At 41.2% G+C, this 237,970-nt stretch overlaps 16 protein-coding genes and 1 long non-coding RNA gene across 31 annotated transcripts; 12 read left to right on the top strand and 5 right to left on the bottom strand.

Moving 5' to 3' along the window:
• The first annotated feature begins 6,045 nt into the window (after positions 1-6,045).
• LOC309719813 lies at positions 6,046-31,695 on the top strand. Its single transcript, XR_014280326.1, has 3 exons — positions 6,046-6,059; positions 17,265-17,348; positions 31,670-31,695. It is a non-coding gene; the product is annotated as an uncharacterized lncRNA (long non-coding RNA).
• Positions 31,696-45,727: 14,032 nt separating this feature from the next.
• riok2 (RIO kinase 2 (yeast)) lies at positions 45,728-52,409 on the top strand. Its single transcript, XM_082553844.1, has 10 exons — positions 45,728-46,009; positions 47,344-47,482; positions 47,609-47,725; positions 47,861-48,036; positions 48,142-48,230; positions 48,351-48,542; positions 48,635-48,727; positions 49,913-50,362; positions 51,477-51,576; positions 51,898-52,409. Exons 1-10 carry the CDS (start codon positions 45,944-45,946, stop codon positions 52,057-52,059), a joined length of 1,584 nt encoding a protein of 527 aa, XP_082409970.1. The 5' UTR covers positions 45,728-45,943; the 3' UTR covers positions 52,060-52,409.
• Positions 52,410-53,228: 819 nt separating this feature from the next.
• Positions 53,229-58,295, top strand: LOC309719486 (protein limb expression 1-like). The gene is made up of 6 exons (XM_082555641.1): positions 53,229-53,453; positions 54,050-54,246; positions 54,877-55,017; positions 55,097-55,192; positions 56,147-56,224; positions 56,305-58,295. The coding sequence occupies exons 1-6, from the start codon at positions 53,378-53,380 to the stop codon at positions 56,758-56,760; spliced, it is 1,044 nt and encodes a 347-aa protein (XP_082411767.1). The 5' UTR covers positions 53,229-53,377; the 3' UTR covers positions 56,761-58,295.
• A 1,843-nt stretch (positions 58,296-60,138) lies between these two features.
• Positions 60,139-83,059, top strand: epg5 (ectopic P-granules autophagy protein 5 homolog (C. elegans)). Its single transcript, XM_082555432.1, has 46 exons — positions 60,139-60,298; positions 60,639-60,833; positions 62,742-63,398; positions 63,501-63,761; positions 63,843-64,041; positions 64,127-64,266; positions 64,366-64,473; positions 64,568-64,641; positions 64,809-64,917; positions 67,209-67,323; positions 67,403-67,553; positions 67,674-67,835; positions 67,932-68,089; positions 68,351-68,502; positions 68,622-68,762; positions 68,886-69,050; positions 69,134-69,256; positions 69,349-69,611; positions 69,971-70,111; positions 70,212-70,356; positions 70,932-71,129; positions 71,301-71,408; positions 71,510-71,632; positions 71,864-72,030; positions 72,124-72,357; positions 72,483-72,606; positions 72,703-72,847; positions 73,239-73,410; positions 73,508-73,670; positions 73,841-73,983; positions 74,094-74,250; positions 74,502-74,696; positions 74,793-75,006; positions 75,486-75,673; positions 76,073-76,280; positions 76,394-76,469; positions 76,914-77,017; positions 77,133-77,308; positions 77,958-78,182; positions 78,282-78,491; positions 79,608-79,752; positions 80,421-80,663; positions 80,804-81,017; positions 81,106-81,324; positions 81,446-81,560; positions 81,647-83,059. Exons 2-46 carry the CDS (start codon positions 60,780-60,782, stop codon positions 81,827-81,829), a joined length of 7,767 nt encoding a protein of 2,588 aa, XP_082411558.1. The 5' UTR covers positions 60,139-60,298; positions 60,639-60,779; the 3' UTR covers positions 81,830-83,059.
• A 1,535-nt stretch (positions 83,060-84,594) lies between these two features.
• Positions 84,595-95,556, top strand: dnajb5 (DnaJ heat shock protein family (Hsp40) member B5). Of its 2 annotated transcripts, XM_082554622.1 has the most exons (5): positions 84,595-84,771; positions 85,829-85,946; positions 87,143-87,406; positions 88,133-88,794; positions 93,560-95,556. In XM_082554622.1, exons 3-5 carry the CDS (start codon positions 87,196-87,198, stop codon positions 93,791-93,793), a joined length of 1,107 nt encoding a protein of 368 aa, XP_082410748.1. In that variant the 5' UTR covers positions 84,595-84,771; positions 85,829-85,946; positions 87,143-87,195; the 3' UTR covers positions 93,794-95,556. The 2 variants fall into 2 exon arrangements, with proteins under 2 accessions (XP_082410748.1, XP_082410747.1); XM_082554621.1 differs by lacking the exons at positions 84,595-84,771; positions 85,829-85,946 and adding an exon at positions 86,160-86,494.
• A 2,361-nt stretch (positions 95,557-97,917) lies between these two features.
• akr1a1a (aldo-keto reductase family 1, member A1a (aldehyde reductase)) lies at positions 97,918-101,316 on the top strand (the record flags this gene model as incomplete). Its single annotated transcript, XM_082554429.1, is given in 9 exon segments — positions 97,918-97,998; positions 98,097-98,216; positions 99,135-99,286; positions 99,399-99,594; positions 99,670-99,719; positions 99,811-99,904; positions 99,908-99,960; positions 100,041-100,200; positions 100,466-101,316. Coding segments are annotated over 9 exon segments (960 nt in total). The 3' UTR covers positions 100,520-101,316.
• vcp (valosin containing protein) lies at positions 101,079-110,806 on the bottom strand. The gene is made up of 17 exons (XM_082554428.1): positions 110,671-110,806; positions 108,773-108,884; positions 108,491-108,663; positions 108,266-108,408; positions 108,017-108,147; positions 107,787-107,918; positions 107,106-107,208; positions 106,775-106,908; positions 106,310-106,445; positions 105,215-105,327; positions 104,649-104,813; positions 104,276-104,398; positions 103,961-104,173; positions 103,504-103,812; positions 102,907-103,062; positions 102,640-102,794; positions 101,079-101,682 (listed from the first exon to the last, which is right to left on the bottom strand). Exons 1-17 carry the CDS (start codon positions 110,685-110,687, stop codon positions 101,577-101,579), a joined length of 2,421 nt encoding a protein of 806 aa, XP_082410554.1. The 5' UTR covers positions 110,688-110,806; the 3' UTR covers positions 101,079-101,576.
• A 282-nt stretch (positions 110,807-111,088) lies between these two features.
• Positions 111,089-120,591, bottom strand: fancg (FA complementation group G). Of its 2 annotated transcripts, none has more exons than XM_082554340.1 (14): positions 120,397-120,591; positions 119,750-119,846; positions 118,728-118,853; positions 118,429-118,601; positions 117,882-118,035; positions 116,398-116,528; positions 116,162-116,308; positions 115,804-115,964; positions 115,621-115,687; positions 115,223-115,539; positions 115,099-115,139; positions 114,833-115,006; positions 114,076-114,190; positions 111,089-111,956 (listed from the first exon to the last, which is right to left on the bottom strand). In XM_082554340.1, the coding sequence occupies exons 1-14, from the start codon at positions 120,463-120,465 to the stop codon at positions 111,863-111,865; spliced, it is 1,866 nt and encodes a 621-aa protein (XP_082410466.1). In that variant the 5' UTR covers positions 120,466-120,591; the 3' UTR covers positions 111,089-111,862. The 2 variants fall into 2 exon arrangements, with proteins under 2 accessions (XP_082410466.1, XP_082410465.1); XM_082554339.1 differs by having other exon boundaries at positions 111,091-111,956; positions 119,750-119,849.
• Positions 120,592-120,664: 73 nt separating this feature from the next.
• Positions 120,665-127,497, top strand: LOC309719689 (neurofilament medium polypeptide-like). Of its 2 annotated transcripts, none has more exons than XM_082555983.1 (5): positions 120,665-120,750; positions 123,048-123,847; positions 125,056-125,255; positions 125,373-125,497; positions 125,593-127,497. In XM_082555983.1, the coding sequence occupies exons 2-5, from the start codon at positions 123,097-123,099 to the stop codon at positions 126,869-126,871; spliced, it is 2,355 nt and encodes a 784-aa protein (XP_082412109.1). In that variant the 5' UTR covers positions 120,665-120,750; positions 123,048-123,096; the 3' UTR covers positions 126,872-127,497. The 2 variants fall into 2 exon arrangements, with proteins under 2 accessions (XP_082412109.1, XP_082412108.1); XM_082555982.1 differs by having other exon boundaries at positions 120,711-120,750; positions 123,073-123,847.
• Positions 127,498-129,737: 2,240 nt separating this feature from the next.
• thoc5 (THO complex 5) lies at positions 129,738-137,921 on the bottom strand. The gene is made up of 20 exons (XM_082553653.1): positions 137,806-137,921; positions 137,498-137,602; positions 135,715-135,858; positions 135,450-135,563; positions 135,162-135,259; positions 134,842-134,988; positions 133,518-133,632; positions 133,254-133,386; positions 133,082-133,159; positions 132,942-132,985; positions 132,392-132,491; positions 131,492-131,600; positions 131,304-131,405; positions 131,129-131,225; positions 130,922-131,033; positions 130,737-130,840; positions 130,554-130,641; positions 130,339-130,454; positions 130,063-130,253; positions 129,738-129,974 (listed from the first exon to the last, which is right to left on the bottom strand). Exons 2-20 carry the CDS (start codon positions 137,594-137,596, stop codon positions 129,911-129,913), a joined length of 2,055 nt encoding a protein of 684 aa, XP_082409779.1. The 5' UTR covers positions 137,597-137,602; positions 137,806-137,921; the 3' UTR covers positions 129,738-129,910.
• Positions 137,922-138,588: 667 nt separating this feature from the next.
• Positions 138,589-144,233, bottom strand: tfip11 (tuftelin interacting protein 11). The gene is made up of 15 exons (XM_082553472.1): positions 144,093-144,233; positions 142,975-143,182; positions 142,723-142,882; positions 142,469-142,625; positions 142,235-142,362; positions 141,971-142,132; positions 141,565-141,756; positions 141,226-141,405; positions 140,854-140,988; positions 140,663-140,766; positions 140,355-140,527; positions 139,955-140,194; positions 139,436-139,578; positions 139,158-139,323; positions 138,589-139,067 (listed from the first exon to the last, which is right to left on the bottom strand). The coding sequence occupies exons 2-15, from the start codon at positions 143,178-143,180 to the stop codon at positions 138,721-138,723; spliced, it is 2,493 nt and encodes an 830-aa protein (XP_082409598.1). The 5' UTR covers positions 143,181-143,182; positions 144,093-144,233; the 3' UTR covers positions 138,589-138,720.
• A 739-nt stretch (positions 144,234-144,972) lies between these two features.
• On the top strand, positions 144,973-147,019 carry srrd (SRR1 domain containing). Of its 2 annotated transcripts, none has more exons than XM_082555836.1 (6): positions 144,973-145,257; positions 145,349-145,389; positions 145,515-145,663; positions 145,758-145,856; positions 146,081-146,232; positions 146,322-147,019. In XM_082555836.1, exons 1-6 carry the CDS (start codon positions 145,115-145,117, stop codon positions 146,560-146,562), a joined length of 825 nt encoding a protein of 274 aa, XP_082411962.1. In that variant the 5' UTR covers positions 144,973-145,114; the 3' UTR covers positions 146,563-147,019. The 2 variants fall into 2 exon arrangements, with proteins under 2 accessions (XP_082411962.1, XP_082411961.1); XM_082555835.1 differs by having other exon boundaries at positions 145,470-145,663.
• A 791-nt stretch (positions 147,020-147,810) lies between these two features.
• LOC309719612 (clustered mitochondria protein homolog) lies at positions 147,811-159,706 on the bottom strand. 2 transcript variants are annotated; one of them, XM_082555833.1, is made up of 28 exons: positions 159,402-159,706; positions 157,239-157,348; positions 156,730-156,901; positions 155,982-156,119; positions 155,739-155,893; positions 155,506-155,660; positions 154,159-154,281; positions 153,876-154,008; positions 153,686-153,778; positions 153,370-153,536; positions 153,022-153,201; positions 152,517-152,936; positions 152,368-152,441; positions 152,166-152,270; positions 151,983-152,083; positions 151,747-151,899; positions 151,601-151,663; positions 151,222-151,451; positions 151,048-151,132; positions 150,733-150,886; positions 150,505-150,644; positions 149,714-149,794; positions 149,502-149,627; positions 149,287-149,396; positions 149,101-149,194; positions 148,885-149,010; positions 148,728-148,801; positions 147,811-148,542 (listed from the first exon to the last, which is right to left on the bottom strand). In XM_082555833.1, the coding sequence occupies exons 1-28, from the start codon at positions 159,448-159,450 to the stop codon at positions 148,041-148,043; spliced, it is 4,113 nt and encodes a 1,370-aa protein (XP_082411959.1). In that variant the 5' UTR covers positions 159,451-159,706; the 3' UTR covers positions 147,811-148,040. The 2 variants fall into 2 exon arrangements, with proteins under 2 accessions (XP_082411959.1, XP_082411960.1); XM_082555834.1 differs by lacking the exon at positions 159,402-159,706 and having other exon boundaries at positions 156,730-156,876; positions 157,239-157,349.
• Positions 159,707-160,843: 1,137 nt separating this feature from the next.
• On the top strand, positions 160,844-173,278 carry ddhd2 (DDHD domain containing 2). Of its 3 annotated transcripts, none has more exons than XM_082554618.1 (19): positions 160,844-160,950; positions 161,472-161,663; positions 163,242-163,434; positions 164,555-164,751; positions 164,879-164,968; positions 166,311-166,431; positions 166,533-166,622; positions 166,696-166,837; positions 166,957-167,165; positions 167,263-167,324; positions 167,429-167,545; positions 167,681-167,776; positions 167,991-168,167; positions 168,748-168,903; positions 169,211-169,313; positions 169,388-169,549; positions 169,757-169,861; positions 171,154-171,322; positions 171,409-173,278. In XM_082554618.1, exons 2-19 carry the CDS (start codon positions 161,544-161,546, stop codon positions 171,488-171,490), a joined length of 2,391 nt encoding a protein of 796 aa, XP_082410744.1. In that variant the 5' UTR covers positions 160,844-160,950; positions 161,472-161,543; the 3' UTR covers positions 171,491-173,278. The 3 variants fall into 3 exon arrangements, with proteins under 3 accessions (XP_082410744.1, XP_082410745.1, XP_082410746.1); XM_082554619.1 differs by having other exon boundaries at positions 161,429-161,663; XM_082554620.1 differs by lacking the exon at positions 169,757-169,861.
• A 1,010-nt stretch (positions 173,279-174,288) lies between these two features.
• Positions 174,289-201,539, top strand: LOC309719452 (transforming acidic coiled-coil-containing protein 1-like). Of its 5 annotated transcripts, XM_082555585.1 has the most exons (16): positions 174,307-174,397; positions 175,449-175,845; positions 185,795-185,886; positions 190,091-190,517; positions 192,295-192,349; positions 192,455-192,536; positions 193,089-193,141; positions 195,057-195,191; positions 195,327-195,403; positions 195,552-195,595; positions 195,848-196,008; positions 196,429-196,535; positions 196,628-196,748; positions 197,695-199,787; positions 200,103-200,216; positions 200,742-201,539. In XM_082555585.1, exons 2-14 carry the CDS (start codon positions 175,781-175,783, stop codon positions 197,761-197,763), a joined length of 1,488 nt encoding a protein of 495 aa, XP_082411711.1. In that variant the 5' UTR covers positions 174,307-174,397; positions 175,449-175,780; the 3' UTR covers positions 197,764-199,787; positions 200,103-200,216; positions 200,742-201,539. The 5 variants fall into 5 exon arrangements, with proteins under 5 accessions (XP_082411712.1, XP_082411711.1, XP_082411708.1 ...); XM_082555586.1 differs by lacking the exon at positions 175,449-175,845 and having other exon boundaries at positions 174,289-174,397; XM_082555582.1 differs by lacking the exons at positions 174,307-174,397; positions 175,449-175,845 and adding an exon at positions 183,835-184,301.
• Positions 201,540-203,182: 1,643 nt separating this feature from the next.
• Positions 203,183-215,271, top strand: plekha2 (pleckstrin homology domain containing A2). Of its 3 annotated transcripts, none has more exons than XM_082555588.1 (12): positions 203,183-203,560; positions 205,970-206,130; positions 206,260-206,316; positions 206,725-206,773; positions 206,903-207,000; positions 208,119-208,250; positions 208,436-208,525; positions 208,611-208,679; positions 208,849-208,919; positions 211,042-211,105; positions 212,606-212,683; positions 212,801-215,271. In XM_082555588.1, the coding sequence occupies exons 2-12, from the start codon at positions 205,990-205,992 to the stop codon at positions 213,242-213,244; spliced, it is 1,293 nt and encodes a 430-aa protein (XP_082411714.1). In that variant the 5' UTR covers positions 203,183-203,560; positions 205,970-205,989; the 3' UTR covers positions 213,245-215,271. The 3 variants fall into 3 exon arrangements, with proteins under 3 accessions (XP_082411714.1, XP_082411715.1, XP_082411716.1); XM_082555589.1 differs by lacking the exon at positions 203,183-203,560 and adding an exon at positions 203,617-203,666; XM_082555590.1 differs by lacking the exon at positions 203,183-203,560 and adding an exon at positions 205,022-205,783.
• Positions 215,272-219,430: 4,159 nt separating this feature from the next.
• Positions 219,431-233,624, top strand: tbx5b (T-box transcription factor 5b). Of its 2 annotated transcripts, none has more exons than XM_082554153.1 (9): positions 219,431-219,500; positions 222,039-222,185; positions 222,460-222,554; positions 222,850-222,969; positions 224,495-224,642; positions 226,021-226,173; positions 228,336-228,427; positions 229,363-229,616; positions 231,250-233,624. In XM_082554153.1, exons 2-9 carry the CDS (start codon positions 222,045-222,047, stop codon positions 231,834-231,836), a joined length of 1,590 nt encoding a protein of 529 aa, XP_082410279.1. In that variant the 5' UTR covers positions 219,431-219,500; positions 222,039-222,044; the 3' UTR covers positions 231,837-233,624. The 2 variants fall into 2 exon arrangements, with proteins under 2 accessions (XP_082410279.1, XP_082410278.1); XM_082554152.1 differs by lacking the exon at positions 219,431-219,500 and adding an exon at positions 220,915-221,338.
• The last annotated feature ends 4,346 nt before the right edge of the window (positions 233,625-237,970 follow it).

The raw sequence follows: 237,970 nt of genomic DNA, 5'->3' as shown, positions 1-237,970 counted from the left end.
GCCCAGTCACCAGGGGGCTAAACAGAATAATGGAGCAGGGCAGGCAATCGGCCTTGCAGGTGTCTCCCTTCTCTCTGTATCTTTATGTTTGTGCAGCATCTCATTATCTTCGCTTTTCAAAATCATAAATGTAGTCCACGTCTTGAAAACAATGGAAAAACCCACGACTGTGGGTTTAAGAAGAGGGAAACTGACACAGAAATGACAGCATGAGAAGCTTATGACCATGTGAATTAGAAAAACTAAAACAAAGAAACATACTGATTATATGTTTTTGTTCTCTCCCTGCAATATTCAGTACAGATTATTCTTTCTAGTGATTGAACAAATTTTGGTAAAAATTCCAGTGTCAGTTCTACTGATCAGTATTTGCATAAAAATGCCCCCAGTCTGCATTTTTTTTTATTCTTTCTTTGTTTTCTTTTTCTTCGTTTTTTTCCTTCACACTCTGTATTTTGAATTTGACCTCCTTCTTCTGGGGTTTTGGGAAAAAAATCCCCCTGATGTACCCTGTCATCTTTTCAGACACACTGAGACACACGGATACACAAATTCTCTGCTCACCCCACCAACCTTCAGGCGGTGCACCTGGGTACAGCTCTCACACTCACACATGCAAACACAAACCGATGTAACACACATTCACATTCCCCCGCGTACGAATCCATGGTGCACACAATAAAAAAAAACTAAAAACTGCTTGGGCAGTATGCAGACCCTAAGCTTTGTTGTCAGGTGGTCTCTCATTAGGTCTTATAACAGCTACAACACCATGACCACCTGCAAAATTACACACACAAATACACGCAGCATGAAAACCACTCAGAGATACACAGCGGGATTGATCTCCTTCGGTGGTATTGATTAGCCTACCCCCAACTCAGACCAGAAGATACCAGCTGTGTCAAGCCATTTACTTCCTGAAGCTCTCTGTCTCCTGCGTGGAACATGAAAATAATGGTGCTGTGAGTTTCTTCTCTCAGAGAAATTGTGCTGGCTGCAAAAGGGCAAGAAGTCCACAGGGAAACGGTTACCTCAGATGAAAGTCGCTCTGAGCCATTTTTAACCCCTGCCCTGGTCCTACTGGATGTCTGTGTGTGCGCACTGATGTGTGCGCACATTACACCGTACACAACTTGAACTGTGGTTGGTTTGCAAGTGCATAGTAGGAATTGTATACACTCATGCATGGAGACACTGGGAGCAGCATGAAGGGATCTCTATATTTATTTTATAGTTTTGCAGTATTTTATTGTGGACGATGGAAAAGTTATGTTACATTATTGATAAAAACATGAATTTGTCTCTTTTGCAAAGCTACAAGCTGAAGTCTTGGTTGTGTTATTACCACGCAAGGCTTTTTAATCTTGAATATGTTTTGTTTTTTTCTGCCTTTGTCTGTTTCAGCAACTTATCTTCTGAAATCATTTGTTCTCTCTATGATCAGATTATGGCACTGCAGCTAAAATCGGGACAATGAAAAAACCGACAAAAGATTAAAAACTGGATTGACAAAGGGAAAGATGAAAATTGGATTTTATCAAATTCAAATTCAAAACAAACAAAAAAAATTATTTGAAAAGAAAACTTTTAGAAATTATTTATGCACCTTGGAGAAAATTCGGATGTATAAAGGAAGCCTGCATTATGAAAGCAGTGAATCATCTATGTGTCAAATTTGAAGCTGAGTAATTGTTCGATTTTAAAGTGATGATTCCAATCGTATGACTCATATTTCAAAATAGGATATTATTTCCTGTAATTTCGAGCAGTGCAGTGTGCTTTCCTCCATATCCCTGCAAATAAATTATTCATTTTACTGAACTACTTTAAATAACCATGTGAAAAAAATACAAAAAGCCAATACCGAAGTCCACAAATTGCCCAATAGATTTCCTGCTGTGCACTAAGAACTCTACTGGAGTAAACGCTGCTCCAACCCAGCTTCAGTTTGGAAGAAAATGCACATAAATGCATGCATTTCATCAGGGAACATGTACTGTAAATCAAATGAGGTCACCTGTGGCCCTGCAAGAATTTGTGTGTATTAGGGGAGCATTCAGAGCTATCAACAAACCCATTTATCACGCCATGCCTTGAAGCCAGTGCTGTGCATTGAACTCATTCATGTTTTCAGAGAAAGGTTAACTGAACAAACAGAGTCTGCAACTGAAGAATATGACGTGAGTCTTGTTCGCTCAAGCAGCGCTGAATGGGTGCCATGAAGTGTGTGCTTTGAATGCAGTGCACTGAAAGCAACATTACAGCTTGTTTGCTCGGCTGCTGCCAGTAGCTGTCCACATCATGCACCCACCAGCAGTACTGCTGAAGGGAGTCCACATGTACAGTCATGAAAAAGAAAGCTAAGTACACCTTAACTGCTTCCACAGGAATTAAGATGGTAAGTAGCAGCCAGGCCCCGCTAATCACATGGAGTCGATTTAATGATCATCAGCAAGTGTGACCACCTTAAAAAAGCAGAGGTTTTGGGAAGCTGCTGCTCTGGAGCATTCAGGTCTGTGTTAGCATAATGTCAGAGGTGAGAATTAATGAAGTACAAAAACTTTGTTTCTGTGCTCAAGTATAACTTTCAGGTATCTATACTTTGAGTATTTTTTTTCCTAACAACTTTTTTTTTTTTTTACTCCCTACATATTCTGGACAAATATCTGTACTTTCTACTCATTACACTTTCAATACAGGCTCGTTAGCAGTATAATTTATAGCGTTTATACTCGGGGATCAGAGTGTGCTGGAATGAGTGCAGGTGTCTGTAAGTTGTGTGATACTTTAGCATTTAGCTAGCCCTGCCCAAGAGGAGTGAACGTTAAGGAAATACGTTTTTTTTTTTCCGATGCAACATTTTTATCAGCTCAACAAACATCAGCAAACACAGAAACTGTTTGTGTGCAGTCTGTTGCAAAGTGTTCTAGTAACTAAAGGGCCAGCTGCCGTATTTAACAGGGAGAGAACAAAGTGCAAGTTAAGTTCAGCGTTTGTGAACAGCAGTTTTTCAGAATTTTGAACAATTATTTTATAGAGCAAAAAGGAAAAGCAAAAGGGACCATTTATTAATTTTTATTTTATTTTATTAGTATTTTCCTTAAATGTGTCAAATATTTATTTTCTCATCTAAATGTCCACTGAGCTGTGAGCCAGGGGACGGTAATGCGTTATGAGTTATAAGATATAATCTAAGTCATAACATTGCTGTATGGAGCTGCAGATTTGGTTGCAGGTTAACATAGCTGGACTGGCCATCGGGCATGCCAGGCATATGCCCGGTGACTTATTTTTTATTTATTTTTTTGTAACGGCATAAACAATGAGAGGTGGTGGATTGGCCAGATGCAGGTCGATGTGTAAAAATAACTCAGTTGTTTGGTGCTGGCTATGGCGGGGCTTCCACAGAGGCCAGCAGGTGGATGAGGGAAGGGGAGGCAGGAGGAGAGCCCCGAGGCAGCCGCCAGTCCGAGTGTCAGGTGAACTGAACTTCAGGTTAGGAAGTTATGACCTGCAGTCTATCTGGGTCAGATATAAACCAAGTTTAGGTGGAGTTTATTTTCGTTGTGCTGACTTTTTACCCTCAGTTGCAATAACTCATACTGCGTTCTAGCCAGCTTGACGGAGTTTTTATACAGCTGGGTATTTTATTCATAAGGTTAGTTAGTAGAGCTGCCAACGACTCCTTAAAAAAATGGAATGGTCCCTCATTCAGAGAAAATATTACGCGTTTCGTATTGAGCTGAGAAGAAACACAGTTTGTCCCCGGACTTTCGCTATAATGAAAAAAAGGCACAAAGCTGGAGTTATTCTGTCGTTACGCTGCACAGCTGCCTCTTCTCCTCTCATTCTCCCCCCCTCCCTCTCCTGTTGCTACTTCAATCATGAAACTGATCAATGATCAGCTGATCGGCTTTTCTCTCGTTTGTTTATCGCCCACTTTGCGCCAGAAAGAGGAAACCAGCGGATGTCGCGCTAAACAACAGCAGCATGTTTAAGCTTGATCAGCTGTTGTTAGAATTTATTTAATATTAATTTCTAGTATCAGCTGATGTTTGCTGGAGCCACAGCTGTAAAGCTGCTGGTCATGATATCGGTTTGGTTATGTGATGAGAGGGAAACATGAAGATGAAACCAGGAGATGTCCTTACTGAATCATCAGAGCTGAACAGGTGATGGAGAAACAGGTTTACCTTTAGGTGACATGAATGAGTTGAAGGGAAGTTATGAACTGTTTCTGAGAGACAAATAACACCAGGATCCTTTTCTATGTAGCTGACAGCTGGTAACGTTGCAGGGGCGGGTCTAGCAAAGTTTTGCCAGGGGGCCAGGTAGGGCATTAACCGAGAGAGGGGGGCACAAAGAAATACTTTTCTTTCTTATTCTCATTTAAAATATCTAGCTTTTATTAAATAATTATCTAAATCTTACAACCAAAGTTTCTATCTGACGTAAAATGTATAGAAATCATACATATACCAACAAGACTGTACATCACTGTCACAACAGCATTTGTTTTCATTCAAAGGCTTTATGGCTTTACTACCTGGTGGGCCGGTCTGTAGTCAAAATGCCCGATTTTTTGTCCCAGTCCAGCCCTGCAGGTTAATACTGGCAGTGTCACCATGCCAGCTGACTGTATTTCATCATCAGTCAGTGTTGTTCTTTATCAATATTACCAAAGTTTACCATAAGGCAGTATAGAAAGTATTTACTTGCTTTCAGGTTTTATTCAAATGTTAGTCTTTTCAGTTGTTTCCCCACTTTTTTCCTGTTTCAAAATCAAACACCAGTTTGTGAGAAGATTATCTTCTTTTTTTAACAGGCAGATAAAGTTTCACATTGGAACTGGCTAATTTGTCAATTGTTTGTTACAAATGTTCGTATTTTAATATTCAAAAATGTTTTTGCCCAAAACATATGTGCACTATATGTCAGTAAAAATACTATGCAAATATTGCTGTCCTTGACTGCTGAGTAAACACTGACAAAGCACTGATTGTATCTCTTGTACTTTATCAACGCAGTATCTAAAAACTTTGCACCGTAGTGGTTAAAATCTCATTCTAATAAGAGTTAAAAGCGCATTCGGTTATTAGGTTTACAGGATTATTGAATTATGGTTAATGGTTGGTAGACTTTTTTTTTTTAAACATTATCTGCCAATTACATCTGCCACCCTTCTCCAAATCTGTGCCCCTACCTGGCCCCCCCAACAAAAATTTTCTAGACACGCCACTGTCTCCACCGTGAACTATGTTAAAAACAAACACCGCTCACGCCTCACAGATGACAGCTTACAGGTTCAGGAGCAGAAGTTCCATTGTAAACATACTACGGCAGACCCGACGCTGTTTGCATGAACATGCTTTTCAGCATCTCTTTATTGACCACTTTTCACACACAGTTGCTGTACACATACAGCCGGTTGTAGCTTTTCAGCTCACAGCCCGACACATACCAACACAACAGCATAGATAGCACAGACGTTAAGGCGGCGAGGCGTGATTGCGGGTGCCGTTCAGGTGCGTCGCCTCCCCTGCAGCGGCGCTGCAGACCACGCCCCGCCACACACATTAACCAGGTAAAATACATATTTAGGCAGAATTTTGCAAATATCTATTTTTCATCTTTTAGCAGCATAGTGCTTTTTTTCCAATTATTTTTTAAAAGTCAGGTCAAGGCTCCAAAAGCCCAAAGGCTATATGAGGGAGGCGGCTCACAACAGTTTTTGTTTGCTGGATCATTTTAGTTCAGCTGGGTGTCTTTCCTTTTGTTATATTTCTTTAAGAGTTCAAAATGTGTTAATTACATAAATAAAATGTAATTTTCTCTGTAGCACTTCAAGGATTTCATAAGCAACACACCTTAGTTGTTCACACAAAGCATAAAGGTAAAAAACAATATATACAGTGTTATCTTAATTTTAGATGTCAAAAAGTATTTGCGGCTCCCAGTGTTTTCGTTTGCGTGGAAACCGGGTCCAAATGGCTCTTTGGATGTGAAAGGTTGCTGACCCCTGGTCTATGCTACGATTCAGCACAGGAAGGGAGGGGGTGAGTGAGTCAGTGATTCGTACTTGTTTGAGCTGTGAGCCAGGAGGGAGGGGGTGAGTGAGTCCTGAGTGATTCGCTTACTCTATGATTCAGCACAGCAAGGGAGGGAGGGAGTAACTCAAATGTGCTGTTAGCATGTTAGCTGAGCAATGCTACTGTGAACCGAGGAGCTATTGTCTTGATGTGAGCTTCTACTCAGGGTTTTTTCTTCCAGTTCAGAGCAGAAATGTTTTTGTTAAGAAACTGGCTGTTGTCTTTTCCCCCCACAATTTTAATTATAAGCTAGATGTATTTCTACTAATGGAATTAGTTTGCTAACAGCAACAGGGATGAGTCAGTGAGTCAATTGCGCTTGTGAATCATGATTCACGAGTCAGTAAAGTGATTCTCGAGCATTGAACGTTTCGTTCACGAATCGAACATCACTAGCTCTGTGAGTTTTTGCAGCAGCTCTACCTGTACTAGATGCACCTGCTCCTTGTCGTTTCTATCTCGGACTTTGTCCTCTAGAAGATTTTGGTTTTTTTGCTAGTTCTTCAAATGTTCAATAAAAACATGTATGCTAATTCATAACAAAGAAAGCTTTGTAACTATCCCCACTAGTGACGACTGTCATTTCCAAAACACTGCCCCCTCCGCGCTCCGCAGCGCTGTTGAAAAGGCTGTGGAAGTCCCTGTATTAGGCACGTAAACCAAAGGTGATGGTGATGAAGGAAAACGCTGGGCTGGCATGTAAAGGGGCATTTATTCCCTTCAAGGACCTGAAGCTCCATAAAGCACCCCTCCAATAGCCAACCCCATCTGTTCTCTGATTGGATAGTTAAATTTGTGATTGACATGACATTGGCCAATCAGATGAAAGGAAGAAAAGTAGGGTCAAAATTCGTACTTGCAACTTGCAGAGTTTCACACGTATTTTTTTGGGCTAAGTCCACATACAAAATCTTTTTTATGCACACACAAATTCTTTTTACACATACAAATCTTTTTTATGCACACACAAATTCTTTTTACACATACAAATCCTGATTTGCAAGTACAAAACTGATTTACAAATACAAAATATTTATGACCACAATTTGAGCCCATAGGTTTATTATCGTGTGATCCTTCGAGCACACTTCAGTTCTTCTTGCTTTGTAAGTGCAGATTGCTGTTCGAGCTGCACCTGTATATAAGCATTTTAAACATCCCTCTGATCTGACAGACTGCTGTTTGGTTTGAGACAGAGGTCCAGCTCTTTTCCCTCCAACTCAATATGTTTGTTAGCTGCTCTGCAGTCTCTGCCTTCCTCTATGCTCTGCCCCCATTTTTCCCCCCCTCGGCCTTTCAGTATTTTTGACAAGCTGGCATACTCAAAGGGCATTGTCAAACCATAAGTTATGAAATATAGATATGGAAAAAGATGTACAGAGACTGAGGAAAAGTGGTAAAGATGATGAATAGAAGGAATGTGAGAGAAGTGTGAAAAAGAAGGAAGATGGAGTGAGAGTGTGAGAAAAGAGATATGAGCTCTCTGTGGTAAAAGACAATAAAGTGTGAAAGGTTCTCCCTTTGTTGGATGTCCTCCCCTCAGGGGCTCTATGACAGAGAATGCTGCAGAGCTCCAGTTAAAAGAGGAAAAATGACAGGAGCCATTTCTCTCCTTTTCTCTCTATGGTCTGTCATGATGGTTGTCTGTGTGTCTGTATATGTGAGTGTGTGTCAGAGAGGGAGAAAGAAGAAGAATATGAGACAGACAGAAAGCAAGCAGGAGGAAGCCCTTGGGGTCTAATAAATCAGGCCTGCATTGGACAGGAGAGTCCTGGAGAATCTTGCGTGGGAAGACAGGTGTCCATAGCATTCTGGGGCAAAGGTTAGGATCAGACACATCACTCATTTTATACAACACGCACACACACACACACACACACATACAGACAAGACTGAACTTACTCAGAGTCAAACTCATTTCCTCCTCATGTACCTCATTACCATGTCAAGGCACTCGCTTCATATTTGGTTCAGTTTAAAATGTGAAATACTCCTGTGATCAAATACTGAACAAAAAGCAATGAAAGACACTAGCGTTTATTGTCTCTCACAGTGTTCCTCATTCGCTTTGCAAAGAGACAGAGTCTGACACCTTAGCACACAGCTGTGGTGATTTTCTCGACATTAGCATAACAACAATTCACAGACTGAAGTTAGGAATAAAATAGATATTTTTAAAATGTTTTTTTATTCTGCAGCAGAATTACAATAAGTTATCTGCATGTAACAAATAGGAATTAAAGTTTTAGCTGGAATTAAAGTATTTGAGTGTCCAAAAGAATTCCACCTTCACAATGCTGCCTCTGCGCTGTTTGTGTCTGCATGCCATGTGTTTGTGAACACATGTTCATATGTGAGAAATATGTGGGTAAATTGTGGAACCCTGGATCGATATTTTTTTTGCTGTTATATATACAGGAGGTCCTGGCAAAATGGAAGTTCATACTTGCTTCTGGGATAAAGCCAGAGAAGCCATTTCTGCGTGCATGCGCGTGTTGCATGAGCACGCCTCGGGGTTACGGATAGGGGAACGTTGCGTGCCTCTCTTCTCTGTCCTCCTTTTCACTCTCACAGATGTGGAGAAATGGAACTGCTACATGCCACAAATACGCACAAACACAAATTGTGCACGCGTGCACACGCACACCCAGGCCCAAATACACACATGTGCACACGTGCAGACAGTCAAAAAGTGAAGGGTCCTGCAGAGTTCATGAGCTAGTGAATAATAAAAGCTCCACACTGACTTGGGCTGTCTGTCTGCTGTAAAAATGGCCTGTCTATGACATGAATATGATTTTTGAGTTTTGTGTGTGTGTGTGTGTGTGTGTGTGTGTGTGTGTGTGTGTGTGTGTGTGTGTGTGTGTGCGTGCATATGTGTAACTAGATGAATTATTCACTGTTTACTGAAGAAGAAGCATTTATGTTCCCAGGAGTGGTGTTCAGAGGCAGGCCTCACCTCTCTCATCTGGCCCTCTTCATTCCTATCATTGCCTCCTCTTTCTTCTTTCCTACACAGCCCCATCACACTTTCATTAACTATTACCTTTATTCGAGGGCTTGTTTCTGGCATGCTGCTTCTGTGGGATAACAGCACTGCTGCAGTTCTTCCTTTAAGTCCTTCTATGCCTTTAGCTCCATATCTATGCCTGTCTGATTCCACTGACCTAGTTGAGAAACAATGTTCTGAAATCTCTGAATGAGGAATCCATTTGCATGCATTAAGTAGAGGGATGGGTTTCATCTCCTCCTCTTTGGGGCTACGTTAGCTGAATTAGCATCACTTCACTGACTAGAATCGGGCGCAAAGATTTAGCCTCAAAAGTAAGCACAAATTGCTGAAAACCAACTTTAATCTCTCTCCTATACACACACACAGAAGAGGGCGCGAGCAAATTCACACACCCACAGCCACATTGGTTAAAACACAGTTAAAACACCCACTAATCAAGCTCCCGAATTACCAGGAAGAGGCTTTCACACCTGGGGACCAAACTCCTTGCATCTAATTGGTCCGCTGAGAAAATTGCTAAGCTTCGCACATCTGCAGGGATACATACGCACAAAAATGCACACGTACATACACACATACACATGAATACACACAGAGGCGGTCACTCTGAGCCAATCAGCAAAAAGCTCCTTGGGCAATGTGCACAGTTCCATCCTTTCCTTTATCCATCCTTTATCCCCTGGTTCATCCCTTGCTTTCAGCTCCATCGGTCCCAATTACCACAGCCAGGCACCCCAATCCCTGGAACAGAACCTCAACACACTAAAACACACACCGACACACACACCATCACATGCACACATAAATACAGTGCACTGACCATAACCCAGATTCCACCATAAGAAACCAGTGGTCCAAATTTTAGCCTATATTCTTATCTTTACTATGTGGGTGTAGTGTTCTGCATGGGTGTGTGTGTGCATATGTGTGTATATGTGTGTGTGTACGGGAGTAGGTGGTTTCCCACCCGGAGCAGCCGTTGTGCTGCTTATTAAACAAAGCCTGTTTAAAGCTGTCCTAATCCTTTCCCATAGCTATCCCTGACTACACATATAGACACACACAGATTTCTGCACAGATGTTGAAGTCCGGTGCTCAGCAACACATTGTGTCCTCTGCAACCCCAGACGACAGAGAAAGAAAGAGGGAGAGACGGAGAGAAAGAAAGGGTTAGCTGTGCACACAAGCTCATATAAACACACACATATACACACATACACTCCACACTGCTACACCAGTGGGTACCGGAGGGTTATCTTCAGTCCCAGATGGGCGACTAGCTGCCAGACCCTTAAGAAAATAGTGTGTGTGTGTGTGTTTAATATTGTTAAATGTGCGTTAGAAGCCCTTGTACAACCCAAACCGGCACACCCAATGCAACACAACTCCAACAAAAGTCTGCATCATCTTTTAAGTAGTACTTATCAAGATAATTTCATTGCATAATTAATTGTGCACACAGTGAAATTATCGTGACAAAAGAAGCATGAGCAATAAAGTATATTGCTTAACAGTAAAGCTAGATTCTAGCCTATGAAGCCAACTTGTTTGGTTTGATTAAACTGTGAAATATATGCTTTGTAACAAGTAGGAAATCCCTGATTCTATTTTTTTGGCAATCGAATGTTAAAAATATTTTACATTTTTACGTTTGGTAAATTTGCAACATTGCAAAACAACATCTATGGATGCCCTGGTCATTTAAAACATATCACTGCATGGCATTGACCCTTAAATTTGCCAAATGCAGTTCTGATTCTGTGATCATAGTCCCCTTCAATCAAAAGTGATGATTTCAGTTTGTTACAGTTCTTACTATTTGCTTAGATCATCTTATAAAACTGCCATCGAACCAGTCAAATCTTCTACAGGTGCTCAAACTGTAAAGCCACCTCCTACATTTCTCCTGTATTAGATGTGGGTGATAGCAGACTGTGTGTGGCTATGTAATCAACATAAATAAAAAATAAATTATTACAGAGCAACGTTACATGCCATCAATCATAATAAACTTATGTGGTGGTACATTCTAAACTAATAGCTCAATAAACTAAATTATTCAAATTAATATTCAATTACAAATCCTTGCATTTAACAAACATTAAATGGTCCTGTTGAATGAGCTTGATTTGAGTTTTACAAACTGCTGTTAGGTGATTGCTAGGCAACGTGGTGATATCATAATATAATCATGCATAATGAAGGTTTTGTGGCTACAAATGAGATGTCGCTGTTGGGAAATTAAAATGACACAATGCTTTTCTCAGGTGTTGTAGGTGCAAAAACATTACAAAGCTTGTGAGTAGGTTACTATGTGGTTGCTAGGCAACATGATAACATCTTAATATCTGATATAAAGAAAAACCTCCAGGAGCCTAAGATGCTTCTGTGAGCTCAGTTTGATTAATTAATTTATTTTCTTATTTAGCAGAAATCACAGCAACAGTCACATCAAGGTTCTTTTTATTGTAAGGTAAAGACCCTGCAATACTAAAGCCCAACAATGAGACAACCTTCTATAACCAAGCACTTGGTGATAGTGGGAAGGAAAAACACCCTTTTAATGGGAAGAAACCTGGGGGGAAAAAAGTTTATCGATTGACTGACCTGTTTTTGAGTTGGATTAGTTTGTTAGTACTGGGTGAAAAGGTGTAAACAGAAGCTATTGGCAAGTCACGTCGCACAAGCTGCATGAAAGCTGGAGTTTACCACACACATCTGTTGGAACTGGCTGAGAAGACAGTAATGGAAGTCAGTGTTTGAATAACAACTAAGGAAGCTCTGAAATGATTTGACTTGCTGATTAAATTTATAAAACAGGCAAGCATTAAAAAACGAATATATTTCAATTCACCTACATGTTAATGTTTTCCTTGCACCATATACGCAGTGCTTTGCTACAATGTACATTGTACACTGTATACAAGCAGCTAACAACAATGACCTTGACTTGGGTTTCAGGTTGGACCTGGAAGGTCTGCTTGACACCCAATAAGAAAATCACCTCTTTATATCTACATCTCAGACATAGTTGTTTAGCGTGTGTGTGAGTATGCAAATGCAAATGTGTTAATGAGGCTTATGTTTGGAGCTGATCACTCACTAAATGTGCGAATATGACATTTGCCCACATCTGTTTGTCCACAGCTATTTGCTGAGGTATTTCCAGCTCTGGTTTGTGAGAGCACACTGTGACATGGGAGATAATTGAAGCACATATGCCGACCCCCACTGAGTGCGAGTGTGTGTGTGTGTGTGTGTGTGTGTGTGTGTGTGTGTGTGTGTGTGTGTGTGCAGGCAACATTGACCAATAGACATAATTACCTCAAAATGTGTCTGCGCTCTTGAGTCATCACTTATGTAGATTACATCCCCAGACATGTTCTGTGCAATAATACACATGCGCACGCGTCTCTTTAACAAGCGCGAACCGAAGTAGAGGTGATTTGAGGAGGTCTGGGGCCTGTTTGAAGAGCTGCTTCAGAAAACATTGCCAATAATTGCAATGCATCTCAATGAAGAGTCCTTAACATGGACGCAGCTGTCAAAGGCATACACACAGACAGACACACACACACTCACAGTTAGAGCTGTCTTTTCAAAAGTGTGTATTAGTATGTGCGTGACCACAAGGAGCGTGGCCACAAGCTGCTCTTTGTTTCGAGACAAAGAGCGGGTCAAAAACATCATTAGTCTGAGACTACAGGACACCCACACTCATACACGTTGAACACACACTGTTTCCCCAGATGCTAATACTGATGCCAGCAGGGGCTCTGTACCGCAGTGAGACCCAGTCAGGCAATCGCTCAACACGCAGTAGGAAAAGCATCACTTCTCTTTGATGCACATAAACTCACAGAAGCATTTTTAAATTACATATTTTTTATGAAACTGATAAAGACAAAGAGGAGGCAAGAACAGACCTGTGCTACGTCTGTTGTTTCAGCTTTGACAAAGCCACAAAACTGAGTTGTAACGAATCAAAGCATAAATCACTCTTCATTGTGTTCGTTCACCTTGGTGAGGCGTGAAACAGTGCAGTCAGCACCTATGTGCACACCATCACCTCATACATACACACAAACATACACATCCAGCACTATTCCCACCCATTCAGATGACTTTCCATTCATTTAGAGGTCCTCACACTATCTCATATTCATCACCTACTGGAAACCATCATTGCTGCTTTCTTAATCAAAACTCTACATTTGAACCTAATCTTAACCCAACTTTAAACAAGCTTTAAACAGTTCAGCTTGCTGTTTGTCCATAAAAGAAAAGCCAATAGCCCCCCCCCCCCCCCCCCCCCACACACACACACACACACACACACACACACACAATGTGGCTGTATAAATAGATTATGTCTTCACAACCTGACCTCAACACTCAAAACTGACATTGGCCTAATGTAAAGCTCTGACATCAGCTTTTAGAGGCCTAAATATTTAATCCAAAGCATTTTTTTTCTTGTCACAGCTAAACATTTTATGCTACAGAGCTGGAATATTTGTTGTTTTATCTCAGCTGTTACTGAAGTGAAGCTGAGGTGAATTCATTCATTAGACACCTTTATTTTTATGCTCCTGTTTAACTTTTCCTCTTTCGCTTTTTGTTTATTCTGCCCTCCCTTTCCCCTGCATGACTGCATAATGTAATCCCAATCAGGGCAGAGGAATGCTGTGATGCTGTGAGCCTGTCCATACAAAAACACACACATGCACGCAAAGTACACCTCTGCCACCATAAACACACCGAGCGGAGCGTCAGGTTCGTGCGGAAAAGAAGGGTGATGACAAAGAGATGTTACACCTCTCTGTCTATCCTCCTCCACCTCCTCCTGCAACTCTCGTCCCTTCCCCCATCCTTTATTTCCAGTCACCAAGGTCGGGCCACGTTACAAATGAAACACTGCTCCACCTTTCTCTTATCCACCCCGCACGCACACACACATAAACACACATGTAGGCTGATAAATGCCCGCTGCTGTAACTCACTCCCAGCTGTGACATCATTAATACGACATACTGTCCACTGTGACATCATTAATAAAAGCCAGGATGCTGACTCTCCCTTAATGGCTCTCTAAATATGACAGGCTTGACATATTGTCCGTGTGGTGGTCCTGTGTTTGTGTGTGCATGTGTGAGTATGTGTGTATAATGAACAGAGAGGCCTGCGCATACACTGTTACCTGATTTACACTGCAGGCAGCTGTTTGCAGGGTGCAAGCAAATGTCAGCCAAAGCAGGCTTCCTGTCTTTTTCAAGCAATTAGGGAAACAGTTTCTGTCCTACCGTGTGACACATCACCGTGCGCACACACACGCACACACACACGTATATGCAGACTCTGCTAGTTTGATGGCCTACACTGAGCTGAAGATGGATTTTGAATAATTAGGGAGATAATTGCCCAGGCTGGGGAGCTAGAGAAGATCAATGACTGATCTTTGAGCAAGGTCGTGTGTGTTCCCCTGTAAGTGGGGCAAAGAGCAAATATAACTGTATACATGGTTAAAAATCAGTTGGGTTTGGCTGTTATAAAATGCTGCACATGCTTTCAAAACTTCAGACAGTGTCCTACTTAGGAAATAAAAATCAGCATGGACGCAAATCGATGGTAGCATGTATCACAGAAAAGTAGGTGGAAAAGTGGGTTTTTGAAGCTGTGTGCACAAAAGGCAGTGCTACTACAAAAGAGTGTTTCATCCTGTGTCTTTGTTCAGCCTGACATCAGGAGAAACTGACTTCCTTGCCTTTGTTTGTCGGGGGGGGGGGGGGGGGGGGGGATAAAATAGGAAAACCAGAGTGATGCAGTGGGGAGAGTGCGGCAGGTCAGCCTGCACCTGCTAAGCAACGGATATATTGTCATGGCAAAGCTGCTTCCCTCTTGTTCTGTCTCTGACGCACACACATAGACACACAAATCTCTGACAAAAAAAGAAAAAGCTTGATCAGAGCCTCCTGCTTCCTCTTAAACTTCGTCCAAATCTTCATCTCTCTCACGCTCCCGCTGCTCTCCGTCTGCGCTCCTCCCTCAGACAAAGGTGAGCACATGTCAGACTGACAATCAGACTTGGAGCTCGAAGCGTGCATATAATTAGCACGCGCGCACACAAAGCGCAGACTGACATACATGATGAGTCGCAAACCTCCCATGGCAGCCAAACAATGAGCCTTGCTGACATTCATCTCCATCATATTTATCTCCTGAAGGACTAGAAAAACGCGGTCTGCTCTTCTATCTGGGACCTCTTTTCTTCTCATTTTCTCTGTACTGCACATTTACATTTCAGGCCTTTATTGTGCTGCCTTATTCACAGTTGCTGGATTTAGAATCATTAATTTAGTATCTAGGCTACCAACAAAGGCAAGCAACTGGGACAGCATCACTGTCATCACTATTAATAGAGGTTCCTCTGTGCTGCGTGTTGTTATTAATATATATGGAGCAGACACAAAGGAAAACAGCCTAACAGAGGAGGAAGAGAGGAAGACAGAGGGGGCGGCTGCAGGTGTAATGCTGTACCATATATGCAGTGGCAGGTCCAAGCCTGAAGTCGTTAGCTACATCTCCATATGAAAAGGGCTCTTTGCCACTCTAAACACTATGTATGCATTTGTAATGCAGCTCAAACACAGGACTGGGAATTCATCCACTTGTGTGTGTGTGTGTGTGTGTGTGCGTGCGTGCGTGCGTGCGTGCGTGCGTGCGTGTTTAAGCAGGTGCTCAGAGGATATATAGTAATCAATCTGATTTCAACCAGCCCTATTTCCACCTGGCACACAAAATAGCCATCAAATCGAACGGCCCTGAGCCCCATCACTCAAATGACAAAGGACACAGAACTTCAACGATATTAAGAACTGACTTTATGATGTCCGCATTACTTTTGCACAGCATGACACCTACCCTGTTTAAATCATACACAGAAAACCTCTGGCAGTGCAGGCCGGTGCGTCTTTGCGCCTCCATGCCTGTCAGCTGATCCATGATCTCAGACTGGAACGGTGCTGCTTTACAGTAAAACTGGCAGCTGACTGACAGCTGAAGTCAAAGAACATGAAATATGTTATGTTTTAGCACTTCCTGACAGTCGCCACGCTGGGGAAGGATAGTTAACCTTAATGGTTTGTTTGGTTTGGAGGTGTGTATGTGTGTGTATGTGCGTGTGTGTTCCTGCATGTGTTTATTTTGAAGCATGAGGGCATTCAAACTGCAGCAGGGCTGTGTGGGCTGATGACTTCACGCAGTTAATTGGCCAACTCGGTTATTTCCGTGCGACGCTTACTTCCACGGGCAGACCTGGATCTACCACACACACACACACACACACAAGCAACACACACATGCTGAAATCTAAACATAAAGTCTCTTCGAGCCAGATGTTACTTCCAAACTTTACTACTGGCATATGAGAGCTGTACTGATGTGACACACTGTCATGCAGTCTTGAGATACTCATATGACACTAATCTCCTTTTTCAAGTATGGAAAACATGTCTGTCTGCGGAAACCAATGGAAGAGTGTTCAGCTACTGCAGCCAAATTGTTCCCTTAGAGATTCAAAAAGTGTTCAATAGATAGAAAAATCTCCTGGGGAGCTTTATTCATTTAGCTCTAAAGGGATGCGGCACATTACTTTTTACATGGCGAAACATTTTCTGCATAGTGACATTTCTGAGTTTTGAACAGGGCCAGAGGTATTATTGGAAACTCTATCAAACCTGATGGGTAAAATAGCTTTTTCAGCAGAGTAATGTAATGTGCATGGGGAACTGTAAGTACGTACTGCAGCAAAAAAGAAAAAAAATGGAAACCACACACAGTGACAGAAATGAGAAATAACACCATTATGCCTTCTCGGGAAAACACAGAGGGCCGTAATGGAATAATCCGCTAAACACATTAACTAAACATTATACTGTCACAAGGTGGTTGATACGCTATTAACATCCACCACTATTACTGAACTGTAGGGGCAGTATGATCATCTGTAGGGGTTCTGTGGCTGCAAAAGTTAAAGTCCTGAGGGATTTATACACACACACACACACACACACACACACACACACACACACACACACACACACACACAAGGGTACAGTTTATTAGCTTCTTATTTTTTTGTGTTTTTCTGTCCATAACAGATCTGTCAGAACAACAGAACACAACAGACTGGCAAATCCAGTTATCCTCCATCCACAGAGGAAATGACCTGGACCAGGCCATCTGTGAGTGAAGTGCGTGTGTGTGTGCTTTAGCGAGGAAGAAAGAGTAGGACAGGGCGGGGATAAGAGTTTGCCGTTGATTCTCATGTGTTATTCATGAGAGCAAGGAGAATTTGCAAAATAAAAGCTCTTTCAAACATTAAGCAAAAGAGAAAAGAGAGGATGGCAATGGAAGGAAGTGTGTGTGTGTGTGTGTGTGTGTGTGTGTGTGTGTGTGTGTGTGTGTGTGTGTGTGTGTGTGTGTGTGTGTAAGACTTCACTTGGCTTTTTGCTGTTTTATCTCTCTCCCTCCATCTTCTGCTCTGCCTTTTGTTTCCATTCTGAGGCTGTCAGACAGAGGACAGCAATGTAGGGAACTGGAGGAGTCCCAGTCAAGCAGAGGATAGGGAAAGAAAGGGAAGTAGACAAGGGGGAACATTTATGGAAAGGCCAAGCAAAGGAAATGAAAATGGGTGGTGAGAGGCTAAGAAAGAGCTACTGGGAGGCAGATGGGTTAAATGAGGACAGCAAATTGTGTGACATCCCAAAACAAATGAGCAACATGCTGTTATACTGTTATTACTGTGGTCAGGTCTAAATTACATTTCAGGAAACTGGGGACAAATTGGCTGTCTTGGTCTTTTAGAAAATCTCACAAATTTAAAGCTAACAATTGTCATGCAAATATTAATATAGAAACGCGACGAAAATAAGACAATATCTAATCAGACATGAAAATTATATCGCCACCACCAGCAGCACGTAGCTGGAAAGTAGTCATCTGTGCAGCAGTTAGAAACCTTCAGGCTAATATTTTATGGAACATTAAGGTAATAGCGCTGCATTTAAAAAAAAAAACCAATCGTGCTAATTTTAAGTTTGACATGCCAATTTTTTGTCTGGCAGTAATTAAAATGTGTAATTAATTAAATTCCAATTAGATTCAACTAACTAATTTCCCCTCCAATAATAGAATTTTTAATTGCTGTGATTGGGCTCAAGTAACCGCCGCAAGGCACATGTTCATGATAAATGTTGCTATTAAAGTTTTTCCACATACAAAAAACACTAAAAGAAGTGCAATCAAATGCACAATCACTGTCAAACACTGATAAAACCAAACAATGTCTTAATACAATATGTTTTAAGGAGGATTTCACTGACTTTACATAGTCTGCTTATAGAGTACTACTTCACATGTAATAAAAAAAAAACAATTTAAAAAAACCCTGATAACTTGAAATTTGAAAATCACTCTACAACCTGAAATGGTTTGAGGAGAGTACACTAATGTGTGTTTTTTCTATACGTTTCTTATTTCTTTCTTTACATTGTGAGATGGCTAACACCCTGAGACTGGTTCTTTCCTTTTAAAAAGAAGTCTTTTAGCTGCAGAACCACAAAGAACCATCTTGTAGCAGTCTTAATCACCTTAAGTCAGATTATGTACATTAGCTCTCTAGCAGTCATTTCACTAGCATGTTTCCTACAATCGTTTGACAGTAGCAACAAGGTTTGGAGAGACTGGGAACAAACATTGCAAAGAACAGCTGTCTAATTTGACCTTTCATGCTTTTTGTTTTCACTGAGGTATTGGATCCAGCAGAAACACAAAGGGACTTAATAATTTGGTGACAGCTTTGCCCTTAACATCAAACCAAAGCATGCCAATAATGTAACGTTCGCAATTCTAAATCTGTGAGAACAAAGTAAGAGTAACAATGAGGAGAGTTACTCATTGCTTTGACATATATTGTCTCCAACTCTTTGGCCTCATACACACAGTGACCATCTGGCAACTGCTGCGAGTGGTTGCTGGAGGTTTCTGGCTGGTTCTGGGTGAGATCAGTCACACTATTTTATTGCAAATGCATTTGCAGCCAAGTCGGTGTCACCTGAATGGAGTCTGCCATGTATACAAGTGACTGCAGCAACCTACAAGCAATCAAAACAATTGGAGAGAGGAAGCTTTGTGCGCCTCTTTGCAGCTAGTTTCACACTAGTAGGTGTCAGGAACCAGTTGCCAACCGGTCACAAAATCCACATTTTTCCGTAACAACCACTGGCTGTCATATGGTCACTGACAAGTTTGTAGGCTTGAGTGAATAAGGCTTTATATCAGTCCATTTCACAGCAACTGCCAGCAACGACTTGCAACCAGTTGGGGAAAAGAAATTTTTCCCTCATGACACAAGTCTCTAGGTTTGTGTTGCTGGGGGCTATGGTTGGTTTTTGATATCAAAGTTTGGGACAACATGAATCTTGTTTTCTTTTTAGCTTCTGATAGTTTGCTTATGTTACAGAAATTAGACTTGTTCTGAATTTAGCCACTAATTATAACAACAAGGTGTTTTTTAGACCATCATGGAGCAGTTTCTTTCTCCATCTGGGGAGTTTATTATTTTAATGTAGACAAAAACCACAACATTAACAGGAATTAATAAAGGCAATATTTCTGGTTTTCCTGCATTCATTTTGATACTTTTCACTCTGCTGTCAATCCCAAGATTGACAGTATAAGAACATTGCTCAGTCTGTGCAGTACTCTTAAAATCCCAAACAATACAGCTACACAGTAATCTCAAAAGCACCTCGCTGCCTTTTAAATGCCTTAAAACAGAACAATCAGTGTCTGGAACCATGAACGAGTAAACTTATTTGCACAATGATGTCAAATAAAACAAACTGCTCTGCTTCAGGCTGCACATGCTGTTTTTCCATCTCACTACCACCAACAAACTGAGTGCATTAAACCTGCGTCTGGAGCACAGCGAGTGTGTCTGTGAGGTCAATCCCATAAAAGTGCACCAGCAGGTGCCTGCTACAGTACATCACACAGAATTACACATTCAGTCATACACAAACACGGATGAGTGGATACATCCAGATGTCTGGCTGTAGGGCTCATGGATTGTAAGAGCTACTTGCTCCCTTAAATCATCCTTTAGGGAGAATTGTTATTATTTTTTGCTTCCTTGAGAGTAGGATTATTCAGATCAAATAAGGTGTAAGGCACAATTTACCAGATATATACCATTTAGAAAACCCAGACATATGACAGATGAATCTAATAGCTGCAGCTTCTCCGTTTGATTTAGATGATACACTGTTATGCTGTTTCTGCCAGGGGGAGGTCTGGTGAGGACTTTACTACAAGCTCTGTGACTGGCTGGCCTCTGGGTGACCTGGAGCTGCTGTGAGTCTAGAGATTCTGAGGAGAGCTACACGTGAAATGGCACAATGTTCAATGTTACAGTAACATGTTTGGATTGGTGGGCATTTTTATGCTTAAGGGAGAAAAAAGTGGGGCAAGAGCCTGCAGGCCATTGTTGTGGGGAAAGTGTGTGATTGTGAAAATTGGCTGCTTGTGTGACAAATGTATTCAGAGCTGTTCCACAATGCCACAATGCTTCAAGGTGAAAATGCTCATTTGTACTAGAGATGGACCGATCCGATATTACGTATCGGTATCAGTCCGATACTGACCTAAATTACTGGATCGGATATCGGAGAAAAATTAAAAATGTAATCCGATCCATTAAATATCACGAAAGCACCTCACAAAACTTGCAACACACCGTAACTCACCTCAGAACGTTAGCACGTTGGCGCAGTATGCATCACGTGATAGAGCGGCTGTGGCATGCGGGACCTGTCGGTGGTCTGGATAGCATGTGGAGCTTCGCTAGCAACCCCGCATTTCATCTCCGACAAAGTTATCCCGAGAGAAGTAAAGCAAGTGTGTAAGTCCATCTCTGAATGTTTGTAAAGCATTCCTACGTTAAGCTTAACAAGCGACTGCCTCTTCTTGCTGCTACTTCAATCATGAAACTGCTTAACGATCAGCTGATCGGCTTTTCTGTGCGAGCCTGTCTCTCTTGTTTGCTTTTGGCCCACTTTGCACCAGAAAGAGGAAACCAGCGGCTGAACAACAGCAGCACGTTTAAGCTTGATCAGCTGTTGTTAGAATGTATTTAATATTACTTTCTACTCAGGATCTTTTTCTACGTAGCTGACGCTGGTAACTGTGCAGGGGCGGATCTAGCAAAGTTTAGCCAGGGGGGCCGATAGGGCATTAACAGGGAAAAGGGGGCACAAAGACATACTTTTCTTTCTTATTCTCATTTAAAATGTCTAGCTTTTAATAAATAATTATCTGACACCCAAAGTTTTAATTTGATGTAAAATGAATAGAAGTCAATTACTGTATATAGTAACTATTAAGTCTAATATATATATATATATACCCTAGTAAGCTATAGTACTTTTTCCTTTGGGAAGGTACCATCTGTGCAGTCTGCAATTTTGTTGAAGAAAGATGTTGAATCTATTTAATATTTCTTGAAAAATAATTGATTTCTGTGCATTTTTTTTTCACACTGCATCAAATTAAGGTTGATTACGTCGATTAAGCATCATGAGGTGGAGCGTGAGGGGTGGTTCCCTATTTTTTATTTATTTATTTTTGTTGTTGCTGGGAGTTGGAACCCTATTAGTTAGGTTGCTTAATATTTATGCTAAGTACTCTTTAAAATACCAGAATAGGGAGGATGGTGTAGGTTTAAGTTTATTAGATTGATCAGTATTGCTGAACTATGAAATTTTTTTTTTTTGCATACAGGTATAACAGAATAGCTTTAGTGTAGTTGTTGTTTTAAACTTGAGTATGAACTTATATAAAATGCAGCAAGATATTTAAAAAACAGTTTTGTTGATTAAAAAACACTATATCGGATTCATATCGGTATCGGCAGATATCCAAATTTATGATAACGGTATCTGTATCGGACATAAAAAAGTGGTATCGTGCCATCTCTAATTTGTACACCTCCTAAAGATCCCTTCGCTGCTTTGAAATTCAGGCGCTCTACTCCTGTTGCTATCTCCTAAGAAGTCGAGACTCAAAAACAGCCATGTCCAAGACAAATGCACAGTTTGGGTGAAAATACATCAGGTGACCACTGTGTGTAGGTTTCACAAAAATACTCTCAGACAGGGATCGACATCAAAATTTCCCATCTATTCGATATTAATTGTGTTTCTTCATAAACTGCTACTAGTAAGAGTAAATGATACAATTAGGACCTAATTGAGGAAAATGAAATTGCCCAAAGCTGGCAGCAGTTCTTATGAATCGTGGACAGATGCTTCGCCATCACAGTGAGTCAAACTGAGCCAAACAGCACCTTGACTTGGCATTATTTCATATACCAGGTCATAGACATAAACGTGACATAATTGGGTGTACATTGGGTGTACCTGTTTACTGGTGGTAAACCTGTAAATAACTCTGTGTTTTATTGTTGCATGCAAAAATTTTACACATATAAAAATATAATGTAGCACTCTAAAGTCAACTCAAGCATAATACAGTTTGCTGGCAGGGTTTTTGAAACAAAGGCACAATGAATGCTCTCGCCAGCAGTGCCATAAATGGATAAACAGACGAAAATCCCAGATGCAAAGAAACTTAGATTTCAGATTTAAAAACAAAAAAACATCAGCACAACACAGTTGAGAGCACATTTTATTGATCTCCAGGAAGAACACTGCAAAAAGCAACTCAGCAAGGATCACTACACAAAACACTGACGGCCACTTTCAGGCTCATGTATGCCTTTGATAGCCGTGCTACTGATAGCACTACTACAGAGGACAGTGCGGCTAAGTACTGAAACTACTTGACTGTAAATAACAGCTATTCTGACAGACCTGAAAAATAACTACCAATGAATACTGTTCATCCATGCATGCATGTGCGTAAACATTCGTAGAATCAGTTCATTCATGCAGGCAGTGAAGGCAGTGAGCTGCTCTCCCCTGGGAGAGGCATAGCTGCTTCCTGCAGCCTTCAGTCATATTTTAATGCCAAGCCTGAAATTTGGGCTCCTCTTGTTCCCCCAACACATAGAGAGAAAGTTTGAAAGCTGTCTGAAATTGAAATAAAACCGTGCAGGATGCAATGGTTTGCAATGTATTTTATTTTGCTGTACATTACTGCAGAAAAATTGCACGCACTGCATATCAGCAGCGGTGACCTCACACATATCTCTGCCTTATTTCTAGTCTCCTCATTTCTCTTCTTCCCCATTTCTTTATTCAGAAAAACATGTTTCTTCCACATAAAAGCTCACATCTCGCCTCCTGTAAAAGCTGGTTATTTTTCCTCTCCGTAGCATCTTTTTTTGTCTCGGCCTTCCTTTTGTCCCTTATCACTCTGCTCAGCCTGTCGCTTTTTCTTCCCCTTTAATATCACCCCTCTACTCTCCACTCTGCACCCCTTTCCTTCGCCTTCACATATTTTCACATTTTCTCATTTTCACTCAGTAATGTCACGCTGTCCTGTAGCAAAAGTCTTTGTGTAAATGTGTGGATGTGTGTGACAGACAGAGGGAGAGGGGGAAAAAGTAAACTGTGATCAGCACAGATGGACGGACACCTGCTCTGTAATGGTGTTTTGCTCCCTCTGTCACTTTCATGCCCACACACACATACAGCTACTTCAGAGAGGCAAAGCTGGGCACAACATGAAGGGACATCCTCCTCCTCCCATGGTGCAAAGAGGCAGAGTGACTGATGGGAAAGGAAGGAATGGGATTCAGATAAAAGAACAATATGGACCCATCGATGCAGGTCCAAAGGGAGAGGGGGAGAAGAGAGAGATGGACAAACGTGGACAGACAGGGAGTATTTGGCAGATTTGGCAAGTGAAACTAGCCGTGATAAATCCACAAGACTGGGCTTATCTGTGTTCACTTGTGTGTTTCCCTGTGGTGCGTGTTGTCCTGTATGGCTAAGGGAGCAGATCTGTCCAGCTACAGGCCAGACAGTGATATATATCACAGCGCTTACATGTCAGCGCCTGAGACTGGACCTGATTCCTGTGATGTTGTTTTTGATTTCGAACATTTATTAGTCCAAGATAAGATTGCAAGTGTCAGACTTCAAATTAAGCTATGAATGAATACTCAAACTATCTAATTTTTAGTATTTCAGGCAGAAAAAAAAATCCAATAGACAGAACTTGCAGTCGGACACACAGCTGACTCCCTCTCTTTCATTCAAACACACATCCAAGTTTGATTACCTGTGCTCTACCAATACAGTAGTCTTCAGTCACAAGTTATTTCTTTATATTTTGCTTAGAATTTTTAAAATAGAGAATGGGGTCACAATCTACCAAAATATGGCAAATATGAGCTGATCCCACACTGCTTCAATAATGTCGAGGTCTGGGCTCTCTGGAGGCCAATCCATGATTTATGGTGTTCAGTTGTATGTTTTTCTATTCAGCTATGCTCTTATTGCATTTGCATTGTGTTTGTTGAGCTGAAAAAAAGAAACCATTGGCAGTCAGATGCTGGGTTGTAAAAAGTTGATTTCTTAGAAAAGTGTAAACAGAAAACACTTATCCAATGAGCTTATGGTCTCCATTGCTAAGTCTTCTTCAAACAGCACAATCATTTTATATTATAAATTATGGTCCCGTATAATGAAAAAAATGCATGATAAAGCGTGTATGCATTAGGGAATGTCTACCTTTTGATTGACAAGTTGCAACCCTACAAGAACACATTGTCCTTTGTTTCTCAGTCAGGTCTACCCCTCAAATGTTATTGTTGTTGTTATTGTTTAAAAAAAACAAGACAGCAGTGATTAGATTTGCTGTATTCAAGGCTTTACAGCAGTTATCACAGTAGCTATCTCCAATTTTTATACTGTGTATTATTCTCATTTAACAAATAAGATATAATGTATTAATTAGTCAGATTTAGGGGTGTTGATAATCAGATTTTATTACTGATGGGTTGAGTCAGACATCCTGTTTTTATGCTAAGCTGAGCTAACCATCTGTTAGTTTTAAATATGATAATCCTATAAAACTCTACAAGAAAACTATTATACGTTTCCCAAAACATTAAACTATTGCTTGAATGCTTTATGAATGACGCATACAGTTCATCTATTCTGCATGTTAATGCAAATGTCTAATCAGCCAATCACATGGCAGCAGCTCAGCGCATTCCGGCATGTACACAAAAAAGATGAGCTGCTGAAGTTCAAACGAGCATAAGAAGAAGGCGGATAGGTGATTTAAACTATTTCTAACGTGGCATGGATAGATGCATTTCTTTCTGTACCACACAACCATCTCTACAGTCTGAAAAGGAGAGAATATCTAATGAGAATCACTTCCCTGATTGAAAACGTCTTAAAGTCAGAGGCGAGTAGCCAGACTGTTATGAGCCAATAGGAAGGTAACAGTAAGTCAAATAACCAACAAAGGTATGCAGAAGAGCATCTCTGAATGTGCAACACATTGAACCTTGAAGTAGATGGGCTATAGCAACAGATGACCACACTGACCAAACTGAGGCGACATTTCATGCGGGGCTCACCATAATTAGACAATTGAAGAATGCAAAAACATGACCTGGTCTGAGTCTCAATTTTAGCTGCAAAATTCAGATGGTAGAGTCGGAATTTGTCTTAAACAACATGAAAATATAGATTTGTCCTGTTTTTTATATACAGTTCAGGCTGCTGCTGGTTATCTACTGGTATGGAAAATATTTTTCTTGGTACACTTTGGGCCACTTAGTACTAGTTGAGCATAGTTTAAACACAAAAGTCTGAGTATTCCATCTGTTCATTCATTTATGACCATGGCAGCTTCAGTAGGATAACACACTATATCCCAAAGCTCAGATCAACTCAAACTGATTTATTAAACATGACAATGACTTTACTGTTCTCATATGCCCTCCACAGTCACCAGATCTCAGTCCCATAGAGCTCCTTTAGGATGTGGTGGAACGGAAGATTATCATCATGGAAGTGCAACTGACAAAGCTGCAGCGACTGTGTGATGCTATCATGTCAGCATGGACCAAACTCTATGAGGAACATTTCCAACACCTCACTGAATTAAAGCAGTTCTGAGAGCAAAACTGTGTCTAAGCCAGTACTACAGGGAGTGCAGAATTATTAGGCAAATGAGTATTTTGTCCACATCATCCTCTTCATGCATGTTGTCTTACTCCAAGCTGTATAGGCTCAAAAGCCTACTACCAATTAAGCATATTAGGTGATGTGCATCTCTGTAATGAGAAGGGGTGTGGTCTAATGACACCAACACCCTATATCAGGTGTGCATAATTATTAGGCAACGTCCTTGCCTTTGGCAAAATGGGTCAAAAGAAGGACTTGACAGGCTCAGAAAAGTCAAAAATAGAGAGATATCTTGCAGAGGGATGCAGCAGTCTCAAAATTGCAAAGCTTCTGAAGCGTGATCATCGAACAATCAAGCGTTTCATTCAAAATAGTCAACAGGGTCGCAAGAAGCGTGTGGAGAAACCAAGACGCAAAATAACTGCCCATGAACTGAGAAAAGTCAAGCGTGCAGCTGCCAAGATGCCACTTGCCACCAGTTTGGCCATATTTCAGAGCTGCAACATCACTGGAGTGCCCAAAAGCACAAGGTGTGCAATACTCAGAGACATGGCCAAGGTAAGAAAGGCTGAAAGACGACCACCACTGAACAAGACACACAAGCTGAAACGTCAAGACTGATTTTTCTAAGGTTTTATGGACTGATGAAATGAGAGTGAGTCTTGATGGGCCAGATGGATGGGCCCGTGGCTGGATTGGTAAAGGCCAGAGAGCTCCAGTCCGACTCAGACGCCAGCAAGGTGGAGGTGGAGTACTGGTTTGGGCTGGTATCATCAAAGATGAGCTTGTGGGGCCTTTTCGGGTTGAGGATGGAGTCAAGCTCAACTCCCAGTCCTACTGCCAGTTTCTGGAAGACACCTTCTTCAAGCAGTGGTACAGGAAGAAGTCTGCATCCTTCAAGAAAAACATGATTTTCATGCAGGACAATGCTCCATCACACGCGTCCAAGTACTCCACAGCGTGGCTGGCAAGACAGGGTATAAAAGAAGAAAAACTAATGACATGGCCTCCTTGTTCACCTGATCTGAACCCCATTGAGAACCTGTGGTCCATCATCAAATGTGAGATTTACAAGGAGGGAAAACAGTACACCTCTCTGAACAGTGTCTGGGAGGCTGTGGTTGCTGCTGCACGCAATGTTGATGGTGAACAGATCAAAACACTGACAGAATCCATGGATGGCAGGCTTTTGAGTGTCCTTGCAAAGAAAGGTGGCTATATTGGTCGCGGATTTGTTTTTGTTTTGTTTTTGAATGTCAGAAATATATATATTTGTGAATGTGGAGATGTTATATTGGTTTCACTGGTAAAAATAAATGATTGAAATGGGTATATATTTGTTTTTTGTTAAGTTGCCTAATAATTATGCACAGTAATAGTCACCTGCACACACAGATATCCCCCTAAAATAGCTAAAACTAAAAACAAACTAAAAACTACTTCCAAAAACATTCAGCTTTGATATTAATGAGTTTTTTGGGTTCATTGAGAACATGGTTGTTGTTCAATAATAAAATTATTCCTCAAAAATACAACTTGCCTAATAATTCTGCACTCCCTGTAGTAAGTTATAGCTAATTATCTGGCCAGTGAATGTATGACAGACTCCATACCTCAGCTGCTGTACTGTCAGATCTATAAGCAGTTTTTACATGAACATATAGCATGCTATAGCTTAGTGCACTTGAAAGTAGATATTTGAAATAAAACATTAAATAATTACAGTTTGCATTTACTTCAAGTGAAGGAAAAAACATGTTTCGGTGCAAAGTTAAAATTGGATTAGGTGTGGTGAATTTTCAAACAATATTTTAGTTCTCAGTTGTGAGGGGCAGTGCAGCCCAGCAGGCAAATACGCAGTAAAACCCATTACCAGTAGTTCAAATGAGGTCCCTGACACCATGCATGTCAATGAAGAGAGGCAGTGTGTGAAAACACAGACATGCACACACACACTGTCCCAGCACACTCAGACAAGGACGCGAACACTCTCACTGACAAAAAATCAGGCAACTCTCAAAAATACCCATAATTACGCATGCACTTCACTATCTCGTTTTATTCACTTTTGAGCAGATTCACTATAACATAGCCCACAGGTGTCATTAACATTTCAAATGTGAAAAATTATGCAAACACCCTGCCACGCTGTGGGGGCAAGCAGCTCTGCTCATTTAACACACTCCTCCAGCCGCTCAGACGGAACCCTTTTCTCATCTGTCAATGTTCCACAAAAACAAACATCTTGTCAACATCGTGCACTCTCGCATTTACATTAACACACAAGCAGACATCAGGGGTGGCAAGACAGACAAAAAAATAGCACAACCACTGCTTCTAGGGAAAGCCAATTTCAGGAAACAACACACACATATCAACATCTCACACATGAAAGATGGTATCAATGAACATTTTCTGCTCCCATCATCTTTTCTGACCCTATTGGATAGACTGTCCAATCTTGTGCCCAGCAAAACCAATCTGCTCTTATTCTTGTGCTTGGATGAACTGACCGTGGTCCTGTGTGTTTTTGTGTGTGTGTCCATCAAACCCAGTGGAGGTCTATGTGTAGGCCTTCAGAATATGAGGTAATCAATCACATCATATGGCCTTAGATTAGAGCCACATCGATCTGGTCTCAGCTCTGACAAACAGCCTGACCTAGAATACGTCCACCTGGACAGGGCACACACACACACACGCACACAGCGTCTCTTTTTTCACAGCATTTCTAGACCTCCACACAGCACCTCCTCCCAGGGGTAGAAGGTACCACATGCACACATACCAAGAATATTTAGTGTGAACCGCAGTCTCGCACAGTACAGTCCCTGTGCAGTAAACATCGAAGGTGGGATGATTTTCCCCGTGGGTGGCTGTTCATTTGTATGCCCCTTTCACTGTCCATCACCTCCACTGCCCCTGTCCAGGAAAGCAAATACTCGCTGTCACATTTTGATGTTCACATCATAATTTTCAGCAGAACTGGAAATGTCAAACATATTTCTACCTGTGTGACTGTGTCTTCTCTCAGGTAAATGTGCTTGTTTTATTTACTAATGCTGTGTATCATCCCAATCAATGGCCAGTGTTTTGATGAAGGTCCTTGCCTGGAGGGATTGACCAACTGGAAAAGGCTTTGAGATGTGCAGTGCTCACAGAATTGCTAAATCTGAGCTCATGTCTGTGTGTTTGTGTGTGAGTGCTGTGTGAATGTTGTGCTTAACAAGTAATCATTAGCACTAGATACCCAGTGAAGGTGTGAGAGCGTTTTTTTAAGCTCTCTAGATGCTTACCCTGTAGTGCAGATTCCAGAAAATCAAAGCGGTGTGTGTGTGTGTGTGTGTGTGTGTGTGTGTGTGTGTGTGTGTGTGTGTGTGTGTGTGTGTGTGTGTGTGTGTGAGAGAGAGAGAGAGAGAGAGAGAGAGAGAGAGAGAGAGAGGTCTTCCAGCATCCCCCTGCAGGGCACAGACAGAAAAAGGGGGCTGAAGGTTGTCCAGCACCTGTTTTACAGTCTAAGGCAGTCAGCAAACAGTACAGTTAATTTTAATATTTGATTCAATCACTGCATTCTAAGTTAGTAACAAACCGCTTTGCGAAGGTTTTAGAGGTTTTCATAACGGGATTTTTCAAATGCATCTGAAATTTAATACAAATTTGATGCAAGAGCTGTTTTAAAATTATAAATGAGTTGTTTTTCTGTTTGTTTTGGGCTTTAACCACCAAGTGAAAGTCAGTTACAATGCATAAAGTAGCCGACTAATATTCACAGTGAACTTGAAACACCAGCACAGAATGTGAGAAGAGTTCATGAAATCAATGGTTTCAGCTTATTTTGTTTCTTTCTCCAGGATAGGTAGAAAATAGACTGAGCGAAAAACACTTTAACAGTTTATATCTTATTTGTTCACAAATCATCTCGGTAATGCCAGTTCAAGTTGTTTTTGCATTTTGGTTTTGTATGGATTAAACAAATAAAACACAGCTGGTCAATTAATCGAATCTTGGCAGTCAAGAGGATCTTCTTTTGGGACATATAATATCACTTCTCAGCTTGCGAAGAAGCCCATTAAGAGATAGATACTATAGTTCTGATCACTTCAATACACAGCTCAAGTTTTAATAAACTGGTACTCTATTCCACTCTGGAATTGCCCTCGGTGAGAGGCAAGGACCAGACATGAGTATATCTGAGGGCACCAGTTTACTGTCTGTATGTTAGCATCTTCCTCAGGTGATGGAAGACTTGTTTCTATACACTTATGAATCAGGGAACAAGTCACGACTTTTGTTTCGAATTGCTGAAGATCAGTTGTAGTAATATCAAGTCCCTGGTTTGGGTGCTGGAAGCTGCCCCAGCTGGAGACTCCACTGGAGAACATGAACCTACTGGGAGGAACAGTCTGCCCCAAATGAACCTAAGCAGTGCAGTGTTATTGGACTTATGTGCTAATCAAATTGTCCATAAAGAACACCATGTTCGAGCAAAAGGGTGTTTACTCTAGGCCAAAGGCTGGTAATTGACTTTGTAATCATATAATTAGATTTGCAGGCATATTTTGTGGACAAAGCTGGATCAGGTGTCAGGGGAGGATACATGACAGGCCTGGTGTTTCAAAAAGGATAGCAGGATTTCAAAAAGTCCATGTTCTGCATCTGTATTGCTGTGACAGCTGCACAGAGCTATGACTGTAACATTGCTGTAACCTCTAAACCAAATAATGGACACCAGAAAGGAAGGGAGGCCATATCGCTGAAGAAGGAGTCCTGTCAAGCTTGGCTAATTGCATTTAAAAAGCAAGTGACCTTATGTGTTCACGCTATATGTCAAGCTAACGATCTACTAATTGGTTAGCTACACGAAAGGCTGGCATCACACTTAAGCACTCCTCTCTGTTAGAAAGTGAATACTAATATTTCAGAAAAAGTTTAATCATTCCTTAACGAGTAATCCAAGTGTTATTGTTCCCATGATGCGCCAAGCATTTCTTCTTCACTCACTTATTTTTGGACACCACTTTACATTCAGTCATTAGTTATTATTTATCTCTGGCTCTCTTATGTCCTGTAGATGTCACGCTGCGTGCGGTAGATGGCTGCCCTCCATGAGCCTGGGTCTGATTGAAGTTTCTTCTTGTTAAAAGGGAGTTTTTCCTTCCCACTGTCACCAAGTGCCTCCTTAAAGGGGGCCGTGTGACTGTCAAGGTTTTCTTTGAATTATTGTACAGTTTACAGTTTACTTACAATATAAAATACCTGAAGGGGACTGTCGTTGTAACTAGGCTCTATATAAATAAAACTGAATTGAATTGTTTCAATTTACCCAAATTGCTCTTTTCACAATTTAATTAGCCAGCTCATATGAAGTTATTTCTATTTTTACTTTCACACAGGAGCCTGGAGGCCGTTATATCACTTATATGCCCTGGTGAGCAACAGCTGATACAAGACCTACAGAGATAAACAAGTGACCAATGCAGTTCTTCTGGAGGCGGAAGGAATGACCAATGAGAGAGCAGGAGTGATTGGAGTTGATTTACGTTCCTGACATCTTTAACCAAATTACCCAGCATCCCTTGCGCTGTGATTACTGTAATGCAGTCTGTGCTTGTGTGTAAAATGTGCATTTCTGTGTGTGTGTGTGTGTGTGTGTGTGTGTGTGTGTGTGTGTGTGTGTGTGTGTGTGTGTGTGTGTGTGTTAATTCACTACTCACAGGGCAGCAGCTCTTGCAGAACAGGGAGATGGATTTGGACAGAACAAGCAACATTTGAGACTAACAGACAAGAAAAAAATAAGTGTTTTGGGGATGAATTTGTCTGATTTCTACTGTCTCTGGCAGATATCAGACATGCAGAGGAGGCCCAGACAACCTCTTTTCCGGTTAGGAGTTCCAGCACTTCTTTGAATTTACGACAATGTAAAAATCTAGTGTTTACACTTCTCAGCAGTGAAAGCTAATATCACACAAGATGCATTCTCTTTAACAATCTGAACTTGAGTATATATTGATTTATGCTAGAAAAATACAATGAAACTATGCTGGCTCGTGTGTGAAAACTGAAGCCGTGGCCTCACAATTTTGAAATAAACTGTCAACAGACTGCATGTTGACAGTCAGAGGTACATCCCATGTTGTCCATAATAACGTAACATGCATGGTTATGTATGGTTTTTTCTGGTTCAGTGTGGGATGACTCTCTTCTCCAGTTTCTTTACAGCTAAAAGGCTCATCTCACAGACGGCCTGCATGATCCATCACTTCAGTTCATCCTTTGCTCTTTGTGCTCCCCTCTTAAAGACAGATAGTGGGAGACCATCTCATTTCACGCTTGATGGAGTTAATGCTATAAAACTTGACACACAGTTACACTCACATGTGCATACATTCAAACAGACAGACACGTGTGCCCAAGAACACACCAATACGATGTAGCTGCAACCTCAGTCGCAGTTGTTCAGATCCTGATGTTCCCTCAGCATGGCAGCTTTCCTGTTCCAGTCACTCACAGCCATTTTTAGCCTCTAGATGATATGTCTGTACATATATTTGTGTGTGTGAGCACAAATTTGCATCTGTGCTGTGACTGATGCAGGACCAATCCCTCACTGATCCCATTACAAGAGTCTGCCACGCAAGGGTTGCAAGTGTGTGAGTGATGGGGAAAATCAGCTCAGAAATGCTGTTAGTTAGCAGCATTCTCGATCACTGTGGCATGTTATTATCTGGCAAAAGCCTATGTGACATCACTCATGCTTACACACAAACACACATGTGTGCCTGTCCGCACATAAAAACATGCACATCTACAGTCAAACAGAAACAGATTTGTCTTGATATTTTTGTATATACTCTCCAATCACCAAATCCTCTCTTTTCATGTGTTGGGAAAACCACCTTTTAGTTTTATGGTCAAGACTTAGATTAATTGACTGCCACCGCTCACTTACCTCTCTATTATATATGAATAGGTAGATCTCCAAGTTTTAATATAGCTGTCAATTTCAGAAGCTCTCAGAGGGAGCAAAATGCAAACATAAAACTCTTTTTTTAATGACACAATCTCCATTTTTCAATATTAGGAAGGTTTAGTCTGCTTTCACAGCTAAAACAGAAGAGCTGAACGTTTAAAGGAAATTGTGTTTTGCACTGCAAGCATAGTGATAGCTGTAAATGAATGAAACAGAGAATATGACTGCATTTTTTGTGCACCAGAGGGACAAATAATAAGTTATTATGGACCTTGAATCAAGGAGATATAGCCACCATCCTGGATATGATCCAGGATGGGAAAAGAAAGCTGTCACGGCTCTGTCCAAAAGCTGTACTCATTTGTTTAATCAACATGATCATATGTGTTTATAAAGGGAGTTACAAACTGGGACCGTTTCTTGGCCAGCCCCAGTGGCTTTTTAGCATCTCCACTGTTAGGCTGGTAGTCTTGGCAAAGACATGTGCCAGCATGTAAGTCCCAGTAAAACTGACTGAAGCTTACTTGTTGAAACTCTATAATCAGTGAAATAAAATTTTAATCTCCAAAATGGTCATTATCATTTTGGGAGACTGAACATGTGTCACAGAGGCTCAAAAATGATCTCCTAGTTGTTGGTAATGTAAACAAAGATTCTTCCAGAACTTAGATTATAGAGACTGATCTAATTAGTCAGCAACCAAACAAGGCATTTGTATAAATTTACACAATTATAACATTTAACAACAATAAAACAGGGGCCTAAATGCTGAGTGTGATTCTAAACAACTATATCTAAACTTAAAACTAAAAAGCAGAGGAAGAATCCTGAGTTTTAATAGTTGTTAGTTTGGTATATATATATATATATATATATATATATATATATTACATCTTGCCTGATGAGGTATTTATGGACATGTTTATTGAGACTCTAGATGTCTAGAAGTATGTAAGCCAACTGTTTTCCTACAGTTTTTATTGTAAAACCTGAACTGATTCTCCTAAATGTTACTTCTGACATATGCCCTCCATGCACTAATAATTCAAACTAAGACTAAAACGAATAAAACTAAACTAAAGACATTTTCAAACAATAAAAACTAAAGTGAAACAAGAAAATTCACACAGGAAACCAAGTGAAGCTGAACTGACTTGAAAACAAAAAGTCAAAATGAAACCAAAGTAAAAACCATTGGAAAACTGGAAAATACAAAATTATAACAACTGGTGTGGCACTGTGTCTGAACTGTACTCCCAGCTTGTTACTCTGCAAACCTGACCTCCCAGTATCTTATTTTTCTTGTGCAGATTCAAGAGAGATTGGAGCCCTGCTTCACCAGACAGCTCCGACAGAGAGACACTTAAATGAGACGTAGAGACATCCACTCACATAAAGTGCAAACACAGAATCAGAATCAGAATCAGAAAGGGGTTTATTGCCAAATGTTGAGCAGGTTTACAACATTAGGAAATTGCTGCGGTGCTTCAGTGCAAACATAGTGTCATAAATAGCACTTAAATAGACATGAAAAAATAAAAGTAGGGATAAGAATTAAAAGTGCTACGTAGAAAGATATGTGCATGAGCTATACATGAGATATATACATGAGAATAAGAATTAAGAGTGCTACGTAGAAAGATATATACATGAGTGCAGGTGGTGATCAGTGCCAAACATGGAATGATGCAGTGACACAGCGTAGGGTCATGTGTTAGTGGTGGGAACAGTCATATGGTTATTGTTCATGAGTCCAACAGCAGAGGGGAAGAAACTGTTCTTATGGCGAGAGGTTCTGGTGCGAATGGACCGGAGCCTCCTGCCTGAGGGGAGCAGGTCAAACAGACTGTGTCCAGGGTGAGAAGGGTCAGCTGAGATCCGAGCTGCACGCCGCAATGTCCTGGAGGTGTACAGGTCCTGCAGAGATGGGAGTCTGCAGCCAATCACCTTCTCAGCAGAGCGCACAACACGCTGCAGTCTCTGTTTGTCCCTGATAGTGGCTCCAGCGTACCACACGGTGATGGAGGAGGTGAGGATGGACTCGATGATTGCAGTGTAGAACTGCATCATCGTCCGTGTTGGCAGGTTGAATTTCTTCAGCTGCCTCAGGAAGTACATCCTCTGCTGGGCTTTCTTGATGACGGAGGTGATGGTGGGCTCCCACTTCAGGTCGTGGGTGATGGTGGTACCCAGGAAGCGGAATGAGTCCACAGAGGTGATGGGGGTGTCAGTCAGGATGATGGGGGGGAGTGGGGCTGTGTGCTTCCTGAAGTCCACAATAATCTCCACTGTCTTCTGGGCATTCAGCACCAGGTTGTTGTGGCTGCACCAGGACACCAGACGTTCAACCTCCCTCCTGTAGGCAGACTCATCCCCGTCAGAGATGAGCCCAATAACGGTGGTGTCATCTGCAAACTTGATTAGCTTGACAGACTGGTGGGTGGAGGTGCAGCAGTTGGTGTACAGGGAGAAGAGCAGAGGAGAAAGAACACAGCCCTGAGGGGAGCCGGTGCTGATGGTCCGGGAGTCCGAGACATTCTTTCCCAGCCTCACATGCTGCTTCCTGTCCGTCAGGAAGTCAGTGATCCACCGGCAGATGGGATCAGGCACATTCATCTGGGAAAGCTTGCCTCGGAGATGGTCTGGAAGGATGGTGTTGAAGGCAGAGCTGAAGTCCACAAACAGGATCCTGGCGTAGGTTCCTGGGGAGTCCAGATGCTGCAGGATGAAGTGTAGGGCCATGTTGATGGCGTCGTCTACAGACCTGTTGGCTCTATATGCAAACTGCAGGGGGTCCAGGAGGGGGGCCGTGAGGGTCCTGAGATGGGAGAGAACTAGGCGCTCAAAAGACTTCATGACCACAGATGTCAGAGCCACGGGTCTGTAGTCATTTAGTCCAGTGATCCTAGGTTTCTTGGGGACAGGGATTATGGTGGAGGACTTGAAGCAGGCAGGCACATGACATGCCTGCAGTGAGGAGTTGAAAATGCCAGAAAACACTGGGGCCAGCTAGTTTGCACAGTGTCTGAGGGTGGCAGGAGACACGCCGTCTGGGCCGGGAGCTTTTCGAGCATTCAGACTCTTAAACTGCTTCCTCACATCTGCTTCATGAATATGAAGAGTTGTGGTGGGAGGAGGTGGTGTGAAATCCTCTTTTGTGTGGGGTGAGGAGGGGGGTGTTGTAGGTGAACAGTTTGAAGGTGGTGATGGCTCTATGGAGGGGGGAGAGGTGGGGGAATTAGTGTCCAAAGTGCCTCTATTGTTGGGGCCGTTGGAGGTGTGAAGGCTGCCTGATGGCTCGTCAAAACGGCAGTAAAAGTCGTTAAGGGTGTTGGCCAAGAGCAAGTCATCAGTGGAGTGGGGGGTTTTAGGCTTGTAGTTTGTGATATTCCTAAAACCTTTCCACACAGAGGCCGAGTCATTCTCTGAGATCTGCTGCTGCATCTTCTCAGAGTGCTGATGTTTAGCAATGTCCACTTCTTTAGTGAACCTGTACTTGGCCTCTCTGTAGCAGTCCCTGTCTCCGCTTCTGAACGCCTTTCTCTTTTCCAGCCACAGCTTTTTGAGTTTAGGAGTAAACCAGGGTTTGTCATTGTTATAACTCACCCTGGTGCGTGATGGCACAATGCTGTCCTCACAGAAGTGATAACAGTGATAACAATGTAATAATTTTATACATATATTACGCAGGAGGTATCTTTATAGTGGATGGCTACATATTATGCTTTATGTGCATTTTAACAGTAGAAGAAACACACATGCAGTTTGCACAAAAGAAATCATAAAGTTTCAGATATAAAAGCTGTGAGGTGTGAAATTAACTTATCACTTGTTTGACTGTGTATGAGGGTGATAAAGGCTCCCTGCACGTCTAAACTGTAAAGTGTTTATAGAGCTGATGTTTTAGGAAGACATAAAACATATGGAGGTTTTCTGTCAGCCTTTCATGGGTCTATGTGTCTGTGTGTATCTCCAGACTAGATTATGTTTCCCCTCCACATATTTTTCCTCAGGCCCTTCATTTGCTGGATGCTTGTACCAGCACCTGAGAGCAGATTATTGTTTAAGAGACTGGCAGCAAAAAGGCAAAGAAAGTGGATCTGCTCTCCTCTAATCTAATCAAATTTGATGTTTCTAAACACACAGCAGCTGGCTAAAGGCACAGTGATGATAACCCAGGGACAAAGCCCACGCTTGTTGTTGGAGACTTACCTAAGCTTCTCCAATTCCTGCCTCAATTTAGCGTTCCCTCCCTGAAGCTTAGAGCTGGAAAACAATTTATCGGCCTCTGTGTGTGTGTGTGTGTGTGTGTGTGTGTGTGTGTGTGTGTGTGTGTGTGTGTGTGTGTGTGTGTGTGTGTGTGTGGTGGTGGTGGTAGGTAGCAGGGATCCTCTGCGGGATGATGGAGATAAGTCTGTCATGATCCCATGTTTACTCTGTAGAAACACAACAAGGAAAGGTAAACTACTACAAACACCACAAAGACATCAACCCTTTAAATATACACCTCTTTAATAGGAACAATGGGGTCTTCATTGCATAACTCCAACAGGGTGCTCTAAACAATGTCCAACAATTCTGGTTCATGTTGACATGATATTTTTCATCAATAAGACGTTTTCTCCCAGATTACCACTTCCTAGATATTTTTCTCTTTTTCAGGTCATTCTCTGTAATCTCTAGAGATGGTCATGTGGGGAAAAGCTCAGAAGATCAGCACTTTCTTACTTAAACATTCAAACCAGCCTGTCTGTTGCCAACAACTTAAATCACCTTTCTTTCGCATTCTGGTGCTCAGTTTGATCTTGAGTATGCATCATGATCACGCCTATATGCCTAAGCACACTGAGTTCCTGCCATGTGATTGGCTAATGTGATGTAATATTTATGTTATCATTTAGCATTCAACAGTTGAACAGATGTACCCAAAAGAGTGGCCAGTGATGCATTTCATTTTGGCCCACGTGGTCAAATATGTACAGAAATGAACTAATAACATTTGCAATAAGGTTTGCAGCTAGTTTAGTTGTCTCTGTAGTCTGTGCTTATCCTTAAATCTATGGTAGGTATGCTCTCACTTTTAAGTTCTCATACATTATTAAAACTCCATCAGTAATTTCTTTCTTTATGTACATGCTAGGGGTGGGGGTTCATAGCTTTGATAGACTACGTGTACTTCATTTCACTTCAGTCAGTACTCCAAAGGTCCTTTCATCATTTTGACCTATCCAACTTTAACTTTCATCTTACGCTAACGAGGGGCTCATTAATTTAATATCAAAGGAAGCTGGTTCACTGCAGATCCACTGACAATAAACCAGCTCTGTATACACGGAAAAAAAGATCAGTTGAACACATTTCAAACAATACATTTGAATTCCACTTTGCACAACAAAACACGTTACCTGGAGGTGATCCAGTATTTAAAACACTTTAATGTATTAAATTCTATACTCCCAACATTGGAAAGAAGGAGAAAAAAGGAGATGGCCAGGGGGGTGGAATGGGGCTAGAATTGAAAAATGAGCTGCTTTGTGTTGAAACATAGTAAAATGTTCCCTCACCACATCTGGAAAGAAGACACTATCTCACTGTTTCCGCGTGTGTGTGTGTGTGTGTGTGTGTGTGTGTGTGTGTGTGTGTGTGTGTGTGTGTGCGTGTGCGTGTGTGTGTGTGCGTGTGTGTGTGTGCTCAGGTGTGCATGCAAGAATGGCTGTTTCACTACATTCCAGTTAATTCCACATTCAGGCGGGGCCACACTCTCCCGCTGTGCTCCCAGTCTGCATGGACGGACACACTACTGACCACATTGTCTGGACTTGTGTATAACTGTCAAGTCTGTCTGCTATTGGCTGCTTAACCAGCTCTTTTTCTTTTCTTTTTTACCAAGAACATATGCAACAAGACTTTAGGTTTGCCACAACTGAGAGCCAAACAAGCAATCTGTAAGTTTTATTAATGATACAACACATTCAGCCTCTCCATCAATCAAATTTCTACCTATTGCAGCACCAGAATATGAAGAGAATTCCCTCGAGAAATTGAGTTATAGGATGGTATGATGATCTAATCTAAAACAGAGATGGTCTATGATTATCCAGTGAACTTAGAGAGTTGTCATGTGCTTTAGTTTGATTCCAGAAAGGGAAAAAAAGAGAGCAAAGTACGAAAAGCAGGTAACAAGAATCCAAACATTTTTGGAAAATGTCAGGATTATAAAGGAGCATTCATCATCATTGTTCAAGACAATTAAAATGATATCAGCATTATCTATGAGCTTAACTAAGAAAATTTCACCAAAATAGCAATGTTAAATTACCCGTCGTTTCTCTCCTTAAATGGAAGGTCTGCCTTTTTTTTCCAGACACAGTGTGTTTATAACTCAAGACAGAGTCGATACACAGACACGTTTGAGACAAAGGACAGCAGCTCAGAATCTTCAGAGCGCCCTGTGTCACAGTGCCATCTAGCTGAAACATGAAAAACTGCAATGTATTAATTGATAGCACAGTCTGTTTTTATACAGTGAGATTTAAATATCATTAAACTGAACCTTTAAAATGGACTGTTTGTATAAATTATGGAAGATGCTAAAAAAGCAACATTTTTTGGAATCATTAAGTCAAAATTTCAGGTTATTCAAAATATCAATTTAACAATTTGAAATATCATTTTTTTTTTCTCATTGGCCCGCAGAGACGAAATAATAACTTCCCTCAAATGCCTTAAAACAAAAGTAACAAGCCCATTTTGGAACTGTAAGGAGTAAAAGCACAAAGTTGACAGAAAAATGACTAAAGTAAAGTACAGCTACCTGAAAATTCTACTTTAGCACAATAATGAAGTATTTGTACATTGCTTCCAACCTCTGCCTAGTGGTGGCTCAGATTTGCAGTATCAGTTTCCTAATGACAATATCTCCACTCAGATTAAAAAAAAAACCCTCAGCCGGAAATGGCAGTGGTAACCCTGCACACCAAGGATGCTCCTGGCAATTAATTTTTTAGTCGGCTACACAAGGGGGGGAAACAAGTAGACTAATCAACTAGTTTAAAACTAAGAAACACACAAAAAAGAGAGATCCTCCAAGAGAAAGAACAGGAGAACATACAGGGAGTGCAGAATTATTAGGCAAATGAGTATTTTGTCCACATCATCCTCTTCATGCATGTTGTCTTACTCCAAGCTGTATAGGCTCAAAAGCCTACTACCAATTAAGCATATTAGGTGATGTGCATCTCTGTAATGAGAAGGGGTGTGGTCTAATGACACCAACACCCTATATCAGGTGTGCATAATTATTAGGCAACGTCCTTGCCTTTGGCAAAATGGGTCAAAAGAAGGACTTGACAGGCTCAGAAAAGTCAAAAATAGTGAGATATCTTGCAGAGGGATGCTGCAGTCTCAAAATTGCAAAGCTTCTGAAGCGTGATCATCGAACAATCAAGCGTTTCATTCAAAATAGTCAACAGGGTCGCAAGAAGCGTGTGGAAAAACCAAGGCGCAAAATAACTGCCCATGAACTGAGAAAAGTCAAGCGTGCAGCTGCCAAGATGCCACTTGCCACCAGTTTGGCCATATTTCAGAGCTGCAACATCACTGGAGTGCCCAAAAGCACAAGGTGTGCAATACTCAGAGACATGGCCAAGGTAAGAAAGGCTGAAAGACGACCACCACTGAACAAGACACACAAGCTGAAACGTCAAGACTGGGCCAAGAAATATCTCAAGACTGGTTTTTCTAAGGTTTTATGGACTGATGAAATGAGAGTGAGTCTTGATGGGCCAGATGGATGGGCCCGTGGCTGGATTGGTAAAGGGCAGAGAGCTCCAGTCCGACTCAGACGCCAGCAAGGTGGAGGTGGAGTACTGGTTTGGGCTGGTATCATCAAAGATGAGCTTGTGGGGCCTTTTCGGGTTGAGGATGGAGTCAAGCTCAACTCCCAGTCCTACTGCCAGTTTCTGGAAGACACCTTCTTCAAGCAGTGGTACAGGAAGAAGTCTGCATCCTTCAAGAAAAACATGATTTTCATGCAGGACAATGCTCCATCACACGCGTCCAAGTACTCCACAGCGTGGCTGGCAAGAAAGGGTATAAAAGAAGAAAAACTAATGACATGGCCACCTTGTTCACCTGATCTGAACCCCATTGAGAACCTGTGGTCCATCATCAAATGTGAGATTTACAAGGAGGGAAAACAGTACACCTCTCTGAACAGTGTCTGGGAGGCTGTGGTTGCTGCTGCACGCAATGTTGATGGTGAACAGATCAAAACACTGACAGAATCCATGGATGGCAGGCTTTTGAGTGTCCTTGCAAAGAAAGGTGGCTATATTGGTCAATGATTTGTTTTTGTTTTGTTTTTGAATGTCAGAAATGTATATTTGTGAATGTGGAGATGTTATATTGGTTTCACTGGTAAAAATAAATAATTGAAATGGGTATATATTTGTTTTTTGTTAAGTTGCCTAATAATTATGCACAGTAATAGTCACCTGCACACACAGATATCCCCCTAAGATAGCTAAAACTAAAAACTACTTCCAAAAACATTCAGCTTTGATATTAATGAGCTTTTTGGATTCATTGAGAACATGGTTGTTGTTCAATAATAACATTATTCCTCAAAAATACAACTTGCCTAATAATTCTGCACTGCCTGTAGAACCAAGAGACATGCAGTGCAAACTCCAAGGCATGCAGGAAAAATACAGAGCGCTGCAGATGAAGCACAATAAAACAACAGTTGCTTCAAGAGAAGAAGCAACTGGACATAAAATAGAAAGAAATGGACTCCAAGCTTGAAGACATGGAGGAAAAATTCAGAGTGCTGCAAATGAGGCTCGATAAAACACTGCACAGAAATAAAGAGTTTCTTCATGAGAAAGAACAGCAGGACATAAAAGAGGAAGAAATGGATTGCAAACTTGAAGACATGGAGGAAAAATACAAAATGCTCCAAACAACTCTTAATGAAACACTGCTCCAAAATCAAGAGTTGCTTCAAGAGAAGAAGCAACAGGACATACAACAGAAAGAAGAAACACTTATTCTCCAGAGGAAAAATTAAAAACTCCAAAAATATTATAATGAAATGAAGTACAAAGCAACTGAACTGGAAGGAGAAAAGAAAAAACTGGAAAAACAATGCTCAGAGATGCAGAGTAGCATCAATGAAATGCTGAGAAAAAACACAGAACTTGAGGAACTTTCTAACAACTTGAAGTACAAATACACTGAAATCCAGGCGCAAAAGCAACAATAACAGAAAACACATGAAGACCTGCAGTGTACACTTCAAGAAATCCAGAAGAGAAACCAGCACTTAGAAGACATGCACAAGAAAGTAGAACAGATAAATACAGATATAAACAAGGCAAAGCTAATAGAGGAGGCAACATTTAAAGAACTGAAAGACAAGCTTGAAGAAAAACAAGCACAATTAGAAGACGTGGAGAAAAGTTGCAAGAAACTTGCAACCTCCCCCCAACTTTCAATTTCCTCCATCATCTCCTAATCCTCTGTTCCCTTTTGAGAACACAGGGTTGGGAGATGGGGGGAACAATAAACACAATGGGCCACATTTTACATGTGTCAGATCAATGTCTTCATTCAACAATAGCTGCATGTGTGTTTGTGTGTGTGCATAATATACATGCTTAACTTGTTGGATCCAAATCCCAGAAGGAATTACATAAAACAAGAAGACAGTTTGGAGACAAACTTACCAGCAAGCTGAACTCCAGCCTTCCGGTCTTGGTTAATGTAAGTAATTCAGTGATAATCCAGACTCAGGCTTCCATTTAACAAAAGACAAAAACTATTATGAACTACATAATATTGTTCACAGTTTGTGAACAAACTATCTTTTTGTTTATATAATGATGATGAGTTTCTATAGTGTTTGGATTTACAGGAAAGCTTTAGAACAAATGGTCAAAACATGATATAATTGTAAATGCATAGGTGCTATTATTAAGGAAGCACATTCATGTACCCTTTGCTAAAGTGGTTCTGTGCGTGTTATCATATGTGTTGCCAGAGAGGTTCCTGCACCTTGAAACATCTTTTTCTAGAGCTTTCTGTCAGTCTTACTGTGTAGTTCTATACTCAACTTTCCCAAAGAGGCTCCAGTGTGTGGGAGAGCAGGATGAGTAATGTGTCTGTGTACCTAACCTGCTGTAGGGCATTCAAAAACCTGCCAGTAAATCTCTGTTCAACACTTTCTCCCACACACACACCTGACCTTCAGATTTCACAGGGTTGACACAGTGTTTCCTGCAGTTCAGCTTTTACAGATATTTCTTACTTTTTTCAATAAAATGCGCTATGCTTTATTGCTCCTGTGCAAAACCTGTCTCTTATTCACAGCAGTGAGCTATCATGACAGCAGGACTCCATACCACTCAACATTCAAACCTACTGCCATATTTTTATTCTATACTCTTTTACAAAACATTTATCTGGCCTTTTCATCAGGTGAGAAAAAGGTTTGGGTGATATTGGACCGATCGTTGATAGAGTGAGTTGTCTACCAATTGGAAGGTCAGTGATTTGAGCCCTGAGTCATCTACTTGTCTACCAAGGCATCCTCAGATAAAATACTGAATCCTGATTTACCCCTGAAGCATCAACCACAGCATGACTGTGTGTGTGTTAGAAAGTGCTTAGGCGTAGATAAAAGGGGCGTGTGTGTGTGTGTGTGTGCGTTTGGGTGAATGTTGAGGAAACCACTTTGCATGCTTAACTGTGTAGAAAGGCTCTATGAAAGTACCAGTCCATTTACCAGAGTTGAATAATAGGGAAAACACAAGTGTTACTAACAGAGATGGGCAGTAGCGCGTTGCTGTAATCCGATTACTTTTTTCAATTAACGAGCAAAGTAAGGGATTACTATAGCAAAAAAGGTAATTAGATTACTGTTACTTTCCCGTGAGCACGCTGCGTTACTGCGTTACTAAAACCGTGATTTTTTTGCTAGAGTGTCTCATGACAATGACGAGCGAGTGCTACGTTCGTGGCATCAGCTGTGTGCAGATCAACAATGGATAATATATCAAGTGTGGGAGAGAGTATGAGCGTGCAGCATTTAAAGTGTGGAAGTACTGACCTTACTTTGAGTTTGATTCTGGAAAAAGTGACAAAAACATTAGCGTCTGCTGTTCGAAGAAAACTTCTGTTTACAGCGAAAAATAAACCCCTAAACTTCCACACAAGCACTGAGTACGCTGCCATGGGAATGTGAAATTCACAGAGAAACTCACGGATTCTTCCACTGACATGACGGCTGCGACACACCTGCACCAGGGCAAACCTCCGCCTGCCCCACTCCTACTAAACAGGTGAAAATAGAGCAACAGGACTGCTGATTCTTTGATTTTGTTTATTTTCTGGTGTGTTTTACTTGCATCTATTTGAAAGAGTGAGTGTAAACACAAAAAACTATTTTATTTTATGTGCTGGAATGTGCAGAAAATAGGTTTAAATGTTAAACAAATTTCTTCCAGTCAGAGAATGTTGCATATAATTTAATTTTTGCTTGATGCATAAAGTTAAAAGATTAAAACTAATAAAACAAGTTTTAAAAAAGAGACTTTTTCATTTGATTACATTTTATATGGTGGACTATGCAGAAAAAGGGTGTAAAATGTTTTTAAAAAGTAACTAAGTAACTAATTACTTTCAAAAATAAGTAATCAGTAAAGTAACAGGATTACTTTTGGGGTGAAGTAATCAGTAATTAGTTACTGATTACTTTTTTAAAGTAACTTGACCAACACTGGTTACTAATAACATTACCAGTGACCTTATTCTGTCTTCCAGTAAGCCACTGTGAAGGTGAATCACAGCTCATTTGTATTCCCTTGCTTTTTTACTTATTTTTGATTATTATTGTTGATTTGCTTCGATTCACCAAGAAAAAAGGCTGCAGAGGATGGTGAAGTGCAGGGACACCCGTCAGGTGAGTGCCTGGAGGTGGCAGGGGAGCGTTCTGATCAGTGGCGGGTAGAGTTGAGAGTTCTGCTCACCCAGGGTAAGTACTGACCCAACTGACAAATGAGATAAGACTAGTATTTTAAAAAATAAATGACAGTCAATGTTCTTCTTTCTATTAGTAGTTTGGGACTGAAGTAAGGGATTGAAGAGGATGTTTGGGACACTGGCTGTTTTAATATTTTAAACAGACTTTTAGTGTTTTTCAGGATTTGTGCAGATTGTGTCTACTAGAATTTTATTTTTATAGTTATATTTTAATTTCTGTTGCCCCCTGGCCATGACTGTTTTTATTCCTTGTTTTATTATAAATAGACAACATTGTAATATGGAAAACTAGGGTGACACTAGGGGGGACAAGAGATTATTTTAGGGTGGCACATCCCATCATATGCCCCTACAGTAGATGCAGTAGATGCGCCCCTGTTTTGGCTAATAAGAGTTAAAACTTTGTCCCTCCAGCAGATCCATTCTGGCACGTTTCCATCTGCCGGCGGGACACAGTGGACTCTGCTGTGATTGGAGGTCAGGGTACTTGCCGCAGCGTCCAATCCGGCGTCAGTTTTTCTAGAGCCAGAAGTGACGTCTTTTCCGTTCCTAGAACTTCCGCCTTGCACGTGTGTTTACAAGAAATGTGGCACCTTTAGGTTAAAAAAAGTTTGAAGAGCTAGCTCAGTGTAACCGTGTATGTGTCGGCTAAAATATGGGAAAGTTAAATGTTGTGATATTGAGATATTTATCCCGAGATGACTTCCGAGTCCTTACTGCGGTAAGTACAAAGCTAACTGCTAATTCGGTCCCAGTTGGTTAGCCTGTGCTAAGCCAGCGCTTGGTCAGCTGGTTATTGCTCATTAACTTTTACACATGCCACTGTTACAGCAGCATGCGAGATGTTAATGTAGTTGTAATGAAGGCGAGCACACATACACAGGCATTCATAGTTCATGTCAGGTAAACGGAACATCGTTTCACTGTACTCCTGTGGTTTAGTGACTGATGGTGGATTCACAAGACGCATATTTAAAACAATTAATTTCAAAATATGAGTGTCAGTGGTAGAAATATTCTGAGTTTGGGATCTGTCATTAGTAACAAACAAACCACTGGCGACATTGGTTGCCAAGCATAAGTACTTGTCCTGTGCACACTAGCTCTGAAGAGTCGCTTGATCTGCATATGTATTAATCCTTGCGTTATCTACCTAATATCTGTAATGTGAAATTGCTGCTGCAGCACTTCAGTTGCCCTATAGGGATTTGTCTGCCATTGAGGCTAATATGTTCCTTGTGATATGTGTTAGACCATTAAAGCAGCTTTCTTCTAAAGTTAGTGTTTGTTTTCAGTCTTTTAGGCACAAAATTAGGGTCCTGGGTTTTGCTGCATGCCCTCCTTCATTGATCTATGGATTATCGTGACCTATGATATCTGCAGATGATATTATGAACTCTGTAGTGAAAGTAGGGAGCAGGTGGAAGAGTCTGGAGAGGTAGCAAAAGAGGTAGCAAAATGGTGGGAACAGCTCTCCAGGTTAAGGGAAAGGGGAGGTTTACAGTAGGACCTGCTATAATGTATGATTTGGAGATAGTGGCACTAAAAACAGACAGGAAGCTGAGCTGGAGGTGGCATACCTGAAGAGACTAATATTGTTGTTGGGAGTGACCAGGAAGGACAGGATTAGAAACATCTAATCATTACATCAAAGGGACAGCTCAGGCTGAGCAGTTTGGAGACTAAGGTGGTGAGGCAAACTTGATACATGTGTAGATATATTGAGCGAAGGATGTTGAATATGGAGTGGCCAGCCAGGAGGTAAAGAAGATGACCACAGAGTATGGATCTAGTGAAGGAGGACAAGCAAAGATTGGTGAGTCAATGGAGGATGCTAGGAATAGGGTGAGATGGAGGCATATGATCTGTTGTGGTGACCCCTGAAGGAAGTAACTGGAAGAAGAATTTAGCATGGGAATTTTAAGGACATAGAAGGAATGAGCAAAGGCTGTTTTTCCTGAAATATACATTACAACGCAGATAAGCTTGTAATTTAATCTGTCAGCTCACTGGTGATGATAATTTTGATGACAATGATGATAATTTTTCACGCAGGTTGAGATGGGGATGAAAAACCATGAGATTGTTCCAGTAAGTCTTCTGTCTTCCATTGCAAGCCTCAAGCACGGTGGCTGCAACAAGATCCTCAGAGAGCTTGTGAAACACAAGCTCGTGGTCTATGAGCGCACCAAGAGTAAGAAAACTTACAAAAACGTATTCTATCTATTCTATTCTATCTATTCTAAAAACACTAGCTTTGTCTCACAAGTTATGATGTAAGTGATTAGCTTTCTAACATGATGGCATGTGTTGATCTCAGCTGTCCAGGGTTACAAGTTGAATTATGGAGGATATGACTACTTGGCCTTAAAGACTTTGTGCGCCAGAGAAATAATCATTTCTGTTGGCAACCAAATGGGTGTTGGCAAAGAGTCGGGTAAGTGTTTTGTTTTGTTTTTTAAATTTATAATCATAATGTGTTTTCTTTCAGGTTTTCAGGCTTTTACCGTCAATCTTTTATGTGCTCATGTTTATATAAATATTTCTTTCTTTCTGTTCACCTTGCATGTAGATATATATATTGTGGCGAGTCCAAGCGGAGAGCAGTATGCTCTGAAGCTGCACAGGTTGGGGCGTACATCTTTCAGGAATCTGAAGAACAAGAGAGATTACCACAAACACAGGAAGAACATGTCCTGGCTCTATCTCTCCCGCCTCTCTGCCATGAAGGAGTTTGCCTACATGAAGGTAATGAACCAAATGAGTGAGAGTCTGTTCTGGACCACTTACAAGTGTGATAGAAAAAACTGTTTTGTTGGAGGATTTTAATGTCTGTCTCCTCTTTAATCCCAGGCATTGTACGATCGAGGCTTTCCAGTTCCCAAACCTGTGGATTATAACAGACATGCTGTAGTGATGGAGCTCATCAATGGATATCCGCTGTATGTTAACAAGCCATTGATTTCCTCTTTTTATTTGTATATTAAAATAGAAATAACGTACTGTTCCTACTGGGGGGGGGGTTTCTTCCATAATTTGTGTGCATTGTCTCACTCTACTAGGTGTCAGGTTCATGAATTACAGGATCCATCAGCCTTGTACAGTGAGTTCATGGACCTCATAGTCAAACTGGCCAATCATGGCCTGATTCATGGAGATTTTAACGAGTTCAACCTCATGTTGGATGACCAGGACCACATAACAATGATTGACTTCCCTCAGATGGTGTCTACATCACACCCCAATGCTGAATGGTGGGTTTATTTGCTCGATTTTTAAAGTTGGCAGTTAAAAGTATCAAAGCATACAACTTATAATTGTCTACTTTTACAACTCCTTTTTGTAGGTACTTTGATCGAGACGTCAAATGTATCCGCGACTTCTTTGCAAAGCGATTCAATTATGAAAGCGAGCTCTTTCCAACTTTCAAAGACATCAGGTAACTGCTTGTACTTTATTTTAGTCAAAACTAGGGATGGGTATCGTTTAGGTTTTATCCGATACTGGTGCCAAACCGGTACTTTTGAAACGGTGCTTAAACGGTGCTCAAACCGGTGCTTAAAGAATGGAGAACACAAAATTGGTCCAAAAACCTCTAATGTTCAGCTGTTTTTTTGTAAAAAGATAACAATGTTAGCCTTTTCTGCAGCTATAGGGGATTTAGGGCATCACTCTTGGCTGGAAGCAGTGCTTAAACAATGGAAAAAACACAAACTTTATCCAAAAACCTCTCATGTTTAACTGTTTTCCACTTTTTCTTTGGTCATTTTAGCCTTTTTGGCCAGGGTGAAGGGAGTATCTGCCATCAAACAAGAAGACAGCCGCATGTACCTATGATGGTGTTTGCTAGTTCACCTTACATGCATTAATGTAATAACGTGGTTAGCCTACTCAACGTAAATTACACACGAACAACATGAAGCTACTCACGCAGAGAAGAGCGGCTGCTGCTGCGATCATCATCCGTCATCATTTCTGCTGCACTGGCAGGGCTAGGGGCCAGGACTCTCCTCTTCGTGTTTTTGGGGGATGTTTCTAACTCCGGGTCCGATAACAGGCACCACACCCGCAGTAGATGTGCTCGGTGTGAGGTCTCGCAGCAAGCTATCAAATATGGCGCATTTTTCGGCTTTTAAAAAAAACCACTCGGCGTCGCCAGGTGTTTCATCGGATTTGAGGTGTTACCTCCTTTGACAGTATCACAGTATCAGCTTAAAGCACTTGTTGCAGGCTGCTGAGTTTGCATATTTTGCTGTGAAGTACAGACAGGCTTTTGACCGCTTCGCCTTGGGCATTTTTAATCTGTAGCTCTGCTCTAAAAGAACGTACGTACCTGGACCCGCCTACTATCCTCGGAAACGTAAAATTATTGGCTAGAATCTAAAGTGTATCACATCTCAGGAAAATTAAAGCACCGAAATGTGTGCTGCTTTTCGGTCTGATTACTACCATTTATGTCAGAACCGGTGCCATCATGGCACCGGATACCGGTACCCATCCCTAGTTAAAACATAACAAACATGTATGAATACAGGGAACTGAATTACATTTTAAATGGTAAATGTGGAGGCCAGACTCTGAACTGAAAAGCAGTTCTAACATGATCTCCTGTTTCTTTCCAAAGGCGGTCATATTCTCTAGATGTTGAAGTCTCAGCCAGTGGCTTTACGAAAGACATGGAGCGAGATGGTGCATTGCTACACCCAGCTGGACCTGAGGACGATGAGGAGGAGGAGGAGGAGAACGACGACGACGACGGTGACAATGATGACGAGGATGCCAAAGAGGCAACAGATGAGGAAAGAGAGGAGGCTGTGGACATGGAGGAATATAAACATGCAATGCTGGAACTGGAGGGATTACGAATCAGCGAAACACCTGCAGAGACACAAGATCAGGACGGTGAAAAGAGTAAGAACAAGGTTCAAGAGGATCAAGAGACTGAGACTGCATCTTCGCCTCCAGGTGATGAAGAAACAGAGAAGCAGTTAGATGAAGAGTTGGAGGAAGCAGAGGATGAGTTCCCAGAGCTGGCAGACCTTTCTGCCTCCAACAAGGAGTTTAAACCTTTCAGGTAAAAGCAGTGAATAGCCAACACAATAAAACCCCCAAAATGAAGATTATTCTTTGATGATTATGTGCCACTATTAGATAAATGGTACTGCAGGAAAACGGCATATGGGAAATATAAGACAACTGCTGATGAACTGCTTAGCTCATCTGTGTGGTATGTCCTTTTATGTGACCATTTGTGTTTTGTAATGTTCAAATAAGTCTGCAGCTGGCTAATAAAGCCCCAATCATAGCAGTCTAAAGACCAGTCACAGACCTTCTGGCAACCACTGGTTAGTAGATTTTGTTGTACCTGACAGGTTGACAAGTAGTTGTGGGGGTTGCTGGTAATCTAAAATCAGTTGCTAAACCTTATTGACTCAGGGCTAGAGACTTGTCTGTGATCCTCTGGCAGCTGCCACTTGCAAGGGAAAAGGGTGTTTTCTGCAATCGGTCGGCAAATGTTTGCTGGCACTCACTAGTGTGAAATCGGTTGTAAAGAGGTATAGTACTGCACTGAAACCTTCTTGTTATTGCTTTGGTCACTGCTACATTTACAAGTACTTTAGACAAAAGATGCCAACTACGGTAGTGAAACTATGTAAGACTAATGGAATATTTTCCTTTTGAAACGTGTTGGTGGTAACAGTAATCTGCATCGTAAACCTTGAAGCTGTGCATTCGTTTTTGGTTTGCCCCATGCTTTTTCAAGTTTCAGTACAGCTCAGAGTAAATGGTGAGTGTTTGAGGACAAGTCTGTGTCTTCCATGCAAACTACAGGCAACTGCAGCAACCTGCTAGCGATCAGAGCTAAAAGAGTTAAAAGGTTTCTTTCTGGTGCAGCAAAGCAGCCTAACGACAGGCAACAACCACTCTGCAACCTGTCAGAGAATATACGTTTTTCCCTAGTAACCAAAGCAGTCTCTTATCCCGTGGATCTGAGGCTTTAATAGGATTGTTTGGCAAAGTATTATTGAGACAAGCCAGAAATATTTTTTTCTGAATTGTTAGTGAATTATAGAGACAATGAACCAAAATCTATGCTAATTTGTGTCAAATTAAGCTGGTTTAATGAAGTATGTACATTACAGTACATTTATGTGCTTTGCTATGATGTAATTTTTATCTCCCTGCAGAGATGCAGATAGTCTTCTACAAATTGTAGAGCACAGGAGGAAAAGGACAGACAGTGAGGCCACGATGGGAAGCACAGGGAGCTGCTCTACCATACCACCAGTAAGTATAACATAGATTTACACTGTTGATATATCTGGTTGACAGGGACACTCTGCTAATCTACCCAGTAACCAGAAACATGGTGACAGATTTGATGTCTTCATTATTTGGAAGTTTCAGCCAGTGCTGCAGCAGACACATTATACAGTTTTGGGGAAAATCTTAAAATGTCCCGTAGGTGTTGCTAAAGAGCTTCAGTTTGTAAGAAGGTGAATTAACACAGAAACAACATGCCAGCACAGTGTTGTGTCTGGCTTTCAGAGACAGGAGGTGAGTATATTCATCTGTTATGACCTGTTGTTGTTATCGTGTGTCCTGCAGGAGGTAATCCGTCAGAAGGTGCGGAGGCAGCTCACCAAACAGCAGAAGGCGGCGCAGAGGAGACGTCTACAGAAGGGTGAGGCCAACTTGGAAACCAAATCCAGGAGGGAAAACCAAAATAACATCAAGTCTAGCATGGAGACCAGCGAATTCTGGGGATAAAGAGAACAGCATTGATGAAATTCATGTTTACACCCTTTTTTCTTTTCTTTTTTTGGCTTTTTGAATTTTTTTTGTCTGAAGTTGTAAACACAATTAATAAATACTGTGTATTTATTCAAAAACTCAGCTTATTTGAATCATCACAGAGAAATCAAAGTGGAGGTCACATAAAGTGAAAACTGTTTTGGATGCTGTTCTCATAAAATCTCTTGGTTTTCTTTTTAAACTTAAGTAAAATTTTGTTGCTTGCATACACAAATATGGACTGCTTAATATAGCAAAACAGTATGATTAAACTATGGAAGTGTTTTTCTTATTAAATAAAGGCACTTGTTTTCACAAAACACTTATTTATCACTGTGTTAGTGCTTCATTTTTGTGTGTGTGCTGATACCTACATGAGCTCTACAACAGATTGAACAATGTTAATTAGCTTCCTGTTACAGAGTCAAAGGTTCATGCTCAGTCTGGATGTGCTGCTTACAAAGTGACTAACGTGGACAGGGATTTAAAATTCAAATGGTGCACATTCACAGAGAGCACACACCAACGCATTAATCATGAAAGAGTGACGGAAATGGATGGGCTACATATTGAGGCAGTCCGAAGGAAGAAAACGAAACATGTTTTTCTTCAAATTCAGTTAATTTATGCGTAGGAGGCTTTCAGAGAGCGTCTGAATTCACACATGAACAATGGCCTTTCATAGTGAACAGAGTGAGTGAAGCTCAGTGGGCCCAAATTTGCGTGTGAAGTCAAAAATATCCCACCCCCCACATATCCAAAAAAGGCCTGGGTAAAAATTTTCGCTGTAATCCTGAGAACGGGCATTTTTTTTTTTTTTTAAGCTGGACCTCTTCACATAATTTCCTCTTATGTTTTTTTCATTATAAAAAATTGTGGTTTCAACTTGGCTGCTAGGTCGAGTTTAAACCGTCCGACTGTGCTCAAGGATTAGGCAGCTGCACAGCCCCAGAGGAGGGGCTCAGCATTCCAGCTCTGCACCTCTGTGTGTGTGCATGTACAAGAGGACCGAGGGGCCCTCTGAGCTAATTGGCAGAGAGGGTGACAAAGGTGGTCTGCTTCAAAAGAGAAGCCCTGGCGAGATGGTCAAACAGACGAGGAGGAGGGGGATTTGGGGAGGTGGAGAAAGGGGAGTGGAGGTTCCTTCTAATTTTGAGCCATGGTGACGGTGGTGGCTACTCAGTTATTACTCTACTTAGCTACTCAGAGTCAGACGTGCTGTTTTGGTGGATCATTTTAATAAGAGAATGGTCTGAACGTGTTTGAGGCAGCAGGAACTAAATGCTGAGAGAAGATGAGTGACGTGAAAGTGGAGGAGAGCATCATGTCGTACTTATCACAAACTGAGACTGGCGCTGGCCCCAAAGACTGTGAGTAGGCAAGAAACTTTGTGACAAACTTACAGGTTAGTTTTTACAGCAAAGAAGATATGAGAGCACAGCTACAAGTCTTACTGCTTAACAGTGGTTTTTACCACTAGCAAGGCAATAATGCATCACATTAAAAGAAAGTCAGGGGAGTGTTTCATTGTTTTACTTTGTAACATTTCCTCCATAGCTCAAATAAATGCGAGTTAAGTTCTCCCTGTTGCCATAAATGGCCCTAAAGTGACTTTCCTGCCACGAAGTAAAGGACTCTGGGAACTTTTAAACCCATTTCTGGGTCAGAGTGAGCACAAAAGTATTCGGAAATACTAATATTGTCAAGTGGTGAGGTGCTTCCCTTCAGTTCCAGAGTCTACTTCAATATAAGCTGTCTGGGTATGCAGATAAACACAGATGTCTGATTTCTATTTTTAAGTCAAAATTTCTGCTCAGCAAGTGTGATGACACAGGAGAGTTAGCAGAATGATATAAGGGAACCCCAGACAGATGAATAACATCTCCTTAATACAAATGCAAGAATTCCTAACAGTGGCCTTTCACAAACATTTTCAATCTTCGTGCTGACATGCATGTATGTGCAGTAAACGTGGTGGCCATTCTTCATAACTTCTGGGAGCAGAAGCAGCTGAATGGTTCCTCCAGTGACTCGGATGGTTTTGGTGGGAAGGGAGCTGGCCAGACAGAGAGCCTGCTGTTGTACGAATCTGCACCTTCTCCTGGACCTCCGTATGTCTGCTATGTCACGCTTCCTGGAGGAAGCTGTTTTGGTAACTATAAGGTGTGTTTGACATCAACAGTGCTCTAACGACACTTTCATCTAATGTGCTTATATGAATAAACAGCTGTTATCCTTAAAGCCCTACAGGAAATATACCACTATATGCTAAAGGTTGAGTACATAAATAACAGAATTAGAGCAAGTAATAGTAATAACAGTATTAACTTATGCTACATTATCACTTGTTTCACCTTTTAATAGTATTACAAAATTGCTTTGCACCAGCACAATTCAACAAAATTACCAGCAAATAAAAGCCATAGCAAGCTTTTAAACAAAATGTTATTCTTTTGGTTTTATAGAAGTGTTATAGAATCAAATTTCACATTTTCACACTGACTTTAAAAGTCGTTTTAAAATGATGTTGTTCAGTTTAAATCTCATGATGCTTCTCAATGGGCTCATTGTGATCCAGACAGCAGCCCCCAGCTCAGAGGCAGCATATGATTGGGTATCTGTGAATTCCTAATCTCAATAGTGATGTGAGTTCAGATCCCATGATTAGCTGCAGTCAAGTGCAAAATTATCAAAAAAATACAAGACTGGGTGCCCATTTATGGACATGTGGACGCAGCCTGAGGCCCACACACTCCTTTTGACGCACTCTGCTGGTTTTCTGCTCATACTCAGGTGTGTGAAACTCAAGCAGAAGCTCGGAGAGACGCGGCTCGTGTGGCTCTGATGAACTCACTTGTGAATGAGTTGCCATGTCGACGCATTGACCCTGAGTTCATCGCTCATAGTTTGCGTCAGGCGGCCAGAGACAGTGCTGTATGTGTAAGCTAGTTCAAACACACATTATTACAACTTGTATGTCTCAGTATTAACAGGCTTTGTGATGCGTTTAAAGGTTTCTGTAGAAGATGCATGTGATTCGGGTACCAGTATAGGAACCTACAGTTTGCTGCTTCACTCCTACATTGGAAGGAGCATGCTGGAGTTCCAGGTAAAGGACAAAGAAACACTCATTTCTTTTGCTTTACATAAATATGGCTTCATGACTAGATAGACTGAAAGATTCCAAGCATTACACTTACAATGTAAAGTGCCACTTTGCACTATAAATAGAGTGTTTATAATAACACCCACAATTTAAGTATCAACAGTTTATTATAAGGCAAACATCAAAAAAAAAAAAGAAAAGGCCACCCACAGGGTGGCAATTCTGCCCTTCCTTGGAATCGTTTACCCCTCTGTTCTGCTCTTACATATCTCTCAGACCCTGGCAGAGACATGTGTTATTAAACACCTAATATTTCTACCTTTTGTATAAATAAGCACATGCCTGCAGACAGAGGGGTTATTAGTAGAAGGAAATGGGGTCATTATCATTCCTGCTAAAACTCAACTCATAGAGATGGATTGTGTCCAAGTAATACACACACTATCCACATGCACATGGGCTGAAATGTAGTCACACTTGTGCACCGGTCTGCACGCAGCATTGAGTATAAGCTTTGCAGCTGTCACTAGAATGTATAATTTATAATTGCAGTTAATGCAGGAGGTGTCAAATGGTTTCATAGTGCAGCAGAATTGTAAACAGAGCAGCAGGTACAACACGGATGTCAACCTGAAACAACTTTCCATCTGCGTCTAATTATGTTGGTTTAAGTTAATGTATGGACTCTCTGTTTAACAGTAATGTCACTAGTTTCCCAACACATGGCAGCTGTTCACCCAGTTGGTGTTTTATAAATCGAGGTGAAACATACCTTGTGCTTGAGGATTTGTGATAGTTTTGTCAAACCAACCACTTACATGTAATAAATATTCATATTTTTGTCTTTGTCAAACTTACAACGCTAATCTGGTTTGTTAGGTTTAACTCAGTACTCGTGGAGGTGCATTAAACTTTCCTTTCTGACTGTGTTTCTTTCTCAACCTCATCTTTCTGTAGGAGATGATGACAATTTTTCAGTTGTTGCACTGGAACGGGACTCTGAAAGCTCTGAGGGAAAGACAGTGCTCTCGACAGGTATGGGTCCTGCTTGATTAAGTGTCAGCATCTCCGTATCTATGAAGTGATGATGGCCTATTTTCTCTCCTCCATCTCAGAGTGTGATTAGATATTACTCTCAGCGAGGACTTGATGAGTACGTGCGCAGCAATATGGCTCTGGATTGGCTCGCACGGGAGCAGAGATCACCGGGTCTCATCGGAGCTGAGTTGCAGGTGGCACAGAGGGAGCTAGTGTTGGCCCGGCGTCGAGGCGTAGAGCTGCGCTTCTACAAGGAAAAAACAGAGATCCTTAGCTTGGCTCTCAGCCAAGCATACATTCACCACACACCTGAGGTCTTCAGCCATTCGCTGAGTCGCAAATACAAGCAAGAGCATCTGCCTTTAGACACATTTTACAGCCAGGAAACAGAAGCCCAGCGAGCCCCACCCTTAAGCCATTTGCCACCGGTCCATAAAAACACACAGCAAACAGTCTGTGAAGCCTCTGGACTCTCTGATAGTCCTTCACCATGCTCAGAGCAAACATTTGAGCCTTTAGATGACTTTGAATAAACTGAATCACAAAGTAGAGGATGGGCAAAACATATTGCCATTTAACTCTATACCTCCTAAAGGCCCACTAGGATTAACCATGAAGCTCTTTTCTGAAGTGTTTTCTGTCATATTTTACATATGAGAAGTTAGTGAGGGTATTCTTTGCCTATGCAGCTAAAAAATCTTCTACATCTACATTTGCTACACAGAAGGCAACTAGAATGTTTTTTGTCAGCATGACTGAGAGTTTAAAAAGAGGTTTTACAAAATTGGGTTGAGGTGTTATTATGATGCCCGACCATTATTAATTAACATACAATTTAGTTTGTGACTATAAAAGTATGGCTCACTGTAATGTATAAGCAGCTTTAACAACAATAAATGTAGCATTCAAGTGATTTAGATTAAATAGTAGAAAACTTAATTACATTTTTAACGTGGACCTCAATTTTTTGTTTGTTTTTGGGGGTTTTTATGAAGAGCACTCTGTCACTGTCCTACATTTTATTTATGCACATTCTTGTAGCAATGTAGCATGCACAGTCACAAAAGAGCATTTTCATAGCACTCTATGCAGTCCTACCTAAAGCACCTCTAGTAGCAGTAACTTGACTTTATCAGTCTTTTTTTTTACAACTTTGCTTTGGTTCATTTAAGTTTGTTAACATTTGTTATCTACAGCTCTCTTGAAGTCCACCTGCAGTATTTCAATCAGGTTTAGGTCTGGACTTTGACTTGGCCACTAAACACATTGATTCTTTCCTTTTTCAGCTATTCTGTTGTAGATTTGCTGTTGTGCTTGGAATCATTGTCCTGGCACGTGACACAATTTGATAAAAGTTTTAGAGTTCATTGTGGACTCAGGGACTGCAAGGTGCCTAGGTCCTGTGACTGCAAAACAAGCTTAAACTATCACCCTTCCCCCATGTGGTGACAGTTGTGTTTGTGCTGATATGCTGCGTTTGGGCTTTGCCAAATGTAGTGCTGCACATTATGAACAAATAGCTCCACCTTGGACTCATCTCTCAAGAAGATTTGTCATTTGTTCTGATGCAACTTGTGCTGTCATGTTCTTTTTAGACAGAATAGGCTTTCCCCTGGCAAACTTTCCAAACAACTTATACTCTTTCTGTCTTTCTTTAATTGTAACACTGAACATACTGAGGCCAGTGGAGTCTTTCTGTTTGTCAGTTAATCAAATGCATTTGATTAACAGCACCTGGCTGCCGCTCACCCTTTTAGTTCCTATGGAAGCAGTCAAGCTGTCCTTAGTTTTCCACGGGAAATCATAGAAGGCTTAGACACTCTTTTTCACATGACTGTATGTAAACTTGTTCTCCCTGCTTCACTCCTCCCTGCATGTCTAGGCTGCCATGTAATGTGTCAGTTTTTTTAAGAACAGTGAAAGATCCTGACCTATTACATGTTATTTGATTGTTTTACATTGATAAAGGACACATAGCAAATGCATAGTTCAGGGGAAACGTTAATTTCGTCATTTTAAAAGTACATTTCAAAATGAATGTTTTTTTCTGCCCTCATAACCTGTGACTTTTTTTGTTTGTTTGGGGTTTTTTTTTTTTTTTTAATATCCTATGTGTCATTTCAGACTGTGATAATTTGATTATGTCATAATTCATTAGTCAAATTTTAGATTTTAAGTATGTTGATGGAGGAAATTATGCAGTGATTCCACTAACTTGCAGATAAAGACATTTATGACTTTGTAGTGAGTGAAAATAATTATCTAAGGCAGGAGTGTCACACGTACAGCCAGCGGACCACATCCGGCCTGCCAGAGAATTTCATATGTCAATTATCAATGGCCCGTCAGTATGTAGGAGCAGGCAGGGGTGAGACTTTACATTGATAGGCACACCATGCAAAGACAGACTGTCATCATACCATTATGCGAAACAAGGAATAGGGACTGATGTTCAGTCTTATAGGCCAGGTACACAAGGCGACCGAAGTTGGATTTAAATGCAAGGGTGTCGGAAAAAGGTGAAAAAACGAGCGAAGACCAGTGGTGTGCGATACTGTAAATTTAGGTATTGAAGATACCAAATAAATAGAGGGCCAGTATTGCCAATACCAATACTGATACCGACACTTTTAACTTATAAAGGCAGTTTATGTAGGGAAGAGTGCTGTGTAATGATTTATGAGATAAATCATGATGAATTTGCAAATTCTGATTTTAACTACAACTAAATCACTGTGAACAATTAGTTAACACAACAAAACACACCCCTCAGCTTTTCATATATTTTGAAACTGGGTTTATTGAGACTTGGAATGTAAATGTTTATGATTTATGATTAGGCTGATGATCAATAATGGGTCAATGACCCTCCTAGGGACACTCCCAATAAGGCTTAAAAATCTGGGACTCTTCACCAACTGCTCTTAGGATTAAAGAATCTTCTTGGACGAGAGATGAAATATCTTCAAGAAACTTAAAGAAGTCCAGTCGCTTTTCTTTCCAAGTTCCTTAGATTGCTTCTAAAGCACTTTGGGTCCTCTTCTGTAGTTTAAATGTGTTATAGGACATAAATAAAATAGACATGACTCACTTTCAGATATTTTTCATAGTGCATGTTTGAGGTATATTTATTTATTTCCTAAAAAATGATCTATTTAACACAATTAAGTGGGCTACATGCCGAACTTAAAGGATTGAAACAAAGTATCGATTCTATTGCAATAATATAGCTCTGATACCAATACCAGCATTGGTATCTTTTATCGATATCTGCCTATCTCTAGCAAAAACGTAAAATAATCAGCAACTGGCTGTATTTCAATGATATCGTAGACTGCAAAGCTGAGTGCAGAATTTAAAAAATTCAGAGCTGGATACAATGATACCCGTTTTTATTTTTAGCCATTTTCCATTGTGGAGAGCTAAAGGTTTTACACTTGTCCATACCTTAAACCTCACGTGTTGTCCCTAGTAGTAAATGCATAAAAATAAGGCTTTTAGGAAAACACTTAATAAACATTTGCTGCCTTGAAAAAGACTCAATTTACATTGCAGTTGTATGAATATTACATAAAATAAACTATATACAAGGTATCTTTGAACACGAGCGATTCATAAATGTCTGCATGTAGCTTAGAGCCATTTGACGCAGTGTCTTACAGTTTCTTACAGTTGAAGTCCAAAGAGCCGTGCTGACACGATTCTTTGTTTGTCACAGCAGATTTTTCTTTATCGTGTAGAAAAACAGTTAAATATGTAACTTCTTTACACTGACAGAAAGGGGAGTTTCACTGGTCGGGCCGCGATGTAAAATGAGTTTGACACCCGTCACTAAAGTATGAACATTTGACAGAAAATCGTCTTTGCCTATTAGGTGTGGCCTATCTGCTACTCCGTAGAGAGGTGGAGCAGTCACGTGATCAGAGATTTTGATCGAGGAGTTCCTGGAACAAACAAAACAAACTGCAGCCTGGCAGCGGACGTGGCTGTCACTGCGTCTCACTCTCTGGGACGAGTGGAAATTTGATTTCTTATTATGTGAGCAGCAGCACGGAAAACCGAGAGCCGCTGGTAAATAAACAACTCAATAGAAACACCGCCTAACGGGCGAGTGGCTCGGCGTTAGCGTAGCTTAGCCTTCGTACAGTGTCACCAACTGTACCTCCGTGGGGCTTCATGGTTTCGTTTTCCCCAAAATGTGCTGTCTGAATATTTTGTTCACGCTAGGTGGCCTGCTAATCTTGATATTCTCCGCAGATGAATCCTGTCAACGGAATATAAAAGTGTGTTTTGTTTACAGTCAGTGACTGTGTTTATCTTGTCAGCACAACCAGCCACGGGGTGCTTATCACAGGAAATACCTCGCTGTTTGTTCCAGCTAATGGTCGCCTGTTGTTTTTGGTATATTTAGATCACCTATAATGACTGCTCAGATGATCAGCGGTTTTCAGGTGATCGGCATCATTTCCACCAGGAAACTCCTCAGTCAGCTGTTTGTGAGAGTGATCTGAGCTGTAAAAACAGCTGATGCGGACACGAACAGACACTAAAAATGGAGGCTGTGAGACCAAAGAAGAACAAAGCAAAGGCCAGCGGAAAATCTCAGGTGATTAAATCAAGTACCTTACAGGTATTCTTTACCTTCTTCTCTTTTCACGAGGGAATGAAGGGCCTTCAAAGTATAAACGTCCCAAACAGAGTGAACACCCCAGTAAAATACATTTCTCTTCACATGTAGGGACAGTTGCAGGTATCCACTTCGATACAGACAGGTGACAAGAATGAAAGTATTGAACCTGTGAACCATCTAGAGAGGGGATCTGCTGCTTTCCCTTGACAGTTTATAATCACTCATCATGGGCATGATTGTCATTGTAGTTTTGAGCTTTTAATGTTTGTTTTTTGTTTTTTTGAACTGTTCTTTTTCAGGTTTGATGATTGTACAGAATACATCTTAAATGAGTTTAGAAAAAATCAAGAATTAGGTACACACACTTGAATTTATTTTAGATTTTCACTAATCCACAGAATGTCGAAATTTTACATACAGGCTCTTACATATCCAAATAATATTAGCAAATTACACCTCAACCAGACACTTGTTGTGCCTATCAACAAAGATTCGGGGATAATTCTGGCTGAATATTTGACAACTCTTCTTGGCAGAATTGGTAGAGTTCATTTAAGTTACCTAGTTTCCTGTTCTTTTAAGCTTAGTCCACAAATTTTCAGTAAGGTCAAGTTTGGGGCTTTCGGGAGCCAATTCCAGAAGCTTAATATTAACCTGCTTTATCCATTCTAAAACAAATTTGGATGTGTATTTGGGATCATTGTCCATTTGGAACACCCAGCATTGTCAAGTTTCAGCCATCTAGCTGTCGATTTGAGATGAAGTTGAAGTATTTTGAAGTGGTCCTCCTTCATTATTCCATCCACTTTGTGCAATGTACCAGTACCACTGGCAGCAAAACAGCCCCAGAGCATGATGCTACCTCCACAAGACTTGACAGTTGATACAGTGTTCTTCAGGTCGAAAGCTTCACCTTGACTTCTCCAAACATACCTCTTCTCATGTTGTCCAAATAAGTCAATTTTGTCTCATCTTACTTTAAAACCAGAGAGTATTTGGCCTCTCCATGTAGGCAGCTACAAATTTCAGTTGATCTTGAAGGTGTCGATTTTAGAACAGGAGCTTCTTTCTTGGTCGGCACCCTCGCAATGACAATGTAAAACTCACTTCACTGTGGACAGTGACACTAGTGTTCTAACACTTTCCCATTCATGGCAGAGCCATGTGAGTTTTGGTGGTTCCTGGGTTGTTGCTGAACATGCAATTTCCTGCCATCTGAGGGTAAAACAAATCACAAAGCAAAGAGGAACTATCAGTTATAGTCAGTAAGTATAGTAACCCCATCCATGGAACCAGAGAGGTTCAGTAAATTGGTTTGATTATTTTGTAGATGATGTGAGTCATATGCTGTGGTTTTTTGCAGTGGCCAGGTCTCATCCCTGTTAAACCTTTTTGGGAGATTTTAAACTGAAAACTGAAATATTAGACACTCTGCCCCAGTCACCAAAACACCACACGAGTAGCTATCCTATGAAAAAACAGCTTGATCCCTGCTTGATCCTCCCAGAGACTTGGAGCATGTACCAATGCAAGTTGAAGCTGTTGTGAAGGCACTTTGTTTTTCCTTTTTCTTTTTTTTTCTTTCAGTCTGTACTTTTATTCTTTAGAGATTGATAATAAATCAAATGACTTGCAAAACACATAAATTTAACATACCACCATGATCCAAACAACAAAAATATCCATGATTACAAATGCAGATTCTTTTTGGCACATTCATAGCAGTGTTTGTTCTGTACTCACATGACTATGGTCACATGTAAAAAGCTGTTACACAAGCTTGGTTTTCCTCCAAAGAGAAATTGATGTGTCATTGTTGATTTTTTTTTCTTTTTCCTTTTCCTTTTTCTTTTTTTTTTTTTTTTTTTTTTTTTTTGCACACAGCTGGTCAGGAAGCAGAAGCAGGCAGAGGAAGACAAAAGAGCCCCAGCTCCCTCAGCTGTACCTGAGGCCTCCACTTCTGACTTCACTGAGATCCCCCTGAGTCTGCCCTATCAGGAAAAGGAGGAGGAGGAGAATAAGCTAGACACTGTTCAGAATCCTGAAGCCACAGCACAGTCATCAGACCTGCCTTCTGAGAAGCAACAGGCAGAAAACACAGCATCATTGCTGAGTAAGACTCTACAGCCAAGTCTGAACTCCTCAACAGTGACATCACAGGTCACAGCGCAAGAGACCAAAAAGGAGGAAGAGGAGGCTGATGTGCAGGAAGCTCAGGGGGCTGGGCTTAAAATTGTGCCACAAACCACTGAGCTTGAAAAGGATGAACAGTCATGGAATCAGCTGTGTGTTTTAACTCAGTTTGAAGCTTCAAATGTCCCAAGTGCCCCAGCACTGTATCCGTCTCTTCCTACACTAGAAGAAGGTTCAGTGATACAGTTCTGTGGGGAAGCTGTGGAAACATGTGGAAAGGAACCTGCAGTTTTGGCACTTCCTGATCAGGAATCTTCTCCTCCAAGTTTGCGGCCTTTGGAGTCCGTGGCCGACCTTTCTCGGAGCAAACTCTACCCAGAATTACCCAAAACAGCTTTAGAGGTTCAGGTGATCTAATGTACCATGAGATCAAATTTATTGCTAATGCTAAGTTTTATTTACAATAAAATGGTCTGTATTACTGTATTATTTAATCTTTTTGCTCTGTAGCCGTTCTCACTGGAGCAGCTGAGTGTTTGGGAGCCAGGCGGAGGGTTGCGAGCATGGCTGGAGGGGGTTGAGGTTTGTGCAGCACAGTTTTGTGCTCTGGCGCGGCAGGAGAAACACGAACTGACTGAACTGTTGCAAAACTACTGGCGTTGCCGCAGACAGCTGACCCAGTCGCACACACAGCTTCACACACAGTCATCTGAGTGCAAAAGCACACAGAATCGTCTGTGGAGCTTCAGAGATGAACAGCTCACACTTCAGGTGTGTTTTACAAAACATCTATAGTACAGAAAGATCAAATGTCCCACTATTGCTTTCACACTTATAATTTCTATCTTACAGGGTGTGTGTGCAGATCAGACAAAGGTATGTGGGTATCACCGCTTCCAGCAGGCAGAGTTTAGTGAGAGTGTGCAGGCTGAGCTGAGAAGACTGTTTGAAGCTTGCAGTGAGCTGCTCCATCAAAAGGTCGTGCTGCATGCGTACACCGCTCTGCTGTCACGCCTGCAGGTGGAATCATACCTGTACAGTCTTATAAAAGGTGGGAAGAATTATTTTACCTGTACTTCTGATATTACTAGTGTAAAATGTATGTGTTACATCAGTTTTGTCTGTTGCTGTCTCAGATTTTCAGTTAGATGGCCAAACACAGCCGTGTTCTCTCCAACCTCTGAAAGAGGCCATCAGCGTCCTGTTTAGTTTCACACGAAGAGTCCTTGATGACACACAGTTCCAGTCAGACATCCATCACTGGCTTGAGAGATTGGTATACACACAAACCCCAAACCATTTTTCAAACGTACTGCCCCAGTGGTCAAGGCAATTTGTTGTTGCAATCCTTGTGTGTTCCTGGTCTATTCTCCAGGTCGCCGTCCTGCTGCATGTTGGAGGGTCAGGGGAGCACCTGTACCTCCTGTGCCACCTTCTCTGCTGTCCTGCTGGGGTGGGAAAGTGGGCTGCACACTTCCTTCAGGTTAGTTAGGAACACACGCCTGTCATTTATCATTTTATCACGTCAATTGCTATACATACAGAGGAGTAGAGTTCTTCTTTATTATCTTACCCAGATCCAAGTTTGGGGGAACACCTCTGGAGTTCAGCAATTTATGCAAGCTCTGGCCATTCTAATGTCACCTGCCAGGTAAAAATGCAAGTCTCTACATGAGTTTCTTCTTTTCACCCACTGACTGTGAGCTATACACTGCAAATTATGCTTTTGGCATTTATGAGAATCCAGGTCATCTTTTTAAGGGCCAACAGTCTAAGATCTCAGAATGTGGAACTTTTTTTTTGCTTGTTTTGACTCAGACATCGTGCAGAGTTCCTGGGCCACATGAAGCCGTGTGAGAGCCAGAGCTCAGGTGCTTCTGGACAAGAATCTGGCAACTGGACCTTAGTGGATGAAGGTGGAGAGGAGGTAAGTTTATTAATGTAACAATTTCATTTTGAAGAAAGAGGCACAGTTCACTTCTTTTTGCAATAAACAACAACAGTGAATCATTTAAAGTACGAGGTGCAAGTTCACCATTTCAGATATACATTTGTACCATAGAAATTGTAAACATGACATGGCAATAAAAAGAAAATAGTTTTTATATCAAAAATGTGATCCAAATGAGTGACTATAACAGGGAATGCTAGTGCTTTGTAAGCTAAATTGGTTTCCCTGTAAGAAAAACAAAAGTAAATTTATATTTTTTTAATTTAACTTCTCATGCAGTATTGTTAGCTTATTTGTGAAAATAAAATGTAAAATTATTATACAAAATTCAGAAGCAGCTGTAAATAAATGTAGGTACATTAACTCCTCACTGACTATTGTCTGCCCCGTAGATAGTTCCTTGGTGCCCTCTAGGTGAAATGTGGCCAGTTTTGGTGCATACATGCTTACAAAATAAGAGAAAGAAACTTCACCCTCTTTTATTTTTAAGGTTTTATGTATCAGAACACATAAAAAAAATTACAGGAAGTCAGCAGGTCTTAAAATTAGCACTCTACAAACCTCAGCCATCCTGCTCTTTTTTTAGAGAGGAAACGCTTTCCTCCGTAAACACTCCATGCCTGTTCAGTCGTCTTGTTGTACTGTCATGAACTTTCTTACTGAATAATGGATTTCTTTTCCCAGGTTAATTAGTAGAAACAAGTCCTTTTTTCTTTCCTTTTCTTTTTTTTTTTTTTAATCAATGCTGACGTCTTACCTCCTTGACATTGTGTTAACACACCTGAACGCTCCAGACCAGCTAACTGCCAGAACTTCTGTTTTTATAAAGGTGCTCATACTTGCCGATGATCAGTTAATCAAGTGCATTTGATTAGCTGGACCTGACTGCTACTTACCCTTTCAATTCCTGTGGAAGCAGTGAGGGTCTACTTGATATTTTTAGACACTGCTTCTCCATTTTAGCTTTGGTTTTGTTAAATAAACAATGACATGGTGTAGTGGGTCATCTGAGGTTGTATTTATCTTATTTTAGGACCTGCTAAGCAACAGGTCTTAAAATCAGATACATTTTCTATTATGTCTTGATATATAAAATGTTAGATGTTAAAGAGGGTGTGCTTTATTTGTAAATAACCACATTTATTGGAAATAACCAATATGTTTTTAAGAAGCATCAAAATGTTATAGTCTCTGAAAATAGGGTCTCTTTTTTCTTGTTTTCTTTCACCAGTTATGATGCAGGCGATAATAAATATTCAGTCTGCTTGTTTGTAAAGAAGAGCTGTCACAGATTGTAAATTTGTAGAGAGTGCTTTTTAAAACAAAATGTTCTTGTCTGTCTTCTGATCTTGAGTCACATCAATGATCTGTGGAGAAATTGTGCTAAATGAACACCTATGACCATTTAAATATCAGTCTGCTGGCTTAAAACCACAACTGCTGCCAGTACTAATGTGTTGCCTAGTGTTACGGATTCAAATATTGGGGGTGGATACAAGAGGAAAAACCACAATAACAACACTGGTCCGGCCGGGTTGATTCAAATGATGATTTTAATGATCACACGCGTGGGAGATGGACACCGTACGCAGACAGCATCAGATCTCAAAATGGTGGAGCATTGATCAAACTCTTATAGCCTCTAGTGGCCCCCACCTAATCATAAAAGCCTAAACAATCACATGCTTTCTCTCACACGGCGCCTAAGCTACGACCTTGGCTCCCTGTTTATCTGCTCCTGCTGAGATGGGGCAGAAAACTCCAGTATGTTCTGTTCTCTTCTAATCAGACAAATAAGGCGATGACTTTCTGCGAACAGTATTTCTTATAACTCAGCAGTATAATGCATCATAAAACAATATCATTCATTCACAATAAATCAGCAGTCTAATGTAATGCAAATCAGTTTAACAAAGGCAATAGTTATCACCTTCTAATTCAGGAGAATAATGCAAACTAAAACTACATAATAATTCACAATCTTTAATTAGGGGTCTAACATGGCATAAAATAATATTATAATCCAACACTAGGAACTGTGGTGTTTTCAAAGCTTTTAAAAGTCACATTATTTTAAAAAACACATTTGTGATTTTTTTTTTCAACATGTTATTACTGTTGTACTGTTAAAAAAAAAAAGCAAGTAGCTTCTGCTTTATATTTTGCCAAAAAAACAAAAATTAAAAAATGCCAGTCGTAGCATATTGCAAATACACGCAACATGTAGTAAGTCGGCCCCTAACGACATTGTTGTCTTCTGTGTTTAGGATGAGGACCCAGAAACCAGCTGGTTGCTACTATGTGAGGAAGATCTGATTTTATTGATTACCCAGTTCCCCTTCCAGCAGCTCTACTCATACATGCTTGGGATGAGCAAGCAGGGTAAGAGAGTCAGTCTGACCCATCTGTGTGTTAGTTTGTTTGACTCACGGTGTGAACTAACAGGTGCGTCTGTCCCCAGGTGTGTATGAGCCCCAGGCCTGCTCCAGTCAGAAGATGATGCGGGTGTTTGCTTTCGCTTCCTCGCTCATTGAAATTCTCGCTCTCGGTCTACAAACCTATAACAGATCCCGATACAGACAGCTAGTCAAACGAATAGGGCACATCATACGGTCAGTTTGCCAAGCACATAAGCAGCTTCTATGTCCTGACACTTCTCAGGCCATATCACAAAGTCAGAGGATGCATTAATAAAATGTTATGTTTGGCTTTTCTTTTCTGCTCTCCCCCAGAATGACAGTTTGCTATGTGAGTGATCACTGGGCCCAGTACGTGAGTGTGACTGATGCCGCTGGATCTAGCTCTCAAGTACACTCTCTGTCTTTGGAAAAACTGCAGATAGAATATGATCATCTTTTCCTCCGAGCTGTTTTACATGTACTCAGAAACAAAAGGTGAGGAGTTAGCCTCAAGTTTCCATTTTAACTGGGAGCAATTTACTTTACAGACTTTGATATTTGTTATTAATTTTGTGTGTTCATCCTCTACAGGTTGGGCATTTGGTTGTTTATGTCTGAGATGCCATATGGGACTTTGTCCAGCTCCATGCTCTGGAAGATTCTTTATGTTATGCAGAGCGCAGAGACTGCAGGGCTAGAAACACTCAGCACAGCTGGTGACACATACTCCTGCATTCAGGCTCTCAGAGGTACAATTAAACACACATAAGATACACAAAGCTTTCACATCCTTAAAACTTGCCTGTTGAATATGTTAATGCTCAGAAGTGTCCACTCAGTTTCATCATCATATTAAAAAGGAACTTTTTAAAATATCCCAAAAACATTCAATTTGAGCTTTGAACAAACTCATTTTCTATTGTACTTCTTTCCTGGATCTAAAGTTGCATCATGTCGGTCTTCTTAGTCTGGAATTGTCATTGTGATTTTATTTTTTCTCTCGGATACAGACCCACAGCATCAGGCGAGTTTTGAACAGTGGCTGTGTGAGGTGAACAGCTCTGACGGCATCTCGCTCCTCACTGCATTAGCACAAATGGCGACACCCACTCAGCGCTCTGACTCACAATTCATCACCACTATAACTCTCCTGATTTACCAGGTAGGGGGGGCTAATTTTTCTGAAACTAGTATCAACTTTGTAACACAACACAATTCATCATCCCTGATTAGGATCTGTACTGTCTCCGTCTGACATCCATTTCCTCATTTTTGCTTCAGGTCTCTTATGTGAGTGTGTCCACCAGAGAAACCTACTCCAAGGTGGGGAGGGAGTTACTGGCTGCTATAGCAGCAGCCCACCCATATGTTATCTCGGTGCTCCTTGAGAGACTGAGGGACACCATACAGACTGTGGGAATGGTTGGTATTGTGATTCCATAATAAAGGTTTTAGCTGTACATGATTTTTAGTCATCAAATGTTTAATTTGATCCATGATCCATCCACTCGTGTGTTTTTATTTGCATGTTTCGTTTGTGTGTAGGTGGCTTTGTACTTGTGTAAAGAGCTGCCTCTGAGTCTTTGGCAGCCGCAGCAAGAAGAAATATGCGTGATTGGAGCGTGGCTCCTTCAGCATCCTCTGTCAGCTGTAGAGAACCGGCTGGCCTGTGTCATCCTTGAGGGTCTGAACTGGGGGTTCAACACTCAGGTAGAGAGGATGTCTTAGACTCCTGACAGTGCATTCGTGAGTTTGTCACAACCAACCTTCACTAACCTTGTTTCCTTATGTAGGATGGCTCTTTGTTCCTGCCTTCAATTCTCCACAATGAGGTGGCACTGCTGGTGGCTGAAGCCTATCAGAAGTACCTTACAGACAAACCATACAGTGGGCTCATATCAGAGGGAATCAAACAGGTGGCACATTTACACTTGCCTCACATCTGCTGAATTCTTTAATGCTTATTTCTGCATTACACATCATTCTCTCTCTTTCTATCTCCTTTCAGGTCTCTTACCTTGCAAGTGTCCTTCGTTTGGGCGTATCTCCTGAAGCATCCTTTAGTCAGTGGGCATGGCAGCTGCTGCTGAGGCTGAAGCTTCATGGCAATTCTCAGAACCCTAAAGGAGCCTGGGTGGTCCCTGCTTTGGCATCCAACCCACCTCCAGAGCTTACGCACTCTCCTAGCATGCACTCTGTTCTGAGGGCTGTAAAAGCAGGCATACCGATTGGATGCTACCTGTCCATTGCAATGACAACCGTGGGACATAGGTTTGTATTCACACACTAGGAGAACATTTACAGCTGACTTACACATTGTGAAGGATTGAACTGGTTAGAGATGGGTGTAGTTTTTGGAAAACTCAGCCTTGTTTTACCCAAGAAAGGCAAAAACAATTTGAAAATAATACAAAATATGATAAAATAATTTAACACAATTTGATATACAAATATTAATCAATTAATGTTGCAAATAGAACTCTTGCTTTTCAGCAAATGTGTATCAGGGGCTAATATAGCTACAGTATATTATGTAAGGTGTAGATGCGCGAGGTTTCTAACTTTAGTTGTATGGCAGTCACATGTATAAGTTGAATAATCTTGTGTGGATTTTGTCTTTATTTTTTCAGCCTGGAACATTTCTGTACTGATGGTGTTGGCTTGTTGAAAAGTCTGATTCAGTCTCGCCATCTGAGAGCTGCTGTGCATCTGTTAGATAACATCCTACCCCCAACCTATCCTCTTAGCTACTACCTGCTCAACAACGCTCAGTAAGAAACAGGCATCCTTCGTAACACATGTAAAATCTGCAGCTAACTCGAGCACTGACTTTATTCCGACACCTCTTGTCTTGCTCTTTGTTAATGGCAGGTTTGTAAGCTGTATTCAGTTGTTCTTGCAGTACGACAGCGTGTGTCCTCAGGGCATGACGCAGCAGGTCACGCATCGAGTGGCGCCACTTCTCACTGGAACCAGTTATGGAGACAACGTCCGTCTGCTGAACAGTGTCATTCAGGTGCATGGTGAAACTTTTGTGCATGTTGTGTGCAAGATTCCTGAATTTATATGAGAAACAATGGAAAAAAAAAATATGGAAAAGAAGCAGATTTTAATTATTGTGTGTCCAGGAAAAAATGCAATAATGTGCATTTATTTTTTGGTTGTTTAAATTACTATGAAACAGTAATTAAATTACCAAGTATTTTCCTCACCCTCAACATTGCTGCCCCTCTCTAAGCCTTTTCTGGAGGTTTCTTCCTGTTAAAAGGGAATTTTTCCTTCCCACTGTCACCAAATATTGCTCATAGGGGGTCATCTGGTTGTTAGGGTTTTCTCTCTATTATTATAGGGTCAACACCTTATAATATAAAGCACCTTGAGCTGACTGTGGTAGTGAATTGGCACTATATAAATAAAGTTTTATTTAATTTAATTATTCGGGGTAGTTGAACAAATTTTGAGCCAGCCAAACCATGTTAGAAGGGGTTTTGTTTTATCTTACTTTTTTTTTGTTTTTACATGTAAACACACTCAATAATTCAGTCCTCATTACTTTGGGACTCATTACTCATTTTTTAACTCATCTTTCAGAGTCATGTGGTAGAAAGTTCGAAACCAGGCCTTGTTGGAGCTGCAGCAGTTCTGGAGTTTTGGGTGGGAATTCTGACTCAACAGAACTTGTGGTACCGAGACAAAACAGTCCTGTTCCTCATGGATCAGATCTGCTGCGCTGCCTTCACTTACCACCAGGAGGAATGTGTCCAAAAACTCCTGTACCAGCAACATAAGGTATTTACAGTGTGGTGTTTGATTTGCATGATTAAGCAACCTCTGAACTTCACATTAATATTTAATGAGACACAAACCAAACAGACTGGGAATAAGGTGAGGAAAGCTAATTAGCAGCAATGTTTGGGGGGGGTTCTGTTTTTTGTTTACTGTTTTTCATACCCTCTGCAGACTGCTTTGGGTTATCATGGAGACCGGGGTCTGCTCTCTTCTCTGGTTGGTTGGATTTCTGGAAATGCCACACCCTCCTTCATCGAGGGCCAATCCTTGAGTGCTGAGGTGAGAGACAACAAAGCAACAACCACATGTGTAAATACAATTGATCACATTAGTAGAATTCTCCATCCTCACTGGCCTGTTAACATTTATGTTTTCTTTAGATCTGGTTTGCCTGGGTGGTGCTGAATATGGAGGGTGTGTTTGAGGAAGATTCTCAGCTGAGGCGCTGTGTTGAGCATGAACTCCTGTCAGAGCTTAATATCTCCCCCGAACAAGCCTTAAAGGTAGACAGTTTATCAGTAATAGGTTCATTATCTCATTACATAATGTGACATTTTACATCCTTGTTCAGAGAAGATGTATTCTATGACCTTTGAATAAAAGTGAACAGACTATTTGCAAAACTAAAGAGCAGAAATATCATAGAAAGTACTTAGGATCCTGGTCTACTGCTGTTCAATGATTTGGAGTGTTGTGTTTAGATGATGTTAACAATATTTCTGTTTCTGAGCCAGAAGGCTCAACAGAGGCTTAAGTTGCCGGTAGCCCCGTCTCTGCAGAGGCTTCAGGTATATCGTTGGGCATATCAGGCCGCAGCTACACCACCTGATCACCCCCTCCTACCCCTCATCTGGCAGAAATTCCTGCAGCTCTACCTTAGACAGCCTGGACCTGAGTACGGGTATGATAAACATGCTCATGTGTTATGATCCCCAGTCAAAGAAAGCAGAGAATAGGCAGAATCTGTATCTATCTGTCCATGTGTCTCTAACAGGCTGGCTGCAGGAGGATGTATCGGCAAGAGGTTCTTCCAGGCCTCTTCCCAGGCTGCTTTCCTCCGAGATCTGAGGCAGAGAATACAGGAAGTGTCTGACTTCCACCACGCTGCCAGTCAGGCCCTCCGGGTACTCCCACCGAACACACCCTCATCAGACCAGGGTGACGAAACCCCCAATAATCCCGGACCACCTTACCTCACTTCTCCTCAGCTACATACAGAACTGGTCAGGTATGGTGCTGATCCTGAGACAGAGCTTTTATAAAATCTTTCTTATTTTTTGTTTAAAGATCATTTCCTATATTCCAGGCTATGGCAGGCTCTAAATTCTCAGCTGCTTGTTTGTTTGTCTGCAGGTTGTTTGGAGTATTTTCTGTGTGGCTGGATGACGAGACTCTGCAGAAGCAAGAAGTGTATCTTCCCTCTCTTCCTCCAGAGTATGAACCACACAGACTGGCACAGGTCATGCAGTGGCATCAGGTGAGTATAATTTTTTTTAATATATATATATTATAATATATGATTCATTTATTAATTGTTTTTGTTTTGTGTTGTTTTTTGGGGGTTTTTTTGTAGGAACTTTGGCTGGAATATGTGGACCAGGAGCGTCTACAATATGATCAGAGGGAAGTTTTGTCTCTTTGGAAGAAGGTGCAGAGTGAGCCAACATTCCTCCAGACTCAAACCTCTGGTTTCACTGACTACACCAGCCTCAGCAATGGTACGGAGCCAAGCTTTATAGCCAAACGATTAAGCAGGGGTTAATTAAAAAGAAAATATACAGATACCAAAAATGCAATTCTGTAAGAAGTTTATATACTGTGTGTCAGCTTCAGAACAATAAATAATATATTCTCTGTTCGAGATATTTTTCACAGGAGACATTTTCACTTTTTATTTGTTAGTGTTTTTCCTGCTATTACATGTCAGAAACTCCTGTAATAAAGAATTGTTCTCTTGTTGATTTAATTCCCTTTTCTCCTTTGTCTTTGAGACCAAAATTATGTAGACCAACTATACACAAGTGTATTTGTTTCACTTTTCATATGTGCCACAATCTACTTCTACTTCCAAATCTAAAAATGCTTGCATTTGATATTGTCTTAATTCAGCAAGGGAGCGTATCCTGTCCAATCTGCAGAAACATCCAGTTCCCCGTTTAGCTCCTGAACTGCATAAGCTGAAGGCACCAGTACCTGAAGTGCCTTCCGCCTGTCTCACTGACTGTAAAGCTGCCTGTAAACTGTTAGAGCAGGACCTCAGCATTTTGCAAGATCAAGCCAGGTATGTGTAAATCATAAAATAAAAGCTTTTATTTTGAATTATCTATAAACATAAACAAGTCGCATGCAGATTCCCAAGTAATTTATCTTGGCACCAGGATTGCTGTAGCACGTGAAGCCCAGCAGGTGGCAATGGAGCAGGAGCTGCTGGAGAGCCTTCCTGTACTGTTTAAGAACCGACCAGAGCAAGTCACCATGGCCCTGGAGTGTAAAGGGAAGGGTGGACAGCCATGCCAAGGAGCTGCAAACATCACTGTCACGGTAAGACCTCTCACACTGCAGGCTAGCCACGTTTTAAGTTACAGCTTTGGTATGTTTTATTAATCTGTGTGTGCGTGTGTGTGTGCGTGTGCGTGTGTGTGTGCGTGTGTGTGCGCGTGCGCGTGCGTGTGCGTGTGTGTGTGTGTGTGTGTGTGTGTGTAAATTTGTAGTGTGAGCTTGTGCAGAAGCAGGAGGCAGTGCAGACTCAGATAACATCACTGCGCAGGGACATCAAAAAGCTTCAAACCGATGCTATGGCTCCGCCACCTGAAATCCTGGCCCAGGCTGCCGTTCACACTGAAAACTTCATCACGTCAGTGCAATCAGATTTTATATCATTCATATCAAGATGCATTATATTGACATATATGAAGGTAGATGGGGAATGTCTTGACTCAAGTGCACCTTGTTTCATGGTCTTAGGGCTTTGGTGAATATGCACAAAGCACAAAAATCTCCTGCAGTCCAGAAAGTTGGTGTGTCTGCTTTTTACAAGGTGGTCTCCTTTGTATGTGAGGACACGCTCCGTCATCCACCAACTCGTCAGTACCTGTCTTCATGTGTGGAGGTACTGGGACAGGTGTGTATATGCTCTAACAAATACATGCACATATTGCAGAGTAGCAGTGTTTTTATTTATTGTTGTGTGGAATATATAAGTACAAAAAATGGGTATTTGAGCCAGCTGGAGTACTAGAGAATAACCATAACCACCTTGAATAGAGGGCATAAAGCATTATTGTGTACATAAAGAACACACATCATAGATATGTTGGATGGATTAGCTGCGATTAACTACTCAAATTAAAGTGTATTTAATTTTGTGTGTAGGTATTTATCCAGGGAAATGCAGAGGAGTGTGGCCGTGTCCTGAAGACTATCCTGGAGCAGCGGCGGCTTTGCCCTCTCATTTCCCCCTTCTTCACTCCCAACGCAGCGCCCAGTCAGCTGGTGTTTCTCTACCAAGACGTCGTGACATCGCTGTCCCTCGACAGCGCCGATGTCGTTTTCATGCTGCTCACTAAGGTTAGTCCACGTGCAAGTGGAATGAAGAAATGGGATGTATACGCCGCAAACCACGTGCCAGTTACAATGTCCACTTCTGACTCTTTTCCCCTGCAGTTTGATTTGTCTCAGTGGCTGAATGAAGCCCATCCCGTGTTTTCGGAGAGGACACGTTTGCTGGAATTGGTCCATGGAGCTCTCTGCGTCTGCGGCCGAGACCCTGAGCCTGAGTTTCTCACGCCTTTTCACCTTTTCACCAAACACTGGACCTGGCTTTTACGGCATCATTTCCCCGACCATTACAGCGATTGCCTTCGCCTCCTCATGACCAGTGAGTTGATCTGTTCTGAAGTGATAAATTGCGATTACCCTCGATTTATTTATTTATTTTTTTGTCATTTCTTTCCCTTCAGTGTAGTAAAGAATGAAAATTTCCTTAAGAGACATCTTTCTTGGACTCTTATATTAAGCAGCCATTTTTCCCTTCTTGCACATCACGTTAGACCCTGACTGCTATTTATTCTAGAAAATGAATCTAAGAAAATGCATTAATCTTCCTGAAAGGATGCAAGTTACGATTAAACTGATTAATGAAAAATGAAGTCAGTTCATTTTGAACAACAGATGCAAATTTAGTGTCAGTGAGTGGTTCATCATTGTTTGGCTTTTGTTTTTCTGGTTTTTGTTAAGAGATTATTCCAAATGGAGCCGCTGATGTCAGCTGTGATTACAGAACTAATCAAGAATAATCAGTTTGGGTGTTTTGTTGGGAACTTCTTCAACAGAAGGATTTTTTTTTAACCTCCTCAGGCTCATCCAACCAGCTGCTCAGTCCGGAGTGCTGGAAAGTGACTCTGCGAGTGCTCGGCTGTTTACCTCCATCCCGCAGCACCAAGGGCAAAGCTGAAGCAGCTGTGTGCAGCACTGAAGTCTCCACCCGTGGTGTCGCACCCCCAGCCTCCCCCTACAGGTCCCCCATCACCCTCTCTCCTCAGCAGGTAGTCTTAAAAGTGTAAAGTGTGCATGTTAGTCCCCGTAGGGAAATAGTTCCTCTGCATTTAACCCATTCACCCAGTGAAGCAGTGGGCAGCCACCAATGCAGCGCCCGGGGAGCAGTGTGTAGGGACGGTACCTTGCTCAGGGGTACCTCAGGGTAGCCGTTCAGTGGAGTCGAACCACCGACCTTCCGATCATGGGGCCACCACTCTACCTACTGAGCTATCCCTGCCTAGCTTGTAGGCAGGGATGTCTTGGCGTTGTAAATATGTGATTCACATCTCTATTAAGAGTCAGCATGCTGCGCGTTAAGCCGAAGTTTCTTGCAAAATGCAAGTTTGTTTTTGTTCAGTTTTATGACGTTTAAATCTTCGTTTTTGTATTTTATTTGTTGCTAACAGGTGGATGAGACAGTCGATTGGCTGAGTGACTACTTTTTACGAAGTCGTCTCAGTAAGACGGACCTCCGCAGCTTCGGCCTCTATGCTTCCTGGACTCCCTACATCGAGGACGTCGTTTCCTTCTGGGACCATTTGATCAGTTGCCTCATCAATGTGCAGCTCAACAGCTGCGCCCGAGAGTCAGTGGGCAGCAGCAAAATAATGAAAGGTAGCTGCAGATTATTAACTTACATTTATGTCAAACCTCTGAGTTTAACTTCTAGTTTTGTGCATATCGGTTGTAATGCATCATTGTGAAAAAGAAATATGGCACTCTCACAGCTCTGCAGGACCTGCACAGTAAGACTGTGAAGTTATTTAAGCCATGGATCTTTCCTGTGGACGCTGGCGAGGGCGGGTAAGTGTCTCACATCTCAGACAGGAACAAAGATCTGCTATCAGTTAGCAAGAGTTAAAACAGATGTGAGCATAGAGCTAATTTTAGACGGGGCAGTTATATAAGCTGATCTTTCTTAGTTTTCTTAGTTTCTTTTCACAGGGCAGTCATTAAAGGTTACAGTCATTACTTAACTGAATTGAATCTTTCAAACCTCTGAATCACACTATACATTACCCAGAATAAAGCACTGCTGTAGCATTGTTCAGAAAAAAAAAAGAATGCATTAATTATTTATTGAATGGCACACAAGAATGTCAATAAAGTATGTCCTTTTACATCTCATTGTCATTAATAGAAGGGACCTGATAGGTGAATTTGCAGTTTGATTCTAATTTTAGAGGACAAACCAGAGGAACAGCAAATTATGGACAAATAATCTCAATAACTGCATCTTTATCTCAGTAACATCAAGTGTTACCCCTGGCTGGAGACGGATGCGAGTGCAGCAGGATGTATGGTTGGCCTCTACATTCAGATCACTGACCTGCTTCATCACAAGTTCAGAGGCAAGTAACAGTTTAAGCTACAGTGATCTTTGTCGTCTGTGCTGTAATAACACGGAGAAGCTAGAACCATAAAGGATGTGTTTACTTACACGTTGTGTGCGTGTTTATGTTGCAGATCGTCTGCTGCCTGGTCAGAGGGGTGCTCTGTGGCTGTGTATGATGCAGTACTGTGAGAGCTGTACCTCACCACGCACACCGGAGTACCTGCTCTACTTGTATCACACACACCTACGCAGCCTGCCCTGGAGACACCTGCACCCTGACACTAAGCTCATGGAGCAACTCTTCAGTGTGAGATACTTTGCCCCTAGACCCCTAACACCTCACACTGATTTAGACATGTATGTCACAGGGAAGCTTGTTAACCTGAGACCATGATCCTTGGCCCCAGTTTCTATTAGTAGCCTGCACTTACAGAAATACAGTCACAGCTCCTTGTTCTTGGAAAAAAGCTGTGTCTCAAAGCCCCTATCAATCATTCTTTGAAGGCTATCCTGTGGAATCTATTGGCATAGATAGGATACTTGAATTCATAATAATAAAGGTCTGATTGAAAGATTGATAAGAATGCATGCTTATCTGTGAACACTGAAGAGCAGCAGAAATTGATATTGGAAGCATGAAGAAGGTTACCAAGCAACCTCTTACATTATTCAAGCTAATATATTAAACTTTAAACACTTTTGATATGTGTGCATCATTATGGGGTTTAATACTCCTACTACGGAGATGTTTAATGATTTATCATAAATAAATTCATCAGTGTCTTGATATTTACACTGTTATAGCTACTTTCACAGTAACAGGAGCCTAAAATGTGCATTTTACATTTACCTTGCATTAAGTAGATGTTGTAACTGATACTTTGAATACAGTCCAAAGCAAAAGGGTTTGATGTGTTTGGTGCTTTTTCGATTACTTGTGCTTCTTGTGCCTACAGGTGGAGAGAGGAAGTCCCAAGAGCTGCTTCCTGTTTATGGGAGAAGTGTTATGTGAAGTTAACTGGGTCAGCATCCTGAGTGACCACTTACAAACACCTCCCGGCTCCACAACATATCCAGCTGTGTCAGAAATGGCCACACAGAAAGAGTCGCACACTATGTTGGTATACCTGCTCTACATGCTCGTTTTTCTGGCAAAGGAGGAACAACTCCTGAGTCAGCAGGTGAGTTCAGGCTAGTGTGGTATCATATCAGAATCAAGAATCAGACCTGTTTCCTTTTTTCAGTCATTTTTCTTTCTTTTTTTCCTGTTTAACCTCCAGGACTCACCTCTGTTCAGTCTGCTGGTTCAGTCCACATCTCTACCCTGGCACAAACTGGACCTGTCCTCGTACCAGAGCATTCTGGGATACGTTAGCACCCACTACCCTCCCTCTTTGCTTCTCAGTGCTGATTCTGCACCTCAGCTGCTGCTGAAATCACTCCGTAGTGCTGCTGGGCTCCACCCCTGCCCCGGTGAAGCTCCACACCAGGTGAGACGTTACAATCCTGTTTGTTTTCTGCATCAGATTTGTTAAGGTGGCGTAAATCTCTTAAGGCAGGTTAAACCAGCAAATGGATTACTCTGAGAACGTTTCAACTCTTGCTTTTGACTTGATCAAACCAATGACAGAAAATTATAAAATATAATTATTAGAATAGTATTATGCTGTATAAAATATATGGCTTGTGTTGAAGAATATAGGAATTTTTGAACAACTTCTATTTCTGTCAGCATCTTGAGTTCACTAAACTGGCATGCCTGCTATAAAAGTGCAAGGTTTGGAACATACACATGAAACTTAAACGTAAGCAGTTGCTGCGTTCGGGGAACTCAGGATGTAAGTCAGAGCCTTGGTCTGGGGCAGATTGACAGGAAAACTCGCGTGTTTCATGGCAGAGCTCCTTGACCCAGAATCCTACCACAGAGCCACTGTGCTGTCAATAACACTCAATCTGTGTAGCTGCTTTAGATGTATGTTTGCAGTACGACATTTTATACATCATGTGATATTTTTCCCAAAATATCCAATGTCCAAAAAAATATATTGGCAAGCTCTGTACAATCCTTCTAACTTTACATACGACTGTTTCAGGATCTAACAGAAATACGTGGCAAAAGCTGTGGAAAAGAAGAATACATTTAACATAAAGCATGAAACTCACTGTAAATTTAAAACAGACATATTTTACTTATTATCTACAAGGTTTTCCTCTCACAGTAAGGAGCAATAAACAGTTCCTCACTAGTCTAAAAAATAGTCTAATTTTTGACAAAATGCGGTCGTTTACTTCCATTTATTGTGGGCTTGGTAATTTGGGGCTTTTAACAATTTTCTTTAAACAGTAATTTTCCAAGGGTGGAATGATTGTACAGCATCTTTAATAACTTAAAAAAAAAACAAGAATAGGAGTTAATGATGTAAAATAATCACGTCCATTTTCGGCCTGAATTCATTTAAAGTGTTTCATCTGTTTTAGCAGTCAGGAACCTTTAGTTTACAGAGAACTGATATATATTTTATAGTCAATAGTATAACAACAAATAAAAAAATATGAAAAAACCCTACAATTTCTTTCGTTTTTTGTTTGTTTGTTTTTCATATCAGGAAGAGACGCTAAAGGCTGGAGCCTACATTTGCTGGTGTGTGCAATCTCTGGTGACTCTGGAGCAAGGAGGCAGCATCACCCTCACCAGCCTGGAGGCTCAACTGGAAACACTTTTGGAGAGTATCATAACCTTCAACCCACCAGGTGAATTGTCCTCACCATCTTGCTAATCAAAAGCTTCAACCATCAGTAAAAACAGTCTTCTATAACAGAGATGTCAAACTCATTTTACGTGGTGGGCCACATATACAGCCCACTTTGATGCTAAGTGGGCCAGACCAGTGAAACTCCTTTCTGTCAGCGTAAGAAAGTTTAACTGAGCATTTAATCTCTCAAATATCTAAATATAAGAAAAAGAAGTGCAGTGAATGTAGTAAATGTAATTGGAAGAAATAAATGTGTAAAATTTCAGTAAAAGAAAGAAAGAGTCTGTTAGCTCGCAGAAAATATCCCTTTGCTTTTTACTCTGAAGCTTTTTTATTAAAACAGAACTTTCTATTGTAAAGAATTGTTAAAAACAAACAAACGAACAAAACAAAACAGGAACCTTTCTGTGATTTTAATTGTTTTTTTTTTATTGTATTGCTTAATTACTTTGGTGTAGTATGATTGGTCACGGGGGAGGTCTTTATCAGTAGGAGAAGCTGCTAAACTTATAAAAATACAGTTAAAAGTCCAAACTGTATGCCCTCCTTCTTTTTTTCAATGCTGGGCCGAATTGGAGTCCTTGCCAGGCCAATTCTGGCCCTGGGCCTTATGTTTGACACTCCATTTCTACAGCCTTATTTCTACTCCTTCCTGTTCCCTTTCAGAGGTGGATTTGGAGCAGAGGCACATGGCGTTCTGCAGTCTCTTCAGTGATGCTTTGGCTTTGCTCAACGGCGTGGGCGTCTCAACAGGCGAGGCACTCGCTGCCCATGTCATTACCTGGCTGGACAGGAAAGGGAGGGGCTTTCCAACTCTTCCCCTTCTCACAGCCTGCTCCCGTTGCCTTGCATCAGTGCGACACATGACACGCATCATGGAGGCATGCATTACAGGGTACTTCAACCATGGTAAGTAGCAGTTTAGGGTATGCTACTTCAGTGCTACCATTTCCCCTGAAAGTTGGTTTAGTCCTTTTCTTTTCAAAACATTTGAAGGATGTCCGAAAATTGGCTAATTTTTTTTTTCCACATCCGTGATTTCAATTCAGCCGAGGAAGAGTCTGTAAGGTGGGGACCTGTGTTGGCATCGCTGCAGGTGCCCGAGCTCACAGTAGATGACTTCCTTTCTGAGAGCCAATCAGGAGGCAGTTTCCTGACGCTCTACGCCTTTATTCTGCAGCGTCTCAACAGTGAATACACAGCAGCCAATGAGAGGAGGACTCTGGCTCTAATTAACACTTGGACCAATCAGGTCTTTCCCAGGTTTGTCCCTTTCACTCGCTCTTGTGTAGCATGTAGCGTTTGTCCTCTGTGAGCTGTAAAGATATGAACATGTTTCATTTGTCTCTAGCGGTCCGGCTGATGAAGCCAAGCTGTTTCTGTGGTGGCACAAATCCCTGAATCTTTCAGCGGAGCAGCTACAGCCACAGGCAGGCTTGACTGAAGTATCAGGTGTGGTCTTGGGCCTGATGAGGTTTCAAACTAGGCTGCTTCAACTGGGAGAAGAAAGACTGAACTCCGGCCTGCTCGGAGCTATAGGCCTTGGAAAAAGGTCTCCTGTCTCTAATAGGTGAGCTGGCTTGCACATTATTAGTAAATCAAAACACCTGTAGTCCATAAAGAGTAAAAAATGTGTAAAAACAAATTCACAAATGTTCATAACCTAACTGTTTATGTATACAATGCTTTAGGTTCAGGGTGGTGGTACGCAGTCTGGCAGCTTTTCTGTCCATTCAAGTGCCATCAGAGAGCGAGCTTCGACTTCAACCCACCACTGACTTGCAGCTCTCTGCAAAAGCACAGCAAGTATGCAAAAACTTGAAGTGTTTCATTTTCTAGTTTGTAATTATCACCTAAAAATAACTTCTTTTTTTCCTTTCCGATGGTTTCAGATGTTGGGGACGCTGGAAGCCATGCCCAGTAATAAGCAGTACGCCGAGTTAGAGGACTCTGTGAATAAAGCCGTCCAGTTCATTCGCTACCCAGGACATTGTCTCAAAGATGGACCCCGGCTGCTGGCCCTCCTAGCTAACCTCCTATACCCCGACCTCAGATACCTGCACATTATCCGCTGACTGTGAACTCACCTTCTACCTGAGAGTAAACAATTGTTCAATAGAGTCAAAAATCCTGAAGGAGCACAAAAGTTTTAAGTGATGAAGACACTTGTTCTGAATTGCCTTTTTATTGTGTCAGCGGGGGACTTGTGTGACAGAAACTTACTCATTAAAGCTGACTGAACATTTGTGAGGAACAAACCTCTTGACTGCTAGAGTACAGTGAAGGAACACAGACCGTCAGAAGTTTAAGCAATCATGTGTGCTAATCTTTGACATTTAGGCACTTTATTTTCTTCTGATGTTCATGCCTTGTTGCTTTTTGCATAAGTTGCCTGTTGATTTTCAGCTCCATCGGTTCTGTTCTTGATTTGAGAGGATGTTGCATGTATTTATTGAAGTAGAACTCATGAATCAGAATTCAGCAGCAGGCTCTGTGGGTGTGAGTTTCACACCTGTACATGGAATCTAACAGGAAAGAAAGATGAAGGGTCCACAGATTATTTAGAGGATGTTAAAGGACTCATTTAATAGACCTATAGGTTTGGTAGTACCTTCTTAAAATAGGGTGTGGGACATACCAAGAATGCTGGTAGTTGGGGTTCATTGCTTAACACAAGTCTTGTTTTTTGCTGCTGATGCTTGCATATCCATGATCCGCAGTCTGAAATATTTCAATCCAAGGTGCTGTATACAGTAGGAGGTGATCATGTCTAGTAACAGCACATTTGCCAGTATTATGTTCATTTCCAGCCAAAAGTGCTTTCCTTGTTCTGCCAAAGAGATGTTATTTTCATCTGCTTAGCTACTTAAACCTCCTTAACCGTGATCTCTGGTTGTGTCATCAGTGTCCGTTAAGTCCAAAACTACAGTCTGGAAAAGCGAAGTACAACTTGTCTTCCTTGTAGAATTGTATGTGCAGTGTTATTCAAATTGCTAATGGTATAAGGAGGTTTTAATGCTGTTGAAGCTAGAACAGAACTGGACAGCTTTCTTACTTTAATTACTCCTGTCAACTCACCACTTCTGTTGCTCTGTGCCATCTCAGTAATCATCGAGCTGCACTTCAGCAGCCTGCAGCTCGCCTTATCGCTGGTATTATGTGGTGACTGTTAATGTCAAAAGCGTTTCTTTTTTATGAGTCAGTGATCAGGAATGGGTCTGTAAGGACTGCTGCAGGAGGTGTACTCCGTAGCCAAGCAGAACAAAAGAGACATGACTGCTCAATAAAGGGAACTGAACACCTCACAGCTGGTATTTATCAATATAACGCAGCAATCTGGGACCAGATGTTGCACATGGAGCCGCTGAAAGCACAAACAGGACCGGTCCAGACAGCAATTAGAGGTACAATGCATTGTTCAGCCTCTACAACAAAACAAAGTTGTCTTTATCTTCACATTCTGCTCATAATGCTCCCGACGGATAGACTTAAACTGCATCTTCCTCGTCAAAGAAGGCAGTTATGACAGAACCTATTGTGGACTGATTTTCATGGACAGCCACATCCTCCTATTCTCTTCACATGCACAAAGTAACAGTACATGCCCACCACTAAAAAAATGTTTTGAAAAAAGTACTCTTCCCCTATAAATAGAGCCTTTAAAAAGCAGGGGGTGTTGAAAATGAGCTTTTGTGTGCATGCATACATCCAGCATTTGACACCACCACTTCTGTCTCAGAGAAAAACCTCTCTTCGGGCAACTGTGGTCTCTATGGTTACTGGAAGGGTGGAAGTGAGAGAGGAGGTGGAGACAACGGGAGAAAAGAAGGGGAGGTGGGAGATGCTTGCAGACACTCACCATCTCCTCTTGGCTCTCAAAATCGGCCTTCGGTGCGTTCTGTGAAGCCGTGTGTGTTTGTCTCTCACCGTCTAATTCGACCTTCTGTTCTCCCGTCTCTCAGCTCAGGTGGTGAAGTGCTGTGGAGTGGTCGGTACTAATGTGAGAGAGTTTGCTCTGGAAACATTAGCCTCATAAAATTTCTCCTCCCAAACCCATTCACCGTGTCCTCCATCCCATCCGACCCGCATACACATGCACATGCTCGGCGGGACCCGTTGCTGATATTCTTAGCAGACACATCACTGTCTGGCAGATCCCTGTGTCACCATGGAAACCCAGCATCACCCCGTTTCGGTGCACACTCAGCATCAGAGGAGCACGTGGATGAGCTCCCAGGCAGTCATCAATGGCTATTAGTTTGCAAACAAACACACACATGGTGCACGGCAGCAGAAATGTGACTCTGTTCTCTGAAAGCTCACCAGTTATGCAAGACCTCCTGCCTGTAATGAATAAGAATAGTCGATTGTGTAACCAGTTCAGTGATTTGATACAGACAGATGCAGATCTTCACCTAACCGGATGTTGCATTGCAGTCAGCTTCAACATGTTTCAGTGGCAGTCACATTCCCAAGCACGAATAGCACTCCACCACTAACCAGTTGTTCTTGTGGGACAGCTGCAATGGCTCAAAGTCCCTCCCCACTGCCAAAACACACACACCTATCGAGACGCACAGGAATGTCTCCCCAGTGCCCTGCACAGCTATACGCCAGTTCTCTTCGTGCTTGCTTTATTTTGAATGTTAAGCGTGTGTCAGACAGACTCCTCCATTGAGACGCCCACTTTTCTCGCACCTCCTCGCCAGTCCAGTGGGGAGTGATGACTCAAACCTAAATGAGCCTTTATTTCTCTCTCATTATCTCTCCCCGTCTCAATTCGACAAGAAGCGTTTCACCCTGCTGGGTGTACTTTCCTGTGCACTTAATGCTAAAAGTCATCAATAATGACTCAGACCTCCACATTACATGCAATTTTCTTCTACTTTTTTTTTTTTTAAAGCTAGGTAGGCTGCTCCTTGATCTGATCTGCACAAAGGAATATTTCTCCTTTGAGATGTGATGTGTGGAATGAAATCTCCCTGCAGTGAAAGACGGAAAACAAACTCCAAATAAGGTAAATTTTATTGAACAAGATCTATTTAATGTATCTCTGGGGATTTTAAGCACGTGGCCACCACTCTTCTCTACTGTTACCCACACTTTGTCTTTAGGTCCTACATCTGGTATCTGAGTTCATATTAATGTGAAGATTAATAGATTTCACATATTACAAGATGTGAAATCTTGTAATATCAGGTTCACTTGTACACAAGGACAGTCTAGGGGTCACTCTGAGCTTTAAGACCATTTGTCAACAGGTTTGGGTAAGTTTAACTATTTGTTTGGGAATCCTCACTAGTAAAGCACGTAACCTGATGAAGGCCTAAATGTGGATGCTTATTGCTTACTGATTTGTTCAAATTAAGACTTATTATACTTATTATATATACTTATATACTTATTCTAATAAGACATTATTTAGAAGCTGTGTATGTGTTGAATCTCTACCAAACATCAACCTTGATGGAGCCATTTTCACTCTCCAACAATCTCCAAGCAGCTCTGGGTCAAGGTTTGGGGTCAGATGGATTATTTTGGAAATGGCTAAACTTGGATTTATAATAATAGGTGAAAGGCTTAAAGGTTGGGAGGGAAAAGGTAATCTGTGTTGGGGGTGAGGTTAAGTGTAAAAGTGAAAATATTAAAAATAAGATTTGGGTTGAGGATGTAATGGGTTTTTGAGGGATGGGAAAGCGTGAAAGTTGAGGTTTGGTGTTGAGAAAGTAGGATGTGACTGTGAATAGATGTTAACTTTTCACAAAGATAGAAGATGAAAATGCGTGTGTGGGGAAGAGGGGAGTCATCACATGACTCAGCAGTCAGTGTTTATACCGATTAAATCCAGGCACGACTGCAGGATCACACGCATTAACACACACCGCTTTCTTTTTCCTTTAAAAAGAAAAAAAATTAAAGAAAGGTATCAGGACGACGCCTGTCCAAATATGTCCACCCAAGCCCCAGACCTGCCAGCTTCGACTGCCCATAAATCAAAAAGTTAAACCAATGCCACTAATTTAACTTAATCCTAAATAGAAATCAGCCTGTGCTGTTTGTGTGTATGTGAGCAGACCCTGAACAAAGAGCGCTGCTGGCTGACAGAGGGTTGGGTCTGCTCTCCCGGCTGCAATTTTCAGACACAGGACCAGAATCGGAAACAAGGCAGCAGCAGCAGGAGGAGCAGGCTCGGTAAGGAAATGTTTTGACGCTTTTTAAGGAAAAGCTTTCTATATTTGCGCAAATTTCAAAGTCGGGTGGACCAGAAAAGAACACGACTGCGGACGAGAAGCGGGGTTAGGTTTATCAACCATCACCAGAGTGAAAGGAGTTATTAAAAACCGAACACAGCCCCGTATCAAAGAAGTTACAATCACTTAGTAACTTTTTCATAGATTCCTTGCGCACCCATGCTTTAATCCATTTTTTAGAGAACGGTACCCTGCTTTTAAAAAATATATATTAGTATTATTATTATTACCCATGGTGGATGTGGACTCGAAGGTTCACGGACATTTGTCCGAGATTTTTCAGAGAAACGTCAGGGGGATCTCGGTGTTTGGTCACCGGTTATTTCAGAGCCAGTGATCCTCCCGGCGTCCTGACGTCAATTTATAAGGACCCAGCAGCATCAGAGCAGCAGGCAGGCAGACAGCAGGGGCTGAAGGGAAGAAAGACAGAGAGACAGGGAGAAGCCGGGCCATGCTGTTCTGATTCTTCATTAATTGCAAAGCTTCCTGGTAGGATTTTGCTTGTATTTCTTCTCACTGTCCATTTATTCGTTTTTTATTTTTTAGGCTTTTCCTTTCTGTCGGAATGTGAATCAGATTAAACCCGCTGTTGGTTTTTACAGTGGCACAATTAAAGCTGAAATTGTCACGCTAAAGGGTTTTTTTTCCCGTGGGAGTGGGCTTTACTGTAATAGCGAACGGTTTCTGTAGCAGCAGATAGTCAGGGTGTTTTAGTGTTACAGATGAAACCAGGCTTTCCCCTGCCGTGTGCGCTCCCGCTGTGTCCACCGCAGTGCTTCGGCGAAGCGCTTCTGCCTGTCCATTTGGGTTTTTATGCCCGGATGGTTAAACAAAACTGGGATGGAGGCAGATAATCATCACCATTATTATTAAAGTATTATCTATACCCTGCCTAACAGGCTGAGCTGGTCGCCAGAAGCCCTGTGATGAATTAGATGAAGGGGGATTCCTCGGCACTCTTGATTTTTCAGCAGTGAAAGCAGCACCTTCTATTTCCAGCTACAGCATCATTAAATAGTGTTCACAGTAAAACCCTAATGGATGCAGTCCACTCTGCACCTTTGCCAACTCAAATATAACCTCTCCTTCAGCGTAGTATCCATCTTAAGACTCTAAAGTAGTCTTGTATCTCACCAGTGACTGACAACAGCCTGAGCTGAAGAGGGGGTCCCATTCCTGAGAGTGCCAACATGGGGAAGGACTACTACAAGACCTTGGGCATCCCCAAGGGCTCCAACGAGGAGGAAATCAAGAAGGCCTACCGGCGCATGGCGCTCCGCTTTCACCCAGACAAGAACAAGGATCCTAGCGCAGAGGAGAAGTTCAAGGAGATCGCAGAAGCCTATGAGGTGCTGAGTGACCCCAAGAAGAGGGTGGTCTATGATCAGCTGGGAGAGGAAGGTAAGGAGAGGGTGTTCTGGGTCATTTGAGTGCAAGGGGTCAGAGAGTGCAGGCTTTGTTAGTGAAGCCTTATTAAGCCGGGGTTATGATGGATTAAGTTGTTATTGAAATAGCTCAGGAACCATCTCATATCGCAGCTTGGTGGGTTTCAGTCACTGAAGTAATAATGCCGTCTCTTCCATGTTTTCATGTTTATGTGCTGGCACATGTTTAATTTTCTGTTGTTGTCTTCGGTGTCAACAACACTTACCAGCTCTAATACCTTATAGTCTACCTCAGCTGCCCGTAGAGTGTGTATGTAACTCTGTGTGCGTGTCTGTGTGGTGTGCTAGATGACAGACAGATGGCATAAGACTATTACGTGGTTCAGATATGAATAGCAGCGACTGCTGTAGTTTGCATTTGTGGGTGTTCTGTGCATGTGTCTCTGCTGAAAACGTGTGCGTGTAAGTGTGTGTTTCTGTGCGAGTGTGTTGGATGGAGTGACCTGAGTTTCTCCAACAGCAGTGCTTTTGGAAGACCGGTGATGCTGTGGGATTTTTCCCACCTACGCGGGCACCACTCTTCTCTCTACTGTTACCCACACTTTGTGTTTAGGTCCTACGTCTGGTATCTGAATTCATATTATTGTGTGTATTTTGGCTGGTGGGTGTTTGAGTGTGTGCATGTGAGGTCTCACGTTCTTGTTCTCTTTCTCTCACTCTCTTTTTTTTTTTAATCTCTCAGGCTTAAAAACAGGAGGCAGCAGCTCTTCGGGTCCTCCCGGAAGTTCATCGTACCACTACACTTTTCATGGAGATCCCCATGCCACCTTTGCCTCCTTCTTCGGTGGCTCCAACCCCTTTGATATGTTTTTCGGCTCCAACCGCAGTCACAGTCGCTCCAATGGCTTTTCCTTCCACAACGACCACAGCAATGACACGGAGCAGGACGCGGAAATGGACGAGGATGATCCCTTTACCCATTTTGGGAGGCAGTTTGGCTTTCCGGGGGGGATGAACAATGGCTTCCCAGGGGAAGGCCGCAGGAGGAGAGGCGTACCATCAGAGCGCCTCGGGACCAACCGAAAGCAGCAGGATCCTCCGGTCGTCCACGAGCTGAAGGTCTCGCTGGAAGAGATCTTCCACGGCTGCACCAAGCGCATGAAGATCACGCGCCGCAGGTTGAACCCAGACGGACGGAGCATGAGGACGGAGGACAAGATCCTCAACATTGTCATCAAGAAAGGCTGGAAGGAGGGGACCAAGATTACTTTCCCAAAGGAAGGGGACGAGACCCCTGAGAACATTCCCGCCGACATAGCGTTTGTGCTTAAAGACAAAGGGCACGCCCACTTCAAAAGAGACGGTTCCAACATAATCTATAACTGCAAGATCAGCCTAAAAGAGGTGCGCCTGTCTCCTTCGATTTAACCTCCCTCTCTCATCTGTCTTGTCTTCTGATTTTCCCTCTGTCACCAGTTGAACTCTCTTTGTTGCTGTTCTACATGTAGTTGTAGATAATGCTGCCAAGCTTCTGATGTTGATTCCCAGTGGAGCAGTCCCAGGTTAATTTTTAATGAAGATGTGCAACGTTTGAACTAAAAATACAAATTATTCATGTCATTCAGCCCAGAGAGGTGTGTCTGTAATTTAACAGTGCTGGGTGGGTGGTCATATCAAACATACCAAGGTGGGAGAGTGTGTGCATCAGAGTCTCTGCCACTGCAATGTGATAGAGGAAGCCAGAATGTGGTGTATTTGTGCGACTGGCACAAAGCCATTATCCTCACTTGTTCTGCACACTGTATGAAAACATATGCATCAATACATAAATAGACACACAAGCACAAAGCTGCACACAAGCAAGTGTGTGTGCACACACTCTCCATCTTCAAGCGTATTTGCCAACACACTCCGTTAAAGACGGATTGCAGTGTGACATTGGTGATGATCCAGGCTGTTATTACTGTGACTGGCAGGACATTTAATTAGAGGGCAGAGAGTCCAGCACCAGCTCTGCTCTGGCTCTATATTAGACAAACTTTAATGTTTCTAATAGCGTTGCCACTCACTGGCCTGCTCTCGACGTGATCTGCTTAATGGCAGGTGTTCTCAAATAGCTGGAGATGTCAGGGGAGATGTTGTTTTTACTCAACTCGGGCCTGTGTTTTTTGTTTTTTTTTTTGTTTTGTTTTTTTAGCAGGTTTCCTCTAAAAGCAGCACTGACTCTCGCACCGTGCAGTTAATGCGCTGGAAAATAAGTGCGTCTGCACACGGAAAGACAATGAAGCCTAAGTTGACGAGAGCACATTAGAGTTTGTTGAGTCACATTAAGCAGGGGATGGTACTTGATCAAACCAGCACAGTGATTAGGTTTGCACTGCAGAACTCCCACAGCTAAAACCCTCTGCTCCCACAGCAGCCAGATAAGAGACTTAATTTCTGACGCAGCTAAAGTTGAGATGAGGAAGCGAAGGGGAACTGTGGCTGGGATGTGTGTGTCGGGGGGGGTATCTAGGGAATATTAGGGAAGTGGGTCAGATGATTCAGTATCCAAAGCAAATAAGAGCTCATATTCCACTGCTCTCTTGAAGATGTGATGCTAAATACTGCAGTAAAATCACAGCACCAGATGCATGCCGCATGCTAGAAAACCTACCACGCATAATGTGGCAAATGTTATCCAGTTCTTCAGTAGAGAATATAGCTTCACGAATCAGATGATTGATTATATTAGCAAAAATCTCTGCAAGTGCTCATTACAAAGTAAAAACCAAAAGGGGTGAGACTGAGGCATGCTGATATTTGCAATCGCCTTTCTGAAGCAGGTATCTCTATTTAGTCATATTTTTGGCTGCTGTATGAGTCTCCAGATATTTGGCTGTTCAGTTTTGCTTTCTGCCTGAAGCATGCCCTGATCAGCGGCTCAGTTTAGTGTCTCCAAGTTTGTTTGGCTATGCTATAAACTCCTGGGAGACATTAGCAGAGGTAACATTCAGCCCCGCTGTCTTTTCACAGTTACAGTCAGAAGCAATTTGAGAGTTTACCTCAAATATGACACACTGGCTTCCCTGAAACCAGTCTATATTGGGATCTGTAGGTAGGCTCTATGGCAATAATGAAGCCTCTGAGTTGTCTAGCTCCTGTCATTGCTGTAAAATCCACATCCAGGACAACTGTAGCTGCTGGGCTCTGAAGGCAGCGTGGACAGCTTTTTTGCAGCTCTCTGGCAAATAACTGCTGAATCTATGGGAGTAAGACAGCATTTGCATTTTGCAGCATCTGTTGTGTGTAGCATTAGCAACCAGTATTTCAGGACAGGCTCTGTGACAGGCGGCCCACACTTGTAAGGACACTTCGGACTATGAGCACGCCTTAAGCTGGCTCTGACAGCTAAATGTAACAAAACTGTTGGGTTTTAACAGTGAAAGTTAACATTAGCATATGGCCCTCAGTAATACAAGTCTAGAAAATGTTCTTTCAAATATAGCAAAAAGTGACTGTGTGTCTGTGTCAGTTTCTAAAGCCTTGTCTGTGCTGAGGCTTACGCAATCAGTGGGCCCTCGGATCAGCTGGCAATGTGTGTTGAGCGTCATGGCAACCTGTCTGTGTGCGAGACGTGTGTTAGTCAATGGAGCTGTCCATAACTGAAGGATGAGCCACTGCTCTCCACTGCAGTCAAAGAAATCACCCTCTAATGTATGTGATGGGTTAAAGGATGATGATGATGTCATGGCTGGAAAACTTGGTCCTGTGAAGCAGCTGCTCTCCAGGCCACATTTACACCCCAGTTTCTTTTCAAAGAAACAGGCACAGCCTGAAAATCTTCCAATTAGTACAATAGTGTCTAAGCGCATGGATTGGATCTTGGAGCTATTATTCTGGGCAAAAATCACAATTACACCAGAAGGGGATAGAATTTATACATCTCTAGCTATTGAGTATCTTAATCCTTCAGGGATTTGATCTTTTATGATACCCAGGTGATATAAGTGATCTCCCTTTTTATATCTAGCACCACTATAGTTACCTGTACTAGATGCACACTCACTGCTTTATTAGGTAGGTATGTAGTACTGGATTGGACACGCTTTTGGTTTGCTATAAGTCTGCTGGAAACAGAGGTGCTGGAGATTTTAGTCCATATTGACATGACCGCATCAGACAGATACTGCAGATTTGTCAGCTGCACATCCATGATATGAAATCCAGTTCCACAACATCCCAGAGCCACTATGTTGGATTGAGAAAGCCATTTGAGTACAGTGTTTAAGAATCCTGTATTAGATTATTTGAGCTTTGTGACATGGTGTGTTATCCTGCTGGAAGCAGCCATCAGAAGACGGGCATACTGTGGTCATAAAGGGATGGCTGTGGTTTAAGTGATGCTCAGTGGGTACAAGCCCAAAGTGTGCCAGGAAAATATCTCCCACACCAGCAGCGTGAACGGTTAATAAAAGGAAGGATGAATCCATGCTTTCATGTTGTTCATGCCAAATTTGGACCCTACCATGTGAATATCGTGCCATAAATAGAGATTTATCAGACTGAATGTTTTTCCATTCTTCTATTGTTCAATTTTGGTGAGCCCTTGTAAATTGTAGCTTTAGTTTTTTGTTCTTAGCTGACATGAGTGTGGTGTTCCTGCTGCTGTAGCCCATCTGCTTCAAGGTACAACGCGTTGTGCATTCAGAGATGCTCTCTTGCATACCTTATTTGTAATGCGTGGTTATTTGAGTTGTTTTTTCCTTCTTATTAGATCAAAGCACTTCTCTGCTGATCTCTGGCTTCGACAAGACATTTTCACTCAGAAAACTGACACTCACTGGATATTTTCTCTTTTTTGGAACACGGCCTGTAAACACTAGGGATGGTTGTGTTGGAAAATCCCAGTAGATCAGCAGTTTCTGAAATATTCAGACCAGCCTGTCTGACAGCAACAACCACGTGTCACGTTCAGAGTCATTTAAATCACATTTCTTCCTCATTCTGATGCTCTGTTTGAACTGCAAATGCATTGAGTTGCTGCCATATCTAATAAAGTGGCTGGTGAGTGTATTTCATCAGCCTTAGCTGTAAATGCATTTAAAAGTAGCACAGTAACAATAGCAACATGCTGTTAAAATTGGTCTATACCTGATGAACAGTAACATTTTTTTATCTCCTCGGCTAAAGGTTAATGGAGCCAGTAACAAATGGCATAAGAGAGCCGACCCTTTAACAACTTTAAAATGTTTAATTTTAATTTCTATATCTTTCTTTGTCTTAGAGTAGTTTGAGGAATCTCCAAATTAAGCTTCTGTCTCCCCGTCTTCATTATTTAACCTAACCCTTTAGCTCACAGTGAATTCTACTGCTGGTCATTCTCACTGGTTTTCTCTCTCTTTTCCACACCTTTTTATAGTATTTATTTACTGTTTTATTTGTAGTGATGTATTTTTCAAGTGTTCTATTTAAAGAAAAAAGAAAAGGGAAGTCCATTCACACTGTTGTGGATTTAAATAGTTCTTTCCATTAAGTGCAAATCTGGTGAATGATGCTCACTGGAAAGCCTGTGAAGTCGTGATAACCGGAAAGTCTCTGTGTTTAGTTTAGCGCTCTCTACACGGACTGAATGCATCAGGCACTGTGATAAGGAGGTGAGGCATGTGAGTGAGTGTGCGTCTGTGCGTGTTTGTGTGCATGTGGGGATCTGACAGGCCCTCCAACTATTTACGAGCTCAGCCGATTCCTGCCTCACTTCATTAGTCCCAGCTATGAGACCGTTGCTAAAATTAGTCCCCTGTGCAATGTGGGGCCCTGCAATGCTGACACACTTACACACACTCCCTAACACACATGCGCACACACACACACACACACACACACACACACACACTTGCAAACAAAGACTAGAAAACTTTCCCACTGCCAAGTCATGTTTTCCTAAATGTTCCTGTTCCAAATACTGCTCTTTCGACCCCCGCAGTGCTGTCAGTACAATTTCTTTTCTTCACATACTTTTACACACACCACACCGAAAGCACAGCAAATACTGCCTCCCGATAGCGTACTGGGGGAAGATATGAACACTGCAGACTTTAACGAAACATTACATCACCGAGATATTCATGGATTTGGCATTTTATTCCTATTAATGATATTAACCCTTTCAATCTCCTCTCTTCTCCAGGCGTTGTGTGGCTGCACAGTTAGCATTCCCACGCTGGAAAACCGCGTTATCTCCCTCCCTTGTCACGACATCATCAAGCCAGGGACGGTGAAACGACTCAGAGGCGAAGGCCTGCCTTTTCCAAAGAACCCTTCACAGCGTGGTGACCTCATCGTGGAGTTTTCGGTCCGTTTTCCCGACAGGATCCCCCCTCAGTCCAGAGAAATTATCAGACAACACCTCCCCCAGTCCTAGAAAGACACATCTCTAACTCCTCCACCACAAACTCCAGACTAAACCTGAGGAAAAAAACTACACTCCTTCATCTACTCCTTCTTTGTTTGTAGTTACCCTCATGTCCCTGTGAATGAATACAGCTTTGAACATGTGCTGTGATAATTTAGGGACTTCACAAAAGGAAGAATGGCAGTATCAGGATGTAAAGTACTCATATTTATTTTGTCTTTCAGCCCAAACGCGCGCGCACACAGACACACACAGACCCACAAATACACACACACACAAGCACCCTGAGCAGCAGAGCGGTGCTGAGGATGGGCTCAGCACGATTCTGGTTTTTAAGGGAACCTCTTTTCTTAACTGTTTTATACGGATTTATCAGTGGTTTTATATGCCGTCCGACTCTGATCCTCGTCTTTTTGTGATAGGATAAAGCGTGAAATATTTTATAACAAGAACAGGATTTTGTTTTCCAAACATGTCAAAAAAGGATTGCTTAATGTTTACATTAAGTGTACCAGCAGCTTCAGTGGTTTTTAGCATAGCCTTTCCTTTGGCACATGCCAGAGTTTTTCTTCTTTTTTCTCCCCCATGCTTTCAATCTAATAAAGAATTATGCTTGAAAATCTGTAGGCCATTAGTATGATCTGTCTCCCCTAAAATATCCCTAGACGTGCAGTGCCACAGAGCTCTAAAAATTCTTGCATTACTCCAATAATATTAGCATAGTTTAGCTGCAATGGAAGAATCTGGGAATGACAATCACGTAACTGTAACAGCAGTGTAAGTTTAGATATCTGCACATAATATCGGTGCTTTCCCTTCTGAGCTGTGAACTGAATAGCCTGGCTCAATATCTGAGGGACATTTAGGTGCCTTAGCCCGGTGTCACACCACATATGTGAACACACATACAGGTCACACTATAATAAAGACAAATAGCCATGAACACAACACATGATGCCCTATGCTGTGTTAGGCGTTACCACCAGGACCTGGTAATTTTAAAAAAACGGTAAGCAAGCTATGTAAAGTAATTCACCTTACTGTACTGTATGTAAGAAGGATCATTTATAGGAAGTGATTTGATACAAGACTGATGATTTTTGCCAATTCGTCTTTGTAAAGTGCCATACAAGTAATTGCTGGATTTCCCAGAGGAATGCAAGCGTGACGTTAGACCGATTCCTGTGGGAAAGCCAGCTTTGTTGTGGGATATTCTGCTTTCTCTTGTGGCATTTGAAGGCCATGTCTCGGTGCTACTGTGAGCAATGCCAAAAAGTAGACCGCATTGTTGTCTACTTTTTTGGTTACATGGAGTCCTCAGTTTCCGATGTGATAAATGCCTCTGTTCCCTAACAGCTGTACATCAAACGTTACAAACTGTACGTAGTGCAAATAGAAAAACTGTTCTCTGTCTCAGCTGCAGGGGACGCCCTTGAGCTCTTCCTCGCTGTAATTTGCAGCAGTGGTGAGAATATGTGTGGGTTATGCTGACAGTCCTAGTAGGTCGAATAAATGAGGTGTACAGGAAAATATTTGAATGCTTCGTGTTTGATAAATTCTCTTTTATATTGTGAAAGACAAAACTATAAGATATGTTGTTGTTTTTTCTCTTTGGGGAGAGACTTGAATGACTTGTGTGATGGTCCTGTGGCAACAACCAGGCTTAACAAGTGCTGCTGCTGCTAATCAAAGACTCACTTACACTGCTTATTGTGCATATGCCAATATCTATGAATTTTTCAAAATGAAAACAAATAAACCAAATGTGTGAAGTTTGCTTCATTTTCATTTATTGCTGCTTGAGAACAAGTACCAGTTCCTAATAACATTCACCTCAAAGTGCTTTACAGTCTAAGAAAAACTGATAATCTCAGAACTCCTATGAGCAAGCACTTGGCAACAGTGGGAAAGAAGAAAACCTCAAGGAGGGGGGAGGAGAAAAGACCAACATGCAACATTATATAAGATTAAAACCTTTCTCAGCGCACAACAGCAACAACAAACATACCTTAACCTGTTAATTTTGCCTCTTTTACACCACCACAGTGGAGTTTAAACCAGGCATAAAGATGTTTGAAGTGCAGATTCTCTGATTTCATTAAAGGGGTTTTACAAAACACCTCCATTCACTGCTTAACAATTATGACCATTGGCTGACAACCAGTTTCATGTCCAACTGAGGCCTGTTTTCTCATTATTCCAGGATAAACCGTAATATGAGATCCAAGGATATATTGATGGAAATGAAGGAGGATGCCATAAGACTGAAAAACCAAATACGAGTAGTTTTCACTGTGTTGTAGACCTTCTGTATTTATTTTCATAATCAATTGTAGACGTTTGAAGAATAGGCCTACCAGAGAGTGTTCTTGACTTTGTTAGATGTTGTTTCTCTTAACCATGCACACAATTCTGTCTTTGAGCACCATATTTGTCTCCTGTGGTACCTCAAGCAAGTTCATCACTTGGAGTCCATTCCAACTCCATATCTTCTATCTGCACCATTTATCATTAAATAACAAAGGAACAGATCTCACCTGGCCATGAAACTGCGTGTCAGACGATAATTTTTAAGTATTGGAAAATGGGAGACTATAAATGGCTGTAATTTCTTAAAAGTTAATGCAATACTTTTGTAAAATGCTTTGAGTTAAAGCTAAAAATTTGCACTTCAGTCACACTGTTCGAGTTCTGTTTGATCTGAAATCTTCTGTGGTTGCGTACAGAGGCAAGAGTGGACAGCATAGAAAGACATTCACGGGTATGACCAATTTAGAATCGTTACTTAAGTTTGACGAATGTTATTCGGACCCTCAGGAGTACCATGCAGGCACAGGGAAAACATGCAAGCTCCACACAGAAAGGCCCCAGCCATCCAACATGAACCAGTAACTGTCTTGTTAACCACTTTACCACCGTGACACCTGCCTGTCCTTACCTTGCTTGCAAAGTTAAAATTGTTGGGTTTTGTGTATTTGTATTTTTGCTTTGCGCATGAAGGCCACTGTAATACATTTATCTGACAGTTTTTATTACAGTTGTAAGGTTAACAAGATCCATCAAGATTTGTTCGTGTAATCTTCAGTCATGGTTTTGTTTAACTTCATGTTTGAAGACTAAATTATCCGACATTTCTTTAGAGAAAATAGTCAAAAGAATGTAAACAAATCTCTGTATCAAAACTATTTTTTCATCTTCCCTGCTGCATTCATCTTCTCAGACGTAGATAGATGGATAGATTATTGATTTGATTGGGTATTTAAGGTTAGCAAGATCAAAACTGGAATAAGACTCCAAATTCTGAAAGTAATATGGAAGTAAAAATTGAGCAGCCACCAGCACCTCTAAACAAATAAATCTGCCTTGTGACCCTGGTCATGAATGTTTAACAGTGTGCATGGTGGAATTTGGACATTTTCCATCAGCCGTAGTTACAGATAAACATATGAAGACAGACTGACCTCAGCGTGCTAAAATTCTGATGGACTCAACCTTCAACTGATCACTGGTTCATCTTCTGAAGCAATTCCAGGTACGAGAAGAAAGACTTTTTATTCAAATGCTGGTTGTGTTTGATGGTTACTGGTTTAAATGTTTTCTCCTGCACCCTGGGCAGAGCAAAGGGAAGGTGATCTGTGCTGGGAGATCACGTGAAACAACTGCAGTGCCTGATGAGCAAAGTCTGTGTGTGCGCCCCACATGTTGAGGATAAAACAGGCAATTAGTGAACCATGGAAAGGCTGCCTGAGATGTGCTCCAGTAACTCTGCACTGTGACGAATGGCATCTAGCCGCATCAGCCATTTCTTGCGACGGGGCTGAGTTCACAAAGAGTTTATATTTTCACCGAAACACAGTTTTAAGCTCAAATGGCAAAAGAACAGCTAATAACAGTAAAGTGGGTCAGCAAGCAAGACGATTGCTTGTTAAAGGAATTTGCATATGTAGAGTATATGATTCATACACATGACCCCAGCTGTAGTGCAGATCATGAACTCACATGTGTTTTAATCAGTAACTCAGTGTTAGGACTTGGTCATGATGACCAGACAACTAAGCCTCATATAAGCTCGCGAGTGAAGACCTCACACACTCCTCTTTGTCTTTTCTCCGCCGGGTTCTCAGAGTTGGAGCATGAACACCTTTGTGGCTCTCTCGACACGGCAGAGGATGCCCGTGATTGGACTCGGCACATGGAAAAGTACCTCGGGACAGGCAGGGACATAAACACTCACACAGAGTTAGCAGGTCCAACAAATGTTTTTGGACATGGTGGAATTTTAAAGCTTACGTCTGTCTCTGTGTGTTCTCAGGTGAAGCAGGCGGTGCATACAGCTTTAGAGTGTGGATACAGGCACTTTGATTGTGCTGCTGCTTATGAGAATGAAAAGGAGGTTGGAGAGGCTCTGGCTCTCTGGGTGGGTCCAGGAAAGGTGAGCTTTGGTGGTCTTTTAATCAGCTCCAGGTGCCTTTATTCTCTTCACGTCAGCCACATCAGTAGGCTGGTGTGGACATGTGCCATAAAAATACATACAAAAGTAAAAACTACAAATATTTAGCCGAACTTTTCAAAGCAATCCACATGCTTTCTTGACTCAGAGCTTTAAAAGTGAGCTTTAGAATGATATTAAGAATTGTAGGAGCTATCTGCTGGACCATGTAATAGGGTAGCCTATCAGACACATGCAGTGCTACTGTGAGCAAATTAATTATTATTATTATTATTATTATTTATTTATTTATTTATTTACAATTAAATAGAATTTCCTGGCAGTTATTTCATGTTTCAGGCTTTACAGTGTTAACTGATAAATCTACTGACATTCAGATAAAAAACGGATAAATATTTTCAGTTTAGTCACATAAACAAACAAGATATCTGCTCCTTATCTTACCTGTGAAGTGTTTTTCTGTTGATTGTTGCTGTTGTTTATTAAACCTGAGGGCCACTGCAGGGTTAGAGATGTATGACAGTTTTAGTTATATTTCTGAGGTTAGGAAGCTCTGCCAAGATGTTTTTTCATCTATACTTCTCTCGTGGGTTTTTTGTTGCTTTTTGTTTGTTTTTTTCAAATAAATTTCAGAAACCCAAATAACATAATGTTTCTTTAAAGAAGAGTCCAAAGAGTGTATACAAATCACTGTGTCAGCAAATGGTTTTGAAGAAGTGGTTAATATTTGGTCTGTAAGCCAAAACATGTAGATGAAGATTGGTTTTAACATAGGTTCAAGTCTGCAGTTCACTACCATCAGGCTCAAACTTGTCACTGTCTGTAATGTGCCCTGTTCAAGTGTTTCCCTGTATTCAGAGCAGTCATTGGTTTGTATCCGTGTCATACTTTCCGCTCCAGGCTCTGCAGCGTGAAGAAGTGTTTGTGACTTCCAAACTGTGGAACACCAAACATGACCCCCAGGATGTTGAAGAGGCATGCAGGACCAGTTTAGCAGATCTGGGTCTCTCCTACCTGGACCTTTACCTCATGCACTGGCCCATTGCATTTCAGTGAGTGACTACACACACTCAGTAATGTTAATACGTCTCCATCTGGCTGTAACTGAGCAGAGATTGAATTGTCACTTTACCTGAAGCAGCTATTCAGGTGTGGGCGTTTCAGGAGGGGGAAGGAACTGATGCCTCGAAAGGAAGATGGAAGCATTTGTTACTCTGACACACACTACAGGGATACTTGGACTGCCATGGAGAGCCTCGTAGATAGAGGGCTAGTCAAGGCTATAGGTCTGTCCAACTTCAATGCCAGGCAGACTGATGACATCATAAGCATGGCCAGACACAAACCTGTAGTAAACCACGTGCAGCTACATTTTTTCAGCTCTGTTCAAACAAGTCAGTAAACTGTACCTAATAATTGTGTGTCTGTGTTACAGGTTGAATGCCATCCATATTTGTCTCAAGCAGATCTCCTCTCACACTGTCGGTCAGTTTAATGATTGTTTAACATTCAAACTGGCAGTCATCCTTTCTGAGATTAATATGTCAAAGTAACAGGTTTCACACCTCCATCTCAGCTCAGTGGGAGTTTGTGTGACAGCTTACAGTCCTCTGGGCAGTGGAGACAGACCCTGGGCCTCTGCTAATGAACCAAGTCTGCTAGCAGATCCTTGACTGGGAGCCATAGCCCAAAGATACAAGAAGACACCGGCCCAGGAAAACTCAAAGTAATACAATCACCACTAATCCCTTTAACGGTGTCCTCCATTTATTTGACTAATCACATGACTCAATGACTCATTTGCAGGTGGCACATTCAGAGGGGTGTTGTGTGTATTCCCAAAAGCGTGACGCCTTCCAGAATCCAGCAGAACTTGAACGTGTTTGACTTTTCCTTGTCAGAAGAGGACACGAAGAGCATTGAATCCTTCAATCACAACAAGCGTTTCATCGCTCCAACAGTCGAGGTAAGTCACCAAGTCTCCTTGGCACCTAAAAACAATTCTGAACTGCTTCTTCCCCCAGAGCCTAAATATTTAGATGTTTATATACCAAAGCATGAACTATTGTAGTCTCCCTCTGGAGAAGGCTCACAGCTGGTGATTTCAGTAGGTCTTGGATTTTAAACAGTTTCTCAGAAGTGTTTGGAGTTAGTTGGGTATAGTAGTACATTAATAGGCAAATTATTAAAATAAACCATTAACTACAATTTGCATTTGTTTCTACAGAGAGAGAGTGTGGAGAGATGCTGAACATCCTCATTTCCCCTTCCATGATGCTTACTGAGTCTCTAGCAAAGTCGATGTATACTTTTTAAGAAGAGTTGTCACTATGATTAATTTCATAGCAATTTTAGTTCAGTAATTTTGATCAATTTTCACCCCCGTTACATTTTCAGTATGGGGGAAGAAAAAAGAAAGAAAAAGAAAAAAAAATCCAAGCAGCAGTGTTTCTCTCACAGTTACAGTGACACTGTGTGGACAGAAACTGAACAGTATCTTAGCCCAGTGACAGCACTACTGATCACGTCTTTATACTTTCACTCTGCTGGCAGCAGAGAACAGACAGATCTCATCAACTACAAACTGCCCTGTAAAGAGTTTTAGTGTCTGGTAGAAGAAGTAGGAGGGGGGGGAGGGGGGTGAACCAAACAAAAACTTTGTTACATGCCATCTTTCTGCAAGATTTACATCTCTGTCAAACAGGCAGATAAATGGCAAATAATACCAGGTACCATAAATGCAGATGATTTAACCTCACTCTGATGAATCAAGTATCTGTTTAACTTAATTTTGTAATGCCTAATATACAAGCAATAAAAAAGCTTAATAGAAACTGACAACAGTTCTGTTTCGTGAGATTTTATTTTCCAACAACATAACCTTGACAAATTTGTAATACATTATATGCTACTGTTTATTTAAAAAAACAAAACAAAAAAAGGAAGTCATTAGCAATATGTTTGTGTTTTTTTTCTCTTTTCTTTCTAGCATAGAATTCCATCACTATAGTCATTCATGTTGGTTGTGATATACTGAGAATGAGGCCACTCAAACATCACCCCCCACCCCAGGAAAAAGAAATCCACAGTCAGTTTTTCCACCTTCCAATTCCAACATCCCCTTACCCCACCCACATCAAAGCCAGGGCAAACCAAGCAGCTACATGCTTTCTCCAAGGGGGGAAAAAAAAAGAAAAAAGAAAAAAAGAGGGGAAAAAAAACAAACCATACAAAAGAAAAAAAAGGAACACATGAAAGAAGCACAAAGTCCTAAAAATGTGGAATCTGGTGAGATTTGTACAGGTGTGATCCCAGTACTGACCACTGTGGGGCAGTGTATGTTTATCCATACAGGTCATCATCATTATCTTCATTGAACACTGGACCGGTGCCAGTTCCACCAGAACCATGGCTTGGACCACTGCCGCCTGCAGCACTGGAGGGAAACCTGAAAGGAAACATTTTTATTTATTCTTTATTCTTACATTCAGAGGAAACTTCTCCAGATATCCTTTAAATACACAGCTGGTTTCAGCTTTTGAGTGTATTAAAGAATCTACTCTATTCAAAATAGTCATATTACAGTTAGAGCTGGGCGATATAAGATTTTTTCATATCATGATATGAGCCACTAAAGCATTTAAGTTTCAAAATAGAACAAACAAAACAGACTACTAAATTGTCACTTAGAAACAAAATATTAATTCTAAAAATTAATCTTAGTTTATTTTACAGAAGAAGAGACAAAATTGACTAACTTATATAATATTGCTTTGGAAGTGCTGTCTGAGATAAATGTTTATGTCAACGGAGTTGGTAACAAGGATCCATTACCTTAATTAGCTGCTTGAATCCTTCATTTTCGACCGTGTTTATTGGTAGCATGTCTTTAGCAAGACAGTAAGCTGTGGCATTCGTTATGTCTCTCAGCTTTTTTGTCATATGGTAAGACGCTGGAGAAAGCAGACTTAATTGACTGTTGCTGCTTCGCAGGGATTCCCCTGGTTGTTTTCGATGACGAATTAGCGCTTTCAGTCAGAGATTGAGCGTGCTCTAGTGGGTGACACTGCTTCAGTTGATAAAAAAGGTTTGTTGTATTTCCAGACTTTGTGGGAACATGCTTTTGGCGCAATTTACAGTGCGTGTTACTCTGTTTTTTGGTCAGACTTCAAATAGCCGAAATACCTCCACACTACGGAATTTCTCTGGCCTTTCCTTTCGACAATCTCTAGTTTCATTTTTCTATCGAGAAAAAGTTATTTCGCAATACATATTGTTCTATCGCCCAGCTCTTATTACAGTACAATCAATGAGAACTTAGAAGGAATAGCATCCACATTAATGGTTCTTTTCTGCAAAACTTAAAACTACATGACTTTCAAAATTTAGTATGAAATGAAAGTACCTGAAGCTGCCAAAGCCACGGCTCTGCTGCAGTGTCTGAGCGAACATCTCGTATTTGCGAATGTCATTGTCACTGACGGAGCGGCGAGCAAATCGCATTGCCTCTTCAAAGTGGTCCTTCCTGATCTCCGGTACAGGATCATCCTCTTCTACCTCCTATGAAATCAACATTTTATACATGAGAGATCAGAGGCAGCAGCATTGCAATAGTTTGAAGATGCTCATCCTGATATGAAAAAGTGAACATGGAGATAAAACAAGTGCTGACCATAGCTGATGGGTTGGTCTGCCTCTCCCTCTCTCTGCGGATCTCGTTTTCAATGCTCTCCCTGATGGCCAGTTTACACGCCCGCTGGCAGATCTCTGTGAGATCAGCTCCAGAGAAGCCGTTGGTCATCTTAGCCAGGAAGTCCAAGTCCACATCCTATCAAACGGAGACAATGTCAAATTTTAACTTCTATTCAGTTACAATTAGTAAGTCACATTTTTTGTTAGCTACTTTTGGCTGCTCCCCTTGTCACAAGAGGGCCATCATATTGGGCATCTCTGCTGAGGTTTCATTTGGCAGTTTTTACACCAGATGCCACTCCTGATGAAACCTCAAAGGGGACATTTCTATTAATGTTCTAAATTGCTTGTAAGACCATTTCTTAACATCTATCATTGTTCTATTAAACAATCCTGAAGTAATTAGAAGCAAATTTTAAATTTTTAAGAAAATGACAACATTTTACAGGAATTCAGCATCAACTGTTTGTATGCTACTTTATGCTACAGTAACTACACCAAGAAAAAAACAAACAAAAAAACAACACAAGAGTTAAGTGGGTATGTCAGTTGTGTGAGTAAGTAGCAGCTTTGTCACCTTGCTGATGGGACTCTTGCGGAGGTTGGCCTTCAGGATGCTGACCCTGCTCTTCTCGTCAGGCAGGGGGATGTAGATGAGCTGATCCAGACGGCCAGGTCTCAGGATGGCAGGGTCGATGATGTCTGGTCTGTTTGTGGCTCCAATGATAAAGACGTTTTTCTTGCTTGACATTCCATCCATCTCAGTCAGGATCTGGTTGATGACGCGGTCTGCGGCTCCACCGCCATCTCCCACGTTGCCACCACGGGCCTTGGCTATGGAGTCCAGCTCATCAAAGAAGAGAACGCATGGGGCTGCTTGACGAGCCTACATGTAGAAGATGAGCACACACATCAAATATACAAAGAAATCTGTCCTATCCAGCACCAAACTGTTAAATGTGACAACTCTGATTTAACAACATTCAAATTCTCTGACATCCAAATGCAACGACAGATATCCTACAAAGTCTCACCTTGTCGAAGATCTCTCTGACATTAGCCTCAGACTCTCCAAACCACATAGTGAGCAGCTCAGGTCCTTTGATAGATATGAAGTTTGCCTGGCACTCGTTGGCAATGGCTTTGGCCAACAGAGTCTTACCACATCCAGGGGGACCATAGAATAGCACACCCTTGGATGGGGTCATGCCAAACTTGAGGAACTTGTCTGGGTGCTCCACTGGGTACTAAATTAAGTACAAGTAAGGGGGGAAACAGTTAGAGACAACACTAAGCCTTCAGTTTACAATGTATCAGTTGTTTCAGACATTTCTAAATGAGGCTCATACCTGCACCAACTCTTGCAGCTCCCTCTTGACATCATCCAGACCACCAATATCCTCCCAGGTAATGTTGGGAACCTCAACAACAGTCTCTCTCAGGGCTGATGGGTTGCTCTGGCTCAGAGCCCACTGGATAACAGAGTTGATCGTGTTAGTATTGACGCCAAAAGGCAACTACTGGCTATGTGAATACCATCTTAGGCCGGAACTGCTGAAGACATCAGACATGCACTTTCTTGAACACAGAACCTGGCATAGCCCCTAATGAAATTTGCATCAATCCAACTCCAGACTCAGATACATAGTACTGTCCCTACCATGACAGCAACCGTGTATGTAACAGTAACCCCAGTTAACGAAGGAGTATCAGATTGCTTACCTTGAAGTCATCCATGGTGACAGCAAGAGAGTTCATGACTTCAGCATCAATGGTCTCATCCTCCAGGTCAATCAGGTCCATCTTCTTCCTAATGGCCTGCAGAGCAGCCTCAGAGCACAGAGCTGCCAGATCTGCACCCACATGCCCGTGAGTCTCATTGGCTACCTAAAATTGGAAACAGAGAGCTCAACACTTAGGAATTCTTCCCTAGGTTTCCAAGCAATGTGCCTTACATGTGACAAAGACCTCCATCTGTAGCTTTATGCAACTCAGCTACTTGATAATGGATGACTGTGTCACAAGGAACAATTATAATACACTGAATGCCAGGCCAAGTACAGTCACTAAGGTTAGCTTGGGAACTGAGTAATGTGAAAGTAGCTCTTCATTAGATAGTATAACAGCAGATTAACAATAGTTACATATAATTACTTAAAACATGTAGTACAATTTTACTTCTTAGTCTCAGGCAATAATAACCATATGGCTATACCCATCGTTCAAGGAATCCGTGTGTTGTATCTTTAAACCACACCAATTACAAGAAAGGAGTTATGTGTACAAACCTGTTCCAAGTCAACATCATCAGCCAGCTTCATGTTCTTGGTGTGAATCTGGAGAATCTCCAACCTTCCAGTAGCATCAGGGATACCAATGTCAACTTCCCTGTCAAAACGCCCTGAAAGTGACAAAGATTAAACCCAAGTATTAGTTTTAATGAGAAACCGTTACATGAATAAGATTATTAAAGTCCAAGAGTAAACTCAAAAGTAAAACTAGCTGTTTATTTAAATACAAACAAGAAAAATTGTTTTTTGCATTGGTGCATACACCATGTTTCAGGAATGTGGAAACATGGTGTGGGAATTCATGACTGATGTGTTTGCACAGTAACAACCCATCTTAACTTCCTGTTGAGCACATATTGCAGCTGATGCATCCCCCCCATCATAGTTCACTGAACATTGTTAAAATAAATAAATAAAACATTTACACCCCATGTTTAGCGCCTCGCTAACAGAGAAGTACAACACTATCTGCTGATGTTACAGAAGTATTTTAGTATGAAGACCAGCATAAATCATTCCATTTAACAGCATTCATATTTGAATGTTCAGAAAACATCCATGTCTAACTCTTTGAAAAGCCTTTGTTAGGATGTTTCTGACAGCTTTGACAAACTGAAGTGCAGAGTTGTGAGAAAGTGACCCACAATTAAACTGCAGACCCCACAAAATCAACACACCAGCAGTTTTAAAACTGCAACGACAAGGTTTTAGGAGGCATTCAAACAGTACTCTTCATGTTATCTAAAAATCTAACAACTTCATGTGCACGAATCTGTTCAAGTAATGATTTAACTTGAAAAATTATATTTTAATTTGCCCGAAGAGAAGCTGTAACGAACATATTCTGACACTGCTGAATATTATGCAAAAATAAATACATAAATAAATGATTAAAGTCTTAAATTTAAGCCTAAATATTGTTTAAAATTACTCTTCACACAAATTTGTAGTGAAATGGTGAGATGTTATAAATTAAATTGCTGGTGTGTTGCTGACTTAACATTTTATGACAAACAGACACACACAAAGTGGATGTTTCTTTAGGTTTTGGCCCATAAAGTAAATTAAAGACATGCTTTAAATACAGTTTACCAAATCTCCTGAGAGCCGGATCAATGCTGTTGGGTCTGTTGGTGGCAGCCATGACAATGACATGAGCTCTCTGTTTCAGGCCATCCATAAGAGTCAGAAGCTGAGAAACAATGCGCCTCTCCACCTCTCCATGAGTCTATTTAAAAAAAAAAAAAAAAAAAAAAACAGGACATTTTAAATCCCATGTAGAAATTAGAGTGCTGACTGAATTAGAGTACTTAATCAGGTAGTCATCAATACGACAGAGTTTTGGTTCAGGTCGCAGCTGCTAGATTTTTAACACAGTAAAAAATAAACTTCAATAAATACATAAATAATTGCTAAACATTTTGTTTTCATTTCCAAGGTCTATAAACTTTTGCATTTATTTCACAAGAGTCACATAATAAAACTGACTGTGTGTGTGTGTGTGTGTGTGTGTGTGTGTGTATTTAGCCACCTATTCAGTTCCATGATCTTGCTTACCTTTTCTCTCTTTGGAGCAATTGCATCAAGCTCATCGATAAAGATGATGGCAGGAGCATTCTTTTCAGCTTCCTCAAAGGCCTTTCTCAGGTTACTCTCACTTTCTCCAGCCAGCTTACTCATGATCTCAGGGCCTAAGACACGGGCAAACAGTTTGAAAAGCAACCCCACCCATAGTATCAGCTACTGATAGGACTCTCATAAATACTCATTTAAATCAATCACAGACATTAAAAAACAAAAACAGCAAACCCTATCTAAATCCACTCCAGCATCAAACAGTCCTAACTAGGATTACGTAGGTATAGAAGAAATAAATTAACGTTCACACCATTAATCAGAAAGAAGAAAGCTCCCGTTTCATTGGCCACAGCTCTGGCAATCAAAGTTTTTCCAGTTCCAGGGGGTCCGTAAAGCAGAATTCCACGCGGTGGCTGTAAATAAGGGGGGTGAGGAATGAAATCAAATTTAAGACAAGATTTTTTTTCTCTTAAATTGAAAGTATTTTATGACTGATATAAAGGCGGCAGACTGAATCTCTTTGAACTTTGAACCTCTCGTCAACCATTACATGAAACAAACTGAAACTCAAACAAAATATAGAAAGCACTCTTACTATACTTTGATGAAATACTAGAAATGCATACTAGATATGATAAGCATAGCACAGCAGCCCAAAAAAAAGAACAAAAAATAAAACAAACAAACAGAAAAAAAAAACAACAACACACATACACACAGATGAAGAATACTCTAAAAGTCCGTGTCATTACCAGTAGGTATTTTCCACAGGTCATTCCTGCACAGGTATACTTTTACTGGAACAGATTAGGATCTCTAGGCTGTATAAATTGTTTAGCTGAGTGGGAAAATTGGCCTCATTTTTTTCCCAAAAATACAGTTAAAATTCTTACTTTACAATTCTAGAAGAAAGCTAAACCGGATTTTCAATTTACATTTTTTTAAGTTAACTTAAAAAAAAGAAAGAAAGAAATAGCCCCAGCAGTCTCACCTTGACTCCTATGGCCTTAAACAGGGCTGGGTGCCTGAGTGGCAGTTCCACCATCTCTTTGATCTGAGCCAACTGCTTCCTTACTCCTCCAATGTCATCGTAGCCCACTTCATTCAGGGACTCTTCCTCATCCTGCATGTTCAAACACAAGCTGTTCACATTTTTGTGCAGTTGATTTTTTCCATTTCTTTTCGGTACAAGTTAAACCACACACAGTTGCTGCTACCTACCTCTCTCCGAATTGGCTCTCCCTCACAGTGAATGACAGTATCAGGAGCAACGATGCAGTAAGGGGATGGGTCAGTCTCTACCACCTTGAACTCCACAGCACGCATTCCTCCTCTGACCAGGAAAATGTCACCTTGACAAGGTAAAAGTTGAAAACATACAGTTTCAATAGAGTGGTAAGCTGGTGTACCCTGAAAGAGATAAAATATGCAAATAAAACCTCTGGTCTGACAAAAGAAACTGGTACTCACCTTTGCGGATTGGCCTGTAAGCCTCCAAGAAATATGGCTTCAGGTAGACCTCAAACAGGTTGCCAGTAATTCCTTCTACTGTGTCATCTATTGGAAGAACATGAATCCTCTTTCCATACTTCACATCAGGACATGGCTGAATGCTGAGGGAGATAATAGCCTTAAAAACACAAATTTTTCAAAAGTTGTTAAATTTTTTTTATAAAGTTGTGTGCTTTTACATACCTGATGACGTCACCCAGGCGGACCCTCAGATTGTTGCGGACCACCCTGTTCATGCGAACTTTTTCGTCAGAACAGGTGTCATCAGACAGCACAATACACACAGTCTCGCGCCTCTTCTTTCCTTTCATCAGCACTGTGTCTCCACGGAAGAGCTGCAGCTCATCCATTTTGGTCTTTAAACACATTAAACCATTATTTTGTGAATATCAGTGTTACTACCTTTCATGACAAATCAAAGTCTTGAACTTGTTAATAAAGCGATAAACCATTCCAACTATTTACCTGAGAGAGGGAGACCACGCTGTTGTCTTCATTGATGGATTCATCAACAATCAGTCTGTTGGGTCTGTTCTTCTGTTTCAGAATTGCAGTTGCAAGATCATCATTTTTGGATCTATGAGGAACGCAAAATAAAAAGGTCAAACACAATATTTCAGTACCTTTAAGGTCTCATGTGTAGTTTCCACCACTGAAGGAAAAAAAAGTGCTGACCAAGTCAAAATTTGAGGTTACCATCTCAAAATCTTGATTTTTTTCTGAGATAATCAATTGAAATGTTAACGACGCTCTGCCTGGCAATTTTTTTTCAAGCCCACGCATATTATATACATTACAATAAATAGAAAAGGAAAACTAGTAAATAAAAACAGTCAAATGTTATCATTACCATGTCATAGAACAAGTCAATTTTAAGTGTAGTAACATCATTAATAAAGTTGATGAAACTGGCTCAAAAATTACTGTGCACACTGTGAAACTTGTAACAGTTTCTGGCTTTGTCTTTGGGGAAATGCAAAGCACTTTTTTCTACCCTGTTTTGAAAGAAACTTTAATAATGGAGTCAATAATGTGAACTCCTTCAAAAGTTGCTTGTGCAACACTGTAAAAACCACACTGGCATGTCTAGTACTCAAATGGGAGTTCTTGTACAATAAAATTTTGGTACCTTGTGTTGTTACTGCAAATGCTTAAGTTGTGTACGTCAGTGTATTGTTTGTAGACTTTTATAATGACCCACAGAAATAAGTATTATAAATGTAATTTACAGGATGTGGCAGAAACCCCCATTTTATATTCCATGCCCATGTTTCTACATTAACTCTTGTAATTAAGCACTTATGACCAACTTTGAGGTATTCAGTGCAAACAGGTCGTTTACACAACTCGCCGATTGTGATTCAGTGCTACATACGGATAATTCACGCCATCATTCGTACATTCAAAATATTAAAATAAAATATATGGGTATAATATCACCAATATGATTCTGTAAAAGTCCGGGACAGTTTATATGGTTTCTCTTTCATGTTGTTAGCACGCTAACCGTAGCTTTTGCGCTAACACACTGGCGAGTAAGCGAGCCCAGATGACACAGCAAAAGAATTAGAAAAACTTTGTTAGCTAGGTCCTCCCTAAGCACTCATGCTACAAATGTAGCGTGAGTTTTCAGACGTTAGCTACCAACGTAATCGTGGGGTACATATTGCTTACATGTATTATTTCATTACTGTTCAGCTAACGGCAAATAGAATCCAACTAAACTGAGAGGCATTTGAAATGAGTGTCCAACACTGTTAGCCTGCTAGCTTGTTTGTACTGTGCAGCTATAGCTTTAAAGATAGCCATTTAGCTGCCTAGCGTTTTCTTTACTAAAGCCTTTAACAGGTAATATGGGTTTATGCCATTTACTGAGCTCATTTATATTCGCTGTAATGAAAATCTGATAACCAATCTAAAAACGGGCCATTCACCGGTGGGTAGGCCACTGTGTCGGTATGATGTGTGATGGTGGATGGCTGTGGCCTTGCCAGTGCTGCTAAGCTAATGTTAGCATTCAAACACGACAGCGATGACTGCGCTTTGTCACACAGCTGGCTAACGCTCAGCACCGTTAACCGGTCAACGACAACGGCATGAATGACAACAGTTAGACAAATGTCAACAATCATAGGGAATTGTACAATTGTGAGAACTACACTGTTACGTTAACCAACGGACAAAAGTGCGGAGGATGAAGTGACTGACCCCATTAGCTACCCTGTTAGCAATGTATTAGCATTCCAGCTAACTTTAGTAAACTAACGTATTTTAACTTACATTAGGTAATTAAAAGGGATTTGTTGGTTGGTCTTTTTTTCGAAATAAACATTGTCTGAATACACTATGATAATTATACTCACTCCCCTCCCGAAGCCATGGTCGTCCAACCTGGATTACAATTAATAAATAAATTCTAGCTAAATGTTTAAGAAGCTTAACCGGTTCTCTGCTCAACCTTCTCTGTGATTTCACGCGAAAGAGCAGCGGTTTCCGTGCTTTCTTTACACTTATACCATGAACTGGATGCATCCTTCATTCTGATTGGCTAGCGGTTGTCTGTCAAACCCATCAACCAATCAAAAAATTGGAGTTTGTTGTTACCGAGTCTTTTGGACGAAGGTTTTTCTTCTTATTGGTCCTTCGACTGAATTCAGCCACCCAATTAACTTTCACCGCGTTGATATAGAATAATCACCAAAATATGAAATTGACTCTTTCTGTTGGTAACAGCAAATGTGTAAGATTAAATTTATGGAAGACAGATAACACATGTATACACACACTTTCAAGGTAAATAATGCATTTTTTCCAAGAAAAACAACAGGATATACTTCATTTATTCAATTTAAAAAAAAAAAATGAGACAAGATGTTAGATAGCAATACATTTTTGTAGCTTGAAATTTGATCAAAGACATCCTAAGTAAATTATGTTCCCTTAATGGATTGTCGGCTAACCCATCCACAACACCTCATTCCAAACTTTAACACCAGCCATCACACAGTCTGATATATGGTATACATCATTTATCAAGGCAGTCCATCATGTAATGATCAATGTCCAGTTTATCTTAATGGAGATGCTGATGGAACCGTTGTCAGCTAGAGTGTGGTATGGTAACTAAGCTGAGTATTATACTGGAGGAACTGGCATGACAGATACTTTTCCCTGTATGGTGTGTGGAGGGGGGACTGCAGTGTAGCTCGTAGTTTTTTTTTGCTTAACCGTTTTTGAAAATTCAGCTGACAGTGCATGTACAGCATATTAAAGGTTTGCTGATGTAGAGAGAACTTTATTGGCTAGATCACCTCACCAGACTTTTCTTTCTTAAAGGCAGTTCAGCAACTCCAAACAATGCATGCCCTAATCTTCCATCATTTCATGCATACAATACACATACACTGTGCCCATCCTTAGTTTCAAATGCTTACAGTAAGCTTTATTTTATTGTCCCTGTAGGTCCATGTTTGTATGGCGTGTGAAATGAAACCCATAGCAAAATCGATCCAGCTCATTAAGTCACAAGTAATTCTTCTTTTGTCTCCAGTCTGATTAGGTAAGGCCAAGTTCCTGTATTCTAAAGCGCAACTCCACAGAGTCCAACAAAGGGCCAGACTGAGGATCCTGTAGGTACAAAGGCAGTTTTCTGCAACACAGACAAAGATTAGAGTCATCATTGCATAGCTAATGTATCTGCATATAGAGAAGTGATTAAACTATCAATCCTAGGGAAAGAGGCAGGGAAGACCCTGGTGAGGTCAGACAACCTTCCACGTAGTTTCATCACAAATTAACATAACATGTGTGTCTGTGGGAGGAAGCCAGAATACCCAGAGAGAGAGCCTGCAAACTGTCAGCTTGTATTTTGTGAGGTGACAGTGCTGACCTCTGATAACCACTGGAATAACATCCTGGTCGGGCCAAGTATGTTAAACTCCTGCTTGGCAATCCAGCTAAATCAAACTCCACTTTGTGTGTGTAATTAGAAATTATCTCAAATCCCTTTTGAGTGCTTGTTTTTATTTACATGCAATTTCCAACAAAAAACAACAAGAGCGAGAACAAACAAATTGTCACCTTGTGACTGACTGTCAACCAACAACAATGAAGTTGCTGTTTCATTCATGCTCTATTAAGCCATAAGATGTAATCATTTAATTTTAATTCATCTTTAAGCTTTCTAAGCCACTTTATTTGTCTCCAACTTTTTTTAGCAATAAGCTACAGACCAACACCTGAAGGAGTGTCAATCCCTGTGCAATTTATTGAGAAACTGCACCGTGTAGCTACAGCACAAATTCCTGATTTATTTAGCTCGTCCTTGACCCTAACTAAACGTTTGTGTCTAAGTTGAAGAAATCTCCTCAAGGCATTTGAGAGAAATTGCTTTCATGAGAGTGGAAGGAATATACAAACAGCCGGAAAACATTTGCACATAGCGAGAGAAATTGACTGAACCACAGAGGACTAGCGATGGCAATGTTAAGGCTAACTCTTTAATACACATTTGACCTTATATTACCTGGTAACATTTTTTTGTGTATACTAGCAACAAAAAAATGGCACAGCAGTATTTTGGACACATCTGAAACTGTGCTGTAGAGAAGGTTATTGAACAAACTGTGATCCACCACAGATAATCCTGACCACCCCTGCAGAATTTACAGGACATGCAGCTGAAAACCTTCTCCAAACAGGCTAATTTAGGTCCTCGCCATAAACACAGATAAAGGAAATCTTTAAAGCTCACCCAGTATCTCCAGATCACAATACATCTGACTAGCTGATCTAACCGTCCACCATATTTTACACTGTCTGACATTTGATGTACTTACTACATTTACACCATTACTGGTTCATTTTATTTTATTGATTTTGAGCCATTTTATTATTGTGTGGTGCAATTGTGTGATGTTGTATTGTTATTATTGTTATAATAAGCATTTTACATTTGTACTATTTAAATTTCTTTCGAGTTATATTTTTACCTACCGAGTTTCTTTTTTTCTCTTTATCTTTATTTAACTTTCTATCATTTCTACCTTAATGCATTATTCAGATTTTCTTGAAATACTGAAGGCTGTTGTAACTCAGGAATTTCCCAACTTATGGGATATATAAAGCACATCTAATGCTTTATAAATATTGCTGTGAATAGGAGTTAAAAGATGTCCACATCTATTGAAATTAATGTTGAAATGATTCTGCTATCGAGTTGTGCCCTAGCCTGGAAATCTATGTGGTTACAGCAATCTGACAGCAGAAGGGTTATTAACATTATGAAAATTCACTGAATGCAAATTGAGGAAAAGCTTTGAATGTGACTTTATCAAAAGACTGAAACAGTGGCACTGGTATAGCTACATATTATACTGTGGTATTGAGAAACCTGCAAAATAAAAATAAAAATGCATGAATTGTATAAAACTTGCCAAATTCCAAGGTGTGAGTGCCTGTCAGTAGATGCAGCTAAGATATCAGTATGAGAGGCCAGTATGACATCCTTCCTGGATAAAAACATCAATGACCCAGTTTTAAGAAAAAAAAAACAAAAAACCTAGGTGACATCCTTTTCGAGCTGTTGTGTTCACAAGATATTCAGAAAACTTGACCTCTAACCTTGACCTTATCATGCTCCCCAACTGTGTCCCGGAGTTCCAGTCACCATAGGATCAAATATCTTCTACAGTATGACGTACAGCAGTTAACATTATAAACTTCAAATGTAGCGACGGCATTTAACAATACAAGAATGAAAGCCTTACTCCACTGAGGTCTGAGTCGTGAGGCTCCAGGTCTTTTCCCAGCAAGCTGCTGCCTCGTGCTTCCTGCCAAGCCTCCATAGCACCTCACCGCACCACAGCCCAGCTCCTGTATAATCTGAGACAACACATACAGCACAACAACGTGTTATAGCACAATACCATGTAAATCAAATCCACACTCAATACAATCCTGTGGTCTACAGTGTTATGGCCCCTCCCCTTTTTGTCTCTGCAGGGTTTCCTCCTGCAGAGGACAGTAGTGGAGAGGGTCATTGGGATAACTGGTTTACACATGTGTAGCATATTCCACATGGTTTAAGCAGGCCTGAGCTCCTAGGAATGACACCTCCAGATTTTGTTTTTGTTTCCTCTTTCACACCGATGCCAACATCAGCACATACATGTAATGCTCATCCGTGCATCCATGTAATGACTGATACTTCTGACTCCTCATACCTCATGTTTATTAGTTTTCTTTATGGTAAATAAAACAATGATGAGCAATACAACTTGTCTTGTGTCCCCTATTTGTCACTGAGTGTGGGCCAATAGTGAAGAACAATGTGATAAATGTTACATATAAGAAAAAAAGTATTAAATACACTGATGTATAAGATTAGGAGTCTATGACTTATATTATTTTCTCTTTGTATGACCAGCTAGCTACAATGACAGAGTACTGCTGATATATCAAATGTCAGAAATAGCTTCAACTTCTGCTATTCACAGGATTAAGTTACAGCTGTGGCGTGTATACCTGGGAAGGCCTGCAGGCTGAGCTGGAGGTCCCTCAGCGCCTCTCTCAGCTGGTCCATCTGGGTGAAGCTGATACCCCTCCATGCTAGTGAAAGCCCCTTCATTCTTTGCAGGGTGCAGAGATCTTTCCCATGCTTAACATTCACATCTGCAGCAGGGATCTGTGGTTGGAAATCTGTAATCGACCATAAAATACAGAAAATAACAGAAAGACAGAAAAAAAGGCAAAAGTCTCCCAAGTATTTATAAACTCATTAAGGTATTCACCTCTGTTTTTTAAGTGCACCTTCACCAGCAGGTTGATGCACCTGTAATACAGAATGCAGTGTTTTGTTTTGTTTTAATAACTGAATTACGCTGAAACAAGTAAAATTACTTTCATCTCTCACACCTCGTGTAATGAGTCACAGCTTGTTTCCAGTCCTTCAAGTGAGCGTGGCAGTGACCCTGGACGAGGTAGGCAGCTGCAGCCCAGAGGAGCATCGCCACTTTATCTTCACCCTCCACACTCAGACCCCTCGCGTCTCCTCCAATTCCTTCCTCTGGCTCTTCCAACACCACTTTCTCTGGTACCAGCTCCAGTGTCGTGCTGATGACTTCATTGCAGAACGCCATACAATCTGCAGGACGCCGGGTAAAGAGCAAGGCAGTGCCAGCCTCCAGGTAAAGCTCCGGCATCCTGGGTAGGACAGAAACCTCAGCATCAACCTGAGGCAAACAAATACATGTCATTGAACCCATTAAGGAGAATTGAATTGTGATTTTGTTTGTTATTATTTTCACTCTTACTGCATGTTGATCCTCTGAGTGAAGAGCAGCCAGCAGATCCAGATAATGTTCAACACCCTCAGTAACCCTGCAGAAACATCAGCAACACTCCACTGTTAATACAAGTATACTTTTGTCCTCCTCTCTATTGGCATTTTCTGTTTTGGAGTAGAGGTCAGCAAGCATCCCTGCTGCTCTTCTTACCTGCCACTGAGCACACATTTGAGGGCAAGGCTGTAAAGGACACTTAGGGCAGACGGGACTGAAAGCAGCCTGCTTAGTGATTGGCTACTGAGGAGTAAGGACGGAGAGAGGGGTTGGATACCTCCCAGAACGGGCTCTGTAGCAGGGGGCAACATCAAAGTCTGTGGGAAAAGATAGGTCTGATGTTTGATGCAGGCCTGAATTTAACTGAAAATATGTCAGTGATCAAAATAAACTTCTTTATCTTCATCTGTGAGGCTTCTAACTTAAAAATATATGTACATGCAGGGATTACCGGCATCCTTTCTCTCGTCTGCATGTATGGCCTTTATGTGGAGAGTGTATGTGCATCACTCACTGAGTGCAGTAGGCGAAGAGCCTGTATCTCAGCCTGTGTGTTTCCCAGCTGTCTATAGATGAGCATGCTTCGGTACAGAGCACACACACAACGTGAGTCTGTCTCGAGTGCCCTCTTGTAACACTGCAGTGCCATCTGTGGGCGGTTCTAGAGACAATCGGAAAGACAAACATTAACTTAAGACAACTGCTTAAAGGCTGCTCTTTTGTTTATATGATTACAGTGCATGTGTATACCATATGAGCGAGGCAGGAGCCTGAAAGAAGGTGTGTATATGCCACTAGAGCCCTGGTAGCTGGCAGGGCAGAAGCCGCCTGTAGATCAGACAACGCTTCTGAACTCCGACCCTCATTCAGCTTTTCTGCACCTTTTTTAAACATGTGGAGTCACACAGAGGAAGTCTATGAATACATCACAGTCATATTTCACCATCATCAGTGTTCATAGCTGTCGCTAGTGTAAAAAGACACATTAGCAACCAGTGTTGGTCAAGTTACTTGAAAAAAGTAATCAGTAACTAATTACTGATTACTTCCCCAAAAAAGTAATCCCGTTACTTTACTGATTACTTATTTTCAAAAGTAGTTAATTACTTAGTTACTTTTTAAAAACACGATTTACAACCTGAATAGGTGATAAAGCGATAGATCTTTCAGCCCAATTCTACTTTTTCTGCATAATCCATCATACAAAATGTAATCAAATGGAAAAGTCCCTTTTTAAAACTTGTTTTATTAGTTTTAATCTTTTAACTTTATGCATCAAGCAAAAATTTAATTAAATGCAACATTCTCTGACTGGAAGAAATTTGTTTAATATTTAAACCTATTTTGTGCACATTCCAGCACATAAAATAATTTTTTTTGTGTGTGTTTACACTCACTCTTTCAAATAGATGCAAGTAAAACACAGCAGAAAATAAATAAAGTCAAAGACTAGCGGTCCTTTTGCTCTATTTTCACCTGTAAAGCAGGAGTTGGGTAGGCGGAGGTTTACCCTGGTGCAGGTGTGCTGCAGCGGTCAGTGGAAGAATCCGCGAGTTTCTCTGTGAGTTTCACATTACGTTATAGCGCACTCGGTGCTTGCTCGGAAGTTTAGGGGTTTTTTTTCGCTGTAAAAAGAAGTTTTCTTCCCACGCACAACGGACGCTAATGTTTTTGTCACTTTTTATGGAATCAAACTTAAAGTAAGGTCAGTACTTCCACGCTTTAAACGCTGCACGCTCATACTCTCTCCCGTACTCGATATATGATCCATTGTTGATCTGCACACAGCTGCTGCCACGAACGTCGCACTCGCTTATGTCACTGTCATGAGACACTCTCGCAAAAAAAAAATCAAATAAAAAAAAAATCACGGTTTTAGTAACGCAGTAACGCAGCGTTCCTACGGGAAAGTAACGGTAATCTAGTTACCGTTTTTGCAATAGTAATCCCATACTTTACTCGTTACTTGAAAAAAGTAATCGGATTACAGTAACGCGTTACTGCCCGTCTCTGTTAGCAACACACAAACCTTTAAACATGTCACAAATACTGATTTTGGAAGCATGTAATAATAGTTTGCTGACAAGGGATCACCGAGGTGAAATGTTAATTTGCAAAGCAGAGAGGAGAAATCTACACTATGACTTATGCCTTATTAATTATGGTAGCATGAGCAGAAACAACTATAACTGAGCCTCAAAAATACATTGCTAAAAAGCATGAATGTAGCCAACCTTGAGCAATGGAAGTGCAGATCTGTAATAATTCGGTAAGCCTTTTCGGTTCCATCACCAACAGAGGACTCTTTGACAACCTTCCTTTTGCCTCGCTTGGACTGCAATCCCCAACTCCATCACATACTATCTCACAAAGAGAAGACATCTGCTCCTGCATGACATGAAAAAATACAATAACTGAATCATTTTAAACAAGAACAAAAACAAATCCAAGATCAAACTTCCATCTCCACTCGACAGATGGGGACTGCACACAGGTCTTTAAATGCTTATACACTGTGGAGTATCATCAATGTAGTTTGTATTACATGCAGTGACAGAAAACACTGGGATAGCATGAATCCAACAAATAACTGTGGGAAAATAGTTTCTACCAACTCTGTGTCAGGTGACAAAGAACAAGTCAAAATCAGCACAGTGATTTTTCCCATATAAAGCAGTTAAACAGGCATCTCATGTGGCTAATCAATGCATAAATCCTATAGTTTGTTTAAAACTAAAAAGAAAGTAGAAAGGCGTGGACATAACCTAAAAATCATCTTACCTGTAATTCCCCTATATTTTCTAGCTGGCATTTGGCCAGCCATAGTGCCCACTGCAGACAGAGGAGGTACAAAACATGAGGATGCAAAGCTGTGTTTCCCGCTGATTTAAGCCCTGCTCTCCACAGCACAAGCGGATCAGAAGTATCAGCGTTATTTCCTGTCACCTGTAACACTGTAAAGAAGAATGGCAGGCTGTAAAATTCACACTTGAGAATCTCTGAACTTACAAAAACTTGGATTTGTGGCATTAGTTCCTGAATCGTATCATATATGGCCATTTTTTCACATAGAGGCCTACCTCGCTCAGTGGCTTCTTTGAGGAGCAGCTCAGCTTCTGAAAATTGAGACTGAGCAGTAAAGCATACACACGTATTATACACCACTGCCAACTCCAGCTGCGAGTGATCTACATGAGGAGGAATACCTGCAGAAGAGAGACGCGTAGAAAGAAGCTGCATTGAGGTAAATTATACGGTGTCATGACTTCCTTTTTTAAATATATATTTGTCACACTTGCATGTTTCAGATCATTAAACTAATTTCAATATTAGACAAAGATAAACTGAGTAAATCAGAATTTTTTTTTATTAAACCTTCAAAAAGTTCAACCTTTCATTTCATCAGCCTACAAAATATTCTCCTGTCTTGGGGATCGAGAAGTCTTTGTGTTTGAGCAGTGGTTTTCTCCTTGAACTCTCCTATGGATGCCATTGTTGCCCAGTCTCTTTCTTATTATTGAATCATCAACTCTGACCTTAACTGACGTATGAAGTCTGCAGTTCTTTAATGTTGTTCTGGGGTATTTTCTGACCTCCTGGATGAGTCGTCGCTGCACTCTTGGAGTAATTTTGGCCTCCTGGTCACTCCTGAGAAGTTTCCCCACTGTTCCAAGTTTTTCTCCATTTGTGTATGATGGCTCTTACTGTGGTTCACTGGAATCCTAAAGCCGTAGGAAATTTCTTTGTAGCCCTTTCCGGACTGAAGGATGTCAGTGAATTTGTTTCTCGGGTGGTTCTTTGGGTCGTGGCATGATGTGTTGCTTTTTGAGAACTTTTCACTTTGTCAGACTGTTTTAATTTAAGAGATTTCTTGATTCAGCTGGTCTGGCAGTAATCAGACCTGGGTGTGGCCAGTGAACCTATTCTCAGCTTTCCGAGGTGGGTAGGTTTGGATAGCTTTTTTTATTGAATAGCTCTTAATAAATGAACTAATCATTTACATTTAAAAAATGCTTTTTGTATTTACTCAAATTATCTGTGTCTAATATTAACATTTGTGATGATTTGAAAAATAAAATGTGACAAATATATCACATAGTACCTTGGATTTTCCTCAAAAGTTTGTGAAATTCAGAGGAACACCACCTCAGGCTGGACTGCCTGTGGTCTCGGCTCACAGCACCTCCAGCTGCCTCCTGCTGCTGAAACAATCAAGTGAAAGCAAAATGACACCATGATCAGGATGTACCACAGTGTTGGATAAATTTATGTCAGATACCTTCATGAGAGTATTTTTGAGAGCACTTCACATTGCAAACTACCATCATGAGGGATACCCCCTACTCCTTTCTTATGTTTGGTATAAGTGGCTTTGTGTAACTTAACGCTGTTCTACATCTCCAATAATAATCCAAAACAATATCATAAAGAAGACTTCATGACTTGTTCTCCAGGTAGAGTATTTTACATAATTGTATAACACCTTAATACATACGCAAACCTCTTCTATTTCTGTATTATGTTACGGTAGGGAGGCTAATATACAATCATTGAAGAAAAAGACAGCACAGAAGGACTTCAGTCTGTCAGGAGAAAAACTGGCTCTGTTTTACATTTTAGCACATGAATTAAACTATGAGATTTTTGGTCATCTAATCTATTCGCAGTTACAGTTTTATTTGATGTTAGTATTGCTAATTAATCGCAGAGCTGTGATTAAATGTAGACCTGCTAGCCGGCCTTACCCACCTTACACTTATTTACCAACTCGTTGTTCTCCTGACTCCACTTCTCGAGTAAAGAGGGCGGCTGATACATTTTAACCACACATCACATCGGTGTTTGGTGAAAAAGCTGGAGTGGTTTCGTTTGAACTTTCCCTCGTTTGTGAAAGAGAAGCGAGCAACACAGGAAATAAAACGTTACAGGCTGAGTGGCAGCGGGGCTCTGCTGCCCCCTGTGGACACATGTGGGGATGACACCGGCATTCTGCTGACTGACCAGCAGGTGGTGCTGTAACGGAGTCAAGTTTAGATGCTTTCTAGAAAGTTCAATCTCTGGGTCTGGCAGAGCCATGATCAAGCTGTGAGCTACTTCTCTATGGTCAGTAAATTTCCACAGTTACAAAGCTATTTTTTATTATCTGCATGACTGCTGTGTAGTTCTGAAAAAAAAAAGCATCAGCCTCAGTTACATGTATAAACATGCATGCACACATACTCAAACACACATAAGTCTAATGTAAGGAAACACTATCTAAACCTTAATTGAATTACAGCTGATTCATCCGTTAGACTTCGGACTACCATTTTTCTGGATGTCATTCCCAAGGTGACTCCCTGTTTTGTCCCCCAGTTCCAGTCACACCCTGTCATCCCTCCTTCAGTGCATCCACTTGTTCCCTGACGACTGTGTTCTTCGTTGTCTGCCTTCCAACACAGCCTTGCAGCTCTTCTGTTCTCTGATAGTCTCAAATCACTGAAATGTCTAAATATACCCCTCTGAAACAAGGGAAACTCCACAGCCTAAACTCAGTGCACCTGCAAATGCAAGATATCATTCCTCTGGGACACGTTTCACTTTTTTCTGACGTTTTCCTCTGCATCGATTCTGCTATTTTCCATCTCTGTATCTGTCTCACTCTGCTGCTGTCTGTCCATCCATCGCTTCAAGGACAAGGCCGCTACATGGCAACATCCTTTGTGCTCTTCTATCAAAAGCCTTTGCAGTGGCAGTCATCAAGCTTTCAGCTATATTGAAAAATGTGACTGATTAATTCACCTATGACAGCACAGGAGAGAGGATTATGTTAATTCTGAGAAGCAAAAGCAGGAGACAGACTGCAGGTGACCTGTTATTTGGAGGTCATATTCCAAGCAATATATCTTAGTTTGGCTGTTACAAGATTTTTGGTTTCAAGTAACAGATACTCGTGCTTTCAGGCCAGACTGTTTTGAGTTACTGCAATAACTGCTGATAAACCTCAGATCTGGCCTGCTGCTTATATTTCATGTGCACTTACATTTTGACATGCGCTACAGAAAGTGCCTTTCACAGCAGAATCCTGTCATCTCTGTTGCATTATCCTCATCTATAAAACATGCAGCCAGTGGATGGAGGGGCTGTGACGCATGTAATTCCTATGCTGGAGAACCCCCACCCCCACCACCCCACCCCAAACGTGTGAGACGTGATGCAAAGCACACAGAGACTTTTGCGTGTTTCATTACAAATGTAGCGCATCTGCTATAGAGCACTTAAGTGTCACACATCTATGGGTGTCACTGAGCTGATGACATTAATGTTACAATAACAAAGAATGGCTGAAAATGAGAAATCGCTGCTGTCTGCTAAATGGTGGATTCTTCCAAATATTTGCTCATATTAAAGGCGAGGCCTACAGTTTCCCTTTAAGGTAGAATAAACTCACTCACCCTGAGTGATCAATAGGTGCTGTATGTGCTCTTCAGAACTGCTCCTCTTCTCAGAGCAGACATCTCTTTAGATCAGCAGAGACAGCTGTTTGGGGTTTCTGTGAATGCTGTATCAGTGTAACTCATGCTGCTGTTTTTGGTTTCTGTGTCATTTGTGTGCATCACACACTCAACCTGCAATCAGATTCTGCACATGTTAAAATTGCTCTCTCAAAAAGAAGCAGAAACTAAGTGATGGGAAGCTGCTTTCTGAAAAGGGGAAAGAAGGAAATACTCTTTGTGTGTGTGCCTGTACTAAAAGAAGGAGTCTGTCAATGGCCCAGCAGTTGAGTTGAGTCCCAGGGGGTATGGCTGTGGATCTGCAAACTCACACTGCAGCAGTGAAGCTACAGAGAGCATCAGCAGAACACAGTGGACACCCACACAATCAGTCACAGATGGAAATGAGCAAATTTGCTAAAATCATTTACAGTTTGTTACATTTTAAAGTGGTATTTATTATTAAGATGAGTTGTCCCTATTAAAGAAACATATTAGAAAGAAGGTCCACCAGGACTTTAGCCACATCTATGCCCACAGTATTCCCATGTGTTTTTAAATATATATTTTTTAAACTGCGTAAAGAAACCCAGAAGCAGGCATTTGTGAATATGATTAAAATTATTTATATTACAATCTTGTTTTGAAACATCGCCTAGATATTTCCAGGTGCAGTTTTGGATGCTTAAAAAACATATCGCATGTTATAGTCCCAATATTTAGGATTGTTCCGTCAGTAAAGTATCCCCTCATCAACACCTCTAATACCTTCAAAATACATACTTATCATCAGGATCCTACACTAACGGGAGCGAGTATCGTCTTGCCATTCCTGCGCAGCCGGTAGTTTTCTGAGGAAAAGGTATCTCTTTAAAAACGAGCGTGTCTTGGTGCTGACTACTGTCTTTTCCCTCCCTCCTATAAAAGCTGATCGCTCTCCCTCCTACTGCAGTCAGTTCTCACCGGCCCAGCCAACATGAGTTTCACGGTAGAGCATCACTTCATGGGCCCGAGCTCGTACCGCAAGGCTCGGCCCGCCTCCGTGTCCTCCAGCGGCTTTCACTCCCAGCGCCGTCGCCTCACCTACAGCCAGCCATCCTCAATCGACAGCTTGGAGACCTTTAACGGCGACATGACTCGGAAGAGCGAGAAAGAGATCCTGCAAGCTCTGAACGACCGGTTTGCCGGCTACATCGACAAGGTGCGCAACCTGGAGATGCACAACCGCAACCTGGAGGCGGAAGCGGCGGCGCTGCGGCAGAACCAAGCCGGGCGCGCCTCGGTCGGGGAGCACTACGAGAGGGAACTGGGTGACCTCAGGGGTCTCCTGCAGCAGCTGACCGGAGAGAAGGCCCGCGCGGCTGTGGAGCACGAGCACTTGGAAGAGGACATCCAGCACCTGCGGGTCAGGCTGGAGGATGAAGCGCGGAACCGGGAAGAGTTGGAGGCTGCCGCTCGCGCTATGAAAAAGTATGTCGAGGAGTGCCGGCTGGTACGCCTGGAGCTAGACAAGAAGCTCCGTGCGCTGGAAGAGGAGGCCGCTTTTCTTAAGAAGAACCACGAGGAAGAAGTGGCGGAGCTCTTGGAGCAGATTCAGAGCGCGCAGGTGAGCTTCGACATGCGGGACACCCTGAAGGCGGATGTCACCACCGCACTGCGCGAGATCCGCTCGCAGCTGGACAGTCACGCATCCAAGACCTCAGTGCACGCCGAGGAGTGGTTCAAAGGTGAGTCCGATCAAAAAAGAGGAGGAAAGTTTATTGAAACGATCAAAAGTCTCCGTGCGTAAAGTCACGTTTGTCCGCTGTCCGTGGTGCTGAAGTGTGCCTCATGGATCCAGATCGGGATTTATTTGAGGCGTCTCCGACTGTTACGTTGGAATGTTGGTTGATAACATTTATTAATCTATCACATCGAAAACTTTAGAGGTTAAATTACAAGTGACGAATTACGCGAAAGAAGCAAGGTAACCAGTTTGGAAATGCGCAAATAAATACATAAAATAATAATAATCACTTAAATAATATCAATAATTTGCCTTTTATCTTAGTTGGTGCCCTTTTCTATGACTGCGCAGTTGCGGCATAGTGACCTTTTAAAAGAATATTTAAAAAAATTAAAGGCCAGCCCTGCAGAGGTGAGGTGGCACACAGCGAAGAGACTACGATTAATTTGCACTCTTGCCGACTAGCAGTGGGTGTTCACTACCTGTTTCTCTTTTTGCTGTGCTGATGGATCTGACCCTGGACTTCCACGAGTAGAAAAGTACCTTTCAAGGTCGCGGCGGGCTGATAATGTTTCATCAGTCGGTCGTGCTTTTTACAGCCATCTTCTCCTGGCTGATGTGATTAATAAAAGCACCTGGACGTAGATCTGATGCATAGAATTACTAGCAAAGCAATAAGTGAGACATGATCTTACAGCCACTGTGAGCAGCACTTAGACACAGCACTGCTGACTTTTATGGTGCTACATAAACACACTGCTGACAACTTTGAAGGCCCAGAAGGGTTTCCTGCGCATTGTAGTTTTGGGTATGTCAAAGGACATATTGGTCTATACCCAATCCCTCTCAGTAGGTGTACATTTTGACCTGGTACAGCTAGTAAAAGGTACAAACAAATTGACCTTCTTTGAGTCCAGCTGACTGCAGCAGTGGTTTATTCATGCTTGGATGCAGGAGGGAGCTGAGTCAGACTATTGACTGGCAGCTGGACAGTGTCAAGGTTACAGAGGATCTTTGTAGTAACTGTCTGTTCTCTAAAGCAGGACTGGTTAAATATTTTCAGTTAAAAAAAAGGCCTACGTCTTTAGACTCAAAATGTTCCCCTTTCTTTTAAAAGTATGCATATGTGTCATATTTCAGGCGATTATCTTAATTAAAAGTGATTTCTAAACATGTCATGTACTTTTTAAAATTCGTTTTTTTCCACAGTGCGCATGGAGCATCTGTCCGAGGCTGCTCGGTCTAACCAGGATGCAATCCGTGGAACCCAGGAAGAGATTGCAGAATACCGCCGCAAGCTCCAGAGCCGCACCATTGAGCTGGAGACTCTTCGAGGAACCAAGGAGTCACTGGAGAGGCAGCGTATAGAGAGTGAAGACAGACACCAAGACGACCTCAACTCACTACAGGCAAGGCATCAGCACAGACATGCAGAAAAAGCAGAAATGCACCAATACTGCAAATCTCTTTTCAGACACTTGATGAATGATATGTGACCAGAGAGGATGTTTACGTTTGTTTTGCAGGAAACCATCAATCAGCTCGACAACGAGTTAAAAACTACAAAATGGGAGATGGCTAGCCAGCTAAAAGATTACCAGGAGCTTCTGAATGTGAAGATGGCTCTGGATATCGAAATTGCTGCTTACAGGTTAGTTGGGATCTAAAAAATGTAACTTTAAATTGGTTTCTTTATGCTAAAAGTGATTAACACTTTCATTCTCTGTGTTCTTGTCTTCCAAACAGGAAACTACTGGAGGGAGAGGAGAATCGCTTTGTGTCAGGTGGAGGCCCATACTCCTACCTGGAAAGCAGAATCTCTGCCCACTTGAAAGTAAAAGGAGAAGAGATCTCTGATACAGTCATTGTAGAGGAACAGACAGATGAAACACAGGTGACGGAGGTGACAGAGGAAGCAGATGAAGATGAGGAGGAAAAGAAAGAAGAAGATGAAGAAGAAGCAGAGGAAGGAGAGGGTGAAGAAACCAAAGAAGAAGAGGGTGAAGAAGAAGGTGAGGAAAAAGGAGATGAGAAGCAGGAAGGAGAGGGAGAGGAAGAAAAAGAGGAGGAAAAGGAAGAAGAGGGAGAGGAAGAGGAGAAAGGAGAGGAAGAAAAGGCAGGTGAAGAAGAAGAAAAGTCCAAATCTCCAGAAAAAGCTGCTTCCCCTCCTTCAAAATCTCCTCAATCTAAATCTCCTACTGTCAAATCACCAGAATCTAAATCGCCACAAAAATCACCAGAAGCCAAATCACCAGCAGCCAAATCCCCTGCAGCCAAGTCTCCTGCAGGAGATGAGTCAAAGTCACCCGTGTCCAAATCCCCACCCAGCAAGTCTCCTGAGTCCAAATCTCCTCCTCCCAAGAGCCCTGAACCAAAGTCTCCAGAGAAGGAGAAGGCCAAACCATTTTCTGCCAAAGACACCCCTAAAAAGGAGGAAAAAGAGGAGAAAAAAGAGAAGCCTCAGCCTGTCAAAGAGGAAAAGAAGGAGAAAGAGCAGCCTGTGAAGGAGGAGAAGAAGCAGGAACCCAAAGAGAAAGAACCAGAGAAGGTGGACAAACCTGAAACAAAGAAAGAAAGCAAAGAAGAGGAAACACCAAAAAAGGAAGAGGCTTCAAAACCTGTAACTCCCAGCAAGCCTGCTGAGGACAAGCCAGCCCCCAAGTCTGAGGCTAAAGAGAGTACTCCCCCTGCCAAGGAGGAGGAGAAGCCCTCTGCTCCTAAATCAGAGAAGGCCGAACCTGAGGCAAAGCCAGCTGCTAAAGCAGAGCCTGAGAAAACAGAGAGCAAGAAGGAGGAGAAGAAGCCAGAGGAGAAGAAACCAGAGGAGAAAAAAACAGAGGAGAAGAAGCCAGAAGAGAAGCCTAAAGCAGAGCCTGAGAAAAAAGATAGCAAGAAAGAGGAGAAGAAGCCAGAGGAGAAAAAGGAGGCTAGTAAAGAGGTGAAGGAAGGAGCAAAGATGGAGAAGGCTGAGAAATCTTCTGGCACTGAGTCAAAGGAAAGCAAGGAGGAGAAACCCAAGAAGTAAGACAAAAATGCTGCGTTTCAGGGCTAGAGGAGGAGATGCCAAAGATCTGTGATGGAGGGAGGTGAGGTGAGGAAAGGGCAAAAAGTGACTGAAGAGAAAGAGAAGCTGGATGTACCCAGCAGTTCAGATGGGCAATAAAATGCCCAAAGCCAAGCAGGTAACAGTATGTAAGCAATAGTGATTTCTGTAGCAAATACCCCCCCGCTCCCTACGTATGGCCATTATATGCCCCTGATGCTTCTGATGTATGACTGTAGTGAATACAGAATGCTCTTAAACTCTTTATCAGAATGTGACAACTGCCCTTAATCAATATCAAGTGCATTTAAACAGGATTCCCGCTGATGGGGGCAGGAGGACCCTGCTGCACCTACGCAAGCCTTCAAGGGTAGAGATGTCAAACCAATGTCTAGCTAAAGATTGTCACAGATATTGAATATGAAAACTTATATTTACAAATGAATAAATAAGGAAGACTTGAATTTTGCTTGTTGTGCACCTTAATGCAGCTTCTCCTTACAGGTGAACTGGAGTGTCTCACTCTTCTAGTCTGCAGTGTTAGGACAATGATGACTGTGCTCTGTATAAACTGCTGAGAATATGCAATATGAAACACAAAAATAAAGAATGAAAAATGAAGCACACAAGGCTTGGCGGCTTTTCTTCATGTATGCAGAAATCTGCAGCTCATTAAAGTGAAGATTAATAAAGTGTCAAGAGAAATTCTACGAGGTGCGATGCCAAAAGGTAAACGCTGCGAGTTATTGCACTGCATTGCGGCTGTGGAGAGGGGGGGCTGTACCCACTCTCCTCATGTCCCACAGACCGCGTTCATGTATAAATCAAGAGCAGTGTCGCCGGCTCGCACAGACTCTCTCTCTCATTTCCAAGGCCTGTCTCATTACAAACAGGAGCAGAGGACACACATTTATCTTAGGATTGTTAATTAAAAATCACCAGAATGATCAAATTGTCCTACAGGCACAGCCATAAAATTAAACAGAGCAGGCTTTTGCTTTGAAACGTATAACTAAGAAATGCAAATCCTCCTCTGTCACTTGTGGTTTGGTAATATTTTGAAATATTAAGATTTCTTTTGTTTGACAGAAATAAAATGTGTGGTTACTTTTAATAGGATTTTCTAATGAGTGCTGATGAAAAAGACATTCATTACCATCCTACTGAAAAGCAGGTAACTGTTAGATTTGTGCCATCACCAAAAGCTTCTCTTTCTTGGTGAAACACTGACATTGGACACACTTTGGCTGACATTGTGAGGCTCTCTCTCCTGGCATGACTGCACCCCCCTGTAATCCAATTTCACTGCATCTAATAGATGGCTGTGTATTAATGAGATCAGCGACTGTGTCATTAAAAAACCAGAGTCGGAAGACGGAGATTGCTTTGACTGCTGTCACTGCCATCTGTTGTTAAACAGAAATTGACTGTTTTATTGATGATTGTGTACTCTGTAAAGTTTATTTTTTTCCAAAACATTTACATCATTGCTAAATGTGACTGCTCTCGGTGCAAACTGAACAAAAGTGAACCAATATAAGATCCATCAATTTTAACTGCTCGTCCTCTTTGGGGTCGCAGAGCCTATCCCAGCTGTCACAAGGCGGGAGAGGTACATCCTGGATAGATTGCCAGTCTCTCACAGGGCGAACAGAGATACACATTCACACCTATGGCCCATTTAGAATCACAAGTTAACCTAACGTGCATGTCTTTGGCCTGTTGGATGAAACTGGAGTACAGGGGGAACATGCACACTCTACACCAGGGGTCCCCAATCCCAGTCCACAAGGGCCGGTGTCCCTGCAGGTTTTAGATCTCACCCTGGTTTAACACACCTGAATCACATGATTAGTTCATTACCAGGCCTCTGGAGAACTTCAAGACATGTTGAGAAGGTAATTATCCATTTAAATCAGCTGTGATGGATCAAGGACACATCTAAAACCTGCAGGGACACCAGCCCTCGTGGACTGGGATTGGGGACCCCTGCTCTACACAGTGGCTGGGTGGTGCATTCATACCCAGTGAGGTCGCAGTGCAAACCAATCCACCATGACACACTGGAAAACACTTCAGTATTCACATTTCATCATGGACGATCACTCACAACTTCGTACTGGTTAGCGGTGACTCTTAACTCCAAATGGGGATAGGCTGGCTCAACAATATGCTTGTAAGATGCTCCCCTAGCTTTGCACAGCCAATAGACACTCATCTGTTGGGCTTTATGTTTGTGCCACTGGTAAGCTTTACAGTATTCTCAATCTATTGAATCATTTTGTACCATTTACCAGTCTCATCTCAACCATTAGCATTTACTGCCCATTTTCCAATAAGTAATGCTTCCTTTCTCTTGCAATTACAGACATTATTTCCATGCATCAGTGCAGCATTGAATTCCTAGATTCGATTACCTGCTGCTGGATCTTTGCTGCAACACACAAGAGCAAAGGAGAGATTCTTCTATAAAGCTAAAGCTAGCTAATCATTAAATGACCGTTTTCCTTGACTTTAGCATCAAGTCAGAAATTGAGGATCAGTATCCTACATGAAAACCTGTTGCTCTTTACTGAAACTATGATGATAAATGAGAAGTCAAAGGCTAACAGCAGACAATAGCCCAAATATTTTATTCAATGCGAGAGATCCTCTGTGGAAATGACTCAGCTATATCCAGCACTGAACCACAATGGCATAATAATCAGCAAGCTCAGACGACACCTATAAATAGAGCAGCACTCAGAGAGGTGAGGGTGGAGAGGAAGGAAAGGGGATAAAACAGAAACATTTTGTGTGCACAACAAAGTCTGTACGCAGCGAAGGAAGACAAAAAAAGACAAACTCATTCCAGAAAATAGGATGTTCTTTTATTTTCAAACTGGTATGAAGTGTTTAAAAAGGATACTTGTGTGTCAAAGAGTCACAAAGGTAATCTTGAGGGAGTTAAGAGTGATAAACTACAGAAGGAGAATTATATACATACGTGCGCACACACACACAATTATGTGCACACAAATTTTAGCGATGACTGAAGAAACCCTGAGGATGGTTATACTTGAACGGCTTCAGACGATTAGGACCCCTGAATTGAACGAGACAAACCGGTGGTCAGAGATAAAATCTTTCACCAAATGTATCAAAAAGTTTCCCACTTCTCTCTCTAACTGTACCTGACAGTGCGTAGGCACATCTTCTCACGGGGGAACTCTCGCGGTCCTTCCACGCTGTCGTCTTGTCCTTCTGTCTCCAAATAAACATCCAGGCAGACGCACAGTCGTGCAAACTGATTGGTCAGGAGCTGGTGCCCAGGACGTGGTCCTTGTAGTTCGTTTTTGAACACGTTAACTTCGCTCTCCATGGCCTTAAAAGTGAAAAAGGGAGTCAAAAAGTGAAAAATGACTTGTATTTATAAACAATCATATTGAGAGGTTTTGAAATGTTCATACTCGGAGGTTGTCGTCGGTGCGTCCGCTGCGCTCTCCCTTCCAGCTCAGAGAGAGGGAGAAGACAGGAGATATCTCTGGGTATCTGGGACTCAGCACCACTGCAGCATTAAGACGAGCTGAAAGGGACACAGATGAGTTTGCGTATAGAATCACATTCAAAGCAAACAAAAAAAACATCAGCAATATTCAGTTATGCTGTCAGCGACAGGATTTACCTGTGCCTCTTTCAACCACTCCCATAAAGTACAGATCAGTCTCCTTTGCCAGCCCAGCTTCAGTCACATGACGTGTATATGGAAATTCCTGCAAAAGAAAGGAAATATCAAAATCAGTCACACTTCTAACTAATGCTTTCTTTACATTTGAGTACAATCGTTTGACAATTTGCTTTCACTTACCAAGTACTCCTGGTAAGTGATTGTGGTCCAACGTGCCAAACGGGAAAGGATCTTGGCAGGAAAAAGGTGCTGACACTCGCTGGAGATGGGGATGATGCTGTGTTCTGATGACGGGAACACAAACAAACTTAACAATCTCTTCATTAGGATGATTCAGTGTGCAAGGTTGTAATCAAATAACATACCTAAAGAGGCAAACTGTCTGTGCAAAGCCAAGCGGGACTGGACTCGTCCCCTCAGCAGCTTCATGGTGTTCTCCATGTGGCTCGCACTCAGTGAACTACCCACGCGCACACCCTAAAAAAAAAAAAAAAAAAAAAAAAAAAATTAGCAAAAGTTAACATTATACAGTTGTAACACATGCTGTATACTTGAGGTTAGCACACACGCACCTCCGAAGCGTCACTAGGAAAATGAAGTCCTCCGAGATTCTGAACCCACATGTAGGGATGGCCCAGCTCCTCCACATAATCGCCAAAGGAAATGATCCTAAAAATAACTTATAGGTTAATTCAGCCAGCTGTAATCCAGTACACACCACATCAACCATGAACATTACTTCCTTACCCGACTTTATCAAACTGGTAGCGATTAGCTGGATTGGGTGTTTCTCGTCCCTGGTCGCTGGTGTAGAGACAGCTGAGGAGAGTGTCTGACTTCAGGAGCTCCCTGGGGGAAAAAAAGTCATTGTTAGGTTTTTTTATAAGGCTGTCATGGTCAGAGAGAGAGCCAAATCCTTACGTTTACACACATACCCTGCGCTGATGGCCGTGTTGAGATCGGTGGAGGTGGACACTTTGGTCTTGACAGTCATAATGTTCAGATTCATCAGGTAGTAGAAGTAAAGATGGAGTACACTGCCATCTGTAGACACAAGGAAGACAACACATGGTGTTACACTAATGGATTGCTATCTTAATCTTATATTCTCTCTACTCAATATTTTCATTAATCCTGCCAGCGATAGCTCCTCTGGGTTTATATTACACTGCAGCGCATTACAGAACAATAACAGGCCTTGGTCATAGCAGCAGCTAATGGCACCTATGGGATACCCACTACACCGATGGTCATCATTCTCGCTGCACTCCCTGCAGTCACGGTGAACTCAGTGACACACTGTCACTCACTCACACCTACACCGCTCACTTTTTGCTTTTACTGCACTGGACCGAATGCTGCAGCTGGCAGCAGTGAGGATAACTGAGGAAAGGAGGGGCTCCAGAAATAAAAGCAGAAGTCAGACAAAGAGCAGTGATGAGAAAAACTGCTTACAAGATGTTGTAGGTGCTGCAGAACTACAAGGCTGCAAGCATCTTTCTCACCTCCATCCCTCGGCCTCCCCCTCACTTCCTCACTCCACCCCCCCTTAGGTAGAGTTACGCCTGCAATGCAGATCTCCCTATAATCTGTCACTGTATTCCATATATCGCCAGCAGAGGGAACACAAGGGTCAAGTGGTGTCATGTCACAGCCACAGTTGCTTTGTTTCACATGCCATCTGATAGGTGTACAGTTGCACAGCACCATATATATATGGTCACGTTACAAGGGTTGGAGCACAAAGGGGCTGCAAATATTTGGGTTGAAGGATGCTGTGTGAATACAGAGAATGATTTTGCCAACAAGGACATGAAGCACAGAGAAAGAGTTACCTTTACACTTCAAGTCTATGCCTAGGGACAGAGGGTGCCTCTTCAGCATCTCTCGTCTTTTATCATCCAGCTGGCCACCTGCAGTTGGCCTTCTTCTCTTCTGTCAAATGGACAATAAAAAGCAATTGAATAAAAAGACAAAAAAAAAGAAAAAAATAATAAATAAAAGACGTAATTCCAGTGACAAAGCATCTCTAAAATCTTAGCCCCCTGCAAGCACATTTAAAAAGAATACCGAAAGGAAGCCTGAAAAGCAAACAGTGCTCCAGATGAGCTCAAATATGGAGATAGAACAAAAGAAATACACACTGTATTTGCAATCAAATACAAACCTAAGATCCGGTTACAGTCACAGAGCCATTCTCGGTAAATATTTCCCAGAACACCCCCACTGCCACTCCGATCAATAGCTGCCACTCAATGCATGACAGCTATGGCTTCAGAGACAGTTCATGTGTCCAGAGCAGTGATTTGTATACTAACTAACAATAGACCTCAGTGTCCTGAGTGTGTGTGTTCGTTCATGAGTAAAGCAGTGCCAGATACTCACAGTTTTCTCTTGCTCCTCCTCTGCATCAGAATCACTCTCATCATCTGAATAAAACCAGAATACACAGTTTTAAGTTTGTTGATGAATCCCAAAATGAGTCGTCTGTGTGTTATACATAGATTAAATGTGTGCCTTTGTACCCTGGGAATCTTCTGGAGGTTTGGACAGGGCTTTGGCCTCATCTACATCACCACTAATTGAGACAATCAGGTTCTTGTCTGCAATAAAATCAAAGCGATCCAAACTTCAATCCTTTAAAGAAAAACTAATATTTTGTCTTGGAAAACATCATTGTCTCTCATTCTTACTCACCACACGCCTGGCCATAAGCATTTGCTTGAACAAACAGGACATAGAGAGGTGGAGGCAGATGGCGGGCAATCTCCGTCTGCTTCTGAGTCTGTTCAAAAGGCATAGACAGGAACTCCTGGACTGGGAGGGAGGCCTGTGAGCATACATAGGAGGCATATGTGGTGTAACTGTTGGCACGGCAGTTAAAAATTCACCTCAACAAGTACAAAACACCGCTGAGCTTTTCTTTAGATTACAAACTATGAATTAACACAGCAATGATACCTGCATGATGGCATTAAGACCTGGCTGCAAGCTTCTCAGATGCTCCTTCTTCACCTCAATGCTCTTCTGAATTGTCTCCTTCGACGCTAGTGATTCCTTGTATTTCTCTGCCAACCTGCATCCAACAATAGACTGTTAACTAGGGATGGGTACCGGTATCCGGTGCCATGATGGCACCGGTTCTGACATAAATGGTAGTAACCAGACCGAAAAGCAGCGCACATTTCGGTGCTTTATTTCGGTGCTTTTTTTCCCTGAGATGTCATACACTTCGAATTCTAGCCAATCATTTTACGTTTCCGAGGATAGTAGGTGGGTCCAGGTACGTACGTTCTTTTATGCAGAGCTACATATTAAAAATGTCCAAGGCGAAGCGGTCAAAAGTCTGGCTGTACTTCACAGCAAAATATGCAAACTCAGCAGCCTGCAACAAGTGCTTTAAGCTGATACTGTGATACTGTCAAAGGAGGTAACACCTCAAATCCGATGAAACACCTGGCGACGCATAGTGTTTTTTTTTAAAAGCCGAGAAATGCGCCGTATTTGATAGCTTGCTGCGAGACCTCACACCGAGCACATCTACTGCGGGTGTGGTGCCTGTTATCGGACCCGGAGTTAGCAACATCCCCCAAAAACACGAAGAGGAGAGTCCTGGCCCCTAGCCCTGCCAGTGCAGCAGAAATGATGACGGATGATGATGCAGCAGCAGCCGTTCTTCTCTGCGTGAGTAGCTTAATGTTGTCCGTGTGTAATTTACGTTGAGTAGGCTAACCACATTATTACATTAATGCATGCAAGGTGAACTAGCAAACACCATCATAGCTACATGCGGCTGTCTTCTTGTTTGATGGCAGATACTCCCTTCACCCTGGCCAAAAAGGCTAAAATGACCAAAGAAAAAGTGGAAAACAGTTAAACATGAGAGGTTTTTGGACAAAGTTTGTGTTTTTTCCATTGTCTAAGCACTGCTTCCAGCCAAGAGTGATACCATATATGCCCCATAGCTGCAGAAAAGGCTAACATTGTTATCTTTTTACAAAAAAACAGCTGAACATGAGAGGTTTTTGGACCAATTTTGTGTTCTCCATTCTTTAAGCACGGTTTGAGCACCGTTTAAGCACCGTTTCAAAAGTACCGGTTTGGCACCGGTATCGGATAAAACCTAAACAATACACATCCCTACTCTTAACAAGTGTTCAGTGTCCCTATTATCCATTAGCAAATTAGTTTTTAAACACAACATGCTGCAAACGCTTTGTGCAGGCACAAATCCTTCACTGCGCCTTGTGGTTTGTTTGTTGTTGTTGTTTTTTTTTTAAAATACCTCTTCCGTTGTTCAAGCTCCCAGTCCAGTCGCGCCAGTGTGAGTTGGTGGGGGTCATTTTTTGTGAGTTGAGGCCTGGAAATTTCCGGCGGTGCCTCCTGGTAAAACTCTTCTTCACTCACCAAGTCAATTTCTTCATGCTTAGACCTGGAATATGGAAACGAGTACTCATTACTACTGTGACACATTTCTGAAAATCTAAGTATAAACTAAAAACAAGGGAACTAATAAGCAACTAACGCTATTCTAATTATTCTCTGTAAGTTCAAGTTAGGAAAACCAATGAGCAATTTTAAATGAAATCTTTTTTTTTTACTAACTTGAACTCCAGACACTTGCTGATCTCCTTCTGAAGATGCATGACTTCATACAGCAGATTTTGCAGCTGAAGGTGCAGCACATCGACTTTCTGTTTTGCCTGAGGAGAGACAGAGAGATTGTTAAAGTTGACTCGCAAACTCTAAGTAAATATTTTTAGATGCATAATACAATACTGAAGTTTAAGGCTTGAGGCAGCACTTTTTTTAGTAAGCGAATGAAAGAGTGATAGTAACCTAAGCTGTTACTTGGTTTTACTTGAGAGTGCTTGAGACTTGCGTGGGAGTTACCTCGTGTGTCTGGTCTCTGCCTTTCTTTAGACGCATATGAGCAAGTCGATTGAGCTTTTTCAGATTCATGAAGTGGATGCAGCTCTGCATACGTTTCTTCTCAACCTCTGCACACTGAGGAGACATACAACCAGTTGCCCTTCATTATTATTGACACAAATGTTATGGTGCTTTAGATATACTTATACTACAAACTCTATGTGTAAGGTGTCTGCTGTACATGAATCGTTTGCCATTAAATCAGCATATAATGACACATTCTTACCCCGTCCTTAGCTCCGTTGGCCTTAAGCTCTTGGATCTCACTCATGAGATTAGCCAGACTCTGACATGTTTCTTTGTATTGGATGTAGTCCTGCTGAGGGTCCCTGCCATCAAGCTCCACCTCCTCATGATACACACGCACATCCTGGCCAAAAAAAGTATATAAATTAGTAAGTAAATATATGACATAAATGTATATTAAGTACAAGGTTCACACGGGGGTGGGGGCTGATAACACTAATCAGAAGAGGATGGATGTATAACTATAAGATATTAGTCATGGTTAAACTTGATATCATTTATTTAACTGCTCTGAGAGGTCTAAGTGTGACTAAGTTAAATATGACTTAAAGGTGATATATTTTGCATTTCATACTTTGGTCTATAATATGTTGTGAGATGAGCTGCAGTATAAAGGATGGATATAAAACACCTTTTTAAAACTGCTAATCATTCAAAGGTATTTCAGTATAGATCCAGAACAAAGACAACATTATAAATTGCTGAAAGCTGTTGAGTGAACTCTAAATTTCTAAGGATAAAATGTAGGATCCACATTATAAAACACACAGGCAGAATATACCCCTTCAGCTGGAACTGACCTCCTGGATCATTTTAACTGCAGTTTAAAAACTCTCTGTTTCCATTAAGGTTGAGGCAAAAACACATCATGGAGCACAACCAGTCTACAAAGGTATGTGAGGAGGAGATGCTAGCAGCTGGTGAGGTGCGGCCCAAAGATAAACGAGTGACTCAAACAAACAATGCTACCTACACTTGTTAGTTGTGTTCTGTTTAACAGTAAGAGCAAACTGTGGAAGAAAATTACTAATTCGGGTACATGCTGGTAAAAGGAGCTTTTAGCAAGTGATTAAAAAGTTTGAACACCCCATGTAGAAAATATTTTTCAATTTCACTTTTATTATGCAACAACACTGTGCAGCTCCTGAAGAGTTACAAGGTTAAGATACTTTTGTTACTGTTAGACTAAAGTGTGAAGCAGGTATGTTATACTTTTACATAAAATTTCTAGGGAAAACACAGGGGTGTCAAACTCATTTTACATGGTGGGCAACATAAAGCCCACTTTGATCTTATGTGGGCCGAATCAGTGAAACTCCCCATTATATCAGTGTAAAGAAGTTTAAGATTACAGTAGCTCTTCACCCAGATGCTCCAGTTTTGTGTTGTTAACAAGTTAAGAATTATAAATGGCTTGAAGTGTACAATCAGGCCTGTGAGACTCCTTTAGACACTCAGACATATCATTGATATGTCAGCCAGATGCTGCTCATTTTACGTTTTCGCTCGTTTCTTCACATTTTCCCAACATGCTTCCATGTAAATCCAGCGTCCCCATCTCTCTGTTGGTCTGCACCACTACACTAAGTAGTGTAAATACTTCAAAAGTATATGAGCTTTTCTTCCTCCTGTACTGAAAGAGTATTAAATCAGAATTTTGCGACAAAAGTGGAAACAACCTCATTAAAGTTAGAAGTTGGAAATCGTGGGTTTGGGGGAAAATGACCCAGGTTTATTATAAACAAGAGTCTCGCTGTTTGATTCAACAGTCTCTATGCTTTCCATTTGAAAATCTAATTCAGATAGAAGATGTATTTGTGTAAAAGGACCACTTTAACTGTATCAACTTTAAAGGGCAGACACTGCTTAGCACATTAGGGTCTAAATACTTTAATTTAAAAATGTCTGTGCATTACTGCCCAAAGCCACTTTGATAATGACACAGGAGATCGAGGAGTCGTGTATCTTCTCCTCAACTTTACCTGTTGGTCCGCATCTGCTCGACCCCGCTTCATCTCCGGGGTTCCTCCTTCGTTGCGGAGAACCTTGGACTTTCGTTTTTTCAGGGCGTCCGACGACATGAGTAGCTGGATAACAATGGAAAATATGACCTTAAAAGCCGTGAATACCTTTCTGTTAGCAAGCTGGCTAATGTTAGCACTGTGCTACGGTAGTTCATTGGATAGCAATCGTTAGTTTTGCGGCTCATTAAACCACATTAAACATGTTAGATGTTAAATAAACCACAGGCTATGTTCAACTATATATGTATATATAAATATTCACATACCTTCTTGGTGCAAAACCGTTAATCACGAACAAATGAACTAACTCGCAGCTCACACCGCAAAGCGCTCACTTCCAACGGAAGCCCTGATGTGCCAAAACACCTCAAACAGGAGGAAGCAGCAGCAACTGCCACCTTCCTGTTATCGTTTGTATCGCATTGTTAATGTTCACAAATAGGGTTTCAATCTGTTGAATAATGCTTAAAGCTACTCTAAAAACGTAACCTTAAAACTGCAAGTTAAGGGTTTGCTAACAATCATATCATGGACGAATATGCTGCAAGTTTGTTTGGTCTTATGCACATAAATAAAAGCTAAAGCTATTTTTGTGCAAGTCTTATTTTTCAAGTCATTCCTTTTTTCTATTAAAACGATTAAATGTTGAAAACTATGATCAGCTCAGCTGCTTTTCAGTCCGTTAAGGTTCAGCAGGGATTTCTTTTAGGAGACACTTTTCTTGTGAGACTTGTAGGTCTTTTGCCTCTCGTAAAGCCAATTAACCTGTGGGTATAAATGGTCACCTCCACAAAGACCAATACGCTGTCACAGACAAAAAGAAAAATGAACAACACCAAAAATGTACTCCAATTACTTAACTGTTGATGTTACAATAGAAACATTGAAGATAAGTACTGTTTTTGTATGTGTATCAAGAGAACATTATAAACACTGTGACCGTTAACCAGCTTTTGTATAAAAATGTGCAATATGTGAAAACATATGTGCTTTTCACTGTACAAGTACAGTATTTAAAATTCATTTTTGAGCAATAAAGAGAGTCAGCATGCATTCAAAAGTTATTTATTCACAATTCTGACCTCTTAGAGAAAGAGACATATGCTAGAGAAGTTACTTAAAAACAAAAGATATTTCCTGTTTTCCTTATAGTTGTCAGACCTAAATATGTCAGTCCACGCTCATTTTGCCATATCGATCAGACTCTGCAGAGATGTGGGTACCCAAGTCTTCTCTCCTTGCACAAACACCACCCCTCGATCTATGTAGATAACAATACGCCCAAATGTGTACAGCTGTTTTCCCTCATGTCGTTTAGCCACTAAGGGCATGAAAACGATGTTGTTCTCCTCTGCCTTGGCCTGGATGAGATCCTTAAAGTTAGTCGGCACACCGGCGCTGATCCCTCTGTGGGCCACGCTCTCGGCGTCCCTGCGCTCCTGCATGGCTTCATACTGGAAGTCCTTGCGTCTCTCTGTCTGTGTGAGATATGCAATGTTCTCCCTCGCTCCAGGTTGCATATAACCGCCTGAAATGACACGAAAAAAAGAAAGTTATACTTTGAGTAATACTCATTTTTGTGTGTTTATTATACATCTTCAGACTGTGGAGTACGAACCTATGCCTGAGGAGACCGCACGGTTCATGATGTCCAAAGCCTCATTGAATTTCTCTTTAATGAGGGGCTGGGCCAACAAGACGTCACTAAACATGCTTTTCCAGCCGAGGTACCACTTTGTGATTTCCTCATAGTTGGGACTGTTGCTCAGCCATGAACACAGGACCTATAATCCACAAAAAGCAAAAAAAAAAAAAAACCCAAAAGGTATAAAATCCAAAAAGCAATTATATGAAACACCAAAATGCTCAGTTCTGAGTACATTTTAATTCACTGACCTGTAACCATTTCGTGAAAAAGTTTTTGTCAAGCAGTGACACGAGGCTAGAGGGGGACAGCATGCCCTCCCAGTCCAAGACCCAGTGAAATGGCTCCATCTGCTGCTGGTGAGGGTTGATAACCAGCTCTTCCAGACACAAAGCTGCAGAGAGAAAGATCAGCAGTTGCATGAAGAGATATCAGTGGGGCTACTTGAGAATGGAAACGTGGAGGGGTTCATTTTCATTCATGTCTTTGGCACACTGGTGCAGTTTCCTGTCGATTTATAGCTTCTGTTCAGTTGTTTATCGTATTTACCAGGTCTAAACTGAGTGTATATGTTATAAATCCCCATCTTTTGAATGTCACAATTAAAACATCCACTCTAGTCAAATAAATAGGTAACTGTACTTCTGACTTCTTACACCTGTGCCTAAACCTAATTAATGAGGCAAGGCTTGACTTTAATAAGAGGTTGGCTCATCTCCTTCGATTTTCCTCCCAGCACACACATGACGTCATCACAGATGAAGACATACCTAGTTTAGGGATGATGTTTTTCACCATGAAGGCCTCCCATGCACCTGGTGTGAATACATCTTTCCACGGCTGTAGGATGAGGCGAGCTGAGGCGTCGCTGGGATGCCAGCGCTGCAAGGCGTTGGACAGTTTGCTCCTAATTGGCGGATAAAGAGGCTCTAGACGTGACTGGAGCAGAGGCAGCCAAGGGTGGATCCAGGAGTGGATAGGCACCGTGTCAGTTAAAGGGTTCCAGTTATCTACCTGTTAAACAGGGAACAAAGAGAGAGGTTTACATGTGACAAAACTGCCTTTGATACTGATGGAGGCATAAGGTCAGTATAGCATATAGTAAACAGTTTTTCACTCATAAATAATGGGAGCAAATCAAAAATATTTCTCTTTATCAGCGTGTGTGACTTGCCTCTCGCTGTAATCTGGGTAAGATCAGCTGCTCCAACAGGTGATCCAGTATCCACAGGGGCAAAAGAGGAGCCCACACTTCTACACAGTCCACCATCGGCCCGACCATACGAGGCTGCCAGCCTGACACGCAAGTCCGCATCACTGGGATCCACACTTCCCATAAGAGTCTGAAACACAAAGACCACACGCATTTTACAGACACATGTAGTTAAAAAAAAAAGGGCTAGATCACATATAACCAACATTTATTCACATAAATACACAAAGCACAACCTAATATATGTTTGTGTGTTCAAATTTACCTGTGATAAGGATCCATATTTGAATCTGGGCCACTGGAGTGCATATCCCGAGATTCAAGGATTGCTCTCCACTGACCAATATCTTCCAGACAGTAAGAGCTGTCCTGAAATAATAATTAAAATGTGGTAGAGAATTATTAACATGTAAAAAGGATGCAGTTATCTTAAAAGATATACTCGCAAAAATGTACCTTCAGGGGGTCCCAGAAATGAAGTTTTTCTTTAAGTAACGGATGAACAACAGCTACAGCAAGGTCTGCTAAACCCATCATCTTGTATTCTTCATAATAATCTGTTTGCAAGGTCTCAAAGATGCGAGCACACTCCTGAACAAAGAGAAGAACCAAAAATTACTAAAATGATTACATGAAAACTGAGCAAGCACTCAGTTTCCATCCTGTTCTCACTTTGTCTCTGTTTCACAATTTTTGCACATGTTTTTATGTTGTTTTATTCTCCGGTTTTTAAATGATTTTCTGACAGAAGACTGCTTTGAAACTTTACACCTAATACAAAATTCTAAAAAGGTGTAGGTGCTCAGTCCATTCTCTTTTTATATGCACCTGCAGAGTAGGACCCTCCCCTGGTGGTGTCTCCCCAGATGGAAAACGCTCCACTAATGCCAGCACAGCTTCCATTCTCTGGATGGCATCTTGCTCCGTATCCAGTCTGTTCTGCAAGGCTCTTGACTCGTGGCTCAGAGAAACAACAACATCTTTTTCATGCTGCAGACGTCTGGCAGACTATACCGGGGTTATATGAAAAAAGAAAGAGATTAAAAAAAATAAATAGTAAAAATCTGCTAAATTATAAAGGAAGCCCCAGTTTGCTGATCTAATAAGGAGGCATTATCTTAGTTATAGCCAAATATATTTGGAAAAACAATTTTGGTATCCTCATACCTGTAATATGTCCTGTTCTGTAAGGTCTATCAACAGCTGAAGGTTATGTTCAAGCTCAGGGAGCGCAAAGCATGATCCCTTCTGATCCCGAGTAGACATGCTTGGTGGACCTTCATCAGGAACACTGTGCTTGTTGGATATCTGACTGTAACTGTAGTACACCTTCTGCTCTCTTCCAGTCATGTCTATCACCTAGGCACCAGGGGCAGGTATGGGGTAAAAAAGGTTAAAAACAAACAATAATAGCAGAGCGCATGTGCTTATATAGATACACCAAACAACTTCACCCATAGAGTCTAATACTGACTACAATTAACTTTAGCTGCTAAAGTTTGTTGTAAAAATACAGCCAAGCCACAGTGCCCTTATAACACACCTCTGAGAAAGGACAAAAAAGCACTAATACCTTGACCTGTGCCAGCTCCCCAGCAGATGCCGCTGTAGCCCGCCCCGCCACTTTGCCTTTAGCTCTGAGCTCATCTGCAGTTCTGTAGGAGTACTTCGGTTTCTTCTTTCCTGCCGACCCTGCAGGATCCTTACGCCACTGGCCCAGCTCCTTCTGGAACTCCTACATCAGCACGAATTTAGATTAATGTAAAAAAATGACTCTACAATTCAACATCTGCTTACACATAGAAAAAGGAAAAGCACATTTATGTGCACACTGTACCTTTTCCTCCTCTTCATCAGAGTCCACCACAGGAAAATCTTGGAGAGACTGCTGGGTTCGCTCATTTCCATAGGCTCCGACTGCCCCCTTTCCCTTACGAACCTTTGCTTCAATAGGGTTTACAATACCTGCAGCAAATGAGAGTGTGGAAAAACAAAGTAGATCAGCTCTGAAATACACACAATACTCTTAAATACTTCATTAATGTGGCCTTCTCAGCCTTTCCCACCCTACCTTGAGCATTCTTTCCCAGGCCTTTTCCTGGTTGGTAGCCCATTTTCTGCAGTAGTTTCTGCCCAATTCCCCTAGTGTGTTTCTCCCAGCTGCCAATGCCATGTCCAGACTGTATGCCACCTGCAAACCTCTGTGACTGATTCCCACGGAAATTACCCTAACAAAACAATTCAGCATATAATTGTTCCTATAAACTTCTTTGAGATATTTATCTGCAATGTACACACAAACAAATCACACATAACCAAATTTACCATTTGGAGTTTTTTGGGTGCACGAGAAGGTGGAGGAGCTGCAGGACCATCATCATCAGAGTCATCAGACCCTCCTTCCCCTTTCAGCTGTTTCTCCTCTGCTGCCGTCTTTCGCAGACCAGCACTCACAAAGTTCACTGGGACAGTGTAGTCTTTAGATCTAGCAATGAAAACACAGACAGCAAACTCAATCTCCTACTAATGGCAGACTTTAAAGCTGTGGGCAGCAGCAAAAACAAACCCACGCCTCACCTCTTGCCACCAAAGCTGGGCCTCTCATCTTCGTCTGAATCCCTGTCAGCCCAGATGCCGTAAGTGGCCTGTTCCTTGGTCTGCCTGTGTCTGTGGCGGTCTGGGTTGAACTCGTTGGCCAGGTCCCAGTCTGTCACCTCAAAGCTCTCAACCTCAACACCCTCCTCCTCCTCATCTCTCCGCCCATATAGGTGTGACATGGACATCTCTGGAGATCATAATGAACAAAATCACAATTTAAAGAAATGTAAAAACTCCGCATAAGTAATTTCAAATAAATTTGCTCTACTTGTGCAAAGGTTTAGGTAAAGCCCTTGGACATGGGATCAGAATAATAAAATACATCCCTCTCCATAGCAACGGATCAAACTCAGTCTACTGTTTAAAGCAATGAGTTGTAGCTCAGAGCACAGGGAAAAACAAAATCAAACACATTATAATAAAACATAACATTTTTCTTATTCCAGCTGTTCTCTTTAGAGGTCGCCACAGCAGATCCTCTAACACTGTCCCTAACATCCTCCTCTAGCACAGCAACATGTCCTCCTTCACTTCCTCTATGAATCTCTTCTGTGGTCTTCCTCTTTTCCTCCTGCCTAGCAGCTCAATATCTTGGATTCCATATCAAACCACTCTCCGTCCTCGTCGTTACTTTTACACCCATTTCTCTCTCATCCTCTCACATGTCCTCTGTTCTCCAGAGCATACCTCCAGCAGTCCAGGCTCTTTCACCTGCTCCCTACTCTAACTACAGACCGCAACGTTATCTGAGAACATCCTACCCGACCTCATCTGTCAGCCTGTCCACACTTTGAGGCTCTATTGCTGCAGATTCCAGATCAGCAACAGTGTCGCAAAAATTAGATCAGTATAAATGTAAAGTAAATTTTTATTTTATAGAGAAGCGTCTTAAACATACACATCACTATCTCAAATATTTGGTTTGCTAGTTGACACTAACGACACCGAACAAATTCATCTCTGTGGAGAAAACGTAATGTAAGCTAACGATAACTAGCTATAGCTAAGGTTAGTTACCCTCTACAGCATGAATGTCTTGCTATACGTAATAATCTCGAGTGTTGAGAGCAGTGCAAACACCATGTTCTATAACGCACCTGAACAGTTATATAAAGGTCGGCGTGGAGATCAATTGGACATGCTTTCTTTCAAAAACGATGAGAAGAAATCCACACTAACGCTCCTTCGTTTAGTGCACGAAAACACAAGTACTTCCGGTATAATGGTGTTACACCAAATTCTGTACCCCTCTAAAATATTTCGTTGGTTCTTAGTAATGACTGTTGGCGTAGAAAGGGCAAAGATGCGTTTATTTCATTGACTTTGCGAAGTAATGTTCGTTTCAGTTGTAAATAATAATAATAATAATAATAATAATAATAATAATAACACGGTATATAAAACTCAGTTTTGTTTTTTCCCCAGGTTAATAGAAATTCATATTACATCATACTATTAGTTTAAAAAAAGCTTAATATGTTAAATATATTAAATGCATTTCAAAATGTATTTATTTGTTTATTTAGTTAGAAAAAAATGTGCCTACCCACTTTCAGAATTTTATTTTATTTCGTAGTAATTTGAGGCAATGTTTGAACATGAATACCTAAAAATTATTAAAGATAAAAGTCGCAGTGACTTCACTATAAAAGTGAATCATGATCTGTAATTTGGGACACACTGGTTAAATAAAGTATTAAATAAGTACATACAAAAATACATAAAACCACACTGCAAAGTCCTATATGAGAATGAATTAATAAACAAAATTAGCTAAAAACAACGGGGCAATTTCTAGTTTGCTTTACAATAATATACATAATTATATATAGTAATAGTATATTTAAAAATAAAAATAAATATCGCAGTTTCTTTAAATCAACCGAGCTGTGCATTATTTCTATTGTGATTTAATGACCGTACACCACCACCAGGTGGATGTTATTTGATGGACTACAAATTTGGCGTAACGCCGGAAGAGGAAACGCGTGTTACACCCTAAATATTCCCATATGTTAGTCACTTGTCTACTGAAGGGAAAAAATGCGTTTTGTCCTTTGATAATTGGACGATTTTTAAAAAAATGATATGCAGGGATATTGGTGCTAAGTTAGCATAAATGTCGGACACCGGAGGGGAGTGGCAGGTGGCTCGGCGACGAAAAGGTGCGTCGAGGAGCTCAAAGTCTCTTCAGGTGTCTGCAGCATGCGGCCAGGAGTCGCTGGACGTCGGGAAAACCGTTAAACGCATCAGAGATACCATGTATGAAATTCAAGAATAGCTCAGCAGCAACACGTCGGACGTCTCATCTTCACCACAGTCCCATAACTCTGCCTTTATTTTACCTCTGCAGGTCTGAACTAAGATGCGAAGAGTTTTGGCACGATTGGAAGGGTAGGTTTTGCTTTGAAAGTTGGGGTTACCACCAAGCATCTGGCTTGCAGCTGTGTGTGTTATTGCGTTTCTGCCTTTAGAGCAGCTCTTGGTGGCGGCATCAGCATCTCTTTCCAAATCTCCAGCGGACAAGGACGCTGAGGACCAGCCGGAGCGGATCCCCAGGACATGCCAGCAGCTGGAGTGTGTGTGTTATGGCCTCGGTCCGTTTGCCTCCTGTGTCTCAGCCCGCTACCAGCTTGCCATGTTGCTTCTTCTACTGGAAGCAGGACAGGTCAGGGGAGGCTTCATCATCAGTTAGATGACAAACACTCACACTAGACCCTGCTTGTTATACATATTCTGTCTCTCCCTGTTAATGTCTTCAGATTCCTCTAAAGGACTGCTCAGTCTATGATCCAGTCTTCTCTTCTGGAGAGAGAGATGTTTTGAGAGACCTGGGTCTGACTGTACTCTCAGAAAATGAGGTCAGTTGTTGCTCCCTCGTGTCCTGGTAATTAAGTGAAACACTGTTAATAGGCATATACTAAAGAGAACTGTGTCATATAGTACATAAAACTTTACAGTTCTTCCAAATGTCAACTATATTATTATTTATTATCCATTTTATATTGAAAATGGGGACTACAAAATTGTTTAGGGGAGTAGACTGTGCAAACAGTGTGTGATCCTCTGTGTCTGTATTGCTCAGGAGGGGAAACGTTTGGTAGAAAAACCCACATTTTTTTACCTGATGCATTGTGGGAAAGCCCTCTACAACAACCTTCTGTGGAAGAACTGGAGTGCACGGGGTCTCCCTCTGATGATAATCATCGGAAACAGCTTCAGTGGGATGAGGGATAGGTTTGTACGAGACGACACGTAGACGATGGAGTAAACGTTTAAGCAAGAGCAGTGGAGATGAAGTTGACATCTGTCTGTTTCCCCAACAGAACGATCGAGAAAGAGTTTACGCGAGACTACAGCTACATCAGTAAGGCTGTGGATTTTAGTGTGGAGAGAAAGCTTGCATGCCCATCTCATCTGATAGACGTCTTCAATGACACAGCAGTCATCACATTTCCTTCCAACAGCCTTAATGGACTCCCACAGTCTACCTGGGCAGAGTCACCTGAACCACAGTACCCACACAGCCCTGATTTGGAGATTATACTGAAGGAAACTCAGAGCTGAGGCAGGAGATGGATATAGGACATTTGTTATTGACTGTTGTCATTCATATGACAAGTTGTTTTTTTTAATGGACCTGTTGTACTTTTACTTAATTATATATGGTGACAATGATGGGTTTTCATATTAAACATCAACCAAGTTTCAGAGTTTTCCAGTGAGCTAGAACCTCAGGCATCAGACTGCCCTAAACTAAGACCATCAGAGAACCTTAATTTGGTCAGTTCCAGATGTATGGGACAGAAGCCCCACCCACTTACTGTTCAAACCCTCTGTTTGTCAGCAGAAGCCAATCAAAAGAAAGCTGGCATAAAATGGAGAGCTAAAACAGCTTCTTTACAAACAGTGACAAATTGAGGGGCTGGGCATGAAGGCCCACTATAAAACAAGGATTATTTTGAGCTGTGGACCATGCAATCTATTCAAGAAGAGCACAAGAATTAAAAATTGTTGGAACAAATCCTGCTCATGTCTGACTTTATTCAGCCGTAACAAATTCTTTAATAGAACTGTAACATTTTGTGTGTCTGGTCCTGAATTAGCCATGATACAACCAAAGTATGCAAAAGAGCATATCTGAACACACAATGTTGAAGCAGGTGAGATTCAGCAGCAGAAGACCACACCGGCTGTCACTTGTCAGCTAAGAACAGGAAACTGAGGCAATGATTTGCATGGATCCGTTCTGCCTTATATCTATAATTCAGGCTCGTAGTGTTGTTTGGGAGATTTTCTTGACACTTTGGCTCTTTAGTGCAAACTAGGCATTATTTAAACACCACAGTGCCCATCTTCTGATGGCTGCTTCGAGCAAAATAACATGTCATAAAGCGCAAATCATAAACTGATTTCCACACCCCACCAAGCAAACACACATTAGCATGTTACAAAAATTCAACTTTTATCAACTCCACAGATTTTATTTATAATCACATTAATAGAAATTCTCATAGGGTTGAACAGTCACATTGGTAATTTAAGTATATAAAGACAATAAGTTGAATTTCTTATGTTTGGACCAATCAGATTCAGTTTTATATAGAGTAGTAAGATTTTATAAAAGCTAACCCTTTTTATTTTACAGTCTAACTTCCAGTGCTTCAGCTCACATGTATACAAATAGAACTTTAAATTTGGTTGGTTCGTTGGAACAGATGCATCCTGAGTTACAGATGAGTTTAGAGTTTTAACATTCACATGATATAAAGTCATGTCATGTAAGTGCATTAAGAAACAAACCTGAAGGCACACTTTTTAAATACACCAAGGTAAAAATTTTATTATTGAAAAAACAAAAAAAACAAACAAGGTTAAACCCTCTCCGAGTCAGTACTAAGGTAAAATCTTCAGGATAAAGTAATAGTCATTCTGTCCTTCTTGTTCATTGGATCAAATTTCATCAGGAAATACTGGAAGAGGTTTTTTTTAATCTTACAGCAGTGACTTTGGAAAACTATTACAACTGTTTGTTGGCTTCGTGATCATTCTTCAGCTGGTCCATTGGCAGTGCTGCCATCTCCTTCTCTATTTACGGCTGTAGCTTTGCCTCTGGACTTTGAAACAACATCTGCCCAGCTCACGTCACTTCTCAGGGCCGATGGGCTTGCAGGGACGTCCATCCTTCCATTCATTTCGCCTGAGCTCGACTCCATCTCATCATTTACCGTTTTGACCTCATCAGAGGCCGCTTTGTCACCTTCTGCACTGGTTTTCTCCTTTTGCTCAGTCACATGACAATTAGCTGAAACTTTCCCAGTGCTCTCCAGAGATCCTTCTACTTGTTGGTCCTGCTGGCACTTGCTTGTATCCTCTGCTGGGTTTCCCCCACCCTCTGGTTCCTTCCCACATCCCTTTTCTCGGTCTGAACATTTCCCTCCTCCAGTCACAGCCACTGAGGCGACATTAGGTAGTTTTAGTCCCAGCTCTTTCACCACTGCAGCCTTTAGCTCAAGATGTTTCTGCTTATACTCCTGGAACCTATTACTGTGAAAACAGTCGTGTCATAAGTGGGTTTATACATAAGAAATGCTAATACTGAAATAAGCCACATACAATCCAACTAGAATTTAAAAACACCATTTCTAAAGTCCATTTTTGGGTCCAGGCTTGAGACGTGCATTGTCATATTGCTGTAACACTGGGTATGCCATCCCACTATGAATATTTACCTCTGTGTAATATTCCTGATCCCCGTAACTAGAACCATCTGCTCCAGAATAATGTCGGGTGTTGGACTGAGACACTGCGGGAAATGGAGAACAATGGGGTTTAGCATGCTTTACTTTTTCCTTTGAAAGAGAGTTGCATATGCTTTCAGGCACCTACCTCCACAGTTGCTTCTGTGCACTCAGCTCCTGCCTGTCTGAGAGTGCGTTCAACTTTTACCGCTTGCTTGGTTATGGTGGACAGGAAGTCTTTGCTGCAGCGTGTTTGTGGGTGATCTTCTCCAAACTAAAGAGGAGGGCAGGGAAAAATAAAAAAAATTTAAGTCTATGCAAATACAGTCACCCACTTTACTTCCTCTCTCAAACTTTTACTGACCAGAGAGGTAAAGGCAGTCAAGGCCTCTTTCTCATGTGTCATAGCATTTCTGTAGTCACCCTTAGTGCACATCCACTGGGCCAACAAGTGCTGACTGCACAGACAAGAATCAGGGAGAAAAGTGGTCATGTTTTGGGGAGAGACAATAGACATCTCACTGACTTTTTATTCAAAATATTATCTTACTTTAGAGCAGTCTGTAGACATGTGGGGCCAAAGAAGGAAGTGTTAAGTCTCACAGCATTCTTTAGGAACTGGCCTGTCTGATCTTCTGCTAGCACCAGCCCAAGGCAGTTCTACAAGAAGAAAATGTTAGCACTTTCATATAGTCATGTCACTTTTCATTATATTGTCAAAAGCTTTTCTTCTGAGCATTCCAGACTCAAGTCGATCAAACCTACATCCAGTGTTGCGGTGTATGGATGGTCTTCTCCGTGCACTGTAAGCATTAACAGACGAGCTCTGAGGAAACACTTCTGTGCCAGGGTGGTCTCCCCTCCAGCATACACATACACACCTAAGAGGGCCTACATACAAAAACAATGGCAACTGTGACTTTGCGATGACTGGATAAAGTACATTCTCTAATATACAAATGTGTAGCTGTACTCACGTATTGCTGAATCGTGTTTGGATGATCAAAGCCGAGCACCCTCTCACTGATGACAACTGCCTTCAGCTGGACACTGCGGGCCTTAAGGAGAAAGAAAGTCAGATGAGAAATAGATAGTTTCATCTATATTAAAAGGAACAGTTTAGGGAGGGAGCAGTGCATACATGTCTGCATCAATCAACCAAGAGAGTAATGCAATGCAGATGAGACAAACAAAAAATACAGGATCACCTTCACCTTACACATACAGCAGCTGCTCAGTCATAGAAACCCGTGTCATGAAACTCCTGATGCAGTTTGTGCAGATGTTAATGTTTTATAGAGGCCGATTGGCGAGTCAGAGCCTTTGTGACCCTGCTCTAACTTTGTGGTCTGACACACTGTGGCCGAGTTGCTGTGGTTCCTAAATGCTTCCACTTTGCAATAATGCCACTTACAGTTTATGGTGGAATATTTAGGAGGGAAGAAATTCCACAGACTGACTTGTGCAGCAGTGGCTTCCCACTACAGAACCATGCTCAAATTCAGGAAGCTCTTTAGAATGAGCCAATCTTTCACTGACGTTTGTTAAGGCAGACAGCATGAGTAGGCATTTGGTTTACACACCTGAATTCAAAGATTTAAAATGTGTGGCCCAATAATTTGTACATCTGCTCTAACTAATGCTGCAGTGTTCTCTCAAACGTGGCATAAATTGTTTTTCAAAGATCCAGTAAAGCCGTCCTATTATTTTCACCTCTATTATGTGTTAATGTTTGTGGCTAACAGAAACCGTTGATCAGTCAGCATACCTCAGCAGTTTTCCCCTGGAGGTACGCCACCTTGGCCAGCAAGGTGTGGCAATAACCAGCCTCAGGGTGCAGATCGTCACACGCTCTACCATACAGGTAAACCGCTTCTTTTAACTGCTCATGAGCCTGAGCCAGCAGACCTGCAATCATAACACACAGCTTATTTTTCAGTAAATTCACACTGCGGGGAAGAAAATAGAGACAATAGTCTGCAGCTGTTGGACTTACCCTTCTGAATGGAGAGCTGTGCAGCTTGATATACTTTAGAGGCATCCACAGTTGGCATGTGAATGTGCTTGACAACAGGGATCATGTTGATGATGTCCTCTGGACCAATAGGAGCTTTGTTTTGGTTGTCAAAGGAGTAGTCTCTCAGTCTCAACTAGTGTGGATACAGGATTAAAAAAGTGCCTTTCCCTTTTAATATACAGAATTTGATTTTTAAAAGCTAATTTTGCAACTTAAATGTACATATTAATATCCATATCCTCTCCTTGGACTGACAAATTTAAAACTGCATTCATATTTCCAGATGTCTGTTACCTGTACACCAGTCTTTAAACAGAACTCTCTCAGCAAGGAGAGCTTCTGCAGGCCATAGTGCTCCACCAGGTAGTTTGGCCCAGAGCTGTTCCACAAAAAACACAGGTTGTTCTCAAATTGATTCTCTACTATTAGATAATAAATGCATGTGGAGAACAAAGGCCATGCCCTCACCCCAGGCTATCAAAGACATAGGTTTCAGCAGCATCCTGGCAGACCAGGTTCCACAGCTCGGCTCCCGTGAGTGTGCTCCAGGGTGTGCTTTCAGAGGCCCCGGCCCCTCGGCCACGCCGTCTTGACTTCTTCTTAGTATCCTCTCCTACAGAGGTGGGCGGGAAGTGGGGAACCAACAGGCAGCTAAGGAAGTGACTGACGGCTGCGGAGAGACTCGACACATCCACGCCCTACAGAGACATGGAGGCTTTAGTTCATTCCTTGGAAACCACACCTGCTGCCTTTTTAAAACCCAAGGTGTGAAAACATGGGTGATTAATTTGAGTTCTCATCAAGGAACATTTAAAAAAAAAAAAAAAAAAAAAAAAAAAAAAAGTACCTGGAGGAAACTGTTGAACACCCTTCTTGTTGAACGAATAAAAATTTCAGCTACGGCCGTTCTCTGGTGAAAACAGGAAGGAGCATGTAAGAAAGCAGCATCACCATAAAGACCGAATTAGGCTTTGTTTTTAAAGTTAAACGAACCATTATATGCCTCAGGTGCTCCTTGTGTTCTGACTGGGCAATAACCTTGACCACATGGCCCAGGTACCGGAGGTTGATGCCTCTCTGATGTAGAGCATTTTTTAGAGTAGCTCCGTCCATTGGAGCCTCACTGTTGTGCAAACAACCCTCCAACTGCAGACACAAACAGGCATCTAGTGAACAGGTTTGTTTTCAAAAGACACCATTTGGAGCACATTAACTCTGGTTGGACTTACAAAAGCTGGTATCTGGTGTGTGATGATGAAAGCTGCCGCTTCCCTCAGTAACCGTTCCTGCAGCTTTGTTGATGTGCTTTCCCCCGGAGGAAATGCTACCCCTAAAATTTGTACAAGCAGTGTGTCATGATGAGTTCTAATAAGAGCTCTGCTATAGCATACTTGTGTAGTTAGTCTGCATACCTGGAGAAAATACATTTGGATTAAAGCGCATCTCAAAGAGGATGTCACTAACTGAGCCCACGTCTTTACACGCAGCTCGGACGGCAGCAGTGGCTCGAGAGTCACCTGCGAAAAAGAAATAAATGACAACTTGACTTAAAATGTGCTGAAGTACAGCCATGATTTCAGTGTCCATTCAGTAAGAACTACTAACACTTCTTACCAGATGTGGCACATTCTTCAAATCCTCCATTTTCATCCAACAACTCTCTGACACGCTGAGTGAACTGGCAATGTCTTAAAAACAAAAGAGAAACTTAAACTTCGTGAAAACTTAAAAGTTTAAAATAAATCTTCTGATTTACTACTCACTTGTGTTGACTGAAAGCCTGCATCAGTTCTGGTCTCAGTCTGCAGAGGCCATGAGGAAAACTCCTTGGAAGGTCAGTATTTGCATGATAATCCTCTGGCCAACCTTCTTTTATACAGTCATTCTTATTCTCATTACTCTCTTCTTCTCCAGTCACCGTGCAGCTTTCAGTCTGTGCCTCTGGACAGAAGTTGGCATCAGCTGGGAAACTTCTAAAAACATCTAATAAGTAGAACCTCCCATCAGCTCCCAACAGTCCCTGCGCATCCACCGAGGTGAACAGGGGCACCTGGTGACCATTGGGTGCCAGGACAACGTGTCTCTGCAGCGAAAGGGACTTGGCTGCATGAGCCAACAGTTCTAGTAGCCGTCTACGATGGGGAGACTCTTGTGGTCCTGCATTTACACCATACAGCAAACCTCTGAAGGTCGAGTGAGACAGGTAGCATTAAAATCTGTGAAAATTTAATACCACTAAACATTCTTAAACAGCTTCAGGGAGTGTACCTTGAAGCAGGAGCAGCTCCCTGGTCCTGCTCAGAGCCCTCCAAGCCAGGGGCCAGACCCTGGGCAGACAGGCGAACCCCTCTGTAGTCAACAATGGCTGTGGGTATAGTGTGCAGCCCCTGCAGACCCTCCAAGTCACTGTAAGCCTGCACACCGTTAAGCTCCAGCCTCTGAGCAGCCCTGCAAATACAAGGAGGAGGATAAAAATAATCAGTGCCAATATAAAAGCACAACTACAATGCAAGAGTCATTTTATCATACACAACATGGGATGGATCATATACGTACATCCCATAAGCAGCAAAGGGCATCAGGTCGTCTTGTCATTTTTAGGGAGTTTGCACTTACCTGCGACCCCTTTCGCCACCAAACACTGCACTTGCTGTCCCCTGGCTCATGAAAAGGCCACCCCACAGGAAAGCTGGGTCCCCTGGGTTTCCATTAACTGGCTCAACAAAACCGTCTACCACAGTCTCGGCCCCTTGCATAACAGTACTCACAAATGCACTGTTCACCTGAGCAAAAAGGAACGAATGAATGAAGAGTATATGAAACCCCCCCCAAAAAAAAACAAAAAAACAAAAACAAAAAAAAAACCAAAAAAAAAAAAACCCCGACAAATACAATCCATTACATCAAGCTAAATGAGAGCTTCTATATTTACCTGAAGTACTGCTTTGTCTCTCTGCAGCCTCTCCTCCAGACTTCCTTGAGGAAGATCTCTGGCTGCTTGTAGCTCCTCGTTCCAGTCTGGAGGCTGCGTATAAACAAAGGCATGCGTAATTAGGATCACTGCCAACAGCAAACTGCTGCCAGCAACCATCAGAAAACAACTGTCTTCTGCTATAAACAACCTGTGTTTCTGCCTGATCATCTACTCCCAGTCTGGTGAAGGTGTTTTTGTGAGTGCGTGTAGCGCATGGAGGACCAAGCCAACTGAGCGTATGGTAGGGTGTAGTGATCACCTCTACTGGTGGTTGCAGGGGCCTAAAAAGAGGAAAAAGCTGCTTTACTCCAAATACGATTCAGTTGGTTATTTTCAAAGCATTACTGAACATTTCTTTTGCCAATCGAAAGGCTGGAAGGGATGCATATTCAGTGCTGCAGTACTCACTTTATAAAGAACAATGTCGTTACCTGTTTTTGAGTGTGGTAAAAGTTTGTTTGACAGCAGGACTAATATGACAAAGCAAGTCGGTTAAACAGTGACAAACTGGAGAAGACTGTGCAGGACGAGGATCAAACACATCCTCTGTGGACCTGCAAAAGATGTCAGAGAGAGAATATGATTAAACCAACTTGGATGCAGTCCTTTCATTTTCTTTCTTTGTGTGCATTGGCCCAGAAAGTATGCAAGTAGGTACATATCCAATTCTGAAAGAGTCGGGACCAAAGAAAAAAACAAAAAAAAAAAAAAAAAAACCCCAAAACAAAGTGATGCTAGAATGAAATAGCTGGAGGAACATTTTGTAGCCAGTTAGGTTAGCTACAGGTCAGCAACATGATTGGGTATAAAGAGAGTGTAAATAAAGTTGGCTCGAGTTTCACTAGTGTGGGGAAAAACAAAAAAAAAAACCTGCATCTACAAACTGGAAAGTTTCAGAATAATGTTCCTCAACATAAAAATTGTGAAGACTTTGAATATCTCATGATCTACTCATCAAAAGAGACTTATAGCATCGGCTACAACAACATGCCTTCATAGTTACAGAGTTCAGGTGCTGACGTGCAGCAGTCGAGCTCTTTCACCAACTGAAAACTTGAAAGATTTGGAGCATCATGAAATTAAAATATACAAAGGTGACCCAGGACTGTTGAGCAGCTAGAATGGGACAACACTCCTCTCACAAATGTCCAGCAGCTGGCCTCCTCAGTTTCCAGAGTTTAGAGGATGCTACAGAGTGGGAAACATGACGCTGACACACATTTTGAGTCCTGTTGCTGCCACCCAACTCTCTAAAAACAAAAGAGGTACATTTTCTCAGATTCTTCCTAAATGCAGGCCAAGGTACCATATTCCAGTCCTCGTCTTATAATGTGTCCACACAATTTTGCTTGCCTGTCATTCTTACATAGTGAGCTTTTGTCTTCTCTTAAAACTTCATTCTGTGTGCGATATTCTCGTCATCTGCATACCTCAGGTTATTAATAAAGGTACCCACTAACCACATTGCCTGTCATTCCATCAATCTTATGATAATGCACTCACAGTACAGAGAAAATTAGGTCAGGTGACAGCAGAAATTCTCCAATGTCATTGAACTTTGTTCCCAGTAGAGGTTCTTTATAACTATCAAGTCTTTCCTGTCAGTGTTCAGAACTAATAACAACCAATGAAATATTCATCACTGCTTGTGTCAAAGGCCACAATAAACCAAAGTACAACACGAGTATAAGGATTGTGGGTTGTGTATTATTAGCCTGCTGTTGCTTTTCCTCACCGCCACAGAAAGCAGTTTAATTAAATAAAATGAATTTCTTTACCTATTTAGAAAAAAACCTTTTGGACAGGATGTGATGTCACAGCGCCGCCCCTCCATTGTAACTGCAGTGATGTACAGGAAGTCCCCCTGCAACTTCCTGTGTCCTGGAGGAGGGTTCCAGCAGCTGAGAGACAGGTCTTTCAGGTAACTGGGGGCCTGATGAGGATAAAGTGATGCAGAGTTAGTGAGTGTGTTTAGGTGAAACAAATAAAAAGATTCCATTTATTTGTGCACCTCTGGTTGGGAGCTATGTGGGAGAAGGGCCATGAGCGGTCTTTCCGAGGAACCGGGGAGGAGGTAGTCAGGTGGCGCTCCATCCTGGCTGGTTGATTCAGTTTTTGTGTGGCTTAGAGAGCGCTTAAGGCTCTTTCCATTTTGTAAGCTAGCTTCTACATTTGGGGGGAGATTCGACTGAGTTAGAGTCCATTTTTGGTGTACGTGTTACAATTTGTCTAAATGCACAGGGTGTGTGTTTACCTGGTATTTGTGTATGTGTCAGTGCCTCCAGTATGCTAGGTGAGCGTCCTTCTCTCAGTGCATCCTGAGGTCCAGATGCTCTCAGCAGCTCAAGCACACGAGCCAGATGCACTCTGGCTGAGCGGAAAGTGTAAGGCTCTGAAAAGACGTGCGCTGGTTAACAGAAAATTTAGATCGACCAATTAAAAAACTCTGAGCAATACGACAAAGATCTGATAACCACCTGAAAGTGGTCAGCCCTGTTTTCAAAGAACAAGCCGTACAGAGTTCGACAAAGAAGATGCATAAGGAATGTGCTCGAGGGTACATTGTTTCAGCAGCTAGAGGGTGAAATACTTGAGTTTGCACTTATGGTTGCAAAGACTACAACTAAATCTCTGCATCTATAAACCTTTGTGTGATGACTCAGAAAAAGTGAGTCAGGTGTTTACACTGAGCCAAGATAAACTTAGGTGTCTGTGGATGAGAAAGGGTGAGAGTGTGGTGAAAATATGGATAGGATTATTGTTAAAATTAACAAGCTATGAACATAATTATGCTCTGGAATGCTCTCCCTCCAACCTCGAGGTCTGCTAAGAACTCAAAAAAAAAAAAAGTGCTGTAGAATTAAAATGTTACTAATGTGTAAATGGGTTGAATTACCAAAAGAATAAAACAGGCAGTAATTTACTTAACGATTCTTACATATTGGTGAATTTCTTATTGAGTGGTAGCCAAAGACAGCTTATTAAAAACAGAAACATGATACCTTCCACAAGGCGAAGGATGGCACCTGCTTTAAGACCCTTGACGTTTTGCAGTTGAGCAAGGGGATCCAGAGTTGCCCCGGCCAGTGTGAGTGAGAGGTTGGAGCGCGGGAACACCTCATTCCTCGAAAGCAGAGTCATTACTGCATCTTGAACAAGCCAAAAACCATGGACCTACAGAGATGAATTTTTTTTTTTTTTTTTTTTTAAAAACACACACCAGTTAAATCCAATCTGCGAACACTCAAATATCTACTTGTGAGGAGAATTTCAGACATACAGAATTATCCACAGTGGCAAATATAACAAAGGATAAAAATGATAAACCATAAATACATAGTTCCAGCTAAATTTTAATTTCAATATTATTTCTATATATAGTGCCAAATCACAGCAATTATTACCTCAAGGTGCTTTATATTGTAAGGCAAAGACCCTACAAGAATAGCCATCACCGCTTTTAAAAAGACAAACAAAACAAGGAAAATAGGAACAGACAGTGAGTCAGTACCTGCAGCTCAAAGGGCTCTACTCCTGCTCCCTGGATCTTTACAGAAAACGATGTGACGTCATCTAGGCGAATACCGACAGCATCGCTTCCAACAGTCACGCTGTTTGCATCTGTTTGAAGGAGAAATCAGAGGAACAGATTCAACAGGATAAACAAAGAGTTCTGCAAAAGGAGCAGAACATGTCAGTTTCCAGAACAGCTGAGATTCTGTTGACATGCCCATAAAACAGAGTGAAACACCTGCTAATCATCATATCTGATTGCAAACATTTTGAAGGACAGCAAAAAGTAGCATCAAGTTTGGGTGATTTACACATCTGTGAAGGCACCATTTATGTTGAAGTATTTTATTCCCTTTTTCAGGGAAGGCCTTGCTTCCTTCAGCGAGACAAACAATATTTCTGCACCCATTTGAGCAGCATGTCAGAAAAAGCCTGCAGTCTGAACCTGCCACCCACTGAAACATCTGGCACATGATTAAAAGAAAAATATGACAAAGGCAGCCCTGAACTGTTGAGCAGCAAGAATGAAAAAAAAAAAAACAAAAAAAAAAAACCTTTCAGCAGCAGATGGTCCCCTCAGTTCCCAAACACTTGCAGGGCTGTTAAGAAGAAGCGGACACATGCAGCACGGTGGGAAAGGAGCCCGACTTTTATGAAATTGTTTGCTCGAAGTATATACTAAAAAGGAAAAGATTACAGCTTCTCGCTGTAACATTTGACACGTTCTTGCTGTACTACTTGCAAATCATTGCCTTCCTTTTGCATTTTACCTACCGTGATGAGGCAGGGACTCCATCTGGGCAACATTCGCAATACTCTTGCTTAGTTGCCACTTTTAAAACAGAGTCAAACAACAAAGGAATAGTAATAATTATTTATCACGTTCTTCCCACTAATTTCCTCTAAAATGAGTATGAGCTAGGATGGAAAGTTTGGTATGTAACAGAGTGCCTGAAGGAGAGTGTGAATTTATACAAGTAAGAGGGGAAGGGGGGGAGAGAGAGAAAGAAACATGGGGAGTGTCTAGCTTTTTTTTTTTTTTTTTTTTTTTTTTTTTTTACACACACTTGCAGGGAGAACAGGACTTGGCGTGTTCCACTAATGGAAGTATGGCTAAACCTGTTGCATTTGCATACTGGCCTGCATGCCATCTCAGAGTGAAAGGACAGCCAACACCCAATGCTGCTATGTAGATAAAAGCAGCAAACTGTGACACAAAACTAAAACCTAGGTGATGGATCAGGCTTGCTTGCAATGATGCATTCACACAATGGCTACTAAAACATAACATGCACATTGCAGAGGCCAATAATAACTTTGAGCTTATCTCTGGCTACTGTCATTCATTCACTCTGCAGCACAGCCACAACTCTTGCTGTCAATCTGGGACTACTTTGCAACTGGAAAGCACCCAAAACAATAGCAGTTTGTGATTGGTCGTCAGAATGTCCCTCCTCTCCTCCGCTTCTCTTTTGGAGCTCGTACAGAGTCTATGTTGGCATTGATTCCTGAAGTTGGCTTGCACTATAATCGAGCTAGGAAGCAAAGAAATGTATATGCTACAGCGCGTTCATGGTAACCATGCAAAACGGTAATTGTCAGAGCATTCCTCTGTACTTTGAAATTACCTAAACTGTCAATCACAGTTCAAAGATTAATGACATTTTTTGAAAGAAAAACGCCCTCGGGGCAATTTAATTGGTGACAGGCTAGCGCATATTCTACCTTAACTCAATCAGCATGTTATGTATGAGGGGAGTGGCAACACGTTAGGAGGTCCTCACAAGAGTGTGGCAACTGTTTTGGACAAAAATCAAGAAAGTGTGTAGAGTTTCACTTCTTAAAAAGGTTGTAAGGGGATATTGTAAGGCCCCTTACACATCTGTGCACATATTCCTATTGATTTTAGCTGCATCACAGCACGTGTGTATGCGTGTGTGGCACTCAAATGCGCAAAATACACAGCAGGAGATGCTTCAAGTGGTCAGGAAGTTGGTAAAAGCACCGGCCATGTTCAGAGGAGCAGTACAGTGCTGGAATGTCTCACCCTCCACACATTCTCCTGCTACAGGAGACACCCCTCGCACAAGCACAAAAAGGAAGAAAGTGCCAAAGAGAGAGGAGCGCACACGTAAAACATATCCCACAGACTAGTTCTTACCAGCCTTGGCTTGATTTCTTCCTCCTCCTCTCCTCACTTTGTCCTTCATGGCTGCCTACTGAAGTTTTTCCTGGAGCTGTCTTCTTGTGTTTTACTTCTTCTGTGGTGGAAGCTGCTACCACGCAGTCTTGTTTAAAAACTCACGGAAAAAAGACCGAGCGAAGACAAGTGGAAACGCACAGTCCTACTGACTGAAGGTAAAATGCCTGCTCAGGACTGCAACTCCTGCCCTGTCTACAAAGCAAACTTAGCTTATCTGCTCTCCCTGCGTAAAAAGCCACACCCTCCTCTTATTGCTCCACACAGGCTCATTACTCCGGCTGTCTCACACGCTTGTTGGACTGGGTGTGTCTTTGTTCACTCCTCCCTCCAGAAGCCCTGGAGTAGAAGTGTGAATTAAAGACTGCTTTGACACCAGTCCAACAAAAACGGCTTTTGAATCTAAGTGTTTTATATTGCATTATGTGGAAGCTCGCTCAGCGCATTGGTCCACACATGTCCAGATGTTAACAAAAGGGAATGATGAGGCAGTGTTCTGTAATCTAACGCCAAGTGAGTGCTGCTGGGTGCAGCTTCTGGGCTTCTTCATTTGTGACAAGTTTACTCAGAGTCTGCAGAAAATACAACCGTGAGAAAGCTACGCTTCCACAAATGGGTGCGCCCGTGTGTGACTTGGTTACTCATCTCTTTTGAAAAGTGTACACCTACTACAGTCACATTTTACGCATACCTGTGCAGATTTCAGTCCAAACACGCATTAAGACTTCTGGGTTCGGCTGCTACAATCTCATAAAACTATGTTTTAGTCATCTACAGTGTGCTCGGTGGTGGAGTTATAAAACATTTCTCAGCTGAAAGTCAGGGAAGTTAAGCATGCATCTGGACAAAAGTCAGCTGCTTGTCACTTCTGCCATATTATAAGATATCCCCACAGGATCGAAATATCCCAGGTTATGGTGGATGATGGCTTTTTGACACTCGTCACGTTTACGTTTTTGTATATAACTGGATGAATGCACAAGTGTCAGAGTAGGGTACACCTCGTTTTCAGCACAGTGAAACACCCCGTACCACGTTAGGGACGTAAATGTAACGTTACCTTCAGGAGCCCCTTGTAGATTTCATTTTGATTACGAAAATGCAGCTCTTTAGTTCATGTTTTGTGATACTATTCCTTGGGTTTTAATGTAACTGCTCTTATAATAACCTATAAGAAATATATAAAAATACTTTAATGATAACGATGCGTTTGTTTTATTTTATAATACTAACACTAGACGCTATGGTTAAGCACTTCGCCTTCTAATGATCACACTTTGTAGTACAGGCATCGGAGAAACATCCAAATTGATGTAGTTATCCCGAGTCTGTGGTTTTGACCTACATTGTAGTCAGTCGTGAATGCTCACTCAGTAATGTTCATATTTCCGAGGTCACTGCAATCTAGCATCGTTTCAGGAGGCTGTCCTCGGCTAACCGAGCTAGCCACGACAAGATAGAATAAACAAACAATTTAAATCCTCTGCATTAGGTCTTTGTGAAGTTGTCGGTGAGTTTAACTTAACAGCTGTCTGTTACTAATGCTGTGATGTCTAATAACACTGTTTGGAAACAAAAAGAACTGTAATAATAGCGTCCCGTCCAGCCATTGTAACTCAGTTAGCATAAACCTCAACCAGCGCTACAACTCTTGGCCTCGGCGATTGTGTTTTTGCATCCTTTAAAATACAAGGCTTACAACGTGGCAGTTAACCATGAACATTGTTTTAGTCAAGATAATGTACAGCGTTTCCCTGCCACGTACGTCATCACAACTTATCATACAGCCGTTGTGTGAGTGAACTTTTAGCTTTTTGTATTTCCATTCTGTTCACCGTTGCTGACCAGCAGCTAAGGAGACAGCTGTCAGTTTATCCTTGGAGCTTAGCTGGCTCTTCTTTTCTCACCACCTGTGATTCTCCCTGTGCCACAATCTGCTGCAACACTTTCACTCGTTTTGTATTTTTTGTTTTTACACGTTGTAACAGGTTATGTATGGGATGCCACTGACTGTCTGTGTCATCCATGCAGAACTCTGTTGTTACATGTCCTGTGACTGTGTGGCCTTCTGCCCGCTTCATGTAAGAGTTGATCATCGAGCTCATGTCAGTCAGTGAAGGTGAAGAGGGGGGTCTCTTTCGGGCTGCCCCAAGCGATAACTCCCAAGACCTGCTCGACAACCCCACTAAGACAGTGGCCACGGGGAGCACACCTGAGGATCAGGTGAGGGTACATGCATAACCATGGGGGGGATAAATGTTGCTGGATGCAGCAACACTAACCCTAATATGAATTTAGTCCTAACCTGTTTCACCAGACATAAAAAAGTGACAGAAGGGACTATAAATGAAATGAAATGTAGCATAAATGACATCTTGATGCATGCTCAATCATCCAGGTAAGTAAATCTCCAAAAGTTGATTCTGTTCATCTGGACGTAGCGTTTTGTGGGAGAAACGTTTCGTCACTCATCCAAGTGAGGAAACGTTTCTCCCACAAAACACTACGTCCAGATGAACGGAATCAACTTTTGGAGACATAAATGACATATTAGCAAAAAACAAAAACCCAAAGGCATGAAGGATAGGCTTGAGCAGTCAGATTTGGAGATTTTTATGCTTGATCTTCTTTCTGATGCAACCCCCAATGGATATCTGTCTCCCCCCAGAAAGGAACCAGGGATCTTTCCCTTGTTAGCCAATTGTGTAAACCACTACTCCGTAGAGCTACTTAATAAAGGACAGCAGGATAATGGGAGTAATTTTTAAACTTCATATCCCAGAAGGTGATTATGTTTATCTGGATGCAGTGTTTTCAGTGGGGGTGACTTCTTTGCCTTTCTGGGACTTCCTTATTAAGCATGCATCACAATATAAAAGCCATATTAATCTAAATTAAGATTTTGGGTTCCCAGCCAGTCACCGGCCAGTCTCTAGGCCTGTCTGACTGAGGCTTTAACTTCACCAATCTGCAGTTTGAGAGCCACTCTGGTAGTGTGTAGTAGTAATAGATGGACATTAAATAGTGTTTGTTTTTTGTGGTTTGACTCATTGTAAAGTTTTAAGTAAAGCAGGTAATGCAAAAGTGACAACAATCCTGGTGTGATCATCTGGGCTACTGTCAGAATATCTCTGCCTGTGACTTTGGAGTTTTATCATTTACATTCCTGATGGTTTGTTGCTTTTCCCCCCTGCATGACATGTCATTAAATATGTGGTACAGTTAGCTGTGTGCCTAACAAAGTCTCAGGGAGAAATTTTACTTGCAAGATAACAGCAAGATTTAATTCCTAGGGAAGGTTCTTCGGTCACATTCCACTTTATTCTCAGTCATTATAAATCTGTCCAGATGCTTAATGCAGACTGATTTGGCTGCTGTCAGTAATGTGGGCGGGTGTTGTGTCAGGCACTGTTTGACACAATGAATTGCCAAAATTATTACTGGCAGCATTGTGTGTTAACACTGGATTTTCAGTGGAAGTAGATTGTTTACAAGCTATAGTTTTATCAGTTGTGGAAAGAAGAACAGACAAGAGGCAGCTTGTAAAGAAAAGCATAAAGTAGGGCTTTGTGCTTTTTACAAAGACAAGGCCTAATCCTGTCTTTCCTGACACCCCTTGTTCTGTCTCATGGTTTGGGCTTGCTTCATAGGATTTTACAGAAAGGCACAGCCTGGTTCGGACTTTTGAATTTACTGGTTCTAATAATTGCTGAGTTGAACAGTGCACTGTTCCAAAGACAGTAAGCACAGGAAGAAATACTGATGTCAGATTTTGATCATGTCGCCATAATTTTTCTTCAGGCTTCACCTGTGGTGGACGAAGCTTCTCCTTCTTCAGCGTCCTCTTTCGAGATGCTTGACATGGAGTCAGCTCATGCTCCTTACCAAGAAGTGCAGCCTCACTGGTTCTTCTGTCGACGTGCTGATGACAACACCTCCTGGCTTCCTTTCAGCAGAGAAGACTCTGACAAACTAGAGAATGCCTTCACCAACAGTAAGAATGTATTTTACTTGTACGTTATAAAAGATACTGTGTACTTAAATTATTACAAATGGATAGTCTGGGGTTATATCAGCAAGCATTTTTCTGGGCCTTTGTTGACAGTAGGGTGTGGTTGGAGGGTACGAACATGTGTTTGTCAGTTTGCTTAACAAAGGTCATAAAAATGGATTCTATACTGGGAACAAACAAACAAAATCCCATTTGAAAAGCTGGTTAAAAAAAATTTTTTTTATTAAAACTTGTGATTTTCCTTTAAGGAAAATGCCAGGAAGTAAGACCTGATTTTATTGTATCCAGGAAAAACTGCATAATCCCTGTGTCATTATTACAAAAGTTGGAGTTTTCCTGGAACAACTGATGGAAAGATAAACTTTCAAAACAGTGTTGCTATCACTGGCTAAATGCCCAGTAGGCCATTTGACTGTTCTGTTAGGACATGCTCCCTGCTATTAACAATTTAACCAACCGAAGTTCAGTTTCAGGGTTGGTTTGGGTGTGTCTTAGTGTTCTTAACTCCCACTGACACACTAACGTTTTGAACATCCCCATCCAAAGGAAAACGAACGCAATAATAAAACAGCGGTATAAGAATGTCATTTTAAAAGTATGACTCTTTGAACAAATAACATACTCCTCAAGGGTTCAGAAAGATGTACTTATCAGTAGATAATTTTACAATATTTAAACACCAAAGAAAGAGTCTAAATCTACGTTTAGGGGGAAGCATGTAGTTTTATTATTATTATTAATATTGATCTTGTGTGTGACAACCGCAATGAAAATATGAATGGTGTTGTACAAAATGTTGTCAATAAAGGTTAAGTTGACAAATAAAAGAGTATGAGTGTCCATTAAACTAAAGACGGACGGTGTTTCTAACAGCAGGTACATGATTAAATTATTTCAGAAGAATAAACTTATTGTTCACTTGGTGATGCTGATGAAGTCACTGATGAGTGACCAGTAATTGCTGCAAAGTAAAACGTGTGATCAAATTTAACTTGTAAAGTAACTTCTTTAGTCCTGTAAAAATAGCATACGCTGTAATTAAATCAAAGCACCAGAGTGCTTTCTTTATTTATATCTGCGTTTGTATGTTTTTACCTCGCAGTCAGCGACGAGGGCGAGGAGGATAAGGTGGTAGCTGTGGAAGGGCAACGGTATGATGTACATGTCAAGGAAAGGAAGCGTTACGCTGTGTATTGGGAGCAAGCTCCCTCTGAGGTCCGCAGGTGCACCTGGTTTTACAAAGGAGATAAAGACACCAGATTCATGCCTTATCCTGAGGATTTCAGCAAGGATCTGGAGGTAGTCAGACACAAATAATGACCTTTCACCAGCACTCCTTCCTTCTCTATAGCTGACTACTTTCTAACTTTATAGTCTTCTCAACTTTGGTCTTAAGTAACACTTTTAATATATAAATATTTTGCAGGAAGCCTATAGGAAATCAGTGACTTCAGATGAATGGAAGAAGAAATTGGATTTTCCCACTGGAGAGACTGTCATCTTACACAATCCGAAGGTAAAGCCTGCTGTTAAAATATCAAAGAGTGATTCTGTTCATGAGACTGGCACCCAAAGAACTATTTGCATACTTAAAATGTTTTTTATTTCACTGAATTAGAAACAAAATGAAAGCAAATTACATTTATTATATTAAAAAAACAACCAGGAAACAGACCTTATTTAGATAATAAAATATTAGAGATTTTCTCTACTGTGAACCTGCTGGGTAAAATTTTAAAAAAGCCACCCATTGCCAAAAACAATCTTCTTATGACTAATGTGATGTGAGCTTGGAGAGCACTCACAAAATTATTTAATAGCACTCTCCCTCTTTTATCTTATAACAACACTGGCTGATAACCCAGAGCTGTTATCACAGGAAACTTATCAAATTTTACATTTTGGCAAAGAGCAGGTGCTGTTAATCTTTTTGAGAATGGAAGACTTAAAACATTTGATTCACTGACAGTTCAGTTTAATACATCAAATCTTATACAGATATTTAGAGATCAAAAACTTTGAGTCTAAGCTCAGATGACTCAGAACTGTTAGATAGATTTTTTTTTTTTTTAGATATCCAGATGCTGTTCTGAGGAGTTAACTTTGAGCCTGGGTAAACTTTCATGGCAGTTTGCAGCAGGCATAAAAAGTTACAGTATAATATTTTACCACACATCTGCACATGTCCGTTCATCTGTTGTAAGTACACAACAGGAACCACTCCAGACTGTCCCAGTTTCAAATGTAAGCCTCGTTAACACCAGGTTGCATTGCAATTGCAATGTTCAAGTGTTAATGCAGCAAAAGGTCAACAAGTTTCAGCAGATCTGTCTGGTTTGGAAGGTTTGGAAACAAAAGAAAGATGCAATCCAGCCTTTTTTCATGTTAGCAAGGAAAGCTATAATGGTGATGTGGGTCAGAGATGAGATCCTTGATTCACACACTGCTCCCTTTTCCATGTGGAAATCACAGATCTCAGAGATGTGAATAAAAGAAAAACTTGGACACTTTATTTATGGAAGGACTTTACTTTTACAGCAGGAATGGGAGAGGCCACTGGAACTTGTTGGGGTTGATTCTAATTTGTTTAAAAGTAGATGACACGGACAATTGCCACATTTTTGTAACTGGAATCAAATGACATGGATGACATTTGTTCATATATTACTCATTGTTGTACTTCACCAAACTATTGTGCAAGCGTATTGTTTTGGGTCACTATTATTAATGTCACAACTTCTCTTACTTTATGTATTATTGTATCAGCATTGTTTTTTGTTTATCTTTAAAAAAAAAAAAGATATAATTAAACTTATTTGTCACCCATATAAGTCTCTACCCACTGTTTTTCTTCTCAGTTGATAATGCAGTATCAGCCAATAGGATTGCAGGATGACTGGGTGTCCTCCCCCTCAGAACATACCCGGCCAAGAACTGTCAAAAGGGGAGTAGACAACATCTCTGTAGAAATACCTGATGGTATGTATGATAATGTGGTGAAAGCTACTCGTCACCAGTTTCAGAAAGTATCCCACACAGTCAGCGCTTTAGGCTCATCATATTTGTACGTGTGTTTGCAGGTGAACCAGAAAAGGTGGACCATGTTGTCTTCATGGTGCACGGCATTGGCCCTGCGTGCGACTTACGTTTCCGATCCATCATACAGTGTGGTAAGTTTCTTTGTTTATATGTATATATAAATGTTCCCATGTGTGTTTATGACCTCTTTTAATATCTTTCCAGTGAATGACTTCAGGAGTGTTTCCCTATCCCTCCTGGCCTCTCATTATAAGCGTGCTCAGCAGGAAGGTCAGGTGGGCCGAGTAGAGTTCCTCCCAGTCAACTGGCACAGTGCTCTACATGGAGATGCCACTGGTGTTGATGAGTAAGTATGAACAGAAATTGGACATCAACAAAACAGGATTTCTCTGTTGCAGTCCAGCTCATGACCCTGTTAGACGCTTTTCTTGTTTTCTGATTTCTCTTGTCTTCCCCACTTCCCAGGGACATCCAGAGGATCACTCTCCCCAGCATCAGCAGGCTGAGACATTTCACCAATGACACTCTGCTGGACTTGTTTTTCTATAACAGCCCCACTTACTGCCAGACCATAGTGGACACAGTGGCCTCGGAGTTCAACAGGCTACATGTACTCTTTAAGCAGAGACACCCAGAGTTCAGCGGGACAGTTTCAGTAGTAGGCCATAGCCTGGGTTAGAGATGTGCAAACGCAGAAACTCTCGCAATCACAAAGAAGTGGGACCTAAAATGCAGAGTTTTAACTTTTCTGCTTTGCCTCTACTTCTGCAGGTTCACTGATCCTGTTTGATCTGCTAACCAATCAGAGGGATGAATCACAAGCTAGACAAGGGGTACAACATGACATTCCCAGCAAAGAATAATGAAACTTTACTGATTAGGAAAGATTGTATATTTCTTCATGGCTTTTTCAGTTCTATTTCCTCTTCTACGTAAGATCTCTGGTGAGCCCTGTCATCTGAACTGCAACACACTGGAGCAGACTCTGAACAGACTGGGCCTACAGCAATATCTGGATGTGTTGCAGAACGAAAACCTGGATCTCGAATCTCTGGTAACACATAATGAATATACACACTGAGAGAACTGAAGGTTCTATCTATGGATTACATGTTGTATACTGTTCACATAATAACACCCACTGAGTCATTTGATCCTACTTAGAAAACCAATTAATCTTCTTTTTTAGGCTCTTTGCCGTGACAGTGATCTTAAAGATTTGGGAATTCCTCTTGGACCTAGAAAGAAGATCCTGAATTATGTCAGAAGGAAATGGCTTCCAGAGGTCTGGCTCATTTCAATTATGTGGATTTTCTTCCTCCTTTTTTTTTTTTTTAATTTAAGAATTTGTACTTGAATGAAATGCAATTGGAGAATATTGGTGAATTTTAGTGATTTACATGAATTTGCTAATTTACTTTCCTTTTTTTGGTTTAACATAGTTTAAGCCATGTTTGGAAAACCTGCTGATAATGTTTTATATTTCTTATTCATAACAGGACTGCAGGATGGGAGCAGTGTGTCAGGCACAAGGGCCACAACTTCAGCCTGAAGTGACAAGTACTCAGGATGGCAATGAGTCTTCAGGATTACCACCTCAGCAGTTCCACTTGCACAGGCCGCAGTCTGTCACTAGTGCTGTGGACTATGAGTACTTCGATGTGGGCATTGGACAGGTACAACACATGCAGACAAATACACCATTGTTATTTTTGCTCGGGGGGTGAAGCTTTGATGCATCACCTTCCTGCTTCTCTCCTCCCCTCCGCCCGCTTACCTGGACAGACCAATGGAGGCATAGCCAAGGGACAGGTGTGTCTCACATGGTGTCCACATACTCTTCGGCTTTGTCCTTTGCTGTCTTTGACCTAACTGTGTCTGGAGTTTCTGTTCATATATACTTCAGTCAGAACAGGGGGCTCTCAAGGGAGCTAAACTACAGCAGATCAATGATAAGAGAACTTTTGTCATATTGTGCCATTATTAGGGTACCGTGTTTGTCCCATTGAAAGGTACATCCCAGTGCCATTGTCTGTCTGTCCTCACACTCATGAGTCAGTCCTGCATGAGTGGCCATCTCCCTGGTGTCCTCCTCACCTGCTGGTGTACTTCCTGGATGTTGTAATATTTTCAGATGGCACAGCTAACCAAGGGAGAAATTTCTATCGTGTGTGTGTGTGTGTGTGTGTGTCCTACAACAGAATCTGTTTAAATTATAACTCACTGTAACAAGCTAACCCCACCATTTTTCCACAGGTATCCATTGATTACCCGCAGCTTGAATTCCACCCTCAGACGTTTTTTGCATTCGGTTCTCCAATTGGTATGTTTCTGACTGTACGTGGGCTTAAACGCATCGATCCAAACTACACCTTCCCCACCTGCAAGAGCTTTTACAACATCTACCACCCAGTGAGTAACTCCTTACTTAACTCAAATGCCCACTCTGATTCTGCACTCATCTCTTAAAGAAACCTCACCTGCCAGTATGAGTTGGGGAAAAAAAGAGGAAATGAAAAATGTTAACAGCATTAGATTAAGGTAATTGGATTAAAGTAGACAGCTTCTTTGCTCTTTACTACTTCTTTATTTAGTTGTTGAATTCAAGATTAAAAGATTTGCCAAAGAAATAGTTGGTATATAGACAAGCACCTGCTGGACTCTTTCTCTACTCACATGATGAAAGAGGTCATCTTTTATGTCTTTTATCTGTGTTTAGTATGATCCTGTTGCCTATCGGATAGAGCCCATGATTGTTTCCGAGGTGGACCTGGAGCCCATGCTAATCCCTCACCATAAAGGCCGCAAGAGGATGCACCTGGGTATGATTATTTCTCTGTACTGAAATAAGCTGTACTATTGTAGGAACTCATTTCCGTTTCTCTTTGTTTTGTAGAACTAAAGGACAGCTTGACCCGAATGAGCATGGATTTGAAGAACAATGTTCTGGGATCATTACGGACTGCGTGGCAGTCCTTTGCCAGACTGCCGGTTGCTGCACTGCCTCCGGGGGAAGGAGGAGAAACTACAACAGAGAAAACCCTTGAGGAGACGCAGGGTAAATAACGCATGTTCATTTGCTTTATTTGTGTGTGTTGTGTGTGTTGTGTGTGTTTGCGTGTGGGAGCGAATGTGCACACGTGTGTCTAACTCAGTCTCCTCGTACTCCTCTCACCCCTCTCTGCATGTTGCCCTCCTCTGTTCTGCTCTATCTGGTGTTTTCTTCTGCTTCCCTCACCCTTTACTACTTTACTATGAACCTCAGCCTCAGCGGCAGTCACTGCTTCTACTAAGAGGGAAGACAAAGGGGCTAATTTTTGGACTAAAATACTGGCGTGGTCTAGTGCCATTCATAGGCATTACTTTCGAGGTAAGCTAGCATAGTCATTTGCGTGGGGTTGATTAATAAAACAAGTAATTAACTCATTGTAATTTATAGCTGCTGTAACATTGGTTTAATGACCTTTTAGTCCTCTCTTAGAAAGCTCTAAGCCTATGAATACATCATTACTCATCTTGACCTAGAAAACTAACATGTTTCCAGTATTCATACAAAAGAGGCAGAATTAATTATTTCTACTTTGCTGCTCAGTTGCAGAGGTTTACATCGGCATTTACATTTGCTCATATACAAAGAGGGAATATGATGTATTTTTTCCTGTAGCTCATTACTGACTCAGGCTCCGTTAGGCTTCTGCCTCCCGCTTTTCCTTTTAGTTCTGGCTGGTGGATCCTCAGTATCATAAGCCGGTGTAACTAAAGCAGTGGACTGAACGAGCAGCACTAGCAGTTTTAAAGCAGTCAAGTTTTCTTTTCTTTCTTTTTTTAATTACATGAGAAATTAGCTGGAATATGATATTCATCTGTAGACCTCGTGCAGTAGCTACATGTGGGTGCACGTCCTGCAATTAAGTGACAGGATACCGGTTTTTTGTTTTTTATCTCAGGGCTCACAGGTATTCATTTACAACCTTATTCTAATGGAATGTTATTTGAGAGTTTTTATGTTTTAATGTCAGGATTACAAGCCAGTACATGCAAAGATAGATTGAGACGCTAACAGCCAACAGCAGCAGGTTCATCAGAAGTGCATTGGGGTTTTTAGGGGAGCCTCGAGGGATTCATTGCAAGCTAACAAGCACATCAGTCAAAACTACCCCAACTTACTGACATTTACTCATGATTTGCCTATAACTATACACGTACCTGATACTACATAAAATGAACTAAAATGTCATAGTAGACAAGTATTGACAAACCTCCTTCACTAATATAAACCCGTAAAACACGTTTTGTTTGTTTTGCTTTTTTAAGCCTAAAATGTATATTAACTAATGCCATGGGGTAGCGTCCCAACCCCATCTGACAGGATCTATGATGGTAGTATATACTGATTGATGTTTGGAGTAGACTTCTCAGAGTATTGTTAATAGTGTTTGCAGAAGTGGATTTAGCTGCACAGTTTGCATTTAACTTTTATTACTCTGTAAATTTAGTTTTGTGTTGCTCACTGCAAACAGCACATGCTTCCCTCTTTGCTCTCACTTAGTTATCTGTTAATTATTTTACCACAGAGGGTAAGTAAAAGCAAAGAGCCTCCGTTGGGTGTTGTCATGGTTTCGGTGCGTGCAGCCTTGTTTGAAATGATTTCTATCCCTTCAGGAGGGTTTGATGAGGCAGAGTCCTCAGAGTCAGTGGAAGAAAGAGAGCATCGTGAGATTAAAATGGGGATGTTAAATGGAGGTCGACGCATCGACTATGTGCTTCAGGAGAAACCCATTGAGAGCTTCAACGAGTACCTGTTTGCCATCCAGTCTCATCTGTGTTACTGGTGAGTTTTTCGTATCTGTGCAGGGTTGATGGAAATGATTTAAATATTTTTACTTCAAATAAAAGGTTTGTCTTTCTGCTTGTTAGGGAATCGGAGGATACAGCTCTACTGCTGCTGAAGGAGATTTACGACAACCTAGGTGTGGCTATCGAACAGCCACAACAGTAGGAAAGTTGTATAAATGAAGAAATGTTTGCCTGATTTTAGGAAAATGAAGGACAAATGATAGAGCCAGAGTTTGTACATTATTTTTCCAGAATGCCTTACTGTCGGGATGATACATGCCTGCCAGAATCTATCCAAACCCTTCAGTAGTGACAGTTTGACTCCAGTCAGGTGATCTAGGTTCTTCTTTTTTGTTTAACCTTAATTTAGGATGGCAGCTGCTTCTTGCCACTACAGGAAGCACCGTCGTGCTTCTGGTTGCACTATTTTTAATCATTCTTTACTTTACTCTTCTTTTACTTCAAGTTGCTTAGTTACTGAAATATTGTGCTTACAACTACCAGAAAACCCACACAATACCTTTGTACTTGTTTGTCGTCGCATGTCGAACTAGAACTCATTTTCAGGTGGCACTTTCAACAAAAACATATTTACGATTTCATTCATAAAATCAAAATGGCACATATTCTTTTAGATTTATCTATAGTCTGTAAAAATTTTTATAGATTTCCCAACTCTGTGCACAGTCTGCAATCACACATGTAGAGTTGTTTTGTTTGACTTAATAGGATTTTTGCTTTATAAACAGGAAAATGAAAGTTTATGTTTTGTCTGTTACGTTTTTCTGGCAGCTCTATTCTCTCTGCCCACATCAGAGACACTTGAAACCCAAAGCTGCTTTCCCATACATTTGTGCAGCGTTTTGGTAATGTTGGTGTCACTCCTGTTACTTCACAAACATACTGCTGTTAATGTAAGTAATGTTTGTGTCTAACACATGTATCTGTATGAAGGAACCATGATGATGTTTGGAAATGCAGGTGTCTTTTTGTATGCACTCTAAGTGTGGGTTGGTATTCTATGTTTTAAGATTGTGTAAACTAATGGAAAGGTCACATTCACCCACTCTCCCTCAGTTTTGTACCATTTCCTCTTTACCATGTTGTTGCTTCTTTGCATTTGGCCCAGCAATGCATCGTCTGTCCTAAAATATAGTTGCTTCGGATTCAGACTACAGTCTTCGGGCAGTTGTAACTTTGGCGTTATCCACGAGTCAGATTTTTCTTATCTCCTTCTTTGTACTGAAGTTTTGTAAGTCACCCTTTCTGTTTGCACTGCATGCACTTCTTTTTAAAAATAGCACAGAGTTTTGCAACATATTGTGATCCTGTTTCAATTCTTACGCTCTAAAATGTTAATGAATATTATGCACACGGCAAAAGAATTTTGTTGTAAAATTCATAAGAATTTCATTTCAAGTACAAGATGTATTAAAAGATGTTTCAAATGTATTTATTTTATATAAAAATATATATTTGTTGGGAAATATCAGTATTATAAGTAAGATAAATTTGCATATCAACCAACATAATGTCAAGACTATTGAGTTAGAAACTGTGTGTGTTAGAGTAATTTACCTTTTGTAAGACTCTTTTATTATCACTATCAGGGTAGCACAGCCCTCTGCACGTGACATTTGCATAAATAATAAATTAACCTGCTCAGCTGGTTCTTTTTCTTCTTTTAAAAATGCACTAAATGCGCCGTAACCATGACGATGTTCTGTAGAACCTAATGATTGTCTGTAAATTTCACTTTATAAACCACAGCCATGATAAACAGTAGAAAACAGGACTTAATAGTCCATGAGTCTTCTTCAAAACCATAACCATTGTTTTGGGCACTTTATACTGATATACTGTTATATACCAAATACAAAAAAAATCCTTTCTGATACCCTGTAAATGTGGTTACATGTTTTGTGTGCCATAATAAAATATTCCAAATGCGTTGTGCTTTTTCAGGTTTATTGAAACATGATTGTTTTGAATTTGAAATAAATAAATAGCTTTTGTAGGTTTACTTCTACAGTCCATGGACTTCATCACATGTTGTTTCATTCCTTAAGACACTCCACTAGACCTTCACTGCAGCCACTGCTGCTTATTTGTGGGTCTCTCTGCTTTCAGTTTTGCCTTCAGTAACTGTAAAGCTTCTCTGTTCCATTTGCGCTGTGAAGTGGTATCTGATCAGCATATGTCCCTGTACACTCACATCATCAAATGCTAGTGGCCCAGTTCCACTGGTATCCGCGTATGTCCGTGCCATGACACTGTTGACTGATAAAATTCTAAAAATGCAGCCAAGATGTTTTTTTTTTTTTAAATATCAATTTCCAACTATTTACAGAACAATCAGGCTTTCTGCATCAAATAAGATGCCACACAAATTATTTGTGCCTCTCCAAAAATGAATTTCTGTCATCTATAAGATGAAGGAGAACATCACAAGCCTGATAGCTGCAGGCCTGAAAGCAGGAGGTGAATCACTCCTGTTGTCTACCTGGAGACAGTGTTTAAATTGCAGTCTGCCTTTAGTGGCTTTTTGGCAGCAACTGCGACATTCAGCAGTCGCCTTGTAACCTGCCTGATGAGGCTGTGCTCCATGTTTTCTGCAGTCATAGATAAAAAAATATGTACCACAGCCTCATCAGGCAGGTTTCCATGACAAACTTTCTGTACATGTATATTAAATTTCATTTTCGTGATTTTATGAGCTTTTTCAAAAGTGTATATATATATTTTTTAAGTTCATAGATTTAAAAAAAAAATCTTTTACTTTATTTAGTTTTTAACGTTTGATTAGAAGCAACACAAAAAAACTTTCTCAGCCAATTCAGATTTGCAAAGTAATAAATCCTTCAAACAAAGACGAGGGGATGTTTTAAAGTAAGTAAGAGCAGCCAAAAAAAAGTAAACCACACACGAAGGACGCAGCTCATAATTCTCAGATGTAACGATCTCATTGTCGTTACTATAGCAAATCACTCGGGCATGCGCAGTTAAGCGATAAACACACTATCAGTCGCAGCGGTTGAGTTGGCCTGCAGATTTTGGCAAAAGCAATGAGGTAAGTCAAAGTCTTGAACTTGTTTTTACGGTTAGTCTTAAAGCTTTTTGTCAGAGGTGTTTGTCTTCGTTTTAATGCTCGTGGGTTTTTTTAATGCATGTTGCAGGTCAAACGATAAAAAACGATAAAACAGTAGCTCCCAAACTGAGAGACCACAAAAGAGTCCATGCTTGTAGTAATAGCTGGTAAATTGTACTTTTATATTTTCAGCGCATTTCCGTAGTTGTCCCTGTTGGGTAAAAATATGTGTCATTCAAAAGCTGGGACCTCCATACTGAGCCTCGTGTGATTCACTTCAGTGGGAGGAAATTATGTGCTATAGCTTTTGGGTGACTCCAATTACTGACCCTGCAACACTCTGAGGTTTTAAACCATTCTTCCTTTAATCATTAGAGACAGACGTGGTCAGACTGACTTGTATCAAGAGCTGTGGTTTCTTTATTTATTAATTAATCGTCTCTGCTGCACTGTGACTCAGCATGAGGATTGGACCAACCCTATAAGCGCTTTCCTTCAAATTAATGGTTAAACAATAGCTTTTTTTTATTTTCACAACAGTGTTTAGTCTTTATCAGCCTCGATTAAGCCTCTTGTCATGTTAATCACAATGACCTGATTCTGAAGTAAACTTAGAGGCTGATTAAGGGTTAAGAGGTCAAAATCTAACCAATCAACATGAGAAATGAAAGTGTACAAACAATACTTCCTTACAGTGAAAGGGCATGTTTGTTGTCATGTTAAATCTCTTTTTTGGGGGAGGGGGCTTTGGGTGACAGCAGGTAGCAGGAATGTGATATAACAAGTGGAGCTGTGTTTTATGCCACCAACTCTTTCCCTCCCCCTGGATGTCAGATCTGTTATTCAGCCCACGAACAATAGAAGAGGCTCTCTCTGTCTTAAACAATTCTGTCAAGTCTGCCAGATACCCCCCCCCCCCCCCCCCGTGACACACTGGTACACACACTGTATCTGCCTCCTGTCCAACTCTTTATGCTTGATCCTAATTTTCCCCCGTCACACACACATTTAACCTCTCTGTCTTTCTCCAAAGGGCAGTGCTATTGGTCTGGGGTGTGTGTGTGTGTGTTTTGAAGGAGAGAGAGAGAGGGAGATGATGAAGCTTGGGAAGTAGAGCAAGGAGGCGGGACTTGTCACCATTCACGTGTAGTGCTGATGATGCTCCGTAGAGCATCAACAGAGTCTGTGAAAGAGGAAAGAGGAGAGGCCGCTTGGTTAAATAATAACTAGTCAGCCATGAGGAGCAGTGTGTCGCGCTGCTCTGAAGCTGAGCCAGACTGTCGGGAGGAGACACAGAGGTGAAACTCGGAAGTGGAAGAAGACATCTGAGACGTACCTGTACCAAGCACAGACGCTGCTGTTGCCATGGGGGGCTCTCTCAGCCAGCACAGGAAGGGATCTGTCAGCTCTCCTCGCAAGAAGAACAGCATGTAAGGCTAGATTCTTCATTTGTATGTTTGTCTGTGAGCGTGGGGAGATGCTCCAGCTCTTTGGTGTTTTGTCTAACGTGGATGCTTCTGTCAGTGAGGAGGAAGAGAAGTGGGAGATAAGGAATCAAAGTGCAGTTTTGGGGCACTGAGGCAAACAGGACTTTCTGTGCTAGGCAAATTTGCCCATCGTGGGAGTTTGAATACTAGTTAGGTATTCAAATCAGACTAAAGGCAGAAAGCAAGCGAGCTTGACTGAGGAGTGGCGCAGCTGATAACATGAGCTGAAGGTCCAAAGCAGTTCAGTTTTGACAGCTGCTGTAGTTACCACAGTATAAAACACAATGCTGCTGGCAGGTTTTGATTATGCCGCTGTGACCCTAATTCTAACCCTAATCTGCATTGCGTTAATCGTACAAATTGTGCAGTCCATTTCTTTCAGGTACTGCAGATTCCTGTTTCGTTCATGCATCATGTTTGACATCCTTAAAGACCCGTGAGATGTGAAAACCGCAGCTGTCTGGAACACTTATATTGAAAAAAAGGACATTTAAATGTTTGAGCTGAGGCTAGAAAGCACCCAGTCACCGCTCATCCTCTTCTTTTTCTTAATCCTTCGTCACAAAGAGCGAGTCCTTTCACTTCGTCCTACTTAAAAGCTTTTCTAAGCTCCTTGTAGCGAAACAACAGTTTCGCATTGTGTGTTATTTTTGTGGTTCTTGTCAGTGGCTGTTAATATGAGAAGCACTGCCGCCATGTACTGAAACTGATATTATTTTGGAGATGGCAGCAGAACACAGAGAGCAACTGTAAGAAAAAGCTGCAGAGAACTCAAAGGGACAAACACTGAGACAAAGCCGTGTTTAAGAAATGCTCAGCTGGTTTAAAAAAAATCTCACCGCTCAAGCATACTCCAGTCTTCTGTATCCATCTGTGTTTTTGTAAGGTCAGATGGGGGTTGGGGTCCTCTTTGAGAGAACACTGGGAAACCAAACACTGCTGTGGGATAGGAGCTTTCAGCTTAGGATCTAAATTTAGTTGGCTTCATCATCCATTTTATATCCTAACTGGAGCAGTCTTAGATGTACACTGTTTTTTTTGTTTTTTTTTTTCTTTGCTCTCCAAAACCCCTGAACACGCAGAGAGAGTCTCACTTGGGAAAAAGCTGCCCTGCATTTGGAGCTCATTTCCTTCTCCATGGTACAAATCAATCTAACGTGGAGTGAAATGTCACTGTCTTCATGTATTGTGAATACATGAAGATGTGACAAATCTAAGGATAAGCATTGATTTTTAAGCATAAGGCTTCGCTGTGGGGTATTACCAGCATAAAGATGAAAATCACGGCTAAATAATTGTGAAGTTAACAGGTAAAAACTTTGATTTGCACCATACATTGGATGTTGAAATGCAGTTAAGAATAAGTATAGCTATATTGGCTTTCTAATGGCAGTTAAAATTGTTTTGATTTGATTTGAAGATATGAATGTAAATACAAACATAAGTTGCAGTGGGGTGTGTCGACTCCCTCCCACACTATGGACATGAACTGTAGTGTGGGAATTGTGTGCTCTTTTGTTCCTGTTGTAGTCCAAAACAGTAGCTCAGCTGGTGCCTGTGCATCAGTCCTCTCTTATCATCTCATCGCCTCATTCTTTCTCTCTTTGTTTTATCATGTCGCTGTCAGTCGGGTTATTTTAGTGCATTGCAGCACTGCAAGGGCTTCGGCTCTGATGATTGTAACTGTGTTCACTCCGAGCTAGTTTTCCACTCTGACGCAAATAATTGAATGTTCTCTATAAAATATTCAGGTACTCTTTCGCGATGTGCTTCCCAAAAGCATACCAAAGAATTTGGAGCACCAGTCTCTCTTTGTGTAAATTTATCTCTGTGTGTCTTTTATAACAGCCCTTCCCAAACTGAAGAATGCCACCGCCCAGACTGAAATCTGAAAATCTTCTGCTGTCCCACCAAAATTTTAATCACAGCTCTGATCAGCACATCAGATTAAGATAAAATAGTTTACTGCTTTGCAATTCTGAACTGCTAAAATTTCATAGACAAAAATGTTTTATTCACAACAGAACATAGAAAAGCTGTTGAATGTTTAAACATAGACATTTTACAGTTTCATGAAAGATATTTGGTCATTTTAAATTTGATGGCAGCAAAAAAAAAGTTGGGACGAGGCAACAAAAGACTGGAAAAGTAACGATAGACAGATTCACAAATCTGCATGAAAACTGCATTTACAAACCTCACTGCATTGGCTCAGGAACTTTTCTGGAAAACCATTCACTCTGCCATCCACAAATGCAGATTAAAACTTTCATGCCATATTGATTGTCTGTTTTAGTTCAGATGATTAATATGTGAATGGGATCCATAAATGCTGCTCACTTCTCTGGACCAAAGCTCATTTAAAATGGACAGACGCAAAGTGGAAAACTGTTCTGTGGTCAGATGAATCTGGAATTCCTTTGGGAAAACATGGATGCAGCATCCTTTTATAGTAGGTGAGGTGAGCAACCATCCAGGCTTTTTTAGGGAAGGTCTTGCATATTTCAGCAAGAAAATGCTAAACTACATGCCTCATCAATGACAAGAGCATGTCTTCATAGTACAAGATTCCACGTGGTGAACTGACCTGCCTGCAGTCCAGACATTTCACCAACTGAAAACACTCAGAGCATCATGACATGGAAAATACAACAAAGGAGACCCAGGGCTGTTGAGCAGCTAGAATCCGATATTCCAGCGAGAATTAGAGAACATTCCTCTCCCCAGAGTCCAACAGCTGGTCTCTCAGTTCCCAGATGTTTACAGACTGTTGTTAAAAGAGAGATCTGTTACTGCCAAATTCAAAATGACCTCGTATTTTTCTTAACATGGTACATTTGAATTCTGTTTTTATTCACATTTCACACAGAATACCAACTTTTTTGGAAATGGGGTAGTAATTATTAACAACAGCATCAGGTTTCCACCTACCGACAGATGAAAAATTAAAATACCATAAATTCTTTTAGTAAGTTGATGTGGCAACAAGTGCAGCAAGAACAACCTGATTCTAATTCTCTGCTAATTCTAAAAGTCTGTGTAACCTCACTGGAGGGGTGAGGGCTATTATTTCTTCATTTTGGGGTTTGATGATGGTTTTGGAGAGAGAGCTGTTCAAAATCTCCCACGGGTGTTCAACTGGGTTAGTATTTGGTGATTTTGAAGGCCCTTGTGAATAACTGGCACCATTTTCATATAAATCTAATCATGCAGTGACCCCTTGTGTTCTATGGAGAACATTTAACATTTTTAAAGAGGACACTCCCATCCCATCAGGAGTGAAATATTTAGGCTCCCAAAGATGACACATGATTTTTTTTTTTACATTTATTTTTTGTGTCATGTCCACTCCTTTTGCATCCATGTTTTGTATTATTGAATCGCTGACTGAAGCTAGTGTTGGCCTTTGTGTCATTTCGTTTTTCTTACGTGAGGAATAGTTCCAAAAAATGACCACTAGATGGAGCCATATCTTTTAAGAAGCCAACATAGTGTTCCGTTTGGATTAGATAATATTACAACAGACTGTCTTTTGTGAGACATTAAACATGCTCTTATGTAAAAGTTATGGGAAAAGTGACTTATTTCAGGAATTCATGGCAACTGTCTTTAAAAGGGAATCCAGGCTCTGTTATGTTTGTATTCCACCAAGTGGAAGTTGAATCTGTTAAAAAAAATAAAAATAAAAAAATAAAATGTTACTTTTTAATTTTAGCCATTTGAGGTTGGACGCAGTAGCACTGGTGTGTACGTCACATGACATGTTTGCCGTTTAGCATTTGTGCTGTGTGATTGTTGATCAAAGAAGAACCATTCAAGGATGACATTTTGCGCATTCACTCGAATGCAGCTTCTAATTGAAACACAGCCGGAGCTGAAATCTAACATTAAAAGAATGTAAGCTGCAATTACACGGGACACAAAACATGCTGATGACTCTGTTATTCTTAGCTGTACTGGGGATAGAAACATAAAGTCAGGTTGGGATGACTGTTATAATCAAAGGCTTTGTAACCTTTTGGGGCTGACCAAAGTCATTTCAGCTACAGCTTAACTTTATTTTTTTTCTGGTAAAATGTGTCTTGCGGCCAGGAGAAAGACAAAAAAGCCAAATAATACCATAAAATACACAGAACAGACTAAAAGATGTAAAATAAAAATGTAAGACGTGAATAAGAGACAATAAGTGACAATAGTGTAGTATTCCTTGGGTATAAAGGCAACATTTCCAACAGTTTATCATAGCAATCTGCTCGTCTCGTGAGACACAGGGCCACTTTTTGTGAAAAGGTGAGCTTTTGTCCAGCTGATGAAGAGGGAAACGCAAGAATGTCCAAATTTAAAAAATACTTGATAAATTTCAAAGTGAAATCATAGTATTCATCTAAGGACAAAGAGTATTTACAGGCAGTGTGTAAACTTTTATACTGGCGCTAACTTTATATCATCATGCAATGGATTAGGCATAGAAATAAACAGTTTGTGATAGCTGGGATGCCCCACTAATTCCTTCTTAGTCTACACACAAACACACACTTATCTCATCCAGTATCACATCACCTCTGCTGCGTCTCACAGACATGTTTATCATGGCCGATTTATTCTTAGCTCGTAACCACACATGCTGCTTTCAGTCAACATTTATTCCGTGATTAACGATGTGCATTCTTGCTACATTAACTGACAGCACACCCATATAATAGACGTGGTCCAGTGTGTAGGAGTGTGCCTTTTTAATGTGCCATAGTCGTTTCTTTTTGTGTGTGTGTGTGTGTGTGTGTGTGTGTGTGTGTGTGTGTGTGTGTGTGTGTGTGTGTGTGTGTGTGTGTGTGTGTGTGTGTGTGTGTGTGTGTGTGTGTGTGTGTGTGTGTGTTACTACGAGAGCCGATGACCACTTATAGGAGAACGTGTATGTGTGGGCTTTGCCACTGTTACTTGTGTGTGCTATTTGTGGTTTCAAGGTATTACATAAGAGTTGATTTTTTTTCCCCTTGTATTTTCCTCCTGCTTCTGTCTGCGGTCTGTGCCTCTGCCAGGGAGAGAGTGAGGGATATTTCCACTCACAGACGGTGTACTGTTTTACTTACTGTTTTCCTCGTATGGCCAGTTCACATCTCCAGGTGTTGCAGGGTGAAAAGTTTGTGCAGCACATAGTGTATATCACATATGGCTACTTTATTATGATTATTTAATGATCGTGATTATTTGAACTTTGAATAAACTTGTATTTCTCATTCTACACTGGACTAAAATGTTTCCAAACAGCTGGCTTGGTTTTAAGATCTAAAGCCATTGTTGTAACTGAAATTGAATAAATAATCTTGCATGGCCTTTTCACTTCACCTTTGTGTGCTGCTTGAAGGGCTTTGTTAGCTGCAGGCAGACCGTCCTCTCTAGGACAGACAGGTTTGTCTTCTCATCTGTCCTGATAAGGGAACAAAGGCGACTAAAAGCAAGCACAAACAAATGTTTGAGATTCTTCTCCCGCCCCAAACGTTCTTTTTCTTTTCTCTTTCATATCCCAGATCTTTTCATTTCTATTATCTCCCTCTTTCTGCCTCTCGCCTTTCTAACACTTCCCCCGTCTCTGTGCGCTTAATTAAATCAGTCTTTTCCGGTTGCCATGGCTCTCATTTGCTCTGTTTTCGCTGTCGACTCATCATAGGCTGAACAGAGCCTCTTTTTATGTGTTCGCCAGTGTGTAAAAAAATATGTGTGAGTGCACTGGTTAATCTTTCCCTCTCTTGCTGCCTGCGTGTATCTGTGGATCTGCTCAGTGTGATAATAGCGCTCCTGTCTTTCCTTCCACGTGTTTTGTGGGAGCAGTAAATGGCAGGACGGGCACCTTCAAATAAAAAGCATAAGCAATAAAATGCTTTCGTTCTCATTCCCAGGTCACTTTTTTCACAGTAGTTGGAGCTTCTTCCTGTTATTAGATTATTCATGGTTCATGTTTTTTTGTTGTCAGAGAATACATCTCATCTCATCTGGCCTAGATAGTGTGTGTGTGTGTGTGTGTGTGTGTGTGTGTGTGTGTGTGTGTGTGTGTGTGTGTGTGTGTGTGTGTGTGTGTGTGTGTGTGTGTGTGTGTGTGAGAGAGAGAGAGAGAGAAAGGGAGAGAGGTATAAATGTGAAAGCCTGGACTTACATAAGCCACCCATGAGCAACCTCAGAGGCATTTGTGTGAGCAACGATGAAGCTTTCAGCGAAATGCTTTATTCTGCCGGTGTCGTGCTGAGCTGCATCGTTACTGCTGAATTTAGGTTTGCTGTATTGATTTGTCCTCAGGCTGGCTTGGATCGTTTAAGTGAATAGTAGCTCTGTTAGTTGATGACATATTACTAGATCAGCAACTTTATTCTCAGCTCAGATTTTACTTGCCTGCATTATTATAAAGGTAAAGAGACTATTGTTAGTCCTCGTTAGAAATATTTAATCTCGAATCCTCTTTTTCATGCGGGCCTCTGTGTTGCCAAGTCAAACTGTTACAGCAAATTACAGCTAAAGTACCTTTCAGTCTCACTAAGCAAATTGACTGAGCAACATCTCAGTCATTTAATTGTGAGAAACATCCTTCAATCCATGATAATAAAAAGCCAGGACGTCTGTTTTTAAAGCAGCCAAAGTTGTAAAGATTTTATCGCATCTGGAAAGCTCTCAGAGTACATACACCACCCACTTTGTGAGATGTGCCTTGGCCTTGACCTCTTTTTGCCTTCAGAATAGCCTTAATTTTTTGTGGCACAGATTCAACTGGAAATATTTCTCAGAAATGTTGGTCCATGTTGACATGATAGAATCACACAATTGCTGCAGATTTGTCAAATGTACATCCAAGATGTGAGTCTCCCGTTCCACCACATTCCAGATGTGCTCTGTTGGATTGAGTTTTGGTGGCTGCGGAGGCCATTTGTTTACTGTGAACTCAGTGTCATGTTCAAAAGTTGACTTTTATCCTGATAGTCTGTTATCCATGGTCCTGGATACACTGTGGTCATAAAGAGATGGATGTGGTCAGCAACAATACTCAGGTTTGGCTATGAGGTTTAAACGATGCTCATATGCCAAGAAAATATTCCCCACACCGTTACGCCAACATCACCAGCCTGAACCGTTGATACAAGGCAGGATGGATTGATGCTTTCATGATTTCTGATCAGCCAAGTTTTTGCCCATGTGAGCTGAGCCTGTTTCCTGTTCTGAGCTGACAAGAGTAGGACTGCGTGGTCCTCTGCTGTTATAGCCTCTCAGCTTCAAGGTTCGATTCAGAGATGTTCTTCTGCTTATCTTGACTGTTGCCTTTCTATCAGCTCAAAGCAGTCTGGTCATTCTCTGGCTCGTTGAATTAAAAAGGTATTTTTCTTGAGAGAGCTGTGGCTGACTGGATAGTTTTACAACTCTAGAGGTTTTGTGTGACAAGCATAGTAGCTAGCAGTTTGTGAAATGCTCAGAAATGCTTGTGTCATGATGTATAAATGAGTGCTTTAAGGTTTATAGTTGTGGGGGGAGGGGGTGATGTTGAGTAAATGGGCTTTACAGCAGGGTATAATTTCCAGATAGCATTTGCACCAGTCTTTTCAGAATACTTCATATACTTACAGCTTTTAAAATGTATATATGCCCTATTAATTCTTCTCCCTTAGCCTGATCACCTCATCCACTTTCTCTGTAGTAGTCTGTCTGCCCCAGAGAAAACCCTTCTTGCCTCTTTAAACAGGAAGCTTTGGCTCTCCTTTCCCCCCCTCTCCTCGCTTGACCCTGAAAGGATCGGCGCGGGGAAAGGCAAACTCCTGAGGATAAACAAGAGAGTTAGCAAACATGTGGGAGCAGGGCGAGCTGATGTCTGTTAACCAGCTGATCGTCCGCCCAGACAGAGCGGAGAGTGAAAAAAGGAGGGGAGCAGAGGGAGGAGTGAATACTGATGCTCCAGTAATCTGTGCCGTGTGAGTCAGTGCTGTTTAGAGCAGAGCGGCAACAGAAGCAGCTGCAGCAGTGTGAGGCACGTTTCTCTCTCACGAACGTCAACAAAGCAGAAGAGCAGGATGGGAAATCTGAGCGGCTAAGCAAGAGGAGGAAGTGAGACAGCAAACAGACAAGGCAAAAGAAGAGGAAGAGAATCAAAAACACAGATCGTGCACTCGTGTTCGCCGTTCTTTTCTTTTCTTTTCTTGCGGCACTCCAAGATAAACTGCCAGTTTCGTTGACAGCAGTAGTAATCGAAACAGAGGAAGAGGAAGGTCACTATTAATTCTTAGAAGTGTCGTCACACTCGGAACTGAACGTGTCGCAAGGATGTCCTGGTTGTCGCCGGTCCAGTGGGCGAAATGGACGTGGTCAGCAGTGACTGGAGGTTCAGCTGATGATGGGCAGCCCGCAGCGAAGAATAACGGAGAAGACATGTAAGAGTGCATGAAGTGAATAGAGAAACATAGCTGCTGCAGTATAATAAATACACTCTGATAGAGAAGATTTGATGCCACGGACTCTCGCAGGTTGATTGTGAATGTGGGTGTTTGTGTGATGACTTCCCTGAGTCATGCTGACAGGTGGTGGTTGTATACAAAGAGACAGAGCATCACTTACAGCAGACAAACTGCTCAGAGCTGTGATAATCTCTGATGCTTTCCTGTGCTGAGGATTGATGATGCTATCATTTGCTAAAAACAGATTCTTGTTTAAAACACAGGCGCTCAGGTTGCTGTTTCACGAGTGTCTGTTTTATGTGTTTTATGTTTCTTTGAGAAACCAACGGTAGGACTGCCTAGGCCTGTTTTTATGTGTGTTTGGGTGTTTGTGAGGGCTCTGTGGTAGTTGGAGAACAGTTGCTGAAAACTGTGGGCAGGAGAAAAAAACCCCACAGTTTCCAAAGCTTTAGATTTTCTTTCTTGTCCATTTCTAGTCTCTAAGTAACCTTCCAAGATTGCAGCCGTTGGGGCCGTCACTGGGATGTGACTCAGTGTGTGTGTGTGTGTGTGTGTGTACACAGTGAGGGGGTGAGTGGCTATGTGTATTAGGATTAGCTGCTGATGGTGGGGTTGTATGGAGCCCCAGAGTGTCAGTGTGTTTGTGTGAGCTGGTTATCAGAGGTGAAGTGTGGCTGGGACTGTGAGCTTTGTTGCTTGTTGTGCTGTCTTTCATTAGAGTGCAGACATTTTGATGTGCTTTGAAGTGACTGACACACACACACACACACACACACACACACAAACCCTTGCTGTTGATGTCCCTCCTTTTTTTTTTAAGTCTCTCCACAGTTTGGAAATAAATTGTGGCTGGTTGCCGTGGCAGCTGACACAGCAGACCCAAAGACTGCGTGTGTGTCTGTGTTTGTGTGTTGCGGGACACAGTGTGTCGTTACTAAAGAGCAAAGGATGCAGGTGGCCTTGTAGTGCTTCACTTCCTCTCCTCTCCCTTCCTCTAACTTCCTTTAAAATAAAAGCACTTTATGTTTGGTCACTTTGAACTTTCAGCTCTATTGTGCTTGGGTCACTTAAAAAAACGTGAATTCCATACTGAAAACCTGTTCTGTGTTTGTTAGAAGGAACAAGACGATCCAACGCCCCAAAACAGCATTCAAAGTTTTATAAACATAATTTAGTAGCTGTTTGTAGGACATATGTGCAGCTTATGAAGCTTTTAAGTGCCTCTCTGTTCTCACAGACAGCACACCGTTGTCTGAAACGCTTTCTTTAAACCAGACAATGTGATGTTTATTTTTATCCCATCTTCTAAAGATTTTTGCAAATACAATGTTGTATATTGTGTTTTCACACTTTCAGCACATTTTATTTTCAAAAGGCAACATTTGACTTTTAATTCCAGATAATACCATGAATAGTTGAGCTCAGTTGTAGCTCAGGTTCATGAATCTATTCATTCCTCTGTCTCACAGTTCGGACTCCGAGGGGACCTTTGAGACTCCAGAGGCCGAGTCTCCGAGTGTTGTGAAGCTGCTGGGCCAACTGGACAACTCCAACCACTCAGGTGAGATTGCTCAGCTGCTTAGCTAGCCCAGTGTTCGTACACTTGTCATAATCCACCCTACCTGCAGGATGAGCGTGATTGGTGGTACAGAAAAGGCAATGACTCTGTGTCCTCTTATTTAACAGACATGAATTGGTTTCTAGTCATTTCATAAACAAAATAAGCTTTTTGCTTGAGAAAATGAAAACCTGATTAACAAAATTGGTAAACCACATTTATTCTATTAGCTACACATATTCAGTTATTTAATCAGCCAATGACATGGCAGCATTTAGGCACACAGACATGGTTAATATGAGCAAACTGAGATTAAGGAAGGGTAAGAAAGATGATCTAAGTGAGTTAAACAGCATGAAAACATGTATACATTCTGCTGTATGATGTAAGGGTGTGTAACTGTTGACCATGTCCATCCCTTTATGACCACACTGTGCCTGTGTGTCTTCTGATAGACATGCACACAATTAATCTCGCACTGAGAAAATTAAGTTATCACGACAAGGCTCAGGAAGATAAAGTTAATTAAAGATGTGGTAAAAATAAATAAATAAATAACCCTATCACCCCGATTTGTATGGACAAATGGTTACCAAATACAGTAAATTACACAGATTTTTTTTATATATGTACTTACAGTGCAGTGGGAATGATAATGTTTACAGATGGGTTTTTTAGCTGGTATTTATCCTGCGTGGTTATTGTGCAGTCTGAGTGCTGTTGGGATGAAGCACCTACGCCCTGTCCTACACTGTGGCTGCAACAGTCGACTCCTGAATGTCTGCTTACATCAGGATAATGGACCATGCCACATATTTCCAATCATTTGTGATTTTGTTTTAGCTCTGAGAGGGGTGTTAAAAGCACCTCTGCGCATGAAGCCTAATCGGACTGACTGCTGACACTCACAGGTGGGGCTGGGTAACAAGCCGGTTTTTCTTGTGTCACACAATGCTGAAAATTAGTCTTCCATACTTTCTATAACATGTATTTGTATTGGTACGGAAGCACAGATAATCCATAAGCGTTTCAAACAATACCTGGCCTAATTCTCAGGTAGCTGCTAAGATGTCTGATCTAAATCTGCACTGAGAGTCAGTTTAGACAGGCGGACATAAAGAAATATGTCACAGTTATTGTTATTACTTAAGAATAATAGCTTGTTGAAGACTAATACTTTCATAATTATGCCTTCTCTTTTGGGTTGGATTTGTTTTTGCTTTCTTTTGTAATTTGGAGAAAAGTGATACTTTTGTTGTAACAGTAGTATTTACGCTAGTGTGCGTTTAAAATGTTCAGACAATGCAAAGTTGCTTTGTGTAACTTCATACTGGGAATATTATGTTGCTCATTATGCAGTTTTAGCGTGCCAGAATCTGGTCTCGGATCGGCGTACTGTGATCTGCTCAAAGTGTGCTTATGAAAGGTAATCAGACATGTAAATGAGCTCACTTCAGTGGGGCACAGACTTGCAAATGACGCGGGCTGAATCCTCTCTTTTTGAACCTGCCAGCAAGGCCTACTGGGGTGCTTCTCACCCCCTCTTCCTCAGCTGTCCTGCTTTCAGACATGCACAGACACAAGTACCAGGCATTACCATGGCGATGGCGTTTCTGTGTGGAAGCAAATGCGATTGTCACAAGTGTTTCTCCATGTCCTTTAATGATGATTAAAAAGTTATTGATTTCGTCTGTGTGTGTGGATATGTTGTGTCCATTTTGCACGGATGTGTTTTGTAACCACAGTATATGTGAAGCTATGCCACACAGTAATAGAGATTACCGTATTTGTTATTGAAAGTAGTTTTTGGGCTGAAACAGTCACGTTAAGTTAAAAAAATCTGGGTTAGTTTCATGAATAAAAGATCAAATGTGGAGAAACTGATACTCGGGTTCCCTATAATTAGAAGACTTGTGGTTCTGGGAAACTACTGCCTTTTCTTGGGAACATCCACACACCACAATCTAACTAGATGTATTATTTAAACAATAATGAAGATGAAACCTTAGGCAGTTGTGTGTATGCTTGTATTTGTTTCTCTGTTCAGTCTTCTGTTGCTTTCTTTTTCAGTGAGCTGTGAATCTGTAATTCAGCTTGATGTTGTTTTTGTTGCTAAGCCACGTGGTGGTGGTGCATACGTCCTTTGCATGACTGGGTGTGGTTCCTCTACATCTGTTCCTTGTCTCCAAAGGGCGTTTCTGTTGTGTGCCCGAAAGTATCCTGATTTCAGCTGAAGCTTAGTTGAACTTATTCTGTGATTCAGTTAGCCTCACGTTAGCATTCGATCAGAGCAAACTGTGTGAGAAAGAGCTGAAACCACAAAGCCTCGATTCATGTTAGCGTACGGAGAGGTCCCTGTTGCGTTATTAACGGGCGTAGTATTGTAAGTTTAACAGTATGTGGATGGGTGAGGGGGTCTGACTTGTTATAGAGATTCCTGTGTTTCAGCAGCAGTGTGATTCAGCTGCTGCTGTGGTTGTTAGCTAGCTCTTAAAGACATGTATAAGGACACAGGAAATGAAGTGTTCTTTGAGGAAGCCAGCAGCCATTTTAAGTGCTCTAACAGGAGAAGGAAAAGTTTCATGAATCACTACAAGGTTAAATCCTCCAGAGACGGATGCAGTTTTAACATAGACACAGGACGGGGATGTGAGGTTTCGTGGTTTACAATCAGAGAGTCTGGAGGAACTGGAGGAGTGGATTTATAGATAGCAATGCTTTGCACAAGTTATTACATTTAACATGTTGGTTAACACCCCTATTGTATTCTTTCATTAGCAGCAAATTATGATGCAAAATGTTAGTGTCAAAGTTACAGTATATTATGTGCCTTCTAATCCATCCACCTATGGTGGATGCATCAGGGGCAACTCAGGGTTCAGTATCTTGCCCAGTGGAACTGTGACAAGCAGCCATGGGGAGCAGAGTTATTATAGTTTTTGTATTTTCTGAGTAGTTTTTTATTTTAATTTCATTTTGAAATTTTGTTTAATTTAGTTTCAGTTAGTTAGTTTCCACAGTGGATTTTCTTGCGTCAGTTTAGCTTTTATTGTTTGAAAGTGTTTAGTTTAAGTTTAGTCCTTGTTATTACTGAATGGAGTACATATGTCAGAGGCCAAATGCAAGGAAACCAGTACAGTGTCACAGTCTTGTATACATCCAAAGTCTTTACAAACACATCCATCGAAGCCTCATCAGGCAAGTTGTAATGAAATTATTACTAAACTGAAACTCAGAACGTCTGCTGAGTTTCCAAGCTCACTAAATAGTTTCAGATAATTTCTTTGTCGAAAATCTAGTTTTTATCTTTATTAGAGTTAACCCTTTTTTGTAGTTTAAGTCAGGTCAAGTCAGCTTTATTTGTATAGCACATTTAAAAGACATCAAGCGCCGGCCAAAGTGCTGAACAGAGGGACAATGTAATCAAACAAAAGAAAGAATTCAGATAAATGAGGTAAAAAAAAATTGTAATAACCTTGATGGGGAGCTGGGTAGTAAACCTTCCGATGGCCAGCTGTCCCGCTCCACCTCACGATATACTATATGGACAAAAGTATTGGGCCACACCTCTCAACCTTTGAATCCAGGTGTTTTCCGTCTTAGCTCGCCCTTTTCCCTCATTTAATTTCTTTTTTTTTTTTCACAGTACAAAGGTTAACTAGTTAACTTATATGACAAACTAGCTAAGTAGTGACATTTAAATAGAGGATTCTTTTTGTTTCTAGATTTTCAGTTCTGTAGTCTGTACGGAGCAGTTCGTTGACTCTTTGTCAGCATGTTAAGTGTTTGAACTATATAATTTTTCCAGCTGCAAATCTCAGATGAGATTGGCTCCCTCTTCACCTGCCTCACCAAAACATAACTGGATCCTTTGCAAGTGATCCTGTACAGAAGCTTGTTTGACACAGATCCTGATTTTATTACAGCTGTTTTCTCTCGATCACTTTCGATACAGCTCTTCAGGATCACAGTCACATTAAAAATATCTTTGCAGCCCTGTGGCACAAGTAGATCGATAAAGGCTGTCAGCAACATATGAGTCTGTTTTTAGGGTTTTGCATCCTAAATGTTGAAACTCTCACTGTAGAGAGTTGAAAACAGCTTCCGTAAACCTACATTAGTGCGCATTTTAGTCTCCACATGTGTTTAAATCAGCATACCCAAATTGTAAATAAACTGACTTCTATTTTTCGGTTTTTTTCCACAGTTTTTCCTGATGTTACAAACCACATTTTGAATACAGTCTCCAGTCAGGATCTTGGTACCGCTCCATCCCAAGAGGTCGATTCTCTGAACAACCTTACCAGCTCCTCGCCTGACAACAGCAGGTTCAGTTTGGATCAGAACCTTAATCTCACCCTCAGTAACAAACCCGAAGTGGTCATTTCCCCATCAAAGACTCTTCCACAGGCTGCCCGGCCTCCGACGCTGTCTGTCGTCTCTCCGCTGAACAAACCCGATCCCTCCGAGGTGGATGACGAGGCTCCGGTGACGTCCGACTCAAGCCCGGATTCAAACTTGACTCTCAGTCATGACATTAGTGTGGATTCGGATTTGCTCAATGGCAACATGGACTATGACATTTCGCTACCAAGCACAAAACTGACCTGCGAGCCCAAAGGGTCAATTATCACGTGAGTACGTTACAGACTTGTATACGAAGCCCTGTCCTTTCCAGTCATCAGCCATAATCATCCCTGTTCCAGTCGGTGACTGCAGTTACACAAATGCTGAATCTGAGCCAGGGTGACTCACACATTTTCAAGCTGAACAAGTGCTTTTCTCTTTTAGTGGCTGTAGGGAACAGTACTGAATGCTCACTATTGTCCTCAATGAACCTAGGAGATCAAAGTGTTCCCATTTTAATCAGCCGTGGTCGCCTGTTGTGTGTCTTGAAAAAGTCCTGTGAGCTGTTTTTTCTTCTTCTCTTCTTTTTAATGAAGAAGTAATATTCAGCATTATCGTGTTTAATAATGCTTTTTTTTTTTTTTTTTTTTTTTTTTGCAGTAGTGTTGGTTTTATTTTAAGAAGTTTTAGAATTCAGTCAGAAAAGATTTTATTTGAAATGCCTGCTTTTAACCCGTGGATGCTGATGAAAGGCTGGATGTTGAAGTCCTGTCTTCATACCTGGATTAAGTATTTTTAAGAAAAGCTTTGTTTTTGCAAAAAGATTTTTCTCTTCAAAGGTATTAACCTCCTTAACGTTTCTGTAACCCCTCGTCGTACGATGTTAAGATGTCAAGCATCGCCCTCTGGTGGTTTTTAACCAGAACTCCATATTTAACACAAATTCGAGCTTTTAAAAAAGATTCGGCACAGGCATGGTTATTTTTTTTTTTTCCTGTTTTTTTTTAACTAATGGATGGTTAAAAAAGCAACTTAACTGTTGTTTTATTAACATATCCCAAAAATGATCCTGATGTGAAATGGCATTCGGAATTTTATTGATATTTCTTTATGCATAAACTCAATGTGCTTAACACAGAAGATTAAAACAAAGAAACAAATTTTTATCAAATCAAAGTCAAAAACACATTATAGTTAGTTATAGTTAGTTTTGTGAGTTCACAATATCATTTCAGTTATTTTTAGTGTTATTTATTTTATTTAAGAAAAGTGTTTTTGTTTTGTTTTTTACCTAGATTTTATTTTTTATTTTAGTTTTAGTTATTCAGGGTATCTGAGTGGACGATAACATATGAGGGTAAAAATAGCACCGGCAGGTAGATGTTTAGGACATGTTTGGATGATCGCGTTATCTGCCGTCTAGTTTTTGCCTCAGTTTTCAGTTTACTAAAGAACAATAATCCTGCACTCACCTTGTGTTTACCCTGACTCCTATCCCGTCCTCTCCTGTGTCTTTCCTTCCTTTTCCTTCAAACCCTGTCATGCTGTGTCCCTTTTCTCTGTGTGGCCTCAGGACTGCTGAGCAAGTCCATTTCCTCTGTGTTCTGTTGTAAGTACTTTGTAACTGTAGGTGCAGAAATGTTTGTGTGGTGTAACTACAGCTCTTTTTTTTTTTTTTCTTTTTTTTTGTCTTGCATACATTCATTAATTCTCCTTTGATCACAAAGTGAAGGTGGAAGAAATTGTGGAATTCATCTTATTAAGTAGATGAGAGAAATGGTTTAGTGGTAACCCTATACATCCCTCCAATGCTCTGTGCAAATGTTATTTAAATTTGGCAAACAGCTTCTTCATTAATCTGCTTTTTTTTTGCTGTGTGTAATTCAGCACTTTTAGCAGAGCATGCAAGCTCAGCACACACAAAGCAAAGCTATGCGGCCCAGCTGTAAGGCTTCCTCTGTCTCCTAATTTCTCTTCTCATCATCACACTTGTCCACATGTATGCACACACGGACGTGATCTGTTTGTGTTAGTGCTGATGTTGTCGTTTGCCTTCATATTTAGGAACTCCTGCAAAGTAAAGCAGAACCAGCCGATCCAGAACGACTTTAACGGACAGGTAAGCACTAATAGGTTTTCTGCTGTTGAGCAGCTTCAGACTCGTTCATTAGCACTGCAAACTACATGCAATGGCTATGGATGATTGAGTTTGCTGCTGTTGAAGGATGACCATCATGGAGACCACGCCACAGATGAGGAGAAACTGGCGAGCAGCGTTGGGGTCAAACCAGAAAAGGACCAGAACAGTGAGTCAAATGATTAATTTAGGTTTATTTATACTTTTATACTGTATTTACTTTTCTCATGGCCACTTCACCATAATACACACAGTACACAGGGCACACACTATCCCAATATCAGATAACTGTTAATAATTGTCAGCCTGCATCAGCTTTCCACTTGGATCAAACAATCAGCCAGGGTTAATCAATACTGCACATCAACTAGGTCATCTTTGCTGTACCGTCACATACACAGTAATCATTAACTTCACATGTAATTTTGCATCACATTGAACCCTGTTACTTTGTGAGTTATGAGCATGAGAAAGTGAAAGAAAATCATTATGAAAATGTGCTAGGGGGCCTAGAAGCATTGAAATACAGCTCACATTCACAATAATTCAAATATATGTAGTGAGTGAAATACTTACATCATAATTTAAAAAAAAATAAATGCAATTAGATTTTACGCAACAAAATGTTGTTTAGAAGAATACATTTATATTTTGTGTACTGTAACCTAGTCTGTTACATTATATGGCACTAAATGACCCAGTGACTGCTGTTTCCTTCTAGTCCAAGATTGCCAGGTGACATCCAAACCTGAGGCATCAGACTGCTGCTCTGTGGTGAGATACCGTCACATTTTCCCACCCAGTCATTTCCCTACATCTGCTGCATGTACAATCCATTTAAAGACAGCAAAAGTCTTACTATATAGAGCAATTTCACTGTTAGACCAATGATTTTTGGCTTGAGGCTTTCATGTTGGTCAATGTGCTGTTGGAGCTTTGACCTTTTTAGTCTTTTTCCCTCCTCCATGCATCTCCATGGAAGTAGGTGAAGTTGTGCCAGAAACCTGGTCTGTTTATACATCATCAAACTAGAAGCTGTCGTGCATATTCTTTGTTTGTTTGCACCCTCCATGATAATACCATCTAGTGAACACTAGGTGGGGCTAAAGCAATATTTTATGTCTCAGGCAAAGCTTTTAACATTCATGAGTCAAGTCTTTGACTGACAGTCTGTTTCTCATTTGTTCTAGTTTGCGTAGCGTCTGTGTTAAAAATAAAAACGTTATAAGAAAAAATAAAGAATAATAGTAATGAGCACTTAATTGTAAGCTTCCCATGTAACATATATAACTCCAATAATTATGACACTTTATGTGAAATAGTAAATGCCATTTGTGGACTACATTTTGGCTATAAATATGACTTTGGAGAAATACCAACGCACCGATGCCTATCGTACTTCCTTAAATTCACAACTGGACAAATTATTTTGAGATTTGTGGGACTTTGATGTTGCGACCAAATTTTAGCTGGATGAAAAGAGGGCAAAATGCAGCCTTGATGTTCAGACCGAATTTTAGGCAGTTTTCAAGTAGAAATGGTAACATCTCTACTTATATTGTTAAATAGACTGTAATTAACAGGATTTATGGTTATATATAAAATAAAGAAATTACCTGTTTTGCAAGTATCTTTATGACTCTGCATTATTGTACCTACATTATAAGGAATCCATTTCTTTTTGGCCACTTAAAACATCTTTGTGGAACTGTTATATTATATCTGTTGCAATTTCTGCTGCCATCTTGGCCAGCTCTGTCTTGAAAAACTTTTTTTTTTTTTACATCAGTGACACTTTTTAGCAGGATAAACAGAGGATATATAAAAGTCACTTTGCCAAAAAAAATGATTGGAACTTCTGCCTTGTGACAGGAATGTTGTTTGTGGCTCTAAATGTAGTCTAGTATAAATGCAGTCTGCAGACAAAACACTCACTTTAAAAACAATGGCTTTGACGTGTCCTGGCATGTTCCAGCACTATGTGTAAAAGTAACAGTGGTACTTTGCTGCTTCATAATAAATTAATTGATACTTCTGCACAGTAAAAATAGAAAGATTGTCTGGCTGAATGCTCAGTGTGCAGTTTAGAGCTCAAAACTAGTACAGTACTGATACGATGACTTCACTGTGCTGCAGGAGGTATTTAGTGTCTGCCACTGTGCTCAGGTGACAGATGGATTATAATTATCATTCAGCAGATTAGAATATGACAGCCTTAATCCAGGGAAGGACAAAACAACAGAGGAGAGAGAGACAGAGAGAAGGAGGAGGATTGAGGTCTGTAAGAACGCTGATCGAAAGCCAACGGCTGGTGTGAGGTGAAAGATGAGCAGTTTGAGAGAAAAATAAAAGGGAAAACAAAGAGAAGGAAAGGAGTTGGTGTGTGGAATATCTTCATATAACAGAAAAGTTACACAAAAACAAGAAAACAGCACAGTTTACATGGAATATATGGTGTAAATATAAAACGGCATTGAACGCTAAACCAGTACAGAGAAAAGCTTTGTTAAAGTGTGCAGTTTGTTCAGTTTTATGGGAGTTTTGTTGAATGCTGTTTCCCAAAATAGTGAAAACTGTTTGTGGCCTAGATAACTTTAAATTCTCGACGGTTTAGTGGGTAAACCGCTTATTAGCCCCGTACAAAAGAAAAAGACACAGGAGAGCATGACTGATTTCCTTCTGCTCTCAGCAGTATGAAGACACGTGCAAATTGAAGAACAAGTCGGGGGGAAGTGAGATGCAGAAAACGGGAAGTCAGGTCCTGGATTCCATCTGCATCAGTGAGGCAGAAAAACAGGCTGTTCTCACCCTTATCAGAGAGGAGGTACACTCTTCTATCACACTCATTCATCAGTGTTGCATGTCATCAGTGTACTTATGTATTTATTTTTATTTTTTTACTTTGACAAGGTTTCATTCATGCACACAGTTCATGCTCACAGGAAACGTCTTCTTTCAGATCATCACTAAGGAGGCTGAAGTCAGTGACTGGAAGAAAAAGTATGAAGACTGCAGGAAAGAAGTGGATGAGATGAGGTTAGAAATATGAGAAGCCACTACCATGAGAGTGGTCGCGTAAGGTTTTGATAAACTACGATAGGTTAACTTATCTCACCTCTATCACCTTTAAAAGCAGAATGAATGAATATGTAGCCCTTAGAAACCATTCTGTGTCTTATTACAGAAAGATTGTTGCAGAATATGAGAAGACAATTGCTCAGATGATTGGTGAGTGGAAATACTGAGAGATATATTTGAACAATTTTTTTTTTCCATCAAATCAAAATTTTCCATTAAATCAAACATTCCAAAGAATTTGTGTTATCTCTTATCGAGCCTGCAGTTATGATTTCTTATGTCGCATCAGTGAAAAACCAAATTCCTTCCTGCTTGTGAATAAAAATGCAATATTTCAAGCAGTTGAGTCTGAGAAAAAGTTGTGTACCACGCCTTAACAATAGCTGCTTCTTCTTCTGTCAGAGGACGAGCAGCGCAACACTGTGAGTGCCCAGAAGGCTTTGCACACAGTGACGATGGAGAAAGACGCTGCCCTGGCAGACCTGAACTCAGTGGAGCGCTCGCTTTCTGACGTCTTTCGCCGTTACGAAAATATGAAGAGCACCCTGGAGGGCTTTAAGAAAGTAAGGGGTATATGCCTGTCAAGTCCAAGTGCTTTGATGATGAGCTGATAGTAGCACAAATTGGAGGATTGTAAGAGGATTTAGGTCAGAATAAGGTTGGATGGTATCCTGTGATTAAGGGCAGTGGTCTTAAGAGCAACAACACAGGTTTAGATCAATATTTCATGGTTCCCATCTTCGTCAGATGCCACATAAAAACTAATTGTATGCTGAAATCTTTACCTCAGTTTGGTCCAGGACTTAAATAGACTACTCACTTTATGTGGTTCTATTGGAAAGACTTCTAGGTGTAAACGTGTTAAATCACAGTGTAGGGCATTACTCTAGTTAAAGACTCGAGTTAAAGGAAGAATTAGAATAACAAAAGCATTCACTGTAAAGATGACTTCTAAGGTGCACTGTGTTTGTTTCCTCGTGGAGAATGAAGAGGTGTTGAAGAAGTGTGCACAAGAGTATCTGGCCAGAGTCAAGCAGGAGGAGCAGAGATACCAAACACTAAAGCTGCATGCAGAGGAGAAACTGGACAAGTATGTAGAGAGCAAATATAAAACTACAATAAGAAACGAAACACTCGACAGATTCAGTTTCTGTTAATTATCTCATTTCATGCATCTCTTAGAGCTAATGAGGAGATCGCTCAGGTGCGTGCAAAGGCGAGCGCAGAAAACATGGCGATGACCGCCAGCCTGAGGAAGGAACAGATGAAGAACGAGTCTCTGGAACAAGCCCTGCAGCAGAAGGTGAATTGCATCATGGATACAAAATCTGCTCTGAGCCCCATTTTGTGTGTAGTAGTGATGGACGGGCTGACAGAGGAAGTCAGGCAGAAGGCTCTTTGGACTATTATGTTTAGAGAAGACATTGTCATTTATAGCGAGAGTAGGGAGCAAGTGCAAGAGAGTCTGGAGAGGTGGAGGTATGCGCTTGAGATAAGAGCAAGCAAGACAAGTGTGAAGCTGCAAGGAGCAGAGATGGCGAAGGTGGATGAGGTTAACCTGGGGTCAGCGATCCAAACAATAGACAATGCATTTCAATTCACTTTTATATACAACGCCAAATCACAACAACAGTCGCCTCGAGGTGCTTTATATTGTAGGGTACACCCTACAATAATACATGACCCCACAATAATACAGTAATAAGACAGTGAAGAAGAGAGTGCAGGCAGGGTGGACATGCAGAAGGGTGGTGTGACAGAGGTCCATAGTAGGGATGAGGTGAGAAGGATGCAGATGATCCGCTGTGGCGACCCCCAAAGGGAAAAGCCAAAAAAGTAGTTGAATACAATAAATAGTCTGGACTTGGACTGGATCATTTCCAAATAAGCGTACTTAAAGAAACAATCCGATTAATATTTACATATGATTTGCACTTGTATTTGTTAAACTAAAGGGATCATGCAGCTGGCTTGCGCTGCCACACAGCTGAGGTGCACACCATGAAAGTTTAGTTACAGCTTGTCACACTTGAACGATCACGAGCCACTTCCTTCTACAGTGAAGTTCGCTAAATAGAAATTTGTTCCTACATGAAACTGCTTACAAGAAAACTTTTGTTGTGTTTTTTCTTCTTCTGGGTATCTAGGTCATGATTTCTGTCAAATGACAGCGCTGCTGAGTTTTTTAAAAAGCATTTTTGGTGGTTAGACGGTATTTACTTACTTTCCTCTATTCTGTTTTTTTACAGAATCAAGAGATCGAAGAACTGACAAAAATCTGTGACGAGCTGATTGCCAAAATGGGAAAAACAGACTGAGGATTTCTTTATGGGAATCAACCATGATTGTCCGTTCCTCTGGCCCCGTGCATGCATTCATCCCTGAAGCAGTTCTTATACCCTGTGCCTGCCCTGCATCTCAGAGCCTGCTTATGTACAGACGTCTAAAGTAACTTCTTGTATACTACGATTGCACTACATGTGACAGGAACCAAGAACGCTCTATACATGTTAATTACGTGTGATTATCTTAGTTTGTTTTGACTTCGTGCCCATTTTGAGGCCATCTGGGGGCCTTGTGCTTTTGTCGATCATTCCAGCGAACAACAGCTCACTTGTGACTCAACTTAATTTTCCCAGCAGCTTAACCGCTAAATTCCCAGCAACTCCTCATGTAGGGTGACATCAGATTTAATCTAGGTCGAGATTTGTTTTAAAGTTACATTTCAGCTCAGTTTTGTAGAAGGAATATTTTCTATAAAAGAAGCAGTCTATAAAGTGTATTTTTCTACGACGCAAACATGGGTTTTATGCTCACCGAGGAAGGCTCAGGGGTATTTCGTCAGGGTTGAATGAGGTCAAGGTTAAAGTCAAGCTGCACAAAACGGGAAGAAAGGGGTTTAGGATCATTTGAGGAAGTACAGCAGCCCACAGAGGCTTTTGTTTGTTTGTTCAGTTATGATATTGAAAGCAAGCTGCACATAATTAATATCATTTGTTTAAACTGGTTCAGACGGCGGCACGTTTGGGATGCTCGACAATTCAAAAAGCCACAGAATATTAATCAGTCACTTTATATGTAAAAAAATAAATAAATTAACCTGACAATCACATAAAAATTCACGGCTTCATCCTGTGTGCATAAACACAAATTTGACTAACTGGTGTTAATGATCGCGAACAGCTGGAAAGGAGAAAAAGAGTCACTCTGTATGTCAGCTAAAGGCTATTATATTATTTTAAGTGCTGCTGTTCTGTGTGTCAACAGTTTTTGTTTAACTTTCAGTATGTCACCGATTGCTCACTAAATCACATTTATCTCTCAGACTTTGACACCTTTGTATTTTTTTCCATTGCTTATGTGCGATGATGAACATGTGAGCCTTATTGCTTGTGTTTACAGCAGTACACTACTAATGCAAGAGAAAAATATCAATTTTATTGCATGTTTACTTTCACATCTCTGCATTTTTCAGAATGCACACAGTTTTTTCTTAGCACACCAATAAAAACTAGATCGGCACAGCGCCGCAACAACAGTAAAATTAGAGCTGGTTCCTATATTATACAGAAAAAAGTTTTCTCTTTTAGAAAAACAAAAGAAATGTGTGAAAAGATCAAAGCTCATTCAGGTTTTATCATAAACTAAAAATATAGGCCTTTCATTTTGGTGTTGGTACTTTTTGGTCAGTCACTACTGTAACTTTCTTAATGTCGGATAACTTAATTGGCTTTGTAACTTTAGCCCCTGTAATTATTTAAATATATATTTGTGAATTAGAAATGACAATCTCACTCCTGTGTGGAAGCGACTTGAGCGTTTGTACATCCTTCCTGAATAAACCTAAATAGAATTTGTTCTGCTATGTTTGATTTTTGTTTTCCTGTCTGAGTTCTCTGTATGTGTCAGTGTGCATGTGATGGCCGCAGCTTTGGACTCGCTGCTGATTACGATGCATACCGCTTACATTTTGCACATGCATTACATTTTATATGCACACTGTAAAAAGCTTTAGTAGTTAGAAAAACAAACAAATTACCTCATAATTCTGTTAATAACACCAAACTAACCGTGTGTCTCTCCCTGGGAAAGCTTGCTTTAAGTCAATTACAGCAGTGTGCTGGCTGTGCATCATAGATGGAGATTACAGCGATAAGACTTTAATGCCCTCAGACACCTTCCCCTCCAGCTCCACCTCAACCTCCCGTGTCGCCTCCATCAGACGCTCATCTTGGCTCATCCACTCTTTCTCTGGACTCTTGAAAAGACACAGTGACCCATCGCCCTGCTGCCATGAAGACTGCTCTGGCTGTGCTGCTGCTCATCTCTCTGGCCTGCCACAGTAAGTTTTTAGGAGAAGGGATCAACTTTGCTGATTACATACTAATTGGAGACTTTGTGGTGGAGAGAATCCATTTTTGGGGGAGAATTAGTCACTATATTTCAAATTAAGCCTGTCTGTTGGACATACTTAAATACCTTTGAGTGTGTGCAGATGTTCCCCAGTCTCAAATTGTAGTACTCTGCTCAGTGTGTGTGTGTGTGTGGGTGAATGGACTAATAAGAAGGTGGTTGCATACCTGCATGCTTGCAGCCACTTTTTGAATATGCATGCTTAGTCTCAAGCCAGGCACTCTCTCCTGTTCTGTCTGTGAAGGCCATGCTCTCAAATGTCACACATGCGTGGCGTCCAATGAGGAAGACTGCAACCGTCAGGGCTCCACCACCTGTCCTCAGTACGCTGATGCCTGCTCCACCATCACAGGGCCCAGTGAGTAAACACTCACACACATACATGTATAAACACACACAGAAAAACAAGCAGAACCAGTATGATGTGACTGGATACAGTAGTGCCTCACTAGAGGTCAGCACAACACTGACAACCCACTGCTTGATTGTGTCACAGATTCAGGAAACCAGTGCTCCTTAAAATAGTGCTTAAACAGTTTCCATTTCCATAAAAAGAGTTTTTTTTTAGTCAATATTAAAATCCATAAACCACAAACTAATAAAACTCACTTAGCTGCTTCTCTTTTCTCATGCATTTAGCTGAAGGGGCTGTGGCAAGACCTTTTTCTGTTGGTAACAAAAATCTGAGATTATTTCACAGAGTGAATTCGTAACAGATCAGATGCATCTGATGATATTCTAAGCACTAAAATGACCTAAAGTTTTTTTTCCACATAATGGTCACATGACATCTTTTATGTGTGTGTCCATTTGCGTGCTTGGAAAGTCTTCAGTTACTTCAACGCAGCTTACCCGTCACCCCCTCTGACCCGATCTCTTTCAGACACAGTTATGAAGTCGTGCACATACAAGGCCTTCTGTGACAAGGCTAACAGCGGCACTTCCGGAGCCAAGATGCATTGCTGCTTTGGCGATGACTGTAACGGGCCCCACAAGAGTCACAGCCACGGTGGTCATCACAACAGCACAGGGGCAATCTCTTCCAGCCCAGTCCTGCTGATCACAGCCCTGCTGCTGCGTATGGCCTTGAGTCAGCTGTAAATTCCTCCATCTCTTCCTCCCTTTTTTTGTTTTATTTTCCTTCCAGTGATTCATCACCTCCTCTTTATCTGTTTTATTTTTAAGTTCAAAAAAGGGATTTGAGTTGCAGAGAGTTTCATGTGGTTTGTGACAAATATCGTGTTTCAACAAGGGTTTTTGACGGCTGTGGTGGAAGGGAGTGTGGTCTGTTCTGCAGGTACAAGCTGCTTTAAAGCTGCTTCCTTTGTCTAAGTTATCATCCTCTCAAACAGTACCCTTGTTCTCTGTAGCAGCTTGTTGAATTTAAGAGGATTTGAACCTGGGGAGTGTTTGTGGTGAATAAATGTGTACAAAGTTAAGAACAGCTCACAGCTCTGATGCACCCGGGGGGGGGGGGACTCGGGTGTGGTTTTGGTAACTAAGTGCTGGGGTGCCTCACTAGTTTAGTGCACAGCTAGCTTGCTTCACACCATAGAACCACAAAACAAATCTCTTTCGGACGGTAATCTGAAACTGATTTAAAAGGTTTAAAATTGTCTGTGATGATGCTTTATTTTATCTGTATGCAAGCTTGTCTGAATAAAGACCTAATCACACCCTTGTTTCGTGTGTGGGTGCAGTGCATGGTAAACTGTGGCTCAGGTACCCTTGGTGTGGCATTTGACACACTGCTCCTCACTAAATTTGTGTTTATGTTAATGTCTCTGATGTAAAAGCACACCTCGGGCGTCTTCTGTACAGTAAAGGAAACATTCAGTCTGTGATTTTCAGCAGCAGCAGAAGGGTCTGCTGAAACTTCAAAGCTTCCTTTTGCAACAGTGTAAGTTAATTTCAGTGCAGTCGCCACAGGATATGAAATCAGTGAGGTAGGTCTCCGTCCTGAGGCAGGTCATATGACGTGCAACCACTTCCTCTTAACAGGAGGACACAATTTTGCCGAAAGCAACAAAAGTGAACACAGAATCCCTCCTGTGAATGTAGATATTTGTTATTTCAGCACTTACAAAGGTGTCGTGCTCAGATCCAGGAGAGACTTTACATGTGTGAAAACTTTAAAACCAGAATCTTGACTAAACTTGGAGTGAGATGTTGAAACTGAGAGGTCAGGTCAGTTCACCTTTTAAGCCCTCTTTTTTTTTTTTTTTTAAATCAAGTGTTTCATCACAGACCTCAATTGTGGTCACTTTTGTGTAAAGGTGGAATAAAGCAGGCTTTAAGCATTTTATTAGAATACGCTGAGTTTCTTTACATCCTGTGGCAATGTCAGATGGATGACTCATTATTTTACACAACATTTAACACTGAAGTTGCTGTTTTGCAAGTTAGACAAATTTAAGATACTTACTAAAGTTTTATCTATGAGCTCTTCAACTTAAGTACCCATAGAAACTGCCAATAAGGTAATGTGTTAAAAAGGATCCTTTCTGTATAAGTTTAAAGCCTGAATTTCCATGAACACCTTTGACTGACAGCCTTAAATTCCTCCACACTTGCATATATTTGCTTTTGATGTGTCTTCTTTAACTTTGGATGTTTGTCTCTGATAGCACTGGGCTACACTAGTGCTTTGTCGCTGTGCTTCAACGGTCGTGCTTCGGGATATAAGGTTAGTAAATATAAGTCTGATAACCACAAATGCTTTTTCATGGAATATGTTTTGCATATTTTTGTTGCACGGGATCACATGCAGCTACAACACTCAACTCTTCCAATAGCACGCACTAATCGGCATAACCGACCGTTTTCTCTTTATCTAAATAATGCAGAACTTTCATGCAGGCGTGCGGCTGCTATTGATGACACTGGTCATGTGACACGAGAATTTATGGGGTTAAAGGTCTGCAGAGGAGATCTATCAACAAATACACTTACAACTACACGACGAAGTTGATTTTTTTTTTCCTTTTTAATGTGTGAAAGCGTTTGAAACAGCATTTTAAAGGGTTCCCGTGAGGCAGTTAATATCTTTAAATTTGAACAACAGCCTCGCTTTTGGTGGAGAACCTTTAACTTTAGGCTTGCTTCATATATATATATTTTAAAGCACCAACTGTTTTTGGCATAACATCTCGCACCTGTCAGCATCACCTACCAGCGGTAATGACACTGTGAGTCTTGTATTCCTGTTTATCCAGGTTTACACTCCCTTCCCTTTCAGCTGTTCTATGTGAACTACCGGGTTCATCTGAGTGTGTGCGTCTCGTGTTTGTCTTTTTTTTTTTTTTTTAAACTTAAAACTGAAGATAAAAGTAGAGTGTGTATGTGTGTGACAGAGAAAAAAGACCTGTTCAGATTAAAGCAACAGCAGACAGGAGGAGAAGGAGGAGGAGGAGAGCCCTGCTTGTGCTCATGGGACGCATAGATCACATCCGGGGCTGGTTTATTCTAATAACGAAACGTCCAACCCGGAAAAAAGGACAAGTCTTCTGAAATCGGATCACACAAACAAATTGAAGAGGGTGTCGGAGTTTCACGCACGCCGGTCTTGCGAATATCCACGGCTTATTTTAGGTTTTAAAAACTTTATTTAGCATGCTTCTGTTCACCAAACTCGCGTCTCTCTCCGCTGCTTCGTAGCCCTGCGGGGCGCTGGCTTTGGCGCACGCCGACTCTCCATAGCGGGTAAGTTAAGTCGACAAGGGGACTTTGTGACTGTGTGTGTGTGTGTGTGTGTGCGCGCGCGCGCGGGGTACAGTAGGTGTGGCTGGCCGTTGAGTCGTTGGATCTGGTGAGTCAGTGCAGGTCATCTGAGCTGAACAAATGTAATGTCTGTCAGGTGTTGCTGAGTAATTGCGCCTGATCACATTTTGACACTTTTCATTGCATGCTCATAATCACGTTGGACATGCACGCGCATGGCAGTCAAGCTTGGTATCCAGGGGCGTGCTGCACGCCGCAGCTCTTACTGTCAGTTAAACGATTTGCTCGATTAACTGCTCCACAAAATGCCAAACATCTTAAAATAGCGCTCCATACTAGACGAAAACCCCCCAATTGTGTTCCGGATTTCAAGATCCGGATTTCTGCTTTTGTATAATCCTTTAAGATCATTTTATTTATTTATTAAATTTTACATAAAAGTGATTGTAGGGAGTGTTGAAACTACTTGGGTGAAGATTGTTTGATGACACAACAAACTGTATTTTTATTTTATTAAGGAGCTATTCACCGTTTTCACACCTCAAAGTTAACTCAAATACCAGAGGAAGAACTACCGAGCCTGTCTTTAGCAGCTCTGGGGTGAACTTTGATAAATCTGAGAACAAAGTAAAGCATTTACCAGGCAGAACAAAAGATGCTGCACTGCTGTAATATGTCTGTAACAAGTTTCCCCCAACGATTAAGAAGAACATGACTAAATCTCTCAGACATGCCACACGTTGGTCTAAGAGATTTACTATCAGTTTCTGTCAAACTGTTGTTTGCACACAGATGAAGCAGATATGTAAAGGTGTTGTAGGTGGTTTTCATTTCATTACCTTGGATGTGGTATAAGTCAATTAATATCGCTGCTGTGATCTGTACATTGTTTTCCTGCACACAAACTGATGATTGCTCTGTTTATATTATCCTGCCACGTTTCAAAGCTAAGGTACTTGATAGAAATGTAAAGACAGTTGAAATGACATTTGTCAGTTTTACCAAAGATGCCACAGTTTCGCCGCTGCTTGTCTTTATAATGGCTAAGCCAGATGCTTTCTGATGCCGAAAATGGTTTATTGTGCACATGGGTGCATGTGTGGGGAGTGTGCTACTGTCAGAGCTGACCTCTGTGGCATCGTTTTCATTTTTCCATTACACCAAGGCTTTCTGTAGAGCGCCTCTGTATCTTTGACCTATTTAAATAGCAGCAGACTAACACATCAGAAGCACAACCCACAAATTTTTTCAAAGCAGTTTCAAAATGAAACATTTTCTTACCCACGAACTCAAAAATAGATTCACTGGAGATTCATCGGCACGGTGAAGACATAGTCTGTGTTTGTCTTCTGTTCCTCTGAGCGGGTTGTCTGAATATTTTCATGGAAATGTTGATAATTTCCATCTCCTGAAGGCTTCTGAGCCAGGACGAGCCCGTAAAAAAGTACTGGCAGGGCGCACGGCCATTCAGTCTTGATTATGTATTTTATATGACTGTCACGTTATAATTTTTGGTCTTTTATAAAAAGATCAGTCACAGATGTGGCCTAGTTTGCCATCATATTACCTTTGTGGCCTCATTACATTCAAGTTTTTCCATAGATTCAAATCTAGTAAGGATCTTCCAAATGGATCTATTAATTTATTTGATTATTTATTTTACTGGGTGCATCCAACTTTGGAGTTTGTCTTTGTGATTACTTCACATTTAGTTGACAGAGATGCAAAAGAGGCTCCGTCAACAGTGAAAGTTCCTTTGGCAACTTAAGGAGGACAAGAATATAAATGAAGCCATAAGCCTTGTGGTTCCCCATAAGAAAAATAAATACTATGAAATGTTTGCCAATTGATAAAATGTAATTAAAAGTCTATAGAGCTGAGGCTCTCTGGGCCAAATGAGCCTCGACTGTGTTGAGGAATCAGTCAGCAGCTTGGTGATTCACACGCATGGCATTGTTTCAATGAACACATCTCACCAGCTTTCTTCCCCTCCTCTCATCTTCTTTCTTCCCTCCCTCGCTCCCTGCCTTTCCTCCCTCTCCTCTCTCCTTGCTCTTCTCTCTTCTCTGGCCAATGGAAATGTGCGTGTGTGCAGATCATGAGTGCAGTCTGTAATTTTTGGCTGTGGTGGAGGGCCTCAGCTCAGCCTCGGGCTTCAGGGTTTGCTGCACAGCCTCAATCACGTCACATGAAAAACTGCTGAGTGTGAGCGGTCTATTTCTTCCTGCGTGTGTGCGCGCATGCATGCCTGTGTGCGCTTGAACACTAAATGAAAGATGATTTATCCTCCACATCTGCCTGTCTTTGCCTCCTGTTGCTCCTTTCACATGTTGTCTCTCTTTGTCCATCCCACTCGAATCTTTCTCTTCCTAACTGTCCGTCTGTCCCCAGTGATATGTGATATCGACAGCATGCCGTACGTGGACCGGTTGAACCGTGTGTGCGGCTTCCTGGACATCGAAGAGAAGGAGAACAGCTGCCGCTTCCAGAGACGATACTTCATCCTTGACACGCAGGGAAATGCACTGCTGTGGTATATGGACAACCCTCAGGTGCTCCACACGCGCATGCACGACCCACACTTTCACAAATAGCAAGAGGAAATGAAATTGACCAATAGTGGTCATATAACCTTGGACTCTGAGCCAACGACGAGTCTGTGTATTTGTGTTTGTATGCAGAACCTGCCCAGTGGAGCCAGCTCTGTTGGCAGCCTGAAATTAACCTACATCTCTAAGGTAAACCACTTTCATGACTGACTCCGCAGTGTGGTTGCATACAGTAAAGTCCAGCGCACCAACTTAGATATCTAAAATGCGAGCACACAAGAATTCACAGAATACACACAAATAGCATGCAAATTCGTGCAAGAGTTCATAGATACACAAAGAGGTCAGAGTTATCTCTAGTTAACGGTCACATGCAGCGCAGAGCTGAGGCAGACGCTGTGAAGTTTTCCAGATGTCAGCGCGCTCACTGAGGTAACCACAGATAATGACATCTGGCTCCTCTGCACTGCAGCACTGACGGCTTCTCCCTGGACACTCAGTCAGATCTATGTCAAAAATGTGAATCTTCTATTCCTCTGTTTTTTTTCACTCCTTTCAGTTTATATTCACATTTCTTTTCTCTTCTTCTATCCTCAGGTGAGTGAAGCTACAACGAAGCAAAAGCCCAAGACAGAGTTCTGCTTTGGTGAGTTTTTTAGGGAGGAACAGAGTGACACTGATGAAATGGTTCACAATCACATAATCTCCCATATGTGATAGTATTGTCCATTGCATTTAATGTGGATATTTACGGAACTGATTTCTTCTCCGGCAGTCATCAATGCACTTTCGCGACGGTACTTCCTGCAAGCCAATGATGTGACCGACATGAGAGACTGGGTGGCTGCTCTCAACAAGGCCAGCAAGATAACAGTAAGTGCCGTTACATGAGAAAATGCTTGATCTAGCAGTTATTGGTGGTGTTAGGGTGGGGGAGTGGGGGTTGTTTCCACCTGAGTGCAGGAAGCTGCAATTTTGCTGCGGTGGGACTGAAACCAGTTTGACCCAGGCGGCTGCAAATGCCAGCCCGTTGCCCACAGATACCCCTTCGCACACAGACACACACACACATACACACATTGCTGAATGAGGAAACTGTGAATGTGCAAGAAGACGAGTGATAACGCAAACGTCACTGCGGTGAAGGTGTCGAAACTTGTTCATATGTATTTGCATAATATTTGTGTGAGCTCAATGAAATGCCCGGGAGCCTCGTTGATCAGTGATATTCAGATGTCTCCTGATGGAAGGTAACAGAGAAGAGTGTCTCTCTGCCTCTCTCACCTGCTCACTGACACAGGAAGCGGCACTGTTCACTCTTTTTCACTTCCCCATCGAGGGCAGGGCTGCTCTGCCGCCTTTTTTTTTTTTTTCTTTTTTCTTTCATCTTTTCTTTTTCTTTTTCTGAGCGAGTGTAAAAAAGGAAATCATGATGTAATTGCAGGAATAAAAGTGGCACGGGGGGAGTAAAGTTATTAAAATGCATCTCTTAATATTTGTCTGTTTGAGCTAGATGTGTTGCAGTTTATTAGGAAATGATACATTTAGCTGAATGATTCAGCTGAATGACCAGTTTTGGGAAACTGTAGGCTAGATAACGGCTCTAAAAGCAGAAAATGCAGCACAGCATCACACAGCCGTACTATTGTTTTTACTTTATGACCAGCATGCACCTGCAAATCTGTTGTTTTTCTTCTTTTCCTGCTCCCTACTTGATATACACCCCACGCTAACATTTGTGTGTCTAGTGGGTTTTATTTGCTTGGATACACTTGGTTGCGCTTTTGTGCATCAGTGGACTTTGAGAAAGCTTGCATCTCTCATAGCAGATCACATTTGATGTGTTTTCAGTTATCTCTGCAGTAAAACAGTCACGGTGTTGTGGCGAGCGTATGACTAAGAAAGTATTCCCAGAGTGAGGAAGAGCGGCTGTGGAAATTAAACAATTAAGTCCTTTTATTTGCTCTCAGAGGTGTCCCGTCTCTTCACAGGTGCCTAAGTCTTGCCCTGCACCTGTGAGGCCTGATGTGACCACAGTGATCAGTGACGCTCAAGGAGGGAAGAGACAACAGGCCTACAAGGCTGAGATTATTGGCGGCGTGGTGGTGCACACTCCTATTCAGGTAAAATGAATAGGACACACACACTTTTTTTTTTTTTTTTTTTTTAAGCATTATAAGAATGAAAACTGTGGCAAAAGCACACAAAAATGCGGTGTGCTAAGCTAGTCTGAGTTATCGACAGTGGTGGTTTCCGTGACCATGATATCTAAAGTGATAATAAAGATGGTTTTCATGAAATGTTTCAGAACGACAATGAAGAGACGGAAGGGAGAGAGAGGAAGGGCAACAGGCCGGGTTTGCTGAGATGTGGTTACTGTGTTAAACAGGGAAATGTGGTGAGTCTCATAACAGGTTTAGACTGAGACTGAGTCTGAGTAAAAAACAGCATGTGTGGAAATGGTAATGTGGTATGTGTTTCAGAGGAAGAGCTGGAAGAGGCGGTTTTTCACCCTGGATGACAACGCAGTCAATTACTACAAGACTGAGTCGGTGAGAAAACAGGGTTTTCATGTTTTTGCCCATGTTTCTACATGCTTAAGAGTGACTATTATCTTTGTCGGAATATTTTTGTCCCAAATTTTTGAAAACTACAGTGTTATAGCAGCCAAAACATTAAAAAATAACCCACAATAATACAAAAACAAAAAATCTGTCTTAGGAGAAAGATTTTATCCGATCTATTCCACTGAGGGACATTCAGAAGGTGCATGAATGCCTCGTCAAGTCAGGGTGAGTAAAACATGAAAGTTGTCTGAGTCTGCCAGCATTTTTGCTTTCCCTCTGTCTGGTTATCACTATACTATGTAAACAATTGTGAATACTTGCATGTGAGCAGATGATACACTCTTAACCGGTTTTAAAGTGTTGCATTGCATGTATGGACAAGTTTATCCTTATCATTTTTAGATGAGTTTCACAGGTTTTAAAAGGGGCCCTTAAATATAAGTTATAAATGGTGTGAACAAAGGTAGTGAAAGTTTGAAATAATGAGGTCAACATGTGATCGTTATGAGCCAAACGTGTAGGCTTCAGTCTGATCTAAACCCAGATTATTTTTTTTCTACTCATAACTCTGTGAGCCTTCTCAGAGAAGCTCCTCTCACCTGCTGCCCAAACCTTCTGTTTGCGAGAAGCAGCTAATCAGAAGAGAGCTGGATCAAAGTATGCAAAAACAAATAGCTTTAGACAGATGATAAACTGAGGAACTGCACCATGGCTCAGTATTAGGAAATTAGGTTACACTTTATAATACGCCGCGTGACTAAAACTGTAATTTCTCTGTAATTAAATTGAACTTTTTTTATTTGAAATTACAATCTAATTATATTTCCCTACAAATGCTTAACGGTAGGTAGACTACCAAAAGGTGTTAACAAGTCAGGATTTTACAGGAAGCACTGAAATAATTGCACTGTGTAAGTAATTTTATGCGGTACAGTAATTTTAAGTATTGCATAACTGAAACGCACTCCATAATATGGCCCGTGCCCCAAAAAGTACAGCATACTTACAGTTTAAGATGGGGAAATATTGTATTTTTATCCATAAAATGACCAAGAAATTACAAAATATCTAAAATTACTTACAGTATCATTTCTGTCTTTTTCCCTGTAAAATACATCAAGTTATGCACTACTTAGATTTATTTACAATATAATATTTTTTTGTTTCCTCTAGAAACGTGTCTTGTTACCCCCTTTTTATTCTAGTGTACCGTATTTTTCGGACCATAAGGTGCATTAAGCGAAACAAGCATTGGCATTCATCTTCCAGCTTCACTGTTTATGTTATGCTTGCGATCACGTAGCACATCATTATATACCAGCTAGTCCAACTTCAGTAACCCTACAAACTTCACTGCTGTTTCGTTTTCTGTCTTCATTTATGTTGGAAGTTATAGCAGAGCTGTAAGTTTTAATTTTTCAGAAATTTCTCAGTCAGAACATCATGTTTCGGTGGAAACTAGCGAGCTAACTTCCTGCTAAGGCTCCTGACTACGGTAGCCGCAATGCTCCGACAATCCATCAAGCGGTGCGGCTTCGTTGCTTACCAAAGTCGTACTAAGACATTTTTTTGACAGATGTTTGAGTGCCGTGAACCACATAAAATCGGTTCGAGGTCAGTAAGCACAACCAGAATTCATACATAAGGCGCACTTTCGGTATACATGTCTTTAAGTATTTGTAGGTAGGTAAATATAATTAGATTACACTTTAAAATAAAATACATAGAAATTCCATTTAATTACAGGGGGATTACGTCCTTAGTCACTGGCCATATTATGAACTATTGCAGAAAATTAAGAATTATTTAGTATTGTAAATTCACAGCTACTGTAATCAAGAGTCCAAGAAAAACTGGAACTGCAAATGATCATCATAGGTCCCCTTTTAAATATCAGTGCAAGATAAAGTTTTATATAGTTTATAGTTTATATAGTTTTAGCTCATGATCCAGTATTGAAGTTGGCCACTGAATACAACTTGACAGCTGGAGAAGTTGTGGATGGTCTTAAAAAATACATGGAAAATATTTTTGTTCAGATCTTTAGTATGAGTTTTTGGCATTTTTATAAGTGGACATTACAAACAAACTTTATTTTCATGTCTACCGTCTTATTGTATGCGCTGTTACAGTGTTTTTTTCCCCTCTCTGTTGAAACCTCTCTTTCTCCCTTAATAATTAGTCACTTTAGGCTTGAAGTTGAGCTTCAGTTGCGAACCTATTAGATTCATTTGTATATACTTGCTGAACTTGAATGTATAAGTATTGTAAATGACACTGTAGAACACACTCTAGCTTTTGTCCCTTTCTTTAGCTGCTTTAAGTTTTAACTTTTTGCATCCATCAGGGAGCTCCTGCTTAGAGACAACCTCTTTGAGATCATCACCAGTAACCGAACGTTCTACATTCAGGTAAAACCTTGTTCTCCTTTTGTATACAGCACTCATTAAAAAAAGGCCTGCATTCATGAAATGAAGGGAATGTCCCTGTTGTATTTTTAGACATTTGAATAAGAACAGAGAAGCTCTGTATTCCCTGGTGACACCGTCCTGATCTGTCGACATGTTTTCTCTAAATGCTCTGCTGCTGAAGTGTGGCGCAGTCGCTTTTTTAAGGAACATGCGAAGTTTGTTTTTGTGAAAGGGGCACAGCCATCTGTTGTCATAACAACAATAATATCCGTTCCCCCTCCTCTCCCCCGGGAGAACAGCTGACGGAGGCGTTGGGGGCTGGATCAGATAGGAAGTGCGGGGATAGAGACAGACTGCAGGCAAGAGCGCTTTTGTTTGTTTGTGCAAGGGGAAAAAAAGGAAGTGTGAAAAACAAATAATAAAATGAAGTAAATAAAAACAGGATAACCACAACTTCTCATTCCGTGTGTGGACACTGTAATAAAAAGTGATCTAAGCTAAAATAAAGATGAATATTGGAGTCCTTACACACCTTTAATAGCTTGAGAGCGGATAGTGATCTCCTGTCGTGCATTCTTTCCAAACATAAACACATGACAATAAGTACAGTTACCACCGAGGATAATTTTCGAGTACTGTTCTAGCCTTTTTTCTGATAACATCAGGCAATTCCCATGTAGTGCCAAACCACAATAATAGTTCCCTTAAGGCGCTTTATATTATAAGATGAAGACACTACAATAATAGAAAACCCAAACAATCAGACGACCCCCTATAAGCACGCAGCTGACGACAGTGGGAAGGGAAAACTCGCTTTTAATAGGAAGACACCTCTGGCAGAATCAGGCTAAGGGGTGGCGATCTGCCAAGACCAGTTATGGTTGGGAAAGGGGGACAGGAGGAAAGACAGCCAGAGATTATTAATAACTAATGATTAAGTGCAAAGTGGTGTATAAACACATAGAGAGTGAAGAAGAAATGCTCAGTCCACACCAGCAGCCTAGACGTATTGTAGTGTAACTCAGGAAGGGTACGGGGTCATGTGAGCCAATCCTAAGTTTAAGCTTTATCAAAAAGGGAAAAGAGTGTCCAGGGTTGCCAGTTTGGATTTGTCTGTGGAGCTTGCTCCAAAGACGAGGGAAGCTGAAAGCTCCGTCTCCCATTCTATTTTTATGATTAATATTTGCGTTGCCGTCGAACACCAGCAATATCTTTGCTGATGCCTCACTACCTGCCGAAGCGAGTTCTGGTGCTCTGCCTTTGGCAGATGGGTAATTTGAGCCTGGTTCTGTTGGAGGCTTCTTCCTGTTAAAAATGAGTTTTTCCTTCCCGCCATTGCCAGGTGGTTGCTCATAGGGCATTGTTTGATTTTTGGGTCTTTACCTTACAGTATACAGCGCCGTGTGACGACTGCTGTTGTTGCGTTTTGGCCTTATTAAAGGGCAGGTAACAGGCACAAAAGCTACCATGAAACATAACATGGGCCCTTTCTCTCTACAGACAGACTCGCCAGAGGAAATGCATGGTTGGATCAGGGACATTCAGATGAAGATCCAGGATTTCAGGGGTCCCTCTAAGGTAACTCTATCTTCAGAAATGGATAATTCTTTACTTCTAGCTGTAAGTTATTGGGAGAAAAGTGTAAATCCTTGCTTACGATTGACAGCGGGGATGCTTTTGTCTCTTTAATTGCAGGGTTTTTCTTTTAAACGTGCTTCTTCGTGCTATCGGAGTTACAATCCTTCCTCTACATCTCGTGGTTCGCAGAGTGAAGCAGATAGGAGACCTCAGCTGGTGAAGTCCTGCTCTGTGGCGCCAGGATGGCAGCCCTGGACACCCGTTCCATCGTGTGAACCGTCTATCATGGATAACGAGGATGAGGACAGCGCCTTCAGCTCTGTGCCGCTCTCCTCTTCGTCCACCTCCTCATCTGCTTCCTCCTCCTCAAACTCCCTCTCTACCCAAAATCCTTGCCCCGTCACACATCCGGCACCTTCGGCCAGTGGACTGGGGATGCTCACAGCATCCGCAGATGCGGCGAGTGGGCGTCGAAGGCACCGCTCGCAGCCTCAGCCTCAAACCGGCTGCAGCTTTCCCTTCAGCCTGGATGACGACAGCATCCGCACCACAGATGTGTAATCCAGAGATGTTTGAGGAGACTCCTGCGTGGGCTGTGCTGACACCTGTTTTTAAATGAATGTGACTCCTATTGAAGGGCCACTGTGACCATCTGCCTCAATGCCAGGCCATGAGCTTGGTGCCCCCTACTGGTGAAGTAGCACTTATACAGATGAAGGATGCACCCGGCTGCAGGAAGGCTAAGAGGCATAGTGTTTGTTGTACACAGGACTGTGAACAGATAAAACGGAGTGTTTTCTTTTTCCTTTTTTTGTAAGTGTAACTTCCTCTGAAAACTTGAATGATTTTGTTGATTATTGCCGACAGTAAAATGATGGCACACGCTTTTCACTCTGTTTCTTTGCTCCTATCAGTGGGACCCCATTATCACCCCAGTTACAAGTGTTCACATTCACAATATATTTTTATGTCCAAGCTTGTTTTTGTGTTTAAATGTATCAGACGGTTGTGTTTCTGTTTTTTGTTTTTTTTGTTTTGTATTTTTTTTCCCCGGGCCAACAGTGTTTTCCTTTGCTCTTGAGGGGCATCATGTGTGGAAAAACTTCACATAATAATTAACAAGCATTTTATACCTGTTGTCTTTCATGTGTTTTGCCATGAAAACCCTCAGAGGCAAGTAAAGGGGGGAAAAAAATCTGGTGATCCATTTCTAAACCTGCTCTATGTTGTTTCTTCTCTTGTTTGTATGAATTAAGAATGGCTAACATTTTTTTTACATTTCATTCACTTTTTGCTAAATGTCATCTATTTGCTCTCTTTCTGAAAGGCTTTGCTCTTGCAATAGTCATTTTAGCCACATTAAGCCAACACTCCATTTTTAAAACAGACAAAGCCGGACATGTTTCCCTTTAGTTGGATTATTGTGTCTTAAAGGGAGCACACAAATTCACCCATGGCTTGACACGCCTTCCACAACAGCAACTCTAAGGTACTAGGAAGATTGTACAGTTGATGCGAAGAAGAGTAACACTAATGACTGTGTGCACGATAACATCTGTATCAACAGATACTTCAGCTTGTGTCCGCTGGCATGTTTTTTCGCAGCATGCTGGGAAAACCCAACCCACCTACGTACGTCAAAAGAAAAGCAAGATGGGACCTTTAGATAAGTTCTTAAGACATAATATATGTGCTTTGTTTTTAAGAGTGGATGAAGAAATTAACATAAATGCTTTTACCTTAGAACATGGCACAGTGGGACCTGTCACCCTCTCGTGGCCAATATAAGTATTACAGAAATGGCAAAGGGCAGGAAATTATTATTTTTTTCCTTGTTTTCAGTGAAAAACCCCCATAGAAAAGCATGTTTTTCTGACAAAAGGTTTTTCTTCCAGCTGTTTTCCAACATGAGAAGAAAGTGAGTTGGAAAAAATGGTTCTGACACTGGCAGCCTTTGCCTCTTTTTTTTTTTTTTTTTTTTTTTTAATGTGCCAGAGCATTTTAGGGGGAAAATTTAATTTAGAAAATTAACCTTGCCAAACCAGCCCTTGTTTTTCATAAACCCGGGATGGAGAACAAGTTAGTGTTTGCAAATGGATCTCTGCAATTTTTTGTTCTTGCTTGCCTCTCAGGGCTTTCGTATCCACCACTATTAATATTAATACTTGGCTTAAAGATCAATTTTCAGTAAGCTGTGACTCTTCCGTTTGGTTTGAACACAGTACCATACTAATGCTGCAGTGTTTTCATGGTACTAATTTAGCTCAGTTGTTGGTAAAGCAGTTTTCTTTTTGCAGAATTATGTGGGAAGATTTGCGACTGCCTTGGGTAATGTTATCTGCACTTTGTGTTTCTTATTTTTACTTTTTTTTTCTTGTTTTGTCACAGCTTTCACACCATGTACTACAGTTTCCTCTTAGATTATGCCTTTTGTTTTTTTACACCCTTGTTAGGTTCACCTTGAGATTTCATTGATGTGGTACCAGGTTTATTCCTGTTTCCGTTTTCTGACGCTATATGCACTCATCTGCCTGCAATTAAGCTTAATTTTCTTTCTTGTGAATAAAACAAGGCTTTTTATTTGTCTAGTTTAGGCTGTTTTTGATTTTTAAGGTTTACGACTTTCCCACCTCCTGTCATGTAATGCCTTGTATGCCCATACAGAGTTTAAACCTAAACACATTGTAACATTAAGGTTATCTTTTGATCGAAGTGATGCTGGTGAGTCTTAAAAACTTTTTATGTGTTTTCTCTGTAAAGGGCGAAAATCCCCAACTTCCAAACATTCAAAGGGTCAGTGCCAGCACACTTGCCCTTTAACACTGTCACCTTAAAACACATGCATGACATATAGACACAAACACGAGCGTGCATGCACACGCCAATTGAGTGGCCAGAGGCTGAGTTAAGTGAAGTGTTTCACACATCCAGTGCAAAGTCCATTAGATAAATTGCCCTAAAACTCTGTCCTGACCTCTGTCCACTTCCCTCTGTGCCTCCTAGGGCAGCTGTGCGACTGGTGAGGGTGAAATGTCTCCAACTGAACAGCTTAAATTGTGTCAGTATAGGTAAAAAGGCCCTCAGTGCTCGTGAAATGTCAGCTGTGTTGAAATGAGTTTTCAGTCTGTTAAAGACAAAGCTCCTGGAGGTAATGAGAGAAATCCAAGCAGAAACACAGGAAAAGTGGAGATGAAGCCAGTGACTAATTTTTTACGAGGTTTAGGAAAGAAAAAAAAGAAATGAAGTGGATAGGGGGTGACATTCTGGGGAACGTGTACCTGTGCATGACCTCCAGGTTTAAAAACTTCCTTAACTGTGGGGCTTGGCATGGATCTGAATCTTGAAAGCAACATAGAAAGCTCAGAAGTAATCTGAGGAGTTTCTTGCCTCTCTGAGTTTGTTCATAGTTTGAGAAACAAAGAGATAAACGTCTGGAAATACAGCGTCACGGTAGAAGCCTTCGAGGTTGAACTTCTTTTTCCTGTCTGCACAAACATAACTTAAAGGTCACAAAGCACTTCGGTCTGATGCCTGTGAGTGACGGGCAGCTATGAGGGCAGGCAAACACACTGCTCCCCTAAATGTTAATGTTCCCACATGAATGACTCTGCAGCACACTGCACTCTCTCTTTCTCTCTGCCTCCTGCTCACATTGGTTACACTCTGGTTATTTTAAATGTTACAAAATAAAATTATTTCTCTCAGCAGAAATGATTTTAAGATTAAAGCTTGTTGTTGCTTGTACACCGATTTGAGGATTTATTTGTTTCTTATGACATCTTATGATAATCATCTCTTATGCTACCAGTTATTAGTTCCCCGTTTGCAGAAGATTACCACTAGAGGGAGCTGTGATACACCGCACTTCATTCAACATACTATGAGGCTGTCAAAACACTCAATGAGCAGCATGCTTGTAGTTCAGTGAGATTACATTGACTTGCTGTAAACTCCCTAAAAAGTCTGACAAGAAGCTGTAAAGCCTTTCAGCATTAAAGCACTGAAATAGTATTTTAAATCTGAACAGTTGCAGCATTTTCTCATTGATTTTCACACTAATCCCCTCCAAGATATAAGCACAATAATAAAACCAAGGAGGGCAAATAATAACAAAGACTTGTTTAGAAAAGAAGTGTATTATCAGTAATCACAGACTGGCTGTATTATATAAAAATAAACACATTAAAACTAGACAGACTCGGTCAAGTTTTGTTCTAGCGAAAAAATCTTTTGCATATAAATTTGATTCTCCAGAGGTTTAAGGGTTACTTTGTGTTTTGTAAAGCTTATAGGCCCTGAATACAATCCAGTGCAAAAATGTAGACACTGTGGCATGAATATCCAAGTGGGACTTGAAGTTTATGTGTCAAGCTCTATTTCATACCCTTAAAATCTCAGAGAAGCTGAGCATCAAGACCTTTGATGGTGAGTTACCCGCATAGAGTTTTGCCCACAGGTCAATAAACTGAGAGTGTTCATTCATTCATGGGTAACAGTGTTGTAAAGCTCTGGAAGAGTGTGTCTGTGACACTACTTCTAATTGCAAGACTTTCTCGGGTTCCTGTAGTTCAGATTAATAATAGCTAATAATTCAGATTAAACTAGTTAATGTGTGTGTGTGTGGAGTCCTTTAGATAATGGTTTAGGTAAACCATTTTGGTTTAGTGTGATGTCATATTGCTCTGTTATTAGTCCGTTAATTCTCTGATATTACAGATGAGCAAAGCATTAAATTAGTGCCCAGCAGAAAGCAGAGGCTTTCCAACATGTGTAATATGAAGTCATATTAATGTGGAACAGGTTTTCCTTCATCTGGACTCAGAGGCCCCCTCTGGACCACTGCCAAACCTCCACCCTCCGCTGTTCCCACATCAGACCACCTTACAAACTGGAGGCAGGGGGGGTTTGGAATGTATTTTGCCCTGTGTGATGTGATTGTTTGCAGAGAAATGGGTTGACCTTGCCCCCCAATGCCACACACACATACACACACTCGTTCTAGCCGAGCTGGAGGTGTGTGAGACAGACCTGCTGAGTGCAGGAGGTCTGGGACCCCTTCACCACTTCCTCCAGACAGAGAACAGAGGATCCAGTCAGCTGAAGCCAGGATGGGACAATAATGAGCCTTCCAGCAACCACCACCACCTCATTTATTCAAACTGTTGCCTCTAGCTTTTCTTCTTCTGGACCAAGCAGCTACAGGATCATACCAAATGAAGAGTTATACCCCAAGAAGCCGATTTAATAATGAGATTAAGCACTTAAAACTAAAGATTAAAATATTAGACGTGGGACTGTTTTAAATAGCAAGTACACAAAAGTATTCAGTCAAACATGAACTTGACTGAATACTGAGGTGTGTGCCCTGTAAAAATGTGGTTTCCAATAGTAAATGTTTCATTTTCAAAGAAATGTGCCTACATTTTGAGAGCAATCGGATAGTTAGACAAAAAAAACCATTTGTTCTTAAAGACAAGTTTCAAACTCATAATTTAAATGATAAATTAACGCTCTTTGTTAAGTAAGATTCTTTTAAAGAATTAGTAGTTTTGTCACTATTTGGTTATTAATCCGAAATATTTCTCCAAGGTTTGTATTTTATTATCACAAATATTTATAGGCCGTCTATAGAAAAATGGTTAAAATAAAATTTTCATGTTTTAACGCTTATAAAGAAGCGCCAAACTGCGTGTATTTTAAGCGGCAATTCGGCAGGTTTCGATTTAGCTTGCAGGCCCATATTAATAATTAATTGACTTTTAGCAAATATTTCTGGGAAACTATATTTAAACTTTAAAAAAACTTGTGTTTCGAGGAATAGAGAAAATACTTGTAATTTTCTAAATAAATAAACGGATTGCAACAACCTTCCAATAGCCTGAAAACCAAAATACATTAATAACATGTTTCTTTTATGTAGGAAGCCCTCTGAAATATATATATATATATTTAAATCTTGTATGTTTGTATGTGGGTTTGCTGTTTCAGATAGATTAAAAAGCAAATGAGGTGAGTAATTAAACCAAAGTTAATTGCGAAAAAGTTTATTGTGGGAATTGTCCAGCCTATTTCTTTCTGCAGAACTGTTGTTTCAGCGGTGTCATCACACAAATACAGTTTTAAAGAAATGCAAAAGAGTCTTTGTTGTGTAACAATATTTAAGTTGACGTTTTGACTTATCACTGAAAAGCAAAATCTTTGAGCAGTGGACTATAAAAAAAACCTTCTGTAAACAAACATAATAAATGTGACGAACATTATTCAGGCCAATCTTTCTGGCAGGGAAACGCTAATCTGCCCAGACTGTATAGGCTCGGCTACATCAACAAAATAATCTACTGCAGTTTCTCTTGAATTTTCATTTTCCACCTCCCAAAAATGATTGTTTAGAGACGACTTTAGAAACTATGCTGGTACTAAAAATATATAACATGTGGCCTATGGAAGCTTTTCATTCTAAACTTCACATCAGCGTGGCAATCAGTGGGAAAACAGTGAATAACTTATCAGATCAAAATCCACGCTGCGTGTAACCTAATCGTCAGCGCCAGCTTAAAACGCACAGATGTAGCTTGCGTCTGAGCGTATATACTGTTAGGCTTATTGGCGTGGTGTCCGAGCAGCTCGGAAACTTGATGGATCTGCATTTACACACATGAACGCACACTAGCACACACACAATTACACACAGAGGGTACGGACCCTGTCCCTCCCAGTGGCAGCGCGCTCGCTGCAGTACCCGCTTGTCGCGTTATGCAGGAGAGGCTGTGGACCAAACTGCAGAGGTCTACACCTGGGATTTGGATAATTTAAAACGGTAAGAGCTGCAATTATGACTGCGTATTTGAACCAAAACATAGTCACGTGCAGGTCGATTAAACCTGAGACTTTCTCGTGCGTAAAAGAGCGCTATTTATGCGCAAGAATTGCCTGCAGGAGATAACATTTTTACATTAATTTGATGTAGTAATCTTAGCGTATCGAATAACTGCTGTGTTATGTCCTAAGCCAGTATGTCAGTACATGTAAGCTCTAGTATTTTCTGGTAAGCTATTTTAGACCTTGTCCACCTATCATGTCTAAGATGGTTATGTCGTGAATATCTCGGATATTTTGCTTAAATTATTAATCTGAAAATCTGGTTGATGCTTAAATTAATACAAAAAAGATGAGAGACTGCAGTTAAGCTGAATGGTGGAAATGTGTAATGCTGACCTCCCGGTGACCTCTTCAACTTTCAACTCTGGATGCCTCAGGTTATCAAGATCTACAGTAATCCAGTCAAAGTGATGCGCGCTCGCGTCAACTCGATGCTGTTGCTACTATAGGCCCCTCCGTGCCCGAATAATCTCCTATAAAAAAGATCTCTGTATCTAGCCTCGTGTGAGATTATATTTGGGGGTTTATCTTGAAACAACCCAAATCCACGTCACATTTTCTTGGTAACCTAACATATATGTATATATATATATATATATATATATATATATATATATATATATATATATATATATATATATATATATATATATATATATATATATATATATATATATATATATAATTGTGCTTTAATCACCAATACGGCAGAGACACGAATCAATAACTTATTAGTACATAAATAAATCTGCCAGCAGTTATCAGCTAATATGTCTTCTTTTTGCGTGAGGGGAATGCTCACACACGAATGAAAATTTGTCTAAAAATCAGACCACGTCTCTCTTATTTTCATTTTACTCTAGCTTTGCCGACAGTCTCCTTCCACTCACCCATCACGAGTCTAATGTTTATTTAATTCGAGCGTAAAATATCTCCCCTCTGTCCTGAAACAGGAAGTAACAATTTTTTCTGATCAAGCAGGACATTTTCATGAATAATACAGATTTTTTTTTCAGGTAGGAAATGAATCAGCGATCATTTTGTCAACTTGAAGTCTGTGTGACATAACACCAAGTGAGAAGGCTGTAAAATACATGATTGATGCGGTGGGGAAAATAGACGCTGTGAGAAAAAATATGTATAAATATATATTTTCATGTAAATGTATATAAATAAATAATTCCCCATCGAGGGGTGCGTGCGTGCGTCTGGGTCTCTGTGTGTGTGTTTCTGCGCGCGTGATTGGCCAGTGTCACAGCCATGATTTGGGCTGCAGATACCGATGCACCATGCAGACCTATGAGAACGCGGGGATGGCAAAAGGGGGAGGGCAGAGTACGTGAGGCGGACTTGACTCCATTTGTTGTGAAGGATCTGATGAGCTGGGTTCAGATCAAGGCTACCGCTGGGTCCGCGAGGACAATGGGGAGTGAGCGAGACAAATGAGGAAGGAATTACAGGCGCTGTGAGCAGATCTCAGACTTCACCACAGCTGTGGACGGGAAGCAGCGAGGCGGACGCGCCTCTCCGTGTGCGCGCAGGGAGACGGACAGCGAAACGAAGAAGAAAAAAAATAGACCAAAACAAAAAACTACAATATGACAAAGCTGCAGAGGAGACGTGGATTTTTTAAGAACCACCTTGGAAATATTTAAAAATTTATATATATTTTTTTAATTAAAAAAATATATACGTATACTCGCTCTACAGCCTGCAGAGAGCGCAGGAAGAGGATGAGAGTGTTTTCTGCAGGGGGAGCAGGGCAGTGCATTTGAGGTAAAGGCCCTCAGAGAGAGCACACAAAATAAACATGCCAGACATACACTGTGGTTATATTTGATGTGCACTTTCAAAACTGCAGGCTGTGATTGTGGTAGCTGTACAGTTCTGTGCACTGTTAACACTGGAATGTAAAGCTTCAGATATCATGTACTGTAAACCATGAACTTAGTGCTTTTATTACGGCATCTGTAAGTGCAGTCCAGTTTGGTAGCTGTGATGTTTAGATCTCATAAAACTGGTAGTGAATCTGAGCCTTCTTCGAAAACAATGCTCAAGATCAAGCTGCACGTTTAATCTCATTTCAAGTGTAAATCTGTAATTAGATGATTGGATGAGTTAGTCTATTGTAACTCTATGTGAGCTATTGTAATCTATTATGAGTGATTGGTCTTTTTAGGGCAACAAAGCCAGGAGTTCTTTGTGGGGGGTTTTCACCACAAACTCAAATTGTGGCCTCTTTGCGCTCCCTCTAACAAAAGACCGTTTTGCCCCCATATATAATTTATTATTATTTAGAAATATTATTCGTATAGGTGCTGACTTTGAGGTTACCCAATTGGCATCCAGAGTGTCAAACAGCGCATAGAATTTGATCAAATAAACCAGTAAAATGGGCAAATGTCTGGTGTGTGTGTGTGTGTGTGTGTGTGTGTGTGTGTGTGTGTGTGTGTGTGTGTGTGTGTGTGTGCATCAGTGGGACATGGCAAACGGAGGGGACCAGTACGGCCTTGCAGAGCCCCCTGACTCGGACTGTATGGATTCCCCAAAAGAGACCAAACAGGAAAATCCCGGCTTCACCCTGAACTCACCAGCTTCACCGCAGAGCGCGTCCAGTCAGCAGGTACCAACCTGTAGCTTACTCTGGGTTTTAATTTAAATTTACTTAAAAAATTAATTCAGTGTTGTTGTTTTTTTTTTACCAAACAAATAATAGCTGCTCGTCCAGTCATATTTTTTTCATAGAAATAAAAGAAAAAAGTAAACAAAACTTTGTCATTGCTGTTGGTTTAATTTGCCACGGATTTGGCTTATAATGCCTATTAATTACTAAATAACTATTTAAATATAACTAGAGTTTAAACTTTAACTCGTGCACTCATTATATTTTTGTACAGGGGATGGAGGGAATCAAAGTTTTCCTTCATGATAGGGAACTTTGGACCAAGTTTGATGAAGTAGGAACGGAAATGATCATCACCAAGGCTGGAAGGTAAAACTGTTGAATGACTTTAACACAAAGTAAATTTTATTGGTGGTTCGTGTTGTACCGCTTGAAAACAATGCAAATTATTTTTAATGTCACACTTTTGATCAAAACATAAACCTAAAGGGAAAAAATACAGTACGCGGGTGCCACCGGGCCTCAGCAGGGAAATTTTCTAAAGGAAACCAAATCCCTAAAGGAATCATTTTATTTTTTATTTTATTCATTTAAAAAAATAAATCAATATTTAATCATATATGTCGCTGTTTTTATTTGTTTTTTCTGGATGTGCTCCCTGAAGGAGGATGTTCCCCAGTTATAAAGTGAAGGTCACAGGACTCAACCCGAAAACCAAGTACATTCTCCTGATGGACATCATTCCCGGAGATGACCATCGCTACAAATTCGCAGACAACAAATGGTTCGTAGGAACATGTCTAAAACACGGTATACACACTTACAGGACATTCAAAGTCATGTTCGGGTAGTGAAAGTAGTATGGCAGTGTGTTCGGGGTATAGGTCAGCTTCCCCACCAAAAACATATCTGAATATATAAATGTTTTAAGTGTATGGTAAAACAGAAAGAGGATGATAACAAATATGCAGCTATTTAAAATAAATGAATAAATATAATAATAGCTTTCCGAAAATAAATAAATAAATCAAAATTTCCATTTCCAGATCTCAGATTCCGCCATCTCCTTCCCCCTCTTTGCTTATGAACCTTATATCAAGAAACCTCTGAACTTAACTCTGGGTAAACCTTGTTGTTGTGGGTTTATACCCTCCACTCCACCCACGCTTGTGCACTCTGTAAAGGTCGGGTCCTTCTTGCAGACTGGGATGGCCTAGTTCCCCGTGTTTCCCCCCCCGTTTCTGCCCGCCGGTTAAATCAGAATATGACGGGTTCACGGGGCGGACAGACGGCGCAGACCGGTTTAAAATATCCAATTCAGCTGTTTGTGTGTGTGTGTGTGTGTGTGTGTGTGTGTGTGTGTGTGTGTGTGTGTGTGTGTGTGCTGCTGAAGGGAAATCCGACGAACAACTGACTCTGCAGCGAGATATCTGCCCCTTCAAAGCATCATTTGGTTATTACAAAGACACAAGGGGTCTGTGCCTTACCTGACACAAATTCCCAGCTCAGAGAGTAAAGTTACTGGAAGAGCTCGGTGTTTACACGGTAGCCTGTAAGTCGGTGCTGGTCCGTAGGGCTTTGTTTCACCTTGTCCTGGGAGTTTGTAGTAATATTTTTGCCTTCCGGTGTAGGAGAATGGACAATACTTTCCACAAATGATGAAAAGTTCACACATCACAGACTCCCAGGCTAAACAGAAGCCTAAATCACTTCTGACACCGCGGAATCAATTCTTAATACTTTAGGAGCTGAATGTCCATGGCACTATTGCTAGTTTCCACGCACATGCGCAATAGTTGTTTGGGAAAATACATATCGACTCGTTTATGCTGTGCAAAGTATCCAAAGTATGTGGGGGGAAAACTCACCTGTACAAGTGTAACACATTATAAAATGTGCAGATGTTTTCTCTGTCTGTTTCTCGGTGACTATAAGGAAATTAGAAAAATAATGAATAATAAAGATGGTAGACCTTTATTGTTATTTTTCTTAATTATTAAAAAATACAGGTTATGTTAACGATTTCAGACTTTTGCCTGGAAATAGACAAAAACGGGATACGCGCTAGGGCAGTTTAGGAGGAAACGGTTCATTTGGGTTAACCGAGTTAAGGTCCAGATGTGGGTGTCTGCGTAAGCTCCAGCAAAACATAGTTTGTCTAATTAAAGAACCAACCAGGCCTTCTGCAGCCGGCGGCAGCGCTGGCCTGCTACACCACGAAAACCACTGTGATCGTGTGTGTGTGTGTGTGTGTGTGTGTGTCAGTGTCAGAGCATTTTCCGATCCACCGCGTTTCTTTGGTCATAAAGGTCGATGACGGGGAAGGCAGAGCCCGCGATGCCCGGTAGGCTCTACGTCCATCCGGACTCTCCCGCCACAGGGGCGCACTGGAGCCGCCAGCTTGTCTCTTTCCAGAAACTCAAACTCACCAACAACCACCTGGACCCCTTTGGACACGTGAGTCTGTCTGCTTAACAGTATTTTTTGCTTGTTTGCTTTGTTTCTATGTCTGTCACAGACAGAACAAGAACACACGCTCTGTTTGATACAATAAAAAAAGTTTGCCCTTTGAATTTAGTTCCATTATTTTTACTCATAATAAGCATACAAACCATCAGCTGTCCTAATGAAGGTGGCCTGCGGGCCAAACTAAATAGCTTTTATACGCATTTTAAATAATTAGACCTGAGAGGTGTTTTCAGTGTAAGAAAAATGACTATACAAAGTACAGCACAGGTCCGGTCAGCCAACACGGTCTCGGTCAGCAGGCAGGCAAAACCCGAGGAGCCCGTGAAGCTCACTCCTCGGGGTATAACTCACGCGACATCACAACACAACACAAATCACCGCGAGAGCCGCACAGCTCACACTGCACACTTGAGATGAGACACATACGGTTACAGGCGCGTGAGAGCAGATGATAGGCTATCGTTCTGCGCGCGCCTCTTGGTGCCAGTGCATGCGCACGCAGAAAAAATGGAAAAAGATGAAAGAAAGGACACAACTGTAATATTTTTATACTTGTTAATTTAGAGATAATCTGCAACTTTGCAGTTAAACCGAGAGCCCCCTGCGTAAACAAACGTGGTCTCGCCCAAACGCGCGCAGAGAGGGCCGCCATCCGGCCTAGATCCACTTGTGGAGTTGTCAGTGTCGTGGGAAATAGTTTAGACCGTGCGCAATAGTTTAGTTTTTAATAGTTTAAAGTTAGCAGTATGTCCAAACTAAAGCTTAAAGTCTTTAACAATATCAAACGGGAATGAATCAGAAAGTCTAATTAGACATATGCGGAAATAGTTTGTTGATGATCAGTGAGTGCTGAACACATTTTTTAAATTCTGCATTATACCAGATGGTTGCTCGGGTGCGTACAATTTATTCAAAAAGCTTTAAATGTCATACAAGATTAATAAACAAAGATGAATATGTTGATTTAAAATGGAGTTTCTTTTATGTATATTTATTTCCTTTTTTCTTTACTTTATAGGACAACATGACCTTCATGAATAATTTTTGAGATTTTTCTAACCAATGCAGATGAAAAAAACCCCAAAACACTTGCAGGGTTCACATTACTGTGAGAAAATTAGTCTCGGGTTGTAACTGTATAAACAAAGATCCTTTATTGTTTTTACTGCTGACATTCACTTTGATCCTACTCACAGGTAATCTCTGTTTTAAACATTTATGTCAGCCAAGGATTCTGGAAATCAAAGTACCTTTACATGGGATTAATCGCCACCTGGATTCTAAAGTCTAGATCCAAGCATCTGCTAGTGATTTTTTGGAATGACAGGCCTGTCAGTCTCACCTACATAATATCTCCCCCATGTAGATAATACTCAACTCTATGCACAAATACCAGCCTCGTCTCCATATTGTCAAGGCAGATGAGAACAATGGCTTTGGTTCCAAAAACACAGCTTTCTGCACTCACATCTTCCCCGAGACTGCCTTCATCGCTGTGACATCCTATCAGAACCACAAGGTAAGCCTAATGCAGAGCACACTACGAAGCACTGTTAAACATAGGGAGCCAACTGCAAATGCTGTAGCAAGTACTGGAAGTTTCACAATGTATATGAATACAGTAGGGGTACTCTAAGTAACACAGATGCATTAGAAGTCCTTATAATGGTATAAGGACCCTTTAATGATGCTTATACAGTTTAACAATTGTTGATGTGAATATAAAGTGTAGAGTGATTTCACTGGCTGAGCTACAGTATGTTACAGTTATTCAAACAATAATGGAAATGGATTTCATAGTCTAATATTTGCACGTAAGAGCTGCTCTACTGTCACATCAATGACAGATGCATGCATATTGTTTGGCCTTTTGGTCAGTAGTTATAGTCAAATTTCTTTCTCACACATACAACGGCTCTCACACACACAGGCACGCGTGCACACACACACACACACACACACACACACACACACACACACACACACACACACACACACACACACACTGTTTGTATTACTGTCTTTATTTTGTATCCAAAAAGCCAATTAGCATGCTCTTTGTTTATGCGTCATAGCTTAGTATTTGTAAACATGTAAACATTAAGTTTCTCCCTTTCTGTGTGTGTGTGTGTGTGTGCGTTTGTATATGTGCTCGAGCTCGTGTGAGTGTCAGCCTCTAATGACCTGTTTCTTTCCTTTAATCTGAGCTGAGCTAGTTTCCTCGGCATCTATTAGAAACACAGATTGCTGTAGCTTTGAGCCTCGTTGCTGAATACGTTCACATGCGATGGCTTCATTTTCATCACGTCTAATTTTCATAACAAATAACTGTAACTTAAATAGTTACAACTAAGAAAGTTTTCTATCACAATTTATATTTCTATAGTTTGTCTTTTGATTTTCTTTTAGAAATTATAAATTGTAAGCAAAATGTTTTGGTAGACAAAATAGAAGCAAAAATCTTTGTAGCTTTAATGTGGCATTCTTCATTTTATTTATTATAGAATTAAAGTTGAGGTTAAAAACCCCCCAATAATACTGATTTAATCCATCAGAAGGCATTTTGAGCTTATAACCAATTTGCATTGCATTGTTTTCTGTACATAGATATACTGCAATGTATTTCAACTTTAGCTATAATTATTATCATTATAGTGTCAAGTTTGCATAAAATACTATAGGTAATACATGTACTTCATAATAATAAAATGGTAATAATTGTTAAATTATTATATTTAATACAAGTATGTAATTATAAGTACAATATACTTCTTGCTTACAATACATTTTATCACAAAGTCTATGTATAAGTTCATATATAAATAAATATATTTCTCAAATATATATATATATAGTAAGAGTAAGACTGTATTTGTATGACTTTTACACTTACACTTTTACACTTACAGTGCTACAATAATAATAATAATATGATATATTACAGTGATAAAAATGTCCAGAAGAATTATTACAGCTCTTCTTCTTCTTCTTCTTCTTCTTCCTTATTATTATTATTATTATTATTATTATTGTTATTAGAGATTGTATTAATTTTTTCAATTCTTTTGGTGAAACATATTATTACTAAAAAGCTTTATAGTTACATGGTAGCTATAGTTAACACAAGCAGTATAAATAAGTAATATGTAAGACACTAATGTGGTGCTAAATAGAAATCAGAGCTCTTTAGCCAGCAGTTTGGAGTGGGTTATCAGTATTTTCAGCACTTCAAAGTTTGTTTGGACCTGAGCTCGTGTCAGATCTTCAGCCGGCTCGCCTCTTGTGTGATGGTCTTGGACTTTGACCAAATGAAATCCCTCAAAAACCGCAAAGATTTACCTCCATGACATCACTGGGAGAAGTTTGAAGCTTTAACATCAAAGCTCGAAGCTTTGGACCTCTAAAAGCTTTGGCCTGAAATCCTTAAACCTGGCGACTGTTTGGGTAAACAGTTTATTCTGTGTCAGCTGGCGAGAACACTGTTCACTCCGTTAGAAACGTAAGCAGCTGAGGAATGTTGGCCATGCAGAGCTCCAGCAGTCCTCCTTTTAATACTTGCAGGTCCTCCGAATAATAGTAAACCATTGATTTAGTCAATGGGAAAATAAAAAATAAAAAACAGAGCATGCCTTTGGGCCTGCAGACCTGTGCAAGTAAAATATTGCTCTGCTTTGTCCTCAGATTACACAGCTGAAGATAGAGAATAATCCTTTTGCTAAGGGATTCAGAGGCAGCGACGACAATGAGCTGCATCGCATGGCAAAGTTACAAGGGTGAGTACAGCTTCGTTGATGTGTGTGTGCTTGTGAGCTTTTATAAGACACAATTGCTATTCTTCTTTCTCGACCTCCGTCAGCTGGGAGGGGGAGGTTGTTATGATGGGGTACATATGGTCTAAGACACAAGTGTGTCTGTGAGTGGAGCCAAGTGGTATAAAGAGATGTCAGCCATTGTCACCTGAAGGTTGATCTTAGCCTGAAAACCCGCCCTGAACATGCAGCACAAACACAAATGCACACCCAGCATCATTTCCTTTGCTGCATTGATAAGTCCATGATATCATGTTGCTGCTGGTCTATTTAGGCTGTCACCACTGATCAGCTGACAGGCCTATATTGTGTCGGGTTGCGTGCTGAACTAATCTCCATTTGAGTGGTGTTGTGGCAGGCAGTTTAGAGGTTTTTGGAAGCCAATGGGATTGGCTGTCACTGAAGGGAGGTTGAGGAAAGACAAGGGGGGAGACAGAGGGTGGGAGAGCAGCATTAAATGCAGAACCACTGCTTTATTGGAGAGGAGAGGAGATTCTATGTGAAGTGACAGGGATGAATGTTTATTTTTAGAACGTTGAATTATCTCACAACAGCACTGTGTGTGTGTGTGTGTGTGTGTGTTACTGTCTCAGTGGGAGTCAGGGCGATGTGGCCCGCTGTCTCCTGCACATCACTGAGTTCACCAAGAGGGCAGTGTGCACAGAAAGAAATCAGAGCTGAAAGGATGGAGAATATCTAAATAGACTTGAAGGAAAAGGGGGAAAAAAACAAGAATTCAAGAATTCAACCAAGCAGAATTTAATAATAAGAATATAATAATACATGCACAGATTTGCACATTCTAGAACAGAAGGCTTGTGCTGCTTTCCTGTGCTTGTTACAACATCTGAGATAAACTGTTACCCCATGCTGTAATCTTGTTTTCCTCTCTGTTACAGCAAGGATTACCCAGTGGTCCCTCGTAGTACTGTCCGTCAGAGAGCCTGTTCTTCTGGGAGTCCCTTCAGTGGGGAGGGTCGCGGTTTGCGGGGCTCCCCCGAGGCTGTTGGGTCTCCTTATAGCTGTGAGAACGGCTTGAATGGTAGCAGCCCTCAGGAGCTACTGAGTGCTCCACCCACGCACTACACCCTGCCTCATCCACACCTGCAGTCTGGCCAACAGCAGCAGGTGTACCACTGCACCAAGAGAAAAGGTAAGAGGAAATCGTGTGTTCACACCAGGTTTAAGTAAATCATATAACGATAAAGACAAATGGAATACAGAGTTTTATTTAATATAAAGTTTTGTCTTTTTGAATGAGCATTCAAGGATGCACCATCATCCTTCCAGTTTCCAGCTTGTTTTCAAAAGAATTCATGAGAATATATCTATGTATATATATACATATTTATATAGATAAATAGATAGATAATTACTAACTAATTAGTAATTAGTTAGTAAATTAGTACATTTAACTAACCAACAACAAAGACGTTCATCTACCAGTGGGTGATGTAGTGAAGTTTATATTTAACTATTATTCTACACTCTGCTTGACAAGGACTGTTATATTATTATTATTATTATTATTATTATTATTATTATTGTTGTTGTTGTTATTATTATTATTATTATTATTATTATTATTATTATTATTATTATTATTATATATTTAATTGAAAAATGTTGAAACTGCAAAACCTCGAGGGATTTTGAAAAAACATGTGCTCATTGGCAAGTGATGGCAACCACTTGTTTCAGAAAAGACATGTTTATTGTGTTATACTGCCCTGCATTGTTGTATTTTCTATTCCATAATGCACCAAAGTCTTGGAGTAGGTGATAGGTCTGGTCTGGACGCAGGCCAGTTTACCAGCTGACTCGCACTTGGCAACATTTGACATTGTTTGCTATTGTACTGCTGAAATAAGCCAGTACTTCCCTGAATGGCAGCATATGTTGCTCAATAACTTGTATTTATTGTTCGGCATTAATGGAGTCTTTACAGATGTTACACATGTCACATCATGGAGGGCCTGCGTATAAATGTCTATGAACTGTAAGTGTTCTTCTTTTTTTCATGGGAAAGTTTAAAATTGCGACATTAGTGGTGAAATGTGTTCACTGGTGATGGCTTCCTGAGCCCACGGAGTCCTTTCTACAGCAGAATGTTGTCTATTTTAGGGCACCAAAGCTCAGTATTGGTCTTTGGCTTTGTTTTTTATTTACAGAGATTTCTCTGAACCTTTTATTACCTTTATTTGTACAGTGTATGATGAATTAGCTAAATTGTTTGCAGTTTTTCTTAATTAAGAAACAGAAGTCTTATTTTGTAATTAAAGTCTTATTCATAACGGGGAACCCCTCTTCATATTTACTTCTAAAAACTTCAAGTCTTACAGCCTTAAAATGGGATCAAATCCAAAAACATGCATTAAAAAAATGAATGAAATAAAATTTCTTAGTTTCAGCATTTGACATGTTGGCATTGTGTTATTTGTAATTAAATATAATGATTAAACGATTCACAAATGATGGCATTCTGTTATCTTTAACATTTTACATAGATCCCCCATTGATCTGGGTGCAGTTCTGGTGCTTTGATGTTTATTTCAAGGGTTGTTTTTTTTCTACAAACAGCATTGCCAAAATTTGAAAGTATTGAAAAGAGTTATAGACAGGCCTACTTTGAAATTTGAAACTTCATGTGTACATTTTTTTGTGTCTCAGCTACTTAAACTGCAGTAAATGGGAAGTTATAAATTGAAAGCTGGAACTCTCGCAGCTCTCATTTATCTTCAACTTCAAATGGAAAACCAGCATTTTTTTTCTCTGTCTTTCTGTAGTGGAGGAAAACTGCTCCTCGGAAAACCACCAGCTTTCATACAAGAAACCCTTCATTGGTAGTTCACCAAGTGAAGGGGAATCGTACTATCACCCCTCCTCCTATCCCCCTCCTCCACCCGGTCTATCCAACAACCCAGCCCTGGGGCTCACTGACTCTCCTTACAGCTCTGACATGGGACAGCGTCAGGCCTGCATGTTTGCTGGATCGGAGTCCAGAATGGATGAACTCAGCTGTGCATCCTGGTCATACCCCTGCCCCATCCCGACCGCCATGACCCCAATGGAGCCCTACCCGCCTTACACCCCTCATCCACCCTACAGCTCCAGTCCTCAGGGCTCTCGACTCAGCGCTATAGCCCACCAGACCTCTCCGCCACTCGGAGAACACATCACCAACGATCCCTACCAGAGACAGAACTCCGCACCTCCATCTCAGAGCTCCCAAAACATTCACAGCAGGCAGCTCGGCTCTCCTCTCAGAGAATATCCCCGATACACGGCCAATCTGTCTCCTCCTCTCTACCACACACTAGAGACGCACACACACATCCGGTGTGGGGTGCCAGAATGGAGTGCAGCCTCCTAACTAAACCATAGGATATATCTAAAGACTGATGAGTGGACAGAGATTCCTAGTCCCAAATTTAAAGAGTCTTCTTCTGAAAGAAGCTGCACTACATATGGACTAAATATGATATTAATTTTGTAATATAATTGTGAAAAGTGTGATCTTGTGCTGTGTGAAGCGGTCTCATCTGTTAGTCATGTTTCTCCCCTCTGCTGGAAGGAGTAGTAGATTGTTGAGGACAGGACCTGGACAACAATGATGCTCCAGATGTTCACAAAAGAAAAGCTCCTTCTAACTGCAAAGTGAAAATCAAAGTTTGTGTTTTGTTGTCTTTGCGTAACTCAAAGACTGGTGTGATTCAAATGTTTGCGCTGTGAGCACTAGGCTTGTTCTCCTCTCAGTGACTCCCACTTTTTTTTTGGTATTGTGAAGGATTTAAATTGTGACCCACTGTCAGACAGGCAGTGACATTTACTGACCAAAATAATCTGAGTTCTCACAGCAGAGCCTAAGGGAGATATTTTTCCTCTTTAGTGTTCAAAGCGCAACTCTATGCTCAGTCTCGGTGAAGGAGAAAAGGCACGAGTTGTCCGAGTGAGTGTGTGCACGCGTGAGCCTGTGTATATGTAAAGCCTATGTCAGCTCAGCTCAAGAATGCTATGAGTTCATTTCCAACGAGACAGGCAGTGGTAGCTGCAGGCACTGCACCATCGAGATAAACAGTTTGTTTAGACCGCGCTACAGGCCCAAAGACCTGTAAACACTGTTTCCACTGCATTCTGGGTAAATGCACAACTCAGCGTCACACAGCTGTCACCGCTGTCCTCTCAGTCACCCTAGCCTGACCAATCAGCTTGCTCTGCTCACTCGGAACACGCCAATGAGCGCGTGGCTTTCTTTTATCCTTAGCTGACCAGTCAGATCAGGAGTGCAGCGCGTGTTATGCGTGCGTGCGTTGGGCCCATTTTTGTTTGTTTGTGAATTATTCATGAGTCCAGTGGTGATCCTTGACACGTAGGGATTGCTCAGCAATCACAAAGAAACACAGAGCTGTAAATGTTGATACACCAACTCCTGTTGTCTTTTCATTTTAAATCTGAATTAGTTCCTGTGATACATACAGCCTTACTTCATTGCTTGCTAGATTTGGTTAGGTACGCACATTTCCCTGCAGTCCTTGGGACACTTTCATCCTTGTAGCTAAATGTGAAAAACAAGCAAACAAAAGAAACAAACAAGAAGTGTGGCTCTTTTTGTGAAGAATAGATACAGGCCTCTGGTTTATGTGTTAACAGTCTGTTTTTTTATATCTCTGCCCAGGTGTTTTAACATGCAGTAACTTGTGATATGGTGCTCTAACATTACAAATTATTCATCCAGAGAGAAGATCCTCATCATTCCTTGATATCTATTCGATTTGTGTGTGTGTGTGAGAAGGTGTGTGCGTGACGTTGAAATAAGAATTGATTGTTCTTTTTAGTTTGTTTTTTTTAGCCCTGTTCCTGCCAATAGTATTTATTACTCTAGATTTGTAAAGAATAATTTGTTGTTTGTGAAATAAGATGGTATTGTTCGGAGATCATTGTTTCTCTTTGAGGGTTTGTTTCCAGTTTTGCCCTCCATCTTCAAGTGGTGATAAATATTTGTGATAAACAAACTTTTCTGTTCTATGAAATTACAAAAACAGGGATTTATAAACAGAAATTGAATAAATTTTAGAGAGAAAGTCCTTTGGTTGTAGCATTCTTCTTTGTGACTAGGCAGCAAACACAGCAAGGACAAACGATTAACATTCCCGGCGGGTTATTTAAAGTATGTTCGGCACCTCTGGAGTGGAAACTCTTTTAAGTGGAGGGCAGTTTATCTATTTTGAGGCATGTATGAATTTGAAAGATCTGATAACAAGTGTAAGCTCATTCAACAGTGTTGGAGAGAGTTGTTTAAAGTGTAAGAGTGTTTACTATGCTGTCTTATCAAGCATAATGGACCCCAGTGTCTGTTACTCTTCTTCTCAGCAGCCAAACCTCCAGAGCAGTCTGGGAGCTGCACATACCTTGTCCACCTCTTCTTATCTCTGACAGGTTGTTTGGCATCTCTAGTCTCCACCAGCTGGACCGCCTCACTGACAACCTGCTGCCCAGAAAAGGGAGGGGTCTGTTGGGATCGAGGACAAAGGAAGGTGGGGGTGTGTTGGTGGTCCCCACACTTCTCTTAGACTCCTTTCCAAATTGCCGTTTGCCATCCTGCCGTCTCATGTTCCTGTGTCTCCACAAGAAAAACCTTGTATATTGCTACACCTGACAATTCAGAACTGATTTTTTTCTTTTATTGCAAAAGTGTTTAAATAGCCTTTAACCATTGTATTTTAATTGTACTTTATGTTTGTTAGAAGTTTTCAAACTTTCCTTTCCCTTTTGTTCCTTTTGTTCCTTCCTCTGTCTCTCATACACCATGAGGTCAAAGGCTAAGCAGGCAGCTCTTTAGAGGGTCTGTTCCTCGTTAACCCTTTCGTCTCCAGAGACAAAGGATCTCTGGGGCCTCCAATGCTACAAGGAGAATCAGAGAGTTTCATGCCTGCTTATAGTGTGAGGGGGCTCTGTGATGTCTCTTTATGGCTGGGAAGTTAAGAGTAAAGTGCTGGGTTAAGTGTTGAGGTAATATTAAACACAGCAAGCGCAGGTTGTGTGTGTGGTGTGTGTAAAGGACCTTAATTAATCAGTGGAGGACTTTCTCAGACCAGCTGGTTAGACAGTAGATTGCTGAACCTTTGTGATCAAAGAGCCTAAGTGGTGCTTATCATTATCTCCCCATCACCCCCCTCCAGCACACACACACACACACACACACACACACACACACACACACACACACACACACACGCACGCAGGCACTCAGAGCTATAACCCTCTCCTCTACATGTACTAATTTTCTTCTGCTTATCCAAATCTGCTCATCCAACAGTCTTTTCTAACAGCCATAGAGTGTAAACAACACACACACAGACACATCAAGATACCACATGTTAAAAGACTGACATTTTCAAATGTCACCTATTTGGCTACATTTTTGTATAGTAACTAAACCATGAGAGTTACTGACTGCTGGGTCGCATGTTAAAGCTGCTGCCCAGCTGTGCACAGCGATTTCTGTTGCAATGCTTTTTTAAAAGACATCAAAGACTTATTTGAAGCTTTTTTCATTACAGTCTGCACTATTTGTTTGAAAATATAAATGTGCACTGGAGTCGCTCGCGGAGCTCCGAGAGGCATTTGCGTGATGTCCAGCATTCGTGATGTCATTTTGTGTGGAATAAGTGGTCTGAGATGGAGCATAATTGGTAAAGCTGATTATGGCTCGTCTCTGTGAGCCTGACGGTGCTCCGTCTCTGTGGCAGTAAAGGGCGACAAGGCATAGTCCGTCCTGACTAGCGTGGCACTAGTCAAAACAACTGCTACTCTGGAATCCCAAGCTCAGATCAGCCCATTTCCCACGTTTTGAAAGTTTGGGCGTATCTAAGCCTGTAGGGTTTTTCCTAAGTGGCTTTCAAGAAACTCCAACATCATTAGCAAACCCTGTTCAGCTTCCTCTGGTATTCACAAATTGAAAAGACATCACTGTAAAATAGGTTGACAGACGCATTAAACCATTTTTTCCACATATGTTAGTGTCACTAATTAGAGTCAGTAAGCTCTGTGTGGCACTAAGAGGACAGCACAATGGCAATACAATAATGTAAAACAATGAATGCCTGGCCATTACATGTAGTGTAACAAAGTAGGATGGCGGAGGTTTATTTGAATGGTCCTATCCATCCTTGTTGTTATTTAAAAGCCACAAGAATGGCGTAATGCTGTTAAGGACGGTATAGTAACAAGACTCAAAGCCAAGCTAATTTCCCCCTAAATGAGAGTTTATGGCTGAAACAGCCCTGAAATCACTGAAGTAGATCTTAATATGAGCATAAGGGCTGTCAAGGATAAGAGGCCAAGTCGGAGTGTGTGTGTGTGTGTGTGTGTGTGCGCGCGGGTAAGTGAGTGTGCTTGAGGTTGTCCTGCATGTTGAGTCTGAAAGACAAAGGGAGAGGTTATGGGTCAAACTAACAGCAGACAGGCCCGTTCAGGGTCAGAGGGCTCAGACTAACCTGGTCAGCGATGGCTGTTTATCTATAGACTTCAGAACCATCACCCTGATGGAGCCTGATGGAGCTTTCCCCTTCAGTGCCGGACTCTCACTTTTAGACCACTTCAGCGCCACTTTTGAAGAATAGCTGATTCCTCTGAAAAAACATACAGACGCAGCATGGTATGTAGGGTCAGGTCCAACAGCTGAGGCCAACGTCTCTAATTCTCCGTCACTCTCACTGGTGGAAGGTAAATTTGTTTAAATAAAAGGACTCTCTGATGTGAGCAGAATTCATTGTTTTAAATCCTAATATGCAACCAAAGTCTTGAGACCAGTAGCCAAACACATATGACAGACTGAAAAGGGATAGAGGTACTCTCCCAGTGGGCGACGGGCCGTCGTGGAGCCAGTGTCCCGTCTCATTACAGCCAAAGGACTGGAGAGGCACGCTAATCCTCCACATCCACCCACCTATCCACCCACCTATCCACACACACACACACACACACACACACACACACACACACACACACACACACACACACACACACACACACACACAAATGGAGATGTACACATACACTGTCCTGAACACAAAGACACCCAAACAAGCGTGACAGACAGACACACACCAACCTATTCAAGAAATTACACCCTACACTCCCCTGACCTCACTCCAAGCTCTTTATCCAGACAGGATAGGAAGCACAATGATATCACTTTCAGCAGGACTTCACTTTATGTTGCCACTCTGTTTGCACACTAGTGCAGACTAGCTGTGGCCTCACATCTTCCCAGTTCTTAATAAGGAAATATTGTGTTTGTTCACAGCGAAGGTTCACGCTGTGTCAGTTGTTCAATTTGGTTTGATTCTGGAGCGGAAACAGTGATTCCTCTTCTCTTTATTTATTTTTTAATGATTGTAGAGCTTAAAATCATTAAGCTCAAACAACAACGTGGAAATAATGCGATTTTCTCCCCCCAAATCTGGCAGGTTCAATAAACTTGTAAAATCAGAAACGACTTAGCACCATGTGACAGAAATTTCTGGCTGATTGCTTCTTATTTGATCATATTAATTAGATCAAATAATACATAAGCTACAGGGAGGTTGTGGTTCAACTCTTCAAAACAAGTAAAAAAAAGCCACATACCATTGTACTGAGAGATCATCAGGAGCACTCTTAAACTTTGCTCTAGTCTACAGGTACCATTTGCCTCAGCATCGCTTGGCAGGCTTCCCCCTCTCGCTGCATTTCTATTACCCACTCATTCCTGCAGGCTTGTTGCTGCTCGTGTACAAACATGTTTGCAAACAGGCCAGACAAGACCACTGCTGTGAGACAAACACAAAACACAAACATCAATAAACAAATAAATCCACTCACACACATCACTTCCTCCGAAGAAGAATGCATGCACACTGAGGCCGATTCCAAAGCACTCACTCAAGCCTGCTGGCAGCTCGCAGGAGCAGCATTGTTTGGTTCATACGCAGTGCATTTCTGCAGTCTTGTCTCATTATTAATAGATGGTGTCAGAGAGTCGCCGGCCTCTCTGTCTGACAAGGCATTAGCATAAACACAAACTCCCTCTCAATATCTATTTGTAACGCACTGTTGACCTTCAATTATGGATGTATAAATGTTTGTTACCCGTCCACTTAAGTGTGTGTGTGTGCATGTGTGGGCCACAGAAAAAGTAACATTTTTCACTGGTTATGAGACAGATGATTCTTTTTTTTCTTTTTTTTTTTTAAGTTTTGCACTAATCTAAGTCAGACACTCGAGAACAATCGCAGAATTAAACTTAATGTCTGACATCACATTTTTAAAAGAGCTTTAACCTCAAGATCTGCAAAACAAGAGCTAAACTGGGGAAAACTGCACTTCCTTGGATGGCCTTTTCTAGGGTGACTCCAGGAAGCAAGTCCGTGCCCACAGACTTCAAGGCTACAAGTTTGTAGCCTATGGATTTTAGTTATTTAGTTAGTTATTTATAACTCACCTGTTTAAATCTTGTTAGTACTT

This window comes from Aulonocara stuartgranti (assembly GCF_965226115.1).
Source record: "Aulonocara stuartgranti genome assembly, chromosome: 12".
Taxonomy (NCBI): domain Eukaryota; kingdom Metazoa; phylum Chordata; class Actinopteri; order Cichliformes; family Cichlidae; genus Aulonocara; species Aulonocara stuartgranti.
This window is presented reverse-complemented; position numbering and strand designations above follow the sequence as displayed.

Bases quoted from the DNA above. Each gene is read 5' to 3' on its own strand.
- riok2 (XM_082553844.1), top strand. From the start codon at position 45,944: ATGGGAAAGTTAAATGTTGTGATATTGAGATATTTATCCCGAGATGAC. The intron at 47,483-47,608 runs GTAAGAAAACTT...TGTTGATCTCAG, and splicing joins GGTCTATGAGCGCACCAAGA to CTGTCCAGGGTTACAAGTTG. The intron at 50,363-51,476 runs GTAAAAGCAGTG...ATCTCCCTGCAG, and splicing joins AAGGAGTTTAAACCTTTCAG to AGATGCAGATAGTCTTCTAC.
- LOC309719486 (XM_082555641.1), top strand. From the start codon at position 53,378: ATGAGTGACGTGAAAGTGGAGGAGAGCATCATGTCGTACTTATCACAA. The intron at 55,018-55,096 runs GTATGTGTAAGC...ATGCGTTTAAAG, and splicing joins AGGCGGCCAGAGACAGTGCT to GTTTCTGTAGAAGATGCATG. The intron at 55,193-56,146 runs GTAAAGGACAAA...ATCTTTCTGTAG, and splicing joins GGAGCATGCTGGAGTTCCAG to GAGATGATGACAATTTTTCA.
- epg5 (XM_082555432.1), top strand. From the start codon at position 60,780: ATGGAGGCTGTGAGACCAAAGAAGAACAAAGCAAAGGCCAGCGGAAAA. The intron at 75,674-76,072 runs GTAGTCTTAAAA...TGTTGCTAACAG, and splicing joins TCACCCTCTCTCCTCAGCAG to GTGGATGAGACAGTCGATTG. The intron at 81,561-81,646 runs GTATGCAAAAAC...CGATGGTTTCAG, and splicing joins TCTCTGCAAAAGCACAGCAA to ATGTTGGGGACGCTGGAAGC.
- dnajb5 (XM_082554622.1), top strand. From the start codon at position 87,196: ATGGGGAAGGACTACTACAAGACCTTGGGCATCCCCAAGGGCTCCAAC. The intron at 87,407-88,132 runs GTAAGGAGAGGG...TTAATCTCTCAG, and splicing joins TGATCAGCTGGGAGAGGAAG to GCTTAAAAACAGGAGGCAGC. The intron at 88,795-93,559 runs GTGCGCCTGTCT...TCTCTTCTCCAG, and splicing joins GCAAGATCAGCCTAAAAGAG to GCGTTGTGTGGCTGCACAGT.
- vcp (XM_082554428.1), bottom strand. The intron at 108,148-108,265 runs GTGAGTACCAGT...TACCTTGTCAAG, and splicing joins TTACAGGCCAATCCGCAAAG to GTGACATTTTCCTGGTCAGA. The intron at 105,328-106,309 runs GTAAACTGTATT...TGTCACTTTCAG, and splicing joins TCCGGCTCTCAGGAGATTTG to GGCGTTTTGACAGGGAAGTT.
- fancg (XM_082554339.1), bottom strand. From the start codon at position 120,465: ATGTATCAGCCGCCCTCTTTACTCGAGAAGTGGAGTCAGGAGAACAAC. The intron at 115,540-115,620 runs GTAAGAGTGAAA...TGTTTGCCTCAG, and splicing joins ACTCAGAGGATCAACATGCA to GTTGATGCTGAGGTTTCTGT. The intron at 115,140-115,222 runs GTGTGAGAGATG...TCTGTATTACAG, and splicing joins GCTGTGACTCATTACACGAG to GTGCATCAACCTGCTGGTGA.
- LOC309719689 (XM_082555982.1), top strand. The intron at 123,848-125,055 runs GTGAGTCCGATC...TTTTTTCCACAG, and splicing joins CGCCGAGGAGTGGTTCAAAG to TGCGCATGGAGCATCTGTCC. The intron at 125,498-125,592 runs GTTAGTTGGGAT...TCTTCCAAACAG, and splicing joins ATCGAAATTGCTGCTTACAG to GAAACTACTGGAGGGAGAGG.
- thoc5 (XM_082553653.1), bottom strand. From the start codon at position 137,596: ATGTCGTCGGACGCCCTGAAAAAACGAAAGTCCAAGGTTCTCCGCAAC. The intron at 132,492-132,941 runs GTGAGTATCTGG...TCCATTTGACAG, and splicing joins AGGAGGAGCAAGAGAAAACT to AAGAGAAGAAGGCCAACTGC. The intron at 129,975-130,062 runs GTACAGTTAGAG...CGTTCAATTCAG, and splicing joins ATGTGCCTACGCACTGTCAG to GGGTCCTAATCGTCTGAAGC.
- tfip11 (XM_082553472.1), bottom strand. From the start codon at position 143,180: ATGTCCATGTCACACCTATATGGGCGGAGAGATGAGGAGGAGGAGGGT. The intron at 139,579-139,954 runs GTATGTCTTCAT...TTCTCTCTGCAG, and splicing joins AAACATCATCCCTAAACTAG to CTTTGTGTCTGGAAGAGCTG. The intron at 139,324-139,435 runs GTCAGTGAATTA...TGTGGATTATAG, and splicing joins TTTTCACGAAATGGTTACAG to GTCCTGTGTTCATGGCTGAG.
- srrd (XM_082555835.1), top strand. From the start codon at position 145,115: ATGTCGGACACCGGAGGGGAGTGGCAGGTGGCTCGGCGACGAAAAGGT. The intron at 145,857-146,080 runs GTCAGTTGTTGC...TGTATTGCTCAG, and splicing joins CTGTACTCTCAGAAAATGAG to GAGGGGAAACGTTTGGTAGA. The intron at 146,233-146,321 runs GTTTGTACGAGA...TTTCCCCAACAG, and splicing joins TTCAGTGGGATGAGGGATAG to AACGATCGAGAAAGAGTTTA.
- LOC309719612 (XM_082555833.1), bottom strand. From the start codon at position 159,450: ATGAAGGACAAAGTGAGGAGAGGAGGAGGAAGAAATCAAGCCAAGGCT. The intron at 156,902-157,238 runs GTACTGACTCAC...TCATCTCTGTAG, and splicing joins TAGAGCCCTTTGAGCTGCAG to GTCCATGGTTTTTGGCTTGT. The intron at 155,894-155,981 runs GTAAACACACAC...CCCCAAATGTAG, and splicing joins GACACATACACAAATACCAG to AAGCTAGCTTACAAAATGGA.
- ddhd2 (XM_082554618.1), top strand. From the start codon at position 161,544: ATGTCAGTCAGTGAAGGTGAAGAGGGGGGTCTCTTTCGGGCTGCCCCA. The intron at 164,752-164,878 runs GTAGTCAGACAC...AATATTTTGCAG, and splicing joins ATTTCAGCAAGGATCTGGAG to GAAGCCTATAGGAAATCAGT. The intron at 167,325-167,428 runs GTACAACATGAC...CTTCTACGTAAG, and splicing joins AATCACAAGCTAGACAAGGG to ATCTCTGGTGAGCCCTGTCA.
- LOC309719452 (XM_082555582.1), top strand. From the start codon at position 184,195: ATGTCCTGGTTGTCGCCGGTCCAGTGGGCGAAATGGACGTGGTCAGCA. The intron at 195,192-195,326 runs GTACACTCTTCT...GTCTTCTTTCAG, and splicing joins TCACCCTTATCAGAGAGGAG to ATCATCACTAAGGAGGCTGA. The intron at 195,596-195,847 runs GTGAGTGGAAAT...TTCTTCTGTCAG, and splicing joins GACAATTGCTCAGATGATTG to AGGACGAGCAGCGCAACACT.
- plekha2 (XM_082555588.1), top strand. From the start codon at position 205,990: ATGCCGTACGTGGACCGGTTGAACCGTGTGTGCGGCTTCCTGGACATC. The intron at 207,001-208,118 runs GTAAGTGCCGTT...GTCTCTTCACAG, and splicing joins ACAAGGCCAGCAAGATAACA to GTGCCTAAGTCTTGCCCTGC. The intron at 208,680-208,848 runs GTGAGAAAACAG...AATCTGTCTTAG, and splicing joins ATTACTACAAGACTGAGTCG to GAGAAAGATTTTATCCGATC.
- tbx5b (XM_082554153.1), top strand. From the start codon at position 222,045: ATGGCAAACGGAGGGGACCAGTACGGCCTTGCAGAGCCCCCTGACTCG. The intron at 222,186-222,459 runs GTACCAACCTGT...ATTTTTGTACAG, and splicing joins AGAGCGCGTCCAGTCAGCAG to GGGATGGAGGGAATCAAAGT. The intron at 228,428-229,362 runs GTGAGTACAGCT...TCTCTGTTACAG, and splicing joins CGCATGGCAAAGTTACAAGG to CAAGGATTACCCAGTGGTCC.